General features: G+C 40.9%; 5 protein-coding genes and 2 long non-coding RNA genes across 20 annotated transcripts; 4 read left to right on the top strand and 3 right to left on the bottom strand.

Moving 5' to 3' along the window:
* Positions 1-9,664: 9,664 nt before the first annotated feature.
* Positions 9,665-33,446, bottom strand: INTS7 (integrator complex subunit 7). Its single transcript, XM_064414291.1, has 20 exons — positions 33,332-33,446; positions 33,077-33,206; positions 32,084-32,230; positions 29,500-29,637; positions 28,974-29,020; positions 28,272-28,471; positions 27,077-27,199; positions 24,399-24,516; positions 23,321-23,455; positions 22,656-22,753; positions 21,746-21,985; positions 20,925-21,062; positions 19,990-20,196; positions 16,313-16,507; positions 15,460-15,563; positions 15,008-15,076; positions 13,829-13,961; positions 12,563-12,661; positions 11,588-11,773; positions 9,665-10,753 (listed from the first exon to the last, which is right to left on the bottom strand). The coding sequence occupies exons 1-20, from the start codon at positions 33,420-33,422 to the stop codon at positions 10,466-10,468; spliced, it is 2,886 nt and encodes a 961-aa protein (XP_064270361.1). The 5' UTR covers positions 33,423-33,446; the 3' UTR covers positions 9,665-10,465.
* A 30-nt stretch (positions 33,447-33,476) lies between these two features.
* Positions 33,477-54,590, top strand: DTL (denticleless E3 ubiquitin protein ligase homolog). Of its 2 annotated transcripts, none has more exons than XM_064414293.1 (15): positions 33,477-33,615; positions 33,764-33,889; positions 34,709-34,807; positions 35,138-35,199; positions 35,291-35,411; positions 35,882-35,947; positions 37,516-37,628; positions 38,292-38,365; positions 39,310-39,413; positions 40,351-40,455; positions 42,309-42,421; positions 45,937-46,026; positions 47,777-47,915; positions 51,686-52,551; positions 54,033-54,590. In XM_064414293.1, the coding sequence occupies exons 1-15, from the start codon at positions 33,492-33,494 to the stop codon at positions 54,099-54,101; spliced, it is 2,271 nt and encodes a 756-aa protein (XP_064270363.1). In that variant the 5' UTR covers positions 33,477-33,491; the 3' UTR covers positions 54,102-54,590. The 2 variants fall into 2 exon arrangements, with proteins under 2 accessions (XP_064270363.1, XP_064270362.1); XM_064414292.1 differs by having other exon boundaries at positions 34,709-34,825.
* A 41,562-nt stretch (positions 54,591-96,152) lies between these two features.
* Positions 96,153-138,513, top strand: PPP2R5A (protein phosphatase 2 regulatory subunit B'alpha). Of its 2 annotated transcripts, none has more exons than XM_064414283.1 (13): positions 96,153-96,980; positions 113,969-114,165; positions 119,234-119,335; positions 124,155-124,247; positions 126,189-126,319; positions 126,527-126,586; positions 127,753-127,861; positions 130,227-130,280; positions 133,337-133,387; positions 134,092-134,211; positions 134,300-134,427; positions 136,497-136,598; positions 137,309-138,513. In XM_064414283.1, the coding sequence occupies exons 1-13, from the start codon at positions 96,830-96,832 to the stop codon at positions 137,439-137,441; spliced, it is 1,431 nt and encodes a 476-aa protein (XP_064270353.1). In that variant the 5' UTR covers positions 96,153-96,829; the 3' UTR covers positions 137,442-138,513. The 2 variants fall into 2 exon arrangements, with proteins under 2 accessions (XP_064270353.1, XP_064270354.1); XM_064414284.1 differs by lacking the exon at positions 96,153-96,980 and adding an exon at positions 113,571-113,592.
* A 1,921-nt stretch (positions 138,514-140,434) lies between these two features.
* On the bottom strand, positions 140,435-159,441 carry PACC1 (proton activated chloride channel 1). Of its 3 annotated transcripts, none has more exons than XM_064414288.1 (8): positions 159,268-159,441; positions 155,647-155,743; positions 153,858-154,067; positions 151,662-151,816; positions 150,689-150,831; positions 145,347-145,491; positions 141,786-141,890; positions 140,435-141,135 (listed from the first exon to the last, which is right to left on the bottom strand). In XM_064414288.1, exons 1-8 carry the CDS (start codon positions 159,301-159,303, stop codon positions 140,974-140,976), a joined length of 1,053 nt encoding a protein of 350 aa, XP_064270358.1. In that variant the 5' UTR covers positions 159,304-159,441; the 3' UTR covers positions 140,435-140,973. The 3 variants fall into 3 exon arrangements, with proteins under 3 accessions (XP_064270358.1, XP_064270355.1, XP_064270357.1); XM_064414285.1 differs by having other exon boundaries at positions 155,647-155,806; positions 159,268-159,411; XM_064414287.1 differs by lacking the exon at positions 159,268-159,441 and adding an exon at positions 156,835-156,853.
* Positions 159,442-161,205: 1,764 nt separating this feature from the next.
* On the top strand, positions 161,206-166,351 carry NENF (neudesin neurotrophic factor). Its single transcript, XM_064414289.1, has 4 exons — positions 161,206-161,793; positions 162,978-163,038; positions 163,989-164,092; positions 164,660-166,351. The coding sequence occupies exons 1-4, from the start codon at positions 161,230-161,232 to the stop codon at positions 164,834-164,836; spliced, it is 906 nt and encodes a 301-aa protein (XP_064270359.1). The 5' UTR covers positions 161,206-161,229; the 3' UTR covers positions 164,837-166,351.
* On the bottom strand, positions 165,520-221,104 carry LOC135297096 (uncharacterized). Of its 10 annotated transcripts, XR_010359120.1 has the most exons (6): positions 220,712-220,889; positions 216,752-216,820; positions 179,184-179,401; positions 172,982-173,184; positions 171,480-171,816; positions 165,520-168,516 (listed from the first exon to the last, which is right to left on the bottom strand). It is a non-coding gene; the product is annotated as an uncharacterized LOC135297096 (long non-coding RNA). The 10 variants fall into 10 exon arrangements; XR_010359121.1 differs by having other exon boundaries at positions 165,520-172,460; positions 220,712-221,104; XR_010359124.1 differs by having other exon boundaries at positions 165,520-171,816; positions 179,179-179,401; positions 220,712-221,100.
* Positions 221,105-221,197: 93 nt separating this feature from the next.
* Positions 221,198-222,928, top strand: LOC135297097 (uncharacterized). Its single transcript, XR_010359125.1, has 3 exons — positions 221,198-221,370; positions 221,594-221,689; positions 222,722-222,928. It is a non-coding gene; the product is annotated as an uncharacterized LOC135297097 (long non-coding RNA).
* Positions 222,929-231,314: the final 8,386 nt, after the last annotated feature.

Here is a 231,314-nt window from a genome sequence, read left to right as displayed (position 1 = left end):
GAAAAAGTGTAAGCTAGCAGCTGAGTGAAGACACAACTGAGTAGAATCCACTTGTGAATTTGCAGAATAAAGGCAATAGATTGTAGGGAAAAAAGTTGATCAAGCTTGCTCCAATACACTGTGTAAAACACTCTGCAGAAGCATTAATCATTGCAGAATGCCAGGAAGATTTGCAAACCATTGCTGTAACCAACACACCTAGGAGCAGTCACTCTTCACCAGTATTTGGCAGAGGCCTTAGAAAACACTACTTGACTTTATGTTCAAAACAAAAAGATAAAAACATTGACTTGCAATTTTAGTCTTGCAATGCTCCAGCTCGGAGATCAGCAGTTGCCAAGACCCTACAGTGTCTGGTCACCATCTTTAAAAACAGATGAAAAATGAAATATCCTTACAGAATAAACGGATTAACATTCTGTTCCAGTAGAAAAGCAATGAGTATCACAGAAAAACTCTATGTACCCTTGTTCACAGAAGCTCTTCACTCTGTGAACTGGGTTTCTGAGATCCTACCCAGCCTGTAACAGCTGATTAAGTTCACATTGAATTTCAGCTGAACTGTTATAAAAATCCTGCAGGGTTTCCACAAAAGGTCATCACAATGTATGCAAATGCAGGATGAAAGGATATAAAAGAACATACAAGATAAACAATTGAATTCCTGATTAAAAATAGTTCAGCTGAACCTAGGTATTATATAAACACCAAAGATGACTTTTTATAATCTGATCATGCTAGTCAGTGACTTCATTATGCAGGGAAACATGAGCTGGAATACTCAGATTTTTCAGTGCATTCTAGAGTTTCACATACAGAGCCATTTGCATGCATTCAGTTCCAGGCAACGTCCACTGCTAAGTACATCTGTTGTCTGCATACAGAGCTGCCTACAGAAACATAGAAAAATTGAATTTTGGACCTGTGATACAATGCATGTGAAATCTAGCTTTTGCTACCATCTAGAATAAAAAGAAAGCTCATGGACCAGATTCTCATTTTAGCAATTTGGAAGCACTAATTCTGTTACATTACACCTAATCATCAAGAATGTTTAAATTAATCTTTAATCAGTAGAGCTTCATTACTTAACATGTGCTATTTGAGCGCATTGATTAAATGCACTGTTAGTATTTCTCCCTCCTCAAACTCAAATACCTCGAGATCTTTTTCAGATTCTCTTTTAGAATTCATCTTTAATCTTTGCTATTACAGAAGTTTAAGTTTGTCCAGTTTCTTTTTAACTTCCACCCTGCTTCAGACTAACAGTTGCTTACACATGCACAAATACTTTAAAGGCTTATATTCCTGAAGATGCAAAGCTTTCGTGCATCTCCAAAATACTTTAGTAAGTGAAATGTCCATGCAACTGCAGCTCTTTTTATTCCTAGCCAGCCAAAATGATTAAAGAAACTAATTAAATAATTAATCACAAGTAGCATTCTTTGTAATGACTGGATTCTTTTGCCATTACCTGGGTAACACAGATAAATATTTTACTGTATCAGGTTGTATGTCTTGCCAGGCTTGTAATTGAAGTGGCCTGGAAGTTTAATATTTTAGAGAGGCACAAATGAGTCATGGTCTCAACTGCCTGTGCTGAGCATGAATTATGCACCTCATTTTAACAGCAGCCCAACACAGAGCTATGGCAGAGATCCTGTCACTTGTGTCAGCCCTACTACAGCGTTACAGGGATTTGTCCTACATTAAAGGAAACTTTTGTCTACATTCTGTTTAGAAATTCAAGTCCTGTGAATGGCTTGTGAATCCATGTAGACTGTTGAGTAATCAAATCACTGGTGAACAAATTATATCTCAGGCAGCACAGCTGTAGATTGCTGCTCTCTTGCTGGACAAAGTCCTTTCCACCCCTGCCCTTGAGCTGTCAGCTTTTCATTATCAGCACCACAGCTGGAACTAAGCATGGGTACAAATGAATCACTGCTCCAACAGCTGAACTGCTGGGACTGACCCAGGCTCCACTCCAGCTTCTTTACAACTTACAGGTCAAAGTCTTCCTGAAGGAAAGATAAAGGACAAAATGAGTTATGTTTTTGTTCACGTGTGATCTCAGTATTTCCATACTCCAGTGTTCTAAGTAAATAACGTTATTACTTATTATCATTTCTGTGAGCACAACTAGAATGCTGGGGTTTTTTATCTCTTCTAAAGGGAGGAGATGAGGAAATAAAACAGGTGATAATAACAGTGATAAAATTTTTAATTGCTAATTTGCAATCAACTTTTGTCGACTGCAAAGTCACACAAGTGCTGCCCAAGTCCCACCCAGGATGGAGTGGCAGCCACTTGGCTTGTAAAACTACTGTTAAATTCCTGTGCTGATAATCCTTTACTCCTCGAATGGCAAAATGTCAGGCACAGCCCAGCAAGACTGGGCATCTAAAAGTCAAACCAAAACTAATTGAATTGCCTAACGATACTGTTGGAAGGACAGATTTTTTTTAATTCTTTTTTTTGGAAGGACAGATTTTACTGAGCATTTTGCTCTTTTTAAAATAATTTTTTAAAGTCACACTTCCTGGAGTCATACTAAAAATAAAAATGAGGAATGAGATTAGGCTAAACATGATTTATGGCTATCATGATTGCAGAGAAGCAGCTGAAAGTAAAAGCTCAAGAGATTAAAAGTGGCATTTTTCAAATTTATTCAGATTTCACAGCAGAGTATTTGAGGTGGTCAATGCCAACTTCTCCCTGGGCTGCCTTGGAGCTGCTGGAAGTGGTCAAAGATTTACAGCAGGAAGAGGATGTCAAGCTCCCAGCAGTTTTTCACAGCAGAGAATATTGTCATTGCTGCCAGGAGGAGATAAGTGGTCACACACAGGTGAGAACTCACAAGTCAGAAAAACCACATCACAGGTAAGCAGGGGCTGACTTGGCAGTGGATGCACAAAACCAGCACAGCCTGTAGGTGCTGTTATTAGCCACGACTGCAAGGGCAGTACCCAGAGAGCACAAAGAGCAGCAGAAAGGCACCTCTCAGGTGATTAGACAGGCATCACAGAGGGCTCTTCCATCTGTCTTCTCACAGCAAGAGCTCACTGTATTTGTACTACAGAGCAGGCTTCACTGAAAACAAATTTTAAGTTCCATACCCCTCTGGGTAAGCTGTTTTCTGGTGAGGTAGTGTTGACACACAAATATATTCCGTGAATCATCAACATTCCCATCTGCCATTTAGTACACTCACATCACTAAAGGGCAGAACTGAACATGAGTACCTGATCTGCAACCCTGGTTTTTGTTTGAAAAAAGGTTCAATTAAAAAAAAAATTGATTCATCACCATGGCATTTAAAAATATTTTTTCTCAAAAGCACTAATTACCTTTTAAGTTCTGCACTGGTTTTGTTATCTTGCCAAATTGAACTACTGGAGACATTGCAACCCAGTTAAGAGTCATGGGGGTTGTGTCCTCCTTTTTCCTATACAAAAAGAAAAAATATCACTCCACAAAACAGAACAATATTTTCTATGACCCTAGTGAATTCCTAAAACTCTGAACAGCAAAACAAAGCTAGGAGTTTGAATCAGGGGTTTGAGGGCTGTTGTTATATGGTTTTGTTTTAAACAGGAAAAGCAACACAACTGGGTGCTTTTTTTAGGGTCAAGCTGAAATACAACTAAACATACAGCCTTCAAGCTGTTCTTCTGGTTCATCTCTATTGCCCCACTCCCCCAAAAATGAAAATCAGTGTATATTTTTCTTCTCAAACTAATTTACACACACTAACAGAAATACAAATCTCTCCAGTGGATCTATAATGTGGCTAGTACTACTCAGATGCAGTCAGGATTAATTCCTACCCAACTCACAAAGACTTGGTCCACACTAAACTTAAACCCTTACAACAAGGAGAATCAAGGAAATCTCCTGCATCTCTCTCACATGGCACAGACTGCTGTCAGGAAAACCTTTTCCTCTGCAAGGGTGAAAATGCACATCAATTCACTACAGGTGACAGACAGATGAAGGAAATGAACTATTAGACTTTGTACACTGGAGGGAGGATCAGCTCACTGCTTACATATATCAGCTTCACTGATGAGTAGCAATAATTAGCCTAATTAATTGCAATTGCTTTTGCTCCTCCCTTGTGGAATGAGGGAAAGACCTTCTGAAGAGGTGAGACATCTTTTGTCAATTATTACAACTCCTGAAGTTTCCTCTGTGTTGAAGTGGGTGACCGGCTCTGAGAGGTCTCCATCCACTTCACCCAACGATCTGGCTGGGACACTGTCATTTGCACAGACCAATTTCTGCAAATACATACCGAGGAAACTAGTACCAGTGGATAGATAAGGGATAAAAGCCTAGCTTTAGCCAGAATTTGTAAGTGTTTATGTAGGAATATCACTGGTATGAACTGCAATCAGACCTCTGCACGCCTTGGGACTTGGTGAAACAAGGTGAGTCGGAAGCTGCCATCACTCACCACTGTGAGCTGCTGCCCACTTGCACTGCTGGCAAATCAGGACATACTCAAGCATGCCTCACCTGCTGCAGAGCAGAGACTGACACTCACCCAGGCTGGCCCCAGCCACTGCTCCAAAGGGCATTCCCTCCTTCCCGGCCTTCTGTCGCCTCACTCACTCTGGGCGGTGACTCAGAGCAGGGTGAAGGCTGGGCAGCTGGCTGGGAACTCTGCAGTGCTCTCTGCCCTCTCCAGCTGCCCATGCAGAAAAGCCACAGTTCAGATGCACATGAACACACGGTTCCCTCCAGACTCCTGCTAAATACAGAAATACACTGCAGGTGCACAGTCAGCCAGTCCAGCAGTTCCCTAGTACTTCCAGGATACACCACACTCTTCCCCAGCACCTTTCTGGTACTGACTGCATTGACCAAGTCAGACAAGACAAACCAGCAGAAAAAACATTCAAGCTAACTAGAACTGTTTTGAGTGGATAAACTCATGATCTGATCCAAAGAGCAAAGCTGGAGTCAGGAATAAGCACAAGAGAGTGCTTTTCAGCACTGCCATACACCTAGATGGTGTCAAGTGAAGCATGAAACTGTACCCTGAAGATTCACCCACCATGTTTGGCAGATGCACATCACACTCAGTTTATATTTATCCTGGTCTCTTCCAGCTCAACTGCTACTCCTTGGGTTTTCTCCATAGTTAGCTGTGTGTTAAGCACGGACAGCTCTTAATTTCACATTAACTGCATTCCTAAATTTAGAGCTTCTGGGAAGCAAGGAAGGGCTCTATAAAATGGATTGCCAGCAAGCCACATACTTAAAATGCTGAGCAAAGTATTTTAAATCAGCCAACCCACACAAGTCTCTTATTTTATCCTATCCTCCTTGGAGCTTTGTAGTCACCATTGATATCCTTAAAAAACACCTTCCAAACAACTGCTTTTAGTAATCAAAGTTTTAAAAGACTTCTGGAAAACTCCACAATCATATCTGAGGGAATGTGAATATAAGATTCCTTATCTATAGGGAAAAAGAACGATTTTTAAGACTGTGAAGTAGCTATGGGCAAAGTTTTTTATCATCTATAAAATAAAACATTTTCAGTATCTCCTTGACTGCTTTATGGGGTCACTGGTAAAAAAAAAAAATCAGCTTTTTACTACAGTTAGGTGTCCAGTGACTAGAAAGTGTTTAAGGCATTGTTATAGGCTCTAACCTCAGAAAGCTTTCCTCTCAAAATTCACTGAACACTGCTCTTACCTTATTGAAGATCCTTGGATCAGGAGGATGAGGCTAAGTGCAAATTTCATTAACATACAACCAAGCTGTCCATAATTTTGACAGCATCACTTGGAGGTGTGCAAACAAAAGATAAAGACCATATCCTAAAAGCAAATAAGAACACCAAAGAAATGCTTCCTATTTCTCAGATAACAATCAGCAGAGTAGAGCAACTTTCTGAAGCACAGACCTGGGATGACTGCTCACTGAAATGCAGCAATCTGTGACTTCAGGAGTGAGTTTGAGCAGCTGCTGTTTGGCAGAGAGATGTTACTTGGAGTACAAACAACTCTGGGGTCACTAAGATAGATAGGCTTGTTTCCTGGTGACACAAAACAGCACCTGGCTTAAAGATTCACAGGGGCAGGAGAGGGTAACTGCAACTCTGCATAACATGCCTTGCAAGAAAAGCATGCAACTCTCGGTTTTCCTTTGATTTCAAGAAGTGTTTTTGTCTCAGTCACTCTGCTCTGGAGGTGAAAACGGCAAGGTTCTGGGTAAGTTTGCTTTTGCTTAGCATCTCAGGTTGTGTCCTTGGAGGCACCTATGAGTGTGAAGCAAGGGCAGTGAAGCATAGTGCTGGACACAGAACTGCAGCAGTCAAGCAGAGAGAACTACCAGTTCTTGGGCTTTACTCAACTCAGAACTGCTTTGAGAGCTGGCAGGGCTCCTAAGTTACCCCCCTCTACCCTCAATTTTTCTCCCCTGCTGTCTTGGTTTGCACAATGCAGACACCTGAGTACACCTGCACTGCCACAAAAGGAACAGATTGTTCAGAGAAGATGCTGTCAGGAGCTAAAAGGACACGTGTGTAAATATGCTGACCAAGGACACAGCAAGCACTTGAGGCAAACAGAAAGACAACAAACCAGAAAAGAAATGAAGTTAATCTGAAGGTAAGATGCCTCAATACTGTGCTGTATGAGATCTCTCTTTCTCTATATGCACACACACACACACACACACACACACTGAATATCACTCAAAAGATATTTTAGGAATGCAAGGAAATGCCTAAAATCCTATGAATTCTTTCAGTAGGTTAGCAGGGTTTTTAACTAAAGTTGTGGTATCACTAAAAAAAAAATTTTTAAAAGTTTATGCAGATGTTTAAACAACCATTGCACTTGCTTCTAGACCTGTGCAATTCCTGTAGTTTCATAGGATTTAAGTTGAAATACATCCCCTATCAAATACAAAAACTTCAGCTATATTAAGGCATATCAGTCCTTGGGTAAAATGAGGGCATATCCAAGGAAACAAAAATAGGAAAGGAAGTCTAAGATTCCATGAATACCCATGATGAGTGCAACTTCAGGAATCACTTCTGAAATACACTTGAATGACCTTAGCAGGAGATTACACTCCAAATTCCAGGGGAAGGCAGAATCTGACAGCGGACATTCCTTCCCTGCCCTGCATTCAGTTCCATATTGCCTGGAGCAAGGGATCAGCCAGGAATCCAGAAATGACACTTTCTGGACACATGCCTGAGCACATGTTCACAGGAATGAGAGTGGCAAGTACTTCTGAGAGTAACTGGCTACACCATCTGTGGAGAAGTCAGGTCAAATTATAGAGCCTAAGCACCAAACACTGTTGTCTTAATGCTGCACTGCACATGTTATCAGCACCTCCAGTCATCTCCATTCCATCATCTCCTCCTGCTCAGCCCAACAATTTATCCAAGCTAGAGGAAGGCATATCTCAATGATTAGGAACAGATCATGACACAGCTGTCTGCATAAGCCCTTCTGTTGTTTGAATTCTTAGCAGCTAAGGACCAATGTCTAGCCACTGAATATTTTCTTTCTTCTGCCAGTAAGTGAAACAGATCTGAACTGTCTTCCATTATCAGTGTGCAGCTATGCATAATAATCAAGTTACTGCTTTGTTTACTGAGAAACACTAAAGAGATTTAAGTTGGGTCCATATCTTAGAAGTGCCTTCCAAATTCTTTGTTGCACATCTTCAAGTACAGGCACCAGAAACTGAATGCAGGACTCAAATAAGAATAACCTCCTTGCTTCCACTAATAGTCAAGGATCACATTCACTGCTGATAGTTCCAACAGCAGCTTTCTGTATATTGCTGTAACTTTAACAGTCTTCCTCACTTCTCTTTAGGTATTTTGAGACATTGTGTGCCATAAAATCCATGGTTTCTGTTTGACAGGTGTATTTCCCAGATTATTAGGAATAAAAAATACACCACGTTAGAAAACAAACAAAACACACACACACACAAAATAAACTCACTACAAATCCACCAAAACATAAAACACTGTGCTTATATAAAAGGAGAACTTACTAACAGGTACAGGGTCTTTCCTGATCAGAACACACATATAACTAGCCTGCAAATGAATGAGCACGAGAAACTCTTCAGAGTTTGTTAGAAATACAGGTATTTGTACAGCAAGCCACCTTCCTACATAAGGTAATTTCCAATAAAGTAGCAATTGCAATTTTCCTTCCCCTGCAATCTCCCACACCTAGCATCCAGATTCTCAGGATTCAAGTATTATTTGCTGGGCTTTAAAACTGCTATAAGTTCTTGGAGTTCTAGAGGCCTCTCAGATCAGGCAAGCAAACATGTTTAAAGAAGGAACACTTTGTTCAGCTGTAGTAGGGTTAATCTCACCAGCTCACAGACAGTTAAGCTCAGGCCAGAGCAGGGCTTTCCCACTCTGAACATCACATGACTTATGAGAAAAGTTTGCTCCCCAGCATGGAAATGTCTTGTAATTTCTGAGTTGTTTTGGAAAGGCACTGTCAAAGGTTTCCACCAACATACTGGTCAATAAGAGCAAGAAACACACATTCATTATGCAGGATAAAAAAACCTCTTTGATCTCGAAGTCTTTTTTTTTTTTTTTAAATACAGAGACTTTTGTGGTAAAGACACTGATCTATGGCTTTAATGAAAAAACCCAACTGACCACAAAGAGTTCAGATCTTTAATCTGACAGAAAGCCTAGACAGCAGCAGGTCAATCACCTCTTTCTGGACCATTTAATGAGCTGTATCTACAGGTACATATATGCACGTGTGCACACACAGCTGCATGTATACACACACACCAAACTATGGCCAAGGAACCACAAAAGTGGGACAGAAACCACCACTTTCCTAAGTCAGCTTGAAAGGTGGTGGCACTTTGTGTCTCTTGCTCAAAAGGAAAATAATTTTCAGAGGATGCTGCTCAATGTTTCACCAATTTTGTGTCTTCTATTTCAACCTTGCCTCCCAGTTACCATTTCTAGTTAGGATTACAGTCTGACCAAGGTATGATATCTAGCATCATCACTTCCAATTTGTTTGGTTTTTTTGGATAATCTCCAGCCAAGAAGAACTACTATGGGAAAACACAGCAAAAAATTCTTCATCCTGCTATGCAAAAGAAGCCTCAGCTTACAGCAATTCATTATCATATTCTCTGAACTTGAAGCAAGCAAAATCTGTAAACTCTAGTCAACTCTAGAATGAAATCAGATTGAAGAAATAACAGTAGCATGGGATTTTGCTGAGAAAATAACAAGAGAAATTTCTGCTACAAGAGATAGGGATTAACAAGCTGAAGTATGTAAGAAGTGCCAACCCTCCTCCTCCTCACTCAAGTGGATCCTGCTTTCTTACAGAGTGATAAGCAGAGACTATTTATGAAGAGCAGGTGAAGGTCATGTTATGTGATCTACTGCCTGTGAGTCTGGATACAGTTCAGCCTTTTATATCACAAAGGAAGTGTGAAAATTATGTATGAAGCAGTGTATTTCCAAAACTATTCTGGATCAATTTCTAGAATTGGCAAAATTCTATTCCAAGTCAGTCATCTTGTAAAATTAACAGTTAAGCTTCGCAAGTTGGTCAAAGAACACGTAAGATTACAAAGTTTTGGTATAAAGGACTCATTTTAAAAAAGAGCTGTCAACGTGCAAGGTGTCATTCATTTTAATTTCCCTCTTAAAAGAGCAAATTAAAAAAAACCCTACAAAAGTTTTCAGAAATACAGATGCATGAAAATTTTAAAAAACAACATGGTAATAGCTTCCATATAATCTAAGAGACAGTGATTATTCCCACCTGTAAAACTCTGCCTCTTGCAAGACTCCCCAGACAGCAAACCCTCAAGCAGTCTCTTCTCCCTGCAGCGACTGGGTATCACAAGTGAACTGCAATTTTTTTTCTTCCAGCTGCATGCACTAAGTAGTGCTGAAGAATTTTAATAACATACATACACCAGCCAAATACTGGAACTTGCAAATAAAATGTCAGAAAAAGAATCTCTGGATATTCCTGCCAATTCCTTCACATTAAAAGACACAGAAATGAGTGTAATACCAAGTGTGTGTAACCAGCCAAACAGAAGTCCTTCCCTATGTCCTGTAAGCCTGACATTAGAACCTATGTGCTTCAAAAAACAACAGCACAGAAAGTACCAGTCAAGAAGCCTAGTGTCCCCTGCCATTGCAGTTTGTGAAGCCTGCTGGAACAGGTTTGTAAACCAAAGTCAGAGATCAGGCAGAAGTTCTTATAGTAAGAGCACAACTCCAAATTTAAACAGCTGCCTCTGCTGAATCAAGTTCAAATTTACTCCAGATAATTCAAGAAGCAACAAACTGGCATCTGTGACTTTCTAGGAGAAGGCTGCAATACAAAATCTTCAAAAAACATTTAAAAAAGCAGTGTCCAAAAAAATGGCAGTACCAGTTGACCTGGTGGAGTCACTGGTGGAATCAGAAGCGCGAGTACGCGGTTCTCTGCTGCTGCTGCTGCGATGGAGGCTGGCCCTGCTGCTGCTGGAGACGAACCTGCTGGGAGTATGGATCCTCAAGAGACTTCACAAAAATAGTTGTTTTAGGCCCAGTTTTCCAGACAATACCATTTGAATCTATCACAGAGGACTCCACGGTGATGTTGTGGGTGCCAAGGATCACAAAGTTTAGCAGGAACTGAGTGCTGAAGTAGTCGTTGTGCGGTTCCACCCTCTGCTCCATTTCATTGGTCATGTTGTCAAGAGGAATCTGAGAACACAGATGGAAGGTTAAAACACCATAAACCTGCCAAAACTAAGTTTTCAGGTCTCCACTTGAAGGAAAGAGGAGAAAAAAGGAAAAATCTGCTCACAATTCTCCTAAACCAATACAAGTGCATACTTGACACAGCTTGACAAGCTATCAAGTCATCTTCCACCTGAGGTTCTACTTTTCCACAAAGTAATGTGAGTCAAACATCACACACTTCCTAGTTCTGTTCTTTTACAAGCCATTGACTTTCTCCTATTCTCCCTCAAAAAACCCAAACAACAAAACCGACAAAAACCTACCCCAAAACCCACCAAAATGGGCCTGTCACTAAGTATCACATGCTAGCAGAACCCAAACCTCAGGCACGCAACTTTTGATAATACTGTTGACTTAAGTTCCACAAACAAAATAAAAGAACCTTAAAATGACTATCAAAAATTCTAGAGACTATATGGTAGAGAATAATCTACTCTTGGTTTGTTTGTTTTTTTTTCCCTGTGGAGTTTTATACGATACATAACTAGGGTGAGTTTTCCTCATCTCAGGCAGACTCCTAATGACTTGTTCCGAACATCACAAAGCCTCTTTGTTTGGAAGAAGAGCTGTTACAAAAAGGTACTGACATCTTGCAGACTTAAAAATCCCAGATCCCCTCCACAAGTTATGCTTGGCTCTGGCCAGTGCTTGAATGTCAACTGGCAGGAGTGAAAGGATTACAGAACCACCCCCATTCATCTCATCCTGGGAATTCTGCTACCCAGGGACAAACAAAAGAACAGCACAACACAGCAAAAAAGCTTAAGACTCCTCCTGGCTCTATTCTATCCACACCTTATAGTCTTGTCCAGATTTGCTCTGCAGCACTGAAGAGACATTCAGACAGACAGACTGGATTTTACGGAAAAGGCCTGGTTTAGATCCGTGCTGAACCACTCCTTCCACCTTGAGGGCCAGCTGCTGGTTGTTCTGTACTGCTATAGGCTCTGCTGGGTTCCTTGGAGATGGGGATAGAGCGAGCTGGAACACAAGTAAACAGGTAAGAGTGCAATTATAAGACTCCAGAAAAGCAAACAAAATTCAAGGATGAAACAGGACACGTTATAGAAAAACTTCCAAGGAGAGGTTGGGTAGGAAAATCAGCAAATGGAAACACAGACATTATCAAAGACTCATTACTATATTATTTAATAAACATCATCAGTAATACAATATATTATCTTTGTATCAGTTTCATTTACTTTACTTTTTCAAAAGATGTGGAAAAAAAATCTTCCACAGAACAGCTGTAGGTATATTAAGCTGAACAAAGAAGCAAAATGCAATAAGAGTAAATACTAAAAACTTAAGCTTTCACTTTTCCCAGAAAAAAAGAAGCACTTGAGTAAAACAAAAAACCTCACAACCTTAGTCATATATAGTCATTCTTAGTCAGTGAGCTGATATATAGGACAATTTTCTTCCAAGATAGTGAACATTGCTTTTTAAAGGAAAAAGAAAAAAAACAAACACAAGTCTGTAAAAGCTGCCCTCCCTGGACTAGCATTATTTATCTTTGCAGACTCAGAATCAACAAAAATTCCAGCTACATTTTACCTTTAAGGCTTTGCAATCAAAGAAGTGAATCTTACTTGCCTAAGTGACAGTCTAGTGCTTCTGAACAACCATACATACATGCTATAACCCAAGTGCCATTTGCAGTTATGTATCTTCACAAAAAATCCTTAAGCTCTGTGCCTTCAGTATGGCTTTTCTCATGAAGTAAGGACTTCCTAAAGAAATTTGAGGCCATATTTGAGCAGTACTTACCTTAATACTTGTAGATTGCAGCTTTTGGAAAAAGTACCTCTGAAATGAAAGGGGCACCTTCAACAAGGCAATGACAGCATTGCACAGACAAGCTGTATGCTGCAAGAAACAAGAGCCAAAACAACTAAGAAAAAATATCATTCATGACACAGGAAAAAGACATGTACCTGAGGTACTGAAACAGCAGGAATTTCTATTTTAAGTCCAAAAATATATTAGTACAGTCATAGAATTATAGCCACTAAGATTACAGTGACTATATTCAACCTCTCTTTTATGCTCTGCCCCTTATTGAAGGAGGTATTCTGCTCTGGAAAAAAACAAGGAGGTCAAGTAAAAGAAAAATACAAATCTTTCCAGCCCTAGTGTTAAGAGTTGACAGAGCAGGATCTGTGTGAAACACTCCTACACACAAACTCTCAAAAACTCCCCTCCAAGCAAAAAGACTGGCATCTATCACAACTTAATGCAATAGTTAAGTTTTAAGCCTCTTGTCTACTCTTCCTTTCCCTGCTGCACCATGCCTCTGGCTCAGATGAACACAAGCAGTGCCTTGGTGTACAGCCAGCCACAACCAAGTTTACAGGGTTTATCTTTGCTGTGGCTTAAATGATTTACTCCTCTATTCTGTGTGGAACTGGTAAGGACTGTTAGATTTAGAAACCAGGCAAATAAATGCCAACCATGCCAAACCACCTTGTTCCCACTAACATGCACTTCAGCTTTAGGATGCTCATGAGCAGCAAGAGCCAAAGGCAGCAGCCCTGCAAAGGAGAGCATTATCAGCTCACTGTTTGCACCAGCACACTGCACACTGTGCTCCCTGATGCCCTGCACTGATAAGAGAAATGCTACACTCACCAAGCACAGTGCTCACCACCAGGGACCAAAGCCCAGCTGCTGGGTGGGAGGGGGAGAATTCCTTCACAGCAAGAACATGAACGTGCTCCAGTGTTTGCATGTGAGTGTGGTGAGGGGTGTGACAGAGACCTGACAGTACTTGTAGTTACCCTATCAGCAACTGCTGTGCTCTTAGGATGGGAATTTTAGAAGTATTATTTTTAATCAGACCAGTAAGGTTACAGATGTTTTAGCAAAATGGTTCTTGAAGTATTTTTAAACAAGAGTGTCTCTGTAGAGACCATGTGAGTCAGTAATGTTAGTTAACTGAGAATGCTTCCCAGTTTCTTGCCAACCACAGTTATATGGAGTTCTAGGGTTTTGGCCCCTTTCTCTACACAATATACATTTAAAACTGTTACTTGCCAAGTAAGACACAGGAGCATACTTCCTGTTGAGGGATTCCACTTCCTCTAGTACATGATTAAATACAGACATCATTCTTCTTTCATATTCACTTTCAACATGAGCTGTTCCATTTGAGCTATATTCCTGGAAACTAAAAAAAAAAACAACATTATGTCTAACTTACTTTCCTCATCATAACCTGGAAGGCACACTACCAAACAGATGTCACAAGACATTACAACATGAAATCCATTAAGAAATGTCTTTCAAACTGTTTACTCTGTTCTTTAAATTATTTTTCCACTATAACATTTTCCCTTTGCATTTAAATCCTTCTTAACTACCATTTATTCACCACTTCTGTCCCCACCCTCTCAGTTGAAGCACTGACAGGCCTAATAACCTCAGCATACTTACTTCCCCGGGCTTTTATTTAAGCCTGCAGTGTTTATAACAGTCATGAAAATCTCACAACACAAAGCAAGAATGCTAGTCAGAATTAAAACTAAATCTCCAATTTTATAATCTTCTCCTTTGAATAGAATTCCATCTCGTAGACACCCAGCTTCATACAAATTTGACTAATACACCTTCTAAGCAATGCTTAATTCACAATGAGTACTGCAGTCACTTAGGATGTTCACTTTTATTAGCTATAAAATCACTGAGAGATTTTATCCACAGGATTTTCCATTTAATCTCAGCCTGGGATTTTAAAACACTGATTCAATTCATCAGTACTTCAACATTGTTTTCTAGTGGATTTAAGTTCACTGTTAGAAAAACAGCCAGAAGTGATGGCTTTACATTAAAAATTTGAACTAATGTAGTGCGTGTATTTTCACGACTTTGAAGGAAGCTAAGGTGCACTCACAAGTGCAAGCAACAGGTATGGGATCTAACACATAACAACACAAATTAAGTAGCTAAAGGAGAGATTAGAAGTTCAAGTCTATATTTAAGATAACTCCAGTATAGTGATCTCAAGAGCAAAATCAATATGAAAAGCAGAACCTAAAAGAGAGTCCCCAATCTGCCAGGTACAGCACATCAGCAACAGATCTTCAAGCATGTTCAGAATACAATTAGAAATGTATACTGAGAAACTTTCTGAACATTCCTTGAATTCCTAGGTTTAAAGCTCCAAGGATTTATTAATAAGCAGAAAAGGAGTACGCAGTTAACTATCAAACCTACCTTGCAGATTCTGGATCCAAAATCAGAGCTTCTATTGCATGTGAAATCAACAGGCAGCTCTGCTGTTGTCTGATATTAATACTAAGGAGTTAAAAGACTTTTGAAGTTGTCACCTAAAGCAAGAAATGCAGTATATTCGGTGGCACTTTTCCTTGCTTCTATGAAGTAGTCCTACAGTCATTACTCATTTAGTGAACAGAGAAGAACTGTGAAAATACCAAGTTAGAAGTATGATACCAAGTTTTGTGTCATAACTTGTTTATCAAGTAATTCCAAACAACAATATGGTAATGTTTATTTTCAAATAGGTTTTAAACAACTGACAGCTAATTTTTATGTTATTAACTTTCAAAATTATTTTGTGGCAGTCTTCAAAGAAAAGAGGATTCTTATGCTTCATGCTGTGCATGTGAGAAGGAAAGCGGACAAACACTAGGATTTTTAAAGGATACAGTTCTACGTTCCTTAGAGTTGCTGAGTCTGCATCAAAAGATGACTGATAGAGATCTCCATACCGTGTAGCCAAGTTTCGGAATTCCTCCATTGAGTGTTTCATCTGCAGACACAATGTTACTAAGTAAAAACACAAAGCAAAGCAAAACAAAACCCCACACATCCAGAAAACCCCTACACTGTAACATACAACACTGAAGGAATAAGGCAGTAGGAAGAAGGTGAAGTGCTTCTTCACTCAGATTATGATTACCAAAGTGACAGACTGTCACTTAAACAGGTATTAAACAGGTGTTTTTCCTGCACCAACAAAATCTCCTTGGGTTAAAAGAAAAAAGAAAAAAACTCCATCAACAACATCCTCCATCCCCTACTGGTAAATCAAACTGCTCTGTCTTTCAATGACCACCTGCTGGCTGGATTTAGAACAAACATCCTTGGTGCTCCTTATGGTACCAAGGCAGCTGTCAACTCTCAGCAAAAGGAGTTGCAGAATCATCCTCAGGTACATATATTCTTCCTTAGTGTACTCAGAGCGTCTGAGGTGTTTCAAAGCAAGGTGTGAAAAGCCTTGCTGCAAGTCTGAGTGTAGCAAGTGACTTGCTACTTGCATATCCTTGGCAGCTGTGTGCTTGACGGGAGGAGAAAACACACGTGCACGTTCAGCTTCAAAACACAGCCTGCTACAGGCAGGTGTTTTCAGAGCTACAGGTAAAAACCAAAGTCCACAATTCAAAAAAACCCCACTTCACAACTACTTTTAATTTCTTTTGTTAAATATGTTTGCTGAGAAGCAAAATTCATACCAGAGTCACAAACATAACTGCACAAGATTGGAAGGGGAGCACATGCCTGGTTGGAGATGCGGCCACACCTCTGGAGATCATTTCCCGACGTCATAGCGATCGTTGTGGCAATAGCTGGGGGTGGACTTGTTTTGAGGCTGTTGCAGGTACAAATAAGTTGAGAAAAAGCTTGCAGAAGGTCAATCCTGAGTTTCACAAATCCACATTGAAAGCTCAGAGGATTAAGTGGCGTACTAGCAGCCTGGAACACAGTAATAGGAATGTTGGCAAACTAGGTCAAAAGCAAAAACTATAAAATTACACTGCAGTGTCACTGAACAGTCTCATCAAAAAACTGAGTCCTCAAGTTCAATTCTGAAAGCTGTTTTTTTAAAAATTACATTTAACAGGTTTGCTCAATTTCAATCATACTAAATATAAATTACATAGAAGTTACATAATTACTAAGTCATATTCCAAGCGTGTCACCCTTGTAACAGATGTGACTTAAGCAGTTAAAATACTGTTAGGGCACCTATTTCCTCTTTTTCCAAGGCCAAGCCATTAGGCTTCAAATGACATTAGGCCATATAGTCTTTACCATAACAAAAACCACACTGAATTGGATGGCAAACAAGAAACACAGGGACTGAAAAAGTGATTCTCTGCATCAGCCAGAAGAGAAGGAATTGCCTCAAGTTACCCACAGCAAGAGGAAGGGGTGGTTTTTTTGGAACTGTGAAATGGATGGCAACATTATGAAGGCACTGAACTTGGCAATTGATGAAGGCAAGAGACAGTCTAGCGATAACTAAGACCAGTAAATAACAGAATTCCAGGAGGGTAGACAAGCTGCTATTGTTCAGAAAATACAGTTCTATGAAGCTTTGTTCCCTAATAGCTTATCTGACTTGTAGAAGCATCTGTGACAGCTTAGGACACCCAGGAGGGGGGAAAGTGCAGTACTTGAGGGTTGATACTAGTTAAGCCAAAAACCCACTACTTATTTTTCTTAAACTGTTGGATTTTGAGAAGAACAAGCCCTCTCCAAAAACAAAGCACTAGGACTTGTTCTTAGACTCATGCCTGTCTTCCCCAGTGCTTGTTATTCCTCACCAGCTTACTTCTCAAAGAAAGAAGTTATAATCTACCCCAAAACCTTACTAAGAACCATTCATTTGCTGGCAGAAAACCAGCTAACTGGTTTCTCACAAAGCATCACATCATCTAAGAACTGGCTAAAGTGGGGAAACATCAGCCACTATTGACTAAAGTCGAGACACATCAGCCCACTGCAACCACTTTAAACTACTGAACTAGATTTCAACTGAAAAAATAAGACTATTTCATAATTAAACTGTTAAGCCTCTCTTATCTATCACTTTGCTTTTCCTTCTCCAAGGGCACAAAAAACCCCAACTTTTGAACTGGAATTGTTCAGTTTATTTTGCAAGGATGGCTTCAGAAAACCCTCTGTGGAAGAGGGCTACACTGCACTGTAATTGCTCTACAGAGACTACATGCTTTTAAAGAGTAAAGTACTCATATCAGAAAGTCCAGACATTTTTAGTAGCACAAATTGGACTTGAATCTTGTAAATGGAAATATAAGCTTGTCTCATTAATACTGCAATTCACCTTAACTGCCATGGGCAGTAAGTGAGTTACAATTCTTTCTGAAAGTGACAGAAGTATTTATTTGGCTCAGCCAAGTTCTTCAAACACCACCACTTGACATACTTGGAATTGGTGCTAACCAAAGGCTCTATAACTGCTTTGTTCAAGTTTTGTATCTTTAGATTACCAGCAGTGGAAAATAAATCCAATGCTTCCAATGAGACACGTGATCTGTGCCAGAAAGAGCAGCACCCACTCAAAACCTTTGCTAACTCTGCAACCAAGCACACAGCAAGACAGATGGGGACTGTGGTCAATGTCAGGGACTCACTGACAAGTCCCTGTCCTCCCACAGGGAGGACCTCTTATCCACAAAGCAGAGGGACTTCTTTCCCTCAAGTGCACTCCTATGAAACAACACTCTGCAGTGCAAGACAGAATTTTATGTTTATCAAGGAGGAATTGAGAAATTTTCTGACAAGGCGCTGTCTGAACATTTCATCACTTCCAAACTAGTCTGGCTGAACATCTGCAAGAGATTTACTGACACTGTGTTTTCCAGCTACAAAGCAGCTACACAAGCCTCATCACATGCACCACTGGTCTGTGGTACCAGCAGTGCTGAGTCATGCCCTGCACTGAAACAGCAGCAACAGGAGAGCTCAAGTCAGAGGAAAGAGAGCAAAAGCCTTCAGCATCAAGACTGTCACGTGCATTTCATGCCATTTTACTCCCTTGGAGAGGCTGAGTTCTACAGAGAACCAGTGAGTGTCTCTTTTTATAGCTGATACCCTCAAGCATGACTGGGACATTGTCCAGAGTGATGCAACAAGTCAGCAACAACCAGCACTAAAACACAATTTCCTCCCCTCTAACCTACAAAACCTGTACTTACTCCTCTGGACCACAACCATCCCCAAGGAGGGCACCGTGCCCAGAAAAGCACTATGTGCAACAGGAACTGAAGTCAGCAGAAGAGATGAAGACAGGAATCCTTCAACAGAAAAAAAGCCCCAAACTCCATGGAAGGGGTAATTAAATTACTGGATCACAGTATGACCAATTTAAGTATGTTATTTTCCTGCCTGTATTAAATATTGACATCTAATTAGTTGAGGTCCTCCTCTCAATGTCTTCTTGATGTTAGAGAAATCTTGAAGTGTTGAATTAAAAGCCTGATTCACTCAGCCAACAGTTAAACACTTCAGGAATGATGGGTCTTTCAGAGGACAAAAGTAGAAATTTATGCCATTGCAGCTTATTCAGGGACATTTTATTAAAAAATAGTAATATCTGAACTTTATTAAACAGTAATGTCTGAATTGTCATGACCCTAACTGTCCAGTGACTAAAACAACAAAGCAGCTTCACTGAAAAGGCATACAGAAACTGTATGTAAAGATTGCTTCATGGAAACTAAAATATGAAAGAAAGAATTGTGTGAAGCTGGATCTTCTTTGCTGAAGAAGCAACTTTACTGTAGGAACTGAAGGTCCCTAATCATTAATGCTTTTTTTTGTTAACAGACATCACACAGCTTCCTGGTATTTTTACCACTTCAGAGAAGCAGAAAGTATTTGCATAAAAGCAGGTACCAGTTGGATTTGATGAAACTGAATTGTCTTTCCCCTTCTTACTAGATTGTTTTTAGGATTCCATGAGATCACATTGTCAAATAGAAGGCAACATGAACTCAGCAGGAGGGAGGAAGACAATTGAATCCTTCTCTATATTTCAAGAAGACAGCAGCCAATTTAGGCCAATTCCCAGGCTTGACTATTACAATGGCTTTTATTCACCCAAAGCAAGGAGTGGAAAATTGTAGTATTGTATCGTAACTTTAATTAAACAAGATCTGTCACATTTTATTTGATCTGATCAAGGCAGGAAATGAGGGGTGGAGGGAGAAGAAAAAGCAAAGAACTATCTAGCTAATCATACTTGGCTGAGTTACAGGATCTTTTCTCTCAAGATGCAGTGTGTTACCACTGAGATGCCTGCAGAGGAGAACCAAACAGAGACTGGCAGAAGCCAGACACATGTCAGAACTTTTGAGAGAGTTAAGAACAGAATGCAAAGAGCCATGCTGCAGCAGCCAGAAACATCACCACTAGAGATGTGTGCTGACCGTCAGTGACGCTATTCCTTTGTGGTAGGACTTCAAGGCTTCGGCGATGCAGGAGAGCGCGGAGCTGTAGTTGTCCTCCTGCAGGCCTGCCAGGCACTGCTCTGCATGGGAGAACTCCTTCAGGCTGTTCAGCCAGAAGTAGAAGTGCTCTGAAGCCACTTGGGTCAGCAGGCTCTGGTACAGCTCTCTGGCCATGTCGTGGTTGCCCTGTAATGACAAGAATGTTTCTGAAAGGGGACGTGAAAGAAGGCTGGGGATTTCTACAAAAAGTACACAAATAAGAAAACAGGAACATCTCCAGAACTACTCCCAGCTTTGAAACAGAAATAGTGAAACTTTTTCCAATTATTTGATTGCGGCAATGCTATAATAAATAAAAGCACAAGTGCTTTCTTTATAGAAATACCAGCCTGTAAAAAGTATAGTATCTATTTACACAAGATAATTCAGTAAGATGAGAAAAAAAAACCATGGAAATTTACCTCAGCATCTCATACTAGGGTTTCTGTGTAATTCTAATCCCAACTGTGAATTTACTTAAGGGAAAAGAGAAACAGTATATTTTTCTTCCTTTCTTCACATTGAAGAAAGAGAACCATACATCAGGATGACCTTCACATTCTGAAGAGCAGTCAGACAATACACATTAGGTATGTGCTCAAGAAAGTGCCAGGACATGACTTACTTCCGTCTCAAATACTTCAAAAGGATAAGTAAGAAAAACATTGTGATGGGATGAATGACCCAAATATATATATTCATATCTGAATCTGCATTCCAGGGAATTAGGAGGGAAAATTATTTTTATTTTTTTCCCCCATTCACCTCCTCCTCCCAAGTCCTACAATTTTCCTTATTCCCTTATCCAATTCAAAGAACTCTCTGGCATTCCTTCAATCACAGCAAATAATTTTTCTCCAGGTATTTTCACTTACCATCCTGGAAGCCTGCCTGGCTATCCTGTAGGCTGTCCACCCATTGGAGGCATTCTCAAGCTGCTGTTTAATAACAGTTTTGATTTCTGTGGACAAAGCTTTCTGACTGGAAACAAATATCACTGTGGCAAGAGAAACCTAGTAGAGAGTAGAGGAGTGAGAAAGAAAGTTATATTTCAGTAACTAAAGAAAAGAAAAAAGCCATTTCTGTTTTATTTTGGGCTCAAAACTACATAGAAGATTACATATATATTTTAATTGCAAAACTTCTCAGTTATATATCTTTTAAATAGTTACAGCAATCCAATTATTTCTTGTAGATAAAAGTAACTTTCATTTAAAGAATCTCTACCCTGCCTTTTAGCTGAAATATTTCAAATGCTCCAAGAAAATTAACAGAAAGCTTGTAATTTATATTTTAAAATTCAAATTCCTTTCCAAGTATATGTGATGAAAGCATTTTTCTTTCTTACAATATATTAAGTCATTTGCCTCAGAGGACCCAGTATAAATGGAGCTAGCTGCCATATGGCCTTTAAACACTACTTTAGAAGTACCCCAATAATTTCAATAGCCAGGTTTGCCTAAGCAGTGCCATCTGCTGGAAAAACTAATGGAATACACCGCACAGTACAGCTCCATCTACGAGATATTTCTACACTGAACACTGACATAAAGAGTCAGAAGTTAAAAGAAAATTGAAACTAGTGGCTACGGACTGGCACATCAACCTGGACACATAACAAATGCCTCAGCTGCCTTTAAAATGCAACCTATCCCCAACTGTCTATACAGACTTTATCCATCAAGGGAGGCCTTACCAAGAGTTCCTGCTTTTTATCTGTAGCAGATTGTCCAATTAATTTATAGAGGTCCATTAGGTCTCCTAGCATCCCATCCGCCAAGACAGGCAGCTGCATGGCAATGGCTGCCAGGCAGTGGCACATGAGGATCCTGGCATTGTCCTGGGCACTGTGCAGCTGTGCCAGCAGGGATTCCACCACGGACTGGCTCAGGTGAGGGCGGCACTTCACCAGCTTCACCATGCAGGTCAGCGTGATCTGCAACTCACACAATCCACAGGCACCATCATCAACACAATGGCCTCAAAACCAAAAAGATAGGCACGCAGACTTGGCTGCAAGCAGGACTGCAGAAACACAGATCTGGGATTTTCAGAACTATGTACTCTACCAAAGATGAGATTTTTCTAATAGCCCAAGCCTTTGTCCCCGAGCTACCAGCACTAAAAAACATCACAAATTCAAGAAACATTAGTAGCCCCTCACACCACCAGCCTTTAAGGTAAATAACTAGAAAAATTACTGATAGCTTCTGAAGTGGGAAAATAAGAATAATAATTTATAAAAATGTTGTGGTAATGTACATTGCATCTCCATCTCCAAAAAGCAAGTGGTCTCCAAGATTCTCTTTGTCCTCCACAGAAACCTCCATCCAATGTTCATGTTTTATTACAGCTGTTCCTCTGAGAGGAATGCTCCCAACACCTGCAACAATCCTCTTATCCTAGAGCTGAGAGGAGTTGTACTATGGCTAAGCTCAGTTTCTCTACTGCTCTGAACCGTGATGATGGGCAAACCAGAAAAATCTTCTTTTCCCTCCAGTCTGTTATGCTTCCACCAGAAAGGATCTGGTGCACTCCAGCCTCTCTGTTATACAAGCTGTTATTATAACTAACAGCTGTGAGGGGGAAGACAACACTAATGTCACCTTTAAGGTTGCCTGAGCTCCTGGGCTGTCATCTTGACTACAGAGAACAAGAAGAGCTTCTAAGCCAAAAACTGCATCTTGCTCCAAAGGCAGAAGATCTACAAAAAGAAAAAGAGTTAGTTTCTTCTCTGTTCTGTTCTCTGACCATAGCTGGTGTAATGCTTGCACTGCTGTTGCAGTCATGACAATTAAGAATCTTCCTAACACTTCTGCTTTGCCTTACTTTGATGACAAACAATTCTGTCATTCCACATCTTGGGTAACTATTCAGCAGCCCCACTGACACGTGCAAAGCATGCATTAATCTTGGGACTAAGACTTCTAAATGCCCTGCTATTATTTTGCAACAGACTCTGTGCAAAGGGCTTTCAAGGGTTGACCAACAATTCACTAGTCTTACAGCAAAGGTAAAACAAGAATTCATCTAGCATGAGGTCTATTGCGGGCAGTCATTTTCCCTAAATGACACAAAGATAGACCCTTCCCAACCATTCATGAGGTCATACAGAGTACTCCCTACTAGATTACAGTCCCCATTCTCCCTAACCAGCGTGAGGGATCAGACAGATTTACAGCCAGATTCACAGACAGGACAAGTTAATCCATGTTAAGTGCATCAGCCTGACTGTGACCAGAGCCACTTCACTGCCCTTGCTTTCCCTTACCTTTTTCCTGGCAAGAGGCTGAAATATTGGTCAGAATTCTCACTCCATGAGCAGCAATGCCACGGTTAGTATGGTAACAGCATTCCTGTGCTAGTTTTACCAAATCAAATGACCTGGCAGTTGTAGCAGCTGCTCCTAAATAAAAGCAAGGCAAATGGAACATAAAACTGTGCAGCCATAAATATACCACAGATCTTTAAGTACATTTCTGCAAGCCATTATATTGATTTGGGGGTTTTTCTTATGTTTAAACAATTGGATGAAAATATTTTTCTCTCTTCAGACAAACCCAGAGACCCTCTCATTCTTGAGCACCACACAAGACACATGAGAAAGAACATTTGGAGCTAAGGCTAATGTTTCAGGACTCAGAGAAATATTGCCTGAAGAAATATTATGTCTGATTAAAAAAGAGCTGGTAAGTCTGTTAATTATTAAGCCTTGCCAGAATGACTGAAGATGATGAACTATTTTTTTTCCATTTCTGAAGCCCATGTATTTGAGTTCATAACACTCATTAGGGCAGTTTGGCTGTCAAGAAGAAAAAAGAGTGTGATAATAATTTTGAGAACAAGATACCTTGAATCACTTTTAAATATCTACTTTTTCTGCAATTTCTCCAGAATACTGTCACAATATTTTGGTGACACCTGGTATTGCTGCAAGTGAAGCCCATAAGGGTGGAAGACTGACATGCCAGTCCACTCTTACACCATGAAACCTCCCTAGTACTCAAAAATTATGAAAATCCATGGTTTCAAAGCACCTTAAGCAGAATGCAGGTCAGCCACTTGAGAGGCAATAAGTTTCTTCACAAAATGAAGAAAACTTGAAGACCCAAAGGAAAAAACCCTTTTCATATATCACACAAAACAAAACCAAACCAAACCATCATTATTCATGACTATACAGTGTCCCATTTTAAGCTGATATATGATGAACACTGTCTGACTCTAAGGGTTATAAAGTTCAAAAGTAGTTTTAGAAAATGCTACAAACTGTTGAGATGAAACTGATCAGCAGCAGAAAACCAAACTATTAAAATGCCAAAGGTAACCATCTAATCCAGTTTTCTTACCTGGAGCACTGCTGAAGTACTGTTTAATGGCAATGGTCCCTGATAATGTGGAAAGAACAGATAACATGCCCATTTTCAAGCTGTCATAAGGAGTGTTAAGAGCAGATTCACAGAGTGCCTAAAAATCAGCAGGGAAAAAATACAGAGATAAGAAGTAGCATGAGCTATCTGTATGAAAAATTTAGTTGCACTTCTCTGGGAAGTTTTAAGAATCAAGATTTATCCCACAGAAAATACTGTACTAAAATCAACAGCCAAGTCCTCAAGCATCTGGTTTAAAGGACTGAGGATGTGGCTTGCAGAAAAGTGACAGTGGGTTCTATATGCTAGGAAACATCAATTTTATGTCATTCATTAATTAAAAATCAGTGGCAAAAACATTATCTGGCCTCATTGATCCAACACTATAAAAGATTTTAAGACAGTTTCAGGCATACTGATTATCTTGCATTGTAACAATCTGCAAGGTTCTATATAAATATATGTCTCTGAAGAGCAAGGTTTCAAATGTCCTTTCCTTTAGCAGTACTGTGTCCAACAGGAGTAAGGCTCTTGACAAATAAATTAAAGTGTATTTTATGTTTTAACTCATTTGTAGTAGCATGTCTTATTTTTCTGCCTTTTACCAGATCTTATCACAGGTCTTCTCACATTTAGGTTTGAATAACTCTTCAAATACACATTGTTCTCAATTCCTTATGGCAACATTGCTCACAATTTAGTCATTCAATGGTTTTGGATGCTTTTTTAGTCAACAGGAGGGACAGTAATATGAGACATAAATAGAAAATATAAGTATATTCTTCTTTAGAGTATGCCAAAACTGAAAGACAAAGAGCCAGTAATGGAATAAAGAAAACCAACACAATTAGTTCCATAGAACATAAAAAGAAGCCCACAGTGTTTTTATCAGGTATATGTATTGTGTAAGGGTTAAATTCTAAACATATCTGTGATTTGTATCAATTAGTATTTTGCAAATCCACTGAATAGAATGGCATCAACAGACAGAGGAAGATCTAATGACTGGGGTAGAAAATGAGTCTTGATGTCTCCCAAGACACTGATGCTTAACTCTAGTGCTATCAGAGCAGCTCTCAGGGCATATCTCAAACACTGACTGTGAACACTGCCAGGAGCACAGAGAAGCTGGCAGGATGGACTGCTCTAGGCAGCAACAGCTTCTGAAGCTGATGTCTAGAAATCAGTGAAGCCTCCACAGTGCAAAGACCAAACTTCCCAACTGACCTACACAGGGCAGACTTAAAATGCTGAAGAAACTAACCAATTTTTGTTGGTATAAAGGTACAAGAGGCAGGCCTTGCTATGAGAAAAGGAGGGTCTGCTCCAGTCCTTGCTGTATAAACACAGTATTTTGTTTATATTATTTCCAATTTTTGGGAGAACAACTTCCCAACTCAAAATGCCAACCTGTTATTTCAGAAGTCAGAAACACTCTTATTTCTGCGTGCCATTCAGCTAGCAGTAGCAAGCTTCAGACAATTAGTTTTGTTTTCATCTAGTCACTGGTTGAGTTCTGACATCAGTGGAACTTTTCCTTATGCATTTCAACCATCAGGACATCCACTTTACTTCAAAACACTACACGACAACTAAAGGCACATTATCAATGCCTCTCACTTGTACTGAGATTACTATTGAAATATGGGATAAAGTAGCATTTTCTCCACAAAAAATCCATAATTCCTTAAAATTCCTAAAAATAAATAAATTTCTGGAGTTAACCCATTATGAAGAATAAAGCAGTTCACTACAGTAAAAAGCTCTGCACACTCCAAACCATCATCTCCAAGAACTGGGGACAAAGCAGAACCTGCTTTATTTCTCACATGATTGTTAACAAAAACCTGCATAGTTTTTCCTCCCAGCTGCCTTATGTTCCAACGGGACAGGATCCAAGTAGCTTCCAAGAGTAACAAAAGCAAAGAAAAAATGACCCAGGAAAAAGTAGATCTGTAACCCTCTGTATTAAAGTCTTGAAATATTTACTTTCCTATTAATCTAAACTAAAGTTATTTTCCGTAGTGACTTCTACCAGAAAAAGGGGAAGGAGAAAAAATTCATATGCAACTGTGATTGAAAGAAGGCAGCACTAATATCTACAACATAACACAAGTTTCTCCAAACAGCACAGGTGCGCTATAAACACCTTCTCATTGATACAACAGGAATCACAAAGCTACTATTGCAAAAACTCCATTAATTCTAAGAAATGAAATCAAAATTCCATTTGTCCTTTCAAGTACACCTTGCTGGATGACATGCTTTGACAAATCCCAAAGGCTCTGTTTTGCACCAGAGCATTGGTGTGTACTCATTGTGGTAAGATAAGTGTAAACATCCAGTTTGTAACCCATTCTGTTACCCGAAACAGGTTTGTCAGATGGAAAAGCTATTTCCTCACAGTACAAAAGCCTCCTACATAGCACATGCCTTCTCTCTGTAATAATGCTTCAACTTTAATCCTTGAGTGTCATCTTATCCAACTGAAGACATTCTATGAGTTGCTCATTAATGCTTGGCTAGTCTGCTTGGCAGAGTAACCTAATTTAATGGTATGGAGATGCATGTTATTCCTTTCTTTACCTCCCAAATCATTCCTCTGGAAAGAATTCTAAAGTTTCATAATAAACTTCAGCTTTAAAAAACATACAGACCTGAATATTTTCTCTGCTCCATGTATGTGGTGTCTTGTTGGCCAACAACTTCAAATCCTGGATTGCAAGCCTCTTCACAGCCTTCCTGGGGTCATTTTTCAAGTACTGCAACAAAAGTTGAATCTGCAAGAAAATAAATTCATTGTTTAAGAGTGATACTACTAGAAGTATTTTCAAAAGCACTCAGGAAGAAATGTTGACCACACAGAGCCAAATCTAACTTGAAAAAGTCTGAACATGCCTGCCATGGTTTTAGTCTCCATCTCCACCCTGGCAACATCAGTTTTATGGAGTACTGGCTGTTGTGCTGCAGAAATACAGCCTAAATCTCCATGTTTACTGCCATTAAAAAAAAAAAAAAAGCACATTAAGTGTTCTAATGTTGTTTCAGTAGACTTAGGTTCAGCTCCATCAGAAGCATCATCTGAAATACAGAAGTGAGCAACAGCAGAGAGTTTCAGACAGATCAATGCCATTATCTAACAGCCACAGACAGTGGCCTTGCACGGCTATACAGGGCTGAAAGAAAGCAAATATATTTTTGTGACTCCTTTACAAAGATTAGCTGGATGAGTCTCAAGTGTTGTGTTCAGACCTGCTCTATAAATCACATCCACAAAGCTCATTATCAGAGCATAAAAAGCATCGTATTTTTCCATCACTGCTTTCCCATTACTTCGTTTATAGTCCTGAATTTAAGGAACCAATTGAAATTCCTCAAAATTCTCCAAGAAATACACTTTAAACGCATTAAATATTCATGTGCTTACACTAAAGAAAGGCAAAAGGCACACTCACAACCCAAGACAATATACAGAAGTGCAAAGTGAAGCCTGGCTTCCACAGGCAAGTTGACGTCTTTTCAGAAAAAGTCAGGGTGTTTATTTTCCTGTATGCTGATCTATCCTTGTTGATTTGAATCCCACTGTTGATGTGAACCCCTGATTTAGAAAAAGACATGTAATGAACCCTAAAAAAGGTGTAGTGTGTTTGATACAGTCACCTGGAAACGGAACCAGAAAAGGCAAAAAATATGAAAGCAGCAGCAGTTTTCAGGGTATTCTTCCTCGACAGCACACAGGAGCAACCAACCCAGCACAGCCATCACTGTTTATTCTGATCAGCAGGCAGAATGTGAGGGCTTTTAAAATGCACTTTGTACTTCAAGGCAAAGGCATGACTCAGGAAGAGTTACCTGCTTGGGAATGTCAACCAAAGAAGAAGCAGCAAGCAGAGTAAAGGTGTGCAGAGTGACAATGACCATCTTGGTGGAGGGGTAGGATGTCACCAACTGCTGCAGCAGCTGCCGGGAGCTGGAGGCCAGGCTGGCATCGTGGTGCATGTGCTGCAGAATAGGGATCAACTTCAGCTTCAAGTCCACAGGTGTGGCCAAACCTGCATTAAGGAAAGAAACACAAACAGAGTTAGTCTTTGGGCTGGCTTTTTTTGGCAGTTCTGAGGCACAGAGTATGTCTGGATTACTACCACTGCTGAAAGAAAATTGTCCAAACACCTGCAGTGGCTTCAAATAACTCATATTCTAGCTAGGTGTGAAATGACAGCACTATCAAGCACTTTCATGGTAGTTTGAGAAAGCTACTCCTTGCTTCCCTGCAGGTAACACACAAATTAACTCATCAGAAGCAACCTATGAGAGTCTATGCAAGTTTATTCATCACACCATAGATGGGCTTTTATTCTGAACCAAACAGGCACTTCGAAAACTTAAATTTTAGGAGGATTTAGGTTAACCAGACAGATTATCAGTCAGCTAATTTAAAAACTCAAATCATCTAAGGGCAACAGCATTCTGATATCTAATGTATAAATATGAATAACAAAGAATTTTCAGAGAAATTAAAGTTTTTCCTCTTTATCACTCAACATACACATGTACCTTGAATCATCTCGCTGATTTTATTACATATTCCAACAGCAAAATCCCTGTGGAGAAAATAAAGTATTAACTGAAATGAAAAATAAAAAATTAAGTCATTAAAAATAGAAAAAAAAAAAATCAAACAAACTACTAAACACTGTGTTTTAACAATTAAAAGTTTTTACACAAAAGAGTGCCTGCCAAACCTGAGTCTTTTCAGAACCCCTGCACACAGGCATGACCAAATGAGAAAATGAAAGTTTTCAAAAACTGACAAGCAGCACTAGATTTTGCTAATATAATTTCTGTCAAATAATTAATGATTAAAGCTGCTATTCCAGTTCTCAATCTCATATTTGAGCTTTCCATTTTAGAAAAAAAGAAATCTTCTGAACCTGTATTCAGATCTCCCTAGATCGTTATTGCACATAATTGTTTTGCTATAAAGGACAGCACAACAGAAAATAGTAAGGTTTATGAATGTCAGTGTTAATGGAGTTTCCATTCTCTGTAATATGAGAAAGTGAAAAAAACCAGTTCTTACTTAGATTGCGCAGAAAAGTTGGCAGCAGCAAATATAGCAGCTTCAACTTCCACATTATCATGGGAATCCAAACTCTGGCGAATGCTGTGATGTGCATTCTTCCTTTCTGGAATGATAGATGCCATGCTGCCCAACATCCTACAGAAACAAATCACAGCAAAATCAGGACAAACAGTGATCATGAAGAAATTATGAAACCAAATAAAAATGCAGAAAAGACTGGCTAAAAGGCTATGTTTATATAGATATGTGCTCTTTCATGACAGCTACAGAAATAAACAAATACTAAAAATACGTAGCTAAATGTAACAGGTTTTGTCTGTGGGTTTAATCAGTGCTTTGATAAAAATTTAAATATATTTTGATACCTTTTAGCTTGAAATTGGCACAGTGAGAAACTTACCAAAAATTCTTTTAAAATTAAGAGTTCACTACAGCATGATTTATTTCCAACATCTTTCACTGATGTAAGATAAGGTTATTAGTGAAAAAAGTGCAACACTTCTTGTGTAACTGCTAAAAAAGCCTATACTTTGCCAAAAATATTTCAAAGATACCTTTCAGGCATATTTAGCATAATCCTGTTAAAGGAAAACTAAATGTGGGATTTATACTGATGGTAATTTTAGCTAGAGTTCTGTGCAAACATTTACATAGTTATCTAGCAATAAAATTCCACAAAGTTTTGTTTAAGCAGCTCTTTCTTTCAACATGTTCTTCCTTATTGACACTATTCAAAGAGGAAAAAAAAATCAACAGAACATTTTAAACTGAAACTGCTGAACCAACAGCTATTTTAACATTTTATTTGATGTATCCTGTGAATTGAGTAATTTAAGTATTTTTGTAAACTGAGAGGATTCCTGAGACTTGTAGCAATCTGTGAAGATAACCCTCAATGCCAGCCAAAAACTGCAATCTTATATTAGAGCACTGAACAGGAACTACAAAAAACCATGCAGAGACACGAAGGCAAGAAAGCAAAATCTCAAATGAAATACCAAGGAAAAAAGAAAGGGACATATGACCTAATCGATCAAAGGCCTGTTAACACCTCCCATCTCCCACTAGTGAAATCAGTAACAGTTCTAGATGGAGGTACAAAAAGAACATACAGAGAGAAAGACAAATGCTCTCTTCACATTTGAATTCACCTGCTGAAAGATGCAGTTAAGAGGATCATGTTGGATAGCATTAGAGACACAGACACCAAACCAACAGGGCAGTGACATGAAAGACAGATTAATTTTATTTATTTTCCCACTTGATTCCCAGAAGTTCAAAGCAATCCATAATGTATGAGCATTTCCTTAGAAGTTATTGATCAGAGATCAACTACCAGTTCCAGCTAGGACAAGGCTAAATGAAAAATAGGTGCAAGCATAACAAGGTTCATGTAAGTTTTGGCTGCAAGTTAGCAAAAACCATTCTGACACAAAAGGAAGCACTTTCACTTGGTCTAAAAATATATCCTAGGCAAGATATGATATATTGCATATAGCTACTGTCTGGTTTATGCATACAACAGATTCAGTTTTCTTCTCTGGTGTACACAACATTTCAACACTGCAAATTCTGTCTTCTCTGGGACCATCCACAAAATTCTCTTCATAAGGGGTTAATAACCTTGTTCTTGTTATCACTAATCCTTATCATTCATGCCTTTTAAAGACAGATGTCTCTGTTTCTAACTCTGTGAGGAATGTATAAAAAGCGTCCCTTTATTTCACTCACAGAATGGCCTGGGTTGGGTGAGACTTTAAAGACCATCTAGTTCCAAACCCCTTGCCATAGGCAGGGACACCTTCCACTTCACCAGGCTGCTAAAAGTCCCATCCAACTTGGCCTTGAGCACTTTCATGGATGAGACATCTATAATTCTCTGGGCAACCACAGAAGTTGCAGTGCTTCACCAGACTCACAATAAAGAATTTTTTGCAATATCTTATCTAAATTTACTTTCTTTCAGTTTGAAGCCATTCCCCCTTGTCCTGTCACTACAGGCTCTCCATTGCTCTTGTAGGCTTCCCTGAGGTAGTGGAAGGCCACAATTAGAGCACCTTGAAGCCTTCTCTTCTCCAGGCTGAACAATCCAAATTCTCTCAGCATTTCCTCACAGGAGAGGTGCTCCATCCCTTTAACCATCTCAGTTGCCTCCTCTGGACTCCTTCCAACAGGTCCATGTCCTCCCTGTGCTGGGGACCCCAGAGCTGGACACCGCACCGCAGGAGGGGTCTCACCACAGGGGAACAGAGAGGCAGAATCCCCTTCCTTGGCCTGCTGCCCAGGCTCCTTTTGATGTAGCCCAAAACACATTTGGCTTTCTGGGCTGCCAGTGAACATTGCTGGGTCATGTCCAGCTTTCCATCCACCAGCACCCCCAAGTCCTTTTGGGCAGGGCTGCTCTTGGTCTGTTCATCCCCAGCCTGGCCTGATACCAGGCACTGCCCTGGCCCAGATGCAATGCCTTGCACTTGGTCTTGTTATTCCAGACAACCACACTGATAGCTGCCTACAGGTCTGAAGTGAATCAGAATCATTCATCAGATTTGAAGTCAGTCAGGATCACTCATGCCATACATACCGGAGCGTAATAGCCCGAGCAACCGGATCATTGCTGTGGATTACTGAGAAAACTCTCTTGACAAATTCATCCACATTTAGGATCTTCTCCAAGTGCTTCTCACTCTGCTGAGTAACTTTCAGCACACACAGCCTCAGGAAGTTGTTCCTGTTAGAAAATACACACATTTCTTTGTCAGGCTATTTTGAAACAAAAATTCAAGTACTTTAAATACTAAATTATTTAACTGCACCTTTTGGAACAAATTAAAACAAGGAGATGTCTATGTTTTAGAAACATTTGAGTAGACTGATAGAGTAAAATATTAACATACCATTGCTTTATTTTCTAGTTCACGTAATGTCAAACTAAAGCCCATTTCCAGGGAAATGAACCTGCTGACACCAGTGAGGAGGGGTGTAAGCAAATGCCTGTTTTGTGCACACATACAGATTCAAATACACTGGAAAAACACATTCAAGACTAAGACAGAGAAGACTTAATTACCACTGTCAAGTGCTGAGCAAATTTATTTTCCTTCCTGAAGACAAGAGTGAAGATTCCACAACACCAGTGTTCACCTTTGTAAGCTTTTAAGAAGCAGCTTTGATTCGTATACATAAGCATCATATACATCACTTAGACAGCAGTCACTTGGAAAAGCTACACTTCAAGCTATGTTAGAGATTACATTTGCACATGTGATCATCCTTTCATTTATGAGTTACGATTTGGGTGTGCTTATTCAAAACAAGCAAAACTTAAACCAGTGAACTTAAACCAGTCAGGGAGAGAATCCTCAAACCAGGACAGATGGAAAGGAACCGTGTCGTTACCACTCACAGCCACTCAAGCCCACTAAAGGAGTGGAAATCAAGTTCCAGTCAAGCACAGCCGCAACAGACCGGCTACCACAGGCCACACGACACGCCAGGCTCCAGGGCACTCCGAGGCACGGCGCGCTCCCAGGATCAGACTCGAACGGGCAGGAGCAGACCCTGGGGCACTACTCACCCCACTCTGAAAACATCGGCCAGCTTTAGGAACGCCGAGTTGATGAGAATGGGGAACGGGTATTTCTGGAAGAGCCTGGGAAAACGAACGACGGCTTCGCACTGCTCCCCGAGCTTGCCAGACCTGAGGCCTAAAGGAGACAGCAGGAATTACCGCAGGCACTTCCACGCTCCTGGATAAAGCGGCGCCAAGCGAAGCCCCCACCCCGGCCCCGCTGCCCGGGCTGGCGACAGCTCCGAGCCCGCGCGGGCTCACCTTTGTCCAGCTCCATGAGGGCGGAGTTGGCGTCCAGCTCCTGCTCGCCATAGCCCGCGTCGGCCAGGAAGGACTTGCCGCTGGCCGCCATTGCTGCCGCCGGCCCCGCCCCGCCCCGCCCAGTCGGAGGAGGCGGGCGCGGCGCGCTCGCCGCTGACCAATGAGAGCGCGCGGCGGGCTCGGCGGGCTCGGCGGTTTGGCGGGAGCTGTCGCGGCGCGCGCCGGCCGCGTCCCCGTCGCCATGCTGTGCCGCGCGCTGCTCCGCCGCGCCGCCGCGCCCGCCCGTGAGTGCCGCGGGCACTGCCGCGACCCCCGGACCCTCCGGACCCGCCGTGCCCCCCGGACCCCCCGGACCCGCCGTGCCCCGGACCCGCCGCGCCCCGCCGCCTCGGGGCTCGTGGGGCGCTTACGGGGATGTCTGTCTCCTTGTAGGTCGGTGCTCAGCGCTTCCCCTGCAGCATGTCTTGGAGAGCTTCCAGTGCAGCCAAGAAGATGACCACCTGTCCTACGGGGAGACGGGAAAGCCGGTCCCTCCTTTCGGCTGCACCTTTTCTACAGGTAAAGTCGCCTCCTGAAAGACCTTTGGTGGGGCCCAGGGTATGGGCTCTGTTGTCTGCAGTTCCTTGTCTTAAAGTGAGCTTACTCCTGCCGTGTGCTTGTGGTAAACTTCGGATCGTGGTGCACCTAGATACTGCTGGAAAGTATTCCCTCAAAGAAGCAACTGTCAAGCACTTATTTTAGTGTCTCATCTGTGTGTGTTTCAAGGTCTGTCCTCTTGGTGACAGTGTGAGGCTACACTGTCAGTGAGGTGACAAACTGGGCTTTGTTCAAAGTATATGAAAGCTGTAATAGGGTGGAGAACATTAGGTAGAAATCAGAGGTGGATGGATGTTACCAGGCAGTTACACACAGCATTTCCCCATGATGGGAGAAAGGAGTAAGCAATGAAGCTCCCAGATCTTTAGGGCAAAACTTCTTCTTCATTCATTGTACTCTAGTTTTGGCATGACATTTTACATTTCTCTAAGGTGACTTCCTGCTTTTTCAAGTCAGATCATAGAAAATGCTGGAGGCTGTAGATGATAGGTACTCTAGATACAGAAAACTATTATAGTGGGTGAAAGAGGGATCATCTCAAAAGTTGCTTCTGGAGCCCTTTGGTTGCCCATGTTTAGTCATTCCTGAATGGAGCATCTAGGAAAAAAAATTCTTGCCAGTATTTCTGTATTTTAACACTTAGGTTGCTATGTAAATGCTGTTTATTTTACAGTTTTATGTTTGCTGCATTCCCTATTTAAAGCATCTGTGCTTTCACAAAGAGCATGAGCATGATTTTGTGTTAGCTACCTAACATAATATGTTTTAATTTCTTTTCAGCCCCAAATTTGGAGCACGTCCTGGCAGTTGCAAATGAAGAAGGGTTTGTCAGACTGTATGATACTGAAGCACAGACCACCAGCAAGCTCATCATTAAGGGTGAATGTTGTATAAAAGGTGATCATCATTTGATGTGGCAAATGTGGGATTTGCTGGAATCAAAGAGAGCTTTTTGCAAGTCCTTAAAACATAAATTGTAGGCAGTACTTTATTCCTTCCACATACTTTGCCGAGTCTTCTTTACAAAGCAGCAGCCTGAATGCACTCTTTTAAATCAGCAGTAGCAGGTGAATTGTTCTGTGTTGTCTTTCATGGCTAAGGCAAACTGTTAACAAGATTTCTGATTTTAATGTCTGATGCCATTTAGTCTTCTGCAAAATACCATGCTCTGATGCACTGAACTAATCTCGGTTTTTGTTTTCTTGTTAGAATGGCAGGCTCACTCAAATGCTGTATTTGACCTTGCCTGGGTGCCAGGGGAACACAGGATTGTAAGCAGTCTTTTGCCATCTGACTTTTTTTATAATGCTTTGGCAACTGTGTACAGAAAATTACTTAAGCTTTTTATTTTTGCCTCTGAAGGTCACTGCTTCAGGAGATCAGACAGCCAAGGTGTGGGATGTGAGATCTGGCGAGCTTCTTGGCATATGCAAAGGTCACCAGTGCAGCCTCAAGTCAGTTGCCTTTTCTAGATTTGAGAAAGGTAAATGTTGATATTGCCTGTTGTATGTTTTTCCCTTCTTCTTTACCTCTGGCAAAGTACTTTAAGGGCTAAAAAAGGGCTTTGGAAACTGAGAGGTACCAATAGCACAGGTCTGAGCAGTGATCCAGCCAGGAAAGCAAAACTGTCTAGTTGGAATTTGATGGTGTCCTGATGCTAAAATCTGCACATTTCTGATCTTAGGCAAAGATAAGATAGGATATCTGCTTCCATACCCAAGTGTGTGAATATGCTTTCCATAAGCTGGTTTCTCTAGTGGGAATAAGAAAAGGATAGTAAGAGTAAGGAAACTAGTTAAAAAGCATGGCAAAACAATGGCCTGAGTTTTGTATTTCCAGGATTGGCATCCCAGGTGTTGGGACAGAAGAGCCAGAAGTACATAGATGGCATTGTACTGCATTCAGTTAATTAAATAAATGCTTTTGGAAGCTAATAACATTCTTTTCTCTCAGCTGTTTTCTGTACTGGAGGAAGAGATGGAAACATCATGGTTTGGGATACCAGGTGCAACAAGAAAGGTAAGTGAACTTTCAGATATGTATCAAAAAAGCTTGGAATCTCATGTAAAAGGACTGCTCAGATGGGCTTTTTGGGCTGATGCTTTTGATTACAATGTAGGCAGCAGAGGATTCTCAGATAACTGTAGTGCTTTAGGTACTGTAAGAGGATGGAATAGGTATCTCTGCTATCTGTGTGTAATACATTTCTCCACTTTGCAGCAGTCCCAGATGTGCAGCATCAAACCACAGGCTGGTTTGATAATTCCCTGTGTGTAAGTCAGGAGGTGTGGCTGGACAGAATGCATTCTGCTAGGGCAGTGCAAAAGCAGATGAGATAGGAGAGATTGCTTAGGTCACAGACATCCAGAGGGGTGAGGAAAAGCTGGAAAGGCTCCTGCCAGATTAGGAAGGAAGGCAGAAAGCGTAGAAAAAAAGAGCTTGTGGGTGGTGGTAGCAGCTCAATATATTGTGGAAGCACCTCCTATAAATACGTGAGCTCATTCTACTCTTCTGCTTCCTGGAGCTTTTCCTTCTCCAGTCCCTCCCCTTATGCCATTTCCCAGTTCTCTGCTCTGCCACAGCAGTTTCTTTGCCTGAACAATGTCTTGCTCTTCCATCTGTATCAGGTTCCCTGGCTTTTCAAACAGGCAAGTGAAGGAAAAGTTGACTGACTCCACATGATTGAGGTGGAAGGTGTAGGGGAAAAAAAGTAGAAAAGTTGCCTTACTCCAGTAAGGCACTACATTTCATAAGGTAACAAGAAAAAAAGCCAAACAGGAAATTATAAAATAGAGTAGAAAAGCACTGGAAATCTTCCAGTGAGCACAGTTCTGCTTGGGATGAGGTAGGTTGAACACTCCAGACCAGGATGCATGTGAAAAACAGACCAAGGGGTAACAATTTCCAAAGGCAGCCTGCCTAGATCCGTTTTGGTTTCATTGTCCGTGCTACGCTGACTTCTAGTTTTTTGCACTGTGTTCTTCTCACTGGTTTTGTATGTAAGTAATTTTTGTTTTCAGAATACAGTAATGATTTTAAAGGTTAACCTAAGCCACCTTTTAGGTCTAATTCCAAGCTGATGCCTCCTTTATTAAAGTGACAGCAAAATTGCAAGTAAACTGCTAATTGAGATGTCTTTGATTGTTGGGGTTCGTTTTGGAGGGGAGCATCCCAGGGAGTCCCCGGAGGGCCCCCTAGGCTGAGAGTGCACTGGCAGCAGCAGGCAGGCAAGGAGACTCCACGTGGCCTCTGAGGGCGCTGATTAGATGGGGGTTTATTGGGGATCCCATCCCCGGGAACAGCATGGTTACTGAGGGAAAAGAAGGAGGGGGAGCCTAGGGGAGGGAAGGGACAAGAGGGGAGGAAGGCTGAGAGGGGGGAAAAGGCTAAAAGGGCGGCTGGTCTCACTCGCACGGTTTAAGAGGGAGAATGAAAATGGGCGTGGAATCAGACTTGTGCCAATGGGATTACAGACACAGGATGGCTCAGGGCAAGACCACAGGCTTGGGATATACCGTACATTTTGGAGGGGTGAGACAGAGCATACCATTTAAATAAAATGCAATACTGCATTTGATTTCTTTCAGATGGCTTTTACAGGCAGGTGAATCAAATCAATGGAGCACACAACGTGGCTGACAGGCAGACTCCTTCCAAACTAAAGAAGAGGCAGAACCTGAGAGGACTTGCTCCGTTGGTGGTGGGTATCTGGGCAACAAACAAAATGTCTCTTCTGGGGACAGTGTTATTCACAGAATTCTTCCTAAGTAAATATAGTGAGAAATATGTGGCTTGTGTGTGGTAAATGCTTCCATTTATATTTGCACAGGTAGGGTTTTTTGTCATGGTCATTTGCAATGGCTAATTTTGGACATTATTTAGTTGCCTAACAACCCACGTGCCATAAAAGCCAACTTTGGGCAAATGCAATGTGAAAATACATATTCTTCCACCCCTCCTGGAGGAATGGAGTGGTCAGCATTCCCTTTTTGAAGGGAGAGATATGGAGAGTTGTACATTTTTTTTCTGTCCTTTTTACCCCCCTTAATTTGATCAGGCACATTACTGCCTTACTGGAGTAAGACCTGATCATTTTTAATCTATTAAACTTTTGGATGAAGGCAGCTCTCTTATCTGTGAGCTGAAAGGTGTAATCTCAAACTGCTGCCCAAACACTTATCTCTCAGCAATTTCACTGGTGGGAGTGTTCAAAGCATTGTTGTGTCCTAAATGACATCTGCTGTTTCTATGTTCTGCTGCCTGGCTAGGAGGAGGTTTTACTGGCATTCACATGGCCTTGAACTAAGCAGCAAGATCTTGCTGACCTTAAAAGAAAATAAAGTTCTTTTTTCTTCTTTTTAAGGATTTCCAGCAGAGTGTAACTGTGGTGCTGCTTCAGGACGAGCATACTCTTATCTCTGCAGGAGCTGTTGATGGGTAAGGAGGGGAGATGCCTGCTTTCCTGTCTATTCTGTGTGCGCAGTGGCATAAAAAGATTGGGAGATTTTTCTCTCTAAGATCACTCAGTGGCCAGCAAGGCCTAGAGCTACTCCTAGGTGGACTCAACAGCTATGCTGCCAGCTTGCATTGGCTTTGCTTCCTTACTGGAGACTGCAGTGCTTGACAAACTGTGGTATGTGGTAAATGCTCATTTTAGTCTTAGCTATGGGGCAGAATGAGAGCAATGCTTCCCTCTCTCTCTCTCACTCTATTCTCATGAACCTATGAGACCACACATAGACAGACTATTGTTAGACAGCCTTTATGGATGTGAGTGGGTGGGTGGTCAGGGCCTGGACATGTGTAGGCGTGCCTGAGAAAATGTTGCTTTGAGTTACAAAAGATGCATTCTCGTAGGTGCCAGATCCCTTGCAGCATCTTGGAGCTTGAGCAAACTGTCTTAATGATCAGCATGGAAATGATCCTCTTGGACTTGATTTTTTAGCAGGTTCCATGTGGTCAGAGCCTTTCTGAGGCAGATAAGATTGATCGTCCTACCTATGGTTCATGACAGAGACTTGCTCCCAAAGAGCAAGTAAAAAAATTGGAAGACTTAATTCTTAAAACTACAAACTAAAACTACTTGTCAGAAGTATAAATGCACCCATGTGTTTCCTTTTACTAGTTGAAGGAAGTTGGCTTCTAGGCTTTTGTCTTGTCTTGTGTTAGTTACAGAAGGCAGTGCTGCCTCCTCGCCCATGGCCAGCAGAGCAATTGTTTGGCTTTCAGCACGGCTCTGCTCTGCTCCTGCTCAGCTGTTGTCCCCTTAGCACTGGATACTCCTCAGTCAACAGCAACCCGATTTCTGTGCTCTTAAAAGGCTTTATCAGCATGGAAAGGGAAATTAAGAAGCTGAAGACACTCGTGCTTTTCTATTCCAGTGTGATCAAAGTGTGGGACTTGCGCAGGAACTACACTGCTTTCCGTCAGGACCCGCTGCCCGTCAGGTCCTTCTGCTACCCTGGAACCAGCACTCGCAAGCTTGGTAAGCACTGGACATGGATTTGTTACAGTGCAGAGTGAATTTAAGAAGTACTATCAGTGACATTTCTTATCTTTATAGCCAATTGTTGATCAGACTGGCAAACTCTGCAGGGTATTTTGATTGCCAATATCAAATTTTCAAGTTGAAGAGTGAACATGCCTCACTTTAATATCACTGCACCAATGATAATAATGTGCAGAAGCTTCAGCAGTGCATTTTCATAAACAGTGGAGGAACAGTAGAGCTCTTGATGAGGAATTTAGCTAGTCATTTCTATACATGAGTAAAATTCATATTGAACTTTCTTTGCATTGTATCTTCCAAAGACAACAGAATAGACTGTGTTTTTATATTATCACCTCTTGAAACTGTTAGCAAAAATGATAGCACGCTTGTTCATGTTTCTCTGTCTTCTTTGTATCTTTAATGCCTTACAATGCCCTGATGCAACGCAGTAATTCCTGATTTGTCTGATCAATGTGGTAATAGTCAGTGTCACTCCCAGGAAGGTAGTTGTGAAATAATTTGCCTGCAGGGAAAGATTTTTATTGAATCTGAATCACTAGCAAATCAGAGAATGGTGTGTTCTATCAAGGCATGAGAGTTTCTCTTTATTTTTGGTCACTGCTTCTACAAGCAGTGACCAAAAATAAAGAAGTTGTTCCTGTTATCTGTTTGAAACTATCAAATAAATCACTTGCCTGTTCTGAAGGTGCAATTCCTTTCTAAATACCACCCTGAATTCTCATGAGAAAATGTAGATGTTATTCTAGAAACATTTCTTCTTCAGCAAACGTTCTGTCAAACATAGAAACTTTACCATGACAATCTCATACATTTTACAGATCCTTTCCAAATTTCCTTCTCTGGGCATTTTTTTGAGAATGTCTCTTTTCCAATTTTTTCTCTTGTGAAGAACTTCTCTCTTTCTCTGTAGGATATTCTAGCCTGGTTTTGGATTCCACTGGTACTAATCTGTTTGCTAACTGCACTGATGACAATATCTACATGTTCAATATGACAAGTTTAAGGACCACTCCAGGTAAGCATGATATCTGTGGAAATAGCTGCTAAAAGTATAGATGTTACAGAGTGTAGAAAGGCACTCCCTCTGACAGAGACAGGGACCAGGTTTAACATGAAGGAAACCTATTCCATGTTCTTGTCTCTAAAGCTATGCAGGACAGATCCACATTTTCTGTTAAGCTATCCACATAAAATTAATAGCAGATACTGGTTCACCCAGACAGAGACTGATGGTAGTTTGCATGTTAGCTCTAGTTATCCAGTGAGGAATGGCTGCTCTCCAGCCTGAAGCAAGTTTGAATCCTCTGCTTGCTGGCAGTCACTGATTTGTCAGACTTTTAGATATGAATCCACTGAAAGTGATCACCTGATGATTTCAGATATTTTAAGGTGTCTTTTCAGTTTAACTTATACCACAGTTTCTGGAAGAAAGGATCCCCAGCATATTGAGGTGTTTTATCCTTTTGGATTCCTTCAGCTCTGCAGCTGTGACCTTTACATGCACAAGATGGCCCTGAGCCTTTGGTGCACGAAGCTGCTTTGCCACAGGCCGGTGGCAAAACTTGTTAGATGCATTCCAGCCAGACACATAATTTATTTTCCATTGCCTTTTCTCAGTGTCTCAGTTAACTGAAATTAAATGAACAATGTGTCCTTCTGTCTGCTCTTCAGGAAGGCAGTCTGGTGGGTGGGAATGCTTCCAGAGTGCAGAAGTGCTGCGAGTAGTAAATATTAATAGCTTGGTTGTTGAGGTTAATCCCAGGTGCCGCTGGCTGCTCTGTGGGGGTGGGCTGCCTGGCCTGTCCCTCACAGGAGCAGGCTCTGGCCATTGTCACGGAGCTCTTGCCTTGTGTGTGCAGCCAGGATGGATGGAGCTCCTGTGCCGTGGCTCCTCGGAGCGCGGCGTGCAGCTCCCGCAGAGGGCAGCGCCTGCCCGCCCTTGGGCCGCCCTCACCGCGGCTGCAGCTGCTCTCATCCAGCACTGAGGCAGCTCTAGTTGGTCAGGAAATCCTCCTGTAACAGCACTTGCTGCCTGGTCTAGCAAGGGATTCGCTGTCTTATGGTCACTGCACTGGGAGAGCTGTGGGCAAAAAGAATCAAAAGGGTGTTTTGCAACTCTTTAAAGGCCACTGAAGGCGACCACGTGTCCTCTTGGTCTGTGGGGTATTTCCTCTGTGAAAGCCACTACTAAACAGGGCTGAAGTGCCAGCTCAGCCTGGGGCTGCCCTGGGAAACTTGTGCTTTGTGCCCCATGAGAGGACAGGACATGGTGCAGCCAAGCACTCCAGATGACACTCGTGCCAGCGGAAGGCCATTGTGGTAGGGGAATGTCGGCCATTTGGGGTGATGGTTTCAAGGCTTTAGCAAACACTACTAAGGTTTAAATACAGGAGAACGTGACTGACGAAATACAAGTTTTACTGACTAAACAAAGCTCCTGGCAGTGAGAGGAAGGAGCAGCCAGTGCCTTTGTTGCCCCCTGTGTGGAAGAAGGCTCTTGCTGCAGGACTGCCCTTGTTGATGGAGCAGGACTGGTGATGGCGGCTGGGGGAGGAAGAGGCAGGGAACCTGAACCAGAGAAGTGGGGCAGCCCAGGTGAGGGCTGAGCCTGCTTGTGATGTGAGTCAGGTAGAGCTTTAATGAAACTGCCATTGGTTTGTTTGGGAAGCCTGAAGGGCTCCAGATGAATAATAAAAACTTCCTGCTGCCAGAGCCTCAGAGCAAAGGAGCAGTGCAACCACTTTCTCCAAAGGATATGTGGCTAGGCAGGAAAAGCCTGTAAGATCAGCCTTCCTTGCACAGCTGACTCCAGGGCTATGCATTTAGTGGGGAGTTTACTTACTTTTGTATTTTATTTTCTCTTCACAGTGGCAGTTTTCAGTGGACACCAGAATTCAACCTTTTACGTCAAATCCAGCACCAGCCCAGATGACCAGTTCCTGGTCAGTGGCTCGAGTGACTGCAACACGTACATCTGGAAGGTGAGGCAATGGGGGGAGCTGCTTTTGCTTTTCATGTTCACATAGAACACTCCCTGCTTCCCAATCCTACCCAAAGCAGCATGGGGCTAGCTCCTGGCATGTTGTGCCTGGACTGTGTATGTTGCTGTCAAGGCTTCATGTAATTGCTTAATGTAAAACAGAGCTAACCTCCTGCCATCAGTACGTCTCTCATCACTGCTGCTTATTGCAAATTGCTGTTCTTAATCTGGTTTTAATGGGCATTAAAATCCTTTTTCAGTCCTGTTGATTCAGGCAGCTATGACAAGTAGACAGACAGTTCTCGTTTCATAGTTAGCAGTGGAGCACATTAGCAGAAACCTAAAAGTTTAATTGTTTTAAAGGGCACTCTTTCCCTCCACCTCTTTTTTCCAGCTCCTGCTTCAGACATAGCTTTATCTCATGCTTAATTTACGGTAGTGATTCTGTGATTCTGTAGTTAAAGCCTTTGTATTACAGCAAGGGCTCAGCCAGAGCCTTCAGCAAAATTCCAAAGCACTGTCTGACAGCTCAGGGCCTTTGTCACTTAACATCTTGCCATGATGTGTAGGAAATGCAAATGTCACCAAGATAGTAGCAGGCACCTCAGAATAAGGCATGCCTCAAGTTCTGTTCTTCATGTTCCTCATATGGGAACAGAGTGCCCTTACTGAAGTAGAATAGACAGAAACCACAGGTGACTGCCTCTTAAAGTTTTGGGATAACTTTTAGGGAATGTTGATTTGTCCATCCATTTCACAATGAGTTTGAAAGTAAAATACAAACCTCTCAGAGGAGAGGGTCAGCCTGCTGAGGTTGTGGCTGGAGCACGTACCTTCTTTATTTTGGAGAACACTTGGAAGCAGCTGGGTTGCTCACTCAGTGGAGGCAGGAGTGTGGTAGCAGGATTACTGTGCCAAATGGTGTAATTTTAACCTTCCTTGTGTTCTGTGCAAATTCAGCAAAAATGCCTGTGTGAGCTTGAGTTGTGCCTTTTGCATTCACGTGTTTTGATACTTTCTTGGAACTAGCCTGGGACTCAGTTGAGAGTATTCAAGGATGTCATTATATCTCAAAATTTAAGCATTTGAGCACATTTAAAATGTACTTATGTACAGAAGGCTTCTGTTGCCATCACATATGAGTGACAGATTGTATTGCATATTTATAAAATGAATTATCAATTTTTTTTATTTTAGTACCATAGTCATATTAGAAAGTGGGACTTCCAGTGCATTTGTCTCTTTCAAGATCTGTCGTATTCAGAGGCTTCTTAATTTAAATGTTGACAGATTTAACTCTGAAACATATGTATCATATCTTTTCATGGCATGAGGATTTACTATGCTGTGAAGAAAACCGTGATTAGATTATGCATGAGTAGTTATATGTTATAATGTTATAATGACCTTAATGAAGAGCTCTTTCTGTATCTAGAGAGGAATAAAATGCAGAGGAAGACCTTTTCTACTTAGATTATGTCTTTGAGAAACTTTTACAGCAGTGCTACGTTTGTGTTTGGGTGAGAAGCCCTGTGGATGGAACTTATTGCTGACAAGGATGCTGTTTCAGTCTGTTTTCATATACAAGTCACTTCCAGGCAATGAACACTTATTTTATTGTGTTTGGTTTGGTTTTTCTTTTAATTAAAAGTTCATCAATTAATGAACTCTCACTCTTGAACAACCATAAGGTTATACAAGCTGAAGAGCAAAGAGGTTTTTCTTCACAAAGATGGTGCCTATCTGAGGTACCTTCCTGGTAATAAAACAATGCCATTTGTGGATTTGTGCTTCCATTGTTCTTTCAATCCTTTGATGTGGATCACTCTCAGGAAACTGTATCAAGTTTTGCTTTGGTGTGTCCCAGCCCTGGAATGGAGGGGATTCTGTATCATATGGTGCACAAAACCATAGACACCATTTTAGGCTGCATCTTGAAAATTGATGTAACAGCTGTTTCCAGTGAGGAGTAACTAAAAAAGGTCTCATTACCTAGGTTTCTCTTTTTAACCTTGCCACAATAGGCCTCACTTCCCCAACAATATCCTGTCAATTCAGGCACAAAAAGCAGCCTGTGCTGTGGCTAATCCTGACTTAACATGCAGACTGCCTGACAGTCTTCTGCCAAACACAGTGGACACAGCCATAACTCTGCACTCTTCTTCACTTCACAGGAATATAAATTTGGTATAGTTCCTTTAATGTACACTGCTATAGTGTAAAACCACCGTGTCCTAGAAAGAGTAATTCCCTTCCTCTGCTTTCCTTCCAGCAATCAGTGGCTACTGGACCACTGTTTTGGCTGTTATGAATGTATAATAGCAAGACTGCTATTAACTGTAAGTGAAGGTATTCTCTGCACAAAGATTTCCTGTTTATTCCCTAAATAAAGATTTAATTTCTATTGCATGTTTTGGCAGTGAAAGGAATGCTCTGACCAAGGCATTTAGTGGATATTTAGTCAAGTAATTGCCTCTGTCATACCAGGGGGAAAAAAAGGGTCCTGTTAAGATGAACATATTTGTATCAAAACAACTTAAGTTCTGAAGCTGCAGTTTTGCAGGCTGTTGTGGGTGATCTACAAGAGAAAAATGTAAATCAGTAGCCTTCCCCAAAGTCTTGCATCTTCCTTTGAAACCTATATGTAATGTCTACTCCTTTCCCCAGACAGTAAAGGATCTGTTCATTCCCTTATTTAAACCTTATCTAAATCCCCTTGATAAATCTCCCTTATAATGTCACATCAATGATGGTGACTCTCAGCTCCAGAAAGGATTGACTTGGATAGAATCAGAGTGTGTGTGTGTGTGTGTGTGTGTGTGTGTGTTTTCTCCTTTGGGCCACTTAATGCTGGCTTCAGCTCTGTCTGTCACTTACAGGAGCAGAAGTCAAAGATAAGTAGCAATACTGTAGAACAGGAGAAAGATTTTTATGAAGAGTGTGAGAGAAATGGAGATCAGTTGAATGAATGTGATTGAGAGAACTTTCCTATGGACTCTTAAGAGGGTCTCTGCTGCAGCTGGCTGGTTGGAGAAGGAACAGGCACTTGCAGTTTCATAAATGCCAGTTCTGAAGTAGTGGAGGGTCATCTATGAGATTTTGTTGGCAGTGGTTTCAATTTTTTAATAAACCATTGACCTGTGATTGGGACATTGGTAAAATTGTAGCAGAATATATTTGCCTAACCCAATTCAGAATATGAGCCTCCCAGCATCTCACCTGGAACAGGCAGAGGTACTTAAAATGCTTGTCTCATGTTCTGGGCTGTCAGCTCTGGAGGCAGAATTCCTGTGTGTAGCAGGACTTGAACAAGTGTTTCCATGAACTGCTGCTGAGGAGTTCCTCAGTTGTTGCCTCATGATGACAGGCTGAGAGCATTTGATTTATGCATTTCAAGACAGCAAAGATGGGAAGTATCCACATGCTTCACAGGTGGGACATGGGGCTTTTCTTGAAGACGTATATTAGGCTGTGTCCCTTCTGACTGTTTGCTTGTTTTTCTGTGAAATTTTTAAGGTTTCTGAGCCCAGCCTTCCTCCATGGATGCTCCTTGGTCACTCTCAGGAAGTTACCTCCATTGCTTGGTGTCCTTCAGACTTCACTAAGGTTTGTCTTCTGCAAAATAGTTTTTACTGGAAAACAGTAGATGTGAGGTGACAACAGCATTTTTTGGGGGGAGGAAAATTTTAGTCAATCAGTACTAAAATGTTCATTTAGGAGACAGAAATCCAACCTTGTCATATTAGTACAATGTATCAGATATTTTCAGATAATTTTGGCTAATTGAGAAATCCTAAGAAATTGAAAATGAGAAAAGACCTCTCCTGATGAGAGTTTGATACTACCTATAAGAGACAAGACTATGAAATAATTTAATCAGGGCTTTCATAAGCCAAAGACTTGGTTTTTTGTTCCATATTCACATCTTCCTTTCCCTCTGACCACCATCTGCTAGTCTTGTACAGAGTGGCAAGAAGTTTTGAATGCCCTTTAAAAACATGAACACTTTTCATTGTGACCTCTTTTCAAAATCAGAGCTCCTTTTATGGCAAAAAGAGCCTCCAGTGAAATTGGGTCAGTAGTTATGCACCAGGTGTCACTGAAAGGAAAACAACTGAAGTAGGAAGTTAGTTCAAATGTTTGGCCTAGCTCAAAACTAGAAATAACCCTGAAAAATCCCAAGCAGTGTCCTAATGATAGCCAGATAGCCAGAGTTTCTTCCACCCCTCGATGTTGAAGAAGTCAGCTTCTTTCCCTAGCTTCCATTGCAGCAGAGCTTCAGAAAAGCATTACAGTGTAGGAAGGTGGGAGTCTTGCAGGGAAGCATCAGGAATTGTTCTCGTTGTGTAAGATGCACAATATGAGAACTGGCATTTCAGATGAAATCTGTGATCTAGAGGTAGCCCAGCATCCTGATCGTGATGTGTTGGAAATGCAGACCAATTCAGCCTTTCACATTGCTACTGACACAGGAAAGAAATAGTCAGCCATTGTTCAGATGCCAAAGCCTGAGGAAAAGTGAAAACTATGGAGCTAAGACAGATCAGGAAGCTGCTTCGTGTGATTTGAGGAGCAAGGTTGCTTTTGGTAGGGACAACATTAGTGTGACAAAAGTCAATGTAGAGACACTTGCCCCATTCTGATTGCTATGAACTTTCACTACAGCATTTCCTTTTTCTTTCTACTTATTGATTTCTTGATGAGTTGCCAGCTAATCTGCCTAAAGACAGCCATAAAGTGTGGGTTAGATGGGTGCTGCTCCTTTGGCCAGGATTCCAGAGATCTTTTTGGAGCACGTGATGCTGCAGTGGGGCTCTAGAGCTGTGTTCCTGGCAGAGTTGGGTTCTCTGTCAGATTGTGCTGACATTTGACTGAAGAGATAGCACAGCTCATGCAGCAGCCATCCAATGTCACCCTCTTGGTGTACTGCAAATGTTTGTCCCCAAGCAGAAGAGGTCCTCAGCAAAAGAGGCAGATTAAGATGCAGGTGCATAAAGGATCGTGGCTGCTTTTGTCTAACGAGGGTTTGAAATCCCAAAATGTGCCATGCCCTGAGCAGAGCAGTGTTTCTCACATAGCCATGCAAAGCAAATGGCTGCTGGTGGCTGAGATTTCTGTAGCAGAAAGATATGGGTGCAGCAGCCTTGCCTGCTTTAAAACAAATACTGCTGCCTGGTGCAGTCATGAAACAAAGTTGGGTTGTTTTCATTGTTTAATGGTCAGTCTTGTACCCCTTCAGTCAAGCTTCACCATCATTCATACTGTTGTTGTGTGTTGGATGGAGCTGCTCTGGTTCACTCAGCCAGTGATCCATAGGATGTGCCCTGGTTACTCTAACACAAAAATTTATACTTAGATTGCCACATGCTCTGATGACAACACTGTGAGGATTTGGCGTTTACAACGTTGTCCTAAGGAAGAGAAATCAGTATCAAGGAAAGCCAACTTGGTGGGCTGGGTGGTTCAGAAGAAACCAGAAGAGCAACATGGAGCAGGTAAGTCCCCTGAGCTGAGATATCTTGCTCTGTAGCATGGCTGCTGAATTTTGTCTGTTGGTTCTCTGTACCAACAAAAGCCTTTGGCTTGTCTTATTAGCCTTCTGAGGTTTGTCTCATATTAGGCAATTACTCATATAGCCAGACAAGAACTTCTACTTGTGAATACTTCTGCCATCAACAGGACAAGCTGGCTGAAGTGGCTTACAAGCATGGCAAAGTCTGTATGGCCAGACTGCAAAGCAAATATTCATTGACACAGCTTGTTGAGCAGCCAGATCTTCAGTGGGTTTCAGCAGAGTTTGATAATTGAACAGCCTAAGGAGATGTCACTGTAGCAACAACTCACTTTTTTTTTTTTTTTATTTCCCTGTCAAATACTAACTGAGAGCAGTAAGATCATATGCTTTTTCTAGTTTGGTAGTTTACCCAGCAAAGGGCTGACAGCATATGGAGAGCCTTGGAACTCTGACCTGTTTGCTTCTGCCTATAGTTGAACTGTGCACAGAGTAATTTTTCAGGTGCAGCTATCATTTCTTCAGCTTCAGTCAATGGTACTGACCATATACAGCCAAATGAAATGTTGTGTAGTGAAAGTACTTTAAAAAAAACCATGTAGACAATCATGATGATTGTAATGCCCCAGAATTAATCTGTTAAGTCTAGTGAAAAATGCAGTACCTTTCTACAAAGCCTGGGCACTCAGACAAGTTGTGCAGCATGTTCTGAGCTAGTAAGCAGATGTGTAGAGAAGGGAGTCACTAAGCAGGTAGTACCTTAGAGCAGAAGAAAGGAACCCTGATCATAATATTAACTTTGATTTGTCTGTTACCTGCATTTCGTTGCAGTAGAGAGGTGAAAGGAGGAGAACTGCCCTCTCCCCAAAGTGAAGAAAGATGAACTTCTCTGTAGAGTAGCTCTGAAACTAAGAATACAATAGCTTCCCAGCAGCTGCTGCTGTGACTTCCTGCATTCCACCTATCTTTTCGAGCCACCCTCCAAATGAATTTCATCTTGGCTAGCACAAATAAAGGCTGAAGGTTTCCAAATCCCACTAATGGAATAACATTACCTCTAACCTTTCACCAGTGAGTAACAAGTCTAGCAGGAAGTTTGCAGGACAATGGGAGGGAGAGTGCCAGGACCACTACATAGCTGGTAATTGTTTTGTGTGTGCAAAATTGTTTTGTTTTTTGAGCCCTCAGAGAGCGCTCAAAAATACCTTCGTGTTTTAGTGCCAGAAAAACAGAAATAAGCATAGGTTTAAACCAAAACCATGAGATCTAAAGTATCTTATCCATGAAAATTTTATAAGTCAGGTTTGGCAATAATGCCATTAAAAAATACTTATTTCTCCTTGCTCTTGCTGCATTAAAGTAACACAGGAGGGAAGAGGAAGTACACAGACACTGCAAACACAAGAGCAGGCTTCCTGCTGACCTTGGCTCTTGAACACAAAACACGTGCTGTTAGAATATAGGAATTGTCTGCAGAGACTAATTCAGAGCTGGCAAGCAGAGGACTATTTCAGACCTGCTGGGATGAATCTAGGTGGTTCCCCACCCATTTCTGACGAACAAATTAGGAGATTGAGGTTGTGTATTGATTGTTGACCTATATCATCAAGTGTAGCAACCAGAGTTTCCTATTTGGCAATTACTTCTGTGGTTTCTTTAAGTTGTACTACTTTCTCTGTGGTTTTGTGTAACCAAATTTCTGGAGCAGGCCTGTGCATAGGCAATTTGTGAATCTTAAATCTGGAAATTGATAATACTGCTCTAGAAGATTTGTGGCAGAGAAGGTCGGAAACACCCAAAATAACCTGCTTTGGTGTGATGCAGGTTGACTGCAGGTATTTGCAGTATTGTACCATGTGCAGTGGCAGCATAAATGGAAACAGCTACAAACTGGCTTGGTAGGAACCTGAATCATGCATGCAGTCTTAGGGGGAAAAAAAAAAAGCCTGATCTTCATATTCTTTATCTCAAATTTGTGTTTGCTTCTTGGCATGACACTCATCCTACTCCCTGGATAACTCTTTTTCCATTATCCAGTGTGTCCACAGCATAACTTCCAGACCAGTCTGGGATTCAAAGTGCTCATATGCAGCTAGTCATGCAATATTTCTGCTGAATGAATTTGTCATAGTCATTATGGATCAAGAGGTGCTGAGCTTGCTGTTTTCTTCCCCTCTAGGAGCTTAGATTTTTGTGAGCAACTAATTTCCCAGCTGAGTTACTATTGTCTTGTAAATGCTCATTAAACCAAAGATTAGGAGAAGAAATCTTGGCAGTTATATTTGCATAGCCCAGATTGAAGCAAGTTGTTACGAAGTAGCATATCTTACCAGGAAAGGAGCCTTTAACTCTGTTTTTTGTGTTGAAGTTATTTGTAGTGGGATCTTTTAATATGGGATCCTATTCAATTTTGTTCTGATGCAGCACTTGTATTTTGGATACTTGTTAGATAATACAGTGAAAGGATCAGAAGAGTTTTAGTATAGTAAGTAACCAGGCCTGTAGGTGCTCACTCAACATGTTGTTTGTGAGACAGCCTAGCATTGTAAAGAAACTGGCAGGTTGCTCACACTAGACTTCTCATTGCTCTAATGAAGTGCTTTATAGTGCAGTACTAGTGCTCAAAGAGGGGAGTTTGGATTAAACTCCTGGTATACACAAAAACTGTAGTGCTCTTGTGCCCAGCAGTGGAAGTGCACAGAGTAACTTAAGGCACTACCCCATTTAATTGCACCACCACGAGTTAGGTGAATGAGAAAGCAGGAATCTTACAAACCTACTAACATGTTCCTGTGGGAGGGGGCTGGAAATAAAAACATCTGAAAAAATTAAAATAACACTCTCTAATATTGCTGCAGACCGAGATCCTTGCTGTATATGATTCCCACTGTTGTTAGTGAGGTCCTTATGTCCCTGCCTATGACTGGTGTTTCTGAGTGTTCAAAATTTTTCTTTTACAAGCAGGGGCATTTATATCTTGGCTGGTGAGCTCAGAAGCCACTGTGAAATACCTGTCAGGGAATCATTTGTTGAGAGATTTTATTTCCTTTGGAATTAAGTCCTTGTTCAGTAGGTGAAGAATTTCTCAAGCTTCCCTGGGTGTGGTAAATAACTACTGTCTCAATTCTAATACAACATTGCAGAAAGTCCTCTAGCATAAAGACAAGAGAATGAAACTATGTCCTTCACTTCAAAAAGTCTTTAAAATCTGCAGCCAGTAACACCTGACTAGGAGCTTTATTCAGGTGCTAGGGCATCACAGTGTAAGGCTTCCTTGGTACTGTAATAAGCTGTGGGACCTGCTTACAGTACCTTTGTCCATCAGCTCAGTTATGGAGCTGTTAAAGATGCAGGGTAGGTGGGGACCAGCCTTTTTGCCAGGCAGTTGTCTGGAAAAGCAAAATGTAAACCTCCAGCAAGGCTAGATACACTTGGAACATTCAAGATTGGTTTTGTCTGTTCATTTTGGCTGTAGCTCATGTAAGAGCACTCAGTGCTGAAGGGATAGATGTCAGACATTACACAAATGTACTGCATTATGTTTTATCAGTGTAATACAGGATTTTATACAGGACTTATACCAGTTTAACCAAAATTAGAGGGATGTGTACAGCTTCTTAGTTCAAAAGGGTATATGTGAATCACAGGGTCAGCACTGATTCATCTCCTAGTTGGAAGGGGTGTTTTCAAAAAGACTGTCCTTAATCTGCTGGTTTGTGTTCCTCATCAGACTACTTATTTCTCCCCTCCCAGGGCCACCAGCCAGCCCACAAAGCACTCCTGCCAAGGCCCTGGCAGCGGGCAGTGTGTGCATTTCCCCACCACAGCCTGCTGCCTGTTCTCCCACTCACTCTGGAGACCGTCCACTGCTCACCAACACGCCGACTGCCGCTCTCAAAACGCCGACCAGCAGAGCCTCCACCCCAGCCAAGCCACCTGGAACCAGCCCCTCTGCATCCCCCAAGCTGATCCCTTCCTCCAAAATGTCCATCAAACACTGGGTTACAAAGACTCCGTGCTCTTCTCCTCCAGAAGTGGAGAAAAAGGCTCCTTCTCCTAGAAAAGCCCTGGCAGAAGTCACTCAAGTCACCCAGGGTCTCCTGGAAGCTGCTTGCCCTCCTCAAGTCCCACAATCTGAAAAGTGTGCCAAGAGAAGGCTTGACTGCAGCAAGGAGGCTGATGCAGGGCAGAAGTGTCTGCAGGACTGTAGCTGCGTGACTGAGCTGGACCATGCAGCTAAGAAATCCAAGCTGAATTTATGTCACTTGGTTCCAGACCAAAAAGTTTCTGATGAAGACGCTCTCAGCCTGGCTGACTTGTGTAATGACCATGAAGGCTCCAGCCACAGCCCAAAAGAGCCGTCCCTTTCTGGAACCCCTACTAATCCATCAGACACTCAAACTTCCCCTGATCTTTTCAGATCTCCACGTGGGAAAGACCCTGAAGTAGTAGATAAAGAGAACAGTTCTCCTGAAAGAAAAAATTGGTTGTCCGCTCTGGGAGAGAAGTTACAGACTGGCACAGCTGGCAGCCAGAGCACATCAGACAGACCCCTGTCATCCTGCAGTCCTGGTACCAAAAGAAAGGACTCTGTGGCAGTGGCCACTTCACCGAAAACTGTAAGTAGGGCAGCCAACAACTGAAATAAGTTCTCCCTAGCTGCCCCTCTCCCTTTGTTTGTTCCCTCCTGCTCAGACACAAAGAATTATCTGATCCCTTTGACTATGGACAAAAGGGATGATTTCTGGCCTAAATAAGCTGGATACATTAATGCTGTTATCTGCTAATCCTGTCCACGCAGAAACAGAATTTTTATGGTGTGTCCTTCATTTTCAAGGGATTTAAGCTACACAGGAGCTCAGAGATCCTTGCAGCTCCCAGCTGGATGTTTGAAGGATGTAGCCATCTTAAGTAGAGCTCTGCTCTGAGAGGCACAATATTGCCAACAGCTTTCCTGGCAGATCTCCTGTTTATATGTTCACCATCACATCTGCCTGTTTATGTTACTGGAAATCCACTTAAACATTGGAAGAAAAAGCTAAGTTCTCTTCCAGCTCAGGTAGTAAAAGAATTTGTTACCCATGTTAAAACTGTGGGGCATTAAATAATGCCTTCAGTTCCTTCAATGGAAAACTAGAAGAAAGCAAGAAGTGTGCAAGAGTGAGAGGGCAGGATTTGACCTACATCATCCTAATTTTGGTGTACAGGAAGGCTGGGACAGAGCTCATCCTAGGATCTGAAATTAAAGTTAAGCTTATAAAGCAGCTAAAAACATTGGTATGAGGGCTTTACTAGGATATTACATTTACATTTTTAAAACAAACCAAACTTGACTTATACCTGCAACTCCCAAGTCCTCCAGTGTCTTTGACTGAGTCTCATTTCAGTAAATGTTAGGTAAATTTTCAGTCATCCAATTTTAGTTGTACTCTTGAATATCTGATGCTAAAAGTTGTTGCCATCACTGAGGCTTATCTAATTTCTTACCTGATTTTATCCCTTCCAGCACTTCCGCCAGATACAACCTGGGCAAACCACTGGTCCTGAAATTATTCATAGCAGCTGGACCCTTCATGTTGTAGTTGTACCAAGAAAGCTTGGTTATAGGAAACCTACAACTACTTGTGACTACTTGTGCTTTATGCTGTATGTGTTTAAACACAAGACAGAGATATTTTCCCTGGAGAGAGATTACTATAGAACAATTACCTTTCCTGCCCAGTGTGCTCTGGTTCAGATTTTGGGATGCTCCTGTCTTGTTCTCATATGCTGAGGAGATGCCAGGATACCCAACAGCATTCATTGAATTTGCTGTGTCTTGGAAATCTGCGGCTCTCTTACCTGCTGTAGGGAAGCTGAAACTGCAGCTGGAGTGCATTTCTCATGGCAGTGGGACAACCCTAGGATTTAGACAGTATTGTAGATAGTGAGCCTCTTACCTGTGAGACAGATTGTAGTAAAGAACCTTTCATTTACTCTCTTAGTTGGGAAGCTGAGCAAACTGGGGCAATGATGGAGGGGAAACTTTTGAGATCCCTGCAACATATGAGCTGTTCACCTAAAAATGTTTTGTACTAGTTTTGCTTTTCTTTCTTGCTAGGCTGCAGCTACTTCAGTTTCCATGAGGAAGATCTGCACATACTTCACCAGAAAGCCACAGAATGACTGAAACAGCGTGTGGCGCTTACACCTGAGGAACGTTGACACCAGGGTATCAAGACCAGACTTAACAATGCCAACAACAATGCACCAGGATTGCACAATTTGTTGTCAGACCTTCAGAGTCGAGGTTTTAGTCTTCCCATTGTTAAAGCTGTTTCAGTTGAAGTGAATTGAGTGTGTAAAATCTACACAATACTTACTCATGGTCTCGTTCTGAGAGGATCGTGGTTCTCGTTAGGGTTGTGGTTTTTCATAAACAAAGTATTTTCTACATGGCAACTGTTCTGGTCCAAGGACAGACTCAGCTCTGCTATGTATTGTTGACAGGCACGTATAGGTTGTCAGTTTATGTTACTAAATCTGTTCAAACTGCTACTAAAGCTGTTCAAACTACACTACTCCTGCTGGTTCTCATTTTTCCCTCTGAGTTATGTATGGCTCAGGCTACAAGAAATAAATGTGTTGTCCTTCAAAGAGCAGCTTTACCCATAATGAACTGGTCTTCATCTGCACTCCATAAAATGCCAAATACAATGCAAAGCATGGGTTGAGGGGAAAGCAAACATGAAAGAGTTGATATGTAATTTCTTCTAAAATTACTCAAACATTTCATGACAGTTGTTTTATAGAATAATGCATTGTTGATATGAGGACAGCATGAACCCAGAAGAAAAAAAGCAAATTTGCAATTGAAGATAACCTTTAAATTTTAAGCCTCATTCTGAGTTCCATATTTTTCTAATCAGAATAACTAACTTTCCATCTTCATTGGTGCTTTATGGAAAAACTCCAGGGACTAGAAGTACAGCAGGAAGACACATTACTCCAGTCTTGTGCACCTAGACAAAGACTCCAAGATCAGAAAGCATTATGTGTAATGAAGTCTGAATACCCCATCTTAATTTTTCCATATAGTATTTTTAACTCTGTTGAGTCTACAACAGTTCTTATTTTTGACGTTGTTCAGTTTTGATTTAAATGCTTTGCATGATTTCAGGTCCACTACAGTTGTACATAAATTGTTCTAGAGTTCAGATACTGTGAAAAGACTGACATTGAATTTGTTTAGCTTTGTCCTTTGGCTGTTGGCTCAGGTTACTCACTTTTTAGTCTGGGTTATAGACATTTATACTATATTAGATCTTCTATCCTGTTTGTAGAAAGCCCAAACATAGGACATCCACCTTGTTCTCTTCTTTCATGAGCTAAAGAGATTCTACATACAAAACCCAAAACAGCCATTGGAGTGCTTCATTCCTTCACATTAAAGAGCCACAGTAGTAGCTCCACTTACATTAACACCAAAGCCACTCTCTGTCTTTACTTCACTCAGATTTGTGGTTTACTTCTCTTGTCTGAAGAATGACTGAATCTTTTGGCAAAGCATCTTCAACCACCCACTTCTGTGCCATCCCTGGATTTTTTCGTTTGGGTCATAAATTATGTAACTCCCTGGTTGCCTCATAAGTGTGCTCTCATGTTGTATTATGAGTGAGGCAGAGGAGGAGATGGACCCAAACCCAAGCAGCAAAGACAAGGCTGACCTAGGAGAGCTGATAATTCTTACATCCACGTGCCTATAACTGTGACAAATTGTTTTGGTTGTGGTTTTATCCCTCTAGTTGTAACATCATTATGAAAAAAATACCAGTTTATTCTCCTATTCCCGTTCTTGCCAGAGGTGTTAAGTATCCAAAAACCAGACTACTGATAGTCTGACTGTAAAGCCAGCTCCAGCAACAGCAAGGTAGGCTGTGTTGACAGGAGTTTAGCAGATACGGCCAGAGTGTATTAGTGAATTATTCAGTGTCACCATTATTTTTGTTCTGCTGATTTTCATAGATTCACTGACAGAGGAAGTGACAGTTTGTATACTGAGATCAAGAGATCCCTTGGATTCTTGAAAACAACCTGTGACTGACATAACTGCAATGAGTTCTTGTTTGCTTGAATGGACTGATTTGCTGCTGGTAGCTGACAGCGAGGCAATTATATGAAAATTGGAACTGTTACATCATAAGGAATTGGCTGTTTGTACACATCCAGTTGTTTGAAGAAGCAGGACTGGAAGAGTGATAAAGAGAAAGCTGATGTTTGCACAAGTTAGTAGGGGGAAAATAATCACTGTAAGTGTGAAAGAACAAAGTTCATTGCATAAGACAGGCAAGTGTCTGGAGAAACTAATACTCATCCAGTTAGATGCTTAGAAGAAAGAGCAGGGCCTGGGAGGCCCATGCTGCACCTTTGTATCAGACTCACATCTATATACTCCTATTTTTTTCCTTCTGTGCAATGGGACAGTTGTCCATGCTTGCGAATTCATTCTGCTTAAGAGAGGGTGTGAATTTGCAGGCTGTTCCTGATTCTTCTCTTTGTGGACACTCTTCTTCCACCTGTTTTGATTTAACCCAATCAACTCCTGAAAATAGGTCAGTTTTGAGATGACACAGTATGGAGATCCATCGGAATGAGGTTTTCTTGTTTCAGAATAAGCCTGAATAAGTTTCAGGTTTTGCACTGGGTTGCTCAGAAACAGCTATTCTGAAAGAACAGCTATTCAAACAGCCCTACAGTAACTCCACTACGGAGGTGACTCTTGAAGAAAGTAATGCGAGAGTGCTGGGGGAGTGGTACAACATTAAAGTAAGGATATTCTCAAGCATGAAGGCAGCAGGAAAAAAACTGTCAATGAAAATTAATTTCTTAACTTCCTCATCTCGGCACCCCCAGCTGTACCCGTTAGAAAGCATGACACAGAGAAGGGCTCTGGTTTTGAGTCACACAGCTTATGGTTTGGCTGCAGATGTGTTTCTGCCCATCCAGGGCTGAAGGGACCCCTGCTGCTGCTCCCGCTTCGTGGTGGCAGAGCCCTCCTCGCCGCTCTGCCGAGCGAGAAAGAACTGCACTGCCTATGGGTTTGTACAAAGCCGTGCTGCTCTGTTTTCCCGCTGCATGCGCCCCATGAACCGCGGATATTCCCGCTCCTGGCCCCAGAGGGTCTGTGAGGCTGTGCCTGCATCCCTGCGCCTCCACCTCTGCGGGCACAGCCCCGCAGCCGCCACCCGCTGCTGTCCCCGCTGCTGCCCCAGAGAGCCCCGCTGGGTCCCCTACTGTGCTCACACAGCTGATGAGCTCAAAAAGCCATCTTCTGGCCGTGCTTTTATGGGCTTGCTGTGTACCCAGCAGGGACACCACCTTGGGCCACCCTTACCACAGGGCGTGCGTGCAGCCTGCCTCTCATCTTCTCCCTGGGAGGCGGAGAAGAGTGAGTTTTAAATACAATGGTGCGAGTTCAATGCTGCTACGCAGAGCCTGTCTGATTGCAGATGCAGCTGGAGCTCCTGGCTTAGTCCTGGCACAAGCAAGTTAAGGACAAAAGGTCTTCACTCCTCTTATGCAAAGAGACAATTTCTGTGGCAGCTGAGGGCAGCATTAGTATTCATGCCTTGGCTGGTTTGGCAGCAAGGCAGCTAACTTGATATTAACTGTGGTACAATGACTGGGGTTTATGGGCTGTTTCTTAATATGTACCACAGGTAGCCAGCCAAATGTTTCTTAATCCTATTTTCCTTGGGGTACCTGCTGCTCCAACAATGGCCTTGGGTTTTTCTTGCAATTGTGGTGGTTTTTTAAGAGTCACAGGCAGGTTCCCTACTTGGCTCATTTATTGTCGTGTTGTAATTTTGTGTTGGTTTATTTTCCAGATGACCAAAGTTCCTCTTAAACTCAAGTCATCTGTGTTTACAAATATTTTATTGTGTAATATACTAAAGCTTTTTCCCAGCATTTGAACTGGACCCTAGATTTGCTGCTAAGACATCTCCACATTGTATGCATTAGAAACATGTTACCCTGAATGACTAATGGAAATTATTTCTGCTCCAGGAAGCAAAATGATGCTGAAAGAGAGAAAAGGGTTTATATGGAAACAAGAGTATATCCCCTTTGCTCAGGCCTGCTGAAATGCTCTCTCCCCTGCCCCCTTGTCGTGTATCTCACCACAGCACAAGGGTGTGCCAGAACATGTTCCCACAACCTTTCAACCCATTCAGCACAGCCTGCAACTTTCCTGGCTATTTTTGTGTACTCCACTCAATGATTAAGTGCCCAGGACTGTGATAATACATCCTTTCAGCACTGGCAACCAACAAAATGCAGTCTCAGCTGCTCACAAACAGCTTTTCCAGTTCTTCTTCCTTATAAAAAATGGATTATTGATAGATTATCCTTCTGATCATAAGAGTGTAAACTTGGAGATGTGTTCTTCCTGGCAAGGACTTCAGCTCTTAGTAATCAAGGATTATTCTTGTTGACAGTAGGGGTTCTACATCTAACTGAAGCCCCTTGCAGGCTGCCTTTGCCTGCTACAAACAAAGTGTCTCATCTGCAGCTGAAGATTAACCACGTCTGGGTCAAAACAGGGCAGCTATTCGATTTTACAAAGCTGTAGCACACAGTGGTTTCCTGAACACCTCTGGTTGTTTAGTGGTATTTCAGCTTTTCTTCAGCTTCTCAACCTATTTACCAAACAGGCTATAACCCTGCTGATGATTTATCCTCAGTAGAAAAGCCCCTTCTCTCTCTGACATCTGAGTTTTTCCATTGCTTAGCCACACTCGGGTGCTGTGAGCCCCGACTCCCACAGCAAGATTAATTCAATCTCACATTGACCAGGTGAAAGGGTTTACCATAATTCACTGTGGTACATTGTTCTTGTCAACACCAGAACAGAGTCTTGTGGTCTGGGTCGGGGTGCAGAGATACCACCTCAATAAACTATTTCAGTTTCAGGAGCCTTCAGGATCAGCTGACAGAGACCAAGGCACAGCACATCCATTGCAGCTGACTGACAGCTTGCTGGCAGCTCACAACCCAAATCACGCCTGCTTCACATTATACCCTGGTGAACTAATAAAAATAAAACAACAAAATGGGAGCTCTACCACTGAGCAAAGTAGGGGAGCATCAGCCACTGCAATGTGGGCAGGACGTGACAAAGTCAGACATCGGAGCTTTTGGTTCCAGCTTCCCACTCACCCTCAGGAGTGCCTGAACCCTTGAGGAGCCTCCATTGCCTGAGCTTCCAGGCAGGCTCTGTAGCAATGTTTGAAGGAGTTTGTCTTCCAAGGACCTCTGGCACAGTGAACATTTCAACATAAAGCTTGACTCACTAAACAGAGCAGGGGTTAAGTGTAGGGATCCACACTGAGGATCTGGCCCTGCACATACCTGCAGAGATGGGTGATTTTTGATGCCAAGGTCACCTGCTGGGATCAGGGTAAGGCAGAAGAAGAAAACATTCCCCTGATGTGCTGTCTCTGATTCTACAAGACATATCCTCTGAGCACCACATGGCAGCCAGAGGAAAGAAGCAGAAAAGGAGGCTGTTTTGGGACCTGTCAGCCATGGCCAGTAGGAGTTATGCAGGCAAAGGGCCAGACTCCCACAGATATAAATCAGTCAGGCTCCACTGACATCACAGCTCTGCTTGTTCACGCTAAGGGAAGGTGTTGCTCACTGTATTTCAGGTGTTAGATTCTAATTGATACTCACTCTCTATCCCACTACAATGTAAATCACATTCATTGGCAGGGTCTTGGCTGAAGAGGCTGCTGCATTATACCTCTGGTTTCATTCTAAAAAGTAAAAGCAAAACCTTAGCTTAGCCCTTCTAAACTATGGTATGAAAATGCATGCCAAAACTGTGCTGTAAAAATATTTTGAATGTTAAAAATGGAGTGGCATTTGAATAGCTGTTGAAAGGGGAAGCAGTCCCAACTAAACCTGGCACGACCAAAGCTGTTTATTTTCCCTACACTTACTTCCAAGCAGGTTCCAGCACACAGGGATATCATTTCCTCATAGGGTCTTTGTATCCCAGGTATCACTGGTGGCAGCTCCCAGTGTAACTGTAGCTGGCTTCCCACTGCTGTCACCTGCCTTCCTGGCCTGGCATCCAGTCTGGGCATTGTCGTCATCAAACTGGAAACTTTTTCACCACAGGAAACTATGAAGCTTGAGTTAATGAGAACAAAAATCTCACTTAGGGAAAGACTAGCATCTTCAAATTTTAGCCTCTGAAACTCCCCTATGCTATTTTAAAGGCAGAACCTACGGATTTATCAAATCATCAGACAGATCAATGCATGCAAACACTGTCTGCTTTCTCAGTGCCCTGTGCTGTGTGCTTGCACATGGCTCATATTCCACACTGAAGTCATGCTGTGCTAAATCAAACATTCATATGTAAGATTCTGCAGCATCCCATCCATGGCAAAATAATGACACCTTAGAATCATACTTTCCCAGCTCAACTCTTAAGTACCAATGTATTTTTATGCAGTCAATATTAATCTTTAAATATGAGAGACCTACAGAACTTCTTACGAATCTTTTGAAGGGCCAGGACATGGGGCAAGTGGAAGTGCCACACTATGGAGAGGGGAACTCATATCAAGAAGAGTGATGAAGTCAATACTTTATTAAGCCTACGGATAGACAAAAAAGCAGTAGATAAATAATCACATGTAATTCTTGTCCAATTTAGGCTTCAAACCATCATTAGCAAGAAAGTGCTGACAGTAGAATTGTGAATATCTTCTGTGATATTTTACATTACCATATTTGTGTGTGTTTCCTAACAAAATCTCCTCTGCATCACACTGCAACGGTCAGCTTCACACTTTTTCAGGGCAAAAAGCTTCACCTTTGTTCTTTCTTGCCAGTATGCCTCACTTAAATTGTGCCTGGGTTTTTGATGACTGCCTGAGGTGGTTTCTCTGTGTGCTAGAAGAATAATTTCAAAAGGCTTATTTGTTCTAAAGTGCACCAGAGGAATGCAGGGAAATGCACTGGTGAGGGAAAGGATAAACAGAGCAAACAAAAAGAGCAGTTTAATCTTGCTCAGCTGTATCTCAGCTGCATCTCAGCTGCACTTCTACTTTCTCTGGGCAGTTTTGACACAATCATGATGCAAGCGGATGGCAAGGAAGTGAAATTTGCAGTAGCACCCAGCCCCACCTTGAAACAAGACTGAAACAGCCACAGAAAAGGAAAGCCTCGCTCACCAAGCCTTAACACACAACAAAAATTTGCTCTACCATGGCTGCAATTTGTTAGTCTCTTACATTTCTGTATCTATAGTGTATAGCAGGAAGCTATCAACTGCATTATCACAGATAGTGGGTTTTGCTTAACAAGGCTGCAGATGAGTCATTAGATCCCCCAGCACAAGTTCTATGTGCTGTTTCATGCCAGGCACACCCTGACGAGCCAGGGCAGCAGGGTGGCCATACCCCTGGGGATGCCCACAGGACAAGAGGCTGGAGCTGAACCCTGTTTGTGCTGGCAGCAAGCTCTCTGCAGGTTGTTTGACATTTTTCTCTTTGTTTCTCTTCCTTTGTAAAGCTATTCCTCTCTATTTCATCTGATGCTGTTGGCATCTCCCACTGCAAAGCGTTTTAAAATCATTGCGTGGAAGGACATCTATGGAGATGCACTTTACAGCTCCAGGGTAACTGGTGGAATGAGGAGAAAGCACATTGCCCCCCCCCCCCCAAATCCACAGAGCTAATGTAATTACAGGCTTTCTGGCTCACAGCTGGGGAAAAAAAAAGGCTTCATGGTGAACTCTCCTTCTTTCTGGCATCTCATTGTGGAAAAGGGTGGGAAAACCTAGGAAAGGATCACTACAGTAGGGCTGTGAAATAATATTTAAATTAATATCCTAAAGCAATAAAAGGAATTTGCTTCACAGGACAATTTCTTTATGGTGGACATTTTATTATACTGGTTCAGTTTGCTGAAGCCTCCAGAAAATGTCATATGGTCCAAATGAGTAAGTATTTAACCAGTAAAAAGCCCTCCTCACTCTTTGCATGTTGTTGCAGTGATGCCATAAGCCACCCAAAAAAGCAATCTTGGGCCAGGGAATCCCTCTCCACAGCTCTTGTCCACAGCAAGACCTGTGTCCTGTTCCCAGGAGGCTGCCTGGCTCCAGCAGGGTCCCTGGGGCTGCACTGCTGAGCCTGCACCTTGGGCTTGGCTTTTAGTCTCAGTGCTATTTACCAGAATCTACCCTTGGACCAAAGCAGGTTTCCCTCCTCCACTGCAGCGACTTGGAAAAACATGGACTTATTTCAGATAAAGCCCCAAGAGGTGAATGATTTGAGGTGCGTCACAGCTGATTAACAAAAATCCTCAGTAAGAATAAGCCTCCCCTTTGAGCTACTTTGAAATAACCTTTAGCACAAATGTCTCTCCAGGCTCAGGACAGCTGAATGCAAAACAGACAGGTCCCAAGAGCTCAAAGAGTTCTCCCCCACACTCTTATACTTCCTCTTTATCTTTTTGCCATGATGCATTTACATTTAAAAGTAATAAATGGGCAAAAATTACACCTTGTGGGAAGTTTATCTCTGTTCACATGATGTGCCTTCTTTTTTTAGCAGGATGCTTCCTGTATGCTCAGGGAAGTCAGTCACTGTTTCTGGTAAACTACATTCCCAGAAGAGAAGGGAGCGCAGGATGGGCAGTTTCTGTATAAGTAGCAAAGTAGCCCCTGACAACACAGGGGATTCAAAGGGAATATTTTTTTTTCATGCAGTGTAGCTATGATATTTTCTGAAAAATCCTTTTGCCAGGATTTTTCTCCTGAGGATCCTCAGGAAAGAAATGCAAACAATAACAATCTGCTGCTGTGGAATGCAACAGGTGCATCTTCCATTGGTCCATGTGTATTGTTTTCAATTGATGACCAATCATAGCCACCCGTGTCGAGGCTGTGAGCAGTCACAAGATTTTGTTATGCATTCTATTCTTGTTCTTTCAAGCCTTCTGATGATCTTTTCTCTCTATTCTTTTAGTATAGTTTTAAGGTAGTATTTTAATATAATATATATCATAATATAATAAACCAGCCTTCTAAGAATATGGAGTCAAACCTCACGTCTCCACATATGGAGAGTTCCCAGCAATGCAGGAATCCCCCTCTCTTCAGGCCTCCTGAGATGCTGGAAGGGTGAGCACAGCATCTCTTGTTGCAAACCCGTGCCTCAGAGATGCAGCAGCTGAGCTCAAGTGTCAGGGTGAAAGGAAGGTCACAACCACAGTCCTGTGCCACCTTCAGCTGCAGAGAGAGGCCCTTGGGCCAGCTCTCCTCCCCCTTTTTGGAGGCAAAGGTCGGGGCACTGCCCTCCTGCCCCCAGAGACACCCAGGGAGAGAGGAGGGAAAGCCTGGGGAGCAGCAATGCCTAAGGCCCTGCACAGCCCCATGTGCCATTTGGGTTCAGCATCTCCAGATGCAGGTGGGAGAGCAGAGGACATCCCTCCTTCCTCCATCTCCCAGCACCACCATGGGTCATTTGGCTCCTCAGTGTCCAGGACCTGGCTGGAGACCTTCTGCCCACAGTGCTGGCAGAGGCTGTGGTCATTCTTTCCATGCGATAAATATGGTAACAGAGTTTGCACAAGGTCAGAGCTGGGAATAAATTCCATTGCTCAAATAGGAGAGAGCTAAGTTTCATTCACTTGCCCCTGTTCCAGCTCCGTGTCAACGCTGTTTGTTAAGGGTGACCTATTACAGGTGACCTACAGGCTGCTCTAGAAACCAAATTCACTTTTTATCTCTCCTCCAAGCTGGCAAAAGCCCCTCAGTAGAGGCAGTGACCGAGCACACTGAATGTGTGTGCTCCGAGCCGGGCTGGGGGTGCTGCACAGGCTGCTCCTTTGGGCACCACCACGGACTCAGCACAGGGCCAGGCACAGCACGCTTGGGAGCTACAGGATCTCTGCCTGTGACTCTGCCACGGACCCAAATGAGGTGGCAGAGTGCTGATCTTGGCTGCCTTTACTGCATCCAGAGGTCACCCGCTTGCTGCTGGCACTGCTCTCCCAGGCATGCCAAGCTGCCAGCCCGGCATCTCCACACGGCCACTGGGCAGCCCCAGAGGAGCATGCCCTGCTCCCAAAAGGCTCATCTTGGCTCCAGTGGGAAAATCCCTTTCGTGTAGCTGGATGTTGAAAATATGCATAATCACTTGCCAAAAAACTAGCAGTGAGAGGCTGTGCTAATAGATGCACAAAGAGACAGAATTATGCATCACAGCCAGTTATAAATTAAATAAATAAATAAATAAATAAATAAAAATATCTGACACTTCAACAGCCCCGAGCACTCGCCCTTGCAACTTACAAGAGGGAGTAAAAGGACACTAAATGTTCCATGTGTGGTGCATATTACAAATGGCAATTGTGTATTGAAGACCATTAATCTCTGCTACCTGTTTTTCCCAGATCACAAAGAAAAGACTTATTTTGGAATACCTGAAATATGCGAGTGTTGTCCAGGTTAATAAATTGTGGGTAAATCAACTGTCCATATGTATAACAACTGTTTGGTGAATATGAGAGAGGCAAAAATTCTCATCTGAACACAGCTAATGGCTTTTACAAGGTCCTGAGTAGGAGGTTACCTAACAAACACACATTTTATTTGAATGATGGATCTGCCTCACATCTGTGCACTAGTGTTTGAGATCTGCTCAGATTCATCTGCAGTTGAGGTTAAATTAGTATTTATACACATTTATCACTGGTTGAACATCCAAGAGTGTCAGTTCAGGTAATGATGTTTGGAATAGGGGGAATACACCGTGGAATAATAAAATAGCATTCTGAGCAATCACATGATAGATCATGTTGGATGGTGTGAATTCAAAATATTAAAACTGCACCAAATGAAGGTGCTTCATCCTCATGCTGGTTTGGATACTGAAGAAAACCATTCTCTGTTTTTGTTATCAAGAAACTGGACTAAGTGAAATTTAGGTCACTCCTTCCTAAACCATACCTGTTCATTAATTAAATTTTGAGAATTTAGAGGAAAATGTCTTTTTTACGCCTTGATATATGGACAGAGAGGGAAAATGTGTTTTTAGGATGGCAGGTGGTGTAATTTACATGAGAAAACACTGAAAATTGATCTCTCAAATCCAATAGCTCACAACTCTACAAATGTAGAGCTACTGTAGTCTCAGTTTGCAGAAGTTTTAAGACTTCAGAAAACACAGCAAATTACAGTCATTTCTAGATCTCCTACCACACATTACTAAATTTTAAATTGTCATCCATATATGTACCACAACAAAGACAATTCCTGCCCTAAGGAATTATCAAATCTAATTGACTGATGAACATATAATCTATTACAGGTAAGCCACTTCCATATTTTAGAAGTATCTAATCAGACTTGAACACATGCCTGCAGAATCTGCTGGTACCCTGTATTTGTACAGATACAACTTCTCTAACTGATTTAGGAGGGAATATGCATGCCCAGTACATACCAGCAATGCTTGCTGATGGGTTTGCACTGTGCTCCTCCAATCTTCCTCTAGGGGCCCTCGGGCCAATCTGAAATCTGTACTCTGTTTATTTTCATTTTAGGCTTCCTCAGTGACCACATCACTTGTTCACTGACAGCACAATCGAGAGCCTCTGTCGCTGGAGTTTTCTCTTCTTAGAGGCTATTTGAGATCCTTTGGGTGCCAAGGTGATAAGCATCACACAGGTCTGTAAAGCAGGCTAGCAGGGCTCACATCTGACGAAGGTGGTATGAGGGGAGAGGCTAAGGCTATCTTGGGAGAGCATAAACAAAGTTATCTCCACAAGGAGTAAACAGATCCATCTCTTGGCAGGGAAGAAGGGTGGGAATTATGTCTGAATTAACGTTCTCTGCTTGCATTGCAAAAGATTTAATTTGTCAGTTGAATGAATTTAAAGACACATCCGGATGTTTACAAAGATCTTCCTTCTGTTTTCTATTCTAAATACATTCTCCTTTGAAATACTGAGCCTTAAGCCAAATGCTTAAGCCTTTAATAAGAATTTTGACTAAGTAATAAAATTAATAATGACTTCAGGTTTTGGCCATGGGTAAAAACAAATCTTCCCCCTGTAACAGAGAAGAATAATCCATTGATATGAAGTATCTAAATGGTCATTGACACAATAAATAATTTCATAAATCCCTGACCACTGATCTTACAAATGTTTTGTAGTTTGAAAGAGATACACTGCATGCTTTAGAAAGTCCTGAATTATGCACTTTTTCCAACCCAAGTATGCAAACCTCTCATGTGATTAACACTTGTTTTTAAGACAAAGCCTTGAGAGAGTGAGATTAGCTGCCCTATAGCGAGATGGTTCTCTCCTGAGCAGATGTGCTGGGAAAGCAAAGGGCACTTTTGACACATCTGTCCAGAGGCAGCAGCAGTCTGGCTCTCCTCTCTGGTTGGTGGCACCAAAATATTCCTGTTGCATCACTACCATCAATAAATCATCCTCTCCCTCATGACATGTTAGGTGATATTACTGTGTTTACATAAAGCGTAATCAATGCTGCTGACTCAAACAATTCCCAGTTGGTGCAGCAGAGGATGTCCCTACAGTCACCAGGGCCTGGCCCACACACATTACAGGAAGTTAAATACCAGTAAAACAGAGTACTGCATTGCAGCTTCTGTCCATGACTGCTCTCAGTGAATTATCTTCTCTTCTGTTGTATTTCAGAGATCTCTTCAGTGGAGAGGTTTTTCTCCTCCTGGATACTGTACAGTATCTAAGTGACAAGCAGAGGACACTTCAGTAGGAAAAAAATAAATCCCAGGTAATCTGCTGAATTTGATTACTTTACTGAAGGTGATATTCCTTTCCCAAGTTGCTTTAGCGTCTCTGAACTGTGCCAAAATTGCTTCTTGTTACGGTTTGAGGCTGGCGAAGTGTTCTACTTCAGCCTGGGTGGCTGAAATAGAACACTTAGTATTTCCTAAAGGATATGGAGTGAAATGTATCCTCAAGATGCACAGGAAGAGATTAATCCAAGAATCTTCTGAATAGCTTTGTGTTTGTCACCTTAATTCTGCACCACCTGGCCAGGAGTGTGTCTGCTTTTTTAGGAACATCTATGAACTGACAGGAGATACAAAGAGGACAACAAACTGGGATTGGCCAAGCCAAGCAATATACTTTCCTCACACAGATACCTGGACAAGTGTAATCAAGGAAAGCAACATAATATTTCAAGTCTAAAATCTACAACAAAAATCCTTCAACAGTATTGAAATTGAACATATTGATACTCAACAAATCTTAAACCTTTCAACAGTATTGAAATAAAAGACAGATTAGAGCATATGTCCTTAAGTTAGGCTTGGATCAGTAAACGATATATTCTGAAGGATGAATTCTTAAAAATCAGTAAATTAGCCCATTATCTCAATGCAAGATATCTGTATCTAGCAAGTGATAGAATTCTAGTAACAAGGCATTTTTCTGACTAGCACAGACAACCTGATTTTTAAACAAAACTAAAAGATTTTTTGAAATGCACTGGAGGAAAAAAAAAGAGGGTAGCTGTGTTTGTGTAAAATCCCCTCCCTGCTTCCCCTCCCTGTATTTTGTAGAGGAACAAAGCTCTTATCTTGGATATTTAAATTCCACAAACCCAACAACAATGGAGTGCTCATCCCTGTGATGTCTGAATTTCCTGTGTGGCTCAAACCCCTCCTAAGTGAGATATCCTTTACCACAGACCAGCCACTTTTGAAGCTGCAAGAAATCCCTGTAAGATGGTTGGAGATTTTTTTATATCACTCTTCTAGCCTCCATCCCAAGGCAAGCTGAGAGAGGTACACGTGGACTGGCTACGCCTCCCCTTGGGAGGTGCAGCACTTGGCACCACCTACTGCAACCGTGAGGGTCCCTGCAGTGAACTGAAGCCTAATTCTGTTGCATCAGGCAAAAAGCCTAATAAAGTCTTTAAAAAGGAGGACCAAAAATAAGTGTGCATTATTTTTATTCCTGTGCTGGCAACCACAGCTTTATGCAAGAGTGGAAGGAAGGAAGTGAAGAAAGAGAGTTGTTGTGCTCTCTCACTCATATCAACAACTTGCTGGAGCTCCTCAGGTTGGTGAGAATGGCATCTCAAATGTACTATGAGAAGTAAACAAAGCTCTGTTGTATCAAGGATATGGAGGGCAGTATTAATCATATCTCAGTGTACCTCTTTGTCTTTCCAGTTCAGACCCTGTATGCAAATATCAGACATATCAACAAATAAAATATGTTATGTATCAGTGCCATGACTGCTTCCAAAGGGAATGAAGCTACTTTACCAAGCAGCTGCCCAGAGTTATGTTTGTTTTATGAGCCAGCTTTTACTGTACACAACTTCCACTGGTGTAAGACCTACCAACTGCACATCTCAGCTAAATTAATTGCTTGTCCTTATCAGCTACATAGTTTGCAGTTCTGTTTCTCCTGACCTCAGACACATTTATTGTCAGAGGGCAGTTGATGCATAAATGGCATGTTTTTCAGCAGTGTGTCTGTTCCTTGAAAGGAAGGTAGTTTACTGATTTCTCTACAAAAATTTTCTAATGATACCTGTTTTTCCACAGTAAGAGAAGTATCTTTTCAGCCTTTACACACACTCTTATGGCTCTGAAATAGATGTCCCTTCAACAGACCCTGCACAGCTGGACCCAAGTTGTGGGCAAGAGCCTCCCTTTCCACAGAGAGATTTAATTTCATCCTGAAAACTAATCAGGCACTGGCCTACAATTAAACATCCAAGCCTCTATCTTCAAAAGTTTTCACCTTGTGCTGCAATCCCCACTCTTCCTCACTGCCAACAGTGCTAGTCCCAGGATGATACCTGACACCTTCCTGGTGGTCCCAATGAGGAAGAAAGAAATGGAACAAGGATTGGAAGGCTCCACCCAGCTCTGGGTGCATTTTGGCTGTTTTCATTTTAAGTTCAAAGCCTTCTACATGGCAGCTGACTGGGAGACTTTCCAAAATCTACAGGAGGCTGGGAAGGAATCCAGCATCACAAAGAGTACCCTGACAGAAACAGAAGAACTGGCAAATAAGCATATGTGAAATGTACCCCTTTTTGTCACAACCAGAGGCACTGTTTTCCCAACAAACACCCAATCCATCTGGTAAAGAACAGCCACTACCTGTTTCTGTGGATATGATCCTTGCTGCCCAGACAAAGGGAGTTTTAAGCAAGCAATCCCTCTACCCTATACATTGCCCTTTTCTTACCCGGTTACCTTTCCAGTGTTACCTTTCCTTTTGTAACAGATGATATTTTTCTGACATCCTAGACCTACAAAATAATAGCAGAGTCATGCAAATAGGTTCATTTGCAGAGATAAGAATTCATCATGACCACTGTTTTACAGGACTGGGCCTCATATTTTTCTTTCAACTCTTTGCAACAATTTCTCTCCTGCCAAATCCCTTTCTGTCTAGAGCCTGCTCTTACATTCAGACTCCATTTCCTGTGGCTTTGGTTTGGCTGTAGTTTATACTCTCTTTTTCTTCTTAATCCCTCAGCTTTCTTTTGCTGTATTTTATTTTTGCTCCTCAAGCTCCTAATAGTGTTTCTGTAATCAGATTTCTTCTGCACAGCTTCTGAAAGGCAACACTGCAGGTCTGTCTCAGAGCATTAGTTTGCAAGCATTAGAGGAGGCAGAGAAAAACCCTCTGTCTAAATCCTGCCATTTAACTACTATAATGGACGATGTTCACAGAAAGTCCTTTAAATATTTTTTTAAAGGGTATCTCAAGTGTCATACACGCTGCAGGCACAGACTTTTTAAGTCAAGGATTTCCACTGACATCGGCGTCTCCTCAATTTTCTTCATAAAGCAGCGTGCCCAGCTCTTTCCTGCTATGTCCTTGCCTTTCTCCAGCGGCTGCAATAACACCAGAAGTGATTCAGAGGAGCAAGCAAGAGGCTCCTGCTTTGTGTATAGCAGTGAAAAGCCCAAGGACAGAGCAAGCCAGTGCTTCTGGCAGCACAGGATAATTAGACAGCCCTGGTTACACATCCGTTGGTGCAGGAATGGCATACTTTCCTGGTGAGCTGGCAGGTAATAAAGCTTGCATGCTTACACGTCCATTATGAAAAGGCTTATTAAGAGCCTCTCCTCCCCCAGGAATGCTGTAGTATACATGGAAATAAGTCTGTGGTCACCCAGCACTTCGCAGGTATCCAGCTGCGCACTCAGCACACACGGAGCACGCAAAGCTGTGCCAGCCTCCCAGGCAGAATCCAAATATTCCTGCTTAGAGAAGCAAGATCCTTTTAGCTGGAGCAAAGACAAGGCCCATTTGCTTTTAGCACTGTTTGAACCACAGAAAAAAAAAGCTGTTTCTCATTCTCTTCAAAGAAAGATGGTTGTGCATATTTCTCCAGGCCCCCAAGGAATATTTTGTCTCCATCTAAAATCCTCCAGATTACTTCACAAGTTTCTTAGCCAGTATATCATTGATTACTGTTGCTATAACTCCTCCTAAACAGATAAAATATTTCAGCTGCTTCAGAGAAATGTCCCCTCTCTGCACTGACGTGTGTAGAAATGCCTCTCGTAACTTCTGAGTCTGGCTTATCTTTCCCAAGCGCTGAGGCATGACAATCCTCTGCTATTCCTCTCCCTGGTGTTTAGAATCTTGCTTCTGCCTTTGGCAAAGGATGAGGGAGGTCAGAATCTTCCCCCATACATTTATACATTTTTGTTGAAGCTACACTATTTGAGACAGGTTATTAATGTTACTATTACTCATTGTTTGAGAGCATATTTTTAATGCCTTATAATATTGATGGACTTTATTGTCCATAAATGGTACTACTCCCTTCTAGCTACAAACTACTCCCTTCAGGCATACTTCCTTTGAAGCAGCAGGTACAGGGCAAATGCTTGTACAGGGTAAAAAACTCAGGAGCTGCTAGGGTTTAGAATGCATATGATGATGATTAGTATTTCCTTCAGGAACTTCATGTTTCTGACATATTCTTAACATTGGACTCTTGCATCTGTCAGACGCTCAAAACTCCCATGGGATTTAGGGAAGTTGCAGTCCAGCCAAGTCCACTTATTCCCACAGTTCACTTTCCACACCTCATTAAAAAAGTGATTCAGCATTTCTCTTCAAAGCTTCAGCAGCCCGGCACATTAAAAAAGAAACCCTTCAGAAACAAACCCACATATGCTGTTAAGCACATACAGTACTCTCAGTGGGATTATAAGGCAATAAGGAAATATTTTTGGGTAAAACACCAAAACAGAAAAACATTTTTAAAAAACAATGCAATACAAATGAGGCCAGCAGCTCCACATGACTCCAAACAACACTCCAAGGTCTTCAAGGATTCATCTATGCTTACCAGTTCTGCTACTTTAATTATGCTAACACAGAGCAGCATAATGCTTTTCTGACACAGTAGCAAGTATACTGGTACAGTTTAGTCCAGTTACACTGAGAGTGCATACTTATTTATACTTAATATTCAGAGTGCAGATTTTACTGGCTATATGTATATCTATCTATCTATCTATCTATCTATCTATCTATCTATCTCAGAAGAAAAATCATATGCTTGTTAATAAAACTTCTGTGTCAATTAGGTAGAAGTCCCAACTAAATTCACATTTACTTGAACTTGCTATTTTCTCTATCAGTTCTCCTGGGTTTTTCTTTGGAGATCTCTTTATCATGAACCCCCTTTACGTTCCCTGCTGCAATTTTCTGTGTGCTGCTGCAGCTGCCAAACCTCTTCCCAGGTTTGATTCCAGGCTTGACTTGCAACATTTTCGGATCAAACCTATGTGTATGATCATCTAAATTCCATTTTTCCTGACAACATTCACTTCCTCTTTATTCCTGTGAGCTGGGTTAACAAACCAGCTGGAGCAGAAGGCCAGCATGAGCCCGGTTATTCCAGCAGGACAGGTGGGAGTTAAGCAATACTGTTACCTGCTTATTCCTGCATTTTCATATAGAAAGGTAGGGAACAAACACAGTTTGAGAGAGGCAGTTTTCTTCTTACCACCAGACTACCTCACCAGCCTATTTTCCATTGCAAAGAGGTTTCCCTAAGTGCAGATCTTGTTTTTCCCCACGTTGGTTCTCTCTGAGGTTCTTGCACATTCAGATTTATCAGACATTTGAATCAGAAACAAACAGCCACCCCACAAATCTGGGTAAGGTACCTACATGTGTACATCTACCCTACTTCTGCGGTAACAGCGACATAATTACTCCTGACTGTCTCCGTCTCTCTGGGAGCCCCCCAGGGACCCCGGCCAGCCCCGACTCAGCAGACAGAGGGGGGACACTCTCCCTGCCCCAAGGGGACTGAAGGCAGCTAGGCCGGTCACCCTTGCAGCAGAGGAGACGCTAGAGGCATCGGTAGAGCATGAAAGGGCCGACTCTTAGCAGGGGCTAATCCAAGGTTTTATTCCGAGCTCCAGGGAGCGCCCACACCTCCCAGGCTTCTGCCTGGGAGAGGAGCCAAGGTTACATTTAAAGGGAGGTGCGAACCGAAAAGTAGATAATTTTGCTGGCCCATAAAGAAACTTCAGGGATGAACACTTAGGGACTGGACATTTGGGATAGCGTATGGGGCAGCACATGGCCTCTGACTAATCACTCGATGACCTGGACCAAAAGTTCTACATAGAGAGGATGGGATGCTGAGTGATTGACAGAGAGCCGGGGTGGGGATTTGGTGATGATCTCAACAAAGCAGAGGGACTACACAGATAAAGGGAGGAGGTAAAATCAGGGGTAAACCATGTGGGAAAAATAAGAGGATACAAAACCAAAACCAAAACCATTACAAAGTATAAAAACACACTACAACACTGACAACAGGAAATCACTACTGGAGTAACTCCTCCGTGCCTCCTGAAGGGAGTCAGCATCCCCTCAAGCCCTGTGCACACATCAACCTCTCCTTCTCTGAGGCAGTCACAAGCTGGAGGCAAAAATGGAGAGTCTTCCATCTGAAGCAAAGACAGTCACCACCTCTGAGCACGTCTTCTTGCCACAGCTGGCACTGGCCATTTGATGAGAAGTCTGAGAGCCCAGGCTCATCTATTACAAATTAGTATGGAGAACTCTCTGGCTATGTTAGCCACAGCCTGACTGTCTGGGGAGAAGTCCTACAACTCTTTGGACTTGTAAACTTGCAGATGATGTCTCTGCCCGTTGTGTCAGCTGCAGAAACAGTTGTATTTCCAAAAGGGAAGCGTGAGAAGGACATTGGAAAGCTGCCTGCATTTCACTGATGTACTCCTTGTAGCTGGGGTAGGTACGAGGCTGCTGTAAAACACACTCAGGGAACGAATCTGCAGCTCCAGACAAGACAAATCATTTTTGCTTCAAACACTCTCAAGCTTTTATCTCTGGGAGCTGGGGAAGCAAAGGGCTGCACAGTGCTCAGTATGGTGGGTGCTTGATCCCTGATTATTTCGTGTCAGTCATTTAAACAACCTAGGGGAAAAAATAAGGAAAGGACCTAACTGATGCGACTACTACAGAAAAAAAAGCCAAGGTTAAAAATCTGATTTCCTTCATATTTACTCCAGTTGAGTGAGAACAGACACACTGCAAAACAGTGTCAGGAGCAGGAAACTGAAGCTCCGTACTGACTCAAACATCAGCCTGAATCCTGCGATGACCCAGATCACGAAGATTAAAAGCAACACAATCCCTGAACTAATGAAGTGGGTAAGTGGATAGGACTTAATGACAGTGTGATACTTGGGTTATGGTTTGTGTGCAGTTAAGAGGAACTCTTTGGATAACTGATGAATTTATTTGTTCCTCTTTTTCTTAGCCTCTCCGGAACCAGCACTCACACTCTCAGAGAGTCTTGATCCTGCCAACAATTCAGAGAGGGATGCTAAATGTCAGAAATGCAGTACTGAAATGGCTTGAAATGGCTTAACTTTGTCCAATCAGTGGGTTGTTGTTGGTGTTTTTGTGTTTTTTTTTTTTTTTTTTTTTTTTTTAAATTTATTTACACTGTAAGCTGTTTAACTGGGGCAGGGACAACTTCTTTTTATGGACTTGCATACGGGATTCAAACCACAACTCTAATATTTCAATGGAGCACTTGTAGGTGCTTCCATAAAAGAAGCAAAGTGAAGAATCCTACAAGCATGTGCAGTGAGAAAGTCTAATGATTACTGAGAAGAGCAGTAATCCAAGCATAAGTGGCATCTAGTACAGCTCCTTGGCAGTGACAGAGACAGCAAATAAGGCACTAACAGCACTTGTTAGCAAAGGAGCAATTACAGCACCAGCAGCTGTGGGTGAATGTGAAATCTCTGCAGGAAGGCCTGTGCCTCTACCACACGGATTTGACAGCAAAAGCCAACGAGACACTGAGCTCCCCAACTGCTGCACAAAGAAGGAAGATGACACAAGCAAGTCAGACATGGTTGTGGGTCGCTTCAAACTGCAGACAGCCCCAAAATACACCACACTTCTTAAACCTATGTCTAAGCAAGCAGCAGCAGTTGGAGCTCGTGGTAATGGTGCTTGAGGTATTCAGACACCACATCAGTGGCTGCCACAGGTGCACTCAGGCTCAGAAAATGTTTCATAGAGAGCTGCCACTGCAAAACTCCTGTTCCATTATCATGTGAGTGGGACTAGACTGCAAGGGATGCCATGCAGTCAGAGAGACTCCACGTCAAAATTAGACGCCATGAAGGACTGGAAAAGTGGAATCCTTTTTTCACCACTTTTATTTAGGAAGAAATAAATCACAGAAATCAATGTATCACAGCGGGGCCATCTAACCCTTGGGGACAGGAGGGCAGTTTTGGGGCACTTTTGTGGACATCTTCTGGCACCTCTGAGCCCCACAAGCATAGCAGGTGGCAGGGCTCGGGGTCCACCCAGGCACAGGAGCACTGGAAAGCCTTGGGCTATGGCTTTGTAATTGGAGATCCCTGTATTACTGTCTGCATCTCTTCTAAATCTCCTTACAGACTAATTACTTGGGAGATCCCTCTAAACACTGCAGGAAAGTACCTCATCCTAGGCATTAATATGGCTGCCAGCCCTGTACATGCAGCTGTTTTGTAACCAAAGGAGTGAAGACTACAATTAGTTGCTCATCTTTCAAGCCTTTATTTTGAAGAAGGTAACACTCCCAGTTACAACCAAAATGATTAAGACACCAGAAACTGCAGAGCTGATGAGTAAATAATAACCATATGACTCATTTCCTAACTCATGCCTGGAAACTGAAATTAGCAAGTCACAGAGCAAAAGGCCTCATCTCTGAGGGGTTTTATCTTGTCTTTTTACTGTACATAAAAAACAAAAGTCTACAGTGCCTGGGCCTTGTGACAGTGTCTTGCCAAGACAGTTTACAGAGGAACCTGCACTTTGTTATATTAAAGGCCATGCCTTACAGTGCTTAAAACACACCTTAGAGCACAGTGGATGCCAGGGGTCTGCAATGTGCCTTCCTGAGCTGTTGGCACCTTGGGTCTCTCTGTTCCTGGACTCTTACTGTCCCAGCTGCAGGTCACCTGCAGTTTGGTTTGGGCTGTAATTTGTGGAAACAGACAGATGGATCAGGATGGACCTTAAACCCAAATTTCATTGCTGCAAGAAAGCTGAGCTTTAAAGGATAATTAGAATCTGAATTAGAAGAAACCACCAAGTCAGAGAACCCTGCTCATGTTCATCAGTGAAGGTGGCTGGTCTCTGCCAGTGCTGACACCAGCCTGCTTTTCTTTGCAAATATGTCAGTTCACAAACGGGCCTTAAGGATTTAGGAACTAAATCAAATTCACTTTGCAAATCTTGTATATCCCTTAAGATGCAAAAACCCCCAATTTTGAGGGTGAGAAGCATGTAAGTGCTATATACAGTTCACATTCATCTCTGAGCAGGAAAAAATGTGTTAGAATATTTAACCTAATCTGGCATTCTAAAGGGAAGCCTTACCTTGCCTGTACCCACAGAAATTTGTTACAAGAGTAAATACATTGTACAGAAATTATTCACCTCACCTTGAAAACTTGCAGTCTGCATTTGGGAGGTTTAGAGATAAAATGTTGAAGCAGGTAAGAAAACTACTTCATCTGAAAGTAATTTGAATGTCCAACAGATTGTCATTGTAGTCCCAAGTCACCCAAATAAATGACTGCTCAGAAATGAGACTCAGAGAACATTATACAGAGTTTCAAATTAGGGAATATAAAAAATGGAGAGGGCCTACATTATTCATAAAGGCTGGCCCAGTGAAAGACCCAAAGAACCTGAGCTTTCAGAAACTTCAGCCAGTGATGATCCTCTTGCAAAGCCATTGGACCCCATAAATCACTCAGCTGCAGTGGACTTCAACACACACAGCAGAGAAGCCCAGATAAAAAGAGTAAATATTTAAGAATACAAAAAAATCAATAACAGACCTGAGCAGCAGAAGATTACTTCCAAATCTATGAATCAGTTCCTTCATTCTTATGTTCACATAGTGCTCAGTTGTTCTCAAAAGTTTATGAAAAAATAACATCCTTTTAAATTTGAGGAGAACAAACTGTACCAGAATCATAACCAAAATATATGGTTTACCTACAATTTCAGCAATTATCAAGTGTGTTATTTTGAGTTAATACAATTATTAACAAGGGCTTTTCAAACATTTTAGATACTCTGGCAATTCAAAACAGGCACAATATGTACTCGTCTGCATTTGCAGCAGAAACTAAGACATGTCAGGGTCCTGTTGGCCTCTCTGATTGTGCTCTGGAGCTGCTCACCTGCCCCTCCAGCCTCACAAATGGGCTGAGGTTTCCCCAGGAGTCCCAGCACAAGCAGAAATGGGAGGCCTCCCATCCTTATGCCCTCACCCCAGCTTCTGAACTGAGACCTGCCTTTCATCTTTCAACATTTTCCCAAACTGGCCATCCCCCAGTGGTCCTTCCACAGAAAGTATTCAAAATCCATTACTTAGCTGGCCTTCAACCATTTTCCAGTTATCACCTCTCAAATGTAGGAAGGAGGTTAGCAGTAAGAAAACCACGATTTTTATCTCAAATATGACATTGGCCAAACAACCCAGACCACATCTCTCCCTGACATATTGTCTTTTTCTTTGCTTTCATCTGACCATGACTCTAGCAGGCCTGTCATACAGTTGTGTGCCCATTTGTCCTACTTGTATTGCTTCTTTCCTAGAAATCTGGTGAAATTCCTGGTTTGCACTAGCATGACTGTGCATACATAGCCTGCACACTGCAAGCAAATTAGTCTTTCATCCAAGGTGACACACTTACCCTCCTCCCTCTCTTCTTACTGCATCTTTCAGAGGTGGAAACTTCAGCTCAGTTTCACTCCAAAAGGTAGTTCAGTGTCTTAAACATCAATGCCTCATCATCCTCATACTGAGAGTTTTCAAGAATGCAACAGCAGGACATCTGTCCACTGCATCTCCAGTGACTGTAGAGGGACCATAGATCCCAAATTCAGGCACCTTTTGTGCCCAAGATTAGTTTATATGAATCCATCTGGAATATGTAAGTTATTTAATAATTACTGTATTTCTGTGGGCTTATCCAGCACCTAGGGGAATGGGTCTGCAGCTGTTCTGGAATACAGATAAAAAGAACAGTGTGCAGAAGTTGCATGGCTCCTGAAGAAGTGCAGAGTCTCAAAGCCTTGTAGGAAAACTGCCCTGGGCAAGGGGTTCTTGGCAGACTCAGGAGGGCTCTGGATCTCAGAGCCTCACCATCAGATGCAGGTTTCATGGAGAACAAACATACCAGGTCTTTAAAAGGGGTGGCTTTGGATGCTAAATTTTCCTACCTGAGCAAACAAGTGAACGCTTGATAAGAGCACTTGTTCTCTATACCCCATTACCAATAGTGAGAGGATGTCAATATTCAACATGATGGAGTCTTTTCACCACTATGGATAGGGGCACTACTTTTGTCTATATTTCTGGGCCCTGGAGTCACATCTGCTTTATTTTCTGAACAGTTATTGTGTAGTAACACAGCCAGCACAGCCCAAGGATTTTGTTTTGTTTGTTTAAAACCTGCTTGCAGCCATGAGGTGTTGAAATTCACACTTCTTTTCAGCTGCTGAAGCAACACTCTCGGATGACATATCACAGAAGTGAGGCCAGCTCATTATCAGAGAGAGATATATCATTAAACAAAACAAATGACAAAGAAAAATGGGCCACTGTAAGAGCAAATAAAAACAGTGCAAGGCGGTAGCACAAGCAAACAAAAAAACCAAGAAAAAATGTACAAGAGCTCACACCACTCTTTCAAGCCACAAAAATACTCAAATAAGTGCAGCAGTATTCAGTGGAAACTACACAACAGAACTACAGTCCAGCTACTTTATATATTTTTCTCTTACAAAAATGGATCTAATATTAAACATTGCAGCTCCTTGTTAGAACATGAGGAACTAATGCTGGCTGCACACCATGAATCACAGTGAGTATCTATCTGCAATTAAATTTACTGGACTTTGAACAAACTGAGCTAATAGCTAAAAATACAGTCTAGTTCCTATTTCTAAAATCCCATTTCTGCCTATCCTAACAGTTCACAGACAGTGATGATTTGTTGTGAAGGTACCAGTCCCTTCTCTTTCCAAAAGAGATGTGATGCAAGCTCTGACTCATTGGCACAGACAGATACTCAAGCAGACAGCTCTCTGAGCTATCAGTTCTTGACTTCTGCATTGCCTGGACATGATGACAGGAATCTAGAAGTTAATTACCTTGCAATTTTCCTTCCTTAAAAGTATTTTGTAAGACTGGCTTCTGTCTCCTGCTGTAAGACTGTGGGAACGCTACCACTGCCTGTGTTTGGTCCTGAATGGCAGTGGCAGTAGCAAGCACTGAAAGATGTTATCTTCTTGCTGCCCACAGAGATAAAGCAAGAGAAAATAAAAAAGGTGGATTTTAACATCAGAATTACCACATATATCATGGCTTCTCTAAAAGACACAAAGGTTCCCACACTGGAAGTCTGATTTAACAGAAATATCATCCAAAGATAAACTGATAAGTGGCTGTATCTAGTTTTGTATATTAGGCAGCTGTCTAATACCATGCAGCCAAGCTTGTTAGATTGAGGGATTTCCTACAACACCTGTAGATGAACCCCTTACAATATGAAATTGAGGGTTTTGTCATGCATAAAACCAAATTCAAGCATCCACATCCACAAGTCAAGCATCGAAAATTGTAATGATTCTCACATAGTCATGTCACTGTATCATTTAGAGACTTCACCAAATACTGCTAATCTTGCAACACATTTGGCAATTCAAATAGTGGCAATAAAGCAATACTTTACTCCATAAAGTAGGGATACCCCCACTATCCAGCATATGTATCTTCCTAAATCAGTAGCATTTCTTTAAAATAACCAGCAGGTCTGACTTAAGAGCACACACTCCTTGAAAGTGAAACAAGTTTTCTCAGAGGAGTGCTGTCTCATAACTTGTGCAGAAGCTATAATTCCATTTAGCTGGCAACTTCATCTTAGCAAGGAATAAGTACAATTACATTTTCAAAATTTTTTGTCCATGAAAACAAAAAATCCTTATGAGCTCATTAAAAACAAATCATGCTAGACAAGACTTCTGTAAAACTCATGGTGGTGGTAGAATTATGTTCATTATAAGTGGAACACTTTACCTGATAAAGTGTCATAGGAATTTGTAACAAGTGAAAGAGTTGTAGAGGCAAATTTGAAAAACCAATTTGTTCACTGACAGACTAAATTAACTATTACAGAAAAGTAAGATTTGTAAGCTTATTTCCCAAACAATACTACATTTTCCCCCCTACATCATGCATTGTTTTTGTCTCATTTTCCCTGTTCTCAGACCAGGAGCAGCACTATAGCAAAACAAATTGTGACCACCATTGGTAAAGTCCTTTCATTTTGATAATCATGTGCCTCTCCTGTCTTGGAGTAGTTGGTCATTGTGCTCCACAGAGGGGGTGACCCAAACTGGGACTAATCTGAGAGTCAGGATATTATCAGTGCTGGTGGTCACGATCTCTTGGGAACACAACTAGGATTAACCACAGACTAATGACCACTCCCGGCCCCCAGGGAGGAGTTTGGGGACTAGACAAGGAGGTTTTCAGGAGCAGCAGAGCTAGATCTGCCTCATATGTGACCCTGGAGCTGCCATGGGGACAGACACAGTGCAAGCTGAGGGACAGCCCCACTGGTGCTCCCTGGCACAAGGCCAGCCATGGTGGCCTGCTCCTGCCAGGGGCTGAAAGGGGCAGTGGTGCCCAGCCGTGGCCCCGGATGCCACTGCCCAAGGTCTCCCTGGCTGCCACCTGCAGTCCCACCTGGACTGACATGCTAATGTGCAAAATGCAGGCCATGCTATTGCCCACAGCAAAACCTGCTGGCAGCTCCATCTTTTCCAGAAGTGGGACTTACACAATCACACTGCCTGTTGTCCTGCCCGTCAGATGAACCCCCATGACAAATCCTGAGTCTGTTGGCCAGGTTTAACCACACAAGGGCAGGATTTTATCTTTCAGGGGTCTGAAAGATAAAAGCAACTCCTGAATGCCACGCAAATCTGCCCGTGGGCTGTGGTGGGGACACCACAGCAGCTGCTCCGGCACGAGAGGATCTCTGTGAGAGCTCTCCAGCCCTGGGGTTTGTGTCTGGTCAAAGTGCAGCAGACCCCAGAGCCAGCCCTGGCACTGCCTGTGTCCTGCCCTCAGGAGCCCTGGGGCACCAGGGAGGTCACAGGGAGTCACCTCGCTCCCCACAATAATCTGTGGTCACTGAGGTGCTGCAGGACCTCAGGCACCTACCACAGGAAACCAGGCCCCTGCTGCACAGCTTGTTGGTCCCTTCTTTGTATTAATCTACAGAAGAAAAATCGCGGCTAAAAGCGTTGTCAAGAAGCCAATATTTTAATGTCTGCTAGTTCCAAGTGCATCACACTGAAATAGCATGGAAACATAACACTATTCTAATATAACTTCTGATGCTCTCATAATCTGGACATTACCATTCTGAGACACATTTTAAAAATAGAATTCCACTGCTTTATTATTATTTGGAATTTTACATTGAACTAGACCTTTAGGGCTGTAACTCACGTGAAGCAATAGTGAAAACTAAAGAACTTCAACAGTTTTCCAGTCTTTCCTCTTGTGGAGGTGAACATGCATCTTTGGAAACCAATAATACCTAACACTAAAGGGAAGGCAGTAAGGGAAATCTGATAAGCACACTAGCACCAGTTTGCAGTCACTTGACAACAACATTTTCTAACTTTGAAAGCATCATAAAAAATGTGTATTTCCTTACCTTCTCTATGCCCACCAGTATTTTCTGGAGGGAGCTACCCTAATCTCCTGGGAAGCATCACACCTTATGGTACCAGCCACAGCAGGATGTGCTCTGTGCCCTTGGGAAAGCCCAGGACCACCAACTGGACTGGCTGAGGAGGAAGGGAAACAGGAAACTTCTCATTTTGGACAGCAACCATGAGAATAACATGCTGCTTTTTCTAACCATTTCCTACCTAGAATTGCTAATGTATGATTTACTTTTCATAGAAGAAGAAATTGGACCAGTACTACTTTGTTCAATTCTGTTTACTTATAAGGGAGGGAAAACATCCTTTGTCCTTGAAAGCAGAAGGAATCAAGCAGCAGAAGAGACAGGCTTTGCTTACAAATCAAATCCACTTTTTAGCTAGCAATCTGGCCAAAGGTTATCTTTTAAAATATTTTTAACACTGCCAGATTATTGATGCTTCTGTGGCTGCAGTGATCCCTTTCTCACTGTCCTGTCTCAGTTTCTGCTTTTTCTGCCCCCCCCCCCCCGCCCCCCCCTCACAGAACAATAAATATTTGTCTTGGTTTGAAAAGACAGGTGTCTGCTAAGGAAGGCAGGAGCCTCCCCTGAAATGGAAAAATGTAAACCTCCTCCCTCCGAATTGCTATAATTTTGAAATTAAGGGGATTCTCAGGCAAAGGTATGGGAGCAGGAATAACAGTTCTTTATTAGGGAAGGAAATAAAAATAAAATAAACAATGCAGTAATACAAAACAATGCTGACAGAGTCAGAATCCAACTTGACACGCTGTTGGTCAGGGTGTTGGGAGCATTCCAACTGAAATGGTGGCTGCAGTCCTCCTGGAGTAGCAGGTGTGGTTCTGCTGGAGCAGAGATCTTGTAGGAGAGAGTAGTCTTCCTCTGAAGATCCAGTGGAGAAGACAGCTGCTCCTCTGGGAATCCAGTGGAAAAAGGCTGACTGTGGTCTTCCAGATCTCTGATTATGTCCAGTTAGGAATGCTTGGTTCCTCCCTCTGGGTGGAGCATCTCACAATGGGATGCTGGAATTTCATCAGCCATGCAGTGACACTCAATGGCCCATTAACAGAAGATATCTCCCCGGAGGGAGGATAGGTTGTGGAAGAGATAAAGAAAACTGCTCAATTAACAGAAGATAACTGCCCCATCAGATAGGAATAGAATACACCCCCCATTTCCAGCCTAAGACAAACTTTAACTTTAAATTGAACTTAGGGAAACTTTTTTACCTGCATATGCTTGCATATTGGAAAGTAGCTCCTACTGTTTTGGTTACCTGGTCCATAAAAGACCCCTTTTCTTACCAGTTTATTAACATTTACCTAAATATATTAAAGTTATTTACTCCTCAAAATGCCTAATTAATATTCAGATGTAGCCAAATGGTAGCAGCATGCAATTTTGATTAAAGACACCCAGAATGACTTGGCCTATGAAAGTACTACAGAGAATTTCAACTCTGGTGTGCAGAGCTAAAAGCAATAGTAAATCACACAGCACCACAGTTCCTACAGTAACAGAGTGTTTGCAGTTAAACGAGTTCAGTCATCAGTGAAAGCAGCAAATGTAAAAAAACTAAATATAGCTTGGGGGCAGAAAAAAAAATAAACTTCTTAAGAAAAGACTGAAGAAATTGCCAGATCCTCAACTAAAGTCAATCAGTATATCTTTGGTGAAGGTGATGAACTTCCTTAATGTAATAGAGCTAAAACAGCTGTCCAAAGCAAGTACTAGAAATTAGGATGGTCACAAAAGTACCAGACAGGGGGGAAAACATCAATTAATGAAAACCATTTTCACTTTGCATTATCTAACAAAAAAAAAACCTTTAAATAATGTACTTATTATTAATCAGATTAATAGAACATTCCAATATTCTGCTTATTAAGGAAATTACCCCACTCTCACAAGACTGCTGACAGTCTCTTCTCGTGATCTGCGCAGACTTCCAAGCTTCTTCAGACCTGTAATAATAATCCTGAAAAGCATAAAGTGGCTGGGCTGTGGCAACCACTTCTAAAGTGTGAGAAACAAAGAGGGAAGCATCCCTTCCCAAAGGGAGAGCAGCTGGACAAAGAGAAGCAAAGCACATACAGGTTTTGTGGCGGGATAAGGATTTTTTATTAATCCCTTGGTATAGCTCCAGCTTCGTAAGTGTTTTTTCCATGGTATTGTTTAGCAATAGGTCAGATTTCCTGCAGAGTATCCACAAGCTTCCTACATCTCACCTTGTCTCCTCAAAATCAGAGTTCCTTTCCTTGTCATTGTAGTGTCTCATGGTTAAATGTCCTTTTCTCCTGCTTCAAAAAATTGTCTTTCTTTCCAATTCAAAGCCTTTGAAGGACTCATAAGTCTTCCCCTATTTTCCCCTCTGTGAGACCCTCGGGAACTGGTATTGTTTTAATTCCTGTTCCTTCTTCCTATTTAAGGACTTTCCACTTTATCTGGTACAGACATTAAAGTAAATGGATCTCCATCACTCTGACAAATATGTGGTACAGCCCCAGCAGCAAACAGCCTGTTCCATATTAAAAACACCACACTTAGAACAACATTGTCCAAAATTCTTCAGATGTGTAGAACATGCCACCCCATATGTCTGGGATCAAATAGAGTTTAAATGTCATTTAAAAGAGATATTTTATGGTTTTTTTCCTAAGACAGGGAGCAGGACTGAGCCTACTTTCACCTCACAAACAGCAGCTGACCAGCCAAGACAATTAACACAGATATTTAAGTAAGACTTGGGTAACAATGATTTAACACTGGACCACAGGAAAGACATTTCTATCTCAAAAGGCAAAGAACTCATATATACCCTGAAATCACTGTGGTAAAAATTGTGGAAGACAAAAAATAGTTTTCTATCTAGGACATATATTCAGGGATATGAACCACAGAAATCAAATATATACAGTTAGTGTACCAATTTGTCTGCAGTACTTTGGATATGTGGTGGATATCAATAAAAGTTATCAATAAGAGATCCCATCTTCTATCTGTTGGAGAGAAAAGACAGTTGACTGTGCCTGTACTGAATAAAACTGGAAGGCATTTTTATCTATAGACATTATAGAAATCAGTTTAGAACTGATCCTCTTAAAACAGCACTGAGCTTTGCTTACACATCAGCTCATACTTTTGCTGCCTACCATGGCTTTACTTTCTAGCAACCCACTTCAGTAAAATTTTTAAAGGAAAACTTAATGGGTTTAAAAACAAAAAAGAAAAATGGAAATTTAAGTTTTTAGTTATAAAATCTGACCTTTGGGCTCATTTGAGGAGTTTTCCCTTAATGATGTGAACCAGTACATTTTATGTCAATGTAAGTTTGATGACTTTGGTGGTTCTGTGGTCTCCAAAAACTAGAGTAGAGAATAATCAGGCCACCAGTTTTTAAAGGAAAGGAAAAATGCAAGGGAAATCTCAGATATCCCTGTAGGAGAACATGCATATAATTTAATAATCTAGAAAGGAACTAGCAGGTGCTCAGTTATACTATAACTATTCTGCTTCACCACAGAGAATCCTGAGGTCTATTAAGACAGAAAATAGTTTGAATTTTTTCTTTTCATATAAGTTGCCAAAGAGGCAAAGAGGCAGATCAAGTAGCATATGCAGTCATTTTGATCTCTTCTGACCAGTGCTGGCTAATTAAGGCTGTAGCTAATTTATTTTTAAAAGATGGCTTGAGTTAGAATGTGAAAACTCTTGTTAGGTAATACAAACAAGAGCTGAGAATGAAACAGCACTTGTACTTCTCATCTTAGTGGAGGCTGTAGGTGTCACTGACTGCAGTCCATTTCACAGTAACAATTTTTACTCAAGGAAGACAACATCTATTTGAAGTGTGAAATAACCTGCTGGTAAAGTCCAATGTTTGAAAAGGGTCACTAAAAAGTAGAAGGCTGGAGCAATAAGTGGTGGGCTTAAATGGAAAACTTTAAAGAAAGGCTTTTTTGTCCGTAAATAATTTTTTTCCAATACAGCAATTTTGTTTCATTTGAAGAAATATCAAATAGCTATGTTGAATATTCTCCCCAACACCTTGAACTAAATGTGTCTCCTAAGACATCAACAGGGCAAGAAGATTTGCCATTCCTTCTTTGCATTTTCCCAAAGGATAAGGCGGGACTGGTAGAACTTGTATATGTAAATTTATATATAAATATACAAATGTGTGCATATGTATGGGACAGCTGGTGCAGCATGGCTGCTCCCTGGTGTGATGTGGCTCAAGCCAAAATAATACTAAAGATCTGTTCATTGTTTACACCATCAGAACTCTGAATTATGTATTGCCCTGTACGCTCCTTCCCCAGGAAAGGTGAAATTTTGAAGAAATCCAGTCAGGTGTGATGGTAGTAAGACCAGCCTGAAGGAATCCCATCCCTGTCCACCTGCTCCACCTCTCCAGGGGAAAAGTGGGTTGTAACTTCTGAAGCCAGCTTTGTACTGAAGCCAGGGTGCCTTCAAATGACATGGTGTTCTGGTTTGAAAGCAAAACCAATGAGAGACTCCAAGTCAGAAATACAATTTGTTAGGAAAAGAGGGGGAAAAAAAGTCAACAAAATGCATGCAATAATACAAAAGAAAAACCGCTGACAGAGTCAGAATACAAGCTGACACCCTGCTAGTTAGGGTGGTGGTAGCAGTCCAGATAAAATGGTCTTGTTGAAGTGGTGATCCCATAGAAAAGATCTGGTAACTCTCATCCTCTGGAAACCAGTGGGTAAAGGCAGCTTGCTCTGTCCCAAAGCCCAGATTATATCCAGGTGGGGGTGCTTAGCTCCTCCCCCCTGAGTGGAGCATCTCACAATGGGCTGATATCATTCTGGGGGGTCCTTGATTGCCCAATAAACAGAAATGGCTCCCGAGGGAGTTATCTCTGAGCCATTTGGCAAGGCATTGACAGGCCCATTAACAGGAGATAAGGAAAAAAAAAAAAACAACGTCCCTCCTGGTTTCAACAGCTCTTGAGGATGGGAACAGAATATATTTTAATATTGTAACCTAGGACACATGGTAAACACCACAGACTTTAGAGCATATATTAAACGGCATTCAGTACAAAAATTCTATCTTTTCATAGTTTACACAACTGGGAAAAGATAAGTACGTATACAGCAAAATTTCAAGTTGAAGCACATTACACTACAGTGATCAACTCATTGTATACTATTAAGAAAACATATATATATAAAAGATATGGTCGGCTCAACTTCTAAGAAAGCTCAAATCCATTTAATATTCCAGATATTTAGCTACCTGTTTGCATTCTCAAAGCTCCTTCTTCAAAGTGAAAATATAGCACTATAGCACCCCTGCAATGTTCAACTTTCTTAAATAGCAAAGGGATACTGCTATTTAGATTGCAGGAACAAATGTTCAAGAAGAACATTTGCCTGTTTAAATCTTCCCTTTCTGAAAACATGGCTTGTTTATTTATTTACTTATAATTTGTGAAAACACACTTGATAATTAGTTTTGTAAAAACAACAATAAAAGGAACAAACTAGAGTTATGAACTGAAATTACTACCACAGTACAAAAAGGCTTATATTCAGAGGCTTAAAACATACTATGTTGTTAACTGGTAAATCAGGATGGAATTCAGTTCTTCCAAAAATGGCAAGGTCATATACTGTCTGATCACATTCATACTACATGCAGTTTTATTTCACTCAAAATCTTTGTCTTTTTAGTTAGTGTTGATCTAAGATGTTAGAAATGATTGCAGTCTAGAGAAACAAGGGAGGGAGGGGAATCAGTTGTTTAACATGTCTGACTCTTGGAGATAATTCAAATGGAAAAAAAATCCAGGTCATTGGCCTTTTTAAATAGACCCCCGGCAATATTTACTCCTCCATAAATAGCACAGTCACATGAAATAAAACTGTGCTCAGTAAAGCCTGCAAAACAAAAGAACAATTTACAGACTGAAAGGCAAACTGTGGCTCATGTGCTCGCTGTGGAGGATTAAGTGAGCTTGCTGCACGGTGTGTGCTTAGTGATTGTGGGTGTCAGTTCCGCTGCACGGAGAGCAAGTCAGGTCACCAAAGGTGCTCCATCCTTCAGCAGAAGCCGGGAAAAGCTGGAATCCTGCTCCAGACGGTGACTTGTGAGGGAAAGCTTCTGCTGTAACGTCACGTTTCACTGGGGCAGAAAGGAGCTCCACTGCCTTTACCCTCGTGACTCAGAGCACATCTACATAAGGAAAGATCACGGGCATTACTGCGCTGCTTTAACTCAGCCGCCGCGGCTCTGGTGCTGTAGGAAGGGCAGCGTATTTCCCCAAGGTAGACAAGTCCTAACATGGAGGCACAGCCTTCTGAAATACCAGTAAGACCATTTAGTGCATCTGCTTGCAAAAATAGATATTTTTGGATGTTACAGACAAAAGGACAAATGAGTAAATTACTATAAACATTATTTATATTTCTCTAAAGCTCATGTCAATCTCTTCTGTGTGCATAGCCACACTTATGATTCTATTTCAAGTCTTATGTTAAATTTTTTTTCCCAAAGATCTAGCTCTGGAAATAATGTTATTACATAAAAGCCACAGCTGTTTCTTTTAAGTCTCTTGCAGCTCTGAAAACACTGGAAAACGTGAAACAATTGCACACAAAAACTTTGTAACCCATACAACAAATCAGTAGTATCCACAAGGGCATGTGACTTCATTTCATTCATTAACAAGGGAGTGGAAGGATTGATTTTAATTAAATCAATATTTAGGACTCTTCCTGACTAGTATCACTCATTATGGTTTTGCAAAATGAGGTTAAACAATGCTGTTGAAAAGGTATTTTTGCAACCTGAGCCTGGTTTGAGGGCCGATTTGCAGGTGATGGGTGCCAGCCCAGTCTCCAGTGGGCTGTGGAGAGCTGGCTGCTCGACAGACTTGGCTCTGTTTCCAGTTACCGAATCACAGCAGAGACACATGAAAATATAAAAATACTTTTCTGTTATTATTCTCCTCAGAGAATAGAACTACAAGGGAATAGAATTACAATTCTAGACGCAGAGTACTTTAGAACACTTTCTGTAAAGAATACTTTACAGAAAGTCTTTTACACCATCAAAGTGCTTGGAAACCCTGGTACAGCAAAGCCTTTCCACCTTGGATTTAGGGAGAGATTTTCCCTATCCTCTTCATTTCTCTCCACTACAGCCTACATATATATCTGGTTTGCAACTCTTGGCCATGTTTTGTACTTTTCTGGCTGCCACATTCATTAAGTTTCCAAGCAGCTGATTCTTAGCATGCAGTAATTCTTGTTAGCCTGCTAAGAAGCTGACAGAATAAACCCTGCTGTTTGTTTAATTCCCTTCACTGAGCATTAGGAATTACTTCTGAAAGAACTCAGGCTTCCAGGTGTTCTTTTTTGCATGCAAGTATTTCATACCAGGAGTAGTTCCCTCTTATTTCCTAAATGCTGCGTTGAACAATCTTTAAAGCTGAAGATTCTACTCATGGGCATTTATGAGGTGTCACTATAGGACACGAGACAACACGATGCAGACGCTGCTGCTCTCAAGGCAGGAATAAAAGGGAAGTTTATTTTCTGACTCCAACATTTATAGATTTCCAATGGTGACAGTGGATTGTAGGGTAAATGTGCCACCTCTCCAAATGACACTGGACAAACTAACAGTTTATCAAGTTTCTCCTCCTCCATAAAAGTATGCAAAACAATAAGTTGTTTACAGAAAGTGTATGAGAAAGTTTGCTACAAGAATGCAAACATCAGAGAACTTAGAAAATCATAAAAAATCAAAAGAACAAGGAGGGTCTGATTTGCCACAGACAAAAGCATGTAGGAAGTGGCAGTGGAAAGGCTACAGTGTTTTTTTGAGGCTGGCAGTGGCAGCTGGTTGGTGGGGCTTGGTGTCACTTTTGCATTTCAATAAATACAGGTACCATTTGTTACATTTAAAATACTATGAAACCACTCCTCTTGCTGAAGATCTTTCCCATTTTATATATATAAAATGCAAATAAATCTTCAGCACAGAGAAAAGATTAATTAATACACATATGCTCATGTTCTGTAGATTCTTGCAAAGGAAATATCATTATGGCAAAGATGCTAACTGACTTTGAATGCTTAGTTGTAAACCTATATCCCTAAGGGATGCTTTGCATCTTACTGAGCCAGAAAGATTGCTGGTGAATTCTCAGACAGCACTGCTTACACCCAAAATGACAGTTCAAGACACAGGCAGAATTAAGGAGTTAAACTGGAATACATTTTGATTGGACTATCAGTTACAATAAGCAGTGTATTTTTGCTTGTGCATACAAAATTCTTAAAATACATTTTTTATTTGCATCACAATCACACTGGATTGTCTGACAGAACACTCAATTCACAGGTTTTTAAAATCACAACAGGAATGAGAGCTAGTTTTAACAATCCATTGCCTGCATATACCCATACACATAGTTTTGCCTTTTTGTGTCTTAGGTTACAAGATGTAGCTGGGGGTATGTGTTCTGTTCCCATCTGTTAGAGGTGGGGCAGTTATCTCCTGTTAATTAGGCAGTTTTCTTTATCTCTTCCACAACCCATTCTCCTTCTGGGGAGATATCTTCTCTTAATGGGCCATTGAGTCTCACTGATAAATTACATCATCCCATTGTGAGAAGCTCCGCCCAGAGGGAGGAGCCAAGCATTCCTACTTGGATATAATCTGAGACTTGGAACACCTCAGTCAGACTTTTTCCACTGGATTCCCAGAGGAGCAGCCTTTTTTCTACAGGATTCCCAGAGGAAAACCAGATCCATCTGCACTACCCCTGGACCTTCAGAGGAAACGTACATCCTTCTACAGGATCCCTGCTTCAACAGAACCATACCTGTCACTCCAGGAGGACTGCAGCCACCAGTTAATAGGACTGCTACCAACACCCTGACCAACAGCGTGCCAGGTTGGATTCTGACTCTGGAAGGAACAGAAGATGGAGACCAGAGAGGGCAAATCCCCGCGGCAGAACCTCGTGGAAGAGGACGTTTTGAGAGGCTCCACAGCGCAAGAATCTAACAGAGAGAAAAAGGCCCAGAGATCCCACACAAGGAATGGCTGCAGATCATGGGGATCTGAGGAGGAACAACCCATTCCAGGCTGCAGAGGTGGCCAGACATGTGGCCAGAGCATGGAGCTGGGGGTCCATGAGCAGCTTCACAATGAGAAGTCCCACAACTGCTCGAAATGTGGGAAGAGCTTCAGCAAGAGATCTTCCCTGATCTGCCACTGGAGAATCCACACTGGGGAACGGCCCTACACATGTGAGGAGTGCAGGATGAGCTTCAGCCAGATCTCCCACCTAACTGTGCACCTGAGGAGTCACGCCGGGGAACGGCCCTACACGTGTGAGGAGTGTCAGAAGAGATTTGGAAGGCTCGCCCACCTGACTGTCCACCTGAGGAGCCACACCGGGGAGAGGCCTTACGAGTGTGACGAATGCAGGAAGAGGTTTCAGAGTAGGGCCAATCTCCTCCTGCACCAGCGGATTCACAGAGAGGAGAGGCCCTTCCGCTGCCCCGACTGCGGGAAGGGCTTCAAGCAGAACTCCCACCTCATCACCCACCAGCGCATCCACACTGCGGAGAGGCCCTACGAGTGTCCCGAGTGTGGGAGAAAGTTCAGACACACCTCAGCCTTGACCAGACACCAACGGAGGCAGCACTAAGGGAAGCCCTGTGAGTGCCCTGAGTGCGGGAAGGTCTTAGTGCGCTGCTCCAGTGTGCTGGCTTTGCATTGGACCACATTCACAGAAGTGACTTTCTAAGAGAAGCTGCTACTAGTTTCCTCCATGTCTGACAAAAAACTAATCATTAATTAGCTTTGAGAATTGACAATTTGTTAAATCACTGAGGAAAGCTGGACATACCTCTATGAATAGCTGCCAAGGGGCTGTCCTGGCACTGCAGGGGACTCTGGGCCCCCCTAAATTCTAACACAGCCCCCAGCATGGCCTGAAATCCGTCACTGAGAGTGCATTGCTGCCCGGCAGGGATTGCATAATCATCTGCAAGCCCCGGGTGAGATAACTCTTTCAGTGCACAGATGAGACCCACAAACATCAATCCTCTCTTGAGTGAGAGACAAGTGAGTACATGTAGAGGAGTGAGGACATGTAGAGGAACAGCATGAAGACACCAAGGTCAGTCAAAGAGTCAAGTCCTAGATGGGAGGGAAGAGGAGATGCCTTGATCTTGGGGCTGAAATACTCTCATAAAACTATGGAGAAGAATGTAACTGATACATCAGACTCTTTTTCCCTGTAACCCATTGAAAAGTATGGGGGATGAGGGCAAATGCATTTATGCTAAAGTAAGCAGATGTTGAAGAAGCTGTGATCGCATGAGAAGTTTGAACAGAGAGAGAAGAGTGATAAGACCCTTTGCCCCCAGAGAAAGAAGACCTCTGTTCCCAGAGATGAAGATCTCAGAGATAAATAAAGAGAACCTTTGCTCTCAAACAGCTCATCCTTAAAAGAGTACCCCGTAAGTTGACATGGTCCATAAACACAGCTGTGGGAAAAGTTGTGAAAAAAGGGAGAGACTTCACAACTGAAGATTTTGGGGCGGCTGCAGTTTGTGGAAATTAAAAGCCATGAGAGAACTGTTTTCTTGTGGAGAAGTCTCTATAAATTGACAAGAGGGACTCCTCTCCCTAAGTGAAGAAAGACTGTTCTAGAAGTGATAAACTGACTGAACTGTTTCTGTGCATTGTTAGTGGGAAACAAAACGTTGTAGGGGAAGGAGAAGTGTTCTAAAAGGTTTTATGATTATTATTATTCTTTCTTTTAGTTACTGTTAATAAAGTTTTCTTTATACCCTTTTAAAGTTCTGAGCCTGCTTTACTTTCCTCCTAATGCTATCTCACAGCAGGGAATGAGGGTACATAGGCATTTGACCAACACTAAAAACACCACAGACTGTAACGATGTACTCATAGGTATACTTATACTTAAGGAAGTTAAACTCAGGACCCTTACAAAAAGATCTTGCCAACTAACCTTTGAATTCCAATCCCTGAATTTCAAATTCTGCTCTGGGAGGAAGGTGACAGATGGCCCTGAGATAACTAACGCTGGGATTCAAGGATTTATTAAGCAGTAGACTTGGGAACACTTGTGCTAGACTTCTACTACCTAACACAGACTACAGAACATGTAAACATACAATTTATCTTGAACTAGGTGAATATCTCACTGGGTTTTACTGGGGCATTAGTTCAGGAAGTATTTTAATCTAGGACTAAGCCCCTCTCATTTGCAGACAGGCTGAGTTGGAGTTGTTAAGCTTGGAAAAAAGAAGATTCCAGGGAGCTATTAGAGCACTTCCTATATCTAAAGGGGGTCTACAAGAGAGCTTGTAGACCCTTACTAGAAGGGACGGGACTAGGGACAATGGCTTTAAACTGAAAAAGCATAGATTTAGATCACATATTAGGAAGAATTTCACTACTGTGAGGGTGGTGAGGCACTGGAACAGGTTGCCCAGAGAAGCTATAGATGCCTCATCAAGGCAGGGTTGGATGGGGCTTTGGGCAAACTGGTCTAGTGAAAGGTGTCCCTTCCCATGGCAACGGGTTTGGAAAAGATGATCTTTAAGGTCCCTTCCAACCCAGGACATTCTATGATTCTATGAAATACCCTGAAAAACTGCTGGGGTTGTGCAGTAGCAAACATAAGCACAGTTGCAGTCAACAGGGCTTTTCATTTTGAGAGGAGAAATAACATTTTCTCCATAAACTTTCTTGGCTGAGAGTTCACCCACTTAGGGCATCCTCTTTACTAAAATATTCCTCCCACAGTCTCTGAGAAGAGCTAGATTTCTGGCAGCTTGGCCTCCAAGCATTCGTATAGAAGAATGGGAAAGCAGAGCTGTAGTAAACTCCTCATCTGCTGGCAGCCAGGCAACTCCCTGCAGCAAAAATCTGGTAGCAACCTGGTACTTGAAGCACCAGGTTTGCAAGCAAACTTGGCCAGGATTCTGCAAGTTAATGATGCGTCATGTTCTTGTTCACCTTTCCAAAGGTTTCTCTTCTAGGTAAAAAGATGACAGGAAAGTGCAGGAAATAATCCTCTGTGGCTAAATGAAAATAACTGTAAATGCAACTTTCAGTAAAATCTGCTCCAGAATATTGCTTCTCCATTCTGAATAATGATCATGAATGACAATGAGCCTTCTTCCAAGCTAGAGATAGGCAAGAGGTTTTGCAGAATCAAGGCCTCAGTGTATACAGAGGGCCCTGATTTAGGAGTGAGAATAACTTGGCATAAAATTACTATTCACAACATTCTCTGTGGACATTGTGGACTTTGATGAATTGAATCTGGAGCCAGTAGCTTGTAGCCTGGCATGGTCCTGTGTGCCTTTAATTACACTCAGAAAACTCAGGGGCTCCAGAAGCTGACTCAGAGCAGCTCCAACAGCTGTGTAGGAAGCAGAAAGCAGGGAAGGGCAATCTCCAGCCCTCTCAAACACAGTTATTTCAGACTGCCACTCACAGCTCTTACTTTCATTTTTTATCTCCAAATACCCCAGTCCAGCAGGCCTGTATGTTCCAACAATTTCATACATTGATGTAATTCCACTGACTTTAAGTGTAACTTAAAGCAAACATTACCATTTCAGTTTGGGAAACCATAACTGGTCACCAGAGATGCTGCTCATTCTTTTTTTAAACAGAAGAGTTATAGTAAAAAGGCAAAAGAAAACTCAGTGGCTAAAAGCACTCCTCATTTATTTGAAAGAATAAATGTTTTGTTTTGTGTAGCTTACTCCAATTTCACCAATTTTTCTTTTACAAATGATACATGAAGATGCAGTCTGAAAATATCTTTCAGTTTATTCAATATGAAAATCCCATCATTGCAAGGAGGTCTTGGTGTCATGAATTTCAACTGCCAACAGATTTTTTACAGCACATTTTCAAAAGCACTTCTAAGCCTAAGAAACCTTGGGGAAAACATCTTAAACCTCAGAAAAAAAAAAATTACATTAACTAGAACTTGCATAAAGCTTCCTTAACAAACTCTGAAATACTGATGAACTTCTAAGGTAGACTCTTTTACCCTGGGAACTGGCAGCAAGGCTTGAGTTGCCAATAAACAGTACCCAGGACATGCTGGGCAGTGTCAGTTTCTAAAAATGGGTGCAGAAGAAAATGACAGCTGTTGGAGGGCAGGCAGGAACAGAGGAACACACCGACACAGGGGCTGGGCCCCGGTGATCTCTCAATAAGAGCTGTGAGCCTTGAAGTGAAGTGAGAATCAGGTGAGGAATTCAAAGATTTCCTTTACTGCAATCAATACAGGAACTGGCAGTTTAAAGGACAAGTGCCTAAAGACTGCTATGTTGTCTGTAAAATGGATTTTGTAATGTAAAGAATTTAAATGAAAAGTCTACAACACCTACAAGAATGATAAAAGTATGTTACACTAGTACCCTATAATTTCTAGATATGTTCTACTGAGAATTGAATCTAAAGTGTACAGAAAAGGATTCTCTGAGCTCAGCTCAGCAGGTAGGGTTGATAGAATATTCGGAGCCAGAAAAGACCCACAAGGATCATTGAGTCCAACTCTTAGGTGAATGGCCCATACTCCCTCTCTCTACTAGAGATTATTTCACCAAAAGCAAAAAAGATGAGAAGTGCACAAGTCAGAGACTGTGTTGACAGAGGAAAGGAAGATGAAGAGACAGAAGGCAACAGAGAGAGCAGTTTCTACCGAACAGGCTTCCACACTCTTAGTCTTCTATATTCACATAAAGCTATACTCATTTGTCTTTTGATTTATGATTTATTCACACAAAGATTAAATTCCAACTCATGTCACGAAGGCATTTTACAAACATTTATGGCGATCTTACTGTATTTATGCCCTACCACAGCTACCGAAACTTGAGTGTGTGCTTAAAATACTACAAACATTTATTTGCTGAATTGGTATTCAAACCCATACAGTAAAAAGAAATGTGCTGAGGTGTTAGAACTTGGCTCTACGTGAATGGCTCTGAGGTAAGGCATCCCACGTGTTCTCAGTTGCGAACGGGGGAAGGGGGAACTGGATATGGGAATGGGACAGCGCTCCAGCGCAGCCCCGCAGCGCACACACACCCGTGGCTTTCGCGGCTGTCACCACCTCCCTGTCGGGGCCCGGCTGCAGCCCGAGCCCCGCGCCGAGCGGCGGGAGCGGCTGCTCCGCGCGCATCCCCCGGGAAGGCAGCACGTGCTCGCCCCAGGGAGCGCCGCGCCTCCAGCCCGGCACGGAAAACACCGCGGCCGCACCGAGCGCCACACAGCCGAGTCCGGCGGAGCCGGAAAGCAGACACAAAAAGCTGAGGCGTGGGGAGGGTGGAAGGAAAAACAAAAAAGTCGGGAGCAGTGGGGAGATGGCACGGAGATGCGCTTGGGAGCGCACCGCGCGCTGCCGCGGCTCCCAGCGCGCTCGGCTCCCGGTCAAAGACGCTCTCGGCGGTGTCCCTGGGAGCGGCACCCCCGGGCGCGCTCCGGAGGGCGCGGGACCCGCCGTGCCCGCCATGCCGCTTCCCTCCCCGCCCCTTCCCTTTCCCCTTCCCTTTCCCCTTCCCCGCGCCGGGAAACCCCGCCCGCCCCGCCTCCGGTTGGAGGAGCCGGCTGTCAATCATCCGGTCCCCGGCGCGCGGCCCAACTCCCGCGTTCTCCCCAGGCCGCCGCGGGCGGAGCGGGGGGCGTCCCGCTCTCCCCCTCCTCCATTGGTCGCTCGGGGCCGTCAATCACCTGTCGCCGCCAACGGCGGCCGCTGCCACCGCCCCCGCCCCTCCCCCCTCGCTGCGCTCAACTCCGCTCGCTCGGCCAAGTTGCGCGGCCGCTGCCCGGCGGCTCCGCGGTTCTGGCGGCGCCACGCGCGGCGGCCCCCGGCGGAGCGCGACCCGGCGGCATGACGGCAGAGGCGCGGGGAGCGCCCGGCGGCGGCTGAAGGCGGACAAGGCGCGCGTGGAAGCGAGCCGGCTGAAGCCTAGGGGCGACTCCGGCCGATGACAGCGGGCTCGACTGAAGGGGACGTGGAGCGAACGAAGCGGGAGCGGGGCAGCGGCGCCGCCGAGCCCGTCCCGCGGCGGGTCGCGCCGCGCCTGCCCTGAGGACAGCGGGACGCCGGGAGGGAAAGTTTGGCGCTCGCCCGCCCCCGCCCCGCCGGGCAAAGTTGTCTTTGCGTTTGTTTGTTTGTTTTCCCTTTCCTCCTCCTCCTCCCCCCTTCCGCTGCCCCGCCGGCTCCGCGCGGGGAGGAAACGGCGAGGGAAGCAGGAACTGAGGAGCGACCCGGGAGCCTCCCCAGCGCCCGGCAGAGCCCGCTCCGCTCCTCTCCTCGTCGGTGCGCTGTGTGAGGGCAGCCAGGACTTCGTTTTTGGTGGTGTTTTTCGTTGTTTTTTTTTTTTTTTTAAGCCCCTTTGTTTTTTGCCCGCCCGCTTCTCCCTCCGGTGCAATATATGCTCGTGGAGAGCCGCCCCGCCGCCCAGCCATGTCGGCGGCCATCTCTGCCGCGGAGAAGGTGGATGGCTTCACACGGAAATCGGTGCGCAAGGCGCAGAGGCAGAAGCGCTCGCAGGGCTCCTCGCAGTTCCGCAGCCAGGGCAGCCCGGTGGAGCTCTCGCCGCTGCCCCAGCTCAAAGGTACGGGCCTGCCCTCCCGCCCTCCCCTCCGGCTGCAGGTGCCGCTGCCCACACCGCCTGCCCTGGCTCGGCCCCTGCCCCGCGCCCTCTGCCCTTTAGCCGTGTCCTCCCCTGCCCTCGGTGCTTTCCAGGTAGGGACCCGCGGCAGGAATTCCTCCTCTGCTCGCACAAACCAGCGCCGTTGTCCCGGGCGCTGACTCCACTAACTCGCTGCCCCCCTTTTCTGGCTGGCTCGCATGTGTTTTAAGGTCTTACTGAGGAGAATGTGGACGCTGAGTTGGGTTCAGGAGCGCGGGCAGCTGAGCGCTGGAAGCTGGGAGCGGGCGGTGGCTCCTCCCACGGGGGTTTGCGAAGCGGAGCTGTGCCCGTGGCGTCCCGAGTTACCGGAGGGAGCGCGGCCTCGGCCGCTCCGCGCTCTCGCACCGCTCCCGGACGGTGCTGGAACGGCGCTTTGCTGCTCTCCAGGAGCTGCCTCGGAGACTTCCTCCAGCACAGTGCTGTGTGGAGACACTCTCAAGTGAATGGAAACTCTGGATGCTGGCATTGCTGAAACAGAAAACAGGCAGTGAAGGTTTTATCCCCCAAATTTAGCTGCAGCTAAATTTGAGAAGGCTCAGTTCATTAGGTCACAGAAATGAAGTTCATTGCAGCCTTCTGCATCGTTGAACATCAGAATACATTTTTGTATATTTTTAAAATTATGAATAGGATATGTTGGGGAGGGAATACAAAACTTTTTATTAAAGCATTTGTCAGGGACTTGAAAAATAAGGGAGAGCGATTACCTTAACGTGACCTAGCATGTTAATTTTGCTTCCACTGGCTTTATCGTCTTAAGGCTTTTGTAGCTGCATCATATGATGGTGGAAAAAAAAAATCTGATTTGCAGCAAATATCCAAAATCTGAATAAGATATAGCAAACTTAAAAATATTCCTAGGTACTAAGTTGTTTTTGGTTTTTGTTTTCAGTTTGATTATTATGGCATTTACAATCATGTCTCTAGTATTTCAAGGCTGTCACGTTTTCCTGCTCTTTGAGTGACAGATGTACGTGAATCATAAATCTGGCTCTTAGCAGAAATGTTACTGACTAGAAATAAGCTTAGGCAGGGGAGTAACAAGGGCAGGGTTGTTTGTTTGTTTTTGACATGTTTGTTGCAGTAGTTTTTGGTGTTAGTTTTAACAACAGCAGGGGTTTGGGCTTTCCTTCCTCTGTGAAAGTTGGCTCCTGTCTTGGTCCACTACTTTGATATGAGGGATTGATAACCTGGATAATTTGTTTGAAATCAAGATTCAGTTTCGGCTGTTTCCACGCTCTTCAGTCAATACATTTTCATCAGAGCTGAGTTTGAGAAACCACACTTGAGAGTTTGTAAAGGCCCTTGGGAAATACTGCACATAGGTGGCAGACTTCAGAAAGTTTGAGTCCTGGTCCAGCAAACAGTTAAACATACGTGTGTTATGCAGGGAGCAATTCCAGCTTAAATCAGCAAAATGTCCAAGTTTATATTCTTTGCTGAGCTGGGACTTTAATATTAAATTTTTAACTCTGCATTATTAAGTCTCGTAGTTTTGTGAGTGTGGTTTTACAGCTTTTTACTTGTAACACAGAGAAATTTTGCATGGCATCAGCAGCTCAGATGTTTGGAAATTTGAAGCCATAAACCAGCAGAGGAATTTCTACAGTTATGCAGGGTTTTATAGTAGTTTGAATTGTCTTATTGCCTTAAGTTCTTAAAGGAAAATCCCTTCAGTCTTTATGCTTATGATTCAGATGTGAAGTCTTGCCTTGGAGACCTACTTTAGAACAGAAATTGTGGACAAAATATACTTTTATGAGCTGTAGTGTCCCAAATAGGCAGCTTGCAGAAAGTCAAGCAGCACTCCTTTTGCTTGTTTTTTGTGCCTTAGGTTTGTGATGTTAGATTTGTCCTGAACATACCTGTGGGCATGGGATGGTTTCTTTTCATAGTGCTCCCTCTTTCCCTTTTCCTCTTAAATCTTCCTTACCCCTGAAACCAAAAAAGGCTCTAGAAAGAGTTTGCTCTCTCTACGAATGGATTGTTTAATGCAACTGTTTGTTCAATCACATGTGTCTTGGGAAGATACATCTTTGCTTTATTCTTGAAAGTTGATACGGAATTCAGCAATAGTTTTGATGATGCTAGTGTAGAATCATGAGCCAGAATTCCCATGGATGGGCTGGAGAAGGAAAATACAGTAATTTTAGTGATGCTTATGGGTGCTCAACATACGCTTAGTAATTAGAACAAGTTTTTACTTTTACAGACCTCTTCAAATAAATGTTAAACTTGAGGTATATTAAACCTGTATTGGGAGAAAATTGAATATTTTTAAATGAAAAAGCAGTTTGGTACTATGCTGCTGCGAAATACTTCATCTTGTTTATAGGTATTGTGTTGTTTCATCACTTCTAAGCGATAATATTCTAAAATAAGTATAAACAGTATTTTAAAACTCCCCAGTAGGTTTGCCAGACTGGCCTAAAACACTTGCATCTATTTTACTGGAGGGAGAGATGTTCTGGAAGAAAAATAGAAATTACCATCACTTTAGAAAGTACCTTCTTCAGTAGAGTGTTGTGGGATTTTTCCTTTTATGTAGGGACTGCTTTGTTTGCCACTGGAATGGCCAACTCAGATGGTGAGACACACTTTCAGAGTTGTACTGTTTCAAAGCCTTTACACAGATAATCTGAAAAATATATATTTCTGTAGTTAGTTGTACTGCTGCTCTGAATTACCAAAATTCTGTGCTTTGGCTGTTTATTTCTTCTATCAGTGATGCATCGCATCTCTTACTAGCGAGTAACAGTCCCCAGTAGCAGGAACTCTTCCCTTCAGAGGTGTTTTTGGGGGAGTGAGGTGGAGAGGAGGGATGGTAAGATTGTGTGTTGTGATTAACATTCAGCTTATCCTTGGGTGTGATGATTATCTATCTTGTGTAAGTGAAAGCTCAGCAAAACCTGACTGATGGCAGGATACTCAAAATAATTTAGTAATTTGTTCTTCAGTTAATTTAGGAGATTTCCTAAAGCATTGTTATTCAGGACAGTGTCCATCTTACTGTATAATTTAACAACTGAATAAGAAATACTGAGGACACACTGATTATATTTAAAAGAAAAAAAGATTGTTTAATCACCCCCCAATCTTATTTTCATTTTGTTACCTGAAGTTTGCACAATAAAAGGATTTTGAAGAATCTTCAGTCAAAGTAATGTGCTGGAACACAGCAGGACTTTGTAATTTCATGGACAATTCTGAGAGTGTTGCTTTGAAAGAAATCTAGCAAAGGGAGTGTTATTTTTGTTGTCTTAAGAAGTGATAATTTTGTCCCAACAGGAGATTGTTTTAAGAGACTGCAATAGAACATGGCAGTTACTTTCATTTTTGAAAAAGAGATGCAACTTGACCTTGGAACCTGATCTGACTCTCTCCAGGAGTTGTATGCATGCTTGTCTCTGTCACTTTTGGTTGAAGCAGCATGTAGAAATACAGGTGGAAGGTGGTAAATAGGAAACACAACTTGTTGCTTTTATTTAGTACAGTTAATACGGCCCGTCAGGTTGTAAAGCAGATAGATTTTTTTTTTTTTTTCTTCTACGTACCAAACATGTCAACTGCAGCTGGTAAGAATAAACATTTCCTGATGCCTCTTACCCTCACAAGAGAAGAATTGGAAAGTGTTTCAGAAACCTTTCAGCCATGGATTAGCAATAGTTCGAGCGATCTCTGTGGGGCTGAGAGTTACAGAGGTGGAGTGTACTGGAATGAGAAGACATTAAGAAGATCTCCCAGTGTGTAGTGTCAGCATTCAAATGCAAGGTGTAAAATAGATGTTAACTCTGGTTATTTTCTTTACTTAAACCCTTGAGAGAGAGCTTGGCTGTTGCTGTCTTCAAACTAAGCTTTTGTGGGAATGTTGCAGGGAGGCCTAGTAACCTTGCTGATAGGTAAAATTTTAATGTTGTTAAATCTGAGGATCATTTCAAGCCTCACACTTTGAATGCTTTTGAGTCACATAGTGTGTGCTTCAGAGTGACATAAAAAAGTGGAATTAAAAACAGCTGAGAGGAATTTTCTTGTCATATTAAGTTGTCTTTGCTCCCCAAGGGAAAATGTGCTTCAAAAGTTTTAGAATGCTTTACTTTTACTACAGCCTTAATAAATATTTATAAGTGAAAGGACAGTTTTCTCTCTCAGATTTTCACTTGTGTTTTTGTGTCCCTCATGATTCATTGTTATTTCCTCTTCTATAGTCCCCCATCCTCCACCTTTTGTATTCAACATCCCTTGCAACTGTAATCATCTTAGATGAGTTTTTCCTTAAAAGTGAGAATCTTTAATTCAGATGAAGAATGAGGATGTTCTGTGAGGAATTTATGTTTACTTCTTACTATAATCTCAGCAGGACATACTGTGAAGTAGTCAAAACTTCCTTTTTAGTGAAGTTAGTCTTGAGAAATAAACAAGCTATAACAGATGAAAAGCTGTAGTAGTTCCATGAAAAACGAGCTGTTTGAATTATTTTCTATATTAAGGAACTGTTCCTAGTTTATGGAGTGGAACATTTTGGTTTTTATTCTTAACAAATTGACCTTTTTATCCATAGACTTGAATTTTTGGTCTTAGAATATACTTCCATCAAAAGCAACTCCTAAATATAGAGCCTATTGACTGTCTTCACATGAACTTTTCTATTTCAATCTTTCACATCTTCCGTGTGCCAACTTAGTATCAGATTTCTTTTTCCATATTCATTGCTTTCTGGTTTAGTCAGATAGTAGTTTTGCAGGTGCTGAATTTAATGTTAGTTGCTGTAAGAAATACAGATGGAATTAGTTATTGCTGCAGGCTATCTGATCAAAAGGTTACTTCAGTCTATAGATTTGAAGGTTTTTTAACATCTGTCTGTCTTAAAATCATTCAGTGCTTTTGAAAAGGTGTCATACCAACAGTTCTGGAGAGATTAATATTCTTTTAAAGCACAGAGGGGATATGTGTTGTGTTCTGAGGAAAAAAAGACACTTCCATTGTGAAGGCTGTAAAATTTAGCTTCTGTACCCTTGCTGTCCTGACTCTTGTTTTAATCTAGCAGGTTAAGATTATGGCTTTCAGCAGCACGTGGATTTAGAGGGTTGGAGCAGCAGCCCAGTGGGATTAATAGGTAGTAAATAACACCTGTTTTAGAAGACTCCCTTGACAAAATGCTCTGCTAGAAACTGGATGGTGACAGCTTCTTTTTAAAGTCTGCATCATTGATTCCATCAGATAACTACTGAAGTAGTTTCTCTCAAGTTTTGCTGAATTTGTGGCCAGTGAATAATGTTTTCTACAAGATGCCTATTTCATAGTTTGTTTCTGAGTTGAAAGCAGAGTTCATCATAGTTAAGGTTGCCTTCAGTTTTCTTCCACAAGACCTTATTCTCAGCTGCTCACAACATTGCTGAACTGTTTGGACTGAAGTTTTCCATGCCAAGTATGGACAGTTTTATTTGCAACTCTTCCTCAGGCTAATTTTCTTAGTTTCAGCAAGACCAATTCAAACTACTTTGAACACTAGAGGAAAGATAAATTGTATAGTGTCAATATTAAAAAGAAAACGAACCATGAATTGTGTTGAGGTTTAATGCTTGCTATACTTCAGAGCTTAGCATGTGGTTCTTCATGCAGATGAATCTTATGTGGTCCAAATTCTCTTTTGGTCCAATTGTAGCTGTTGTAGCTCAGTAGCAGGACTGATGAGTTGGTATTTACCAAGCTGGTACATAGAGCTCCTTCAGGATCTGCTGTGCTGCTCCCACCTGCCATGCTCTGAGAGGCTGCTCTGTGTGGCTTTCTTTGGGCTTCTTGTCCAAACTGGGACAGCAGTAGGCAAAGTTAGACAGCAAAACCTGTCATTTTCTACAAGCAAGAGCCCAGGAGTACGTTACAGGTGGAGGAGACATGGTGTGGAACTGCTGAGGTGATGGAAAAGCATAAGTAGGAAGAGAGGGCAGACACCATCTCCTCTCCAGTGGCTGCAGGGAACTCAGTGTTTGGAATCTCATCACTCCTGTTGGCTGTGAAGCTTTCTGGAACTATTTCTTAATATGTTCTCTTTTAATTTCTTCGTAAATTTTCATTGCAGCCATGGATTTTGAACTTCTTGTGATCTTCCTGAAACTTCACAGGCTTGGGGTTTTTGTTCTGCACATCAGAAATGAGAGGTTTTTATCTTGAGAATTTAAAATTCAGGAGTGCATAACTGTACCTTTGGGGGTAGGACGTGAAGCTGGGAAAAGCTGGTGAAATATAAGTGCAGGATACTAGGTCCTCAGTATTTTAAGGGCATGGAGGCTATGGGAACAAACAGTAGTCTGATCAGAACTCAGCAGACCTATACCCTACTAAAGAATAGCATGTACTGCTGCAATGGATATGGTGGAAAAAAAGGGCTATAGATTAAAAAATAAAAATGGTGCTGTTGCACTGCCTTTACTATTGGGAAAAGATTAGTCTCATTCTCATCTGAAGTTTCTTATCTTTTCCATTGTTTACCTTGATCTTGGCAAGCAAAGCTTTGGTGAAATTGATGGGTTTTGTCAGCTTTGTTGATATGATAGGATTCAGAAGAGAAATACAAATTTTGCTGAGGAGTTGGAATGTCGAGGTGAGAGTAAAAATTATATTTGTGTGTGTCTATTCAAGAACAATGCTGCAAAAGGGAGATGTTTTATTTCTAGTAAATAATTTCTTTTAAACACTAAGAATTTAAAAGATTATAAAGTTACTCCCTACAATAGGAGAAAAGCTTTCCACATGCTATACAAGTTTCAAATGACTGATTAGGAGTTTGTATCTGAGACCATCACACGCTTGGAGAGTTGACAAGCTGTGGGTGACAGACAATGAAAGTGGCACTGTGGATTTTCTCAGAAATTAAAGAGAAGGTGGGTTGAGCAAGTTCAGAGGAGGACGGTATAGCATGGGGCAGTAAGGCTGATCTGAAAATGATCAGGAATAAAAAGTCACAGCAATGTCTCTAAATATGAAGGGGGAAACAGCTTCATTTTTACTATAGCTGTATTAAAGGATTAGCAGAGTGCACCACTGCATAAACAAGTGAGCTTTTAGAAGTGATTTAATAGGTTTATTTCTGTAGATGCTTGGTCCTTCAAAATACAGAGACACAGTTATTATATTTTATTAATTTCATCCCAAGTGAAATTGTATGTGAGAGTATGGGACGGAAACCTTTTTTAAAAAGGTTCCAATTTAGTGTAATTGTGTAAAACTTTTGACAAATTCTGTGCTTGAAATATGACATACATATAAGATTGAAGTCTTGTTAAGCAGCAGAATTTTGGTTCCCTGTCTATGTAAAAGCAACAAATAGAGCTGAGCTTAGGTCTTGAATTATGTATGGGAAACAAACGTGTGCATTTCACATAGTTGGATTCTTTAGGAAAGCAGTTCTTGTTTTGAGAAGAATAATGAAGATGTATCACCAACCTCTTGAGAGGCATGGGCTTGGTCCCACAGTAAAGTCAGGAAGGACAGGGTTTGGTAATACATATTTGTTCATTTTCCCTTAAGAGTAGGAAGCAGGATCAAAATAAACCAAATACATCAAAATTATGTAAATTTGGTTTAAAAATAGCCAAGAGATTTTGCCAAATGGGAGAAGACTTGAAGTGCAGGTTCCCTCATTACTGAACACTTCATATTTAGAGTTCTTGGTAGAAAGAGTATAACTGTTTGAGTATGCTTGAAATTGATGAAAAAATAGCCTCATAAAGAAAAGGTTGAGACAAAATGTCTACTTCACTTAAGTTTAGCAAAGAGGTCCCATGAATGTTTGCTGTTTGTCTGCTCAGGATGATCTGTTCTTGTTCAGGTTGATGGGAGTTGGGTCACTGAATACAGCACTACCAGAATTTCACCTGTGTTCCCTGTCCAACTTCATCATAGTTCTTGCTACTGCAACAGAATTATAAAGTGTCTCCTTATTGATCCGAGAAGGCTTTGAAAAGTAAGAAGCACTTGTTTAGCCAATTTGTGAACTATGTATTTATCCGAGGAGTTTATCCAGTACTTGTAACTTCCACACAGATTTATACAGGAATTCAAAGGAAGAGGTGAGTTTTCCTTGTGTTTTGGAAAGTTAGATTGGCTGTTTCCTCTGACATGCATTTAATATTAAATTACTCCTCTATGCATCTCCTTCACATTTAAAAGCTAAGTGCTAAATTAATTACAAAATAAGTTTCTGTACTTCTGTTAAATTGTGTTTTATAGCTACCCTTCGTTTCAATAAAGGGTATTTTTATATTTCAGTTAGCACTAATATTGCCTTATGAAAATTAGTGTTTCTTCAGTTTCTGGAAAATAAGCAAACTTGATTTGTGTTGACTTGCATGTTCTTGTGTGGTATCAAACTGGAGCAACTTCATCTTACTCAAAAATAATTTTATACTTACATATGGTGAGGAAATGATGGGGAAGTTAATAGATTTTTAATCTGTTAATAGTATGGAACACAGATCCACTTATGGCATACTTCGTAATTACCACTCATTAATTATAAACTACCGTAATGTCAGTCAGACAGGAATTTTGCAGTTGACCTAAAGTAAAGGGACCTTAACTTGTAAATAGAGTTGCTGTCCCTTCAGACTTACAATGTAGAAATAAATTCATTTTGTTCAGGGAACGTGTTTGTGTCCCTGTGAATTGAAAATGTTATTAATGCAGTCCTAGATAATGGGTATTAAGCTGAAATTTTTACTGAGCCTGTGTGGCACCTGCCTTTGTCACCTGCTTCTTGGCTGTCTGTGTGCCCTGGTAAAATTTGTGCAGAGCACTACAGCTGTTGGGGGGGCAAAACAGGGAGCAGAGCTGCTCAGATTATTCTTTTAATTCTTAGCAGGGTAGATATGACACTCTCACACCCTCATCCTTGTCACACCCTCAAGGGCTTTACTGCATATTCAAAACTACATGTGAAAATCCAGTATTTTTTGAACCATTACACTTTGATAGAAGCACTTGCCATTACAGAAACACTATTTATTTGTGGAAAAGTGTAAATAAGGTCATATTTTGGGAACGTGGAGGATCATACCAGTTGTCCCTTCTGATGTTTTTGATTTGACACTCTCAGAAGCTTGGTCTGTAGTGTCCTTCCATTTCTGTAGTCCTTTGGGTTTTGTTGGTGGTTAATTTTCGTGGCACAAGAGTGAATTACCTGGAGTAACAAGTTCTTGTGCAGCATCTCTGGGTACTTTCACCTTGTGGCTCATTCAGTGTAACCTAACTTAGACTTTAAAGAAATTACCAGTTTACATACACAGGGCTTTACCTTGGTATTTATTTGCCCTCTTGTTAGGAAGACTTGAAAGCATCTCTATTTTACTATTACAAAATCCTTTGTTGCATTTCAATATTTAAAAAGCTATTTAGGAGCTGTCTTTTCTGTTTGGGAAAGCAGTTTGAATTCTTGGGCCTGTGTATCAATTTCTGTGTAATTTTAAGTTAAAGGTGCCATCTATCCCATATGCACATCTTCTGAGAAACCATTTCCCATTCAAAAAACTAATTATTCTCTTTTCCTTACTGAATGACCTGGCTATGTATATGGATTCCACAGTAAGATTTATCACCCTTAAATTTAGAAGTCTCTTCCTTAAAGAGGCAGGTTCCTGTTTTAAATTATTTTTTAGAGGCTCTGGGTATATTCAAAAAAGGCTTACCCTGCCATATGATCAGTCACTAAAACTGCTTTATGGGTTTCAAATGATGACAGCAAATACATTAGCAGTATGTGCCAAAACCATAAATGAATGCTTTGAAGAGCATTATAGTTGACTTATAGGTGGGAGCGAGCTTGTTTCAAGTACAAGGGCAGTGGGGGGTTAATTGTTTTTTGAAAATATAACACTGCACCTGTGTAAGAAGTGAAACTTCTTTGCCTTTTCTAATAAATAATTTTATTCTGAACAAAACTTCTTGTGGTTAGCCATGTGCAAATTCCTCAACAACTCAGTACTTTCAAAAGCAACACTGATTCAACTGTGTCAGTCCACTGGACAATTTTTTCCCTTGCTTTTCCTTCTTGTTGTTCCATGGAAGTTAATTTCGGCTAGATTCTGAACTGCTGGCATGCTCTTGAGGTAACCTTTCTATTGTTAAACTTGTACATTTTGTTAAGGGTGACTTTAGGGTGTTTTTTGTTCCTGTTCCAGTGATTGGTATGCTTGGTGAGTTTTTATTTGTTTAAAGAATCAACAGGGCTTTAATTCTTCTTATTTTAGAAAGTGTGGTAGAAATAAAGTGAATTGTGGCAGGCCCAGTTACTAGACTCTAACTTTAAGGACCAAGAGGAATTTGTATTACTTGTTGCATCTTAACTGCTTGCTGTCTTCTGTAATTAACCAGTAAGAAATAGGGCTATTAATACAAAAGCATTTCAGTGGCATATTTTAGTACTTTCTTACTCTCTGAAGTCTCTTGGTTGACTCAAATCTTAATTAAAATCAAGGGATTTAATATGGTAGTAGCTGGAGACTCTTAACTGTATGAGGCTATAAGAAAGCCTGGAAGATAGAAGGTAGAATCAATCTAGATAAGATACTTGCAGTTCATTATCATTGCAAGAAGCTGTGTCACAGAATTGGTGACAGATGTTGTTAGATCAGCATGGGCTTTTCAGATTTTCTGGACTGATTTGTTGAGGTCAACTGCTGGCCACGTGGAGCAGCAGATGAGACTGAACAAACAATATCTTACTGGGTTGGAGACAGCTTTCCAGGAGTACTTTTTACTAAATGACTTAAAAATTATCTGTAGCCTACTCTTGTAACTAACTCTCTAAATCACAGTGCCATAGGTGAATAAAAGGAATTGTTGATTGTTATTCTCATCTAGTTTTACTTCTAATATATGATTGTCTTTTTTTTGTCTTCCCTGGCATGTATCACAGAATTAAGTTTAAATTCAGACTATTTCAATAAGCAAAATTTCTGTTTTTCTTACTATTTCAAAAGAGACTGGAGATTTATCTTGTGGAGGGTGCCACTGTATGCAAATCTTGCCTGATGGCCATCTGCAGAGTAGTTAACTTAAAAATGGAAATATAGGAGAAGCTCAGCTTGTGATCTTGATTGCCCCTTTGCAGTCCTGATTTCTGAAATGGAGAGGTTAAATGGTAGTGTGAGCACCTGGATCCTCGACAGGATTGACCAACTTCGTAATTCTGTGCCAAGTCCTTTCTGTGTTTGTTTTGTGTGGGTTTTTTGGTTTGGTTTGGTTTTTGTTTATCTCCTATAGGTAGTATAAATTTCCCTTTAATAATTATTGAAAATGCATTTTTATTTCATTGTCTTCCAAATCTTTCTCTAGTGAACAAACTTACTATTGAACAAGGAGCTGGTGAACTTTTAGGATACATTATGTTTTTCTGAGTCCCTTATCTGTCCTGGCAAGTCAGAGTTCTGTTTACTGACAACATGGAGAAAAATTCACTCAGCCCCTTCTGGAGTCCTAGCAACAGCTGTAGATTTTGGGGTAATAGGTAATTTGAAAACACTTCTTTGAAATCTTGATTGGAGGGGGCAAAGGGAAAACCTACAACTACTAGTCTGCTAAAAAATAGTGCTTATTCTTTAGGGTGACCAAGATTTTTTAATGTGGAAAACCTGAAAATACTGATGAAAAGTTCCTTGGATGCCTATGGTGCTGCACAGAGCTCGTCTGAGTAGCCCCACCAGTTTCAGTGGGGCTGTTGAGCTGCCAAAAGCTGGAATTGTGGGAAGTTCTCTTATGGGTGTAGGGAGTTACTGGGGAATGTTATACACTACCAGCCAAGTGTACTTGGCTTGGGCAGCCAAGTATACAGGGGCTGCATTTTTTCTTTAAAAAGGAGGTTAAAGTGATTTAAAACAAAACAAAATCCCCAAAATAACTAAATCTCACAACAAATGCAAAATCCAAAATGTATTAGTCTCAAAAGTCTCTAACTTAACTGAAAAATCTTACCTCTGCATTATCTCATGCCTCAGTACTTGGGGTGATATGGTTCCAGAGGAGATGGTAAACTAACTTAGCAGCTCGCTGCAGAGAGCTGCTGCTCCCGTGTCTAATCCTGTGCCAGAGCTGATGCACATCAGGCTCCTCCAGAAGCCATTTAACCTCACTAATATGACCACGTTATTGAGTTAAAGCAGCTTAGGAAGAGCCTGACAAGTTCCAGAGCCAGTGCTGATGGATGGATGTGACTGGAACAGAGAAGAAGGGAGGAGTAAATGGGAAAGGGGATAGCAGGGGGAGAGACCTCTCTCAGTCTCTATCAGCCAATGACTTTGCTGCCTGTCAGGTTGCAGATGGAGGTTTCTGAGAACCTGGAAACACTCTGTGCCCTGTTGTAACATCAACTGCACCAAAACTGCAGTTGATGCAAAACCAAATCTCCTAACATTGTTTTGCCATGCCTGTAACGTCAGCACTGACACTCAGATGCTAGGGGAGGTCACAACAATCATACACACATGAGCTCTCTGGGCCAAAACCAAATATTAAATTTATGTCAAATGGAACTCCCCATGCTTGGTTTATGTAAGTGGGGCAGAGTTTATCACTCTACCTCCTTTTCAGACTGACAATGTCCCTGAAAGGAGCAGGCTGTACAAAAACATTGATTCCTTTAAATTAAAAGCCCCAAAACCAAGCCTAGAGATTCGGTGTCTCATAGTCCACATGCTCCTCTCTCCATGTCAGTGTTAAGGCTTCACCCTGCTCCAGCAGATCCCTCCACCACTGAGCTCAGTACAGTGCAGTAAGTGTAACCAGGCAGCAGAGACTAAATCCTAAACTTTGCACTGTGGAATGCAGCATAATTGCGACATGATCCTCTTCATGCATTCAGTTTGTCAAGGAATTATGTAGAATTGTCACCAAGTTCTAAGGAGATAGGTGTTACTTTATTCTGTAATATCATTATCCTCTAAGTGCCTGAAAGGGCTATGTAGTGAACTGCTTTAAGAGGCTGTCAGACAGAGGCTTCTTGGTTGTTTCTCTGGCTTCTGCATCTTCCTAGGGTAGCTGTTTCTGGAAAAAGTGGAAATATTTAGTTAAGTGAGACTTAAAAAAAAAGGAAAATGTTTTAGGGGGTTTATTTTGTATTGGCAGGAAAACTATGAATTTTGAACTTGCCGTTTGTGTTGTTGAGAGAGTTTTTGTGGATTTAGAGTCTGGTTTCTGCTGATGAATCAAGGATTATGTTAGGTTCTCTGGGTTTGTACTCAAGGTCTTGGATAAACAATTGTGTTGAGAAAGGAAAATTATCTATCTTTTTCTTCCAGGAGGAATGCTTGTAAACGTAAGAGATAAATATATTGTAGGAAGATATTGTTGTAGTGTGTTTTTGTCTCCATTTATGTACCATTGAGGTAGCTCTTGTGAATTCTTTTTCTTTCCATATTTTGCTTGGGCCTGTCCTAGAAAGATTAGGCTCTTAACTCAATATTCCGTGCTTAGATTTGCATTGATGACCTTATGAGTCTGAAAGCATTTGATTTAGAGACAAATCTGTACAGTCACGCCATTTCAGCATTTTAAAACTTCTGCTTAGGAAGAACTTCCAAGTCAAATTGCTTGTTACTTTTTGTCCTTTATTATCGTGCCTGCTGTCTGTAATGAGTGGGGGTTTGTAAGCAGTACAAATAGTCTGTGGAGAATTTAAGTATTATGAAGTGCAACAATCAAATTAAGTATTTTAATCAGGTACAAGCTGTCTACTATCTATCCTGGAAATGACCAGAGGCAAGTCATGATTAAAGTGGATCATAATTTGCAATAATTCTTTTGGTGCTGGATATTAAATTTTTGTCTTCAGGATTTCCTATCATTATGCTTGATTCAGGGCTGTTTCATTGAGGCATCCACTGTCTATTTGGAACCTAATTGATCTTCTGGGGTCTTTATGGTATTTAGGGTGTTTGAAGAATAACAATTATCTTGAACTCCACATGTATGATGTAAATCTTCATAGAATATTAGATTGAAGCTGGTTTAAAAATCATGCTGTGGATTGTTCAACTACTAAAGCTAAAAGCTCCAGTATTTTTGCAGTTATGGTGGCACAGTTTGTTTTATGCCTACAACTAGAATAAACTGTTGTGATAGGATTTTGTTGTGGTATAAAGTTGTCTAGCTTTCACTGTGCTGGCATAAAGGCAAGGCTTTGAAAAGTTAAGAGCCCTATATGACAAACAAATTTTCCTCTATCACTTGGTGGTTCCCATGGTACCTTTCATAACATTCCTGAGACAAATGTGCAATGTGTCAAGCAGGGATTGAGCATGTGAAGACAGATTGTGCAGATAGAATAGAACTGGCTTTCTTGTTACTTTATTTTTGCCGTGGTTGCACATAATTTTCCTCTCTTGCAGATGACTAGAGATGATAAGTTGATAAAGTAATTGTTTCCCCTTGCAAGTCCAAAAAAAGGATGTATGCTTAGAAGAAGATATTTCCTTTGGTTTTACTTTAAATGTTTTAATAGTAACAAAATAGATTAATGGGCAGGTTTTTCATTTGAGGAAATGTGTCCAGTTGGGAGAGATCAGGTTGCTAATGAAATGGACTGCTGATGCATGGCAGGGGAAAGATTCTCTTTTACTCTGATGTCTAACCAGAAGTGGCTAATGCAGGACTTTGTTTGGTATCCTAGGGAAGGTAATAAATGATTTAATTATTTTGTATGAATTCCCGTTTCTGGCTTTTAACCTGAGGTCCTTAGTCTAACCTTGAGCCATGGTTAGAAGTATTCCTGTGCCATCTGCTGGTTTTTGAAACTTCTAAGTAAATTTTGCTTAGTGATACTTCATTTTTAATTTAAAAAAAAAATATTATCAGCTAACTGTATTGTATTATCTGTGCCTCACTTGTGGACCTTTGTAACTCAAACTATAGTTGAGTTTGTAGTGAGGGAAAATAAGAGTAGGCTTGGTTCCTCTGTTAGTCTGGCTGTCAGCTTGGGGCTAGCAACAAAAAAAGCTGCCCTCCCTGTGTCGGTTCCTTAAATTCGGCTTTTTTGGATTTTATCCTCAGCATGTCACTGTTATTGCTTTGTTGCTATGATACAATACTTACTCATGCCATCCGGTGTAGAATATTAGAAGATCTGAGCTGAAATGTTACGTAACTTACAAATGTTTTTACAGCTGATGTTCATTATTTTGCAGAGTGTAACAATTGGTGTCTTTGTAGTTATCTGAGTGAAATAAGCATCTTGCAAGGTTTTTTCTTCAAAAGAAAAACGGTTCAAAAGGCAGAATTGACAAGCGTGAATCGTTCTTCATGAGGGAGTAGCAATTGCTGGCTTGCTCAAAAGCTCCCTGAAGCTGTTGTGCTCAGCTAATGGATGGTACCTGTCAGGCGGGGAAAGGCAGCACAGGGCAGTGTCCTGGTGCCTGAGTTTGCAGGGCAGCATGGGTTAGTTACACTGGAGGTGTGTCAGTCCATTTCAGCAATTACTTTTTGCTCATGGAAATGAAGCAAGTCTATCAGATAACTGCTGAATATTCAACCTGCCGTTGACTGTTGTTGTTCCAGCCACTAAATGAAAGGTGCTTTGGTAGAAACTTGAGAAACAGGCATTATCAGAGTGAACTGATAATTATATTTATACTTTATTTATACTGTTAAAGGTATAAACTTAGTGAAGTTTGTTGAATTAGAATAATTATAAATCGTTAAAGAGAAGCATGAGATTTTTCCTGATTTGTTCAGGTTTGAAAGTGTGACTTAAGATTTTCAGTACCCAGTTGCATTTTCTTGTCTTGATAATTTTTTTTTGGTGATGGAACAGCAGTGTTCATAGCAATACTGCAGTGAATGAATGGTGCTAAGGGATGTAGTCAGGCTGTAACCAGTCTTGAAAACTCTTCAGGGGAGAGCATTCTTTATGTGGAGATAAAATTGGGAGTGCTATTTTTTTACCAGAGTGAGTGAAATACCAACTGGCTGATAGATGAGGTGATGCTGTATAGGTCCAGTGGCTTCAAACCCCTATAAACAGTTGAAAACAAGAACAAAAGACACATTAAACCAAATTTTCAGTTAAAACCATGACTTTTAATGATTGTTATGATCATGCAGCTTTGGAACAGTTACGACATATTAAGGTTGTATTAAATTTTTGAAGAATGTAGTTAGTGCTTGGTAATCCGTCTCTTTTGGAGTAAATGTGAAATGCTAATGGAGGAATTCTGCTTATCAGATTACAGAGGTACTGAACGCTAAAATGAAAATGCTAAGTCACAGCCAAACACGTTGTCTTAATAGGCCAAAAGATCTGGAAAACCCTTATATGACTAAGATTGTCATAAATTATTTAGACCAAGGCATTAAAATTCAGGATTAATCCTTTTAAAATACTGGAATTCTTTCTTCAGAGAAACGTTGATCACATGATGCCAAAAGTATGTGAAGCATTTTGCATTGGGGTAAAAAGACAAGGTTCCTTCAAAGCAGATTTTACAGCTTTTAAGCAGGTTACATAATAAAGGATTAGGGAACAGAATGAGACAAATCGGATGAATGAAAGGTTAGTTTGATGCACTGCTTCTGGATATGACTTTTGGTGATGGAGAGCTGAGACTTGTTAATATTTATGTATTCAAAATAAAGTTAATTCAGTAACCCGTTGCTGGTAAATAAATTTATTGCCATGTCTTGGTCTGTTATTTCTTTCGTGTACCAAAAGTTGGGGATGGTGGATGTTTCATTCTGACATACAGATACTTTTGGCAAAATTGCTTAATAATTTGTTAGTAGCTTGCTGACTATGAAGCACAACTCTTGCCCACTGAAAAAAAAAACCAAGTCATAGCTTGCAAATTCTTGTCAACAAAATAGATTTAGAAATCCTGTATTTGCTTCTACAGACTTAAGTGTTTGGTTTTTTTTGTTTTCTTTTATAGATGCCACCTTCAATGAACAGCAGGATCTTTTTTGTCAGAAGTTGCAACAGTGTTGTGTGCTCTTTGACTTCATGGACTCTGTTTCAGACCTGAAAAGCAAAGAAATCAAGAGAGCAACACTGAATGAACTGGTTGAATATGTTTCAACAAATCGTGGAGTTATTGTTGAATCAGCTTATGCTGACATAGTGAAAATGGTAAGTAGAATGCTCTTGTTGTAGTTTGTATTTTAATAAAGTATCTTAATCAGTTTATGACTCTAATGCCATTTAATTCAGAATTGTGGTTGGTTATACTGCTTATCCAATATAATATAATTTGTTAATGATAACTTGGCTCAGACAGGCTTGTAAAAACAAACAACTTGCAAGTTTTAATTATTAGCTGAAGCATGATGCATTCAGATTAATTAAAGTGAAAGAACTAGTATATTGCAGCTACTTGCTCTCTGGGTAAGCTTTAAAGTTGTTCTCTTTCAGAAAATGGCAATATTTCAGTGCTACTTGTCTTTATTTACCAGTGGCAATGGAGAGTTAGGCTAAAATTTTCTGGTAGTGATTGCTGCGGGTGCTGGTGACGGCAGAAAGGTTTATCAGTATATGAAAGCAACTCTACTTTGTAAATACTTTTTATGGCTGTTTGTTATTATTTTGGCCTTGGAGAGCTGTACTAGAGCAGCCTAAGTGGTTTGCTGGAGTTATAAACCATAGGATGACTTGTCCCATGAAATTGCTGCTAATGGCTTGTTGAATAATGAACAAAATATTTGTGGTTACCTGCTGACTTTCCCAGGTGTTTATGTGCCTTTTCAAATGCTACTTAAGTAATGTTTTTGATCTGCCTATACTACATGTACAGGGAATGCAACTGAAAGCCACTTGAGAATAATCTAATTTTTTTTTTCCCCTAGAAATGTGAAATGTAAAAACAATGGCTTTAGTGCCCATGTATTTACATTAATGGCTCTCTAAACTTTGGTGAAGTTTACATAGATAAAATGCTGACTTTAAAAGAGCTCTCAGGAGCATAAGCAGAACAGTTCAAATATACAGCCAGCAACTTGTGTAGTTCTCTATACAGTGCAAGCTGCTTTTTTCTTAAAGTTCATTTTGTTGTTGGCCTGGGTTTTTTTTTTTTCTGGGCAGCTGATAGGGAAGATCAGATCTTTAATGTAAATAAGTGTGGAAATGTTGCCATTATACTGAAGGGCTAAGGTTATGGGAACCCTTTTAATAATTTCAGCTGTTTCAGCAGATGCTTATTAAATTTTACAGAAAAATCTAGGACACTGGGGGGTTTTGTATAGTCTCATTTTTTAAAGGACCTGGTTTTCTGTCCTAAATGTTTTCTTCATAAGAAAATAAAAGATAAAGTATGTTCACATCTTCTTAGGCTTCTTTTTTTTTCTTGCTGCTGGTGGCAGCAAGCCTGAATCCTTGCAGTATTTTCTCATTCTGTGTGCCCTCTGTAGCCCCTTGTTAGAAGAAAGAATATACTAACTAGCCCATAGTACTTGTTGAAGGGAGGTTTTCTTTTATATTTGGGTTGTTTTCTTTTCTTGGAGATAAGGTGGTATTGAGCTGTTCTTTTGAGGTTTTTTTGTTGTGCAAATGGTTGGATTCTGTGGATGCTTGTTTTTTCCTTCCATAACAAATTTCCATCTCCTTTTTTCCCCTAAAATGACAGAAAGAGAAGAAGCTCAGTGAGAGCTTTAAATGCTCAGTGAGAGCTTTTTGAGAGCTTGAGACAAAAGATCCCTCCAAGCTTGAATAGTATTTCTAATCTCCCTGGCAACTGGCAGCAGAAAAGGCCTTTGCTGTGAATTAGGACGAAGTACCAGCTTTCAGAAAAAAAATCTGCATGGGTCTGTCTCTCCCTCCACATAACACCTGTGTCAGGCTTGAGGCCTTTCTTGGTAGCAAAACTTGTATGAGATTGAACAGTTACTGTTTCACTTCTGTTTTATTGGGGTTTTAAGTTTTAGGCTGTTCGGTGTTCCTACGTTAAAAGAAAAAAAGAGTTTTACTGCAGAGTTTGAAGTGTGTTTTGGGAATGTAAAAGTAGAAATGGCCTTAATGAAATCCAGCTATAATCTGGCTGGTAGTAAAGAACAGACTAAAAGGCAGACTAAAAAATTCCGTGAAAAAAAGCCAGAGTGGCAGCAGAGGCAGACCAAAACAATTTCTTTCCAAATCTCCTTGTCTGTCCCAAGGCCTGGGACAACTTCTCTGCAGCTCACAGGGGAAACAGCCTCAGGTTTCAAACAGGTTTCCTTTCAGTCGCCTGAGCTGTGGGGAGGCAAAGTCAACAATGCCTTAAAGAAAGCAGGAAGGGAAATAAAATGTTCTTTCTGACCAGTGCATGGGCAAGTTCTGTGCAGGTGAGGAGGTGTCTGGCATTCTTTCCTTCACTGGTCTCTGTTGGCAGGATAGCTCCTGAGCCAAGTATCACACAGGCTCCTGTGGTTGTCTCTGCTCTGCTTGGACCCTGAAACAACCAGTGTCATTTCAAGTCACTGAGGATAAAACAACATCGTAAAAAGAAGTCTTTGTTTAAATTGTTGTGCAGGACACACTCACACTGTAGGTTATCTTTTTGGTGCCCTGGGTAACCTGATTTTCCTTCAGCTGAGGAGGAGTTTTGCTTACAAATAGTTTTGAAGTTGTAGCACAGCAGTGCACCTCTGTTCTGGGTCACCCTAAACTAGTGTCTTCTCTGTTTGGAAATTCTCAGTTAAAAGTACTCTGAGGCTAAAAGGAAATTAGGGTTTGGCATTGTGAATATTTTAATTTTTAAAACTTCCTGGGAAATTAGAAAGTTCTACCTTGTATCAGTTTTGGGAACATGACAGAAACGTCTCTTCAGTATATACATAACTCTTCATCTCCTTGTGCCCATCAACAGCTGCCCTTGTTCCCCAGCAGCATATACAATCTAATATAATGAGATTGTCCTAACAGGCTGTATGAGTTGTGAATTCAGAATTTAAAAGAAATCAGCTATCCTCAATCTGCACTGAAAAAAAACCACTCAGAAATTGGAATTGAACCTAGTACCTTTCAAATGTTTAGATCAAATGTACAGACAATAAGCTACTTTTTTTTTTGTTTTAATAAAATATATATAAAATATAACTGGCACATTTTCTGATGTCATTTTTGTGAAGTTATGAGATTTAATTTAGAAAGCTGATGCTGGATTTCTCTGGAAATCTATCCAGCTTTAAAAACCTTTTATGATTTGTGTTTCTGAAATCACAGTTTTGGGATAAGACACTTTTTCTTAGGAAATAAAAATGTTTTAAATAATATGAGAGGATATAGAGAAGAATTTGCTAAAGTATTGCAAGCATAATAAAGTAAATTAACTGTTTTATGGGGGGGAAGACATGCTAGTATCTAAAAAAGGTGCAAGGTTTATTTGAAGTTTCATGTATTCTTGAGAGATGAATAATGCTAGTGGAAGTACGGAGTACTCTGAAAATCATACAATTGGTTTTCCAAAGGCCTGGCTGAGAGGCTTGCTAATGAATCTGCTAACACAAGTGTATTTAGTAGCTCTGTTTTGGACATGACAATTACTCACTACTCTGAGGTTCTGTGCTAAAGGCTGACTGGCTCAGTTCAGCAAGATGCATCTAGAAAGAAAAAGAAGTGTTTTTAGGAGAAGTTACCAGAGCACTTGCAAGCGGTGGTAGAACATTCTCTGTAGGAGACTGATTCATGTGCTGGAGGGCTTTATTGAATACCTGGTGAGATTAAACAAAGCAAATAAGAGAGCCAGGACTGTAATGCTGGTTTTTGAGCTTGATTAAAATTAATGTTCTATTTCCCCTATGTGACTCCTATTTCCCCTTCCTCTCCTCCCCCAGTCTTTTCTTCTTGAGCTTTGGAATCCCAAGTCCTTTGTATTTACAGCATTAAAGGACAACTGTTTTTGTGGGGATGTTTGTTTGTTTCGGTGGTTTTATTTGGTTTGGGTTTTTGTTTTTTTTTTTTTTTTTTGTTGTTGTTTTTCCTGTGCATTAAGCTCAGAGACAGCTGAGCCCATCCCCACAGAGCTTCGTTGCCCTTCCAGTCCAGGACAGCAGAGCTGTGTCCCAACAGGAGACAGTGACACGACACAGAGCAAAGGGCATAGGAGGAAATGGAAAGTCAGTTTATGCAATAGCTGTGTATCTTGTTTAATGAGGCAGCTGATCATTATGTGCAGAGCCAGCTGGGTGACTTCAGGATCTTTCTAAAGTCCTTTTGCTAGATTCTCCAAACACCTTGGAGACTCCTTGGAATATGTGCAGGAGGACTTTCTGCAAACTGACAGTTTCTTTTGTGCTTAGTAGGCTTGGGTGATAAGCAGCTACTTGAAACAGATTTGATCAAAAAGTCTAAAAGAGTTAACAAAGGTGACTGGAAAAGTCAGGTTAAACTTGTTCCTGAAAGAACAGTAGAAAATGCAGAAATTATCTGAGCTGCATGTTCTCTTTTGTTTGTGTTAGAGATTTAAAGTATGTGCTATCTGGTGCAAGAGATGACATTTTTCCTTTGACATCCGAATGGTTTTCTATCCATACTTCAGTATACTTCAGAAATCCTTGAAGAAACCTTTTTAAACTTGTCCTTTTGAAATTTATTTGATGTCACTATATCATATTAAATGTAACCTAGAGTAACTTTAAGAAAAAGTAGCTACTATGTGAAATGGAAAAGCTAGAATGGTTATGTGTTTCTAACTTTCCAAACTCTTGAAACATTTTGAAATATTCAAAGGTGAAAAATGTAAACAGAAATATCTTGGAATCAAGTAAAGAACTGTAGAAATAAGGTACATTTTTGGGATTGTCTGCCTTACATGACAGACATGCTCTCTTATGTGGAGAGAGTGCTCTTTAAATCATAATTGATTAGTTTTGTTTTATTTGTGGTCTTATATAAAAACAGCTCTTGGTGTCATGTAGTTAAAAACTATTTTTGATAGGGAAGCTGATTTTTTTTTTAACTTCCGTAGTTTCAGGGAGGATTCTGGAATAGGACCGTGTCTAGCTCCAAGCTTGTAAAGCAGTTGAGAAAAAAGTTACTTTCTTATTTTTACTGACATTTTACAGACTTCTGTCTGTTTGTATTTTGCAGTTTTGAAAAAATGAGGTTTCTTATGTTACTTTTTTTGCATGGTTTTGTTTCATTTGGTTTCAGGGTAAATGCAGTACCTTAATGAGTGTGATCTGTGAAAGCATAGACTGTAATACAAGTAATTTTTTTTTGCTTGCAGATTAGTTCTAATATTTTCAGAACACTTCCACCTAGTGATAACCCAGATTTTGATCCAGAAGAAGATGAGCCAACTCTTGAAGCCTCATGGCCCCACATACAGGTATGTGATTCCTTTACTTCTAAGCCTTCTTGTAAGGCAAGAAATGTGGATATTTCAGTCATTTTGTGCCTTTGTTAAAAACAAGAAAATTGCTTTTATAATACAATTGAGTTTTTGTACTTGAGAGGGGAAAAAAAAGTGGTGCTTTTTTAAGCATGTATAAATATGGCTGAATGTAACTCTTCTAAGTGGCTTAAATACTATTTTTTAAACAGAGGGATTGCACTGTTAAATTGTGGTGGATGTATGTCTTAAAACTGTGGATATTTTAGGTAATTATGTTCTTCACCTATGAGATTTGTTTTCTGCAGTTGAGCAACTTTTTAGTGTTGCTTCAATAAAATATAAGTTAATATTAACAGTTCTGTTTTCTCGTGGCAATAACAAAAAATGGAGTAATAGCCTTTATTTGTCCTTTGAGCAAATAGAAATCCCCTCCTTCTTCCCCACCCTCTTCCCTCCCTCCATGCCAAAACTTGACAATATCAGCGTTGTTTGGTAACAGTTGCATGGTTATTCCATTGTTGCACTTCTGTGGCCATCTCATGATTTTTGTAGTGCTGCTGTATCCATCGCGTGATTGACTTAAAATGCTGCTGAATTTTATTTTATTTTCAGTTAACTCTTAGAAGCTGTAAATGTCCAAGCACATATCTCAGGTAGTTCATTGCTGAATTTATGTAAGTAGTGTCTGTTGAAGAAAGTGGAGTAGCAACTCCTAGCAGTGGGTAGATGAAGCTGCTGCACATCTGCATACCATTTGCTCTCTCCTCTCAAGAGCTAAAATGCTACTCTGCCCCTATAATATTACAGTTCTAATGCATCCACAAATGCTCTTATTTAAAAACTGCACTTCTAATACTGACTCTAAAAGGTACCTATTCAGCATAGTATTTCAGACTTAAATCAAACAAGAATTAAGTTATCACAAAAAAACCTCTGCAGATTAAAGGCTGTGATAATTATTTTCTTATATATGGCCAGTTCTAATTAATGGGAGAAATGGCTATAACTGAACTAGAGAAGAGGCTTGTCTTTGTTGAGTGGAAGGGTGCAAGAGCTAAGCAAATGCCTCTTGTAGTCAGCAGCAGCACCATCTGACTTCTAAATACCTGTGTCTCAGAGGTAAAATTTGTAAATGTTACCTCAGTTCACTTTAGGTCATAATTAAACTCTAGTCCTGTTCATAGAAAAAGGCCTGTGGATTTTGTGATCAGTTCACTTGTGCCTTAGGCTTGCCTGAGAGGAAGTGAAAGAGGTTTGTAGCCTGTGGTATTATTTGAAATTGTATTTTCAGGTTTCTTTCTTGCTGTTTCCTAAGGGAGTTTTTGCCAGGCTGTCTGGTCACTGGTTGTGGATTTCCCTCTCCCATGTCTGTTGTTCATCCTGTCCTTGGAATAGATCACTCCTTGCAGCACAGTGGAAACAGTTTGTGTTTCCCACTCTGTCCGTTTACAGCTGATGTGCTACTGGACCATAGAAGACTAAGTTGGATGATTTGCTCATTGCCCTTCAGGAGCACAAAGCTGCTGGAAATGTCAGATTTTGTGTGTGGAACAAAATCTGTGCGCAGCCATTCTCCTCCCCAGCAAAATGCACTGTTATTTCTGGCATAGTCTAAAGGACTGCTTAAAGAGGGAAGGTGTGGATGTTTTGGTGGCTGTGATTTGTGACAGATCAATTCCAAATTCTATCCTGATCTGGCGGTCAGGCAGTTTTCTGGGAGAGGAAAGAAAAGAAATCTGTTCCTCTACTCTTCTCTGCTCGAATGCTTAGTAAGTTACCAGTGTATGTAGCCACAACAAAAGACTCCAGACCTTCAGTAAAACGAATGGCACTAGAAAGATGTTGCTTTAAAGCAGTGCTCAAGATGATTTTTAACAGCCACAGTAGGTTGAACAGGTTGGCATTTAAAGCCATTGTACATTTTGAAGCTTAGGGAGTTGAAGACTTGGTGGAATTGCAAGACTCCTGCAAGACTGAATCACTAAAGCATTAGGAGTTGTATTTCATTGCTTTTTGACCCAAGCAGACCAGTTTTGAGAACAAAAAATAAGAAATGCAACATCTTTCCCCGATTTAGTATTTCCAAAAGTGATGTTTCTGTTAGACTCAAAAAAGCTGAGCATGCCTGTCTCTTTAGGTAGGATCTGTTCTGGTGCCCCTGGTTTGGTTGTTGTTGTTCTGCTTTGAAGTTTGCAAACACTAGCATACAGGAGAAGTGGGAGTTTGGATTATCCAGAAATGGCCACTGCAACTTGATTCCTGAAATGCCCTGGATAAAGAGGTTTTCACGTGTCTCCCAAGGCTCACAAGGATTTCCAAAGTTATTTGATACCATACCCAGTCGATATCCTGAATTTAATCTTGGACAGCTTGTTACAAGATGTTGCAGCATTGTGCTTTTCACTTAGTTCATCTGTTTGATGTCTATTGCAGTCACTATATCTATTTATGGAAAAAAGCTAATTTAGTGTTCACTCTTAGAAAGTGTCCTGTCCTGTGACAATTCTGGTGGCTTTCTCTGTATCCTTTCAGGTTTTAATAAATTTCCTCAAGCACATGTAGGTCTGTGCATCTCTGTCTGTGCTGTCAGTATCTTCCTGGAATATCCTAGGATTTCATCTGTCACTTCCATAGCTTCATTGTGAGGATGGATCTGAATCATCCTATGGTTAACCCTTTCTCAGTTAAGGGCTTGCAAAGGCTTTGCAAAGCTTTTTCTTGCAACTCCAACTGTGACTTCACAATCTTTGAGTTTAATCCTGTGTTTATTCTTCCAGAGCTTCAGAGTCAATTTACCCTTTCTTGTGGGTAACATGACATATTTTATTTTCTATTTTCCCTGCTGATGGTAGCTTCTAATATTGTGGCAGTTACCACACATGGCTGTTCTTTGTTGTTGTCACTGACAGAAATATTTAGTATAGGAATTTATTACAGAAATCTTGAATTAAGTTCCAAATTAATCCCTATGAAGCTGTGCTATATAACCTCCCTCTGGCTGTATGTTGCCCATTTCTATTCGGATTTACCTAGTTGCTGATTTGAAAAAGATCAGGAGAATCTGAATGTTTTGGGTTGGGGTTGGAAGAGACCTTTGAAAATCACCTTAGTCCAAGCCCCCTGCTATGAGGAGAGACACCTTACACAAGGTGAGGTTGCTCAAGGCACATGCTCAGGTTGGTGTCACCTGCAAACATGCTGAGGGTACTCTCAGTTCCACTGGCTGTGTCACTGGTGGAGGTATTGAACAGCCATGGTTGTGCACTTTGTAAGGCAGAGGCTGGAGTATGGTAGCATTTAAAATTCTGCTCTTGGGTTGTCTGTTATGGTGCCAAGAGGATAGTGCCAGTGACAGGACAAGGAGAAGTGGCCATATGCTGAAACACATGAGGAACTTGACCCTGAGGGTGGCAGAGCACTGGTTCAGGCTGCCCAGGAAAGTCATGGAGTCTCTGTCTCTGGAGACATTCAAACCCTACCTGTTCCTCTGTCACCTGCTCTAGGTGACCCTGCCTTGGCAGGGGGTTGGACTAGGTGATTTCCAGAGATCCCTCCCAACCCTAAAAATCCTGTTATTCTACGTAAACTGCTGATGTGAAAAGCTGTTCTTACAGTCTGTCACAGGGCGACAAAGTGAAGGGTATCATGAGTTTCTGAGCCTCTGCTTTGCAGATACAGAACACCCTCCTTGAGGCTATTCATAAGTAACTGTCAGCTCAAATGTTCTACATAAAAGTACTTACTGTCATGCATTTTTCTGAAGTGAGGTTCCTAATTATAATTACGAATTACTCAGGTGTTGGCTCTCAGTTTAGTTAAGTGCTCAGAGTGGTAATAGTTGAAATTCATGCCTTTGAGTATGAGCACAGCTCTGCATGGGTTTTATTTAGAAGCCCAGTCAGTGATGGCATTATGTACCTAAATTGCATTGTAGTGTTATTACTAATCAGCTGTTTAATTATGTGGAGTTATGAAACAGGCATTGAGAACATGAACAGCTCTGAATGTAATCTAAACATAAGGCATCCTTCCTCTCAGTTCTGTTCTAGTGAAGAGGTGCCTTCTGTGTTCTTTATTAATCTGCCATTGTTTCACAAGTGCAGTGTTTTGTCTTGGACTTCTGATGAACCCCAAAATATGGGACTTGTGCTGTGGCCTCTTCATGCCACTCTGCTGGCCCAGGCCTTTGGTAGCTCTACCTCTTGTCAGGATTTTTTCTCTGGGCTTTGTGGGATTGTAGCAAATAGGAACTTGAACTAGGAAGAAATAATATGCTACAAGCCATAATTGATATTATAACTGAGTTTCCATTGTATTTAAGCCTAATTTTAATCTGAACTATTTCAGTTTCTGTGAATTCATTCAGCTGTTTTAATACAACTTTTCATTTTCAGAGTTTGTGGTAAAACTTAATTTCAGGTACACTTAGTAGATGTTTCTTCAGCTCTTTAAGGAATTAGATAATGTTAGAGCACTTAATTTAACTGTCAGTGCTGCTCAATCTTTGGTAACCTATTTCTGTGTAATATGTTCTTAACATGGCAGGAATGTAACATTTAGAACTCGTTTTTTGTCCACTAGTGGTATTTTCAGGAGATTATTTATTAAGCTTTGACTGTTCTGGGTACTTACTGTAATTATTTCAGTGAATTCCAGCTGGAACTGTGGTAAAGCAGTGATGTGTTGGGCTTTAATTCCTTTTGTACTTTCTGAGCATGTAAATAGTCCCACTGCCTTTGATGGTGGTGACAAGGCTGAGATCTGTGTTATGGTGTACTTACTAACTTCAAAATTTTCATTTCCTTGTTTGTAGTTGGTGTATGAGTTTTTCCTGAGGTTTTTGGAGAGCCCAGATTTTCAGCCCAGCATTGCGAAGCGCTACATTGACCAGAGATTTGTGCAGCAGGTAAGAGCAGAGTGTTAAAGTTGCAAGTGGGATTTAAAGATCACCTCTCGAGCTTAATTTATCAGATGGACTCTTAAAGCTTTCCTGCTGACAAAGGGTAAATTTCAGTTGTTGCAGCAGTGGTTTAGTGCCAAACACTAAATAAACAGCGCATCGTACCACAGGGGCTATATGTATTTAGTAACTTCAGGAACACTTTGTTTTCACATATCAACCTCAGTGCTTTGCAATGCAAGATATTTGGAATTTGTAAAGTTCTGTTTTTCATGATTTGTAACTTAATTCCAGCCAAATCAACAAAGTGGTAATTATATTTTTTTAGTCCTATGTTTGTTTTTTAATTTTTTTTTACCATGGAAAAACTTACAGCAAACTTTTTCTCGTAAAAAGTTTATGTACTTAGTGTACATTAAATGTGTTTCAACACCTCCTTACATGTGCCTAGATAGTGTAATTCTCTTTACTATTGTGTATTAACCACAGAAGGAAAATCAAGTAAGAAATTACTTGGGAAAGTCATGCTTTACCATGCAAAGCAACTGTGAACAAGAAAATGAAGTGAGATTTCATATTAGATATAACTTCTCAGGGAATTACAGTGTAGAAGTGCAATAACAATTTTTGGTTCAAGGTGAATTTAGTGGGGATTTTTTCACTGTGTTGAAATGTTTGTTTGCCAAGTTTTGTTTGTCAAAATACTTGTTTGCTCAGTATCTGAAGAGTGAGTGCTGGCAGGCCATCACAATACAGCAAAGAAAAGTAAAACCACAAGGTGGATACTTTCTCTTCCTACTGCCATTTAATTTCTACTTAATTGGTTCTGCTGTTCTTGTATATGTGTTTCCTTCTCAGTTTTATTCAACTTACACACAAAATTTAAGCCTGAGGCTGCTGGTGAGCTATTGGCTATGGGTGTCCACTTTACAAATTGACCTGTGGTCCTTGAGAGTAGCATTGCGGAGTTTGTTCCTGACATTTCACTCGATCTTTGTCTAGAGTACAAGATAGAGACAATGCAACCAGCAGCTAGCTATATATGGGAAAAAACGTGGAGTAGTGACCCTGAGAAATTCCTGCTAAATATAAAATTGAAATGAGCCTGAACCAAGTTCCTGAACAGCTGTTTCCAGTCCCTTGTGCTGCTTGGTACACACATACCTAAGCTCAGACCTGAGCAGGAGACTGGTGACTGCTTGAGCTGTTAATGACTTGCTCAAGGCAGCTAACATTTCTGAATATGCTGTTGCTCAGCCATGCAGAGTTAAAAAAACAACAAAAACTATGGTCTGTAATGTGATTGGAGTATTAATTTTTATGTTTCTGAGTGAGCATGGTCTTTTCTGTATCCTTGGAAGTCTTTCTACAAGAAAAGAAGTGTGTGGAAAGTTTTGTTAGCTTCTTGCAGCATTTAGTCTGTATTAATAGGGAATTGGTTAGTAATTACATATCTTTTGCTTATTCTGTGACCCCCTCCTTAACTGTAAAATTTCTTGTGTAGGAATGCTTTTGCTTGGCCATCAAGACACAAGTTTTGAGATAAGCAGTAAAGGATTTTATTGCAAAATTGTAAATACAGGATGTGGATTTGATTCATTCTGATTTCTTAAGTAACAATTGTAAACCACTTAGCTACAGTTTGATAATCTCATGTTTGCAACTGCATTTTTGTTTTGATGGTATAATAGTTCCTGGAATGACTTCAGTGTCTGTTGTACACAGGAAAAGAATGAAGCTCTTGACTTCATTAGAAAAAAATCAACATTATTAAAAATATAATTTTTAATGTCTACTATTGACATCTAAACAAAATGTACAGTTAAACTGATTCTATTTTTTTTCCTAATGTAAACTTCCAAATTAAAGGTAAAATTCAAATCGGGTAGTAACAAAACAAAACCTTAAGTCTTTCAAAAGTAATACATTTCAATTTAATTTTTAAAGTTGTTGGAGCTCTTTGACAGTGAAGACCCACGAGAACGTGATTTCCTAAAGACAGTTCTTCATAGAATTTATGGAAAATTCCTCGGTTTAAGAGCATTCATCAGGAAACAGATAAACAACATTTTCCTCAGGTATGCTCTCCGTGTGTGTGTGACTAGGTTGAGGAATATTTTATTTTGCCTTCACAGTCTGGGTCTGCAGTGGTTTGTTCTTGAAGTAAAAGATCTGTATTTGGTCTGTGATCTTGCTTTCAAATATTTGAAGCTTAGTAAAAGTTATTTCTTTGGAATCTGTGAGCCTCTGTGGCGAATTTTGATGGTTGTCTTTTTTGGTAACAGGTTTATATATGAAACAGAACACTTCAATGGTGTTGCTGAACTTCTTGAGATATTAGGAAGGTAAGTTTGATCTGACACAGAAAAAATGTAAAACTATACTGTGAATGTTTGCTTCAGCTTTTCTGCTTTGGGAATGGAGGGGGAAGAGAATTATTACAGTAATGAGTGATGAAGTGCAGTCACTGATAATCTAATACTGTCTGGGTTACCACATGACTATCAAATTAGGACACAGAATAAATTATTCTTTTTTCAGTGCAAGTTTTAAAGATGACAGGCAAAAAATGTTTCTCAAGGGTTCTTGTTTGTCAGACCTATCTACTGATTATCGTCTACCTGATAGATGACTTGTTCTTTGATTCAGAAAATGAATGTTAACTTTTGCCCTTGTGCTGAATTGTTTCAATCTTCAGCAGGCTGGTTTTCCTTCAGTTCTATTCAGGAAAGCCTTGTAAGTGCTAGGGGTTTTTAGTTACTTTTTTTTGGTTGTTATTTCACTAACTTCAATTTAACTTTGAAGTTTTTCTCTGGTATTTTTTTAAAGCCTTTCCAAAACTGTCACGCATTTCACAGTAGGAAATTGTATTATTGGTCTGACTAAAAATACAAATATGGTGAAGCTATTGTGGAACAAATTTTCATGAAAAATCAAGTAATAGGGATCCCATTATTTTCTCAGATTTGCCTAAAATGTAAGGGGCAAAAGAAACTAACCTTTTCTTGAAGGATTTCTGTCTTGTCTATAGCTCATCAGCTCTTAAATATAAGAGGACTGAATCAATGACACAACTTTTCAACTTCGTTTTTGAAGGGAGAGGTTGTTCAGCAATCTCAAAACAAGTGTTTGAAGTGCACTGTTAAAATTGTATAAACTTTTTTTCTCTGTAAGTTGCTATTGATGGTGGGCAAAATGGATCAGCTTCCTGATACATCTAAGCTTTACAATTAGACAGCAGGACTTACTGTAGATGATTTTATTTAATGGAGGTCATGATAAAAATACTTCAGCTCATCTAATGGGTATTATTTAGCTTCTAGGGTGGTTATCTGGTATTCCTTACTAGTCTAAACTCTCATTTTAAAGGTTGTGCACATGTAGAGCTTCAAAATAATCGGGTTTAAAAACTGAATCAGAAATGGAGTTTCAGTTGAACTTACAGAAATTCTTGACTTGCTAGGAAAAAAAATTTTTAATAAAAATAAATCCTGCTTATTCATGTTTGCAGTATTATCAATGGTTTTGCACTGCCACTGAAAGCAGAACACAAACAGTTCCTTATGAAAGTTCTGATTCCCATGCATACTGCAAAGGGATTAGCTTTGTTTCATGCACAGGTAAGCTTTTGCCTATTTTTAAGAGTGGTGGGGTTTTTGTATTTACATTTGAAACTAATCAAATTTAAAGCACTATGTTATAATATCAATATTCCAAAATGTTTGCAAATTCAGTCACTTTTAGAAAAACTCTTCCAGATCTTATAGCTAAATGTCAATTTTGAGATAATATTTGGCATATATTACAAGTGAAAGAATGTACCAGTGAATCAAAGACGTATCAACTGAAGTTGGAAGCTTTTTTGCTTGTAGTCTGGTCACACTTTAAACTTCATTTAATCCCAAGGCCTTGTGCTGTTGTCATTTCCTTTATGTGATTTAAATGCTGTGTGTAAAGGAACCTCGGGTATGGCCCGGTATTTATTTCAGAAGTGGTTTTTTCTTCCTAAAGCTGCACCAGTGATGGGGTGGGAGGGAGAATGTTGTTGCCATTTATAAATAGCAGAAATGCACAGTAGCTCTCTGGATCAGCCAGGAATTATGTAGATCCATGACATGCTGTCAGAATGCTGCAGTTCTTCAGCTGATTTTGATTCTTACACTTGCCACAGACATTCAGCATTTTGTTTGAGGAATAATCTGTGTCCTTTCCAGACATATGGCACTACAAGTATTGAATATGGTTGATGAAAAATTGGAAGTAATTCTGCTCTTGCTAATTAAAACTTGCTTTGTAACTTAGCTCACTAATACAGCTCCATACAGACTGAAGATACAAGAAATTGGGTTTCTAATGAAAGTGAAATTGTTGTGACTGTATAGTCTACAAACAGGATCAAGTGAAGGGCTCACTTAATTCCTAATTCTCAAATGAAGTTTTTAAATTAAGCAAATCACTTGTTGTGGTTTATTGCCTTGCTGCTCCATGAAATGAGTCAGTGAAATGAAAGGGCCCAGTCGCCTCCCAAAGGTGTTCTCACTGGCAGGTCAGTACAACAAGCTGCCCTTTTATTCTGGGATACATTTAATCCAGTTCATGGCTACTGAAAGGACCCTATTAATTCAGCTGTACCTGAAAGTCACATTTTTCTTTCTGACCAAGCCACTCTTCTGTCCCTTCATAAAACACTGGTGCCAGGTGCACACACAGCACTGTGTGCTTCATTTTATCCCAAAGGCCTAAGCCAGTGCTAAATCTGCTTTGCAATCCCAAGTGGCCTGGCTGCTTTGTTGCTGAGTAAAATACAATCTACCCTTCAAAGTTAAAGCCTTAAAGATGAACTAAGCTTGATTCTTTGTGTCTTTGAACAGTAAAGCATTACTGTACTGAATATACACATATGATGGGATTTGTGAGATTAATGTGTGACATTTATTTTTTTTTTAATCTATATAAATGCATCAGTAGCCTAAGAGCAAAAGAAATAAATTAGACTTGTTGCAATTACAGCATTGTAATTATCTGCTTAGGCATAAAAGATTAAAAAAAAAAGAAAGGTGATGCTTAAATTCAAGCATCCTGAGTATTGAAATGTAATGCATATTACATAATTTGTCTTTGCTTTATATTGTGAAATTCTGTGAATTATATTAAAATTAGTCTTAATGGAATCTAAGATATTTAACTAGTTCAGTAATAGTATTGTTATATGGTTTCTGCATAATTAAGTATTGTTTACTTAATCAATTATGTGCTCAGTAACTAAACTCTAAGTAATTATATAACATTAAATATCCTTGGCCTGAGCAGGCCCTACACAAAAACCAGGAGAGGCTGGGAGAGCAGTGCTGGTGACTTAGTTCCATTCTGCTTCCCCACTCCTTCCACCTTTCCACAGGCACTTGTTGGCCACGTCTGCACTGGGACAGGATACTCAGCTGGGCAGCAGCCTCATCTCTTGTGGCCTTGGAAAACGTTCAAATTCTTTCACTTGTAATCTTACCACTGAATGTTGTGTGCTGTAGATGTCAGCTGAGCAGTGTGCAATGTGTGCTCAGTCAAACCTGTGTTACAACCTGGTTTTTACTGGAAGTATGGCCTTTTTTACCCCAGTATAGATGTTTGAAAGTGATAGCTTTGTATTGTTAATACTGGAGTTGATGTTCAGAAAAATCTGTCTGGATATGGGATCTGAGTTAGGGAGATATCTGCCAAGCTTAAAAATAATTTTCTAGGTTGAGAAGAAAAGGTGATTTTTTGTATGCAGGAAGGTTTTTTTAAGATAGAGCAGGCCTGTATACCTTGCCGCTTTAATTGCTGTTTTGTTTAGTTTGGACTAATACGAAATGGCTGTGTAGGGGTGTCTTGGGTTGGGTTCCCCACCATGATCTGAAGTGCTTCCATTAGAAGTTGTGATATTTAGTAGTGCTGCAATGTCCAAACACTGTCTGCATAAACTAAATAACCATATGACTTACATTCCAGCTTGCCTATTGTGTTGTACAGTTCCTGGAAAAAGATACAACTTTAACAGAGCCTGTAAGTGTTTTTCAGTTGGATGTCTTTCTATTTTTAATTTCAATTAAATACTGCAGTGTAACCTGTTGAATTGTGCAGCAGTGCTGTGTTACCCTGATTAAAGATGGAGAGGTAGGATTTTTTCGGGGGGTAGAAATGAAATTAGAATAGTTAAGAAAATTGAGTTTGAAAGGGCACTTATCTCTTAACTTGTGGCCAAGATAGAGCACAAATTTAACTATAAGTTTGAACTTCTGGTTTCAACCAAACTACCTCAAATGAGAATGCATGTCATGACTGTATTCTCTCCTCATAAAAACTAAAATTTCAATGGTTTTGGTACAGATTGCTTGTGCTTAGCCATTGCATGAAGTTGAAATATTTTAGGGAATAAACAATCCTGAAATAAAAGTTGAAAAGAATAACAACACTTCATTTAGACAGGAACAACTCTGAAATTCCAAATGTGGTGTTTGTCTGTCCTTTTCAGTTCCTGGGCTGCCTCTTGGCAGTCAACACTCAGGTGCTTCAGGCATGTGTGGCTTTTGCCAGACTGGGTCTCCCATGATACATATTGACAGCTCAGCTAAAAGGGTTTGTGCACAGGCTTTGGCAGGGCCTATGAAGAACAGAGGCTCAGGGCAGTGCAGCAGCTCGTCAGGACACAGAGTGATGTCAGGCCAGCTATAAAAGACACTGGGTTTAGTTGGACAATCAGGAATATCTCCATTAGGGCTATGTTGGTGTTTAAATACTTTACCCCTTTTGTGACTGAAAAATGAAGAGCTTATGCAAGACCTACATTTTCTTCTATTAAAAAAAAATATGAACAGCTTTGGGAAAATAACATTGATCTTCACTGAGTGCCCTTGGAGGTCACTTGTTTTCTGCACAGCCATTTCAGCTGCCCAGTTATTTTGTAGCTGGTGGAGGGTGTCTATGGATTTGCCCTGTGTACTTGAAGCATCTTTCCCCCTGTGCTGCAGTGTTCTGGCCACACTGGTCAAACAGCTTATTTTGTGAGATAGGGTGAGGAAAAAGGAATTGTGTAACCCATATTCCTTAAGCCAAGTGAGGAAACAGCCCAGGCATTTTGACAGTTAAAGCTGAGATGTGAGCAGAACATGTGTAGTGTTGCATAAAAACCTGCAAGATTGAATGAAGTGACAGCGTGACAAGGTCAGAACTTCCTGACACAAATTTGCAGGAGTGTGGTGCAGGATCCAAGCCCAAACTGCTGAGAACAAGGCAGGGCTTTAGAGCAGTGCCACAGTGCAGTTCTGAGGCTCATCTGGACTGTGGTCTGTACAGTTGGGTTGCTTCTTAATCAGTTAAAGGTGAGTTCAGGCTGGAGAAGACACAAGAACTCACTGCAGAGTCACTAGCTGTGTTTGCTTTGGTTGTTTCTCTAGTGTGTAGTAAAAGTTGTTTTATAAAGGAAATAAAGTTTAATAAGATAAGAACTGAAGCTTTAAGAAACTTTCTGAAATGCTTGAAAAGTTAATGTTAAAATTTGGGTCAACTGATGAGATAGCATTGGAAATTTTTCTTGGCTTTAGGTCAAGTAATATTTTAAGAACTCCATCAGAAGGCTGTCTTCACACATACCTTACTGTTATTTTTCTGGCAGGGATTGTCACTCAGGGTCAATTTGGAGGACATTCAACCCGAGCTCTTGTAGCTATGGTAGTCTGCCTCAGGTCAGTCCTGATGTTTGCAGAGCTGACAAGAGGAGTTTGTTACCTAACCCTGCTGAGTGCAATGGCCTTTACATGGAACGTGCAGTCCCTGTACATGAGTTGTTTTCCAGCAGGTGCCTACAGTTATAACCCACTTCATGAGAATCCTGTAGCTCAGGGAAGAATATTAATTTGTGTAGTAAAAGCAGCAATCCATGAACATAAATGTGCAGGTGTCAGCTTTTTAATATAAAGGCACAGTCATGCTGGAAACTGATACTCCATCAAGGAGGAGCAGGGAATAGGTATCTTGTTGAGGTGTGCACTGTTATACTCAGAACATGTTATTTCTTTATCAAGTTGAGAATATGGATCTCTTCTCTAGCAATGTATATTTAAAAATTCTTGCAGTAATTTGTGCTAGGAAGTGCACTTTAGTCTGACTTTTTTCTCTGGAATGACACTTTTGATAGTACATGTAGTTGTTAATAAAGCAGCCAGCTAGAAAGCTGAAGAAAAAAAATCAACATGACAAAAAGCAAATGTGGAAGGTATTAAAATAATTGAGTAAATTTTCCCTTTGGATATGATCAGTTAGGTGCTGTTGTATCATAAAAAGTAGAGGCCCTTTCTTCAGAATGAAAGTTTATAACACTCTGAGAATGTTTCTGCTTCTGGAGCATAGTTGCAGGGGGTTTTTTTTGTCGTTTTTTTAAAGCCAGAATTCATTTTGTAATTTAGATGCCATGTGAGATGTTTATTTCTAGGAAAAATGCCTCTGGCCCTTGTTTGCTGTATTCCCTCCGTTCCTCTTGGGGGCTGTACTTTCCAATTAATTTTCCCAAAGGTTTTGTTTTTCCAGTCTTGTGTAAGCTAGTTTCAAATGTAGATCTTAGAACACATTTTCTCTGCAAGTTCACATCTTTCTTACTTGAGTTTCCAGTCTAACATGTCAAATTGTAGCAGAGAAAAGGAAGAGTTGGTGGCCATGGCTCCTGTGCAAGGCCCCGTCAGCATTTATTGTTTCCTCTCAGGCTTCAAACCTTTGATGCCAAGGCAGGTGCTCCCTAAAGTATGGATGAGTAGAAGACAAAAAATCTGTGAAATTTAGCTACAGGGGGGTTAACTTCACTTTGTGATGCTTTGATGTGATCAGCATCCTGTCAATTCATGTGAGTACTGGAATGGGGGCAGAGTGTGAAGGGATAATCACAGGCACACAAAGCAATAGGGGTCTGAGTTATTCTGATAACTTCAACAAGACAAACATTTAAATATGACTGTTTATTCAGTTTTCATTGAACCTCTGCATAAGGAAAAGCAAACCAGTACTTTTTTTTATATCAAGTATTTAGTAGAAACTTGTCCTGCTTTAACTTGTTTGTATTTTTCATACAGGTAATCAGAGGACTGCTCAAATTTTGGCCAAAAACATGCAGTCAGAAAGAGGTTGGTTTTGTGTCTCATTTCTGGTGTCTGCTGTGATGTAAAATCTCGTGGGGCAGATTCACAAACCTTCTCTCTGCTGTGCTCTTCAAGAGATCTTGCAGAAAACTTGCAGTTCTTGAAGCTTCTTGAGACACTCACCTTTGTCATGTGATGCAGTCTGGTTTCTTCTATGTAGTTAAAAATGAGTTTGAAAACCAGGAGTTTGATTTATCCCACCAGATTCCATCCCAAATAACTCTTTAAAAGTGGGCCCCTTAACACTGTGGTCTCTTTTTCTGCAAGTGGTAATAAATTTTTCTGTGCCAGCTACACAGAGTTCTGCTGGTTGCAGTTTTGTATGGGAATTAACTACTTATCACTTCAAAAGCTGCTTTGGTGATCTCTGATAATCTCTGCAACCATTCTTGAAATAAGATGCCCTATTTTTTTTTTTAACTGCAAAACCCCATTTTCTGGAGAAGTGGTTTGATGAAGTATTCAGTATTTACACAAAAGTCCAAGAGGAGAGCTGTAACCTGTTAGCTGATGGTGATGATTGACTTCTTTTAGGCTGCAAAAGCCCTGTGTATGTCTAAATGCCTTGTAATGACAAACAGTGTTCTTTGCAGGATTCATGACTAATGTATTAGCTGTATTTTGTTAGCTTCTGTTTACAGTGGTGATACAAAACACTCTCATCTTTTTTTTCCTTTCTAAACAAACAGGTAATGTTTTTAGGTGAAATTGAAGAAATCTTAGATGTTATAGAACCAACACAATTCAAAAAAATAGAAGAGCCTTTATTTAAGCAAATATCTAAGAGTGTGTCAAGTTCACATTTTCAGGTAAATAAAATAAGTATTAAAAAACCCAGGCAAAACCTTGTGGTAACTTATTTTATGGATGTTATAAACCCTTAACTTTGTGTTTCAGGTTGCAGAAAGAGCTTTGTACTTCTGGAATAATGAATACATTCTTAGCCTGATTGAGGAGAACATTGATAAAATTCTGCCAATTATGTTTGGCAGTTTGTACAAGATCTCCAAAGAACACTGGAATCCGTATGTAATGCTTCACTTTATCTGTAGCACCATAAATAAACTGTCCACTGTTTCAGGCTTGGATTGGGAGCTTATAAATGTAACTTCATTTTTGCTTAAATCAGATGAAATCCATGATATTCTGGGTGTTAAATCAAGTGTCGCTTTCAGCCGTGTTGTCCTTTCACTGTTCTGCACTCTTGTGATGGAGACCTGAAATCTGTTGAAAAAGTGTGAGGAAATTGGATGATGATCTTTGTATTGTAATCACATCTGATGCTTTGTGTTAGTTCAAAATGCAAATTAGGGCTACTTAGGCCAAAACCATTTCCAAGGGTTGCTTCTGTTTATGCTTTGCTGTCCTTTAATACTTCAGATGAATACAGCTGTCTGTGCCTTCATAAGTGTTTATTGCTGATCAGTGAGATAAGAAGAGGAAAAGATCCTATCAGAGAATAAACCCATATAAAGGATGGTAGGACTGAGAAATGAGTGACTACTTCACTTTCTATTTAGTGCCACAAGTGAAATACTGGTATTCCTGTGTTTGAAAAAAGCAGTAATGGTATTTAAATACTGAAAAGCAAAGCTTGCTGGTGCCAGCACCCTGAATTAAATTGCAAGTTAGTATGCAGAATATAAAGCTTGTACAGGCAAAAGCCAGGGTGAGCAGGAGCCTCCCACAGCCCTGCAGTAAAACAGATGTCCTGTTTTCAGCCTTTGGAGGCTTTGCAATTATTCTGGCTTTATCTAGATGATGTGTCTGAATATGAACTTCGGGGAATAGTCCTTGGACCAGCAATGTATTTGGGACCTCATCAAATTTGGAGGATGTCCCTCTTTCCTCTGTGCAGGCAGAAGTTGCTCTTTATGAAGGAAGTAAAAGACACAGGATAATTGCCTACTTGAGGACAAGGAAGTTTGGGGAAGAAAGTCTAATCCTGTGATTCTAATCTGTTTTGGAGGGCAGCAAAACATGCTTTTATCCATCTGGTTGTCTGATATGGACTCAACTTCTTGCTCAAAATCCAACTTTTCCTCTCTGAAAACCAAAACCTTAAATAAGCTTTTGACCTCAAACCACATGAAAGCCAGTGTATTAAAAAAAATCAAATTAAAAAATAAGTGTATAAGCAGGCAAAGGATGCTGTGCATTTTGAATGGAATGAGCACAAGGTTCTCATGAACAACTGGGAGATTTCTTAGTGCCATGATGGACAGAGTGCACTGAAAAGGCAAACCTGGTTCTTTGGTTATTTCCTTAGGGGTTTTTTTGACTCCTTTTTCAAGGTCACAGCCTTGCAGTCAGTGGGGAACTGCTAGTGAGGGAGAAGACAGTTTACCTGCTTTTTCTTAGTGATTAAGCTTAATGATAGGCATTTTATTGATTGATTTTATTGGATTTTTATTTCTTTGTATAAAGATGAGTAGGTTTAAAGGAGAGAACACAATGTTTAAGATGGTTTGTTGGAATATGAATACTTTCACATAAAGAAGGGTAGTGCAGGAATACAGGCAACCACGTAACATACAGCCAGCATTGCTCAAACTGGTGAGTTTCTTAAGGAAACTGAGGTATCCAAATCCATTGTCTGATCTTCTTGATTCTAGTTCCTTAGCAAGACTCCTGCTGCCCAGAAACACTGCTAGGAGAGCTTTGCTGTGCTAAACCACACTGAGCCTGTGGTTTGTCTGCTGCCTTCTTGAAGCTATAAGCCAGAAGTTTTATTTTTCTAGACTCTCATGTTTCATTGCTCAAATATTACAGAGTTGTTGTTAAAACTTGGTTTATTAAAGGTTCACATAATTGAATGGCTTTAAAGTACAGCCACAGCATGAATAATTATATCCTCTGCAATTACAGAAGTCAGGAATTTAAGATTAAATAGCCATTTCAAAAAATGTTTAACTATACTATAATTTCCTCTGTAAATTAATAAAATGGAGAGGATTTTGTTTCAGAAACTCCCTGACCTTACAGTAGTATCTTGAATAAGAAGCTTGGAATCCAAAAAAGAAATAAAATGCTTGTTTTCTGAAGTTAAGATTTACTACGTGACAAAATTACAGCTGTGCTCCTTCTGTTTCAGAACCATTGTGGCACTGGTGTACAATGTGCTGAAAACCCTGATGGAGATGAATGGCAAGCTCTTTGATGAACTCACAAGCTCGTACAAAGCAGAAAGGCAAAGGTACTGAGCCTTTTCCCAAGTTCCCACTGAGGAATATGTCCAAGCTGTGATTTTGGCTGGTGCTTTGCTGTTGTGGGGCTCTGTAGTGGAGCTCTTGGGGCTGGGTGTCCCATGAGTGAGGCAGTGTCATGGGAGAGCTGAGCCCAGAGAGGGACAGGAGGGCCCCAGCTCCCCTCCTGCCTGGGCAGGGGATGTGCTCCCTCCTGGGTGGTGACATGGGTCTCAGCTGCTGCTGGCTGTGCTGCCTCAGGTGTCTGAAGAGAATGGAGCTGGAGAACTCTTCACAGCTCAGCAGAACCAGCGCTTACCCTACTAAGCAGCACTGCTGGAGTCAGGGCACAGGGGACCCTTGGCCAGCTGAGACCGCTGCCAAGCCTCCTTGTGGCATCTGTGTTTCCCCCTCTCAAAGATTCTCAGTCCCTTAATTTGTGTACATGTGATAAAAAGCTTCCTTAAAGCAGCAGCCAGCTGTGCAAAGCCACCCTACAGCAACTGTCTGCATTTGCTGGAGCAAAGGTATGGTTTCACCACTCACTAGTACTTGTTTGTTATGCTCTCTTTTTAATTGAGGAAACTGTAATTGTCTCTAAAAATAGCTTTGGAGAAAAACTTTGAAGTGGAATTAGTAGATGCAAGTCACAGTTAAGTTACTGTGTCTCCAAACGGTGCTTAAAACACACCTGAAATTGATCTTTCACTCTTTTCTTTAGAGAGAAAAAGAAAGAATTGGAACGTGAAGAGTTGTGGAGAAGGTTGGAGGAGTTAAAGCTTAAGAAGGCGATGGCAGAAAAGCAGAACACCACTCACAACGTGCTCAATGCACACAATACAAGTGCCAAATAAAAGAAATGACCACCTCTTCTCGGCAGACATTCTTTTTTTGTACCCTTTTGAAATATATAAGGATTTGCAAAAGAAACCTCATCAGTATAATAGAAACAGCCAAATTTTTTCTCTGGCAAGTGTAAAGATTTGAATTTAAATACAGCAGTTAAGTGATGTCATTACCACAACATATTGTAAATTTGTCTAATTATTGATATACTGTCACTTCCAATGTTTCATAGAACTGAGTTATCATCCTTAATGAGTGAAATAATTATGGGAGTGGTGAGAATTATGACTTGAATTTTTGATTGTGTTGCACATAGGTGGTATAGTTTGCTACGTACACATTTTTCCTTGTTTTATATGTGCTTTTCACATTGCTGCATACTTTGGTTAAGATGATAGAAAAGGCTTCTAGTTGTGCTGTATTTTCTCAAATAAAACCAAGGTACGTTACCAGGAACTTGAGATATTCAGTATAAGCCCCTGACAACATTGAAAGGAGCTCGGATACAGAGCTGTCCTTGAATTCCCGATTGGATTCAGATTTAGATTTATACAATGCTCACATTAGGAAGGAGGCAGGGTAGGGAGAGAATCAGAGGCAAGGGCCTCTACCCCATTCCTGCTGCCTCTTGGGTCCTGGGCTAGTTAGGGATTTCCTCCTGCTACAGCTGAGGATGGAGCTTCCTTGGGAGAGCCCATCAATGATGCTCCTCATCAGCCCAAGGACCCTCCAGAGTGGTGCAGTGTCCAAGAGAGACCCATCTTGGATGTTTCTGCGCTAGTTTTAGCATCTCATGGACTGAAGAATGAGACCAAAATTGGTATTACTATTATTTTTTTCAGTAAGGTGGGAAGAATGTCAAGAAATTACTCCTTGTTTTCTTTAAAGAAAATGCAGTCTGTTTTCTAAAGGTGGAAAGTTGACAATAGAAGTCTTGTCTGTTTACTTGATCAAGTATTTTTTTCACATCTTTTATCAGAGTACCATTCCAATCTCCTAAATTGCAGTTGTGTGGAAAAATTTTGTAATGAAAGATCTTTGGGGAATTGAGCAGCATTCAATAAAGTCTTTATGTTTGTATTTAGTGCTGTACCTCACATCTTTGTGTTTCTGAAGATCAGTGGAATTAGAAGAGCTGTTACAAACAACTTTTTAGCTGTCCAGTGTGGCTTTCCACTGAGTGGCAAAAGTGGGGAAGTCCCTGCCACGCTGTTTGAGTCAACTGTATTACACTTAATTTGTTGCTTCATTTTTGTATCTAAGTAGTTGTTTCACAGAGGGTATGGGACCTAGCACTGCCTGAAGGGAAAGGACAGTCACACAAGCACAGCTCACCTTGGTATAGTGCTTTAGTGCCTTGTTGCCCTTAAAAAATAAAGTTCCCAGTGTGCGACAAACTTTGTTCATCTGTCCTAGAGCCTAAATGAAAATAACTTACACAAATGGGGAATCAAGCACCTTGCAGGGGTTCAAGGAGTAAATCACTGCCATTTGTAATTGTTTACGAGTTTCTCCCAAAGTTACAAATAGGGACATCAGCCTTCCAAATTGTGCAACACTTGCTGTCAGGATCGCTCCTATAAATAGGTATGCAAAAGAAAGGTTTCTTGGCTGGGATCACTGGTCTGCTCTTGTAACATTTCCTTATAAAACAAAACATCTTGACAGCTGAGATGTAGTGACTGAAGTGGACTGCTGTGGGAGTTTATTGAGGGGAAAAAATAGTACATACTGCAAAAAGGAGTTTTATCCTTTATTTAACTATGCTTTCTACTCCTCCCACAGCTGCAGCTACTTTGTCTTCCAGCTTACCTTCTCTGACCTTATTAGCAAATAAAAAGAAAAAATGCAGTAGGAGCCATCAGAACCTGTTACAATTGGGGTTTTTTTGGGGTTTTTTTTGGGTTTTTTTTTTTTTTTTTGTAAAATCCAAGAAATAGCTGCTGTAATATCATTTGTTGAAGAAACAATTGGGTGTTCCTTTGGCAGTGAGGCATCAAGAAAGCTCAGTTGTCACAGCATAGGCTGTTAGGTAGCAAAGTCATTGGGGGTTTTCTTGACGTGGAAGGGTTCAGTGTGGGGGATTTTATCCATCCCCCACCTGGTTTCTGTCCTGTTCCCCGCGCCCCAAAGATGGAGTAGCCTTCATTGCTTCAACCATGCAGTGTTTGCCCTTTGCTGGTTTTGTTCAGCTTAATCTGAATCCCTTGCTGTGCACTAGGCTGAGCAGCTCAGGAGCCATCCTTGTGAGATACTGGAGACAAGGTGGGGACTGGACACCACCTTTCTCCCATACAAACATCTTTGGCCCCTGAGTAAACATTTTCCCCCAAACAGCCAGTGCTGCTATTTTATTTATCTTAATGCAATGACTTGTTGCTCCCCTATTTGAGGCTGTCTGGTCAATGCAGTATCTTAACTTGTTCTGGAAGCCAGCTGAAAGTAGGAAATTTTGTCCCAAAAGGCTTCCTCAGATGCCAAAACCAAGGAAGGACAGTGAGGAGGTATTTTTGATACACTTACTCCTCTGAGTACTCTGCTGGAAGAGGAAGGAAGAAGCAAACTCTGAGCTGGCATCCTTGCAGCAAAGCCTTCAGAGCAAACACACAGTGGTGCCCTGCTCCCTGTAGACTCCACACGTCCAAGTCAGGCCTCTCAACTAACAAGGGACTTATAAGGAAGAAAAAGACACCAGCACCCCAGCACAGTTGGTGAGCAGGCATTCCCCATAGAACAGAATCACAGTTCCATGCCCTGCTGATGAAAGACTATTTTTTACTTCCTTAGGAAAGACTGCCAGAAAGAGGGATAAACAACAGCCTGAGACAGACTTTGAGATCAGCCACCAGCTCAGCCCCCCACGCTGCTCTGTTGCTTGAGTTTCCTTTGAGCTGGACTGAGCTGTGATTTACACCTTATCCTCATGCCACAGCCTTCCTGCCTCCTGTAAAGCTCCTTCCCAACCTCAGAGCAACTAGTTTCAATGAAGGCACACCATAGATTACTTGAAGTATTTTTTTTAATATTAAAGTCATTGTACTTTGATTTAAAGATGACATGTAATAGAATTCCAGTGTATTTTGTTTTAAAATATACTTTGGAGAAGAGAGGCCAGGGTGTTTTCAGAGCACTTCACCTTCCACTAAGCACCATCAAGGCAGTGACTGTGCTATGGGAGCAGCTCACAGCTGATGCAGAAACTAAAGAATCTGTTGGAGAAACATTCAAATACTGTCCACTTTTTCACAATTTACTACAGTTAGGACTTTCTGAACATTAGTGAGTTCCCACTTTTCCCCGTGGTTCCCCCATACACAGAGGTAAACTTGTTAAACTTGGACTAGAAAAGCGCGAGTTTGTTAGACCTGTCCTAGAGTTAGTTCCTTCTGCACTTCCAAGGCCAGTTCACTAGGCTGTTCCTCCAGCCAGCATCTCTCTGGAAGAAAACATACCTGGTTTTCAGCTTTAATTGCTGATTGCAGTTTATTCCAGTTATTTTCTATCCCTCCTGCTATGAACAGTTAAAAGGCAGTCTTAGTCTCAGCTTATGTGGTTTGTTACTTGACGAGTCCTCTTCAGATGCCTTCTTCGGATTTTGATCATCCACTTAACACTTAACTTAGCAAAGTCTGCTGCCTTAAACAGGGCCAGAAAGATACCACAAAGAAGAGCAATCATGTTCCAGGGATTTGCTGTGATAATCTGAAAGAGATGACAAATATTAGTCCCGTCATCTGATTCCACATAGGTAGAGAGGAGTGAGAGCTGTGGGAATAGGACTGGGCTCTAAAGGCCAAGGAGATGCCTGGGCTGGGACAGCAGGAGTGCAGAGGACCAACTCCTGTCCCACACTGTCTGCATTCACACTCTGGTTTTGGGCAAGAAAACACCAACACTCTAGATTTTGCTGCTGACTTTATGCTAATGAATTTATTATAATAATGGATAAAAACATACACTAGGCTATTTTTATTATTCTTATTTCAGCCTAGGTTTCTTGTCAATTTAAAAAAAGAAGTCATTAAATCAAATTATCCAGCAGACTTATTAAAGCAAAAATTTTAGCCCTGCCCTGAAGCTACCCTTTGCTAGAACAGAGGGACAGGTGCTTTTCTTAGCTTCATGGTACCTCTAGCTGCAAGCAGAATGCTGAGTGTCACCAGCCCAAGGAACCTCCACACAGAATGCATTACTGGACATAAGGAAGAGCCTACACTGAAATTTCAGAAGTATCCTCACTCTTCTCTGCATTTCTTCTTGGGGTGAGGTGACAGAGGCAAGTGTACACACACACCCAGCACGAGCACGCACAGTCAGACAGTGATTCAAGAGGGGACAGGCGGGTTACTCACGTCCTGAACAGTCTGTATGAAAGGATCTTTCCATTCAAACACCACAAAGAACAGCTGGTCACTCCTTGGTTTAGTTCTCTGGTCAATGTAGTTAACCACACTGGTCTGGGGAAAGGGAGAGAAAAGTGCAGGTTACTTTCTTCAGCGGTACAATGAGTCTTTTGTGCAACAGAAAAGGCCTGTAAGAAGGTGAAAACACCAGACTATTTAGGGACTTCCACTGCAGCCTTTCTCTACCTAGAGCAATGGGCTGCCAAAGCACGGCAAGGGCAGTTTCCTCCCTCTGTCTCACGTTCATATTATTTCCCTATTTCTCACTCAGAATCACACTACAATACCATTTATATATTGCCTCTCAAGAGGGGACAATTTATTTCCAAAATTCATTTATTTACAGCAATACAACATTTGGAAAGTTCTCATGAATGAATGTTAAATTTATTTGCCAGAGAACCACATAATGGTGGCAGGAAGATTCCTTCTTTTTGAAAAATGGATTGTAGAATAAACTAGAACATTCCAGCAAGTGCAGAATGAACATGGAAGGAAGGAAGCCCAGGAATTAACAACCAAACCCATACTTCCCAGTACTGCCCATTAATTAGGTCACCACTTGAAACTAATGCTGCCCAGCAGAGAGCTGTAACACAATTCCAACAGGGAACTGGGTTAGGATACCAGACTGTGTTACAGCCACATGAAGCCAGTCTCAAGAACCACAACCAGGGAAATATGAAGACATCAGGCCCAGGAAAACACTTGTATTGTACCACCTGCCCCCGGCCTAGGGGGGAACTACACAGGGTTTGTACACAGGCAGTAACCAACACAGCTGGAACTGCCCCTGCTCCTAGGACACAACACAAACTGCCCAAGAGCCACACAGGGACCTCAGGGAAGCACAGTGGTGGAAGGACATCTCCCTTCTCCAATCCTCAAAGGAGTGTTTACATCTTGGTGTGTGCAGAGGGGAGTGCTGCTGCTCGTCCTGTTTAATTCTGTACTGGGAGCAATGAATCCAGCAGCACTGTGACTTTGCATCAGGGCTGTGACACAAAGATGGGAGAGATGATGGAAGAGCATGCCTTTTCTGTGTTTTGTGAGCCCAGTTTTCCAGGCACAGTTGGAAGTCTCTAAGCAGATCACTCTCTTCATCTCCTTACAGCCCTCCCCATGGCAATAGGGATGACCTGCCACAAAAGCCTGCAATCTGCCATGGTGCAGTCTCTTTACAAATACCTCAGGGTTTTTTTCAGTCTTCTGCACAGCCCCAGCCCTGAAGAGATTTTAAGCTGCAGGCAAGACAAAGCAGGAGACAGAACACTGGTCATGGCTACTCAGAGCACATGGAGCTTCCCCAGCTTGTGGTTTCTGGTCAAACACCTTTGCTGCAGACTTGCCTGTGAGGATTTGTGAGGAGTTTTGAATGGATCAGAGATAGGACCTGTGAGCTGCTTTAGATGATGCAATTTATTTTCCTTATCTTCTACACAGGCAGGAAGGGTGAGTTCACCTCACATCTTTACCCCATTGTTCAGAAGGTCACAAGACCTCTTGTTACAAGACCTTTATTAACCAATAAAACACTGCCAACAAGGATTGTTTTTCGCCCAATCCCTAAATATTTTGTCTTATGGACTCATACTACAGTGTAAGCTTTCTTAGCCAATCATGTTATGACATACAAACCTACAGTACTGTACCCTAAAACTCTAAACCTTCCTCTACTTAGCTTAACATGTCTCTGCTCTAAACTACAAATCCACATTCTTGCTTCTAGCATTTGAGTTTGGAAGCCTTTTCCAAGGTCTCTGATCAAATCCAGTGTTTAATTCTAAGCTTTGGCTTACAGGCCCAAAGTTTTGAGAATTCCCTGTATTTTGGATTCCAACACTTGCCCCACACTTGCACATTAATTTCCTTATTGCAGAGTACCAGTGCCCCAACCACACTCATCCAAGAAAACTGCACACCAGGAAACAAACAATACACAAGGGCAAAACAAAGGCAATGGGAAAGGAAGAAAATACAAATGAATGACTGCTGGGCTGGTTAGCAGAGTGAGTGACTGTTCTGTTTGACCTAGTATTTGTATCCATCTTTCCAGTATGCCAACTCCCAGGTTTGGATTTGAAAGGCTAATGGACTTCCTGGTGCAATTTGAGCAGATGTTGTACTGTCAAACAAAGCAAGTACAAATTATGTCTGAGCTGTTTCAATTTCTGCTGTATTATTAATAGGGATCTGATTCCTGGTTCCTAGGTTTTATTAAAAGCAAACAAACAAACCCACAAAACAAACAGAAAACCCAAACCAGTAACAGTGCTCACTTACTCAGATGATCAGTCCATAACTGCTGAACTAAATAGATGTTTATGGTCACAAAAAGCTCTTTTTTCCCTGAATTTGAGCCAGCCTTTTGTTTCCACTTTGAGACACATTAGACTTGGGCACACAAAGGAAGACTTTCAAAACTCCTATACTTGGTAAGCACCAAATGGCAAATGATACAGAGCTGTAGGTGATGAAGGACAGACAGACAGCTCCTGTCAGTGCTTACATGGCAGCAGCAGACTGATGCATTCTTTCCTCTCCTCCAGAGCAAGGTATTAATGTGGGACTTGCATGACTCTGGGATTTGCCTCCTGTCCTTCTCTAGTGGAGTAGGAGTGTAACCCCCTCACAGTCACAGCTCTGGGCTTCCCTTAAGGCTGTGCCATGTAACACCTAAGAGATAGAACTAAGGACAGAACTGAAGATTCTGCCTCATTTTGCTCTCCTCAGAACACTCTTTCCAAGAGTACCAAGGACCAAGAGAAAGTATAATCTCTGAAAGAGACACCCTCTGGAAAGGACAGCTCTTAAAATTTTAATTTCTCACCACTGATGAGACACTGCCTTTCCAACCAACACTGGAAGCAAAACAAAACATAATTATTTTCCCATGCATTAATGTGAACAGAACAGGAATGCAAGTCAGGCTCATTTCCTCTCTAGATAAGCTTGCATCTTCCACCTGCATATTTTCTAGTTTTAAGTGATGCAATAAGTTACTCCATGTTTCTAAGGACATTCAATACCTAAAATTCCAAACCCAAACAAAAAGACATAAGAATGCTACAAAGGATACAAGGCTTACATTTACCTCTTCATCCTAACATCAGTAGCAACCTAAACAATACCTCTTTCCAACAGTAGCTGTTATTTAGACAATTCCTTTGGCAACTGCTCTCCACCTTGAACTGCAGGTTGCTGTGCTAATATTTCTATGTCAGTCTCTTGGGACCCTTACCTCAGACTACAGCTGCCATAACCCAAGTGAGGCCTGGATTTCTGGCCTCCCTCTTAGGAGATGTTTACCTGAGCTCTGTCATGAGGCCACAACAGCTGAGCACATCAAGACATTTACACTTCTACAGAATCCTGCCTTCTTGAGAAAGTGAGAGCAACTAGAGCCAAAATTGCTCACTGCAAAGTGGCATCATGGATGCAATGAAACAAAAACCAAACTCCCAAAACATTATGAGTACTACCTTTTTTTTTTACTTTTTTTTTCTTTACCTCTTGTTTGAATTCAACAGTCTCACTACCATCTTCTTCTTTTGTTTTGACCAAGGACATCTTGACCCAAGTTCGGAAGCCTCCAGAAAACTTCCAGCTGGAGTATGAGCTTTCACAGTCCTTCATGAATTTTGCTTTTTCTGGACTAAAGGAAAAAAAAAAAAAGCATTACTTTATTGATCAAACCAAGCACTATAGTCAGGAGAAGGTCAGACCTAGGCTCTTCAAGCTATGTTCACAATTCCTTTTATTCTCCATCTGCTGAACTCAACTTAAAACATCGTGTGTAGTGATGCTTTCATTAATGGCAGCACTTCACTGGTGCATCCTTGACTGCAGAGGACTCACCTGGTGCCCTACAACCCTGGAGCTCTGCCTGCCAGTAGGGACTGTTCTGCCCCACAGGGAGTTCAGCTCTGCTCACCAGCCACCTCTGGGACGGAAAGGAGCAGAGCCAGGACCTCAGGAAACAACTCATCACCATGTTAGGAAGCAAGAGACAGCAGGAAGGGCCAAGAGGAAGGACAGGGTACTTCACCTCATCTCTGGTTGCCAAATAAACCAGTTACAATGCATACATGCTTAAAATGCCTCGAAACTGACATTCAGTATAATCCTACTCTTTTGGAAGCACTGTAGCTTTGGTGTGAGGCTCCCACCTGCAATAACTGTTATCCCAATGTGCAATCACAGCTATCTGTGATTGCACAGCCCCCAGAACAGCAGGACTGCTTTGTGTGTTTTGGGTGGGGTTTGCTTTTTAATACTGCAACTGTAAATCTTTAAGGCTTGCAACACTCCTCATGCTGCAAGTAGTAAAGGGGTAGCTTTAAGGCATTTCTGGTCTCCCTTTCTTCCCTACCAGCTGCACAGGACATAGTGAATTAACCATGCTATTTACTTGGAGCTTTTCAGTACTGTGATTTTAGCCATTTTCATGTCATCCCTGTGGAATAAGCCCAGCACTGCAGCTGCTTCTCCAGTAAGGTTTCATTTGAGAAGAAGGGGTAAACCACTCTGAGAAGTCAGGAATCATTAAAGGCTATTTTTACTAAGACAGATTTCAGGTTGTAGAGCTATGCCAGGGTATGTTGGTCCTTAAAAGAAGGGAGAGGGCTTTGATCCAGACTAAATCCATCTACATAGGAGAAAGGAAAGAGTGTTCTTTGCTTTTGTGGCAGAGGGTGTGCATAACCAGGTTCTTTAGGAGATGAAGGTGCTTTCCTTCATCTTTTCCTTCATCTTTCCTTTTGTCTTCCAGGAGAAAAATGCGAAGAAGCAAAGGAGAAAAGCAGAGGTGAAGAAGCAAGCTCTTGTTCCAGAACAGGCCAATCAGGAAGATTTGTCCAGCACTGACCGGATTTGCACTTTTCTTGTCTTTTTTTCTTAGTTTTCAAACTCAGGGCCTCTTTTCTTTCTACAAACCAAGGTGCCTTGTCTACAAGGAACAAAGGGACTGCACTGATTAAATATCAAATTGATGGCTACTCTGTACCACAGCACCTGCTCAGGCTTAATAGATGAATACACACGTGTCCATGGGAGGGCAAAACCCAGCAAAGCCATTCTCTCAAGTCAGGGCTTCAGGCAATGGACTCAGAATTCCACTGTGCACATGCATAGAAAAGTGAAGGGGTTTCTGGAAAGAAAAACTAACACGCTTTGCTAGCTATCAAAGCAGATGCTGTTCCCAGAATGTCCTAGGAAGTTAGGAATATCTTTATTTTGACACAAGGTGCTTGTTTAGTGACCCCAACAGGCTGGCACCTCTCTGCCTCCCACAGGAAAGACGTGGGCAGAGCCTAAGGACAAAGCCCATGGCCTGCCTGCCCCTCACCAGAGCAAACCAGCGACACGGGAACACCTAATCCAGCAACTGCTTCCCCTCCTGGGATGTGGGCAGAGCAGCAGCTGAGGGGACAGCACAGGGGAGCCCTGGAGTGCTTTGCCACTCAAGAGGAACATACATAAGTAGCATCTGCCAGCCAGTCATATGCCTAATGGCTGGCTAAATACAGCAACCTAGAAAAGCTTTCCAAGCCAACATGGAAAAATGAGGCAGGAAGTTATGAGACAGAGCTGAGCGTTACAGCCACAACTTCCATGGTAGGCAGACAGCAGCAGTATGCTTTGCCTTCGACAGTAATTGCAGGCTGGAAAAAGAAGGATTAATAATATCTTTGGAGAAACTGTGGAGAAGTGATCTGAGAGGCATCTCCATAATCCAGACCACTGCCCCCACAGAGTGAGGGGAAAAAAAGGGGGTGGACAGGAGCAGCACAGCAGAGAGGCACAAGCTTTGTACAAATTATAGCAGAGGGCAAATAACACAGCTTTAAAACCACACAAAACCAAGTGAACACAAGACAGGAAAGGGATTTTAAGCTGAAAAACAGTTCTCCAGGGAGTTTCTTTTAATTCCCTCTTCCCACCGAAGACAGACAACCCACACAGGCTACACCTTTTTTTTGTTGCTGTTTGGGGTTTTTTTTCTCTTTTATCTCTGGGAGTCACTAACCTATTTCTGGATTGGGCTGTAGTGCTGCAGTGGATCCCTTACCACCAGTGTCTATGGACCACCCCACGAGAGCCACAGAACTTCAGGACATCCCACCAGCAGATTCCAATGCAACAGCAAGAGCCAAACCCACTGATGGCTCAAGACCAATCTGTGTTTATTGCTTTTGTGTCTCCCCAGAGCAGGAAACTCTCAAACAGCCAAGGCTGGTGTTGGTACCAAAAGCCTCAATCCTTCTATGCTGTATTTCTCTGCATGCAGCAATCCAGAGCAGAGACATGAACATGGGGCTCTGTTTAGACCCTGAAATAATCTCTGATCTGTTCATACTGGTATCCATCATTTCACAGCACCGTAAGTTATTTGACATGTTACACTAACAATAGTTTTGTCAGGAATACATTCAGGATTTTCTTCTAAACCTCATGTATTATTGTAATGAGAGTTCAGGAGAGGAACTTGCATTTTTAGCCACACATTTTTGGGTAGTTTGCAAGGGTTTCATTATTTCACTCCCTCCAATTAATATGGTACAGACAGCAGCTGCCACTACCTTAAAAAAAAGAAAAAGAAAAACAAGCCAGCAGCATCTCCCTCCAGCTCAGAGGCCAACAACAGCACACAGTGCAGCAGTGTTCTGTGGAGACCAGAACAAAACCAGTGAGCAGTGCCAGTTTCATGGAGTCTGATCCAATTTTAACAGAAGGGCTGCAGAGAATAAAGCCCTTGACAGAAACAACTGGAACTTGCTCGGGTCCTCAGCACTTACTACACCACAAAAAATCTCTTAAAGCTACAAGTCTTTAGATGCCATTTTTTTCTTGCTTGTGCACCTCTGATAACGCTGTACATGAACTGCTGGGCACAGTGTTATTCTGGGCTCTCATAACCAGCGAGACACTTTGTCAGGAAAAGCAGTTAACAGAGGCCAGTAATGGAAGTTTTCAGAGGCTGTATGGAAGGACACAGTTTCTACAGATATCTTAAGCCAGACTTCCCTTCAGCTAAATTTAGCATCTGCTGATGAACAAGAAATCACTTCTATTTTCTCTTCTGCTGGAAGCTGGACAGAATGAGTGCTCTCCACATACACAGTGCAGGTTCACATGCACTTTTCATAGTCAGGAGAAATGTAAACTCCCAACCTGCCCTGAGCCCAGCCAGTTCATGCCAGGACAGCAAACACAGCACTGAGCAAGACAAGCCACACCATTTGTGTCAAGTTTGGGAGGATGCTGCAGAAAAGACACCACTGGCCTCTTGCCCGCAGCTGCTTCTTTTCCTGCATTCCATCTAGGCATGCAGATCATTTACCACTAAGGCCATCTTTCCCTTGCCAATGCTACCATGCACCTGGGTTAGTTCAAAACCAGTTTTAACTCCTATTCCTACTAGCTGCCCCAAGCAAGCACAAAGGACGCAACCCCAAACAAACATCCCCATTTCCCATGTGGCTTCCAAGGCCTGAGGATGCACAGACTGAGCTGCTCATCCTGCCCCCAGCCAGCTGCACCAGGGCAGTGCAGTGGTCTCAGGCAGTGCTGGTGCCTGGCAGTACAGAAAGAGCTGAGCACTTTGCTGCAAGGGGTCCCACTGTAAGCTGTTCTAACATTTGTAACTTGTAAGCATTTCTAGCATTTCTAACCAGAGCACAAGCCATAAAACCAGGAAAAAACAATATAAGGAACAAGCAGCACCTTCTACACCACTACCCATAACTGGTGTTCTCTCACCCTAAAATATCAACGCCTAAAACACCAGAATATTAGCATTTTATGAGGTGTTTCAGTACTGTTACAGAAAACAGTGAAAGACTTAGGATGTCTTCACTGAAGCAGAAATGCCTTACAAAAGGAAAATCCAACTAACTGGTCTTTGGCCACCCAGAGATATCATGTCTGAACACTTCTAGTCTTTGATCCATCTGAAAAGCATCAGTATGACCACGTCAAAGCCTCTGAGAAGGCCTTGCTACAATAAAATCTGTTCTCCTCCTTCCCTCACCTAATTTTGTTCTGCATAGGTCCTCTATCCCCTGTCCCTTTTTCACTGAGCATCCATTATCAAATTAAGGATTTCTATCAGGTGTCATTATGACTAATATTTCTTGATTAACTTTTAATCTGGATCTCAGAGAGAAGAACGGAACTTGAATTCAAATTAAAGAAAAATTAAACCGCTAAACATTAAATTTATTCTCAAAAGGTGGAAAAAAGAGCAGGTCTTTCAAGAAAGTTCAAGACAGGATTAATTCCATTCTTGTTTAAAATTAGAAGGTTGATTAGCTACTCCAATGATACCAATGCCAAACCATTACAAAAATACAATTTTGAAAACCCCATATATGAATTTACGTAATTCTGTAGAATCTTAAATAAAGCCAGCAATACAAAGAAACAGAGTTAATCTTTCAATGAAATCACAACAAAGCAATCTAGGGATCTGACCTTTACAGCAATTGCTTTTAAAACTCCCAAAAGGTACAGAAATATTTGTGCTCTTGGTGCACTTCCTGACACACTACCCAGGACAGCACACTTCCTGATCACCCACAGCAGGAGTCAGCAGGAAGCCAGCACAAACTCCAAGCTTTTAGGAAGTGCAGCAACAAACGGTTTAAGAACAGTTTTTGTCACTGAAAAAGCCTTCAATACATTCTTTAAAGGTCAGATTAGTAAACAAAGACATGAAAGAGCATCAACACACTCCAAACATTTTAAAAAAATCATAAAAGCCTGCCTGATTTTTACTGAAAAAGCCTTGCTTCCACAAGTATTGTGACAGCAATTCAATGCAGCCACAGGCTCATCCTCCCTTTACATACCTGCTGACGAACTCTTGGAAAGAAGAAAACAGCAGGTAGTCAATGGCACTAAAATCTTGGTCTGTTTCATTCAAATGGAACTGCAAAAACACCAGCTCCCTTTTCTTCACATCACGAGGGCCTTGAACAACCAAAGCATACTTCTGTAAGCAAACAGAGATGGTGAGAGGAGCAAAGGAATCCTCATTTCCTGTTCATTAATTTGCCATCTGGCACTAATACTCTAGAAATCTAACACACACAGAGAGTTTCTTGGCTGCTACTAAGTACACATCTATTAAAATAGCTAACAAGAATGCCACTTCAGTCCTTCCTTTTAGTTTAAAAAGGAGGTCTTTACATCAGTGTTTAAATATTAATATTTAAGTATTAAATATGGTAATTTGTGGGTTTTTGACATTTGTTTATCAAGAGCCAAGATTCCCTGCACTTCTAAGGGCAATTTGAGACAGACTATTACTCCTCAGTGTACCTATCTTGCTGGCTCAAAGCATTTGTAATGAAGCACTTGGTGCCCATTTAAGATTCTTCCAAGTGTGACAAACATGGTATATAATTCCCAGCAGGAATTCATGTATGAATTCCCAGCAAACATAAAAAAAGAGATTAGCTATTCTCCTTTAATGGATACTGATGCTGCCTTCAATCAAAGCTAGGTTTACCATATCAAGGAAAATGCTTCCCAGTTCATTTAGGAGAAGAATGAAGGGAGAGCTTCACTGTGAAAAATGACTTATTTTATCCCATTAAGGGTTTTGTGCTGCACACACCCACAGGAGAGCTGATCTTCCATAACACATATATACACTGACTGGGGTTTTTTACATTTCTGAAAACAAAATAACAGATGGCTTACAAAAAATCCAAAAGCAAGGAATTTTTTACAGCATGTAGTACACAAATTTACTTTCCAACGCGATTATGACCAGAAACCCCACACTGAACAAGCTTTGTTGTATGATATTGTTATTACCATAGTTTGATTAGTAAAAGGATCTGTGTAGTTGATCCTCTGAGTGGTGCATTCAATGTCTCCTGGCTGACCTGGATTTATCAGAGGTGGAATGTGATCATAGTAATGATGTTTGCAGCTTAGCAGCCGAGCCTTGCCTGGGTAAAAGGCAATACCTGTTTGGGGAGAAAAAAACATTGGAGAGCGCTCATTTCCTTCCTGAGGACATAGATTTTCATTCTGGAATTTAATCCCACAGGATACTGAACTATCTTTAAGATGCCACAAAACAATCAAATTAAACCATGCACTTCCACATTTTTCTGGAGCAGGACAAAAACACCAACTGCACCAGGACCGAACCCCTACAATGCATTGAAAAAAATCAGGGCTCATATTCTGTTACAACAGTTCAAGGTTCATAAAAGCTACTGAGTTTCCCAGAAGCCAGCAGCCAATCCATCAATCTCAGATGAACCTGTAAAATATTTCAGGGAGTATAAAATGGGACATGTAGTGCTTTAGTTTTCAGATATTAGCATTTAATACATCAAGTGTTAATTGGAAATAATGCACATACCATACATAACAGATCAAAGATCACTGGCTGAGCAAATAGAAGTGAAAAGATGCTCTTCAGAATACAGCATCTTCTGTCAACTGAATGTGACATCATCATAAAAATCAAAGCCATCAAACATGCACTAACTGCTACCATCCCTTATTATTTACAGCACTGGGTAGGGCAGACAACTACTCCACCTGGATGGAAACCCACATATGCCATAAACCTCCTGTTTCAGCCCAACAGCACGTTCAAGCAACCTCAGCTATCTCAGCTTTGGAAAGCTAGCAAAATACAAGAGCCAAACCTCAAAATCCTTTTACATCACCTATGCCATATTTATTACTGGAAACAAGTTTGCTGGAAGATAACCTAGTCCAACTTGAAAAAAAAAAAGTATGATTTATTAGGTATAATTAACTCACAACAGAGATAACCTGCCCACCAAAATGTGAGATGTCAAAGCACTCAGCATGTATGAAATGCTTTATTCCTTTCTTCAGAGCTCCATGCTTGCAACTTGCCATCTCATCATTTTAATAGAGCAATAAAATAAAGGACTACATTGATTTAGGTTCTCTGATCTGCAGGGATTTCCAATAATACTTTTGGATTTATATGTATGCTGCTCTGCCTATTTAAAATCTGCTTTTTTTCTTTCTGCTGGGTGAAAAGCTCATATGGGAAAAAAAAAAGGAAAAATAAAAAAGGGGGGAAAAGCTTGAGTTTGCTTACTCTCAAAGTCAGATTCATATGGTCCAAACATAAGGCACTACTTCCAGAGCTAGGCTAAGTGGCCATAGGGAAAAACAACTATAGTAATATGGCAACAACTCAAAACACCTTTCAGCCACAACTGCTGAAGAGGGCATTTGGAAAATGTGGTGACACTTCTAATAGAAGTATTATTGTTAAACTGGAAACTCTCTGATGACTGACTGAGCTGCATTTGCTACCATGGCTCGACTTATGAATGGTTACTGGACAATTAAAAAAATAATAACAACAGAACTCACTATTCAAAAATGCCCCTGTGGAGCAACTCCTCCTGCAAACTGCAAAGAGCTTCTGCTGCCATGCTGCATTTCTGTGCCAACATTGTTCCCTGCAGTCACATCATATTTTCATTGCCTACTGACGTAATGCCATGCTGTAAACAAGGCAGGGTGGAAGTAGAAAGTGGCATTGTGGTTATTTTGTGGTTGGTTTGAGAAATTCACCCTCTTTACTGTGAATGGCATCTCATTGCCCAGCGCAGCACTGAGCTCCTGATACACATCCTATGTGTTACCCTGTTTGAATGATACAGTTTGGGGAATGTTTCCAAAAGGAATTAACTTTCTCCCCTAAAAGAGGATTTATTTTAGAGTCTGAAAACTCTTCTTATCTATGAAATGTTGCATAATTCTCCACAGCTTCTGCCATTCATTTTATTGGCATGAAGGCTCCCAAAAATCTCCCATACAATGTTAACATTTCTGTGCAAAGCCAATACAACTTTTTAATCTAAAGTGAGGAAATTAAAGACTGGGGTTAAGTATTATATGCACTCTGTTCACTCTGGGCTCTGAACAATGAACACCAAAAATTTAAAACAATCCAAGAAAAACATGAACAAGAATTTAACCCAGTTTACTTGTTACCACTCTTACCAGGTGCATCATACAAGGACACTTCCTTATAAGTGACAGACATCACTGGGTGCTTGAGCTTCTCCCTGAAGTCACTGATGGTTTGGTAGACAAGGAATACAGCTACAGCCATGAGCAGCAGATAAATAAACAGGAGTATTACTGAAAAAACATTCTTTAGGCAGGTCTTGCTGAAACGCAAAGAAGGGGTAGTGGTACCCAGCTCACCATCTGGAACCAAACAGAACATGGATTGGGACTTAAACATACAGATATTTTTGCTGAATTTTCATTTAAAGACCAATCATGTGAGAGGAAAGTAAGCCTCAAACTCAGCTTGATTTTAAAAACCACAGCTAATTCTAGTTTTGATGATCAGCCAGGCAGATATTCCTTCTCAAGTACAAGGTGTAATCAACCTAAGATTGTGCCTCCTTTTCGCATGCCAGAATTTGGCTGTGAACTGCTTAAGGCCACTGCAGGCAGGAAACAAGGTTTGTATTCAAGGACAACTGAGAAACAAAGTTTGAAGTTCACAAGAAAGTATGTTGACAGTTAATCTTTACTTCTGGGGAAAAAAACCCAACTCATTTCTGCCCTTTTCCAGTCTGAAGTGATTCTTACACATGCAGCATAGACCTCACTGGAGTGATTTAATATTCTAATGCTCATGGCCAACTGTATGCACTGCATCTCTACCATGGCAGAAGTCACTTGATATTTGTTACCCTCTAGTTCATAATTCCTTGTGCATGTTAAAAACTTTCATAGAAGGATTCTTTCAATTACAGCTAGAAAGAGACTGACCCAACTCTCCCAGAGTCTCCTTTCCTTCAAATCTTGTTCTCTTTAGATCTTCACAGTAGTCTCACCCACACACAGACACTGCTTTACCCACACCCCTTGCATTTGCCTTTTCTTCTGGCAATACTTCGAAGGAAAAGGTTCCTGTACTCTTGAGTTCCACATCACGTTTTGTCATGAGTGATATACAGCTGAACACACAAAATTTTGTGTTAAAACTCAACATAAGAAAGGAGATAAGCAGCCATGCTTCCTGCTGACTGTTCTGTGTGGTGTCATTTAGTGAGTCAGGCCCTCTCAGGCCATGCCACACACTGCTCTCCAACTCTACAGTTTGGTGTTTGTGCCTTCCCACAGCAAACAGGAGCCTTTTAGTGAACCCGACTGCACACATAACCACCCACAAATGTCCATGGGCAAGTTACATGCCAGGAGATGGTAGCCAAGGCAATTAGGACATTAATACGCAAAAAACTGCACTGCTGAAAATTATGTCTTGAAAGGCCATGCTCCTTTCAGGCTGGCTAACCTCCGTGCCCACCCCTGAGCTGCAATAAACCCATTCAACACTGCTCCATGCCCTCCAAAAGCAGCCTGAACAAGGATCTATTCTAACTAAGAATCTCTTTCAAAGCATCTATGCAATATTGCATCTTGCTCATGTAAATCTAGCACAGTCTGCCTGCAACCCACTGCCACTCAGGTGAGACACCACATCAAGGAAGATGACATCCTAAGCTATCTCAGAGTCAGAAGTGCTGAACCTGTTTCGATTGAGCACAGCTCCTGACAAAGAAGACATTCTCCTATTTGTCCTTGGAAAACCCACTTGGCTTTCCATCAGTACTGATTCACAAAAAATAAATTAATTAAATTAGTAGAGAAATTAGTGTTTTGTTTACTTTCAGAAGTGCAATAAAATAGCAAAACCAAAACAACCAAAGCCACGCAGTGCAGTAGCTAACAGGCCCTAAAAATCAGTACATTTGGGGTCAATAGTTCTCACCTGGTAAAATAACAGAGCTGGAATCTTCATGAACTTCCATATCTTCTTCTCTCTCCTCTGCTGGATTTTCAGATACTCGCTCCACATCTTCACTCAGCTGTGTAGTTAAAACAGTGGTTCAATTTCCAAACATGTTCTCAGCTTGCAATTGTTGGAATTTCTATGGTACAAATAAAAGAGGCTCCAACTAACCTAATACACAAAAACACACCCCCAGTCCAAGAGCACCCAACATCTGTTCCATTTGTTCACAAGACAAAAGCCACAGCTCTGTAGACTTAAAACCACATATTAAGTGACTTGCATGCATATTTAACCTACTTCTACCCTGCTGCTTCAATAATAATATCACCTTTCCACTCAAGTTCAAAGTAATTATTTCCCCAGCAGCTCCAACACACTTTAACCCCGCAATTAGGACAGCACTCTCTGACAAGCAGGAACTTCATTCTGTCACTGAAGAATATATTTTTAGGCATAAAGAAACCACAGCACATACCAGCAAACAGAGCATGAGCACTTCTTAATAAAGAGGTACAAAAAGCATGAGATGCATTTTGACAGGTGTTAATGCAAGGCACTGAAATACAGTCTCAGCCAGAGGTGGCTGGGTCATTATGAGACAACAGTCAAGCATCTCTACATTTCTGGTCCTTATTTGATCTCACTGTGCAGATTATTATATATTAGTCGTTATGCAATTAATTAGTCTTCCAGTGTTTCTGAAACACCAACAGAGACCAGATGTTTTCTTGTTTTGCTATTCAGAGCTCTAGGTTTAAACTGCCAGGCCACTTCTGTCAGAGTCAGAAGCTTGTCACAGCAGATACGTATCACACCACATTGTGAAGCACTACAGATTCAATACATTATAAATAGCAAGTATCTCTTGTATGTTTTCCAAGCTTTCTTTCACGGTGGGAACTGACAAAGAGATTGCAACAACACAATCCAAGGCATGAGCTTGCAGCACATCACATTAGCCTTGTTCCTGTTTGAAGGAAAACAGGGGCACAGCTAATGCTGCAGCTGCACTGAATGCTGTTAGACACTACACCCCTAACTTACACAACAGAAATGTGAATGTATCCATAAGGGAGTGCTTTTATTTCACCAATTCAGTACTGAAATCATTATTATGCTATTACCAGATCATCATTAGCACCTATTAGGAAAGAGTCCACTCACTTTATGTGTTCAAAGTCTGACGTAAAGTCTCCTTCACCTCCTGCTGTATTTCTGTATTCATCATGCAAAGCAAGATGAAAGCAGTTACCCAGCTGTTTTTAAATGCTTAGTACATAAATAAAGCATGATTTCCCATAGCATGAGGCAAGAAGTGAAGAGGTAACTCGTAGGCTAAAAACTCAGCTCACATGCAAGACTCTTACTGGGGTCCAACTGAAGATAGTTTTTTCAATTATCACCACAAAAGAAGAGAAAATTAAAACTCTGCTCCTTTTTGTAGGAACATGCTGGTTCTGTGTATCTGACCCAAAATACACTACTCTGAACCAAGAAAAGTACTCACTGAACCTCTTGTACTAGTTACACTAAATCATCTAAGAAACCAGTTCAAATCACACTCGTGCAAATTGCTGATACCAGAGCTGGTCCAACAAATGCAATGTAAGTTACAAAGTCACTGCAGTTCCTCAGCTGACTCCTAGACCTCTCTGATTCCCCAGCTACAGGCACCTCATTGACTGAGGTTATTGGGAGGGTAAGTGAATTCTATTCCTGATGACAAGGAGATCTCAACATAAGTTTAAAAAAGAACAAAATAAGCATTATTTCCTACCCTCTCAAGAGGACCTACAGCAATTTTTTTCAACAAGTGGAAGAAAAATCATCTTAGAGGTAATTCACAATCTAAATTATTCTGTAGTAAGCTCAAAAAACAAAACCTTTCAGCACTCCTCAGAAACAAACCAAAAAATCCCAAACAATATGCAACTATGTTTTCTTATCTCTGTTCACAATGTTTCACAAGCTTTTCACAGATAAAGCCAGAGAAGGACAGCCAGGCAAGAGTGGGACTACTGACATTGCTTCAGATGCAGTAAGCAGGTTGATGTGTAAGACCCACTCCCTAAAACCAGCTATATTTTACTGCAGATCCTGAGCACCTGAACTGAGGCCACCAAGATCCCAGCGCTGTGCATGGCTCAGCCACTGTGTTCTGAGCAGCACACAGACCTACAAACCCTCACACACACACCCCCTCCCACAGCCTCCCAGGGACTGGGAAGCCAGCACAGCATTACTGCAGGACAGCTGATTCCAGTTCACACTTGCCACCCACCCTGGATTCAGGGATTCTGCCAACAGCAAACCTGGAGCACGCCAGCCAGGTTCACCCTCACAGGCCAGCCCTTCCCATGCAGTGTTTTTGATGAAGGGATGAAGTGTGGTGCCAATCAGAAGGAACACAGATTGCAGGGTGGCTGAATTTGCAGCAGGATGCAGAGACAGCACAGGATGTCAAGGGCAGGAAGGGCATGAAGCAGAACTTCACTCAGCATTCCTCTGGGCTCAGCACATACAACTGAGGGAGAAACAACCGCAGGAACCTGCCCATGTCCCAGCAGCTCTTTCTCAGTCCTGTACACAGAAAAGCACTAGACAAAAAGAAGCTCAGAAAAGGCAATTACAGACATTTGAGCATTCCTGCCAGGGGCAGAAGCAACAAAGACTGCTGCAGGTGCTGGAGAAGGAACGCACACACGTGTGCTGCACTTACACACACACGCTATCTTGACTCCTGCCACAGTCTGGGATGAACCCAAAGATATGGGGAGCAGTGTCAGTGGTGGCTGATACTTAAGGTGAAAACATGACATGCATCACCCATGTCCATACTTCAGGCATCAATGCAGATTCATTAACTCTCACAAGTACCTTCCCTAGGTACAAACACACAAGTCCATATTGATAGTCACAGGCTAAAACCTTCCTACTGGATAAAACTCCCTTAAATAAAAGGAGAACTTGTTCATACAGGCCTTTTGCTGATCCGCTGATTCATCACCTTCCAATGCCTTCTAGCCTGGCAAGAAAACCAGAAGCTAACACTAAACAGACTGTACCACACTAAATTAGAATGTATTAAGACTGAACCTCAAACTACCCGTCACATGTAGAGGAAGGAAGATATCTGCATTCATTCTGCCTGCAAGATACAAACAAAAGTGCTCTGCTGTGACTCTCTACCGCTGCTGAACTTGGCACAAATCGCTTGTGTGTCTACCAGGAGAGATAGGAACGAGCAAGGAAGCCGGGCTGCTGAGCCTGTACATTGATATGCAAACCAGGCGCTGCCGCGGGCTTTTGGCAGCGTGATAAAGCGTCCTTCACTTTCGGACGCGGCAGCTCTGCTACCCAAGTCGCTTCTCACACCCGACAGACCATCCCCTTGTCACCGCACCCCCGCTACAGCGTCCAGCCGTACCCACCGCAGACCCCTGAAACCGCGGCTGCCCGCGGTTTTACCCCGTGCAAAGGCAAAACGCGGAGCCGTGCGCGCCCGGCGCTGCCTGCAGGCTGCGCACGCCCCGGCCGAGCTCCCCGCGACACGCCGCCGTCCGCCCGCCCAGCCCCGCAGCCCTGCCGCCCCCGTACCTCCTGGTAGGATGCGGACACCTCTGGCTTTGGCATAGCATCGGCGGGAACGGCGCCGCGGGGCCGGGCAGAGCCCGCCGGCACCGCGCGGGCGGGGCAGCCACGGGCCGGGCCGAGCCGAGGTGGACCGAGCCGAGCTGGACCGAGCCGAGCCGAGCCGGGCCGAGCCGGGCCGGGCCACGCAGGCGCCGCCGGGACCCCCGAGCCGCCCGGCCCGGCCCTTCCCGTCCCCGGGCCGTGCCCGCCCCTTGCCGGGGCTGCCGGGAGGCGTAGTCCGGGCACGGCGGCGCTCGGCACACGGCTCAGCGCTCGGGCAGGGCTGCGGGAACATCGCTCCTCCTGAGACTGCCGACGGGAACATGAGACTCTTCTGCTTCGCAGCTCAAACTCCGCTAACACAAGCAGGAGCCAGACTTGGAAAACCGGCTCCCCCCAAGCTGCACAAAATACTACCTTTTATTATTATTTTTTAATTTGAATTTTCTTTTGCTCAAGGCTGTTATCAGAACACCAGAACACCAGGCATGCTTGACCAGCAGACAGAATTCCTGCAGGACTCCTGGGGTGACCCACCCGCACTGTGCCCGCAGCAATGGGGCACTGCAGGAAAATAAAATCAAAACTACGTGGCCACAAATACCTACACCGCTAATTTTTTTTCCCTTCCGCAGCGTGGAAGTAGTTGTTAATGTTGCATCATCAAGAAAAAGCATGTGCAACTTTTTTTGTATTGAGATGTGTAAAAAATGTGTATTATATGATTGGCTCTTTGCAAATATTAAAATGAATACTATATGTGTTATGTTGGAAAGTTACGCTGTATTAATCTCTTTTAAGTGGTGTGGTAAATATAGTTTTTAGGCTATAGCATAATATTAAAATAGACACTGTGTGATGTAAGATATTTTTTGTAACTAGCTCAAGGAATGGATAACATAATCAAGAAATTCTTCACATAGAGATAACAGCAACAAGACACCAACATCCCAAGAGAATTATTGCCTCCTTATTGGGAAGAACCAGACTTCTTCCAGACTCCTGGGAGCCAAAGGAATTGATTTATAAAATGAGGGGGGGGAAGCACAAGTTAAGCAGAAGACACCCTTTGTTTGAAAAGAATGTTTGAATCACGTATGAGATATGTGAATATGCAACAGGCTATTGCTTTTAAGGGTTAATGCTTTGTTAGTGAGCCATGCTTTTTGGGGCTTAGTGCCCAAGGTCCGTAATTCTTTGCTTTTTACTGTCCTTTATTGTCCTAACTCTGATTGTCCAAATTCTTATTGCTCTAACTTTTATTACTAATTTTATAACTTTTGTTACTATTAAACTTTTAACATTTTAAAACAAATGATTGGCGTTTTTCACAAGATGCAACACTGTAAGGGAGTCCCTGCTGAGATGATCGATCATTTCTCTCTGCCTAAGGCCCATGCCTAGTAAGTTAACAACCAAGATCTGAAGTCCTTTGACAATAACAATCCTATTATACATTTGAACTACAGCACTGTATTCAGGAAGAGTGGATGCTGCAGGATCAAACATTCAGGCTTTAAATCCTTCAGATCCTCACCTGTCAGCGCTGCAGCGATGGATGTGATATATGTATCTGAACTGCAAAAAATTTCTAATTTTCTTAATTCTGTATAGAATTACAAACACCAAGCTTATTCTTCTGCCAGTCCTGAATGTTCCTCCGTGCAGTATTTATAGCATAGGGAAAACTGCAATCTGAAAATTTCCTATTTACTCAGTCTGCTCCTAGTCTAAAAATGTCTGGGTTTTTAAGTCACAAAGATGAAGCCTGCGCTGTGTGCACTGGTTTTGTGAATAAACATTGAAAGCAGCTAGCAGAGAAACTTCAAGAGGGGAAGAAGGAGGAAAATTGAGAAATCTTTTATTAGGTGTCTGTTCTGGAGCTGCCAAGTCCATCTGTAAACCACGTCCTTAGATGCCACATCCATGTTTCTTTTAAATACCTCCAGCCACAGCGTCTCCATCACTGCCCGGGGCAGCCTGTTGCAGTGCCTGACAACCCTTTCTGTGGAGAAGTTTTCCCTAACATCCAATCTAAACCTGAGGCTGTTTCCCTTTGTCCTAGCGACTGTTACCCCCGAGCAGCGGCAGATCCGCACTCGGCTGCAGCCTCCCTTCAGGCGGTCGTGCAACGCCACAAGCTCCCCCCAAGCTTCCCTTTCCCCAGCCGAAGCCCTCCCGCGCCCCTCAGGGCTGGGCAGCCTTCCCGGCCCTTGTGCGGCTCTCCCCACGGCGCTCCTTTACCTCGGTCCCACCCCGCTCGCTGCCCGGGCCGCAGGCCGGGGGCGGTGCGCGCTGCGCGGCATGGCGGGCGCTGCGGCCCGCGGCCCGCTGCCGCTGCCCTGCCTGCTGCTCCTGCTCCTGCCCTGCCTGCTGCTCCTGCTGCTGCCGGCCGCCGGCGCCGAGCCCGAGCTGCGCTTCAGGCCGCCGGCCGAGGCCCCCGTGCGGCTCTTCACCGAGCCCGAGCTGGCCAGATACGACGGGCGCCAGGTAGGGCCGGGCCGCCGCTCTGCGCCGAGGCCGGGCCGGGCCCGCACAGCCCCGGCGCTGCCGCCTTCCCTGGCGCTCGGGTTTCTCGTGCTCTGCTGCTGTGCCGCCCCGCCATCCCCCCGCCCTGGCTTTGGGCATCTCTTGCTTCTCGGGCAGCAGTTCGCGAGGCGTTTGCGGGCAGCCGTGTGCTGCAGGCTCTGCCGCGGTCCGGCTGGCGGCTGCCGGGGCCCATGCCGCACACACCGTGAGATAAGTGCGTGCCGTGTGCCCGTTTTACTCGCTCCCTGCTCGGCAAGGTGCTCCTGCAGAGAATTTCAGATTACCCCGAGATGGAGCCAAAGTTAATTTTCTCCCGGTAATTCATTAAACCACGTACTTAGACCTTTGAAAAAATACAGAAAAACCCCAACCAACCAACAAAAAAACCAAACAAACAAAAAAAAATCAAACAAAAAAAAAAACCAAAACAAAACCCAACAACAGCAACAAAACCCCACCAAAATTATCAAAATAACAGGACAGTTTTAACTTAGGAGTGTTTAGCTTGCTGTGATTCAGAAGCCTCAGCAGAACGCCAGACTCAAAATGATATGGTCCTGTGTTGATACACATCTGCTTCTCTTTGGAAACACTTGCTGTCTGACCTTCTCAGGGTCTTCCCTAGATACTTTGAAGAGACTAACCAATGTCTGACTAAAATCACATCTTAGGTATAAAACACAAAGCAGAAGCACTGGCTTATTAAGTAAAACAGATGTCAGCAGATCAGATTTACGTGTGTTTATGTATTTATCTTTGTTTCTTAATCAAATAATGCTGTTGGCCACACACCCTTTTATTTTGGGCAATATCCATCTGCATTAGGAATAGAAAGATGCAGTTGATAATCTTCGAGCAGACTGGTGTGCAGACAAGAGGTGACTTGCAAAAGGGACATGTCTTCTGTGGTTGTGCTGTTTAGATTAAAAAGATTCTCATTGCTTATGGCTGAACCCTCAAAGAATATTAGGGGCAATTTAAAGCACAAGCAAGAAATGTCAAGAGAAGGAAAGTGTATGGTGGTATAACAAGGTAAACATGCAACAAAGAATTTGTGTCCTAAGAGCTTGTGGATTTCACAGTAAAACGAACTGCTTTTTGCCTGTGCTTAAGTGCTGAAGATGTATTGATGGCTTTCCCTCCAGGAAGGACAGCCCATCTACTTGGCGGTGAAGGGAGTAGTGTTTGATGTCACCTCTGGAAAAGGTTAGTGTGCTTCTCCTCTGCCGTCTACTTTGCTTTCATGATATTATTCAGACATTGGTTTTAAATATTCCCAGTGTATTGGAAGCTTGCAGTTCATTTGCAACATAAAGATACACTTTTTCCTCTTCTAAAAATTTTGATTTTCCTCCTCTGACAGCTCCCCCTGCTAAGGTTTTGTCTAGAACTTAGACTGGTCTGAGATCACAACATGTAGACAGACAAGCCAGCACTGTCCAGCTAGCTTGGGCACTGCTGATGAAAACTGGAAGAACTTCCCAGATCCCCGAGTCCGTGCCAGATGTGGGGTCAAGCCACATGGCAGCTACAGCATTTTACTGCCCTGGGTATATGAGCTGAGCAGATCAAACCTGATGTGGACATACCCACTGTACATACCCACTGTATCAGTGCTGCTGCAGCTGCATCTTTTCCTTCTGTGCTGGTGTTCACACCCCTTGCTGGCTTTGCCTTCCCTGAGAACTACAAGTGTTCTAATTGGAGCTCCTGCTGCTTAATCCAGATTTGCTATAAAAAGTTTGAAGGGACCGTGAGGGTTTTAGACACTTGCCTTGATGTCATCATAAGTAAATGAATGATTGTTACTGTGTCTGTACTAACCTGTCTGGGCATACACATCGGGTTGGCCGATCTTCAAATCCTAAATTACACAAAGCTTGCAAATTCTGGGGTCTACAAACATGTCATGAGAATGTAAAGCACAACTCCTGAAATAATAGGTAAATTTTAAGAATGCAGTATAGGAAGTTCAGTAGCTGTATAACCCCAAAAAGTAGGAAATCCAAAGTCAGTTCTGGAAAGAAGAGTCTTAGGCTTGAGTTGTTGCTTTCAGTTCACTGACATTCAGTTCACAGTCTGGTGAAGGGCAGAGGCTGAACATACCCTGTACATTGTCAGATCATCACTGGATTTTTTTTTCTTAAATCTGACAGAATTTTATGGAAAAGGAGCCCCATACAATGCTTTGGTTGGAAAAGACTCAACAAGAGGAGTTGCAAAGATGTCTCTAGATCCAGCAGATCTTACACATGACACAGTAAGAAAATGGGCTGTCAGTTTAATTCCACTTTGTAAATTTTTATTATTATGCAATATGATAAATTATTATTTTAAATTGTTTGTATTTATATAAGTTGACTCACATATTTAAAATCAAAATGCATTAGTTCTCTTTACATACATAAAATATATTTACTGGTCATGAAAGGTGCTAACAACCTTCAAGAGGAAAGATTTTCATTTGTGGAATCAATACAACTTCTGTAAACATGTGAAAGGGAAATTGCCTGCTGTTTAAAAAGATGCTCACAAAGACAGTAAATCCCTTTCTTTTGGTTTGGTGTATCCTGACGTGGCAGTGAATGCTAGCTCTGGTGGTAGGTTGTTGCTTGTTTGACCTGAATACCTTAAAGTTTTGTCAAGGCTGAATTTGAATGGAAAGGATACAATTACAAGCTGTACTATCAATTTTGTTCATCATGCTCTGCAGTGTAAGCCCAAAAGCTGACCCTAAGGTTTACAGTAATCATTAAAAAAAACCTCATGTAAGTATTTCTATTTTTATTTCTTTGAGACAGGACTTTCATTTCCATGTTTCCTTTAGACAGGACTCACAGAGGAGGAACTGAAGTCCCTGGATGACATCTTCAATAATGTTTATAAAGCCAAATATCCAATTGTTGGCTATACTTCTCGCCGAATTCTGAATGAGGATGGCAGCCCCAATCTGGACTTTAAACCTGAAGATCAGCCACATTTCAGCATTAAAGATGAGTTTTGAGGAACATTTTTGTATCTAGAGAATGCCTGGGCAGAGGCACAGCAGAATATTAAATTAATTCCCTGTTTAGTGGAGTTCATTACTACAATTAGCTACCATGAGTCAGTTCTCTGCTAAGAAAATAAGTGTGTGTGTGTGTACACACATAGCACAGAGGAAACAAACAGATCTGTTTGTTTCATACACCTGGGCTGTTTGCTGAGAATTACAGGAAGTATTTAACCTGCAAGTTCTTTCTGCCAGGATTTTTTTGTTAAGAAGTGTATAATGTAAAATTACATTCCTTAGAAGAAAGTTTTAAATAATTGAAATAATGACTGGTCTTTGTAAATCCCAAGTTGTTTCCCACTCCTTGGAGAAGTGTAAAAGAATTATTTGGACAAGCTAACATCAGTTCTCTGTGCTTCATCTGAATGTAGGTATCACAAGTACAGACAGGTGCAATGCATTATATACAGGCTTACATTTTCAAAAGCATTATGGAATTTAATATTTGATGGGTTTGAGAATACTGGATGTAAAGCCACTCAGTCCTCTCAAATGCAGTTACTGTGGAGTATTTCTGCAAAGCCTACAGCTGTAAACCAAGAAAAAGAAATCTTTTTTCCCCCATGAGGACTACTGTGACATGTTAAATTAAGACTGTTATGTGGGATAAATGACATTTTACTTTTTAAAAATAATTATCAAAGATGTCATCTATATTAGATTATGATGATTTCCTTCTATCTTTCTCTGACAAAAAGAGGAAATTATAGCCCACTGTTTGCCACTTACTCTTACAGCACAGGTTTATTATAGCAGCTTAGTGTTCTGTGAACGTTGTTAGTATTTTTATATTAACAATTTCAGCTCGCATTTTTTATGTCTGTTAGTTTTCCTTTGTTTTTATCCTGGCTTCATCACTGCTGTTTTAATGAAGTGTGCAGTGCCATGCTCCTCTTCCTCTTAACCTGATACAAAACTGCAGATCCTGCAGTGTGAAAGCAAACCCCCTTGATGGCATTTCCCTGGCAGCCTTCCAGCAACCACGGAGGACTGTAAAAGCCTGACCTGTATAAATTGCTGCTAACCCCTGACTTTCACTCACTTAAGTAGAATGTAAATTGTCCCATATGTGGATTTATCTGTCACTGTCACCATTTTGATTGATATGGGGAAAACTAAACAGCTGCTCCCAAATCTGTATTAATAATACAGATATAACAAAAATATGATTCTGTATTGTTCTTCTATTTCTTAAGCATTTTGGTAACTTTCTATGAAGGGAAGTTTTTATTAGATGATTCTCCATCTTCTAGTTTGCAAGGGACAGCTGCCTGTCAGTTGAATAACTAGAAAAGCTGTTTCTATGTATTTGCCCATTCATTCACAATGTTACAGATTTTATTTGTAGATTTGTTTTGTTTTGTTTCTCACCATTAGACCACTTCATTTGCAGGAGGGACTCCATGGGCCCTCCCACTGTTGGATGGTGCTCTGAGTAGAAAAAATAAATCAGCATCTAAGAAATTACTATTGCTTCAGATTATTCATTATTATTTTGTGTCACTATTTATTATTATTATTACTGCTGCCCTTTTGATTAGAGACCAACAGCAGCTGGGAATTTGCTCCTTGATGGTACCTGTTGCCTTTGTGGGAATGCACATGGGTTGGTGGTTATGGTGGCTGGTTGTTTGCCAACATTTCACAAATAATTTTTCAGTGCCTGCTAGATTTTTTGCACTTCTCCTCCTTACCTTGCATGCTTCCTGATGGGGCAGCTTCAGTAGTTGTGCTGCTGTGATTACTGTGGAAGTCCTTGCTTCATCTGGCATCATGATATCCAGCTGCATTTCAAAAAAAACCCTTGTAGCTCAGTTTCACTAATCACCACTGAGTGGCTCAGTGTTCCTGTTCTCTCCCTACTTTTCCTGTTCTCTCTATGAAATCACCTTTGCTGCTGTCAAAGCAGGTAACTCAGGTTCTGCTGGTACTAAATTTCAGGTTCTTTTCAATGAGGAAGTGCTCCTGTTGCAACAGGAAATGGTGATATAAAACCCCCTCTTGTATTGTAAGATCCTCACAAATTCAACCTGCTCTCACCCTTGTCTGTGAGGGAGATGCTTTAGTCCTTCCTTTCTGTTATTAAAGACAAGGTTATCACAACTGAGTACATTTTAGGTTTTATTGGTTTTATTTACTTATTATTAAAACTTATTTATTTATTTATTAGAACTTTTTGGGTTTATTTCCACTTGGAAATGGAAGGTTTCACATTTAGTCACTTCTTAGGCTATTTCACACTCAATAGAAGTGTTACAACAATAGGCTTTAAGTGGACACATCCTTAACACGTTTTCACTGACTGCTTTTAAAAAATGCATTCAGAGCACCACAGCATTTCTTTTAGTGTTAATTCGACAACACTATTTTATGTCTAAGGTTGTTTTACTTGCCAATGGCCTGAAATTGATTTTGCTTAAAAGCAAACAGTCAGCTATGGCTGCTTTGTTCAGGCAGCTGCATTTCCCTGACCTCTGTATTATTCCAGTAAAACAGGTGCCCTCATGATCTATAAATTGCACTCACAACAAGCAAGTTGTGCAGAGCCCTGTTGTAGCCCTCCTACTCCACACCTCCTTTGGAGAGTCTAGAATTTCTTTTCAATTTGCTTGCTGCTTCCAGATAGCATTGCAAATGTCATTATTTTTGCTGTGTGCTTCCAACATCCATCTTGCTAATTGAAGTCTAAGGTTTTACTGAATTGCTGCACCAAGGATTGCCTTTCTTTAGTATTTAATTATAGTTTATTCTTCAGAATGTCAAGAATTATTGGATGGGCTCACTTACCTAGATGATGCATAATCTGAGTTGGTGTTTCCCAGGCGTGTCACTCTTTTCAATAGTCCCTCACTTTGACCCTCACACATTTGTGACAGGATAAATTCTATCATCCCTGCTTCAAGAAGGACTTCTAACAACTGAAGCGTTAGGACTGCAAGTGTAAGCCACAAAAACTCAGTAAAGGGTTTATGAAATGCAAATCAAAGTATCCTCCTTATTTTTTGTAGTTGTAGAGAGTGCAGTGAAGAGAAATCCTCCTAAGAACATGTTAATAGTTATTGCATCCTAATCCAACCAAGACTGCCTGCTGGAAAGAGGGGCTCTGAATTCTGCAGACAGAGCAGCTGAGATTTTTCCAAAAATTTAGGATAAGACCTTAGGATAAAGTCCTTTTCTTATCCATAATATATATGGACACCAGTTTTGGGTGTTTTTTTTTAGCCCTTTGCCAAACTATGAGTCTTTCATTGACTTAAATCAGGTTTTGTATTAGTTTTCTTCTGCAGAAAAGGTCTTGTGATCCTTTGAAAACTGCAGCTTAGACTACTGACCTTGTGGTCTGCTGGTACCACTGGCTGTGAATTCATGACATCAGTGTAGGAGTCACAGTGGGATCACAGTTCAGATTGCACTTGTCAGACCTGCCAGACTTCCACGTTTCAGTAAAAATTAAAAGAGGATGCTTATCTGTTTAAGGATGGTGCTTTGGAATGGAAGAAGCCTCAAAACAGTTTGTAAATCACCTCCTTTTACTGTTGTTTGAAAACTACTATCAGGCAATACATTCAACAAATTATAGTTTGGAAAGGTATTAAATTGCTGTAGTCTTCCCTTGTAAGAATCCCAAGAACCTGTAGAACAAGACAAAATGGTTTAGATGACTTTCACATATGTATTCTGTCCCTTATAGATGAATACATTTATCTGAAATGGGCTCAATGTAATTTGCATTTGCTCAAGAGAAAATGGAAGAGATGTGGAAAGATCCACTTAGGAAGCCCAATGCTAATTTTTCAGCAAATCTGGTTGAACTGAAAGGAAAAAAAAAAAAGTGAAAAAAAAAATCTACAGTGAAAAAAAGCCTACTACAGTGAGTGAAAAAGCTGCCATTCAGAAGGATTCAGCTGCACATCAGGAAGATGTGCTGAGCAGCTCTGATTAGTGTTTGCATATTTTCAGATGAACACTGGGTAACTTGAAATCCCAGACCTGATGTAAGCAATGATAATCACACACTCTGTTACCCATCATCCATTTATTCCTAATGTTTTCCTCTCCATACAGGAAAAAATATACAAACCGTGCAATTTATATGACAAATCTGTGTCCCATAAGTAATATTCATATAAGTGCACATGAATCTATAACCTGAAAGCTATTTACATGGTATACAGAATGGCAGTTTTCAAACAAACTAGTACTTGTCTGTGAATGCTTTGAAACAAACAAAAAATCACTAAACAAATAAAAAAATCACTAATCTAAAATCACTTTTAGATTTGTAGCACTTCACTCAGAGCCCTGTATGTGAGTGCCAGTTCAGACAATTATAATGTACAGTATAGTTGTCTGCTTTGGTAGAAAACTCAGTGCTATATCAAAAGGTGATTTTTTCCCCCTCTGTAGTCAGACAGGGTGTCAAAGACCTGGGTGTATGATAGGTGGGCATCACTGCTAGAAGTACTCTAACAGGCATGATTTTGACCTTGGCATGTCCGAAATAACCCTAACGCAGAAAAGAAAATAGGTAGGAAATGAGAATTTATCTTAGTGTTCTACTGGGACAATTTATACTGGTAGATCTGGCAGAACAAGTCTGATAGCAGTGCTTCCTATTTTTGCTTCTGTCAAATATGGCCAATGAAAACAATGTAAACTTGCACCCTTATCCATCTCTTGGGCTTTACGTAACACCTTCTGGTTTAGCATTTTTCTTTCTGTTCAGTAAAAAGTATGAGTCCTGATTTACTTGTTTACAAAACTTACACTTAAATCTTGGCTTGGGTAATCTGTTGATGAGAAATCCAAACTAAAAGAAACAGAGATGAATGTTCTGTGAAAAATAGAGCTTGTGCACCTGGATGAACTGCAGAGCCACAGGAAGTACTCTTGAATAAACAATTTCTTTGAATATTTCCTGTAAGTTATTTGTAGCTGTTGCCATCAAAATTTTGTACTGTTGATGAATGTTCAGCTTACCATGTTCCACAGTACTTCTTGACAAGAGTCTTTATCATTCTGACATGAGATACTATCCTTCTGAGAAGTGAAAAGTTCAGAAGAAACTGGGTGCAGGCCATCTTGGAGACAAGCCAGCCAAGAGAAATCAAAATATGACCTAATTTTCCCTCTACTTAAAGAAACCTTTCTGAAAATGGAAAAGAAATCACTATCCCAGGGTCTATATTTTACCTTCCAGATTTTGCTGAAAGTTTTCCCATACTGTGCAAAGGCAGCAGATAAAGCCTTGAAAAAGACTTGAATCTAAACCCTTGCATTGTAAAAAAATTAATCCACTTCTCCTGGGGCTTTAAAGATTACAACAACTCAGATAGTGGTGTACAAAGTGTCAAACACATGAACTGAATCAAGCCAGGCCTAAGCTATTAGGAATATCTGAAGGCAGAGCTGAAACTTAGAGCTTTCACCCTTCTTTTGTAGACAACAAGAGCTTCGAATGGAAAAAAAAAAAAATCCTTAAAGGTAACACTTGTTTCAGCCAGTTTGGGCAGGCAGAATTAGATGGTGTCTGAAAACTTCCTCGTGCTGCCTTGTTCTGTGCTGCTGTGCAGGGATTCTAAAATCATTTGTGTTGGATACACAGAACTAGTTACCAAGCAATTCACTGCCTAGAGGGTAACTTTATAGATTAAACTGATAACTAGTTCAAAATAGCCATGCCAGATCAAGAGTATCCCAGGAAGGTTATTTGCCTCACTGGGGGCTGTGGATCCATAGCCTTTATTTTACACTGCAGATAAAATTCCAGGTAAACTCAAAATTATTAATTACATTTATCAATTTATTAATTTTTAAGTTTGAGCAAAACTCCTAAAAACTTTACTAATAAGAATAAATATTGTTCCACAAAAAAGCAAAGTGTTCATTCTGAACTGTGCAGCACACCTAAGTACAAAAGTGGTAATCAAGGGAATTACATGTTTAAATTGAGATTATATTCTTAGGTAACATCTTGGAAATGTCTCAGGCATTTCAAGGATTTTCTCTTATTTATTGTTTCACCATGTTCTGTATTTTAAAATAGATGCAAGACTTTTTAAGAATAGGGCAGTAGGACTTTCAAGGCATTTCTGAAGTATTTTCACGTTACACAAAGACAAACATACATGTGCACCTGAGGTACACAACAGACAGACCCAGCAATGTAGACAAAGGTGGCAGCAGTCTTACAGTCTTTTAAAACATGTTGTATTCCGTGTATTTCTTAAACTGACTGGGTCACAAATAACACCCTGACACAACAAAAATGATAGGCAGAAATGAGCTTGTAGGGATAGCTGAAAAACTCAGTATTAATGTGTGTAAGACCAATCTATCAATTTTAGTGAACTTTAAAGGATTTTAGGAACACGAGCTTAGCAGGGATGTTTGGTGTGTGCTGAAACTCTGTGATTCTACACATTAAATATTATTGTTGTCCCTAAATTCCTTCCCATTCCTCTGAGTGGTCTCCCTTAGCTTAGCAGCTGGAAGAAAACAGGCTGCTGAAAGGTTCATATGTGAAGCAGCAGCGTACCAGTGCAATATAGTGATGTGAGGCAGAGCAAAGGAAGGGGAGTGAAACTCTACTTACAAGAAGCAGCAGGAGACTATAAATAAATCACAGGAGAGTGCTCTTTCAGAAGAGGTGAAACTTGCTGATGCTCTCAGAGATAAGGCTGAACTTGAGAACAGAAAAGTGTGACATCCTCTTGGACACAGTTCTGGGGAAATCAGCATGGATTAAACAGCTCATACTGCTGGTGCCTTGCTTGACAACCTCAGTCTCATTTTTCAAAAACATGATGCCTTTGGCTTTGATACCTTGCAGGTGCCTGGATTCATGGAAAATCACACTGCTCCTGTTCAGTCCATAACTTATCAATTTTTCCCATTTTGTCTTTAAATGATGCTCAGTTTAAGAAAGAAGGCTGGAAGTGAAAGAAGGATTTAGCTGGTGAAGAGGTGACCTGGGACACAGAAATGAGGGTACAGATCTCAGCTTCACTACAGCTTTGCCATCCTTAATGGCTCCCTAGCTGTTAAATAAGCTGCTGTTTTCCTTGAATTCCTTATGACTTTTATCCCTGCTGTAACTTCCAGCCTCTTGAGAAAGGTAATGTTGGCTGGACGTTTGGGTGGTGGGACCCCAAGATCTCCATCTTTCAGCTGGAGTGAGTGAGGTTTACCCCATGTTGATCCAAGTAATATGTATTTATGGGAAGCTTTAATACAAAGGAAAATAGTTACAAACCATTATTTTACAATACTGTAACTCATTTTATTGCAAGGCTTGTCAGAGGCAGTGTGTGTAAATTCCTCATGGTACTGTGAGAACATGAATATAAGCTAGTCTAAGTCTTTGAAATGTATCTGGTTTATGTTACCATTTAAAAAACCCTGCACTAGGCTGTTTGATTTAAGAAAAACAGAAATAAATCAGGGTTTTTCCTGGTACTAGCTGAAAAAATCATCTTGCTGGATGTGTTTTCTTCACAGCTGGGAATCTGCTGGCTACTTGTATTTTTCATTGTGCACACTGCTGGTAGTCACATAATAATAATCACTGGAATACCTGCATTAATTATTTACAAAAATACTTTTAAAAATCTACTTTAAATATATATGTAAGAATTCTGTTTTCAATGGAATTGAACTAAAAGTAGACAGCTAGACCTGAAAGGTCTCCCTGAGCTACTGAAAAGCACTTTTTGATTTATAGACAGAGTTTGGAAAGCCAAATGAATTCTGTAGAATGTTTATATAAAAGCATTACTCTCCATAACTTCCTCTAACTGGACTGTCCTTTCATTTTTATCTTTTTCCATCAACTCATTTAGACTGACTCATTGCACCTAAAAATAGTTTATACTCAGAGTAACACCACAAAATGGATCATGCCTACATGCAGTTATCTGAGGAAACCTCCTCTGTTATTTCAGCTCATTCCTTTTGGAGTATGGAAATCACTGAACCACATATTAAGTTGGTATAAATTTAAATAACCATGAAAGTCAAGGAAGGTATGTGCAAGGATCTGATCCCCACTTAAAAATGTAACAAAGATTACTATCTAGGCCCTGGAGAATGTCTCACCTTTAGATATCCTTTTAGAAACAGCATGACTGCAGTGCTTTTAATGGAATCATTCCAGATCTCTGTTGGTGTTACTTCAAATAAATCCAGGGTTCTTGTATTTTAATTATTTTGCAATTTTTTCCATGTAGCTGGAGGTACAGGTAGCTTTACACCACAGGAGCCAAAGGAGGAGCTCTGTGAATAGCAAGTTCTTACCCTGTCTGGGACAAATCACAAAACAGAAACAAAATCAAATGTAGTTCATTATTTTGTGCCCTGCAATGTGGTTTTTTTTGTTTGTTTGGGGTTTTTTGGTGTTTTTATTTAGAGAAAAAACCCAATCCAAAACAAAAAACCAAATCAACAACAAAAAAAGGGATTAGAGGAATTTCAGAGGGAAAAGTGGGACTATACTTGCACACCAGAGAGCTGGTATGAACTTTAACAGTAAGGCTGGTACACATTTGTTTACACATTTTCAGACAGCACAAAACTCAAAAAATATTACAAAGCACTTAATCCAAAGGAGAACAGCATAGATATAATTTACCTGTTATTTATCTACCTCAGAAAACAGATTTTTGCCTGAAGCTGTAAATCATTAAGGCCTCTAATTTTCAACCAGTTGAACACAAATTGGCTTTCTGGTTTATAAAATCATCCTAATACTCCTCAGCACTGTTCTCTTTCAGGAGAGCCTACAGGGAGCCAGCTGTCTGAGCTGTTTGTGTTGCTATGTAAGATCTGTGCATAAGTGTCTCTCTGGGAGTTTTGTTTTGGTTCTGTCATTTAATATTCATGACAATCACCATTAACCTGCCAGCTGAGCTGCCTTAGCATCCTGCCTCCAGACAAAGCAAAAAGTTTACTCTTAGCCCACACGGCTCCTGGCAGCCTACATTTCCACATTACTGGATATTTTGGCTTGCATTTCTTATATTTAAACTAGCAGGATAAATTAAAAAAAAAACAAACCATAAGAACTACTAGGGAAAAGATAAAGCAAGAGCATCTTCAGTACTCCCAGTTAGTGGGAGACATGGTCGAGCAATTATTCTGATCATTCCAGCCAATACACCATGGTTTTGAGAAAGCTGACAATTCAAATGTATCCATTAATAATAAAATGTGACGGGGTAAAGAGGAGGGGAGAAATCCTTGCTTTTAAGCAGCATGGAATAAACTGCACCACCTTCAAATTACTCACAGCCCACTGCATATCTGTCAAAACAATATATAAATATTGGGAATAGTAAATCATTTCAGTGTCACTAAGAACAAATATATTCATGCTAAAAGCAAACTGTAATTACATTATTGTTTTAATGTACATATTTTTGCATCAAGAATGTCAGAATAATCCAATGATGATTAACACTCGAGACAATTCAATTACACACAGCAACTTGGAGAAGTCCAAGGGCTGCTAAGTTTCAGCTTCCCCAATCAGGCAGAACAAAATATACAGTAGGACTCCATCCTGCCAGTGTGGGGCAAACTGAAAAGCTCTTGGAGAATCAAGAAAACAGAGTGACACAAGGAGAAGGGAGAAATCAGTGATAAAAAGAGAGTAAGAGAGAAGGACCTACATAATGAAGGGAGAGAGAGGTAACATAAATTTTGATGTTGACAGCCACAACAGAGTAAGAGAAGTCCAGAGCCACCCTCACTGTGTGGCTGCCTCCTGCCAGAGCCACCAGGAATTATTTCAGACTAGTGAAGTGGGGAAAGAAGAAACACATGCTATAGAGCGAGCTGTTGGGAATTAAGTATTATTTTATATTGTACATAGTGATTAGAAGAAATAGATTTTGGATTATATTTCTCCCCTTAAGCTCCTGTGATGTTTTTTGTTCAGCTGCAGCTGGATGGATGGAAGGAAGGAGGGAGAGACTTACTTGTTTCCTGAAGGAGGAAAATTTTTTTTCCGTATTTTACTGTACACCCTGCAAGAGAGAATCAGGGATGGATTTGCTAAAAAACAGTGGTTGAGGGAATGAAGAGCTCACTCTTCAATCAAGACCACATCATCATCTTTGCTAGGGAAGCATACATTTATTTTCTAGATGGAGCCAGTCTCCCAGGGGTGCTAATAGCAACAATGTGCTTCCAGAGTCAGCTTTCAGAAATAAAGGTTTGTATAAAAGGTCCTATGTAAAACTTCTGATAACAGACTTCTGAAACTTGCCACAGCTTTATGAATGATTCTTCCCCACCAACAAAGCATTTAGGAAAGGTGAGGAATGTGAAATACAAATATCTAACATGATGAACAGCTGTCTACACATAAAATGAAATTACCAGAACATGGAATGGTAAAGGAGAATACATCAAGGCCCTCTTCATTTGCATCTAATGGGCATCCCAAGTGTGGATGCAATATTGTGAACTAAATCACAGTTCACCAGCCATTCCTGGCTGGAACCAGCTCAGCCCCACAGGGACAGCCCCAGCAGTTTTCACCAGTCTCTTCCCATGCAATAACCAGCACTGCTCAGCCTCCTGCTGCCTTCTGTGAAACCAACTCTGCTGCCTTCAGCTGCTTTAAGGCTCTGCCAGCAGCAAGCCCATCAGGACTCAAAGCCTGATGAAAGCCCAAAAGGAAGAGCCAATTTCTAGCATGTCTTGTCATAGTGCACATCCTTTCCCAAGCACGATTCTGTGAGCTGTGTAAGGATGATGAGGTTTTCCTGCACCTTTAAGGAGAGGAAAGAGCTCTTATCCAAGTAAGAATGACCATTATGAGGCATATACATATTATCCTGTCCATGCAGAAAACAATGATTTTATATTTTTAGTAAAAGTTATCAGTTAAGTGCCTCAACATCAGGAGGTGCAAAAATAAAGAAGCATCTCCCACCACATACCAAATAGCAAATCAATACATGAAAAAAAAATTTCTCAAACTTCTTTCTGGAAGCCACTTTTTGAAAGACTTTCTCTTCTTCAAATCCAGCCCTAACTATGGCTTTATGACAATGTGGCATAGCCGTTTCATTTCCAAAAAGCCAGTGTGTTCCCATTAGACTGCTTCTGATCTGCCTACAGCCACAAGCTACACTTAACATTGTTTATTTTCTGTAATTTGTGAGATTGTGTTTCACCCTCAAGTACATTTCATATACGTACTGCTCTACCCACTGTTGATTCAAAACAGCTAAAGGAAATAGGAACAGGACAGCACAGTAATAGGCAACAGGCCTGGAGAGAAAGTTTAGAGAAGACTGCAGTTCAGAGAGGAGCTCTTTCTGTATAAGTAGAAATCACCTACAGGCAATTTTCCTTGTTTCTAGGATCCTATTAACTTTGATATTTATGAAACTCTTAAGCTGCTCCTTTGGAAACAATCATAGCAAACGCTCCTCCAGATGGTTATGAAGCATTTCTTTTTTCCTTTTGAAGTAATGAAAAAAAAAAATAAGAAATTTATTCTTGTAAATATGCCATCAAGGCAGCTAAAAGAGCATTGACATTTTGCTTCACATTTCAGTCCACATTTTTCAGGAACTCCCTACTAGGAAACTTTATTAAATGCAATAGTAAATTTAATTTACAAAGAGTGCTGTTTTCACTGTATTTTTCTCCCTCAAATGTTTTCCTAGATGGATGCTTTCATAGCAGTACTTTTTTGTTTGTTTGCTTTGTTTCTATGCAACTTGAAATCATAAACCAATTTTCAACTAGTGTACATCAATAGAAACACAGAGCTCCAACTGAGCTATGCTGAATGTCACTGTTTTAGAATACAGTCCCCCCTCTTCTCCCTAGACTACAGTAACATCCTATAAGATCAACTTTCATGTTTTCTATGCTGCTCAAAAACCTACATATTTTACATTACTTAAAGCACCAAAAAAGTACCTCTCTGATTATGAACACAATTACACATCCACTTTTCTCCCATAATTCTAGTCTTAAATGGACACTTGTTTTTGGTTAAAAAACCCCCAAACTTTGGAACTTCAGAGCTCTGTACTTCTCTGTACATCTATGTACATTATTATCCCTTTCCTTCATTTCTCCTTTCAAAGAATATTAAGACATTCACACTACTGGGAGTTTTGACAAATATTGTTGCAGGATGCAGATGAGATAACTGCTTATGAAACTGAAGCAGTTGCTAAATCTAGCTAAAAGCTATAGAAATAAACCATATGTTTTGATGGTGCTTATTCTTGGTTTTGCAGGGGAAAAAAACCAAACATCCCCCCCCAAAATTCAAAGTAAACATAATTTTCTAATTTCATGCTAATTTACATAATTAAATAGCTCTCCAGGAGTTTCACTGCCAGTCTAAGATAACAACAATGCAATTTGGCTCTTGCACAGAATAACCACTTCTGATTATTGTTTTTATGCGTAGTCAGGATTAGGCAAACATCTTTCCAATACAACCCTGGAAAAGCTAAAATCCAGAAGGACTAAGGGCTTTTAAATATTCAGTATAGCAAAATGCAGATTTGTCTGCCCCAGACTTTAAGAACATGGTAATGAGCACCTCCCCCATTTAATGCTTAGTTTTGACTGTTAAACAACACTTCTGATATTCCTTAAATTTCACTGTCTGAAATAACAGAGACCAAAATGTCTTTTCCTGCCTGTTTTCCTGAATGGCCTCAGAGAAAGCCAGCAGAAAATGGAGTGGAATGACACCAGTTTGTAGCTCTAGAGAAGAAAACAGGTTTTAAATATAACTGAAGATGCAGACAAATAGGTATTTGCCTCCCAAGCAGCAGCCACAAGACAAGCAAATAAAAAAAACACCTGAGCCATGTGGATGCAAACACAAAAGTGTGTGTATGTAATTTTAGCAAAATTGTGTGGCCCAGTCAGGAACGTTACAAGTGTAGGTAAGAAAACACCCCAAACCAGTGAAGCAGTTTGTAAAATTATCCTGAATTACCACAAAGAGAGAAAAAAAGGGAGCAAGGATTTTCTGAGTGCAGCCCTGATTGAAGAGAGAGGCTTGGGCTACTGCCAGAAGAGCTGTTTCCTATTGTCTTTTTTCCTGCTACATTCAGGAAAACAGGACCTCGGTTTAATCCTACTTTGATTACAAAGAATGTACACAAAGATACATCACTTTGTATAAACATTTCTGACATAAATAAACTAGAGGAGATCAAATATTGGCTGACCACTAAAGTCAAAAGTTATGTAACTCCTTTCATATATACTGAGAAAAAATACACAAAAAAAAATCCAGCAAAATCCTGAAATATATCAGACTTTTAGCATTCAGAATTTGTAATCTAAGTTGGTTTTTAACTTAAAGAATTGAAGATATAATATGAATATAAGGAAACATACTATTTCACAATATACAGATGAAACTTTCTGAAAAATAGTGTGGAGACTTGAGGAATGCAAAAAATTATCTAGTCAACACATTACCTTGAAACTCTGAGCTCTCTATTACGTTCCAGCCTAACCCCAAAGTCCCATATTAGCCTGATCACTGAAACACAAATTCCCTGCACTCACCTTCATGGGTCCTTCTGAAAGCGCTGCCTGAAGCACCACCCTGCTCTCCCTGTGTTCCCCACCCCTGAGAGCTCTGTGCTGGGCAGCAGGGCAGAACTCTTTCATTCTACACAAGCCAGACTCCTTGAGGCTCTCAGCCTCCACAGAGCTTCTGAAAAGTTTTGCTGCATTCCTGTATTTTTGATGCCTCAAACAAACAAGGGCTGACAATGTGCCTGCAGAAAGATTTCCATTGCCTTTCCAACGCAGCAGCTGAGCACGGCAAAGAGCCTGGTCCTGTACCCTTGACTCACACAGGTAACCAAAATTCTCTCCTAATGCCTACTTTTTCAGAGCAGGGTTTCGTTGGAAGTTCTGCAGGTATGTCTCTCTCAATTCTGTTTCAGAACAGAGAAAGCAGAGTGCAGACTCTTCCAGAAAGGGGAAATCTAGTTCTTGTTTATATGAAGGTGCTCCCAGCTTAACTGATCTGGGCCAGAAACCCCTGGCATGCAAAAAGAACATTTACCTGGTGCATTTCTTCTATCCAGCCTAACAGAGTACTTGCTTACATATGGTAACTATTGAGAAAAGCATTATAAATTTTAACTTGTTTTTTCAAATAATCTTCAGTTATTGGCAGCAGGTTTAGTACAGTGCCAAAGAGCACAACTGAGAAGAACAGGGCGGGAAAAAAAGTGCTCTTATAAGGGAAGAAAAACGCATTTCTCATCTGTCAGTCGTGCTGATACCTCACCATCTCTTGTGTTGAGAGTCGTGTCACATCATGGCAGTCAGCTGGGCAGCAGCGAGCAGCTGGCCTCCCACACTGACCCATCTGTCCCGTCCCTCTGCAAGGCTGGTCCTTGTCCGGGAAAGCGGAGCAAGAGAGACATCCAGCGGCTGCAGCATCTCCGTGCACTTCTAAACGCAACTGGAGACAAACTCCGCTGCCTTCTCAGCTAGTCCGTGACCCTGCGTGCAGGAGAAAACATTCATGAGCCAACTATCAGACATACAGAAAGAGAAAAAAATATTGCAGTGGCTGAAGCGCTACTTTAGCCTCTGCTGGGCATTTTTCATGCAACCTACAAACTTCCTCACTGCGTTCCCCAAGTCCCATCCCTGGTTCTCCCTTTTTCTCTGAGGCTTAACTTCATTATTTTGTTTCTGAACTCTACGTGTGAATTGGGATAGGTCTATTAGCTTCCATGAAGCTACAACGTTCTGTGCCAACCTAGGATCTCATTTCAGTGCTTTGCCATTCAGACTTGTATTTTTCACATCTACTATCTTCTATTTAAATATTTTCTTTAACCTTAACTCTATTTATACTACTTATTTTTATCTGCATAGTAAATAGAGCTCCCAGTTAATACTGATAAAAATTCCAGAGAATCAGTTGTAAATCCTAGTATTAAGTGGTTTGATCTTCATGTAAGAGCAAGGAGAAACAAATTATTACTAGTAGAAATTAGTAGTATCTACAGTATTTGTCATTAAAAATTCCATGTCTTTCCTGCCATATCTAAACTATTTCTTGTCCATAAAAATATAGCTTATTTGCAAATATAAGTCACTACAAAAGGACTTATAAACTCAAAAATCTGAAGACAAGATAAAGAAGGGAAACATAGGGTTAATTTTTTTTTAGTAAATATTAGCAATATTAATTTTGAAGTAATTTATTTGGAAAACTCAACTTTGTCACTGCTACATGTTAAGTAATTGCTTTTTAAAAGGCTTGACCTTTACAAACTCGAAAGATCTATATGAAAAGAGTAGGAAATGGGTTAAGTCTTCCATATTTAGATAAAAACTAAAGGCAGGCAGTTCCTGACTTTACTGACAACAGTGCAGGATGAGTTAGGAATACAGTTAAGGGATGTGTTTAAAGAGCTTTTAAAGAGAAAAGTGCATCAGTCAATGGGGTAAAACCACATAATATGATGGAATGAGCCAAAATTACAATGATATGGTGCTTATGAATAAACTGACATACTCAATAATTATTAGTAATTAATAGCAGAGAGGAATCAATGCTGAAACCAGGACTGGTGATCTCTTTCTGTCTCCTTTTCTCTCTTTAATTAATCTCTTCCTGCCTGTCTTCCCTTTCACCCCAGCCCTTTATCCCAAGCCCACACATGTGCTTACACAGTAGATCAGGGACCAACACACCAATTTCCATGCCAAGGGTGCAATTCACTATTAAAACTTTCTGGTTGTTTGCAGACCCTCTGACTTTTGTCATTCCTTTTGCCCACGAGCATGTATGAATCTTGGGTGCTTCCTTACTCTCAAGGGTGGGATATCCCAACCACACAGTCTACTAAAGTCCAAGCAACTCTTTGGTGACTCAGACCCCTGGATGTCAGGGGGCTGTCCCACCCCAGGGCAGCCAGCCCTGCCAGCAGCTGTTTGCCAGGGCACAGGCACAGAAGGATGTGCTTTGAGCAGCCGCAGCCACTGCCTTCCTGCCTTTTCCTCCACAGCAAATCCATCACGGATGAGTTTATAGCAACACTTTGCAACAACCTGAGCTCCAGCATAAATCTGCCACCCCTTGATTGGCTTTGATCAGTGCCAAATTTGCTGCCCAGTTGTTACACCAAATGACCTAAGGTCGTCCATCTGCTGAGTCCTGAACGGCCTCTGAAGAGAGGCAAAACCAGAGACACCTCTTCATCTGTCTTTACTCATGAAAATCATTAAGTCTTCCCTAATTGCTGTACTCTGGAGATATAAAGTCCCACAGATTACTGCTCTGTTGCAGAAAAAAATGACACTGGCTGGAAACAATACTTATGGACTTCTTTATTTCTATACTTACTCCTTTGGAGGAGTGCAAAAAAAAAGCATATGAATTTTCTTCTATTAGAAGAATTATTAATTATCAGAAGGGTACTTGGTAGAATTTTCACCTGTACATCACTACAGGTGGATGGATACAAGACAGTAATGAAATTATTATTACTTTCTAGTTATTGCAAAAGATTTTTTTAATTTAAAGGTTAAATCAACAACTGATTAACAATCAATTATTTAACCACTTAGGTCTAAACAAACTGAAAAACATATTTTTATATGCCTACATGAAAAGTAAATATTTTCCTTAGTTTTCTTCTGCTTTCCAGTAAGAGTTTACCAAAAAACTTTAAAATGGTGATCTATATTTGGCATGAGGTCACCCTGATTTTGTACAAGCATTTAAAAAATACAAATCCTGAGACAGCATTCTCTGAAAGAATTTGGGTCCTATTCTGTTGGGAAATGTCCTACTTGTTTTTACACCACATAATCTTTGCACTGAGGACCTTCTTTCAATCAACCCCCAAACACCATGATAAAGTAGCTGTTATTGTCTTTCCATTCTCCATACAGAAAATGGCAGGAAGAAAGCTACACCCAAAGTTTCATCAACACTTTACAGTTGAAACAGAGCAATAACTCAGATCCCTTGACCTAATGTTTTATACTTTTCCAACAAATTTTTCTCCATTTGACTTCAAAGAACAACAAAATTATTATTATTTAGTTGAGACAGCCAACTAAACCTGAAACGGAATTATTTTAGCAAAGTCCCAGTTCAAATCAGCTTTGTTACAAAGTTCCTCTGTTAAGAACTTAACATAGAATCATAAAATGGTTTGGGATGGGACCTTTGAGATCATCTAGTGCCAACACAGGCAGGGATGCCACCCACGATCCCAGGCTGCTCGGAGCCCCATCCAACCTGGTTTGAACACTTCCAGGGATGGAGCCTTCTCTGGGCAATCTGTGCCAATGTCTCACTGAAGAATTTTGTCCTAATATCTAAGTCCCTTCTCTGTCAGTATAAAATTGTTCATCCTTGCCCTATCACTAGCTGCCCGAGTAAAAAGTTGCTTTCTCTGTTTTGTATCGGCTCCCTCCAAGCTCCGGAGGGCACAGTGAGATTTCCCTGGAGCCTTCTCTTCTCCAGGCTGAGCAGCCGCATCTCTCCCAGCCCGTCTGCACGGGAAAGGCGCTCCAGCCCTCTGAGCATCTTTGCGGTTCTCCTCCAGACTTTCTTCCTAAATGTTTTTGTTACCTTTAGCAAGGTTTCCAGAGCCGGAACAGCAGCAAGTGTGTGGTCTCAGGTATGCAATGCAAGGCTCTCCGGGGACGGCGCTCGAGGGCAGCGCCCCGTGGAGCGAAGGCTGCAAGCAGAACGGTGACCGCGAGAAGGCGGCAGAACACAACCTCGGGAATGCCGCCCTGCCCGCCGGGACACCCCGGGACACCCCGGGACACCCGGCTTAGGCATCTGGCAAGCTCCAGATGAAGGGTTTCCTGAAGCCAAGAGGGGAGCAGAGAGCACGGCACACTGCTGATTTACGGGGACGTGGACGGCGCATCCACGGGAAGCACAGCCTGTGAGGGTGAGCGCCAGGCAGAGCTGCTGGGGTGGATTGGGTGCTTGGTCAGCCTGGGGCTTACAGAGGAGTCCTGGAGGCTCCTGCCACTGCTGCTGGCACAGACTCTGAAGTGCTCTCTCCTGGTCCTTTCTCAGGCCAAATTGTATCAACTTAGATGGGAAAATGGCCTACCTGAGAACTAAATAAAATCTGGAGAAAGGCTTCTAACAATTGACCAGTTAACAGATCATACAAAGAACTAAAGGGATCAATGAGTTTTTAAAATAAAATTACAACGGCAGGGCATAATTATTGCCCTTTATTCTTTAATATCGTTATTATTGCTCTTTATTCTTTAATATCGTTAGCTTCTCATTGTGTCACATGACACAACCCTGATCCCACTTAGGTTTCTGAATCACATCACTGAACAGGCAGGTTCTTCTTGGTTTATGACTCTGAGATGAGCCTGTTTCCTGAGATCCCAGATGAAGGAAGCTTCACAGCATCACAGGGCTTGAGCAGGTATCAATCTACATTGCACAGGGACAGCACTGTGTGCTCAGACAGCAGCAGCACAGGAAGAACTTGGGACTGGAAAAATAGAAGCGATATGGGCGAGTGTGGTCTCAGGTATGCAATGCAAGATGCCTGCAGGCATACAGCAGGATTTGGTTGGATTCACATACCACACAAACATGATAAACACAAAAGTAAGCAAATCAAGCTGCCAAAAGTAATGGTTAAATTGTAGATTACTTGAGCAGTGGCCTGAAGCTGGACAGCTATTTAACTGTTGCACACCCTGATGGAGAGCAGGCTGTGATTGTATTCCACTGCTACTGTCACCTAGATCTACTTTTCTGTGTAAGAAATGAGGAGGTGCACACTTAGTTGCAAGAACCCCAAGTAGAAAGCACTGGATAAAGAGCAAAATCTTACTACACTACACCTGGAAAAAGGAACCTCTGTAACAGAGGGAACTAAAGTTCAGGGAAAGTTGTGAGATACCCGGGCAAGGAGTGCACAAGCTGTGCAGTGAGGAAGACAGTCCAGCAGGGTTACTTTACAGCACAAAAAAAAGCAGATTTGAGGCCAGTGCCTGGAAAGGACACACGTCTGTACAGCACCACAGGCCACTGGCACCCTCTCCTGTGGCAGCAGTGCCCAGGGAACAGGGGAGGAAAGGACATGAGATGACTGCACTGAAGATCAACAGTACCATATAGAAAAATTCAGGTTGGTTAAGGTTTTTTTTCTTCTCTACCAGTGAAAAAAGTCACATCCATTCCAGCACAGCACAGCATGCTCTTCCAGAATGTAGAAGCAAGGTGATTTCTGTTCAGTCTGCTACAGAAAAGAGATCTGAATGGGGATCCATAGGCACTCTGAACTAAGTCTCTGTTCTGAGCAAAATAACCACATGTAACCCAGAAATTCCCAGAACAGTTGGTTACATCCTCTTTCCTGCTGCTCTGCACGAAAACAAGGTATTTTCACAAACTTCTCAGTAACAGTGCTGACTTCAATAACTTGGTCCCTCCAATTCACTCTCACCTTACCTGTGCCAGGACAGCTGCTGGTACAGGCACATGTTGAACTATATTGAGTAAAATTAACCTCTCTCCTCCCCCAAAAAACCACTCTCCTCCCCCCAAAAAAAGGTTTTTAGAAAGATTTAATTAGCTTCCCCATCTAACTCACTGTGCAGTCCCACCAGCTGTTACACTGGCACAAGTGAATATGTAGGTGATGGTGGCAACAGGCAGGAATGAGTGACATGCAGAGGACATTACAGTGAGAAAGAAGGGCTTGTGAAACCACATTCAAGTGGAGGCTGAGCCTGATCATTAATCACTGAGGAAATACATTTAACTTTGGCACCAGTCAAGCTACTCAGCTGTTAGCATTTTAACCTGAGTGCCTTGCCAAAACTCAGGTGGTTTTTCCAGTTAAAAGATACTGGTACAGAATTGAACTCCGAAATAGTGCTGCTTTAATTATGTTCCCAAATAATAATTAATTTTAACTGTTACTTTTAATAACTGGTATTAATTTTTAATTTCAAAAGCATTCTACTTCCACCTTGCTCACTGGGCTTTTCAGCCCATCACTCACAGCACAGCTGCAAAGGTTCCTGGATCAGCCTTTGCCACAGCAGAGGAATGGGAAGGAGTGGGACTCTTCTGTAGCAGCCCTGCTGCTGAAAGCACAGGGACTTTGCTCAGTGCCAGACTGTTCTCAGGAGGTGTCTGACACTGTTTCCAGGCTGTGCTCCACACCACAGTTTGAGCCTCTCAGCTGTGCCAGCTCCAGGTACTGAGCCTCCTTGAGCACTTGCACTCCAGCTGAAGGGTGAGAAACCTCCCACACAGAAAAGGCAGAAACAACAACTGATTTTACTCTTTGCTTTTACTCTTTCCTCCCTCCCAATTTATTTATCAGCTCTACTTTCAAAATAAAACTAACAAGCCCTTTCACAGCGTCAGATCTTTTCCAGCTGTGCAAGAATCAAACAAATCAGACAGCCGAACATGCCCCCAGCGGGTAAAACAGGATGCTGCTCTGAGAGCTCTTGCTCAGCTTTTCTTTACTCTTACCCAAGACAAGCTTCCTACTCACTCTGTGGTTTTTCTGATTAAGTTCCCAAACCCAGCTCCTTCTGCATACGTGCTTCCTTGGCAAGATGACTTAATATTGCCCATTAGTACAATTGTTCAAATATTCAAGTAGCCTCTGCTAATTTTTCCCAGAACTGATGACATGCTCAAGTATCTTTTAAAACACAGTACCATTTCTTTAACATACATTACAAGAAATAAAGGGCATCAGTAAAACCTCCTGATTTCAGGAAAGCATCTCACTAGGTGCTAGTTAATAATGGAATATTTAATCACACGCAAACACATCTCTTTAGCCCAGCTGCTTCTTCCCCTTGCATACACATGAAACAGCTTAAAATGGTCATAGGAAAGGAGATTTTATACAAATAATTGTAAAAAAAAAAAAAGGCAAAAACAACACCAAAAAAACTTAGGGAGACTCAGCAGTTCTAGTTTCCCCCCTTGCATGTTGTACATTTTGATCTCAAAATGATATAAGCTCCATGACTATCAAGAGGGGATAAAACATTTATGATCCTATATTGCATAATACCTGCACATTTGAAGGTAAATAGTTACAGATATTTTACAGAGACATTCTCTCTCTTCACAGTTTTGTCAGTTCATATTTCAAATCAGGCTTTACAGCCTTCATTTAGCTGCAGAAAACACAGTGGCTGCTAGAATGAAGCAATACTCAATACATGTTGTAAGGTAATTCCAAAGATGTGCATTGTAAAATTTGCCAAGTACCACAAAAATTACTCCTATATCACCTGAAAAGACTGAAAAAACCATTTATTTAGACTTATTTCTGTTAAAAAAAAGAAGTCAATCTTCAGGATGGCATTAGACAAGTGAAGTTCTACTGAACCCTCATGTGCTACAGTGCTCTGCTTGCTCTGCTCGGTGTTTATTTTCATTTCTGAGGCCATCAGACTGGCATTCCACTTGTAGGTGTAGTAAGAGAAAACCAAACTCGAAGTCCCTTTGTACAATGTACAACTTGCAAGTCTGGATGCCTACATAAAGCCAACTAAAGGTCAGAGCAGAGGAGCTGTAATTAAACTTGTCATTTAGAAGAAACTCAGGCCTCACTCCAGAAATGTATCAATGAAATTGCTCAGCTTTCAATTGCTTGAGTCCTATACAGAAGGTCAGCACTACTTTCCTAGATAGGATCCTGACTTTTCATTGGGATTCCAAGTAGTTTACAGCAGATTCACCTGCATTTCTAGCAGGATTGTTTCTCCCTTTACTTCACTCCATGCAGCAGTACTCAGCCATGGATTGCTTAATGCCCATGCAGCCCCCTGCCCATATCTCAGCTGCACCTGCAGTCGTATTAGGCAGTTTTAAAGCTTTGTACTACATGATTTGTGAGAATTATAGTCGTTGCCTCAAGTGAAAGGTAGCACCTCTAGCAGATGGGCCTTCACATTTCCATCATAATCGACAAGATGGACTCTTGTCTGCTCTGGCTCAAATGATAGAGAATTCTCCAGTTTTAAAGTTTTGCCAGTCTTGGCAAGAAGGTGTAGTAACAAAGGCCAAACACCTGAGCTGGCCTGATGTACTTTTTCAGCCCTAAAGGTTGTTTTTCCACGTGGCAATGAGGCTGCTGTCCGTCAGGATGAGGGAAGCGTGCAGTGTCGCGGCACGCACAGATCGGTGTGCGGTGTGACCACGTGTGCGGTGCCTGCTCAGGGGACAGTGTCACTTCCCAGAACTGCCAGCACAGCACCTTCCCACAAGCATGAAACTGTCTCTGTTGGAGGGGGAAAAATAAAAGAAAGAGGAGAGGAGAGGAGAGGAGAGGAAGAAAGAAAGAGAGAGAGAGAGAGAGAGAGAGAGAGAGAGAGAGAGAGAAAGAAAGAAAGAAAGAAAGAAAGAAAGAAAGAAAGAAAGAAAGAAAGAAAGAAAGAAAGAAAGAAAGAAAGAAAGAAAGAAAGAAAGAAAGAAAGAAAGAAAGAAAGAAAGAAAGAAAGAAAGAAAGAAAGAAAGAAAGAAAGAAAGAAAGAAAGAAAGAAAGAAAGAAAGAAAGAAAGAAAGAAAGAAAGAAAGAAAGAAAGAAAGAAAGAAAGAAAGAAAGAAAGAAAGAAAGAAAGAAAGAAAGAAAGAAAGAAAGAAAGAAAGAAAGAAAGAAAGAAAGAAAGAAAGAAAGAAAGAAAGAAAGAAAGAAAGAAAGAAAGAAAGAAAGAAAGAAAGAAAGAAAGAAAGAAAGAAAGAAAGAAAGAAAGAAAGAAAGAAAGAAAGAAAGAAAGAAAGAAAGAAAGAAAGAAAGAAAGAAAGAAAGAAAGACACCCGGATTATCATATTATGTTCCTCATCCTGTCAAGTGACCCACCAGGCTGTGGCAAAGCACGTGAGGCAGCCTCCATCTCACCATGTTATATAATTTGGTGGTAACAGAAGTAGGCACGTTTGCTAAATGACTGAGCAGATGTGGCATTTAAAAATGTGTCAACTTTGCCCCTGGACAATCTTAGAGAAAAAGCAAACAAAATGAACCCAGACCCTTCCATCATTCTGATTACAATCTTTGGTGATTATTTTTCTCTGAATTTTTGTCTGCAATGTGATTTTTCCTTCTCTCTCTTTGTCCAACCTCAGCTGTGGGAATTTCCCCATCTCCAGTGCCAGTGATGGGAAAGCAAGAGCAAAACTGCTGTTCTGGGTCACATGATCTGTCACAGAGACCCTGACCCCAACCCCAGCTCGGATTTTTAGTGTGAATCTGGAAAGGCAATGTTTAAGCTACAGCCCTTGCATATGATCACAAAAGTCTGAAGCGAGCACATTCTCCACCTCATGAGCAAAGCACTGGGCATGACTGTGCATCCTACTTCTGCCTAGTAAATACCTGCTCATTTCACTTTTATCTCAAATATTCATGGGAGGATGCAGCCTAAATTTGCACTGAGCTTGTGATTTAAATGAACTATGCAATTTCCTGTCCAAGTCCATCAAGTTATATTGCAATACCATTTCTGTTTAAGTGATTTGCAGCCCTCTTCATCTCTAGTAATTTAGGTTTCCACAGAACAGATGGCAAACTAATAGAGGAATGCACAGTCACAAATATATGGAGCATTCACTGCCTGTACACAGTGACTCAGTAAATGATTCACCCACTTTCCTCAAACAGTTGTGACCTTTCATCTGACTACTTCCTCAAACAAAATACAGAGAAATATTAATAACATATGGAAACCAGGAACCAACAAATTGGGGGGAATAATAATAGCTCATCTCATGATTTTTTTTGCTATTGTGCTAATCCTTACTCCATGCTCTGCATTTCTCACACGTTTCTGTCATCTCCTGCTACCCTTTGACTACTTAACCAGATCCACTAAAGCAGAGGTTGCTCTTTGTTATGAAAGAAGTGAAGGCAGAGAATACCTAAAGGCCTCGCAAAGGGATAAGTTTTTGGAAAAATATTATAAAAGAAACAATATCATATGAATAATATACCAATGTGCAGATCATCTTGTTATATATTTTAAAAGTAACAACACATATATGCACAACTTTCCTTTCTGCCCCTTACAGTGTAAAGCTGGTAAAAAGCAACCCTGAGCACCAAGATTGAACTTTATCAACAAACACAACTTATACTGAGAATTAGAGAAGGCAAAGCTAATGTGCTACAGTATTGCACCACAGATGTTTTTGCCACCACATATGAAAAATCTCAGGCATAAAATTAAACACGAGCAAAATCCTTTCAGGAAACTACTGCCAATATCTCATTCTGTTAGGCATTTTGAAATAATTCATTCATATGAGAGAAAAAGCCCTTATCTGGTCTCTAGAAACATGAGGTGATACACACCAAGAGGAAAACGTATTTTAAATGTTATGTAAAGCTTTGGCAAAAAGATTACAGTGGCACCATCCTCCAAACCCCAAACCGGCAGAGTTGAGATAGAGCAGAAATATCAGAGCCCTGCTGGATTCTGCCTGGACATCACACATGTCAAAGAAATATGTGGTAAATCTGAGAAGCAAAGGCAAAATGTATTTTCAAGGGACACCATCCTGCAAATCATCTGCAAACAGTGGAAAAATTTTTTCTCACAGTATGTAGAGACCCGGTACTTTGTTATCCTGGTGCTTCATTGATTTTTAAAATATTTTTTCCTCCTAAATCAGATCCATTATTTCTTAGTAGCTTCCTCTGGTCAGAGATGACAGTGTTCTAGGGACCACATAATTGATACCCCAAGCTCCAGAAGAGGTGGTTCCTTGCTGCTTGCTACCAGGTTGTGCTATGAGTTCTTCTCTGGGAGAGACAGTGGAGCCCACGAAGTGTTAGGAAACCTCCAGAGAGTGGCAGACATGTGGAAAAGGCTGACTACATCAGGTGAAGTCACCACAGGAATGGTTTGCAGTGGTTAATGATCCAAATTTCCAAGGAAGTAGCTAGAACCCTGTCTTGCAGGCCTCTGAGGGGTCACTTCAGAGCCACAGTGCAGCATCTCTTTTCCCATGGGAATGTGGTGGCAGTTTGCACCACCCACTGCCACTACACAGCAGGTCAAAACAAGTCAACCAGGGAACCAAGAGTGGATATTGGATTTGTATTTTTAAAAGTCTTCTGAACCCCATAAGGAATTTTGTCTCTTTATTCTTGGCACTGTAACATAAGTAACAAAGAGCTTCCATCCCAAACAACACACCACATCCACTGCTGATAAGATGCCACAGGAGGATGAAACACAGGAACAAGATGGGCATGGATAAGCACAAAAATAGCTTGCAGAAAAGCAGAAGTCCAGAAGTTCCCCATTTCTTAATGGTTGGTTTATATCCTCTGGCAGTGTGGCACAAATGCAGGTGACTGAAAGAGAATGTGCTCACCCCTAATGAGAAATCTGCCTTTGCCTCACTTGGGACTCTTTCCCCATTGCTTTATCAATACAAGATTAGCACAGTTCTAGCAGCACAGATGTTCAAACCTGATGCAAATTCTGAAAGACAAGGAAAGTTTGGCAGTTTTTGGAATGCCGCAACAGGCAGATAGAAGATGCAATGTGGTGAAATACTCAGGCCTGCAGTGAAGTTGAACCCACTATCAAACACAGCTGTACCAGTCACATGCTGGGGATTTCCCAGCTGCAGACTCCCAAAGCACACCAGTTTCAAACAATTCAGTCACTATGTAATCAGCAACCATGTGACAATTTCATTTTCTCTTCCAAAACATCCAAACAAGTCTGGATTCAGAAAGACTCTGTGGCTCAGCCACTGTGACTCTTAGGACTTCTTCTGCATTTATCATGTCAAACTTAACACTGCTACTGCAGTAGGACTGTACTGGTTTATCGCAGAAACTCCTTCTGTGATCTTTATTCAGAAGGAAGTAAGTGTCCTTATGTACTGACAAGACCCTAAAGATTTCCTTAGCACTGTGATCTGGACAAATGACATCAAGGTCACAGGTTAAACGTGTGACATTCAGGCATCATTAAGTTTTTTGTTTCTATCACTGGAGAACACAAGATTAAGTATGTGTAAGATGATCACTTTAACAGAGTATAAAATAGACAAGATTTAGAAAAATAAAAGCCTGCATTTAAAAGCCTTTGTATATCCTAATTCTGCTTGGTTTTTGTTCCTCTCCTCCCTTAGTTAGAAACCAGATGGAAAGCCCATGAAAGAAGAGGTACAGTTCAACTTTGCCAACTGTCTTTTGCTCTGCTCGTTATCTGTGAGTATTCTGGATAGGAAAACATACTGAAAGAAGTCATTATTTACTTCTAGTTTCCTCCCAGTCTGTGCTAATTGGCAAGTTTAATCAGGAATATTCCTAAAATAATTATTACTAAGATGATGTTTAAGAGGTTTAATTGCAATGTATGTGCATTAAGGAAACAGTTTTTCCTGGGAGTACAGGAGACCCTACAGTGATTATTCTATTTCAGGAAGGAAAGAGGAAGTCAGAGGGGAGAACTCTGCTAAGGGCCCTGCACTGGGAAAGCATTTGATTTAAAATACTAAAGTAAGCAGGCATGCCCAAGCCACATTTTTGCTTTATCACCTCTGAACGGCTATTGTTTCAGAATGCTGACTAAATTTGAATTCTCACTGTAAAACATGCAGTGTGCTCTACTCCTGGGAGCAGCCTTTAGCATCACTTACAAACCAGCTGGATGCTATAGCTCCCTCAACACCCTTTATATCATCCCTTTTAATTTACAACACGCTATCCTAAAAGAAGAAAAATATACACTGGTTTAGAACAAAATGCTGACACATCCTCCAGATATGTGGGACTCTGTGCCACAGAAGCAAAATGCACTAAACTGAGGGTCTGCTGTACAAGACCATAAGAAAAAAAAAGAATTAGTTTTGCCTTCTGCTGGTAGAATCAGAGATTCTACATTCATGGTATACTACTGTGGGAGACATGCTGGTGAAAATTTTGCATAGAGCACATAAGGTTGTGATGAAATATATCTGAAATCTCACTCTTGCAGCATCACTTCTGGAACAGATGACATTATGCTCAGAGTAAATATGATCATATGGATAACAGACAAACAAGTGCATGACTTGGGAAGACCTCTGTAACAGGGCTTTCATGAAAATACATTCCCTGTGGTAACCTTACCTCTCAGCAGAACTCCAAAAGTGGACAGTGCAAGTGTTTACCTCTGTTTGACTGGAGATAAGTTGGAGTAGGCAGGAGGATGTTACAGCAGCAACACCTGAGGAAGCTGGCAAGAAAGCAAACCCAGCACGTGCTCAGTCTCTGACAAAGTTTAACTAGCATGGCAGAGTGTTAAAATAGGACTTTTTCAGTCCTTTACATACTGAGATTGGAAGAGGTAATGAACCAGAGATCATGAAATTACTACCAATGCAAGAGAATGATGCCATTATTATCAATAAACACTGCACAACGATGTAATATGTGATTTAAATGCTAAAATGTAATTTAAGTGAAAAAAAACCCCAACAAACCACACTAACAATGTATAATGAGTAGGTGAGATGAGAGAGACACTGTTGCATAAAGAGATGAGTGTGACATATGTGCTGCAGTAGTCAGTAACCTGCAAGTTCAGAATCCTATTACAGTAATTAAAATTATGGTTGAAATTGAATTGAAAGTCAGAAGTAAGAAGTTTTTTTAAGAACTCTTAGATGGCCATCAATTTGTAATTCCACGGTCAAGGGAAGGATAATTTTGCCTAAAAATGTTGTTTTCTTTCACAATTCAAGTGCAAACAGAAGTTCATAATAAAAAGTGCTATACAATAATGAAGATAAACAGTAATAATCCCTACGAGTTAGAAGTTACAAAGGGAGAAATATCAATAAGTTAGAAACATCAGCAGAAAGTCCAGAGCTGACACCACCAATGTAACATGAAGAATTAAAAAACCCTCAAACTTAAGACTACAATACCCTAGCAGCTATAGAAGCCCTTTGCCAGATGGAATTGATAAAACTTTTAAGAGTAGTGAAAAAGAGACATGCATATTTAGAAATATTTTTATTCCATTTTTGGACAGCTGTTCTTATGTCACATGATGAAGTTGAACAATTTTCCAGTCCCCTGGTAACCAAGCAGGATGTTATACAACATGCATTAGAAATCAACATTTTAAAGTCAGCCAATTCATCTACCTCACACCTAAGAATTAAGACAGAGAAGACTTGAGAGCTAATCATGTTTATTTTACTAAATTAAGGCATTCTGGGGAAATCCCATTTGACTGAAAAAGTACTAATGTTGTGCCAATAATAACAGAGGCCAGTAGGATGACTCAGAGCTAATGGACAGTGAGTCTGACCTTCCTTCCAGGTAATAAAGCTGTTACAAATTTAATGAAGAATGGAAGTGATGGAATATAATTAATAACATCCCAGTGAACCCAGTTTTGTGGCAAACAGATCTTGTAAAACAAGTCTTTGCATTGTTTGATGAGACAAGTATTTGGATGATGAAAGTAATTGTATATTTGCAATGTATCTATGGAGAGCATTTGACTTAATAGTGTATGACATTCTCATTATGAACACTGGCACAATACTATCAGTAAAATGTATTAAATGAACTGAAAACTGAAAGATCTAACAAAGTAATAATGAATGAAGACTTGCAAACTTTCATGAGAAGAAAATAAATATATGCATCCATGATAACAAGGTTTGTGAGATCAATAAGACTGGATGAAAAGATGAAGATATTATTGGAGAGCAATTTGAAGCACTTCATAAACGAAGCCAGTTCTAATTAAAAATGTCTTAATACAGCAAACTGCAAAGGGAGTAGAAATAAGAGCTCCACCACTAGCTAAATCTTTTCCTTGGAAAACACATGGTCAGAAAAGTACCAAGAATTACAGGTGACAAAGAGATGACACTGTAGCTAAAAAATCCAAACTAAAAACCAGTCTTAATACATTCCTGGTATGTATAGACAAAAAGCAATACCAGCTGTTTCACTGATGAAGTGTGCTGTGAATCACCACACCAAGTTAGACAGTTTAGAAAGAATGCTTTCAAAATAGAATTTAAACATAAAAAAAACAGACAAAATTATTTGTATCTCTTACAGTGACATATTTGAAGAAAAGACTAATGTATTAACATCGTTAACTAGCTTGACTTAATAGAACAGAAAATGCTGGTTCCTAATGGTTACTTAGTGTAAACACAAAGTTCATGTAGAAACATGGCCTATTAAACAACAAGTTATTTATAGCTGAAATTACCATGGGAAATCTCAATGGCATTTTCAGTTCAAGGCTGGATACATTTTTGAGTGTTGTAGGTCAGCGTGTATTTTCCTGCTTAGCACCACTGTTGAACATAAAATAATCTATACAGAGGTAACTGGGTAACAATGACCTGTGACACAGAGAGCAAACTAACTGACCTAGTCGTTTCTTCCAGCTTTTTTTCCCCATGCAGATACTGTAAATATATTTTTATCTCTTTGTTTGAATTGAGAATTGAGCTTACACTAACACACCACTGATTTTGGAATATTCTATGTTGAGCTCTGCCACAAATCACTAAATATTATCAGATCCTCAGGCTCCTTTCAGAACAGGTATTCCCTGGAAAGGTAAAGGTTTTGTTAAAAGGGAGCAGGTAGAGGGAAGTGGAAATCCTAAGCCTGATCCTGTTGATATGTGATTTGCCATTGATTTGCTGCGGCAAGATCTTTAGCAGAGTATCCACAACCCTATGGAAATGGTTCTAATTTTGGGGTTCTTAATTCCACACACAATTTCTTCAGGAGCAACTGCTTTGCTCTGTGCATGGTATAATAATAATAACAGTCAGACCTTCTGCTTTTCCAGAAATAACCATGTCATAGGCTGCTGCTTCCTTGTTTTATGTATTTACAGATATCAAGAAGCCTATATAAAGTCTCTCCACAATTTGTTCACATACAGTAGCCTTCCTTTTGGTATATTTTTAGCTCAATTGCACTTAAACAACACTTCCTCAACCTAATGAACTTTGCCCTGAGATGACGATCAAGGGAAATGCAAACATTGTGCTGTTTAAAGGATGACAACCAACGTTTTCCGCAGCACTCGTTGAAAGCACAGGGTACTACGAAGGACAAAGAGTTTAGCATGACTCCAAAGTGCTGCAGCATCCAATTCATGCTCACAAACTCTGAACCTTTCTTTGGGCAGCCTTCAGAGCAAGACAGGTGTGAATTTATCAATGTGCAAGAAGCAGCAGCTTACATGATCTCGCATACAAGACAATACATGATCTTTCAGTTTTCTAATAAACAGTGCCACTTTGAAGAAAACAAGAGGTTGAAGCTTCTTTGCAAATAAGTTTATCAAAGGGAGAATTGTAATAAATAAGATGACTCATCAAGGAAAAGCTGTGTCTGTGTGCTCCTTTCCTTCTGTGCTACAAGGTTTGATAAAGCTGGAAAACACCTGGAGAGGCAATTTTCCTATGGCTAGGTTGTTGTGTGCTTTCAAGCGTATCACCTTAGAATCTCAGGAATGGCAAAACTACCCTTTTCTGAATTTTCCAGTGCAGAGGATATAAAAAGACCCAACTTCTGGTTACTCCAGCACAGAAACCTTTCTATCAGATTCTGCCATTTCCCCCAGAGTAAGAGATGTGGGTAAGTACAGCCCTACCTGTGAGATTTTTCATGGTTTGTAAAGCTTAACTGCTAAAACAGCAGACTAGACAAGAGCAAAAGAAAAAAAAAATTGTGCAGATATCAGGACTTTTTTGTTGGTTAAAGTACAAACTAAATCAGTCCAAATTACAGTACTAAGCACTGTTGCATGAAGATTTCCCTTCACAAGGTGTAAAGTACACCAAGAAAAATTCATTGCAGTTTTGAAAAACAACTTTCAGCCCCCTTGTGTCCTGTGAAAACTCTCCTGTTCTGATTCTGTTCTGATCCCATGCAGCCAATGCATGTCTTTTACTGTGCAGAGCACTGGTGTAGGGAGAGGACCTTTTGGCATGTCCTAATCAATAATTCTTTATGAGCAAATATTGGTTTTAAATACAGATTAGTCACACAACAAACAATCAGAATATTGATAAGAAAAGCACTTGGGGCAACTGCAGCTTGCAATGACTATACCTGACATGAAAATCCACTGTGCAATAGAATTTACACATGCACTTGTTGCTACATATCAGTAGGAAAAAAATGCTACAATTTCATCAGACCCCACTAAATAAAATTTTGAAAAAATTTTGAAAAAACATTACAGTGTTAATTTGTGCGCTTTCTAAGTGGAAATTGTTGAGATATTGCTATGGATGGAGTGAGAGCTTTAGACAACCCCTGCCTTAGGTTCAGATTTTTGGCAGCAGCTTTACAGATCCAGAATGCCCGTGTAGACAACAGAGCAAGCCAAATCCCACACATCAGTTCAAGACATAATCAAGTTATGTTTGCTTTGTAGGAACAAGACATCCTTGTAGAACTCATTGTTTTGCAACTCTTGTCCTGGTGGCAGAAGTAGAGATACATGCAGGTGGAACATTCTGCAGCTGGAAGTCCAAAGACACTGAGAATGGAGACAAGACACAAATGGGCTTTGGGACAGTGAGTGGTGCGCAACGTGAAATGAGACAGAAAACGATGACACAGAGACAGCAGGACAGGGACCTCAACAGTACAACAGAAGGCATGGGAGCTTGAAAAGGGTAGAAGCACATGACTACATCATGTGTAACCAAAGTCAGGAAGAGCTGACTCAAACTGGCAAAAAGTGAAAGATATACAGAGGTAAAAGCATGGTGATGCACAGGTTGTGTGTTGGTGCAGATTTGACAAGAATCTGAAGCTAAGAATGTTGAGGCTTAGTCTGAATTTGGAAGGTGAAATGCTGGTACAGACAACCTTTTTCAGCTGTTAAACCTGTGTTAGGTGAAATTCACTCCCTTAGAATTGAAATAAATTCCTACTGTGAATGCCTGACACCACCACGAAATGTCTTTCAGGATCCTGCAGAGCCCTGCCAGTGTGGTCTGGATCTTACAAGAAATAATTTGTTGAGTTATGTCCCATGAAAGTCCAGCAATTAACAGGAAAAAAAAAACCACTCTGGGAGTTTCTGCAGGAAAAATGGCTATTTCCCAACCATTCTCTATTGTGACTTCCCCTTCAGAACCTCTGCAAATGGATAGGGTAGTTTTCCTAGTTACTCACAAAGAATAGGTCCCATCCATGTCAGCCTGCTGGACACCAATAACATGGCTAGCATGAGTTAGGATCATGGAATCAAGCCTACACAGACCAACTACGCTGTTCCTATCCACAAACCTAAAACCTTTTGCTGACCTCCAGACTAGTATTTTATGTTCTTTCCTGACTCAGGCTGCCTTTCAGCCCTGGATCCTACTGAATCTCAATCCACCCCTCTGTGCTGCGGGTCACTGCTGAGCCTTCCCTCTCTCATCACAGCACCATGCTTTAAGAAAAATGAAGAATTCAGCCTTTGTGGCAGCACTGAGTGAACACCACTTGTAAGGAAAATATCCCAAATCTCATTAAAAAGAGATAAAGCCATCTGGATCCTAAGACAGTCAGTTTAAAAAAACTCCAACAAAACTATTCTGAAACCAATTTAAGAAGAGAAAGAGATAGGAAAACAACTTTGCTGCCAACAAATGTTGTAGCCCTTGTCATCTATTACCACATGAACAAAGCACTCAATGACTGCCTCCAGTATCATTGCCAATTATTATGACAACATACAGTATAACCATATTATGTTTACAATATAATACATGTGAGTATTCGATAGAGCCTGGCAGGACTTCAGTCACTGCCTCTTTTATGCTTTAAAAATCAATTTTTTAAACTGAGTTTGCTGTATAACATGTTCCCTAATTACATAGTTTACTGTATAGAGAACAAAAAAGGATATTGAAAGTGATTTCAGGCAAACCTCTGAACATTTAGTGAGATAAACCCTTTTTATTCATACACATTGTACCACTAACAGCCAACATAATGCCTTTATTCTATAAACATGCCTCATCTCATTCTCATTGACATCAGAGACAAATTTTCCAAAAGTTTCAGCTTCAACTGAAACTCAAGAACAAAATATTCAGGGCCTAGTTTTAAAGGGGTTCATTCTTCACTTTTTATACTACAATTAAGGTAAACAGGATCATTTAAACATCTGTTTCATTTGTGAATGACATCAGAAAAACAGTGTGCCAAATGATTTTATTTATATTTCCCAAATCACATGCCAAATAGAAGCAGGAGGTTGGCTTGGAAAATATGAACTAAAGTTGTGCTCAGACTCAAACATCCAGTCACTAAAAGGCCCCACTGTCAGTCCAGACAGTAACTTGGTCAAATTTCTGGGTGGGCTATCTATTTTACATATAAATCAGGACACAGGGGCACAGATACTTAAAATAACAATGTGCATACTAGCTGAAGTACATCAGGCCCAAGCAACTACACACCAATACGATTATAATGATTCTCAGGCAAGCCTGAGCTCAGAATGAACATGGTTTACCAGCCAAGCTTTGGAGCAAGTTGTCCAAAGAGGTTGGATATGCTTCATCCTTGGCAGCACTGCAGACCTGACTAGATAAAGCTCAGACTGGATATGGACACCACAACCTGAAGTTCAGTTAGTAACACTGGGTTGTTCAGCTACTGAAAGGTGCTTAGAAACACACGCCAGCCCTGGCTTTCCAAATCACAGCCCTGGTTACACAGGGGGCAGGCTGGAAGCAAGTAACAATTGCAGAGATGCTTTCTTAAATGTGATGTGTGGCTTGGAAATCTTTGGGCTGGCACAGTGGACTGAGTGGAGCTGTTTTGCAAATACCTGAAGACCACCTAGAATGTCTCAGAGACTTCTCTGATTACTGTAGGGCAATCAATTTTTATGTTTCAGTATGATTTATAAAATCTAAGACCCAGCATACACCTAACAGGAAAATTTGAAATATATGCATTTATATTTCTACATTGTGGTTAAAGAGAAAGCCATTCCAACAATTCCAGTATCAGGCTAAAGAGAAACTCTAAGGGTAATTCCTCAAGTAGCTGCCTTGAGACATATTTAATATTTTCCCTTGTGATCTTGGCAGAGAAACTAGCTTTGTGATAAGCTCTTAGTACAAAGAAATACTGTATTCCACACCAAGGGGGAGCAGAGAACTCTGCAATAACAGAAACAGAGAGAAATTAGATGAAGTGCATGGTCATCCATATAGGAGTAAGAATTCCTGTGACAAGCTGGAAATTACAAATGAGGAGAAAGAAGAGGGCGTATTTAGTGCATCAGAGGATGACTGTGAGCAATCACTGTGATGTGGCACAAAGAACAGTAGGATATTCTGGGTGAGATGTTGCCAGGAAAGGCAGTGTCAGGATACAAAGTGCTAATCAGAATGAAACAATGCAAGATCTTGCCACTCATATTCAAGAAAAAAGAAGTCAAAATAGTGCAATTACAGAGAAGTTTGACACAGTAATAAAAATAAGATAAACACTAAGGATATAGATAAATCGACTCTTAAGAAAGAAAAATCTGATCTATTAACAAGCTGACAAAATTCAATACTTTGAATGTTTCTTTTACATTATCCTTTATGTGGAAATGATTACAATTCAAAACGAACAGCATTATATAATATTTTGTTTCTCTAGACATCAGTTTTGGCATATTTTTCTTGTGGAAATTGTTTTTTTTTTTCCATCTTCTGTTCCAGAACTAGGGATAGCAACAAGTTTGAAATTCATTTTAACGTGAATACTCACAAAGACAGACAGACTTATATTTTTCTCTAACACTGATCTGACAGGAAATTTTAGAAAAAATACCAGTTACCAAGGAGAAACAGAAATGACAGTTTTTTTTGCTGAAGTATATGCAATTATGAATTTGTATGGCTGGAATCAAGAATCCTATTGTCATTCTATATGCAAGATCACTCAAAAAAAACCCAAACCTAACAATTTCACCCACTAACATCACAGACGTTAGAAGTGGCACTAAATGTACACTGATTGTTAAAGTCAGACAATGTTAAGCATTACACAGCACTTTGTCTGCTCAATTAATCCTCACAGCTCTCCTGGCAGGTATTTTAAAGACCTGCCTAAGGCCACAAAAGAAAATCAGCTGGGATAAAAACACAGCAATATCCATCTCAGGTTGTTCACCATTAGACCGTGCTCCTCTTGTAAGAGGGGATCCTGGCAAATTCCAGGGTTTATGGGAAAGAGGCTCTATTTAAACATTTAAAACTTTAAAGCACTTACTGGAATAAAGGAAATGGGAATAGAAAATATGAGGAATCCAAGTTAATCCAAGAAACGCAATGGCAATTGATCACAGTGCAGTCTGGAAAGAAAATGTAATCAATACAGAGGGGAAGAAATCAAATAAAACAGCTACAGCTCCAGTGACTGAGGCACAGATGCTGAGATTGCAGCTAGGGGTGACTAATTTGAGTTCACCCCTGCTGTATGATGAAAACTAGAAAGGTAAACATTAAGAAATGCCCATCTAATACCAAAATATATCTTTCTTACAACTGTGTAAGAGTGGCAAAATTCAAGTCTGAAATTGCTATTAGAATTGCTCCTCAGGTCTTAGGAAGTGCCTTACTCACCAAACACTGCTTAGTCACTGCAAGGGAGTGTTTCAGTGCATCTGTGCTCCTGGGAAATTATATTAGCATGAAAATTCTATTTACATTTAATGTACTTTCTAGTACTGATATTTTGGTGACAAATTGATATTTTTGGTGACAATTTCAATTTGTTCCAGGTATTAGGAATGTAGCATTGTTAATTATAATAATACTAACACATACAAAGCTCATGATGTTACCAGTCTAGGATGAAAGTACCACACAGGCAAGTATCCTAAGTACTAAGCAAATACTATTTTCATCTAGGAAATAAATTACCATGATTTTTTAGAATATTGTTTTGTACCTAAGAAGTAACTGAAGCCAGGTCAGTATGGTTCTGTTCATACCTAAAGGACAGCAATTCTACTTTGCTATGAAAATCAGAATATTTCATTAAAGAATTTGAGCTTGAGTTCAGGGTTTTTTTGGAGTTTGGTTTGTATTTTTTTTAAAGACAGGCATGGAGTTCCCATTCTGCAACTTGGAAAGCTGAAGAATCATAATCAAGAGGTCAAAAGTCAAGCTCCCTTGTTCATACTTTACAGTATCTTACTTACTTACGCACTTTCACAGCACATTATTATTTAGACACAAGCAAGAATGCAAAGTCTGCTTCAAATGGCTTAGAAAAAGGTTCAGAGGTCTTAGAAAGTCTTCAGAGGGCTTAGAAAAAGGTTCAGGAAAAAATCTTGAAAATCTTTTTGAAAAACTTTTTGAGCTTCCTCATTCTGCCTTCTAATTCTAAGATTGTTCAGCCTCTCACAGGATTGTCTTTGAGGGAATTACTTGAATACAGACCCTCCTCTACATCCTAAACTTGCCTTCTGGAATTAATATAGCTGGTATGATCTTTAAAAAAGTATTCAATAGGTTACATCTGTATTTATGTAGAAGAAGAATGATATTCCAATTTCTTTCCTTTTCTCCTCAGATGGGTCAATGTGATACAGAGGGGACTTGACCCCTGCCTTTCACAGGCAAGTGAGTCACTCCAAGGATTAAGAACACACACATAAATGTACATCTGATCTTTAAACACCAAGGTCAAATCAAACTCTTTTCTCTTTCAGATACTATTAACTTTGAGAATATGAGACATTTTTCTTTCTAACTTAGATTTCATTGAGTTTTAATTCTAATTTATTTTTAATATAAAGGATTCCCTTCTTGAGTTCCATTTTTTAATATAAGTTTTCTTAACATTTTCCCCTAGAATTTAAACTCTCCTTTCTTCCCAAGGTTTAGATGACATTATAAAAGGAATGCTGTTTCTTTAAAGCTGACACAGTGAGAAGGAGCAGGCTATCTTAGACTGCAGGCCATTTCATTTCTCATAAGCATGCTATCATTAGCTACCTTTAGGAGAATGAACTGTATTGATTGGCTCAAATCAAACCTGTGACCTGGTGGCAGTATTAGATGTTTGCTACAAAGCATCATCTCATCATTAATCTTTCATTAGGCAGCAGGATCCGAGAAGCAGCAGCAGTCACACCACGCTTACTCTCTCGAGTGATGCCACCACAGAGCTCTCCCTTATTGGATCACAGCAATTACTGGCCTTACAACACAGATCCTGAAAGCCTTATCAAATTTCCTCCCAGGGATGGCAAGCTTACAAATAATCATGTGCTGTTTCTTGGGTGAGGACATCACAAAATTACACCAGAATGCAGTAAACCCAAGTCACTTGCAATTAAACATGTGACCCTCGTTTCTGAGATGATACATCTTCATTTACAGCATGTGAAGCCTTTTACAGAAATCCCAAATGCATCAAATTAAGGTGTCCTAAAAAGTTCCAGTCAAAGAATAGGTAGGTAAGTGCCAAATTACATTTCTGCCTGGGAGAAATGAAGCAGAACCTCTGGTATCTGGATTGCTGGCATCTCAGTGCTGTGATTTAAAGACCTGGGAAACAACTGCAGGCAAAAAGCAGGAGAAAGATGTGTCTGTTCCCAAGGACCTAAGCACTGCTGGAACTGAGCCCAAGAGGGAATATCAATTCTTATTTTCAGCTCAACAGCACATCATAAAAAGGCCAGGAGGGGAAAAAGTTGGAAACTGTGTACCTCTAACAATACATGGAAATATTGAAAATATTTAAATTTTAGTGCCTCTGAGTGAAGATCCTTTACATACTGCAACTGGCCTATAGATCCTTTACATACTGCTGCTGGCCTATAGATCCACAGATCCTGTACTTCCTCACGTTTACAAGTGTAAGGGTTGTGTGTCTAAGCTATTTTCTGCAGCCATATAAAAGCAGCATTAAAGTCTGAACACAAGACCCATTAATCTCAGAAACCATTAAAATACAAAGGCCTAGCAAAGGGCAAAATAACTCCCTATTTGAAGAGAACTTAAAGACCCATACTGCAGAAAGGTTCTTACTCATGCAGTTTAAAAATTATTCTGGCTAAATCACATTGATTTGATCGGGGATATGGAAAAATGGCATGCACAGACATCTGGACATAATGCAACCACCTCACTATTGCCTCAGGCAAGGTGGTGAACCCCTTCTTGTCCCACAGATGTTACACCTCCTACAAACACCATACATGGCCACTCCCCTGGCAAGACCAAGAGCTGTCCACCATCAGTATGGCTGTGAAAGGACTGGCAGCCTACACAGAGTATCAAAATTAAGATTAACATCTTTTCCCACATGAAAAGACACATCCAAGATAGGTAGATTCAGGTAAAATACAGGACAGGTAGGTGTGGCCAAATGCTCTAAGTTGTGGGTTCATCTCATCATGGGCAGTACAAAATGTCAGCATCTCACTTATTACACAAATTCCAGTGGTTCAGAATTGGGAATTTGCTCTTGAAAGGTAATTTGAACTTTAGGAAACTGAAGTGCATCCTTTTCTATTATGCTGTTGACTTGGGCACTTAGTTTTTACCTCCTCTTGTGTTCAGCAGGGAACATCTATCATTGCTCTCTCAAGTCCCTCCAGCCAAGCACACAATTTGCAGAACCAAAATAATACTACCCTAATTCATATCACATACTCCATAAGATTTTGCGTGATAAAAATCAGTCCCTAGTCTCACACACCTGGGTTGTGATAACAGCAAACACTGGCAAAGTGAGCTGACAGATATTTTTATAAGAGGCAGATTCACTGTACAAATCTGGACTTGGTATTTATCATCAAAAAATCAGCCTTCACTAACCTCAAAATATTTCATCATGTTGAGGTTCTTCAGTGAGGAACATGAACCTTGGAAAGATTTGAACTGTAATGGGCTGTTTTAGTTCATGCACTCCTGCTCTCTGGAGCTACCAGAAAAATTTTGATAAGATACAAGCATAATGAATAAAAAAAATTAAAAAAAAAAGCAAGCACTACTGAAAAACTTCTCAAAGGTGACCACGCCATTCCTATGGAAAAAACGATGCGAGGAGGAAAAAACATGAGCACTTCCAAGAGAAAATGAAAAGAGACAAGATACAATTATGTATCTTTAGCTGCATATAACACATACTGATTTTTTAAAATACTGAAAATCAGTTTTTTTCTAATAGAAAACTATGCATCTTTCATAGCCTTCCTCTGCATTTACATTACAGAATTGAACATTTTAGCAACAATAGTTGATTACAACAAATTTTCCAAATTCTAGCAATACAATTGTCAGGCTAACATGCCTTAGGCAAAACTGCAAGCCAACAGATAAGAAAGACTTCCTGTGTGACAGACCTGTGTCTTGACAAAATGCAGTAATGGTAACATTAATAAGCCTAAAAGCCTAAATAATATTGAAACACATGATTATGAAGAATTTTAAGCAGTGCAGCTATCTTAGAAGTTAGCCAGAGGTTACTTCAGCCCTAACTGAAAGGTGAGTATGCATGGGGCAAATGGTAACAGCTGTGTCACACAAGTGTTTTGGCAGGGAAGATATTCCAACTGAAACTGCAGAATCCTTTAGGCAGCTATGTAAACACAATTCAAGGATACAGAGGTTAACAACCTTGAAAACAATCTTTGCTCACCACAAATGGCTTCTTTCCAAGACACCTCTGTATCACAGCTTTCCACTGCACCTTCCCCAAATACTGAATTTCTAACACCAATTCCTAAAACACAGAGTCAGTGGATGCTTCTAATCCAAGGTTTTATTGAATGTTGATCTTTAAACCCAGAATCTTCCTGCACAAGGAGGCCTTGAAAATAAAGACATAATAGCTGCACTTTTGTAAATGAACTCACTGTGTACCTCCATACTGCCCTCAGGCTCTTGCTTGTTTGGCTGGCAAACAAAAATAAATGAAGCAGCTCATCTGCTTCGCAGCAAGATGACACAAATTATTTTCATTCTAAGAAAACATTTTACATTTGAAATATATTTTCTGACATCCAAAAAATCCTATCAGAATCCTCAATTCACCAATCCTAATTTCATCCATTTCACCAACTGTTACTTCTCTTGTCTTTCATTGTTCTTTATCCCAAATCACAAGTCCCTCTCTTTCTGTTTTATGTGGTGGCTTATAACTTTCTTTTCTTGACCACCCTGAAATGCTCCAAGGAGCTAAAATTAAATAAACTTAACAGAAATAAAATATAAAATAAACGTAAAATATAAATAAACTTAAACAGAAACTAGATCTGTCATACATAAAGACAGTTGAAAAATTCAAAATTACACTGAGGATATTGCTTGAAGTTTTGGAATAAACTGTGTGGCTTCATTAAAATATTAAGGCACTGCAGTCACAAATGCTCCTGCCTTGAATGTTGGACCTTACTTTGCTCAGAGAGTATTACTGATATCATTCTGTTGAATTAATAAATATAGCTGAATACATTTACTGAATTTTGTCAGAAGCCTGGCAGCAAGTTCATTGCAAAAAGGAAATCCTTTGGAAAGCCTGTGTAATGATACCCTCCTCAATATATAATCAGGGCAGGAAACAGAAGTGTGACAGAAAACACACTGGATTTCAGCTCAGAGAAGGACATGATCTATGCTTATGTATGGATGACAGATTCTTATATAAAAGAGACTGTAATTTATTGCTTATTTGATGGAGTGAATTTAATCTCATAACTCTAACACAAAACCTCAAAAAGTAGTCCAATAAAATTTTTGTATTTGATTCTGTTCAGAACTATTATTTACAGACTTTGTTCCTGCCTTCTTCATGTTTATTGGAGAATAACCCATTTCCATTTCTTTTCAGAAAATTCCAAACTCTCAAAGGCTCTAACCAGAAATGTAATGAGGAGGGAAAATTAACTTCTCTGAGAGAACTTGCATCAACTCACAGTTTTCATCAGATCAATACAGAAATTGGGTTCCTAGACTTATCCAGCCTGGCCACTGGCTTTTTAAATCTTATATGGGTGATGCAATACTTAAGTGTTGTAAAGGATTAAATTGTTAAGCACTGACAGAGCAGAGCATTTAAGCAAGTAAGCCTGATGAAGTAAGCAACTAAATATGAGATGTGACTTCCATGAAGAAAGTCACTCTGGAGGAAGTTTAGCAGAGGTTTCTACAGCCAACTTTCAGACATACAGGATTAGAGGAGGAGGAATAACCCAGAGAAGGCAAAAATATATTTAATGTGTTATTCAATTAGGTAAAGCAGGGTACAAAAACCTAAAAACCTATTTAGTACATTCACCCATGAGAAACTGAAAAAGAGCAGTAGCAACTTCATAGGCTATTAATAGAGCAAGGCCTGATTTAAAATTCCCACCATTGCATCTTAAATGGTGAAGTACTGTGCTGCAGCCAGAGTTACTGGGGGTAACAGGACCTGATCAATTCATAGACAGAACATTTTTCCACAAGCAGCCCAGAGCTGAAGCGAGGAAATAATTCACCAGTACTAAAGGATGGTAAAGCAGATGTTAGACTGTAGACATCAGCATTCATTTGGAATCTGGACTGTTTAGTTTAGAACACATGGTATAAGGATGACTGGAAGTGAGAGGAAATACTGTGAACAAGGTTACATATATCTCATGCCAAAAGCAGCCTTTCTGCTTCGTGTAATTTCAAGTTTAATGCCAAAACCCACCAAAATAATTCACAACCCTGCATCTGAATAATCACATTTATGCTAGTCTTGCCACAAAATCATGCAATTTCATTAACTGTACTATTTCAACATCGGAAATACATAGTCTGCTTGTTTGTGTATGTTAGTTAGCACACATTTCCCAGACATCCTCATCAGCAATTACACTGACGTCTTCTTAAAAGATTTGCAAGCATGGATGAGCATTGCTCACATAAAGAGTGCATAACTAAACATGAAACTAAATGTATTTTGTGGGGGTTTTGGATTTTACCAAGAACTTCTGGCACAACATAACTCCATTCTATGCTGTCATTCCAGATCACAGATTTGAGAAAAACAAAACATGCTCTCATTTACATTTCAGTCTGTGGTATACCATACCTAGGATGGAATTTCTCCGTAAGCAACGTTCACTCAGGCAGAGCATTATTTACTAATCAAGAGTGTGGGAATGCATTAAGCAATTCCTATACGATCAACAGTGTACTTTCCAAGGACTGCAGAATGTATATTCTTCAGAGTTTAAGTGAGTCACACAAAATCCCAATACTTGATCTCTTTCCAAACAGCCTTACTAGGACACAAGACCGAAAACTAAACTGTAAATGACTGTTGTTTTTGTAACATGCTTTGCCGTTCTATAAATCAATCATTTATAAAAAATGTTTCATTTGCACATGACAATGTGGGGCAACACCCACTACAAGGAAATAAATCCATTATCTGTGCCAGGTAGTTTTTAATAACTTCCCTGTATTCTTTTTCTTCATTATAGAACTTTTGATTAGAAAGTCATATAGAAAATATTAAACTGGAAATTAAATCTAATTTGCAACCAATAGGAAATATCAAACCCATTGGAATAGCAGTAAGTTATAGACAAAGTTAAATTATATTTTTATATGTATTCATACATATATATAAAATACTTGTTACTAAACTGTACTTACTTAAAGCACCAGCATGGTAAAGAATGGATATCAATATAGTGGTTTTTAAAAAACCCAAATAACTTGTCAAGCAAAACACAGTGATTTTGACATTATTTTGTGAAAAACCTGGCAGAAGAGATAAGGTTTTAGATTAGCATAGGCACACAAGGTGGTTGGTAACAGGATGGTTACCCTGAGCAGTTCTGTATATATTTTGAGATATATTTGACTCAATAGCTAGACTTTATAATTATGAATAAGGTATAACGCATTGTGTTAGGAAAAATATTTAAATCCTGAACTGATATCATCAGGAACTGCCTGATTTTGTGTGAAAAATTAACATTGTCAGCTAAAAGAGATGGCCATTTGAACAATAAATAAAAGGAAAGGTGCAGAACTCTAGAAGGAAGATTTATCTGGGCAGGATTAATATTTGAAGAAAATGTCTGTTCAGCATTCAGAGGAATAAGAGAAGTGGCACTGTACATCCAGCACAGGGAACAAAAAGAATCCATAAATCCTATTTTCCCGGGGCATAGTTAGTTTCCTGGTCCACTCATGCCAACAGGACCTCACAGTGCATGGAGCCAAGAGGTAAAATAAGGTTCTTGAGGATGGCCATGGATATAGATACTCAGCAATGAAGAGAAGAGAGAGACCACTTTCACACGGGAAACTCTGCACCCCATTAGCTCCCAGAGGAGCATTCTCATGAAGCCAAACTGCTGTGTGCATTTGACTTTTTTTGAGCCATTGATAGGTATATTTAGATTAAATTATATCTACACTAGAAAACTTCAGGCCACTTTGTATTCTAACAAGCATCTTTTATCTACTATAAATAGTGATGTCCAAATTCTTACCTGTTGAGAATGAGTGAATTTCAGAGTGTAACTAAATCCCTTATGAATTTAATTCAAACACTAAAGATTAATTCAATATGGTCCATTCTGTTTCACATCCTATACTGCTTGGTATGTCACTTCCCTACCAAAAAACATCTACAGAGCTATCTATGGTTGAGCCACACATGACTAAATCTGGGTATGTGCAAAAATAATTTTGTAATTAGAATGTCCAGAATTACACAAGATGTATGCATCATAAGGTCCTTTTTAGAGTTACTTTACAACCTCTTGTGTACACCATTGTTTAGAATTTTAGAAGCGTAGATTGCAACTGACTTACTTTCTGGTTTCATGCAAGATGTGTTCATACTGGCATACCTTTTTTTTTTATAAGAAAAACCTTTTATACTCCTTCAGCCTGAGTGGCTTTTATCTTACACCAACAGAAACAACAAAATCAAAAAGAAGCAGAAGTTTCTCCAAGAGCTGTCCTCATAAAGGAAAGAATTATGTTAACTCACAGTAATTATAAATGCAGTCATAACACTGGCTGCAATATAATCTAGACATGCCTGTTCTAGCTTTGGAATAATTTCCTGGGATACTTGCAGAGATCTAGGTGGGGCAGCACAGAGCTCAGAGACAACTGGCAAAATGGTCTATTTTGGGCAGTCGGAAGCTCAATGGAATTGAAAGCTTTACAACAACAGTACTTTACAACAAAAATACAATTTGAATCCTTACACAAGATGAACAAATCGAATGTACAACTACACTTCCTCTTAGTCTTCAACATGTTTGGATGATCAGTGCCCTCATTGCCCTAAGTTTTGCCTTTATGTTTACTGGAATTAATACTTTCATTCTTCAAAAGGCCTATACATGGGTGAGACTGGAATTTCCAATCAACCATTACTACTTGATCCAAGATACACAATCTCCTTTAGGCTCCTTTGAAATTCAGTATTAGATTTTATTTTGTTGTAATCTCAGCTCAAGTTGCAAGTTAAATATTGACATTAACTTAAGTCCTATCTATGCATTAAAAAACCCCCAACAGCATAGCTTGATATGGCACTGGAAAATTAAAGGACAGGTAAAGATCAATTTACACAACTCGTCAGTTGCTCACACCACAAATTCCTGCTTACAACACTCATATGCTATTAGAGTTTCGCAGATATTCATAATTACTTCCACCTCTCCAGAATAAACAATCCACTAAGAATAATTCTAAGAATCCACTAATAATAACGAAGACAGCAGCCAAATCCACTGTAATAAAAAGAACCAGGAAATGTGCACCTGAGTCTACCCTGCCACACAAAAATGAGTGAATTTCTTGTACAGACACATTATCTCAGCACCACTTTGCGTTGTGGGGACTCTGTGGGCTAACAGGAGGACATGAGTTACACAGCAGAAAAAATCCCCAGTACCATGCTCTGGAGTCACAGTAGTTTTCCTTACTGCGTGATTTCTCTCAACACCTACAGGCTGCCCATATCAACTCAGATCCACTGCTCTTCCATGCCAGCAGTGGTAGAACAATGTAAGGGAAGTGGCCTGTGCCTCCCTCAGTGAGGGTCAGGGTCACATACAACCATCAGCACAACTCAGGGCAGCCCTCCAAATTCCCCAATCTTGCTCCTGATGCAGCCCTTATAAATTATTCCAGGAGAGCTGGCCATAAAGCCATTCCAGGCTGTCTGCACATAAAAGCATTCTGACTGCTCAGATGATTCCTGTGCTCAGGCCATGTACAGGGGCCAGGAATGCAGAGATGCTGTAGTGGCTATGAAAAAAGGAGGAACAGTGCACAGAGAGGAAGACAAAACCTTTTTGCTCTCTTGCCTCATGTGCAGATATCAGGGGACAAAGCAGACAAAAAAACCACTCCTAAACATAGAACTTATACAGGATTATGCTTCCATGTTAATAAAAACAAACAAACAAACAAACCAAAACATTTTCCCCTCTATTATGGTTATTAGCTACTTCTTTTTTCCTCAGGTAGAAAATGAGACTTTAAGCAAGAAAAAGACTGATACTTCAGGTAAAAGAAGATCCATTAGAAAATTTTCCTCCTAGAAACTTACTCTGTGAGTAGAGACATCAATACAATATTCTAAGACATGCTTTGTTATCTAATTGCCTCTTATAAAGAATTAAAGTGACATTACTGCACAGAACAAAAATGCACTCTACAATCTACTTTAATACTTTTCCTAGGCTTAAAGACAACAGCAACATTAATCAAAGAGATAGTAAGTAATTCTGCTACAGAAAAAGTAGCTCATCTTCCCTAAGAGATATAATGATTCCTTATACTGACTTTTATCTGTACACTATTCTGACCTGTTTTCTATTCCATCATGTGAAATTACTGAGGGATGCACATAGTGAAATGCAAGAAAAGACAGAAGACACCTCACAGAGAGAGAAACTCTAAAAAGGAAAAAAATGGTACTCTGATCATGTTCATAATTCTTCTTCATATGACTTTCAAAACATGCTTTATCTATCCTGAGAATCACAGACTATTTAGGAGGTACAAATATTACCAAACCTGCACCAACCCTCAACGTGACAGTGCTTTGCAATGATACAAGTGGGTGACCAAGTAATTAGTTGCAGAATTACAAAAAAGGGTGACTTCCTGACTATATTGTGCATGTTATTCATAAATTTTAAGGTAAGTTAGGTAATGTATTAGTAAGGTAGCCTAAAAACACATGACAAGCTGACACTTTATCTCCTCAGTAAGACAATACTGTTCAGCAAATATTTGTTAGACATTTTCAACTTTGTCCAATGTTATATGACATTTATACACAAGAAGTGACAGACATTTTGCTCCTAAAAGAAGGAGTAACACTGTAGCACAGGTACTTCCCCTAAATTTCACACGTAAGAAAGGAACACTACAGGTTACTGATTTGCTTTGCTACAGTTCACTATTTCTAGTAGGTTTTGAAGGTGTTCTTTGAACAGGCAGTGCTCTCTTACAGCATGCTGTAGGGCACTTCCCGATAAGGAGGAGGAAGCAGGAGGAGCGGAATGAGTGCTGCTTTCTGCAAAAACGCAGTCACAGCTACAAACCTTTACGCAAGAGGGGCCCCGCCCTTTGCGCCCTCCCGCTCACAGGCCGCAGCAACCTTCAGCAGGCTGCAAGTCGAAAGTCGTGTTGAGAAACCAAACAATGAAATCAGCAACTTTTGTAACAGGTCACATGAACCTGTGACCATGACTTTGAGAAAGTTCTAAGTTTAGCAAACGTTGCATCTACTATTCTAATAATGTGACAAGGAGGTCTTGTTTACAGGGTTTATTTATAACACTGTGTAGGACTGGGAGGTTCAGCCTGCAAATAAAAATGAGGTATTATTGGGAACTGACTAACAGTGACAATGGCCACTAATGGTTCTCCATTATTATGTGTGGGCTCATAGCAGGAACAGCAGGGAATTAATCAACACAGGCTTGTTATGTCATACAGTGACCAACTAATCCAAGTCAATGGAGAGATTTGTGCTGCTTTCAATAGCACTTGGATCAAACAAGCCACAATGCAAAAACAACCCAACCCCAAAACAATTGATATCAAACCCTTGGGTGCGTGCTAAATGGGTATAACTGAAGTTCCCAAACTGACACAGATACCCAGGCTTCTGAGCACTCACAAACAGAGTTAATTGCCAGTAAATCTGGCAGCTGCTTCAGCTTTATGTAGGTCAGAGTTTATAGAGCCAGGCTTTGCAAACAGTGCTAGAAACCCTTGTCACAGTTAGAGACCTGTTAGTGCATCTGCTAACACCTATGGTCTATTCACCCAACAAACTGATGATGTTTAACACACTCTTGCCTTTCTACAAGGGGTTAACACCACCAAATAGAGGCAAAAAATGTATGAACAAACCTAAACAAGAAGCAGCCTGAACCCTTTGCTAAATGAACACACCCTCTGAGCAGCTGAACTGCACTGACAAAGCTATACAAGCACCTAAATGCAAACTACATTTTGAACTACTGTATCTCTAGTTCAGTGTACAGAATCAAGTTGTAATTACATTTTCATGGTCAATTTATATTCTTACCCAATTTAGCTAAATGGAATAGGGTGAGACTATTGTACATGTTTAGAAAATGATGGAGGCAAAGAACCAGCACTTGCCAGTTGCAAAAATGTTTACATTTATACAATGCAACATGAGCTTTTATATTGTCTGTATATTCCAACTGTGCCCCAAAGGCCCAAACCAGACACACTGTCATGGCACATGGCTACCATTAACTTCTTTATAACTTTGGGATTTCTCTATGTGCACAATGAGATGGAATAGGCATCCACAGAGTACTTCAGAAAAGGACTGATTGGATTTCCAGTGTCAGATGTAATAACGGCTCTTCATAGACCACAAAGCTTTTGAGAAAAGCTATGTAAAGATACCCAAAAAGGGCACAGGTGGCTTTCAACATGTTTTCTGTATATTGTTTCATACAATGAAAATAAAAGAAGACCTGAAGAAGGGGTAGAAAGTATTTCTTCCTCCGTGTGACTTGTCTCCTTTCATTTACTGCAATTCTGAGAGAAATGTTCTTTGACGAATCAAAGTATTTAGTAAATCAGGCAAAGACCATGCGAGTCATCTTCCCAATCCCATAAACACCAAAACTCCTGTGACTGAATGATTCAAGAGTTAATGATACAACACATTAAAGGGACAGTTTACAGGAATGAACTGTCCAAAATGTAGGTCTTATTAATATAATCACAATAAAATATTAGTTACAAAACACTAGAGAACACAATTAACCAGAATCTGCCAAGCTCATCTTTGAGAAACATTGACTCTGTGTGTGTGTGTGTGTGTGTGTGTGTCTGTGCCTGTGTGTATGTGTATGAAATAAAAAAGTAAAAACAACTCCAAATAACATTCCTTGCTGCTGTTATTAGAAATTACATAAATCTACACTTATAGCTTTTAACACATTCCAATACCATTATGTCCCACCTCTGCCCTGGCCTTGTGTAGCATGTTCACAAGGTGAGAAGAGACTAAGACTGGGGACACAGGTTCTCTCCACTTGGAGGGTTTGAAGGAAGAAATTAATGGGACAGTGAACATTTTATAACATGAAGGTGCTCCTGAATCAATGCAACTAAGTGTGGAACACTTCCACAACACTAATTCTAGGACTGTTTTTCAGTCCTAGAATCACAGCTGGTTACACATCACCAGATACTTGCTGACAGCATCTTGTGTGCTCAGTGAGAATGGATATGGAAATCAAGATTTAACCAAGCCTTTAAAACGAGTGCTGAAAGTAATTTTAAAAGAGTCCTTATTTGTGTTACGATCTAAATAAAACATGATTTATTTTCTTTGTATATACATAGGGTCATTCTATTCTGTATCTAGATTTTCATTGCAGCACTTAATGCTGTATAAGATTGCAGATTCTTGTCCACTTAGAAATAGCAAAATAACACTTAGAACACACATTTCCTCAATGCACAATCAGGAACACTGATTAAAAAAATGTGTCACCTCGTTTTATGGTTCAAATGTACTATAAAAATGTTCCCAAGAAACAGCTGGTTTGTATTCACACCAGTTTGGTTTAAATACATATGTCAACAGATAATCCTCATAGTCCAAGTCAAGTGAAAACAGATTTTTTTAGCAAATTCAGCCTCACCCAAATTCATTCTGAAATAAGTGATAAGTTCTACTTTATTTGGTGCAGAAAATCATCCCCTAGTGCTATAACTCTCAATGAACTTCCAAATCTTACCTTGAATAACCAATTCTTACATCCTGCTGTCACTGATCTGAGCAACACAGGAATATATTCTAAGAGATCATTAAGTAAACAAGCCTGTGCCTTTTTAGATTTGAAATTATATTTTTCAGAGAACTGACAACAAGCATAAAAATTAATCATAATAACCCTTATTACAAATACACTCTTACTTTCAACAGCTGAAAACTGTTTCTTCCCAGTGCAAAATAAGTTAGCATCTGAACAGAACAGCAATCATGAAACAACAAAACTCTGCAGCAGTTCTCAAGAAGCAAAAGAATAAAATCTGGCTTTCTTATTCTGCATTTTCAAGCCCTTACAAAGATTGCAGCAAAGACAGCATAACTATCCAGGAGGTAGGAAGAGTAGTACACTGTAACCACTGTAACCACAGCTATTAAAAATAATCTGAATCAGAGAAGTTAAAGAAAAAACAGCATTAGTTTTAAGTATTCTGTTTAGTGTACTAGAAAGTTTTAAAAAATCAGGGTTTTTTCCAGATTACAAAGGGCTTTTAGGACATAAGCTACCACAACAAATTATTGCAATTAACCTTTCTAAAATGCTAAAAAAATGATAGATTATATGAAAATTAAATCAAAGGAAGTTCTATGTAGCATTTTGAGCAACATTCAAGCAGTATGCAACTCAATCCTTAAAAATAATTTCATTTTTGTAACACAAATCAAATTTAAACGCCTAAAAAAACCAATTTATAATTAGGCATGTGGCAGCATCAAAATGCTTTTTCAAAAGTAATTTAGTGATGTTACTGGGATGAGGGAGGAACCAAGCTTTCACAGGAAATCTCTTGGTTCCAGAAAGTATGCCAAATTAGACAGAAGTTAATTAGAAAGCCTTAGAACACCCTGTTTTTACAACAACACAGACATAACAATCAATCTGTGTGAAGAAAGGAAACCAAGAAGGAGCAAACTCTGCCACCCAAAAACCTCCACACCCAGTCGTGCATCACTTCAGTTAGCAAGAAATGTCACTGAGCTCCACAGGGACAGGGTCATGCCCCACTTGCAAAACAACTTTACCTTACCTTCATTGCTTCTAAAAGTAGGGTAGAAAGAAGATACCATCTCAGAACCATTCAATTAAAAATATTTGAAGATCTAAACATGCAGAAAAGTCAACAAAATTAAAGATTACATTCTCCTAGGGCAAATTCTGATAACATTTAAGTTTATTGCCATGACATGTGTTCATGCATTGGTTTTGCCTCTGCTGTGCTTTCAACTGAATGAGCAACAGATTTAGGATTTCTGCTAAGCATTGTGTTCACTAGAGAAATGTTCCACAGTGCACAGTGCCCTGTTGTTTATGGAAGTTTCAAAATGGTAGTCATGATCTACTGAGTTCATTTTCAACATCTCACATTTAATTAGGCATTCCATGGCAAAAGACAAATTCCAAAGAATTTACTAACCTAAACAGTTACAAAAACAGGAGCCTTTGGGGAAAACAATGAGGTCTTTGCTTGTTTTAAACTTCTTTACACAACTGTGCCTGCTTTGCAAAATGTATTTCTGATTGTGATTTACAGTATACCACAGATGTTTCTTTGTGAACTCAATAAAGTTATACACATTTTTAAATAACAGTTGAACACCAGAGCTCCAGTACACTGACAGTCCTAGATAAAGGCAAGTAACACTCCAGAGGAAAGAAAAAAAAAAAAAAAGACCCAGTGGATACAGAGGAAGCAACAAGAAGTTTTGGAAGAAACAAACAGAAGAGAACAAAAGTTTCAAAGAGCCTGAGCTGTATCAAGGAGATTTACGTGAAACATTTTGACTTTACCCTCTTGGAAACTTTGATCTAAGGGTGGAGAGTGAGGTGAGTGAGGACAGGAAGGATTAGAAGGGAGAACAGAGAAAGGGGCTTAATCTATTTCTGAATTTTGAAAGCCATATTTAATGTAGGTTTTCAAGTTGCACTGTTGATACACAGCAGTGGCAACAACAAAAAGTTCATAAATTCTGTAATTCATCCTGTCATGACAAACATTACCAGGTAACAATCCTTCACTGACCTTGAGCATGGACTAGGTCAAGTGACAAAATGTCAACTAGAAATTAATAGACTTTTAAAATAGTTTCATATTACATAAAAAGCTACAATGGCCTTATTATATGACTTAAACTTTGATTAACTCACAGTAAACCACCAGAAAATTTTATACAGCTGAATGCCTTGAACTCTTACCAAGATTTAAGAAAGAAATAAAAAGGCACCATTTTTGCTAAGTTATCCAAATTCTCAATCATGTAACAAATGCCACAAACAGAAGAAATACATTTGTGAGACTATTAGGCCACAGTAGAATCTGTGAGAAGCTACCTTGTTTCAGTTCATAAAGATGCTGCAGTGGCTGTTCTGCAGAAAGTAGTCAATGGTCGAAAGAAACAATAACACCTTTAATGTGCAATTTCTAATTCTCTCAGGTACTTACATGATTAACAGCCTTAACATTATGCTCACCACGTTGCCCTGGTGGGCATGATACACCTCCTTGTCTTTGTCAGAAAGCATTGGACAACTTACCCAAAACACCCCATGGCAGACTGCACATATCCTAAATGTCTTGCTCACATCTTTACTCTTCTTTTCTACCTGAAAAGAGGAGTCATCATCATCACTGACAATTCTGCTTTCCTCAGAGAAAGGAAGTTATCATCCAAGGAATGAGATAAAGTAATTCCTTATTTCTCAAAAAGCCATGAATTCTTTACTTTGGTGCTGCTAGAAACACAGGAGTCTCCCAGGAAGAAAATGACAGGATACTGACTTAGTGCCTATGCTTGATCAAGGGCTGCTCATAAATAAAAACAGAACTGCACACACTTTTTAAAATCTGGTTTTAAACATCAATGTTCTCATATACCTTCACTATCCAGGTTATCCCCACTTCTACAAAAACTTCTGTCATGTCCCTTCTTGACTCCCATCTTCCCTCATTAGCTCCAGAGCCACGAGTGTAATAAATAGCTCTAAGGGTAACTGCCGTTCCCCACCTTGCATAACGTAACCATCTAATGAGAAAATGAGATCTCAAATACATTTCAGATGCATCACGTTTCCTCCAGAATGAAAAAGCCAGACTGCAAGAACCGACTTGACATTCAGCCCTGGATCATACCACAAGGAAATCCTCAGGACTGTGAAGGAGAGTAGCACGTTCAAGTCACAGAAGAAACTCCCAATTAGCTTTTTGGAGAACTCCCACAAACCAGAGTGCAACACTGCCAGATCTCCTCTACAGCCACAGGAAAGGTACAATTATCATTTAGCAACAAAACAGCAACTCCTCCAGGCAGAACTAAATCACAAACATCATACTGAGAAACAGAAATCACTACTCCTTTCCCTCTGCCCTCAGGCTTGTAATTAAAGGAAACTCAAAAGAGATCCTCTTTATTTCTATTCCTTGAAAACAAAGAGCCCTTTTGAGTCAGGGAATCCAGCTTCCACCAGAAACTTCTTCTAGTCTGCCCTGAAAAATGGTTTCCAAACATAGAAGGCAACAGAAAATATATGGTGCCATTTTTAAAATAAGATCAATAGATCTGTTAAATGTATGTGGACCTTCATAAGTCTCACAAGAATTAGAATGCCTTGAGTATGCTGAAAAGCTAGATGTTTTCAGATAAAAGGGTAACTGACACTTAGAAGAGGGGCCATCATGGAAGTTGAACAGTTGTTAATTATTACCTGTCAGAAAGCAAAGGGCTTACAGGAAGACAAAACTAGGTGCCAAACTCATGTTTCTGCTGAAACCACAGTTATAAAGTGCCACCTGGGTTAAAAAAGTTAAGCTCTGATCTTATGTTTTGGAGGTACTGTATTAGTCCACTTGGACTGCTTTGTGAAAATATTCTCCAGCTGGTAACAGGCCATTGCTGTCCTTCAGCCCGTGGGAGCCATTCCCTGCCTGGTATCTGTTTGGGATCATCCCAATAACCTCCATGAGGACACTCAGTACATTGAGCAAATCCCTCACATTCTGGGATGAGAATGAGTAGAATCCACAGCTCTGCAGTCGAGGGCATTTATTATGCAAGGCTGATACTGCTCGGTGCTCACAGACTTCCTGGAAGGTTGTTTCTAATAGGAGGCACCACCCCAAAGCCATGAAGGGCACATGGAAAATTCCAGGAAAGCTTCACTTCAAATCACAGGACTTTTTTTTTCCTAGGTTAAGAAGATTAATTAACTATTTTGCAGGGAGGTTCTAGCATAGGCTAGTACACGACTGCAGAGATGTACACTCAGTGCAGATTTTCTCTTCAGATTACAGTAAGCTTTGTAATGATATTCTGGTGGCTCATTCCGAGGCCTGTTTTATTGTCAGCACAGAGTCATCCAGGTGACTAAACAGTGAAGTAAGCATTGCAAATTCCCTCTTCAGAGGAGATGCAGTGTAATTCCCAGACAACATATCCCAGGGCTGCTTTGCTGCACTTAAGCAGTTATCTGTGCAACTACACATTTATAGGTCCAAACACAGCTCTGTTTGACAGGTGTGTCCCTAGCAGCATGTAACCAGGAACACCTTAGTGGAAAACTAGCAGCTATTACATTTCTAGAAGCTAATGAGTAATCCAGGGTTTTGATGGAGAACACTATTTTAAGAACAGCACAAATTTACTGATACTGTTTTCCAGAATTTCTTTTTTAAGGCAGCTGAAGGAGAAAGGCTTGTGCTCCTGAAAGCTTGCCCACTTCTCTCTTCCCCTGTATGACTCAATCTAATAAAAGACACAGCCACTCTCTAATAACCACACCATCCTCCCTTGGAATGCTCTGGGACAGCACACTGCGGCTCAGGTTTGCACTGCACCAGACATCACTACTCTGCATAACACAGCCCTCCCAATGCCACATTCAACCTTCACAAGCAGATGCCACTGTATCACAAAGAAAGGCTGAAAAAGGACTGCTAACATTGAACAGTGCACTGGCACACAAAAAGGGCTGAACCTCTGCTTCCTTCAATTTTCCGGCTAAGGCTACTCAAAATCATTTGGGAATCCCAAATTAACTATTTGGTTAAACTCTGGAATGAAAATATCCCTGGTTTAGATTCAGTTCACATTAGTTTAGTCTATATTTAGTTCAACACTTATTTTTCAAATTAAAAAACCCCCAAACTTACGGGTGAGAGCAGCTGATGCAGACACATCAGCCCTATGGGGACAGAACTTGGCTCACTCAGTTTTGCCTTCTGGAAATTTCAATCGACTTTACAGCTCCTCTACAAAGACCTTTATTTGGTGCTTATTGTGTAACTCTTAGTGAACTTTTTCTAGATCTTTCACATGCTCACAGTGACTAGTGCACCAGAAGTCACTTGTTGATGATATAGTTCCTTGTTTCGCATCGTCCACCACATTTTTCTTGAACATAAACAGTCTGGGAAGCTGCCAGCTCAAATTAGAGACTTATTTGCAGTCTGGTCTGTCTAGAGAAAGCAACAGCTTTGGGAGACAGACAGCCAGTCACTGACCTTTATGAACAATTTCACAAAAAAACCCCAACCAAACCAACAAACCACAATCCCCCGCCCCCATTCAGAAGGGATCAAAGAGGACCCAGAAGCTTTTTAATACCCAGTGGTGAAATACAAAGAGTTCCAGTAGTAAAGAGTGTGTAAGCCTTGCCTACCAAATACTACTACTAAAAGCTTACACATGTGGCCCAGTACCCTTTCACATCATCTGATTCTTAGGAAAAAGACGAGGACTGCAAACAATCCCAGGCTTCAGCCTTCCACAGAGTCCGTGCCCACAAAGGCCACGGAACATCCTCGGGCTGCTCCTGACAGGCCGACTTGGCAAGCGGCACCGAAGTGAGGCAGCATCCTTTTAACACTCTGGGTAGCAGCTACTGCTGTCACTGCCGTAGTTGAGAGAGCCACCGTAATACCAATGGCATCCTTGACACGGCACTTATGTAATAATTAATTGTGGGGAATGTCGTGTTCCCGCGGGCGCAGAAACCATCCCCCGGGGTGATTTTCTTTACTTTTGCTTTTATTTACATTGCTTTTCTTTACAGGGAGAGCACCGCACGGCCAAGAGCGGCAGGCACTGCTGTTTGCCCTCGCTCACAGCGCGACACAGTTATCCTTTCACTCAGCTCCGCGCAAAGGGAGCTCTGCCAGCGGCTCCTTTGCTCGTGCCAAGCAAAGGCGAATCCCCGGCAGGACGCACAGACCGCCTCGCTGTTTCAGGAGGCCGCGGTCCCCGGGCGCTGCCCCGAGGCGGGCGCACGGGCAGGGCTCGGAGCTCGGCTCCGCGCCGCCGCCATCCTGAGGGGAACGCAGGGCCCCGCACGTGACGTGACGCCACACGCCCGCCGCCGCGTGACGTCACCACGCCCGGCTTCCCACCGGCGGCGCCTATAAATAGCCGCGCGGGGCCGCGCAGGCGCCGTGACGTCACCGCCGACGCGGGCGCGGCCCCGCCCCGCCCGGCGGGCGCGGCGCTCCCTGCGCTCGCTCACCTTCTATTTTTATCCCGCCTTTGTTCCCGGGCCCGCCCCGCCGCGGGACGCACGGCGGCGCGGAGGGCGGGAGGCAGCGCGGATGGCGGGGTGACGCCACCCGCTTCCCGGAACGGTGACGCGGCCGCTGGAATGCGCGCGGGGCTGCGCTGCCTTAAAGGGGCAGCGCGGGGCGGCCCCGCCCGGGGGGCGGCGCTGACGGACGGGCGCAGCTGCGGCGCCGGGGGGGCGCGGGGCGGCCCCTCACGGTGCGCCCGCCGAAAGGGACCCCGGCCCGGCCCGGGGTGCCCTCCGAGGGCAGCGCGGCTGTGCCCGTCCCGGCGGCTCGGCCCCGGGCCCCGGTGATGCTCCCGCCTGTGCTCCGCAGCGATTCTCTCCAGCGCCGCTCCCGCGCTTCCCCCGGCGGGCACCGGGAGAAGGGAAGCGCCGGGTCCTGCCCCGGGGCGGCGGCAGCAGCAGCGCACGGACAGGGCGCTAATAAAGCGATGCTAATTTACAAAGAAAGAGCGCCTTGATGTATTTCCTGTACGTTCCCACGCGAAACGCGAGAGAACCAAATCCCACAATAAAGGCTTTCTGGTGATGTGTTAGGCACGAGCTGTTTTACATAATAAGACACAATTTCAACTCAGCCAGGAGCCGAGGGCTTCAAACTACAGGTGTTGTCCGTAGTAGGTTATCTCTGGGTCGGGGATATGTTCCGAAGTAAAGCCCCTCACTCATTATAAGGTCGAGATGATGCTGTACCATCATATTTAGATCATGGCTCGTAGGGAAATCTGGGGGGTACTTAGTCACCTATGGCATGACCTTATATTCCCACTCAATTTAGTAACAACAGTTGGTTTCTTATAGGACATGTGAGATTTAATTTATTAACAGTTTCTAGGATAAGTGGAGGGAACTCAGAAAAGGCATGAGATGAGAAGTCAGCAGATGAAGGGGAAATGCTCAGAGGGATGGAGCTCCCAGAGAAATGTAAGTCTTGTCTCCCTCTCAAACAGAACATTAATGGAAATGCAGTCACTTATCAATAAGAGATTTTTATTCTGTTGCCCTAGGTGATTTTTTTTTCCTGACTAAAATTATATGGTTATGATTTTCAACTCAGCTTTTGCCTTTTGCTTACTTTTGAGCCTTTTTATCGAATAGCACAGTGGAATCTGTCAGAATGCCTAAATTCTTATGTTCTGAGAATGATGTTTCAGCCATCTGGGAAAAAAAAAGGTTTCTCTTTACATTCAGATGGTATATCCTATTCATCGGGATGGCACGTGTGAATATTGATATATGTTTGAGCATGTAAAATCCTGGTAGGCAAATACCAGAGGAACTTGTATGTTCCAGAAAAAAAAGAAGTGCTGCAGCTTAGCCCTGAGATAGCCAGTGTGTCACAGATGCTTTGTCTTCTTGTCTTTAAACTCTGGAACAAATTTTGCTCTCACTGGCCATTTGTCTGCTTTAAGCTGGGACAAGATATGTTACAAAACTTTTAGCTTGTTGAAGGACTTCTGGCTTTTTACATTATGATCCAAACATGAGCTGAAAGGGTGTTATTTTTGTGTTGGTTTTTTTTTTTTTTTTTTTTTTTTTTTTTTTTTTTTTTTTTTTTTTTGTAGCTGGTCACTAGCATTAACTAAACCAAGAAAGAGGTAAAAATAATAAAATATCAGAGGAAGTTGTCTCTAAAATGCAATCTAATTAAGATGTCAATTTAAATAAATCACTGCCATTGAAACTAAATAATGAATGTGAAAAAGCGTTTATGTGTGAAAGAGATCTGAAGTTTTCCTGAAAAAAGTATTTGTTTAAAAATTCAGTATTTTTCATTCTAGTTCTTATAAATAATCAGGCAGGTTATTTTCTTACCAATTTTATGTTTCAGTGAATCTAAGTTTGGTTGTCACTTAAGCTTCCTTGTGAGTAATTACTGTCATGGTTTCATATCACTCTTAAATGAAAGTTGTTTTTTCCCCTAAATCCCCTAACCTACTTCTGTCATGCCAACAGGAGCATTCAGAAACTGGCACCGAGGTGCAGCTCTGATAAAAGTTTTCTGTTTCCCTGTGACTCATTTGACATTAACATAATTATGCTACAGGAGTCAAAGTGATTTTCCAACTATGAGTAATGCACAGCACTAGACCGAATGTTTACAGGACACCGAGGCATATCAGCCAGCTGAAGTAACCAGCTGCTGATAACAGCTGAAGTAAGTTGGGGAATTAAAAAGTCATATAGCACAATTACCCTTCTTTGGCGCCCGGTGTCACGCAGGGCTGGGAGGTGTCGTGTGCCCCGCGGGGAAGGATCCAGAAGCAGGGCTGTGGCGAGGAGAAGAGCGAGCCCGTGGGCAGTTCACACAACAAGTTCTTCATAGTTTTCTTCCCACTTGCATATTTATGGCAGAGTGGTGCTCAAAGGGGAGCAGTGATCTTTTCAAGAAGCGGCTGTATTTACCAGAGTTCATTTCAAAACACAAGTGACACACATCCTCTCAGCCAGGAAAACAAGATGAAAATGAAACAACTACAACAAAAAAATGAGATCATCTCACAAGTGCTTTGAACCATGTGTATGGAATAGCACAAAAGAAGAAAACCAGTAAGGATAAGGCAAAATTGAGTGCTGTTACCACAATGAGATAGCTTTTCTCTGTCATTAAATTATCTGTGCAGGCTAGTTATAAAAAGTACAGAGAAGAATTACAATGACTATGTTCTGGATAAATAGCAGAAACAGTAACTACAGAATGTATTAGCTATAAGAAAAAACTAAAAACAAAATCTTAGTGGTCAAGAATTGTTTCAAGTGTTTCCTGAAATTTTTAGAAATTACTGACTTCTCAGGATTTTTAAAAGTAATTTGAGAAAAAGGTTAATTTTTTCTGACTTGGTTTGTTTGTTTACGTACAAGTAGATTCTAGATTGAAACTGGGTCACTTTGTATTTATATGTTTGTCAAATTTGGCTGCATATCCTTCTGATGAGGCCTAATTCAGTAATGTGCTGAGCACCCAGGACATCCCTGGTTTCATACGTCCCGTGTGGATTAGCTGTGAAGGTGGAAAGCTAATTTTGAAATATTAGCTCAAACCCACTACAATTTTCTAGAGTGCTAGAGTGGAAAATAACCCGTTAACAACTTCCTTATAAAATACCACAGCAATACAAGTAGGGGAGAGGGTCAAATGCAGAAAACAGTGCTGATAGCAGAACTGTTAGCAGAAAGAATGTATTCCAGGGGACAAATCTGAAGAATTCAGAAGAAAATTGCACATCACACTGCATGCTTTATTTCACAAGAAAATCTGCTGAGGTCAGATGCTTGGCATGCTCTGATTATCATCACTGACTCTCTGAGCTGGATGAGGACCAGAAATGGGGAAAAAAAAATTTTATGGCTGAGGAAGGCTGGAGGAGGAAAGGTTTGCCACAGTACCGTGTACTTACAACATTCCCCATTTGCCAGGAGAGTCAGCACTTGGAGGTTTTCTGTTTTCTCTGCTATGGTTTTCATGCTGCGTGACAATGGGGAAACTCTAAATCTGTTTCCTTCAATTTGACCCCCTATTACTTACTGCGGGATGGCTTGGTGGAGATCACATTCCAGCTGCTGCTACAATGACCAGCATGAATGTATTTAACAGTGTTGATAAAATCAGCCAGCAGAACCCAAACAAGACATTAACGAGCCATGCCCTATCAACAGAAATAAATTCTCACAGCAAAATTTAGCAGTCTTAAATTTAATCTGATTTGCTATAAGCTCATCCAGGACCTCAGTTTTATAACTACAAACATCCACCTCCATAGCGTGTGGTGCCACTGGATTTTCATCTGGTTTTGCCACTTTTAATTACCAATATCCCTAACCACCAAAGCTCGGCCCTCAGCTCAGGTTGCTAAAATGTATTGCAGTATTACCAGAGCAGGTTCCTGTACTTCAGGTGTTATTCCTTAGAGTAACACAACAGGAGATGTTTGTAACACAGTTCTGCTCAGCTCCATACCTACCTAGAGTCCCCTACTACAGCAACACCTCTGCAATGCTCTGCATTTCTACCTCTTTCTTTCCCACTTGGCTCTAGAATAATTGTCTTACTTTAGTGATGTTCAGAGCAGCTGTACCCATGCCCCACATTTTTTCTTCTTGGGGGAACTACCATTTATTTGTAACATTTATTTTGCATTCTGCTGTGAACATACAACCTGTGCAAATTCCAAGTATTTAACCTTTGTTCCTTGTCAAGGCTTTGCAAATTAACTTGAAGTAGCAGAGTGAAATAGGCACCAAGGGGCATTTTCTGGAAGTGACTGATAACATCTTGCAAGTACTGCTTGCCCTTACTGGTTGGTTGGATTTTGTTGTTAGCTAGTTGTTCAAGCTGAGCTCCCAAAACAAAAGTTCACAGACAATTATTCAGTTCAGAAAGTTGTTATGGTTGTAGAGAGCATGTGAAAGTAAATGGGTCTATCAAGACTTGGCTTATTTTCTAAAATATAAGAAAATTAGCTGATAGTAATTTTTTGTGACTTTTTAGAGTATATATACATTGTAACAAGGCCCAATGTTTCTGTAATGAAAATAACTGTTCTGGTGATAACTGATAATATGTTACTCTGAAGCAGCAGCAGAAAACAGTTGCCAACAACAATGAAAATGATTTCATCCCATTCTTACCTGGCTCTCAGTAACCCTCTCTCCAAGGGTTTATTCTATGATGTCACGTGTCAGGTTCCTTGTGTGACTCCGTACTTTTCAGAAATATTATATATTGTAATAGTTATACTTAGAAATGTTAAATATATTAATATATGTCTACATTAAAATTTATGTTATATACAGATTTGTTTTTATAATTTGTTTCACAGAACAACTTCGCTTGGAAAAACAAATTTATTGAGGTATAAATTTTAACACTGAAAAACCAGACATTAGATTTGGTGCTATATTAAAGCCCCATCCTGCTGACACCTATTAAGCGCATGCTTAAATTTAAGCATATGAGTAGTACCAAACTTACTCTGATTACATGCACAATTAAAATTAAGCACGAGTGAAACCCTTTCAGGTCAGGATTTCCAAATTCTTTCACTAGTTTAGAGTAAAGAGAAAACCCAAACCAGTAACCACTCATTTATGTAATAAAATTGCAGTGGTTATTTATGTCAAGGGACTTACTGTCATTTGATGGGCAAAGTAGCTTATAAAACAAATTTTTACTCAGAAAAATGAAACTCTCCAACACTGTGATTACCTGCCTGAGTGGCTGTCTTTTCTAGTAGGAAAGAGAAATTGATTCTTTAACACTTTGAGTATCAGCTGAGATTAATGTGGTTATTTTAGAATAAGGTGGCATGTTTCTAAGAAGAGATGAACTTTTTTTTAAATCTGTACATTTTGTTCTTCTGTCAACATGAGTTTAGTGTTTTCAGAAAAACTCTGAACAGTATGTTATTTTGGTATGGAAATATGCATTTTGTTTACAAGTGGTACTGAGCTTTGCTAAATCACTCATGAAAATGTTCACATGATAGCTCTGTCACATTGCAAGTTCAAAATAGATGGTTGTGAGACTTTCTGCTCTCTGAACATTTCCCCACCTCTTTATAAAAGAGAATTGTCCCTGGTCATGGTGCACTCGGATCACCACTGTAGAAAACAAACTGGCTTCTCCCACCTTGTTAATAATTGCTGTTCTTAACTGTATAGTGGAAACTAACTGGAGGGGCTTAGGAGCCAATAGAGCTCCCCTAAAACCTCAGCCACCCAACATCCAGTCACAGCAATACCTGACTCTACATCCCTGCCTTACATGACTTGTTTCACAGCTGGAAGACTTCAGCCCCTTGAAGTGGCTCCCAAATCAGCCAGCAAGGTGTGCAGGGAGCAGCTCAGCCTCCCCAGCAGGAGGTGGGGGACCACTTGCCCCTTCTGTTGTAGGGAGGCATCTCTGTCCTCTTGAGATGCAAACCTGAGATCCCTGTCTGTGTCTTGGCCACTTCTTTTTAGTTTAGCAAAGCATCACGCCTCTCTTGTAAGTGCTTGTAAGAAGGAAGAACTGAGGTGTTGCTGCTTCCTTTAGCGGTATGTAAAAGCCAGGTACAATTCCAATGTCTGCCTGACAAGGTTTAATCTCTTACTTCCATTGATCTGAGAGGTTACCTAAGTTATCAGGCTCAAAATGGGGACAGGAGCATCCTCCATGTTCCTTGCTGGGACATACAGAAAATAGAGAGGGGTCAGTTGGTTAAGGGGGCGGAGACTCTTCTTTCTGATTCTCGCTCCCAGGGCTGCTCCAAGATTTTACACAAGCATTTTTTAGGAGCAGATACATAGCCCTGTTTTCAGACCTTTAAAGCAAGTGCCTGAAAAGGCACCTGGTCTTTGAAAGGCATGATTACACCATGCACTTGCTCACTCCCCCTGCAGAGGATAGGCACCACCAGAAAACACACACTTTGGAGGACCTAGGGAAAGGTTTAATATCAGGAACCCACTGGACACGGTCCTGAGGAAGGCTCCTAACTGGGTAGCAGATGTATTTGAGCCCCCATGCAGAAATGGAGCTTTGAGTGCATAGGGACATGAAGGCTGCTCATTGCAGCACATTTGGGGTCTGGGTGCCAGGGTGTTTGATAGCCCTGGGAAAGGGTTTTGTGTAAAGGACCTTGGGATTGGCTTGCCTTGGGTTACTACAGCTAGTCCATTCTAAAGCTCCCATTCTACTCCATTGCAGGAGAGTTTGAAAAGGAGGAGGAGGAGGAGTTTCTTAGGAGGAGCTCACAGAAGGAATATTTCCAGTGTAAAACAAACAAACTATAAATATTCCAGTATAAGGAAAGGATGTGTACTGGGTGAACTTTGAGATGTGCTCCAAAAATATGCTGCTGACCTCCCACTTGACATGATCTGTTTCCCTATTAAACTGTAATATAATTAGGGCTTGCTCTAACCCTGCCACTGATTTCATGCTTACATCGATGGAAATGTAGCCTCACAGATCATAGAGAGAAGAAGGTATACATGTAAAGTCTGAAATTATCCAGGCCATAGTAGAAGGAAGAGTAGCCTCGAGAAAATGCTTATCTCTCCTACCTTGCAGGATATTTAGATGTCTTATCACATAAGTGTATATGGATGCTAGCCAAAGGTCTTTGAGAGCTTGGATTCAAAGCTCAACTCTTTTCATGGTTGCAGGTGAACTGCAGCTGAGCTGGAGTCCGGGAATTCACATAAGGAAGTGAAAAGGGAACTGGGGACAAAATGATTTGGAATTGGGAGTTGAGGGCAAAGACTCTCATATTGACCAAAAAGGGGATTTGAAAAATAGGTGATGACTCTGCTGGTAGGCAGTCATGGTGCTAACAGTCACCATGATGATAAAAGTTGGTGATGATTATCTCATCTCATCTCATCCTCCGTGTTTGCTGAATTTCACCCACCAAGCCCCTGTGGAGCTCTGGGAGGTATGCAGCAGACACGGGGAGAAACACAAATGGGTCTTGGTGAGGGTAGATCATAGAAAGGTGTACAGAACCCCCTGGGTTTGGTAAGAGTCCCTCTGGGGCACAACTAAGACTCAATTAATGGATTTTGTCAGGAGCCAAAGGATGCTGAAGTCCCTCTGTTACTCAGGAATGAGTTTAGGGAGAAGGTCCATTAGAGGTCTGTCCTACCAATAGCCTGTGGAAGGAGCACCCATGAAGGGGGAAAAGCTGCCTTCATGTTCTGGGACATCCTGAGGAGCAGGACTGTGGCCAGGAATGCTGCTTTTACAGCACCTTATTTATTTGTAAAAATATGCACTACAGGCATTTTAGAACAAGAAAAGGGCCGCTCTTTGAAGATATATTCAAGGTGGTGATGAAACCTACAAAACCTACAAATGCTTACACATCTGCCTGAATGTTTTAAGTATATGGAACATTTATGGAAAAATGAATTTATATATTACATTATTTATAACATAATAAAACATATGATTATATTATATTATATTATATTATATTATATTATATTATATTATATTATATTATATTATATTATATTATATTATATTATATTATATTATATTATATTATATTATATTATATTATATTATATTATATTATTAGTATAGTGTTCTCGAATAATTGTAAACCAACCCCCAGCAACTAAAGTCTAAGTTTAATGCCCCTGCTCTACAAAGAAAACAGTGTGCATCTCACAATTGCAGTGAGAGCCCTTTTTTCCTGCAAGAACTTGCTGCATAACATGTGGCTGATTTACAACCACAGACCACTAAGGAAATTTTGGAGTGGATTTTGGAGCCTAAACATCCACTTTTGCACAAAAACACAAACCACCTGTAAAAAAAGACCCGGTGAACTGAAGTGTTGCCTGCTAGATTACATGTTTTCTCCACGTCATACAGATTCTTCAATCACAAAACAAATAATCAACAAAAAATATCAAGCTAGACCATCCCAAGTCAAATCTTTGGGTGATGAAATTAAATTAGTTATGCCACTTTATATCTGTGGGGAATTCGTGGCTTGTTTTGGGTACTCTGTCATATCTGTACTTTCTGTTCCAGCCAGGAAGCTGATGATTTATCTGACATTTTTTCTGATACAATGTAGAACATCTTGGCTTATGCAAGGGCAAGAAATATTTCTTCACTTACAAGGAAACTACCTTCCCCTTCAGAACATCTCTACAAAATGGGATGGTAGAGCAAATTTTCTTTTGATCAGCTTTGAATTTATGAGGGAAAAAAACCAATAAATTTAAATAGTATTGAACTACACTTTCCCTTTGTGGGGGAAAAAAACATCAGGATCTACCAAAATTCTAAACATTTGGGTTTTTTAGAAAAATAATAGTAATTATTCTTCTTCAAAGATCTGCAATTAATTAATCAATCAGCCCATACATTTAAGAACATGTCCCTCTAACAAGAGATCACAACATTAGACCTTGCCAGGTACTATCATCCCAAATGTGTTAGAATAATATAATTCCACAGAAATAAGAAATAATATTTATTAAATATAAATTTATATTATAAATATAAAATATTTATTTATATAACTATTAAATATGATAGTAAGAAAGAATATTTATATGAGATCTTGTTAATAGTAAGCCTTAACTTAGGCAAGGCTTTTGGACAGAGAATATTTAGCCATGTATTTAATTGCTGTGCGGAATCTGGGCTTCTGTTTGGCAATTGAAATATTGTCATAATTTTTAGAGCTCAGTATAAAACTCTTGTATATATAATAAAACTCTTGTATATATAATAAAAGCACACAGAGAATCTTTACTGGGGCTGCTAAATACTACTGCCATGCACACATTCAGTAGTAAGAACAGATAATAATGCATCAAGAAAGCAAAAAAAGGGCCTATAAGAGTGCTAATTAAAATTAGAAATGAAAATAAAATACAGCAGCCTTATCCATTGTATCCATTTGGGAATCTCAGCTACTTTACCCTAAAGCATAAAATATTATCCATTTCAGCAGACTGGGAAAAGGAAGATCATCAGGTTATCTTCACAAAGATGATGAATAAGGAGCCTTCTCATTTCCCAGCTATCCTGATGTTATTTCCAGTGTAGGATTAAAGCCCAGCTCCACGGAAGGAGGCTGTGCATGGTGAAAATAAATTCCCGTTTCTTCCCCACTTAACCATTTAACCTGCAATGTGGAGTTGAACATTGCTGTGAATCAGGACATTCATGGCCCCAAACTTCCCTTATAAACTTGGGCTTGGTTTTTAAAACAAATTTTTAAAAATCCCACCAGCAAGAACACTGAGTCTGGAGAGAAAGACCTGAATTAGGTTCTCACATCTGGCTGTGTGGGGTGAAACTTGTGCCTGCTCTTTCTGAGGAGAAATGATCTAAGCACACACTGATCATCTGTGCTGTTTGGGGACTCTTACTCTGCGTGTCTCTCCTGTCCTGAAGTTTCGAGCCGATTAAACAGGAAACCAGATGGTGCCTGACTTTTCAGCCCTGTGGTGAGGACATGCCCTGGACAAGGGGCATCCTGCAGTCTGCTTTTCTCTTTCTGCAACCATTCTGCTTCTAAGAGTCGCAGAGAAGACAGACCCTACCCCACCATGGGTAGCATTCCCCACTGGACTGGCATCACTTGGGAAGCCCAGGTGGGTGTAGTGGCACCCCACATCTTCCCCTGTTGCGGAGGTTGCCTCAGCAGCAGCCTCACTTGCCCACAGAGCAATCAGGGTTTGGGTTCAGGGGGTGCTTTTGTGGTTGCAATCAGGGCAGTCTCATTTTAAAGCTGTGTGCAGCTCTATTGGTTTAATTTTATTTACACTTTGTTCTCATTATCTGGGCAAGTTACTGTACAGTCAAAGCCAAAAAAATAAACCAAGGAAGATAAGAGGCTGAATGAATGTTGTGATCATTCATGTGCTCCTTTCATGGCAAGGCACATGTGAAGTAGGTGAGAGGACAAATGATAAGCACAATGAAAGCTGCAGTGGCAGTCTTGTTTTAATGGTTGCAATCTGTGCCATACAGTGTTTTTATTTGAAATGGTGTTTATGTAGGAATCAATGTTTAATAATTAAAACTGTTAATTTG

This window comes from Passer domesticus, chromosome 3 (genome assembly GCF_036417665.1).
Source record: "Passer domesticus isolate bPasDom1 chromosome 3, bPasDom1.hap1, whole genome shotgun sequence".
Lineage (NCBI taxonomy): Eukaryota > Metazoa > Chordata > Aves > Passeriformes > Passeridae > Passer > Passer domesticus.
This window is presented reverse-complemented; position numbering and strand designations above follow the sequence as displayed.

Excerpts from the sequence above, each read along its gene's own strand:
- INTS7 (XM_064414291.1), bottom strand. The coding sequence starts at position 33,422 with ATGGCGGCCAGCGGCAAGTCCTTCCTGGCCGACGCGGGCTATGGCGAG. Across the intron at positions 22,754-23,320 it reads AGCCTCTTGCCAGGAAAAAG|ATCTTCTGCCTTTGGAGCAA; the intron begins GTAAGGGAAAGC and ends TTCTTTTTGTAG. Across the intron at positions 15,564-16,312 it reads GTGGCCGCATCTCCAACCAG|ATGAAACACTCAATGGAGGA; the intron begins GCATGTGCTCCC and ends TTGTGTCTGCAG.
- DTL (XM_064414292.1), top strand. The coding sequence starts at position 33,492 with ATGAGAGCGCGCGGCGGGCTCGGCGGGCTCGGCGGTTTGGCGGGAGCT. Across the intron at positions 46,027-47,776 it reads GTCCTTCAGACTTCACTAAG|ATTGCCACATGCTCTGATGA; the intron begins GTTTGTCTTCTG and ends ATTTATACTTAG. Across the intron at positions 47,916-51,685 it reads AGAAGAGCAACATGGAGCAG|GGCCACCAGCCAGCCCACAA; the intron begins GTAAGTCCCCTG and ends CTCCCCTCCCAG.
- PPP2R5A (XM_064414283.1), top strand. The coding sequence starts at position 96,830 with ATGTCGGCGGCCATCTCTGCCGCGGAGAAGGTGGATGGCTTCACACGG. Across the intron at positions 124,248-126,188 it reads ACCAGAGATTTGTGCAGCAG|TTGTTGGAGCTCTTTGACAG; the intron begins GTAAGAGCAGAG and ends TAATTTTTAAAG. Across the intron at positions 134,212-134,299 it reads TGTCAAGTTCACATTTTCAG|GTTGCAGAAAGAGCTTTGTA; the intron begins GTAAATAAAATA and ends TTTGTGTTTCAG.
- PACC1 (XM_064414288.1), bottom strand. The coding sequence starts at position 159,303 with ATGCCAAAGCCAGAGGTGTCCGCATCCTACCAGGAG. Across the intron at positions 154,068-155,646 it reads CAGCTCTGTTATTTTACCAG|ATGGTGAGCTGGGTACCACT; the intron begins GTGAGAACTATT and ends GTTTGGTTCCAG. Across the intron at positions 151,817-153,857 it reads GTCCTTGTATGATGCACCTG|GTATTGCCTTTTACCCAGGC; the intron begins GTAAGAGTGGTA and ends CTCCCCAAACAG.
- NENF (XM_064414289.1), top strand. The coding sequence starts at position 161,230 with ATGTTTCTTTTAAATACCTCCAGCCACAGCGTCTCCATCACTGCCCGG. Across the intron at positions 161,794-162,977 it reads CCAGATACGACGGGCGCCAG|GAAGGACAGCCCATCTACTT; the intron begins GTAGGGCCGGGC and ends CTTTCCCTCCAG. Across the intron at positions 163,039-163,988 it reads TGATGTCACCTCTGGAAAAG|AATTTTATGGAAAAGGAGCC; the intron begins GTTAGTGTGCTT and ends TAAATCTGACAG.